The sequence below is a fragment of the Hyperoodon ampullatus genome, assembly GCF_949752795.1.
Source record: "Hyperoodon ampullatus genome assembly, chromosome: 6".
NCBI classification, from domain to species: domain Eukaryota; kingdom Metazoa; phylum Chordata; class Mammalia; order Artiodactyla; family Ziphiidae; genus Hyperoodon; species Hyperoodon ampullatus.
In genome coordinates this window covers 36206669-36459904 of record NC_136919.1, presented here as the reverse complement: position 1 = coordinate 36459904, position 253236 = coordinate 36206669, and the positions used below count along the sequence as shown (strand labels likewise).

The following is a 253236-nucleotide window of genomic DNA, read 5'->3' as shown; positions in this document are numbered from 1 at the left end:
ATTATGAAACAATCCCTGCCTTTGCCATTTAGTTCCTGGTGTGAAATGCTGTACAAGGATTCTCTGGAATGTCTAACACTGATCAAATCCACCCTAACACACTGATTTCTAGGATTAACAGAAAATATTAAATGAATGATACAAATTACATTCCCAAACCCGGAATCTGCAGAATTAATGTAAGCTCTACAGGCAATAATTAAATATGTAAGAGTAACATCGGTGACTATACTCTAAACTGTAATTTCTAGTTGGCTCTAAGTAGCAATTATTTTCTATCACAATCAAACAAGGATCTGTGTTCAATGACAAACTCACACTTACAATTACTCCAAATTACAAATGAGCACAATTAATCATTAAAACACACTTTCCACAGCATCCTCTACAGCATGACATTTTGAGAGGCAGTACAGCAGAGCGACTATTAGCACTTGGAGTAGTTTCCTGTGGCTCCTATAACAAATTACCACAACTCTGGTGGTTTAAGACAACATAAATTTATCCTCCCAAATTCTGGAGGCCAGAAATCTGAAATCCAGGTGTTGCGGGAACTGCACGCCCTTCAGAGCCTCTGAGGGAGAATCCATTCCTTGCCTCTTCCAGCTTCCTTGGCTGTCAGCATTCCATGGTGTTCCTTGGTTTGTGGCCTTATCACTCCAATCGCCATGTCCCTTTCTCCTGTTCCTGTGTTCAAACTCTGTCTAAGTACACTTGTGATGGCATTTAGGGCCCACCCATATAATCCAGAGTTATTTCCTCATTTCAAATCCCTATTTTATCACATCTGCAAAGACCTTTCTTCCAAATAAAGGAACATTCTCAGGTTCCAGGGATTAGGAAGTGGACATATTTCAGGGGGCCATTATCAGCCTACCAGAGCACTATTATTTACCATTGTGAATAAGATTTTTTTTTTCCTGACTGATAATTATTGGTATACAGGAAACTTACTGATTTGTAACCAGCTACTTTTCTCAGCTATTGTATGAGTTTCAGTACATGTTCGGTTGATTCTCTGAGGTTTTCCAAAAAGACTACATTATCTGTAAGTAATATACACTTGCTTCTTTCATATCTGTACTTACCTCATTTCCTTCTTCTACCACTGTATTGGCTAGAATACTCAGAGAATACTCATTAATAGCAGTAAGGTAAGACATCCTTATCTTCTTACTTTTTATTGTGAGGACTGCTTTTAATTTTCCAACATTATCCAGCTGGAGAATTTTCTTACCGTGTTCAGGAAATATAATTCTATTTCCACCTGACCAATTTTATCAGGAATAACTGTTGAATTTTAATAAATATTTTTGTTTTTATTAGAGTCAGACATGATCAATTCTGGTAACTGAAGTAAAATAGCATATGAAGAATGAGCTCTAAGAATGTGAAGACTGTGAGGAAAAGGAGACTGTCTTAATTATTCTAGCATCTTTATACCACCCAGGAGGAGCTCAGTGAGTATCTACTTAAGAATGAAAACCTGTAACCATATATGGTGATGTATGTTAACTAGACTTACTGTGGTGGTCATTTCACAATATATACAAATATCGAATCATTACATCGTACACCTGAAACCAATACAATGTTGTAGGTCAATCAGACCTCAATTAACAAATTAACTTGAAAAGAATGAAAATTTCCAGTTTAAAAAAAAAATGAATGAATGAAAACCAGTGAAAGGAAGCTTACCTGGGACTCAGTATTTGGAGGAACAGAAACTATTTTATCTTCTTCAGGGTTCTCCTCTTGGGAAATAACAGAATCTTGAGAGATCATATCTAGGAAGGGGGAAAAAAAACAGTCCAACCTTTTAAATGAGCTCCTCAGACTAGAAATTATTATATATGTCACTCTGGAGAAAAAGGTCAGAAAAAACAGAAAAAAAGTTTTCCCTACACTTTGAAGACACAGAGGACAGCCAAAGATACAGTTTCCTATTAAAACCCAAGCTTCCCCCCCACCTCATAAAATATCCCTTCAATTTCTAAGCTCACAAAATCTGATTTCATTCATTCCATATACCCACTGTTTTAACGTATTTAGTTTTCATAATAATCTTTGAAATATTTATAAGGTATATTAAGATGAAATAGCACATCTGTTTTATGTAGTAATGTGTTTTCTTAGTCCTTGCACAGTGGCTTGAGCAAGAATCACTTATTAAATGAAAGTGCTCTTTTGGGGAGTTTACTTTCATATCTTGAGGAGATCTCTCCCACTTCCTCCCTCCATCTATTAATCTCACCTTCCTTTTCTTCAAGCACTTGGGTCAACTCCTCCACTAGGGTCACCACTTCCTCGCTACTCTCAGGATGTTGTGACCTGACCCAAATCCTGATCTCCCCTGGCAAAACGGTCAGGAATTGCTCAAACACCAAAAGCTCGAGAATCTGTTGTTTCGTGTGGATGTCTGGTCTCAGCCACTGAATGCAGAGCTCCCACAGTTGATTCAGGGCTTTTCTGGGTCCAGCCTCTTCGGAGTAACAAAAGCATCTGAACCTCTGTCTGAAAAACTCTGGGTCAGCAGTGTCTCCTCTTAGGAGAGCTTCTTGATCCCCAGGGGTCTCCATTCTTAGCACCTCGTTTTGTTCACTTGAGACCAAAGTGTGAGGATCTGGGGAGATGGCTGTCATCTCGTTCAGGCTACTTTGGATTGCAATGTGTATCACCAGGAGGAATTCAGTCCCCTTTAGACTTTGAGTGTCAACACAGGCCACCAAAAGGCACTCTCCAGCAAAATATCAAGTGTTCCAAGGATCCACTTTATGGTCTTGCAGAAACTGTCAAGAAATATAAGTTATGAAATAAATGAAACAAATTGTGACTCCTAAAAAACACTGTTCTTAGTTTGGTTCTGATACACACACACACACACACACATTCTCAGAGGCCTAGAACCGCCCTACTGTATTAAAAGAATAATTTTCTCTGTAGGCGAAAAGTTGAGAAGTTACTTGAGGGTAATTAAAGGTACCCTCCAAGAAAACAGTTTCTTCAGACTAAATACTCCTCATCAGCAAAACATATCAGAAAAGGCTCACTGCTACAAGAGGATCCAAATCTATTCCACTCCTGCCCTCTCTCAATGAATGGCCACACAATTTCCCACCAGCCGCTCAACTGAGAAACCTGACTTCATATTTGACTCTCAAATTTTTCACAAAATCAATAACCAAGTTCTGGCGGTTTTATTTCATAAGAACCTCTCCATTCTCTCCTACTGAAACTACCTAAGTACAGCCTTCTTCAACTCAGTCTCACACCAAAGCCTAAGGAGTCCTTCTAACATGGAAGATATGGTCCTATCACTCCCCAACTGCCTCAATATAAAATTCAAACACTGAAGCCACAAGTGATGGTCTAGAAACCCTGCCCTGATGACCTCACCTGCAGCTCTAGCTGCCCCTGATGGACACTGCAGCCGTAAGAAGGTATCTCTCCATTTCCAGTAACTCCTTCTGCCTTTGCACTAGAGCCATTCTCTCTCCTTGGAATGCTGCCTTCTTTTCCTCTCCTACCAAGCTTACTCATTAAAACTTGACTCCTTTCCACTGTCACCTCTTGTATGAGGCTTTCTCTGATCCCCAAGTGCTATTCTGCACAGAGCTTGCCCTGTGTTGCATGCATTTTCTCATTCCACAAATAACTGACCATATACAATGACCTGAGAGCGGCACACAAAGGAGACAGGCATTGACGGACAGACAGGGCCCCCACCCTCACAGAGCATCCAAGAAATGACAATACAGCCTGAGATGTGCTTCACTCCAGCAAGTGAGGACACTGTCCTCCAACTGCAACTATCATACCAATAATTACCCACCTCCGAGCACAAAGGCCGGCACAGAGTATGCATGACGTCATTTATTCCTCCGCCAAATATTAGGCGCCCACCACGTACCTGGCGCCGCGCTGGACACCTGAGACTCTACATTGGCTAAGAAAGGCACCTGTCACGATCTCCAGGGAGCTTACAATAACGGCTCTGCGAAAATGTGACGCAGGCAGTAAGAAGTTCTCAAACGAGGGGGGTGAGGGGGGGAATTTGCCCCGCAGGGGACGTCTGGCAATGTCTGAAGACATTTTGGCTATCACGACTAAGGAGGAGGGATGCTACGGGTACCTAATGAGTGGAGCCAGAAAGGCTGCTTAACAACCCGCAATACACGGAACAGTCCCCTACCCCCCTGCTCACACAATGAATTTTCCCGCCCAAAATACCAAAGTAGCGAAGTTGCAAGACCATGGGCGCAGGGAAGCGATGGAGGAAAGCCCCATCCAGGAGCGCGCCCACCTCCCGCAGAAGCTGCGCCGTTGGGTGTGCACAGCGAGACTGCCCTCGGCCCCCACCCCACCCAAGGTGCGCCCTCGAAGCCGGCGACCTGGCCACAGCCCCCAAACTAAGGGCCCGGGGCAACCACTACCTGCGTCAGGACCCGCAGCCGTGACCCACGCCACCGCAACAAGCTTCTAGAAACTGGTCCTGCAGGAGCTGCGCGCGCAAGCCCCACCGGCGGGGGGCTCACTGCGCCTGCGCAGGGGCGCAGAACTACGATTCCCGGGATCCGCCTGTCCCGCTTTGCGAAACTCCCGTGCTTTCCATAGGCTCCCAGCCCGGCCTGTTGCGCATGGTCTTTGGGAAGCGCTGGTGGTCTCAGCTGCGGAATTACTGCTGCGCCAGAGGCCTAAAGGCCTAGAGCCACCTCACGTTTTCAGATCTATGATGTTCTGTTTCCTTGGTAACCTCAAACCGTCCCTCCCCTCTTCCTTACCCTTCTCCGAAATCCAGGCTGCGAAAACCCACCGCAGAAGCATATTAGTGATGCATTCACTGCAAGCCATAGTTAATGCCGCAACTTGAATTAAACAAATATTAATTTTATGGCTTACACACCTGCCACCATAATGGTCCAAACCACCATCATGTCTCGCCTGGATTATTGCAATAGCTTCTTGATTTCACTTTTCTTCTCTTGTCTCTTCACGTTGCAGCCAGAGAGATGCTTAAAAAACGAAAAACAGATTATAGACTTCTCTACTGAAAAGCCGCTAAAGGCTTCCCATTTCACCCAGGGTAGAAATTCTAATTTTTACAGTGGGCTACAAGGCCGATGGAATCTGGCCACTCATAACCTCCCTGACCTCTACCCCCACTTCCCTGCTCTAGTCACAATGGCCTCCTCGCTCTCCCTCTCCCTCCAACCTGCCTGGCACGTATGGCTGACTTGCTGCCTGCCTAGGTATCCTGTATGGCTAACGTTCCCATCCTTTCATATCTTCTCAGTGAAGCTCTGTCACTTCTCTGCCTAAAGTGGAATCCCATCCCCACTCCTATTTCCCCTTTCAACATATATCATTTTCTTACTTGATTACTGCTTATTGTCTGTTTTTTTCACTAGACTATCAATTCCACAAGGATAAGGATTTTTATCTGGTTTGTTCCATGGAAATACACTCTCCAGGCCCTAGAACAGTACCTGGCATGTAGTAGGTGCTCAACAGATATTTGTTGAATAGGTGAATAGTACTTGCAGGGATTACTGGGGGAATAGCAAAAAGGGCTGACGAACTCCAGAAGGATTGTTGGGAGTGTCCTATAACTAAGTGACTTTTGGAGCGGTGCCCTTGGGAGAGAAAAGCATTCTAGACTGAAGGAGCAGGGTGAGTCAAGGCTCTGAGACTTTAAAGGAACAGAACAAGCTCAACTAAATGAACCCCTGCACTCATCTCACAGACAGCAAGGCAAGCCGAGGAAACGTGGCTGCCTGAAGTCAAGAAGCTGTCCAGTCCCAGGTCTGAATGCATATTCTTCTCCTCTACCACCTCCCTTTGACTGGCTGAAAATGAAGGGGACATCAAGGAGAAGCTGGAGGGGGCTTCCCTTCCCTGGTGGCGCTGTGGTTAATAATCTGCCTGCAAATGCAGGTGACACGGGTTCGAGTCCTGGTCCAGGAAGGTCCCAAATGCCACGCATGGAGCAACTAAGCCCGTGCACCACAACTACTGAGCGTGCACACTAGAGCCCACAAGCCACGACTAAGCCCCTGTGCCACAACTACTGAAGCCTGCGCGCCTAGAGCCCACGCACCACAACGAAGAGTAGCCCCTGCTCGCCGCACCTAGAGAAAGCCCACGCAGAGCAATGAAGACCTGATGCAGCCAAAAAAAAAAGAAAAAGAAAATTCAATTGCTTAAGACAGGGACCTCTTATTAAAGACCTATATCAGGGCTTCCCTGGTGGTGCAGTGGTTGAGAGTCCGCCTGCCAATGCAGGGGACACGGGTTCGTGCCCCGGTCCGGGAGGATCCCACATGCCACGGAGCGGCTGGGCCGTGAGCCATGGCCACTGAGCCTGCGCGTCCGGAGCCTGTGCTCCGCAACGGGAGAGGCCACAACAGTGAGAGGCCCGTGTACCGCAAAAAAAAAAAAGACCTATATCATAATAAAAGAAATAGAAAATGCATAGGTTGGAAATTTAAACATGACCTTTGCCCCTTTAAGAGTTAATCTCTTATTCATTGTGCTCCTCTAGTCATCAGAATGCAATTTTTCTAATTATCTCTTCTATTGTTAGAAATGCTAGACCAACAGAGTACTTTGGATTCCCAGAGAATTTATGTCAACAAGGTCATTTACCTCTTATCTATTATCATTTCAACGTACGGTTTGTTTTAATTTCAACCAAGCTTGAATCAAAGTTTGGGACTTCAGATTCTCATTCTGCAACATCCAGAAATGAAAGGCTATGCTGTTGCTGGATCATTTGGTTGCAGTTCCTTGGGGGATGATCTTCAATTTCTGTTGCAGAGATCCTGGGAGCTGCCCAGTTCCTATCCTTCATAATGTTTAGTTTTTCTTTGTTTCTGTGAACTACTCCAGTACTCTTCTTCAAATATTTTTGTACATACATGAGATTTTTCTGTGCCAGGAACCAGAGAAACCCCAACTGACAGTACTCAGTGACAATATGTAGATAGTGAATAAAAGTGAGGGAGAAGAAAGGATTATAGGCTACTCCAGGGTCTCCGGTTTGATCAACTGGATGCTGGTTCCACATACACTAAGGGACACAGGAAGAAGGTTTGAGAAAGAAGATTAAAATTCAGTTGGAGATACATTGAGTTTGAAGCACATGTGGGACATCTAGGTAGAGATGACTTAACTGGAGAAAGAAATGAAAGAGTAATTTAGTAATTGAAGATGAGGGAGTGAGCATTGCAATGAAGAGCAGGTGGAGTGAGAAGCGGTCTGTGGTTAAAACCCAAGGAAATGCTGACTTTGAGGGGGTGGCGGAGAGAGAAGGCAGTGAAGTTAACTGGTAAGTAGAAAAGAATCAGGATAAACTGGTAAAGGAAAACCAACAGAGGAGAATTTTGAAAGGGACGATGGAGTCAATAGTTCTAATGAGATTGGAATGAAAAAATGACCACGGGAGTTTGCAGTTGGTTGATCCTCAGGCAATTAATGTCAGGGAAGTCCAGGGGGTTGGGGAAAGAATAAAGGTGCAGCCTGAATATGAGAATGGAAGGAGAAGGTATTGGGTAGGTTATTTTTTCGAAGAGAGACTAGGGACAGAATAGGATAAGAAGGAAGAACACTGAAGATGCATTGTTCTGGAACAAGGGTCCTCAGGAGTACATGAAGATTTTCTTAGTATATAGGAGCATGGATAGTACTAAGAAAATCAATCTCTAGATCATATATAGTGTTTCTTCAAATTGCTTTGCCTAAGAATGCCTTTAAAAATCAGGATGTCCTATTTCACAATGGCCCTTCTCTCACTTTACAAAAGCAAGCCATGCTTCTCAGCCATCTCCCGACTAAGAGGGTTGATTGTCCTCAGAGGAAGAACTTGACGACTACCATCAAAGGGACAATTTGATATATTAAATTAGGTAATGAGGAAGTGAATAACAGCAACTGGGTATCTTTTTTTTTTTTTAAAGCACCTGTCCTTTTCATTGAGATACATTTCCAATAAAATTTTACTTTTCATGTTTAATAACTCTCAAAAGCTGTAACATAAAAAAAAGCTGTAACATAAAAAATATGCTAATCACTAATAGTTGAAACCTTAAAATATGTTGTATTTATGTTGTTTTTGATAAGTTGTGTACAATTAATTATGATTATTCAGTCATAGTAATTTTTAAAATAACCATAGAAAAATTTTCAAATATTTAAATTTATATACATATTTTTGTTGAAGAAAAGGATGATAAAGTAAACAATAAGACTTTCAAGGTTAAAACTATATTGCCTAGGGCTTCCCTGGTGGCGCAGTGGTTGAGAGTCCGCCTGCTGATGCAGGGGACACAGGTTCGTGCCGCGGTCCGAGAGGATCCCACATGCCGCGGAGCGGCTGGGCCCGTGAGCCATGGCCGCTGAGCCTGCGCGTCCGGAGCCTGTGCTCCGCAATGGGAGAGGCCACAACAGTGAGAGGCCCACGTACCGCAAAAAAAAAAAAAAATTATATTGCCTTAGTGTAAATTGTTGTGCACTACTCTTTATTACAGTGTGCAGGCTTCTCATTGTGGTGGCTTCTCTTGCTGCGGAGCATGGGCTCAGTAGTTGTGGCACACGGACTTAGCTGCTCCGTGGCATGTGGGATCTTCCCAGACAAGGGATCGAACTCGTGTCCCCTGCATTGGCAGGCGGATTCTTAACCACTGCACCATCAGGGAAGTCCCAGGCCTTTATTTTATTTTATTTTTTAAAAAAATATTTATTTATTTATTTGGTTGCTTGGAATCTTAGTTGCGGCACATGGGCTCCTCAGCTGTGGCATGCATGTGGAATCTAGTTCCCCGACCAGGGATCAAACCCAGGCCCCCTGCATTGGGACTGCGGAGTTTATCCACTGTGCCACCAGGGAAGTCCCTGGGCCTTTATTTAAAATGCTACTATTTGGGCTTCCCTGGTGGCGCAGTGGTTGAGAGTCCGCCTGCCGATGCAGGGGAAACGGGTTCGTGCCCCGGTCTGGGAAGATCCCACATGCCGCGGAGCGGCTGGGCCCGTGAGCCATGGCCGCTGGGCCTGTGCGTCCGGAGCCTGTGCGTCCGGAGCCTGTGCTCCGCAACGGGAGAGGCCACAACAGTGAGAGGCCCACATACCACAAAAAAAAAAAAAAAAAAAAAAAAAAAAAAAAAAAAAAATGCTACTATTTACAATAGAATTCATTGTCAAAATTTCTTCTTTTCAATTATTTAAGTAATAAGGGGAAATTTTAGATGCCAACCTAAAAATGTGCAAATGAGCTACATTGTTTTTCAAAAAAATTTTTTTTGGGGGAGACGTGAACAAAAACCTGTGAAGTCACTGTCCTAAGGAAATCAGAGGAGGTAGAATCTTCTGGTATAGGGATAAATCCTATCTCTAGAGGATAGGGCACAGGTTGCCTCATTCTCCAAAATGCAACGGGTAGTATTATACTGGACCAGATCAGCTTTTTGCCTTTCTCCAGTGATATTTGGGAGGGGAAAAATCAAATGAATGGTGGGGTTTGCCCAAGGTTGGGAACTGACTGGCACTGTATGTAAGAGAGAAATCAAGGAAAGAAAAACTTGAAGGTGCTAATAAGGATTCATTGCCATGAACATAAAGTGGTCAAAAACTTCCAGGTGATGATGAGGATCTAAAATGTACTCTATGTTCCTAAAATAGAGGCTTAAGCTAATCAGGATTTTGTTTTTCTCATTCAGTAATAAAATCGGAATCAGGCTGACCATAGCTTGTATGGCAGCTCTCACAATACATTCAGAGATCTGGCCTCGTGCCATGTTTCTGCTTAAATGGCCTGTAGGTATGTCATATTCACAACATGGTCACTGGAGCTCCAGCGTTGTCTAAATTCCAGGCAGAATTAACAGAAAAGGCAGGAAGCAAAAATGACATATCTGTTGACTCGGACCCTTCTAAACAAATTACAGCTATTGCATTAGTTTCTAGATGCAGTCAGCCATTCCACAATTGGAATTGATTCAAAAATTGCTTTTCCACAATTTTCTATGTTCTTTCCACCTAGTCTTCTAATAGAGAAGTTTGAAGCTTCTATGTTTTCAAACTCATTTTTTGTATTTTCTCTCTCTTAATTCTTCTGAAAGACATACTTTTAGCATTCCTCTATCTCCCAATTTGTTAATTTTCTAGTTTGCTATGACAAGCCTACTGTTTTACTTGGTTATTAAAATTAAAAATAAAATGTTCAATGATTTAAAAAATGTACTCCAATCCACAGGAATTAGTAAGAGAGGAAAGATTTATATGGTGGTTAGAGACTGATGTTTCTGAGTTCAAGTTTTAGAAAGTGGAATGTTTTGAGTCATGACATGGTTTTATATGCCGTGAAATATGTCTTCAGTCAATAACTGACCGAAAAGAGCAGAGAAGAAGATCATTAGGGTTGTGCCTCTGTTGGCAGATTGGATCCAGTCCCTAACTTTTTCAGCAACCAAAACAATTAGACTTATTTATATAAGTCTAATTTATATTAGACTTATTTATATAGAATTTTGGCTTATCTGGGGCTCTTTGGGAATGGATAATTGAATCTTTTAGGATAGCTGGATTTTCTAGATAGCTTAGAATTAAACCTTTTAAGCACCAGAAGTTGCTTACTTATTATAATCATTTTAGATGAAAAGCTTTGTAAAATATACTTCATACTTCCTTGATTTTTGTTGCTTGAAATTAGACATAATTTCACCATTTCTTTTTTTTTTTTTTGGCCATGCCACACAGCTTGTGGGATCTCAGTTCCCCAACCAGGGGATTGACCCCAGGCCCTTGGCAGTGAAAGCACGGAGTCCTAACCACTGGACCACCAGGGAGGTCCCTATTTCACCATTTCTTGTTGTCAGGATTAGCACCATAAACATCACTTATTCAAGTGAAATGATTTCAGGGCCTATGTGGTGGGTAGTGCTTTCAGTGCTTTATAAATAACCCCAACATGCTTTGCTTTTTGAGTTCTTATAGCTTCTTTTCATAGTTTTCCTTCTTCTTCCCTTGATTTCAGTGTGTCCGTTAGTACTTTTGTCATCCATGTACCTGCCCACAAGAGTGCCCTCTAATATTCTGCTTCTACTCTGCTTTGACTGACTATGGAAGCAAGATTGTTCCCCCTATCAGAATCATGCAGATATTTAGTGTGAGTAGGACCTACAAGAGGGAGAGGGGACTTCTAAGGAGTAAAATACAAATTTTTAGTTCCTGGATTTTGTCATATATTATTTTGGTTTCTCATTGGCCTTTCTTGGCCCCCTCTTACCCTCCCCCAATTACTTCTTGTCTGTTTTTTGAAACTGAAAAATAGTTGATGTACAATATTATGTTAGTTTCAGGCGTACTACATAGTGATTTGACATTTGCATACATTATGAAATAAATGATCACCAAAATAGGTCTAGTAACCATCTGTCCCCATACAAAGTTATGATATTATTGACCATATTTCTTACGCTGTATATTTACATCCCTGTGCTTATTTATTTTATAACGAGGTTTGTACCCCTTAATCCCCTTCAGCCATTTTACCATCCAGTCTCCTCCCCTCTGGCATCACCTGTTTGTACTATGTATCTATGAGTCTGTTTTCTTTTTTTAAAATTAATTAATTAACTAATTAATTAATTTATCTTTGGCTGGGTTGGGTCTTCGTTGCTGTGCGTGGGCTTTCTCTAGTTGTGGCCAGCAGGGGCTACTCTTTGTTGTGGTACGCGGGCTTCTCATTGCGGTGGCTTCTCTTGCTGCAGAGCATGGGCTCTAGGTGTGCGGGCTTCAGTAGTTGTGGCTCACAAGCTCTAGAGCGCAGGCTCAGTAGTTGTGGCACACGGGATTAGTTGCTCTGCGACATGTGGGATCTTCCCAGACCAGGGATCGAGCCCGTGTCCCCTGCACTGGCAGGCGGATTCCTAACCACTGCGCCACCAGGGAAGTCCTCATTTTGTTTTCTTTGTTTTGCCTTTTAGATTCCACATATAAGTGAGATGATATGGTATTTGTCTTTCTTTGTCTGACTTATTTCACGTAGCATAATGTCCTCTAGATCCATCCATGTTGTCCCAAATGGCAAGATTTCTTTCTTTTAATGGCTGAATAATATTCCTGTATACATGTATCCATTTCTTCTTTACCCATTCATCTATTGATGGACACTTAGGTTGCTTCCATATCTTGGCTATTGTAAATAATGCTGCTATGAACATTGGGGTGCATGTATCTTTTTGAATTAGTGTTGTTTTCTTCAGGTAAATACCCAGAAGTGAAGTTGCTGTATCATATGGTAGTTCTGTTTTCAATTTTTTTTTTCAAATTTTTCTTTTGGCCACACTGCACAGCTTGTTAGATTTTACTTCCCCGACTAGGGACTGAACCCAGGCCCTCATCAGTGAGAGCACGGAGTCCTAACCACTGGACCGCCAGGGAATTCCCCTATTTTCAATTTTTTGAGGAACCTCCATACTATTTTCCATAGTGTCTGCACCAATTACCATTCCTACCAGTGGTCCATGAGGGACTTTCTTGGGTTTTTTTTTTGTTGTTGTTGCTTTGGGTCTTCGTTGCAGTGCACAGGCTTCTCATTGTGGTGGCTTTTCTTGTTGGGGAGCATGGACTCTAAGTACACGGGCTTCAGTAGTTGTGGCACGTGGGCTCAGCAGTTGTGGCTCGCAGGCTCTAGAGTGCAGGCTCAGTAGTTGTGGTGCACGGGCTTAGTTGCTCTGCAGCATGTGGGACCTTCCTGCACTAGGGCTTGAACCCGTGTCCCCTGCTGCATTGGCAGGCGGATTCTTAACCACCGTGCCACCAGAGAAGTGTCCTGTCTGTTTTTTAAAGTTGAAATAAATTCTAGGTAGGAAGTATCTCAAGGCTACTATTCAAAACCATAGTGCCTAGTAAGATGATGATGTTATTTAGTGGGAAAAATAAACTATAAGTAGTTTGAAGGAAGAAGCAACTATAAAAAAGCTTAAACAGTAGTGATTAGAAGCAGCATTGTAAGCTGCTATAAACTACTGTATATAATGAGATGTTAAAGCCATCTTTTTTTTTGCCTAACAATTCCATGTCTACATATAGAAATATGTAACTTCATAAAGATATACTTATAAGAATGTTTTATAGTAGCATTGTTTGCAGTAGTAAAAAATTGTAAAAATTTAAATGCTCATCAATAGGGGAATGATTAAATTTTGTCATGTACTTATCATGAAAGGTTTTTTTTTGCAAGTCTTTGGAAAAGACTATCATGCAGTCATTTAAAAGAATGAGGTAATTCTGCACATACAGATCAGAATGGTTAAGAAAGTAGACTCGGGCCTCCCTGGTGGCGCAGTGGTTGAGAGTCCGCCTGCCGATGCAGGGGATACGGGTTCGTGCCCCGATCCGGGAGGATCCCATATGCCGCGGAGCGGCTGGGCCCGTGAGCCATGGCCGCTGAGCCTGTGCGTCCGGAGCCTGTGCTCCGCAACGGGAGAGGCCACAACAGTGAGAGGCCCGCGTACCGCAAAAAAAAAAAAAAAAAAAAAAAAAAAGAAAGTAGACTCTGGGGACTTCCCTGTGACGCAGTGGTTAAGAATCCACCTGCCAATGCAGGGGACACGGGTTCGAGCCCTGGTCCGCGAAGATCCCACATGCCACGGAGTCACTAAGCCAATGCGCCACAACTACAGAGCCTGCACTCTAGAGACCATGAGCCACGGCTACTGAAGCCCGCATGCCTTGAGCCCATGCTCCACAACAAGAGAAGCCACTGCAATGAGAAGCCCATGTACTGCAACGAAGAGTAGCCCCTGCTCACCACAACTGGAGAAAGCCCCCGCGCGGCACAAAGACCCAACACAGCCAAAAATAAATAAATAAATAAATAAAATTCATTAAAAAAAAAAAAAAGAATGTAGACTCTGGATCCACACTGTCTGGGTTCAAATTCCTGCTTCAGCACTTACTAGTTTGTGGCAATTTAGTTTTTTTCCTCAGTCATCCTGTATCATAAAAATCCCTACTTCATAAGATTGTTGTAAGGATTAAATGAATTCATCCAAGTAAAACACTTTAAATAGTGCCTGGCACAATTAGTATTAGCTATTATTACTGATATGGAAGGATACTTGTGATATATAGTTTGGTGAAAAGGTAAAGTTACACAGTAATATGTATAGTAGGATTCCATTTTTGTCAAACAAAATCTGCGTATAAATACCTATATGTGATTTGCACACATGTGGGATTCTGGAATGTCTATATAGGAGGAATTTATGAGTTGCTAACTGGCCTTGTCTGGAAGTTAAAATTTCAAACGAACTTTTTTTTTTTTAACTTAGATTCTCTACTTTTGGCAGGGGTTGGGGGTTGGGGGGTGGGGGCGGCTTGGCTTTAGAAGGATCTATTGGAAGTTACGGGAAGTCAGTTTCCCCATACTAGTCCTTGGTACAGTCACTCCATACATTCATAGAAATGGTCAGGAGAGGTTGTATGCACCAAACTGTTAACAGGGATTATTTCTAGGGAGTACGATGAGGGGATGGTGAGCAGCCAGGTGGCGGACAACCTTTACTTTATACACTTCAGTATTGTTTGCAGATACTTCATTGCGCATCGATTTTGTGTCACCATCAAACAAAAAGAGCCAAAATGTTCTCAAAAAAAGGGACTGGTTAACTTAATATACTATGAAGTCATTAACAAAAAGAGTGGTGGTGGTGTAGAGCTTTTTGAGTTAACGTGGAAGAATGTCTATGGAGGAAAAACACTGATACAGAACTTTATCATGAGTCTGAACCCCCTCCCCACTTCGTTATTTTGAGGGCCGTATACACATGTGCACAGAAACAAGGCCTTGGAGGGTGCATGTTCAACTGTACCTGTTAACCATAGTTTTCTCAGGGGAGTGGGATGCTGGGAGGGGAAGCAAGGCCTTTCACTTTCATTTTTAAATTCTGAATCATTTGCAATTTTTACAAAGATCATGTATAATCTCTATAATAAAAGCAATAAAGGACATAAATGTCTTTAATGTTGTGTAAGTACCTTGTACGTGCCCGTTACATCTGGAATGACATATATTCATTTTTCAAGACATTAACTAGGGCTTTACAGATTTCTTTTAGGGATAAAACCAATTTCCCTTTAGTTAGGATCTTGATTTCTTCCTCTTATACCAAAAAAAAAAAGTGTATGACCTTGTACCTAATTTATGACAGTACTATCACTTAAAGTACAGCAATTATGCAACCCCCTAATTTGAATTCCATATTGCAAGTGTTTTTCACTAAGTGAACTCACGGACAAACTGAAGGCATAAAGTTAAAATCGTTATATTCAAAATAAATCACTCGGGTTACCAAAAAGAACGTAGGGATTAGAATTAAAATCTAAGAAAACAACTGCTATAAGCATATATACTTGAAATTGAACTTTAAAAATCTTGGCTTATTGAACTTTAGTGGGGCTTAGTGATCTTCCCTCACTCGGTAGTCCTAGTTGTAGTTTCGAAGAGCATCAGAAACCTACACTTTATCACTATCTTTAAGTAAGAAAAGGCGCCCTGGGCACCGGGGCTCGCCCGGGACTGAGTCAGCGGCGGGGCCGAGAAGTTCAGCGGGAGGCGCAGGGCGGGGCTTCCTCCCGCCGACTCCGAACCCGGCTCAACTTTTCCGAGTCCACGTCTCTTCCTTCGGACAGGCGTGTTTCACCAGGTCGGGACCAGCCAACGTGACAACCACAGACCTTTACAGAAAGAGCTCCCGTCCCGCCTCGAGGACCTCCCCCGGCCGGGGCAGCCCGGGCCAGCTCGACCAAGCCCCTCACGGACTGCGGCGCGCGGCTCCCCGAGGCCGAGCCCGCCTCTCGCCTCGCTTCTGGGCGCCCGCGTCGCGGCGCCGAGCGCAGCATCCCCGGCATGGAGACCGGCTCGGACTCAGGTCAGAGGCCTGCGCGTCCGTTCCGCGCCGGAGCCGCCGGAGGCTACGCGGGCAAGGAGGGGCGGCGAGGACCGGCTAGGCCGGGCAGCCGTTGGAGGCCGCCGCGTGCCGGGTCCGCGCAGGGAGCGCTCGCGGGCCGGCTCCCGCGCGCGGGGCGGGCGGCGGCAGGTGGGCAGGACGAGCCGCGAGCGAGCGAGCGAGCGAGGGCGGGCGGGCGCGCGAGGGGCCCGGCGGGGGGGCCGCTGGGAGGATGGCTCAGCTCTTTCTAAATATAAAACCGGCGTGAGTTGGGCGAGCGCGGCGCTGAGCCGCAGAGCAGCCGCGCGGGCCGGGCGTACCGGGCCTCGGCCAACGGACAGCGGCGGCTCCGCAGAGACGCCGGACTGCGGGAGCGCCCGAGTCGCGAGCTCGCGGGGGACGGCGAGAACTACGCGTGCAGCGAGGAGGACGCAGGCGGCGGCGACGGCGGGCGGGCCTCGTGGGCGCAGCTCGGCCCGCGCCGAAGTACCAGAGGCGGCTGCCGGCCTCTGCTGCACCGAGAGCGGCGAGCCCCCCGTGCCGCCCGTCCGTGCCCTCCCCCTCCGGCCCCTCCCTCCCTCCCCGGCGCAACATGGCTGCGGCCGCCGCCTCCGCCTCCCAGGACGAGCTCAGTAAGTGCCACGGCAAGCCTGCGGCCGCGAGCCGGATCCGGCGCAGCGCCGGGCCGGGAGCGGCGGCCGGGGCCGGGCGGGAGGGCCGGGGAGCAGGGCCGGGCTGGCGGGCGGGCGGCGGCCGCGGCGTGCGGGGGGCTGGGGCGCTCGGGCCTGGCGGTTGGGCGGGCGGGGCGGCGGCCGCCGGCGGCGTTTGTAGGCCTCAGGTTTGCACCGTCACGTTGCGAAATTGAAACCGGAGCCCCGGGCGGAGCCACCTCGGTGTGCGATCCGCCCCGGCCCGGGGGTGGGGGGAGCCTAGCCCCCTGCCCGTAGGGGCTGGGCTGGCTGGGCGGCCGGAGCCCCAGAGGGGCGGGCTGTGTCTGCCGTCCCGTGTGACCCCTCCGTGGACCCCGGGCCCAACTGTTGGGCGAGTTCTAGAAGTGGAGCTTTCGGGGAGGAGGAGAAGGTGCCGTGTTGTGACACTAGAAATCAGCGGAAAGGTCAGGAACAGGCGGTGACCCTCAGGTGGAGCAGGAAGGACGGGCGAGCAGGCAGGGTCGCGGCGCTAGCCGCAGGGGAAACCTCGGGGTGACAGCGCTTTCAGAAAGGAGAGCCAGTGCACACTTGACCTTAAACGTTGCAGTTTTCCGGGGGACGGCGATCCACGCTCGGGGAGAGCGGTGGTCACCCTGAATCGCAGGCCACCTCGCCCGCCGCCCGGGTTCGCCTCGGTGGTTTATGGGAAGTGTAGTCCCCGGGCGCCGCAGGCCCACGCCGGGGTCATAAAAATTGAATTTTCCTAGGACATGCAAGACAATTTCTGATTGCCTTTGGGGTGGTTAGGTGAAAAGCTTTAGGTGTTTTCTCAACGCTGCCCTTCAGTTTATGAAGAACAAGAAAGGTGTTATTTAGGGATGAGGTGGGTTTTAAATGGAATGAAGCCTGGGTGAGGTGTCTCAAGCCTTGTGAAGTTTCTGTTGTTACAGCCCCCTCTGAATTTTCATATGAAAGTAGCTATACGCACAGTAATTTCTGTTTCTTTGGTGCTTGACAGTTTAAAGATACTTTTATATACATGATCTCACTTTTGTCCTCCTAACAGCCTAGTAAGGCAGGTAGGTAGTAATTATCCTTGTTTTAAAGAGGAGGCAGGCTTAGAGAGATAAGTTCCTTGCTGCTTTGACACAAAACTGGTGTAGCAGCAGTGGTGTTTGCACATTTTGAGGCTGAAATAAAGAATTGGTGTCACCCTGGGCAGGATGGAGAGTCTTGAGTAGACAAGGTCTCATGCGGTGGTTAGAGATAAACAGGGCCTGATAGCCACAGAGTTGATTGCTTGTGTGTCAGTTCCAAGCTGGAGCACCACCAGGCCTTTTGGGGAGATCAGCTCCCTGATCTTTTTTCTTCCATTTTTTGTTATTGTGGTAAAATACACATAACATAAAATTTACCATCAAAACCATTTCTAACTGTACAGGCCAGTGGTCTTAAGGACATTCATATTGTTGTGCAATCATCACCACCGTTTATCTCCACAACTCTTTTCATCTTGCAAAACAGAAACTGTATGCCCACTAAACCCTCCCTTTCCCCCGTCCTCCCAGCCCCTGGCAGCTACTGTACTACTTTCTGTCTCTGTGATTTTTTTTTAAAAAATAAATTTATTTATTTATTTTTTGGCTGTGTTGGGTCTTTGTTGCTGTGTGCGGGCTTTCTCTAGTTGTGGGGAGCGGGGCTACTCTTTGTTGCAGTGTGCGGGCTTCTCATTGTGGTGGCTTCTCTTGTAGCGGAGCACCGGCTCTAGACGCACAGGCTTCAGTAGTTGTGGCACACGGGCTCTACAGTGCAGGCTCAGTGGTTGTGGCGCACGGCCTCAGTAGTTGTGGCTCATGGGCTCAGTAGCTCCACAGCATGTGGGATTTTCCTGGACCAGGGATCGAACCCACGTCCCCTGCATTGGCAGGCGGATTCTTAACCACTGCGCCACCAGGGAACTCTCTGTCTCTATGATTTTGATATCTCTAGGTATCTCATGTAAGTGGACTCATACAGGATTTGTCTTTTTGTGGCTGGCTTATTTCACTTGGCATAATGTCCTCGGTTCATCCGTGTTGTACCATGTGACAGGATTTTCTTTTTTAAGGCTGAGTAGTATTCTGTTGTATACATATGTCATATTTTCTCATCCATCTGTTGAGGGACACTTGGGTTGCTTGTATGTTTTTAGCTATTGTGAATAATGCTGCTATGAATATGGATGTACACATCTCTCTTTGAGACTGTGCTTCCAGTTCTTTTGGATATATACCCTGAAGTGGGATTGTTGGATTATATGGTAATTCTATTTTTAATTTTTTGAGGAACTGCCATACTGCTTTCCACAGTGCCTATACCATTTTATGTTCCCACCAGCAGTAAACAAGGGCTCCAGTTTTTCTAGGACCTCGCCAACACTTGTTATTTTCTATATATATATATATATTTTTTTTTTTTTTTGCGGTACTCGGGTCTCTCACTGTTGTGGCCTCTCCCGTTGCGGAGCACAGGCTCCGGATGCGCAGGCTCAGCGGCCATGGCTCACGGGCCCAGCCGCTCCGCGGCATGTGGGATCCTCCCAGACCGGGGCACGAACCCGTGTCCCCTGCATTGGCAGGCGGACTCTCAACCACTGCGCCACCAGGGAAGCCCTATTTTCTATATTTTTGATAGTAGCTATCCCAGTGGGTGTGAGGCGGTCTGATGTTTTAAGTTGTTCTACAGCAAGATATCTGAGTTCATGTAGCACTAAACACATTATACATTATACTAAACACATACTAAACATATAAACATACTATAAACATATAAACATACTAAACACATACTAAACACATTATACATTATACATTTATATTTATAAATTACTAGTTGGAATGGGGAACAAAACTAGAGGAAGAATTGGATATCATTCTTAAGTGGCTGATGTATTTGTATTTATGCATTGTGCTCCTGTACATCAGGTACCTGTTAAAACGTTTTTAGTTCTTCTGGTTGAGGAATTTATTGGCTTTAGCAGCTACTGGAAAAGTTAGGAAGAAATAATTCCAGGGGCTTCCCTGGTGGCGCAGTGGTTGAGAGTCCGCCTGCCGATGCAGGGGACACGGGTTCGTGCCCCGGTCCGGGAGGATCCCACGTGCCGCGGAGCGGCTGGGCCCGTGGGCCATGGCCGCTGAGCCTGCGCGTCCGGAGCCTGTGCTCCGCAACGGAAGAGGCCACGGCAGTGAGAGGTCCGCGTACCGCAAAAAAACAAAAAACAAACAAAAAAGAAATAATTCCAGTGCTTGCTTTTTCATTGTTTTGTTTGGTCAAGTCACCAGTCTTTGGCCACAGATGTCTGTTGACTTGGTTTCTGCATTTCTTCAGGCGAGATTAAATACTTGGCAGTTGGTACCTTGGAATAATTTAACTTGAAATCACACTCATACATACCGAACGTGTATATAAGGAACTTCAAATAAGCCATTTTCAGTTTCAGAAAGGTTATGGTAAAAGGAGAGATGGCTGGTAAAAAGGTGCTTTTTAGAATTCTGCTATAAAAGAAAGGAGCTAAGTATCTGAATATTAGCTGGCTATTATTTCTGACTGGTAGATGATAAAGCAAACTACTAGATGCCAGCATTGTTTTTCCCCCTAATATTTTATCATAAAACTCTTCAAAAATACAGAAAAATTGAAAGTGAGCATTCATATACCCACTACCTATATTCTACGTGTGATATTTTACTACTAACTTTATCACATATCTGTCCATTTTCAAGCCACATTTTAAAATGTTATTTTAGTTATTTTATTATTTGAAAAAGATTGTGGTAAGATACACATACATAACATAAAATTTATCATTGTAACCATTTTTAAGTGTACAGTTCAGTGGCATTAAGTACTCAATCCATCTTATTTTGATGCATTTCAGAGTGAATTGGAGACATCAGTACCCTTCCCCCTAAATATTTCAGCACTAGCATTGTTTTTTTTTTTTGCACTAGCATTGTTTTAAGTGCTTTGTATATTATATTCTTTTTTAAAAAGATTTTTTAATATTTATTTTATTTATTATTTATTTTTGGCTGTGTTGGGGGTTGTTGCTGCGTGCGGGCTTTCTGTAGTTGTGGTGAGCGGGGGCTACTCTTTGTTGCGGTACGCGGGCTTCTCACTGTGGTGGCTTCTCTTGTTGCAGAGCACGGGCTCTAGGCGCGTGGGCTTCAGTAGTTGTGGCATGCAGGCTCAGTAGTTGTGGCTTGTGGGCTCAGTAGTTGTGGCTTGCAGGCTGTAGAGTGCAGGCTCAGTAGTTGTGGTGCACAGGCTTAGTTGCTCTGCAGCATGTGGGATCTTCCCGGACCAGGGCTCAAACCCGTGTCCCCTGCATTGGCAGGCGGATTCTTAACCACTGCGCCACCAGGGAAGCTCCTATATTCTTTTATTCATTAAAATAATCCTAAGAGGTAGGTAAAGTTCTTATTGCTGTTTTGTGGAGTGGAAAACAGACATTTTAGGTTCCCAAGGTCCCTCAGCTAGTAAGTGGTGGAGTTGGAACTGGATTCCAGGTGGCTCACAGGCACTCATAACCAGCCTTTAGGCTGGGTTACCTCCGTGTTCTATAGAGTGTTCATGCTGATGAAGAGATAAAATCAGATGCACTGCTAAATTCTTAGCTACTTGTTACTTTAATCCAATTATTTGACTGCTGTTGAACACTGCTATGGTGTACAAAAGAAACATGAAAAGTCTACTGATGGAATGATAATACTACTGAGAAGAAAGAGGAAGAATACTTGTAAACAGATATGTAAGGACCAAAGTGTATGATTTGTTATAGTTAGTAATGCTAGAGTAATATTATCATTTTTGGTTCCCAGGTCTGTGATTTTGAGATGTATAACTCGTGACACTGCCTTTCTATAGATTTTAAATCAATGCGTTTTACCTTTGCATTTGAAGTGATATACATGTCATAAATTTAAATGAAATCTGTAGCTGCTTTCAGTTGTATCTGATACTACACTCTGTAGGAGCTCCTGAGAAGCAGAATTGACAGGTTTGTCTTTTACTTATCTCTTTGCTTTTCTTTCTTTTTCTTCTTTTCTTTTTTTATTTTTCGAGTAGTATCATGTATGAAAGTTGTCAAAAGGTAAGCAGGATAATCTTGGGTTGGGGTTTGTTATCCTTTCAAAAATATCCTGTAATTGTCACTTTGAGTCAGGTGATTGTAATAGAATAATGGTAAAGCTAATGTTTTTTGAGAGCTTACCATTGTGTTCTAATCACTTTGTATGAATTAATTGATTGAATCCTTACAACAACCCTGTGACTTTGGTACTATTGTTGTCTGGTGTTGTTTCCCTCATACTACAGAGTTAGGGCTTGAACTCAGATTTTTTGATTCCAAAGTTTATGTTAATTCTGTGCTGCTACTGTACTAGTGTCTCTGAAAGGGAAAATATAGTTTATAAGAAGGTTAACATGGCTTTTTTCCCAATGTCTTGCTAGCCTCCAGAAGAAACCTGCTATAGTGTATAAAGTATGGCAATATTCTGGTTCATTGAAGAGGACATATTAGATTTGGGGGTAAGATGCCAAAATAGAGAACAATTAGTTCTGACTGTTAAAGGCATTTCTGAAATCTAGTTTGTAAATTACTTAAGGTCATAGTCTGTAGTTTTCTTTCTTTATATTTAGGATAATATAACTGTTTGGAATGGAATGAAATTCAATGCAAGGCACGTGGGCTAGTTTTTCTTCTAATATTATCCTCTGCCAGTTCATGGAAAAGTTGACATTGTAGTTATATTTCAGCAATGGGTAGGGAGATTTTCTGACAGAGGGAAGGAAGCATTTGAGGCTTTTCACCTGGTCAGCTGTTCATTGGTTTCATGTTCTGGGCTTTATAATTCTAAGGCATCCTTAGAATCTGATCTTCATTGGGATAAAGACAGCTCATGAAGGAGCAACAGCCTATGATCTTAAAGCACATTGATGCTATTCAATTTGACCATTCGACACAGCCACTTCAGTTGCAAAAGTTGGCCAGATAATCAACATGTCAGGTGTCTTCTGAGAGAGTCTCTGCCAGTGCCAGACATCCTAGTGGCTCTTTTAGAGGATGAGATGGGGAAGCTGTGTGTGTAGCTGTGTAGGTGAACGTGATTCTGTGAGTGTACTGAAACAGCCCCAGAGAGATGGCTGCTTTAGTGACAGCCATATATGCAGCTGAGCTGAGCTATGTAGAAAGGCTGCATCAAGCCTGTATTATTTTAATTTTGGGTACTTAGCCAGATCGGAAGGTTAAAATGGAAAATAGTGATGATATTTCTGTTTTTTATAATTTCTAGTTTTCCACTTCTACCCCATCTTGTTTTGAATTATGCTTTCAGTAAATTGTAATATTTAATAAAGGCCAGTGTTGGTGAGAATAGTTGGCACTGGGGCGTTCGACCTTGTTCAGAAGATAGATGTTAAAACTGTAGGCACTGCCAGTGTGCTCAAATGGTCTGATCTAAGTTGCTGGTCTCTGTTTTCAAGCCTGGCCGGTCTCTGCCTTGATGATTGCCATCTTATATGACTTGTTTTCCCCACACATTTTCCAATTCAATAAGCAGTCTTTAAAAATGGAGTTACTGGGCTTCCCTGGTGGCGCAGTGGTTGAGAGTCTGCCTGCCGATGCAGGGGACACAGGTTCGTGCCCCAGTCCGGGAAGATCCCACATGCCGCGGAGCGGCTGGGCCCGTGAGCCATGGCCACTGAGCCTGCGCGTCCAGAGCCTGTGCTCCGCAACGGGAGAGGCCACGACAGTGAGAGGCCCGCGTGCCGCAGAGAAAGGAAAAAAAAAAAATGGAGTTACTAACTTATGGTCCTGGCCTCACACGGCTTATAATTCAGTGTAGAGGCAGATTTATATATAACTATAAATAGCTAATAGGAAGTATGATATGAAAAATGCCTAATACAGTTCTTTAGAAATGTCAAGGAGTGAGGATAGTATTCCAGGCTAAGGGAACAATAGCTTGAGCTCAGTCATAGAATTTGAAAACTATTGTGCATTTTCAGGGAAAGTTGGAATGAGTCTGATATGCTAGAATGGGGGTACTATGGCTGCATGAAGTACTAGGAAAGGAGTTAAAATTTGGAGTCTGAGACTTGGCCTTTTGTGCCTTTTACAATTTGGGATCTTGAGCAGATTATTTTACTTCACTAAGTTTCTCATAGAATTGGGATAATTAGAAATACTCATAGTGTTGTTAGGCTTAATGTACATGTTAATGCACTGTGTAAACAATTAAATTCTGTATAGATTATTATTTTTAGTGGAGGGAGTAGTAGGAGAAAAAGCTAAGGGTAAGGTTGGGACCAGCTTGTCTAGCAATGCCAGCACAACTAATGTTTATTTATTTTTTGGCTGTGTTGGGTCTTTGTTGCTGTGCGCAGTCTTTCTCTAGTTGTGGTGAGTGGGGGCTACTCTTTGTTGCAGTGCATGGGCTTCTCATTGCGGTGGCTTCTCTTGTTGCAGAGCATGGGCTCTAGGCGTGTGGGCTTCAGGAGTTGTGGCACACGGGCTCAGTAGTTGTGGCTCGTGGGCTCTAGAGCGCAGGCTCAGTAGTTGTGGTGCACCAGCTTAGTTGTTCCGCAGCATGTGGGATCTTCTTGGGCCAGGGCTTGAACCCGTGTCCCCTGCATTGGCAGGTGGATTCTTAACAACTGTGCCACCAGGGAAGCCCAACACAACTAGTTTGAACTTTGTTCTATAGACAGTAGAGGACCATCAGAGGCTTTCAAGCAGGGGTGTAACCTGAGTAGACCCTTTTATAAGGATAACAGGTGGCAGTGGTATAACATTGATTGCAGGGGTCCAGAGACCAAGAGCAGCAAGACTAAAAGGAAGATATTACAGTAGCCAAGTTAGAAGAAACTTAGGCTCTGAACTGGGATAGTGGAAGTGGATTTGACAGGTAATATAATCTAGAATCCCTAAAATATGTAGAAACTATTGGCTGAGTAGTGGAGATTTATTCAACAGAAGGAGTTAGAGAGGATTCCCAGAATCTACCTGGAGATTAAGGGGGTCGAGAGTACAGCCTCTAGACAGATTTGGGGAGGTAAGAGTGGAGAGAAGAGAAAGCAGGTTTGTGTTCAAGAAATAAATCATTTGTTGAATGAATGGGTTGAATTATTGAGGCGCCCATGTTGAGTGGTTTAGGGAGACTGTTTTGAATAGTGACTAAAACCTCTGGTGTTGAAGTCAGAACTGATTTTGAATCTTGACTCTGCCACTTTTTAGTTTTAATGTCAAGGGATCTAACTTTTAAGCCTTGGATTCCTCATCTGTAAAATGGGATAACAAAACTATTTTACAGGGTTGTTGTAAGAATGGGAAGAGATAATGCATGTTAAGAACTTGGTATAGTGTTGGGCACATGGATTACAGGTGTGTGGGAGCTTTGGTTCTGAAACGTGGGAGAGTGTGGGGTGATGGTGGACGGATTGTCCAGAGGACAGCTGTCTGGGGGCTATGAATATATAGGGATGAGAAGAAGACAGAAAAGAACCAGGGAAGGGGATCAGAAGTGCCTAGAGAGGGCAAAGGTTTCCCAGGGTTATGACTATCAAATGTTTGCATTCTCAGTTGTTATAATGTGTTAATCAAGTGTGCCCATCCACTGATACTCTTCTTATAAGATTATTGTGTAAATCAGACACTTTGTTCTAATTTTAATGTAAGGTTTTGCGTGTTTATGATATATATGTACACACACACAATGTATGTTGTATTGGAGTTTTTTAGCCTTCAGTGAATAACTAGCAGTATGTATGTATTTTAAGTATTAACATATTTGTTCTACACACTCAATTTTTTTAAATTGAGTATTGTTGATTTACAATGTTGTGTTTCTGGTGTACATCAACGTGATTCAATTATACACACACATATATATACACATATATTCTTTTTCATATTATTTTCCATTATGGTTTATTACAGGATACTGAATATAGTCCCTGTGCTGTACAGTAGGACCTTGTTTCTATACACCAGATTTTATTTATGGACTTATTCCTTACTATTTCTCCAATTTGGTAATCACTATGATTTCCCCCCCTCATTCTGAATTTGCAAAGCAGGGTATCAAATTAGGAGCTCTTAGCATGGAAATGAAAAGTGTTTATTTTGTTTTTTTAAATGGTAGCTATAAGTATAAATCTTTTAATTGTTTTTTTTTCCCCTGGTGTTCCAAATAATAGATTCTTTATACAATTGCATATGTACGAGTGGATGAACACACCATTGGTGATCCAGAGGATTTTTGTCAAGACTGGATAAACCATGTATCACATTGATTGTAGAGGTTAGTAGATTTAGTTCCTTAGGATGTGTGCATTTTTTGTAGTAGCATTTAAAAATGCATAGGTTATCAAGTAGCAATTTCCCCCCAAGATCTTCATGGGTTTTTCTCCATTTTTAGCTATCCTGAGAGAATCAGTGAAGTTCATTTTAGTTTATATATGCTTGAAGCTTCTATTCTCTGTCATCACATAAACATTAATTTAAAAAATTAGCAAGCAAAAGATAAAACTTGAAGATGTCCTTTAGCAGTGTGTGCAAGGAAAAGGCTGTGGATGTTAGTTTACAAGTAGTATTGTCTGCCACGACCACGAAGTATGATTTTATGTGCTCCAGGAATGTCATCATGGATTTAATTGTTTTATTTGTGAAAAGAGGTAAGGAGAAAGGCATCATCATGGTATTTGGATATTCCTGATTCTGCCATTTTGACATGCACTGTGATGGAAAAGCCACTTAATTCTACTTTGTTCTGAGGCTGAACAAGAGTATGGTGTCATTTTCACTCTTGGATGATATTGGATGGTCCTTTGATTGAAATTCTGTAAATTCAGATTGTAATTCTCTGATATCATGAGCTCAATATCCAGGGAGTACCTGAGATTTTGTAGCTTCAATCCAAAGGTGCATTTTGTTGCCGTCTTTCAATTTAACTACTGGATTCCCCTTCCCCCAGTGCATTCTCTTATTTTTTGGTGTGTATGTTGCTGCCAATGGTGTATGATGCCTTAATTCATTAGGTGAAATTTTGAGTGATGGAATGAATGGAATATTTTATAAACCAAAGTTCAACTTTAGAATAAACTTTGGCTTATTTTTACTATTTCACATATCTTCATTCCATTATAGAGAAATGGAAAATTGGAAGGTTGGAGAAAGTGTTTAGAAGAGAAATGACATTATTTACACCTAGATTCTTTTTTAGAGCTTTTGGACCTGTATAGATGTGTTAATTGCAATATAGCGAAGGCAAGCAGGTCAAACCACAATGCTGGGGTTTAAATAGTGACTTAAATAAAAAACATTCTAGAGTTTACACATCCAGATGGGTATTGTTCTAGGTAATTAGCCGCTTTGGGTGGATCTTAACTATCATACATTTGACTTGTATGCAGTCTGAACTCTTGCATAGAATGTATCATCTCCTTTAAGCTGACTTTCATAAGCTGAACTAATCTTTCTGCTCATCAGTTTACTAACACTGATTTCTAATTGGGCGTCTGCCAGCTGCTGTATCTGGGGGAAAGGGCCTCCTTGGGAGTTGGAAGTGTTTGTGGACCTCGGTGCATCTGGAGTCTGGCACTTGTTCATTAAATCTAGGGTACAGATGAGCGCTGCTGTTTCCTCACTTGACCCAGCCCTGCCAGGCTAACTCTGTGATGTCTTCTGTCCCGCCTCCTTTGTGTGTGGTGTTGTGGGGGGTTGGGGAGTGATGGGCAGGGGCTGTGTCTGAACAGGGAGGCATCGCCTTACTTTGGGCTATACTGGGTTGGTAGGGGGCTTAAAGTAGCCTGACATCATATGCAAATGGCTAGGACTTCTGAAGTGGCAGAAGAAAGGCTTCTTTCCCCTTCCCTGGAAACAGTCTAGTCACTAGTGCATCCTGATGAAGGGGTTTCCACATTGGGGTATCTGCTTGGGCCCTGGGGGTAAGACTGGTGGGCTAGGGAACAGGAAGATGGCTTGTCTGATTGCCTTAGTTCTGGGGGAAAGGAGTGTCAGCAGGGACTTTGTCAGCAAGAACCTCCTGCTCAGGACCTCATTGCCTGCAGAGGTTCTTATCTACTGACCCCTTGGTTCTTGGGCTGCCCTGGGTGGAGGGGGGCAACTCCCACAGGAACCATGATGGATTATCTCTTTCTGGGAATGAATCCTCCCCCAGCCCCTGACTTACTGTATTTGTGTTTACTGCTGGACTTTTCAACATTCAACATTTTCCTTTTAATACATTGGTGTTTAATGAGTTCTTTTTAAAAAAAGTGGGGAATGGGGGCAAGCCTGTATTTAAAAACACAGAAGTAGACATCACAGTTCTAAGCATTAATTCCTAAAGAAGTATCCTACTGGCCTCATTTAGATTTTGCCAAGTATTAGAGTGGCATTTAGTGAATTGAAATGGTATATAGGAACCAATAGATGATGTGGACTTTAACTACCAGTTAGTATTTGGTTAGATTTTTAAAAAATTAATCAATTTATTTTTGGCTGCGTTGGGTCTTCGTTGCTGCATGCGAGCTTTCTCTAGTTGGGGAGAGCGGGGGCTACTCTTCATTGCAGTACGTGGGCTTCTCATTGCGGTGGCTTCTCTTGTTGCGGACCACGGGCTCTAGGCGCGCCTGCTTCAGTAGTTGTGGTGTGCGGGCTCAGTAGTTGTGGTGTGTGGGCTCAGTAGTTGTGGCTCGTGGGCCCTAGAGCGCAGGCTCAGTAGTTGTGGCGCAAGGGCTTAGTTGCTCCGTGGCATGTGGGATCTTCCCGGACCAGGGAGCGAATGCATGTCCCCTGCATTGGCAGGCGGATTCTTAACCACTGTGCCACCAGGGAAGTCCTAGATTTTTAATTCTGGTAGATTGATCTACCAGAAGAGATTGAGTATTACATACAAAATTTAGATGCCAGCTAGGGCTTCCTTATTCTTCGTAGTTTTAGCCTCAGACTCCTCATTGCAGATTGTCAAAGCCCAGAGGTACTCACCCACCTACCCAGGCAATCTATCACATCCAATTTTTGTGAATTTCCTAGTTTAGTTTAACTTATGCTTTTCTTAGCTTCTGGGCTCCCATTTCTGAAAATGGTGTTTTGGTTCCACCCATGTCAGTTTGGACGTGAAACCCGCTTGTTTCACTGGTATACACACACACACACACACACACACACACACACACACACACACACACACACACACACACACACACACACACACACACACACACACACACACACACACACACACACACACACACACACACACACACACACACACACACACACACACACACACACACACACACACACACACTCCTCTTTTCCCAAGCATTTCAAGAATTCACTTAGCGCTTCAAGAGCTCTTAGCTCTTAGATGTGGTGAGTCATGAGGAAAGGGCTTGACTTTCTGCCCTTTCCTGCTCTGTCCTCCCCTTCCATCTTTTTTTCTCTCCTGTCCTTCTCTTTGCAGTAACTACTGCACCCCTCCTGATTTGGAGCAGAATAGTTGTCACACAGTCAGACCTTCCGGAATTTATCTCCTTCTCTTCTTTTTTTTAAAAAACCTTAAGCATTTATCATGATATTAAAAACATAGGGCTTCCCTGGTGGTGCAGTGGTTAAGAATCTGCCTGCCAATGCAGGGGACACGGGTTTGAGCCCTGGTCCGGGAAGATCCCACATGCCGCGGAGCAACTAAGCCCCTGTGCCACAACTACTGAGCCTGCGCTCTAGAGCCCGCGAGCCACAACTACGGAAGCCTGTGTGCCTAGAGCCCGTGCTGTGCAACAGGAGAAGCCACCACGATGAGAAGCCTGCGCACCGCAACGAAGAGTAACCCCCGCTCACCGCAACTAGAGAAAGCCCACGTGCAGCAACAAAGACCCAACGCAGCCAAAAATAAAAATAAATTGAAAAAATAAAAACATATAGTCCCTTTTCCAAGAGATTCTGATGTCAGGTGTTATGAATTGCCACTAATCCCCTCCTTTCCTTTGCCACAGATATTAGATGTATAAACTTCTAAATGGCTTTTCCAAACATGAGGAATTAATATTTCATACACTCAACAGATATTTGAGCAACTTCTTTCTACAAGGCACTGAGTTAAATGCTGGGATACCAAGAGACTACGTCACAGTTTCTCAACCTGAGGAGCTCTGGAGATGGATGGAGCAAATGAGTAGGCACTCAGGTGGAGTCACACCTCAAAGAGCTGTTATGGTCTAGGGAAGGGATGATTGGGCAGTTACATAATGTACAGCAAAAGATAACAAGTGCCAGGAGAGATATAGAAAAGGTCTGTGGGAGTTTGTAGGGCCAGGATGGGATGTGTAAGTGTGGAGCATGTAGTATTTGAGCTGGATCTTGAATGGAGAGGATTTGGATATGTGGAGATGGAGAAATGGTCAGGAGAGGTTGGTAGAGTATTCCTGGATGAGGGACTTGGTTGATCAAAAGAATTGTACAAGAAGAACATATGGTGCACTTACGAAGCTCTTGCAGTTTGGACAGCTGTTGGGGAGCAGTGTGATGCATGGTCAAGAAGGTTCTTTGTGGCTAGATTGGTCTACTCTTAGGAAGGACTTCCTCTCTCATCTGATATTCACCTCCGGCATATGCTACATGTGCTAGCTGCTTATTTTTTAATGTACTTTTATGGAAGTAGATTTTTTTTTTCTCCCTTGGTAAAAACCTTCCATTTGCATTTGGACACAGTGTTAAGGTGGTATAAGCAAAAATGGGGCACTTACTGTGAGGAATCATGGAGTCTTATGGAAATAAGAGGGACCCTCAGGAGGGGTTTGGAACTAAGGACTAGATGTCCTCCAGTTCTTCCACCTTCTCTCTGCACCCCCTGCCATTCTTTCTTCAGACCAGCTTCTTCTGATTTTGTGCCCCATGGCGTAGGCTGAAGATGCCCATGTCATATCTCCTGGCTTACTCTTAGAGGTCCGGGCACTCAAGGGAGGCCTGACTCTTTGGTCCCAATTCTGAGCTCCTGAGGAAAGGATAAATGAGTCAGGGACCATTCCTGTCACATTGACTGTGGTCAGGGTACAGTCATGTTGTGCATAGTTATCTAGTAAGGCTTAGTGTCATCCCCGCCTACTTTCTCTGCCTCAGCTGTGCTGTAATTTAGCATACTAGAAGGAGCATTGGGTTTGCAGTTGACCGCCTGGAGCTTGAATCCTAGCCCTGCCACTCAGTTACTACCTTTGTAATCTTGGTCAACATTCTCAGTGAATTCTAGGCTCTGTTTCCTCATCTGTAAGTTGAAGCTAATATTACCTACTTCAATAAATAGTACTTTAGAGGGAGGTACTGTGTTCTTTTGTGCACTTGGAGGATAAAGACCTCTCTTGGTTCAACTTGTGATTCTTTGTGTCATTAGCTTGGTGACCTTTGGCAAGTCAGTCAGATCTTGAGCCCCAGTTTTTCATCTACAAATGCAGATAATCACTGCCCACCTCACAGTGTTTTTCTGAGGCTCAGAAGGCCATGTGAAACTGCTTTGTGACTATAATGTATTTACATATGTGTGAAGCAGAAGAAGTTAAATACTATTAGGGAGACTGTTTTCCTTGTGAAATTATTCTGTTATAGTCTAGTGTATTTTGGTAGTAACTTGACAGATCTTTCTCAAAATATCCTGTAACGTTAGATTATTAATTGATTTATGATGCAATGGGCAGTGGTCCAAGTATTTTCAGCTTTCCCTTTCAATCTCAGCTTCCACTTAAGGCTTCTAACCTGATTTATAATTTAAAATTTACTTTCACATTCAGAAAAAAATGATGTTCTTTGTAGAAAATTTAAACAAATGTAAAGAAATCTGAAACCTGTCACACTGAAATAACCATTTTCTCTTTTTAATTCACACAAGTAATTCACGCTCATGAAGTAAGGTAGTAATGACATAGAATTAAACCAGTAAGCCAAAAAAGAATCCTCTGAAATTCCACCACATAAGGATAATCACTACCTTAAATATAGCCCTTTCCCTAGTCTTTTTGAGAGTAATGTTTTTCTTGCATACTTTCTAAGGAATGTTTTGATGTTCAAGTTGTCATGAAGAGATGATTCATCTAAGGAAAGAGATTTATTGCTTTTTCTTTCCTTCTTTCTTTTTTATTTTTTAAAATATTTTTTCCACAAGTGATGATATGAGTGAAAAGCCAGTATTTGCCTTTTATAATCCTGTGAAAAAAATAGCCTTTCTTCCTTGACTCTGAAGCCAAAGTTGTATGTTTTGGAGAGGTATGAAGAATGAGTGATTTACGTGGACAGTTTTATTTCTCAGGAATAATTACATGTTTTCAGAGTTATCAGTGGCCAATGGTAGATAACACTGAAGTGAGGTCCTTAAACCTTTACTGGTTATTTCTTCCTTGTGGGGTAGAAGGAAGGAAGGTCCCATCTTTCCCTTTAGATAGAGAAATTAAAGACAAGCGAATAATATGAATTAGAGAATTATTTAATGGAAAGTAAATGAATATATTCTTCTTTAAAAATCTTTTTTTCTTTAATATTTATTTACTTATTTATTTTTGGCTGCATTGGGTCTTCGTTGCTGCGCATGGGCTTTCTCTAGTTGCAGCGAGCGGGGGCTACTCTTGGTTGGGGGGCGTGGGCGTCTCATTGCGTTGGCTTCTCTTGTTGCAGAGCACGGGCCCTAAGCACACAGGCTTCAGTAGTTGTAGTATGTGGGCTCAGTAGTTGTGGCTTGCGGGCTCTAGAATGCAGGCTCAGTAGTTGTGGTGCACGGTTAGTTGCTCCGTGGTGTGTGGGATCTTCCTGGACGAGGGCTCGAACCCATGTCCCCTGCATTGGCTGGCGGATTCTTAACCACTGCACCAAAAGGGAAGTCCCAATATATTTATTCTTAGTAGATTTTTTTCCCCCACACGAATGTAATAGCTGACATAAGCTAAACTGGGATTTGTTTTACTGTTTGTTTGTTCATTTGGGGATTTAAGAATCTGTGTTTCTGATATGTTTCCTTTGAGACTGAATGTTTTTTTAAAGACTTTTTTTTTTTTTTTTTTTGCGGTACACGGGCCTCTCACTATTGTGGTCTCTTCCGTTGTGGAGCAGTGGCTCCGGACGCGCAGGCTCAGCAGCCATGGCTCACGGGCCCAGCCGCTCCTTGGCATGTAGGATCTTCCTGGCCCGGGGCACAAACCCGTGTCCCCTGCATTGGCAGGCGGACTCTCAACCACTGCGCCACCAGGGAAGCCCCTAAAGACTATTTTTTAAGAGCAGTTTTAGGTTTGCAACAAAATTGACAGGAGGGTACAGAGATTTCCCATACACCCCCTGCCCCCATATTTGTATAGCCACCCTCATTATCCACATCACTCACCAGAATGGTACATATTTTAGCAAGGATGAACCTACACTGACATATCATAATTACCGCACATCCATAGTTTACATTATGGTTCACTCTTGGTGTTGTATATTCTGTGGGTTTGCACAGACGTATAATATATATCCATCATTGTAATACCACAGAGAGTATTTTCACTGCCCTACAAATCCTCTGTGCTCTTCTTATTCATCCTTCCTTTCCTCTTCCTCCCTGGCAACTACTAATCTTTTTACTGTCTCCATAGTTACGCCTTTTCCAGAATGTCATATAGTTAGAATCATACAGTATGTAGCCTTTTCAGATTGGCTTCTTTCACTTAGTGATATGCCTTTAAGGTTCCTCAATGTCTTTTCATGGTTTGACAGCTCATTTCTTTTTAGCACTGAGTAATAGTCCATTGTCTGTATGTACCAGTTTATTTATCCATTCACCCACTGAAGGACGTCTTGGTTACTTCCAAGTGTTGGCAATTATGAATAAAGCTGCTGTAAACATCCATGTGCAGGTCTTTGTGTGGACATAAGTTTTCAACTCCTTGGGTAAATATCAAGGAGTGTGATTGCTGGATTGTATGGTAGGAGTATGTTTAGTTTTCCTAAGTTGTTGTCTTCCAAAATGGCTATACCGTTTTGCATTTCTACCAGTAAACGTTCTTATTTTTGTTCTACCATATTCTTTTTTTTTAAATTTATTTATATATTTATTTTATTTATTTGGCTGCATTGGGTCTTCATTGCTGCCCGTGGGCTTTCTCTAGTTGCAGGGAGCATGGATTACTCTTTGTTGTGGTGCGTGGGCTTCTCATTGTGGTGGCTTCTCTTGTTGTGGAACATGGGCTATAGGTGCACGGGCTTCAGTAGTTGTGTCTCGTGGGCTCTAGAGTGCAGGCTCAGTAGTTGTGACGCACGGGCTTAGTTGCCACGCGGTATGTGGGATCTTCCCAGACCAGGGCTCAAACCCCAGTCCCCTGCGTTGGCAGGCGTATTCTTAAGTACTGCGCCACCAGGGAAGTCCACTTCCATGTTCTTTAAGGTTCCTTTCAAGTTGTAAAATTCTGTGATTTAAATTTCTTTATCCTTGAAACATGGGTTCATTTAAAAAATTTGCTCTGTATGTTATTTTTTCTAAAAAGAAATGTATTTTTACTGAAGAGTATTTGAAAAGTACATGAAAATATAAAGAAGAAAAATTACTGATGTATTTTCTTCTTTTTATATAGTATCGTAAAACAGTTATTATGGTGTATATATTCTTTTTAACTAATGAAATATTTCAAGTATGAAGAAAAGTATAGAGAATTACCTTAGGAACACTTAGGTACGTCCCACTCATATTTGCCAAATCTGTACTACTAGCTACTAGCTTCAGGTCTTTTATTTATTTAGCTATTATTATTTTTTAACTTAAAAATTTTTTTTATTTTAATTATTTATTTTTGGCTGCGTTGGGTCTTTGTTGCTGCACGTGGGCTTTCTCTAGTTACAGCGAGCAGCGGCTACTCTTCGTTGCAGTGCACGGGCTTCTCACTGCGGTGACTTCTCTTGTTGCGGAACATGGGCTCTAGGTGCATGGGCTTCAGTAGTTGTGGTATGTGGCATCAGTAGTGGTGGCTCGTGGGCTCTAGAGCATGGGCTGAGTAGTTGTGGCGCACGGGCTTAGTTGCTCTGCAGCACGTGGGATCTTCCCGGACCAGGGCTCGAACCCGTGTCCCCTGCATAGGCAGGCGGATTCTTAACCACTGCGCCACCAGGGAAGCCCCAGATCTTTTATTTTTTAAAGACATAAACATTACTGATACAATTCAAACACCCTGTGCTACCCCTTACAAATTTTCCTTTTCTTTCTTTTTTTTCTCTCCTCTCCCCTTCATTTTTTCTTCTCTTTTATCTCCTTGACCAAGGGTTGTCATTCCTGTGCTGTACATATCATAAGCAATGTATATATTGCATTTAAAAACTTGACATAAGTGGAACCATAATGTACATATCCTGCAACTTGCTTTCTCTGTTTGATCTTAGTTTTTAAGATACTGTCATGTTGGTCCATGTGACATGTGACTCTTGCTTATTTTCATTGTTGTATGACCCTGCCACATTTTCTTTATCCATTTTCCTGTTGACTGACCTTTAGATTGTTTCCGTTTTTTTTTTTTTTTTTTTTTTTTGCATTTACTGACCCCGTGGCTGTGAACAGTTTATTACAGTGTCCTTGTGCTTGTCTTTCCCTGGGAGTTTTTCTCCAGGACAGTGATACACAAAGAAGTGTGGTCTGAGGACTGGGGAATTATGTCTTGCAAATAGGGAACTTGCGGCAGAATGTAAATCAACAATCACTGTTAATTTATTTAACATTTCTTATCCTGGTAAGACTTTCTCAGTGAAGCAAGAAATGTTCCTTTTCTCTTAGAGGGCTGGTGACAAACAGTTTGCAACTGCGCTACTTTGCAGCTGGGCACTGCTCTAGAGTATATTCCCCTGGAGCAGGAGTGCCAGGTTGAAGGGGATGTGCGTCTTGAACCTCACTAGAGACCGACCACTTAACTAGAGCTTTGTTCTTCAGAGACTGTATCAGTGTACACCCCATCAGTGGTGAGCCTGAGTTCCTCTTGGTTGGTTTCCAGTCTTTGCCAACATTTGAAGAGTTTTTCTAATGTGTAGGGTGCAAAATTGTATCTCATTATTGTGTTAATTTTACGTATTCCTGATCAGTGAGATTGAGCGTCTTTTTATGTGTTATTAAATATATGACTCTCATCACTGAATTGCCTGCTTAGATTCGTTGTCCATTTAAAATCTTTGGATTAATTTGCTTTTTCTTGATTTGTAGGAATTTTAAAAGTATATTCTGTACTCAATTTCTTTTCATTTGAAAACATTGTAGCGGGGCTTCCCTGGTGGTGCAGTGGTTGAGAGTCCGCCTGCAGATGCAGGGGACACGGGTTTGTGCCCCGGTCCGGGAAGATCCCACATGCCGCGGAGCGGTTGGGCCCGTGAGCCATGGCCGCTGAGCCTGTGCGTCCGGAGCCTGTGCTCCGCAACGGGAGAGGCCACAACAGTGAGAGGCCCGCGTACCAAAAAAACCCCCAAAAAACATTGTAGCTATTTATAGCTTATTCTTTTACTTTATGGTGTGTTTTATGATATTTTAAAATCTTAACCTGTTAGTCTTTAATGCCTTGTGCTTGAGTTTTAATTTTCTCTTCTCAGTTTTCTTTTAAAAGCTTTAAAATCTTGCTTCTTACACTTGTGTCATTAATTTACCTGCAAGGATTTTTTAGGTTTTTTTTTTTTTTTTTTTTTGGTGGTACGTGGGCCTCTCATTGTTGTGGCCTCTCCCGTTGCGGAGCACAGACTCCGGACGCGCAGGCCCAGCAGCCATGGCTCACGGGCCCAGCCGCTCCGCGGCATGTGGGATCTTCCCGGACCGGGGCACGAACCCGTGTCCCCTGCATCGGCAGGCGGACTCTCAACCACTGCGCCACCAGGGAAGCCCCTAGGTTTTTTTTTTTTTAAATGGGGAAACACATTTTTTCCAGTTCTTCCTGACTAGTCCATTTTTTCCTTTCCTGAGTTGTTATGACCCCATACTCAATTTTCTTCCTATTTTTGTCTGTTGCCTATCCTTCCCTTTTTCAGACTCTCCTTCCTCCATCCTTAAATGCTCTTGTCTTGAGCAGTCTATCTCAGGCCTTCTGTTGTTTTCTTTCTACTGCAGTTACCATACACGTGTGCTAAACCTGGACACCAGCCTTGCCTCTTCCTTCTCTACTCTATACCCATGACCACCAAGCTCTGGCACACAGTAGGGCTTCAGTACATACTTCAATGAGTGTGTGAGTGAATGTGTGATCTAGATAGGGGAATTAGTGCTTCACAGGGTGAAGATAGCAGGGTGCTGGGTCTCGATGGAGGAGAGAATTTGGCAGAGCAGGGAGAAGGGTAAATTTAGTTTGACATGTTTGGTCTTAGCTTCTTATTCATAGTAGTGAGCTTTCTCTGGTGTTGTTTTCTGACCTTTGAATTTGTACATTTTCCCGTTGTCATAAATACCACTTGAATGAGGCAAATTCTTATGACCTTTTGGTGATTCTCTCAAACAGGGCTCCCTGTAGAAGGTGCAGTATACAAGGATAGTATCATATAAAATACAGGGTCATCGTTGTAGACAGTTGCATGGGTAGGTAAGGGTTTTTAGACTGAAGGTCAGAAGACCCTATTCTCGTTCTTGCTTGACTGTAATTACCTCCGTGACCTTAAAACTCACTGTGCTTTTTTATATTCAACAGTCTTTCAGTCCTCTCCAACTCCAAGTGGAGTAGAAACCTTTCTTTGTACAAGTTTCATAATAAATTTTTTTTTCTTGACTTGGGCAGTAGTTACATAGGTGTTTATAATAACTCATTAAACTACACTTATGTTTTGTACGCATTTTTCTAAATGTTTTATTTCACAATGAAAAAAAGATTTTAAAAACCCACAAAAGACTAGGTTTCTTACATCCCTCATGTGCCAAAGAAACTCCAGCTGGATTAAAGACTTGGATACAGAAAGGAGAATCATAAGAGCTAGAAGAAAACATAGATAAATATATGTGTCAGGGTTTCCAGGACCACCCCCAGGTTCCATGACTTGCTAGGAGGATTCACAGGACTCTGCACATATTTGTACTCATGGCTAACATTTATTGCCGTAAAAGGATAAAAAACGAAATGAGCAAAGGGAAAAGGCACATGAGGTGGAGTCTGCAGGAAACCAGGTGCAAGCTGCCGAGAGTCCTCTCCCAGTTGAGGCACATGGGACATGCATAATTCCTTCAGCAATGAGTTTTGACAACACGTGTGAAATGTTGTCTACTGGGGATATTCTTTAGAGACTCATTACCAAGGGTTTTTATTTGGTGCTGGTCACGTTGGCACCTTCTGCCCAACACGTACTAGCATTCTGGATTCTCAGGAGGAAACCACGGTTGAGCATAAAGCATATTGTTTGCACAAACAGTTCAGGCACAGCAAGTAACTCTCTTCAGTTCTGGAAATGGTGGGAACCCTCCTGAAATCCAAGTCTCCACATGGCAGCCAAGGACCAGCCTTGGCAAACAAAGCCTTGTAAGGATAGCAGTCTCAGGCCCGCTGTGTTAACTCTTCTCTGCAGAATATAATATTTTTTATCATCTTAGAGTTAAAAAGGCATTTCTGAGCATGACTAGAAACTCAGAAGCCATAAAACAAAGGAATGGTAAATTTATGTTTAAAAAACTTAGATATGAAAAGAAAGAATGTGCTATAGAGTCACAAGGCATACTAGGAAAAATGTATTTTAATGTATGGAAGAACGGGGTAGTTTTTTCAATATTGTATAAAAGCTTTTAGAAGTCAGCAGCTCAAAAGAATAAAGTAATTTGCTGAAGAAGATATTTCAAATGACCAATAAGGGACTTCCCTGGTGGTGCAGTGGTTAAGAATCCACCTGCCAAGGCAGGGGACACGAGTTCAAGTCCTGGTCTGGGAAGATCCCACATGCCACGGAGCAGCTAAGCCCATGCACTACAACTACTGAGCCCAAGTGCCACAACTACTGAAGCCCGCGCGCCCTAGAGCCTGTGCTCTGCAACAAGAGAAGCCACTGCAATGAGAAGCCCGTGCACTACAACAAAGAGTAGCCCTCGCTCGCTGCAACTAGAGGAAGCCTGCGCACAGCAACGAAGACCCAACACAGCCATAAATAAATAAATAAGTAAACAAACTTTACCTCAGTAATAAAAAATATAAAATATCAGTGAGATTTTTTAAAATTTATCATATTCAGCTAAGGTTGATTACTTACAATCTTTGTAAGATTGATTACTCATTGTAGGAGTGAGTATAGGGAAATTGGTACTTACATATACTGCTGGTGGTATAAATGAGCACAGCCTTTTTGAAGGACATTTTTCCAAAATCTCTTAAACTTGGCACTCCTACCCTTTGACTCAGCAGTTTCATTTCTAGGGTTTTAGCTTACAGAAACCCATACAAGTGCACAGATACACATGGATAAGGATGTTCTTTGTTTTTTATTTTATTTTGTTAACATTTTAAAAACATCTTTATTGGAGTATAGTTGTTCTACTGTTGTGTGTTAATTTCTGCTGTATAACAAAGTGAATCAGCTATACATATACATATACATATATCCCCATATCTAAGGATGTTCTTTGGAGCGTCGTTTGTGGTACTATAAATCTGGTAATAGCACAAATAGTTAAATAAATCATACTACTTCTATAGACATAGTTGCCATTATCAATTAGATCTTTATTTAGTGCTATGCAGAGATATTTAAGATTTTATACATATCCACACTTTTTTTTTAGTGTAATTCTTTGGGTATTAAAACCTGACCTGAATGGATATGAGGTTCTTTATAATCTTTGACTATCCCACTTAGTGTGAGCATCCATATGTCTTATTGCAGTAATCTGAATGTATTTAATTATAGGAACTGCCCTAGAACACACAGGGTGGATAGGGTTATTTGAAATACACAGCATATACACTTTATTTAAATTCAAAAATCTGAAAAGCCCTGAGACATCTATTGCTCCAAGGGTTTTAGATAATGTGTTTGTGTTAACTAAAAGGAAAAAAAAAAAGGCAAATTGTAAAATAGTATGTGTCATATTCCAGTTTTTAGGTTAAAATAATGTTAGTGTATGAATAGGAAAAAATAGTTCAGAATATATTCCCCACATTTAACAGTGACTATCTGAGGTTATAGTGATGTCTTTAATTCTCTTGTAAGCGAAATTAACTCAATATGAGTTTGAGTAAGAGGAATAATATCAAAATTGTGGAGAGGGTGGAACTTGCCCCGACTCTAAAGTAATGTTTGTCATACCTCAGATACTTTGGTGATGACCTGGAGGATCTCAGTTCCTACAACTAAACACTGAGTCCTTGTGAAAGGTGAACTTGAGTTTTAGATTCCTTTTGAATTTTCAGAACTTTTGGTTACATCCCTTCTTGTTTCTGAATAGACACGTTTGGGGGGCAAAGGCCTCTTTTGGATTGTCACTTTCACGGGGCTCAGTTTCCAGGGTTGAGGGTAAAGGCACAGGGTTCACCTTTCTGTGCCGTTAACAGCAGGATTCAGGCACCATACTGTTGCTAAATCTTTGCCCATATTTTGCTAACTTTGGTAGGCTGAAAAAGTTAGTGGTTGGTTATATCTGCACTTTTATGTACATTTCTTTTCATAAAGTTTGAACATGTTTGATGATCGCTTATTTAAAGTATAGATGTTGGTCAGAAGGACGCAGCCGTGTTACATTGATCCTCCTCCTTTGCCTCTTCCTTGGCTATGCTTGACCTGTTTGACAAAGACCCCTGTGTGATGTTTGGTGCCCTTTCTTTCCATTCCCACGTTCCCATCATAAACAATTTTACTGTGTTGAGGATGTTATCTTTTCCTTTCTAGTGAGGAAGAGTAGAAAGTGTTAGATGTTATGCTGGGGATACATAGGAAGCACCCAAATGGTTGTATGAAAAATGAAAAGGACCAGATATCACTTGGTTTTTTTTTAAGCCCTTGGCACAGATTTTGCAGGTCAGTTTGTTATGAAGAATTTAACTTTCGGCCTTCTTCCACAGGACAGTTCTTCTAAGTTTCTGTAGCTAAAATCTGTAGGCAGTTTCCACTGCCTAAGATCTGTAAGGCGCTGGGGCAGAGACTCCTTACCTGTAACTTCCATGGATGTTGTGGATTGAATCCACTGTTCCTAAGAGCTCCTTTTATAGTAGCATTCAACTATTAGCAAGTAGAAGCATTTGGTCTGATAATCTCCGAGTCAGCCTTCCTGCCTTTCCTCCCTTCCTTCCCTTATTATTAATTTTAAAAGCTAAACTCAAGACTTTATTTGGATTTCATCAGTTTTTCCATTAATGTCCTCTTTCTGTTCTGGGATCCAGTCCAGGCCACCACACTGCATTTAGATGTCCTGTCTCCCCAGACTCCTCTAGTCTGTGACAATTTCATAGTCTTTCTTGTTGTTGTTGTTTTTTTCTTCACGATCTTGAGAGTCTTGAGCAATACTGGCCAGGTAGCCTGTAGAATGTATTTTAACTTGGTGTTTTTGTTGGTTTTTTGTTTTACTCATGAGTAGATGAGGGTTATGAGTTTTTGGAAGGAATACCACAGAGGTGAAATTCGCCTTTCTTGTCATGTTAGTGATCCTGATACCACATGGCATCGCTTGGTTAAAACAGTATTTATCAGGTTTCGCCACTGTAAAGTTAACATTTTCCTTTTTCCCTCTTCTGTTCTTTGGAAGCAAGTCACTAAATCTAGTCTACCCTCAAGGGGTGGGTAGAGACACAAATTAAGCTCTACCTCCTGTAGGGGGAGGTATCTACATAATTATTTGGAATTCTGTAAGAAAGACTTGTCTCTTTTCCCCAGTGCATTTAATCATTCAGTCATTTATTTATATCATGGAGTCATGTAAATTTATTTTATACTTTGGGTTAGAATCCAATACTATGTTATTTATTTTGTTCCTCAAATTTGTGCAAGCCTTGGCCATAATGGAGCTCTTTCAGGGTGGTTCCTGCATCCCTTTGACTTATCAGGGCCTGTTTCCTTTCTGGCCCTACAGGATGCTTCAGGTTCATCTTGTTTTTTCCCTGCCCCAGCCCTAGAATCAGCCATTTCCCCCAAGAGTCTGGCTCATTTTACTGGAGAATGGTGTTTAAATACCCAAGATCCGGGTGCTGGGTGTGCTTGTTGCTACTAGGTTGTGCCAGGTTGTGACTGCTTCTAGGCTCCCTCTGGAGATACATATCTATATCTATATGTATATATATATCTCTTCCTGTAAAAAATTATTATGGAAATTTCCAGCATATACAGAAGTTCAAATTCTCAGTATCTATCACATAGCTCGAACAGTTATCAGCTAGTGACCAATCTTGGTTTCACTTATACGGCCCCTCCCCATTCTCACCCCAGCACCCCCAATTATTTATTTATTTTAAAATGAGGACCTGAATGAGGCCATGACTTTAGTTTGAAATAATTCTGAAATAATTGTATATATTTAAGGTGTACAATGTGATAATTTGATACACATATACATAATGAAATGATTACTTCAGTCAAGCTGATTAAGATGTATTTTTCTCACAGTTGCCTTTTTTTGTGTGAGAACATCTGAAATTTACTGTCTTAGCAGATTTCCAGTACACCCCTGATTATTTGATGTAAATCTAAGTAACTGTTATTTCACCTGTAGATATTTTAGTTTTTATCTCTGAAAAAAAGGACTCCTTTAAGTAAATTTTTTTGTTTTTTATTTTTTATTTTTTTATTTTTATTTATTTATTTATTTTTGCGGTATGCGGGCCTCTCACTGCTGTGGCCTCTCCCGTTGCAGAGCACAGGCTCTGGACGCGCAGGCTCAGCAGCCATGGCTCACGGGCCCAGCCGCTCCGCGGCATGTGGGATCTTCCCGGACCGGGAGACGAACCCGCATCCCCTGCATCTGCAGGCGGACTCTCAACCACTGCGCCACCAGGGAAGCCCCTGTTTTTTATTTTTAAATTTTAAAATTAAGGTATAATAGATACAGTAGAAAGTATGAAAGGATAGAGCTTGTGAATTTTTATAAATGTATATAGCTGTGTAATCATCACTCAGATTGAGATGTAGGACATTTCCAGCTCCTTAGAATGCTCCCTAATCACTTAGGGATAATTTTTGTAAGAACCTCTAAAAAGCAAACATAACCACAATACCATTGTAACACCTAAAAAATTAACAATAATTTAAAAAAATCAAGTATCCAGTCATTTGCCCTTGGTAGGTTCCCCTTTCACCTCAGCACTCTCCCCTCCCCTGCAATGTATTGATTGAAGAGACAGAAGCTCTGAGTGTGTTAGTTGCTTGTTCCGTAGTTGCCTGGGTTTTGCTGAGAGCATCCCTTTGGTGTTAATATGTTTCTCAGTGGCTTTCTTGGTGGAAATTTGTCTCTCACATTCTGGTTGGCTAATTCCAACAGTAATGGGCAGTGATTCTGTCTTTGAAGAAATTTCATCAGTAAGATGGTTTCACCAAAGATATAATATTATCCCTGGTATCTGATTAAAGTTCTCCTGCATGGCTCTGCTAGCTAGGTCTAGACGATTTCTTCAAAACTTTTGTATCTTTTTGGGTATCCACATCCTTTAGAAAAACTGAATAACCTTGTAAATAGGAGAGAAATTTGTTGTCCATGTCTTTGTTTTCCTCTCTTCTATAGGTTAAATGACCAGGACAGTTGTAAGACAGTATAATTAGCTAGTAAACCTTTTTAGTGTTGTTTCATTGCTGTGTCAAAATCATCTGCATACAGGGCTAGCTATGGTTAAAGTTCTGGCTGAAGGATCTGCAATATAGAAAAAAGAATTAAGCTATAAAAGTGATTAGTCTTAGTTCTGTTTGATTTGCTAAGTTATCCTTTTCTCTTTTTATATTGTAGATCAGCTTGAACGAGTCTTTTTACGACTTGGCCATGCTGAAACAGATGAACAATTACAGAATATTATATCTAAATTCCTTCCTCCTGTTTTGCTCAAGCTGTCCAGCACCCAAGAAGGTGTACGTAAAAAGGTAAGCATGCTGGGACAGTTGGGGGAATTAAATAGTGAATAAATGGATGTATTTTATGAAGTGAGTTTCCTGTTCCCATTATTGAAATCTAGCTTCATGATCCCAATTAAGCTTTTCAAAATGGACAGTAAGTCTAGGACCAGCTTCCATGATTTAAAAGTACCTTTTGTATGCTTAGCACAGCTGCATTTAGCTCCAGCTGTATACTTGGCATCAGTACTGGATGACATAATTGAGATAATTATTCTGGAATGTATGGAGGTCTGATTTAAAATCTATGCCCTTGAGTCCAATATGAAAGTCAGGTGGTAATGGGTCAAAAACATTCTTTAATCATTGGCTGACTGTGAATATGGCCTTAATTAAAAGTAAGCAAAAAAAAAGTTTTTAAAAGCAAGATACTGTTATACAGCTCCTGTTTTAGAATTTTTTGAAGAACTATTAGTAAAAGCTGGGTAACTGTCACATCGAGATTTTCTTTCTTAACCTAATGTTCTACATGGAACACTTGGACGCTTCACCTTTAAAATAATTCATTTGTCTTCTTGTGTATTTATACTAGACCTTTGGGTTTTTGAGCTATCATCAGGTTTCAGTCCTTGAGCCACTGTAATTGATTGGCAGTGACCTTCCCAGAGGTCTGCCCTGAGAGGGATTCTGAGGCCTGATTTGAGTTCAGTGGAGAAAGAGTATCTTTAAGAATGTCTGTTATGTTTACAGTAAGGAATAGGGCATTCTTGTCATGTATTTGACACGCCTGTTGTTAATACTGCTTTGCTAAGATAGATAACGTGTTTGATCACGTCATTCTCCTATTTAAAACTCTTCTATGGCCTTTTCTTACCCTAAGAATAACTAGGTATAAAAGGCCTTCATGTGTTGGTTTCTGTTTCCTTATTTAGCTTCATCAGTCTCATCATTTATTTGGCAAATATTTACTGGGTACCTTCTATATGCCAGGTGTTAGGGATACGTTGGTGAAGGAAAGAAACGTCTACTTGGGGAGATGAGTATTAAACAATAAGGCAAAGAGTATAGAGTTAAAATGGCAATAAATGCTAAGATGACAAAGGATTGTATGAAAGAATATATTTGGGGACTTGATTTAAATTAAGTATAGGGTGTAACGGAGGTGTGTAGGAAGTAGCCAGGCATAGAGATGGGGAGACCACTAAAGGCAGAGAAGGCCCTGTGTAGGGATTCTGAGCTGGAACTGAGTGTAAAACCTTCAGGGACCTGAAGAAGCCCACAGAGATGCACCCTGTGCACCAGAGGAAGAGTGATAGGAGTTCAGGCATGGGGATTCCAGCGGCAGCCATTTGAAAGGGTATTGGTGGTAGTGACATAATCATTCTGGCTGTGGGGTGGAGAAAGACTTGCAGTGGAGAAAAGGAGAGTAAACAGAAGGAAGTTTTTGCATTAGTCCAGGCTTCTAGGCTGAGTATTTTCAATAGGGTTGGTTTTTTTTTTTTTAACTTATTTACTTAGGAGTTTTATGTTTCCTTGTATTTTATCTTTTGTAGAAAATCATTCATCTCTAACCATCTACTTTATATGTTCAGTTGTATATTATTCACGTCTATCATACAATTATTCTTAATGTTCTGTTACCATTCAAGTGGAGAAATTCCATTCTTGTTTCTAATTTTTTTGTTACTACCAAAGGTTTGCTTTTTTTTTTTTTTTTTTTTTTTTGTGGTACGCGGGCCTCTCACTGTTGTGGCCTCTCCCGTTGCGGAGCACAGGCTCCGGATGCGCAGGCTCAGCAGCCATGGCTCACGGGCCCAGCCGCTCCGCGGCATATGGGATCCTCCCAGACCGGGGCACGAACCCGTATCCCCTGCATCGGCAGGCGGGCTCTCAACCACTGCGCCACCAGGGAGGCCCAGGTTTGCTTTTTTTAATGGGCCAATTTAAAAGGAAAAAGAGCTTTTATATTAATTTTTTCAAGTGTATTTTTCTTCTATTTTTATTCAAATTATTCCTTTTTTGTTTTCCTTTGATATGTTTTTCTCACATAAGATTTCAGTTTGTAAAGTACGTGATGGTAAAGGTCATTATGTGCCAGGAAAAATGCTAATCATTTAAATACTCACAAGATTATGTGAGGTGTAGGTGTTATTTCCATTTTATAGATGAAGCTGAGGCTTGGAATGATTAAGTGACTTCATTAAGGTCAGATAACAGAAAAACAGAACGGAAAACGACCTCAGTTTCCGGATTTCTCTTTGATTACTATTTTGGTTATACCCCATAGTTCCACTGGTGAGCAGTATTAGGTTATTTTATTTTTGACCTAATAATTAGTTTATAAGAACATTGTTTTTGGTTTCAAAATAGTGTAAAATTTGTCTGTTTTTACTGCATTCTGATTTGAAGCCACAGTGAGCAAATGTTCTAGTCTTTTAAAGCGTATTATTTCTGATGTTCATAAAAGCTATTCATAAGATTAAAAAAATATTTCCTCTTGGTGGAATATGGAGCTCAGTGTGTGGATAGGCCACTCAACACTGTGCTCTCATTTCTCAAGAAACCTGTCTTCCAGTCCTGTTGTAAATTAATAGTGAATTACAATCTCCTGCTGCTATTGTAGTTTTTCTGATTTTCCTTTTAGTTTTAATAGATTCACCTTGATGAGTTTTTTTTTAAGTGTCCTTATTTTTATTTTTTTAACATCTTTCTTGGAGTATAATTGCTTTACAGTGGTGTGTTAGTTGCTGCTGTATAACAAAGTGAATCAGCTATATGCATACATATATCTGCATATCCCCTCCCTCTTGCGCTTCCTTGATGTGTTTTGATGCACAAGTTTAAGATCTTGTGTTTCTTAGTAATTTGTATTGTATTACATACTTTTCTTATCTTTCAAATCTCATTTAAGATTTCTTTCCCCAATACCTCTATCATCTAAGACTAGTATTGTAGCCAGTGTTTTCCTTTGGTGTAAGTTAGATTGAGGAATCTTTGCCCCAGCCAGCAATCTTAACCTTATTTACTTTAGCTACATATCTTCATCAATGTAATTGAGATGTCACTTTTTTTTTGAGGTTTGGATTGAGGGCATGTACATCAGTTGTTCCGGTTATTAACCTTTCTCATCACTTGATCTGTTCTCATTCTCTCCATCTCTCCCTCTTCTCCCTTCTCTCCTCTTCCCGCCACACATTTTCTGTTTAAGAGTTTGATAACCTATATTCTGTTTTAATATAATGATTAATCAAGCAATTCTATCCACATTCTTAACATTTCAGTCATTAATTTGTATCTAAGTAAACAAGATGTTTTACTCAGTTACCATCAAGTAAAGTATTTTGTCTTGTTCAGATTTCTTCCTTCTCCCCTTACCCTTATATTTCTTACTAGAAATAGTAATTATCTTCTTATTTCTTTTTTCTTCTTTTTTAATTTATATTTATTTTTCATGTTGTCCTTTATTTATCTATTTATTTTTTAAACATCTTTATTGTAGTATAATTGCTTTACAATGGTGTGTTAGTTTCTGCTTTATAACAAAGTGAATCAGCTATACATTTACGTATATCCCCATATTTCTTATTATTTCTTACTAGGTTGTTCCCTAGAAATTTTCCTTTGATTTTCTTCTCATATTCCAAATAATGCTGACTTTGATCTATTGGTGAATTTTTCTAACCTTTTTACAAAAAGCTTGAAGGAAATATATGAAAATGTGTTTACTTTGATGAGTCGTACAGATGATCTTTAAAAACAACTTTGAATCCCATGGAATATTATGCAACTACTACAAAGAATGATTTAGGTCTAAATTAAGAAGCTTATATATTTTTAATTGGAAACAAAGCGGACTCTGTGCTAACGTGAATGATATATAGCTCATTTTTGTAAAAAGTAAACAAGTAAAATCTAAAGATATAGCTAGTGGGAATCAGCAGCATAGCACAGAGAGATCAGCTCAGTGCTTTGTGATGACCTAGAGGGGTGGGATAGGGAGGATGGGAGGGAGGCTTAAGAGGGAGGGGATATGGGGACATATGTATGCATGTGGCTGATTCACTTTGTTGTACAGCAGAAACTAACACAGTATTGTGAAGCAATTATACTCCAATAAAGATCTATTAAAAAAAATAAAGATGTAAATATGTTTGTAGAAGTTTTTGTGGATACAGAGAAAGATGTGAAGATGAACACCAAAGTATTAATACTGGTGTCTTCGAGTGGCTATGAATGGACTAGGGAAAATGGATAATTATGATTTTTCACTTAATTTATTGTAATAAATGTGTTTTTCTATTATAATTTGAAAAAGCAAGAAAATAGAATAAAGAAAGATATAATCATTGTGAACTTATGTATTTAATTTATATTGTAAAATACTAATTTTGTTTGCTTTTTTTACATATCAGATTTCTCTTGGTAAAGGGGTTTTGTTGTTAAGTAAGTTTGAAAACTTCTGGAATAAGGGAAAATAGATCTAACAGCTGAGACACCTGTTTACATTCTAAGCAGTATGCTAGACTCTGACATATCCTTCCATTTAATCCTCATAATAGCCTGTGAAATGTTATCATTTGATTTCTGCAAATGGGGGAAAGTGATTCAGAAAATGATAATAGTACAAAGCATTAAACGCCTATGGGGGCATTGTCTCAGTTCATTACAACTCATTTAACAACTCTGTGGGGTATAGGTGCTCATGTTATTCCCATTTTATCTAGGAAGAAACTGAGGCTCAGAGAAGTTAAATAACTTGCTTTGTGTCACATGACTAACAAGGGACTTTACACATGAGAGAGAATTCCAAGACTAAATGATTTCTGCCAGGCTTTGCCTTCACATGATGGCAAACACGTTCATTCTTTAGCTTATGTATGAAAGTGAATTCAGTACATGAGGGGTCAGTGAATGAAAGTTGAGGATAAAAAGAATGTCTGAAAGCAATAACATAATTTTGCCTGCATGTTATTTTGACTCCCAGTAGTAGAGGCTTGATGTGTGTTTCCCTTTTATTTGTTTTGAGGTATAGATACTCGGTCAGACTTTTATTTACTTTGAAGTATAGATACTCGGTCAGACTTTTATTTACTTTGAAATATAGCTACCTGTTCAGACTTTCATGATTTGTACAGTCCTGTACTCATACTAATACCTCTTGCAGATAGAACCAATATGATAATTGGAGTTTTGGTTATTATATAATGGTTAATAAAACACAAATCTAGAATGCAGTTACAATTATTAGACCTTTTTTTACCGTATAAAATAAGACTGTCATGTGAAAGCAGAGTATTTTTTAATAAAAGCTTAAAATTTTGTAGTCAGTGACACTAGGGATTAATCTAGTATTGACTTTCAGTTCTGTAATTTTAGGGCTCCTGACTGTCAGTTTCATAATGTTTGTTAGGCTTAAGCAGGATACCTGTAAAGTAGCAGCTGATAATGTGTGGATAAATTGGGTGAAAGAGAAATAAGTTTTATTATTTATTTATTTATTTTTTGGCTGCCCCGTGTGGCTTGTGGGATCTTAGTTCTCCGACCAGGTATCGGCCACATGGCAGTGAAAGCGCCGAGTCTTAACCACTGGACTGCCAGGGAATTCCCAAGAGAAATAAGTTTTAGACTTCTACTGACATATCACTATTTTAAGGAAAATGAGATATGTTATGTAGAATTCTCTTTTACAGCGAACCTTGTATATTCTGACTTCTTAGAATAGGTAAAAATTAAGAACTGACCACTGCTGGTGGGAGTGTAAATTAGTATAACCACTTTAGAAAACTGTTTGGAAATATTCTAAGGCTTATCATATGTATACTTCATGACCAAGCATTTCCAGTTCTGGGTTTGTATACAACAGAAGTGTGTATACCTGTGCACCAGAAGACATAGCTAAGAACGTTCATAGCATTATTCGTAATGGTCCAAACTGGAAATAATCTTATATCTATCATGATATAGGAGAATGGATAAATTGTGTTTTTTTCCTACTAGAGCAGTGAAAGTAAACAACAACATGGATAAATCTCAGATATAATATAGAATGAAGAACACACGAGTTCATCCTATTTGTTCCATTTATATAAATTTAAATATGGTGTTAGAAGTCAGGAAGAGGGGTTAGTGAGTGGGGTGCAGGGCCTTTGTACTTCTGGTGGTTACAAAGGTGTGTTTACTTTGTGAAAATTTATTAAGCCATACATTCTCAATTTTGCACTTCAGCTATATGTTATACTTCAATTAAAAAGTTTACTAATGAGTAAATGAATATAAATGAATGAGTAATAAGGGGAACTGATAGGGACAAAATACTATATACCCGAGGCTGGTAATTCTGTAGGCTTACTGACAGGGGTTAACTGTTGTCAGTTTAGCTGGGGGAAGGACTGGTTCAGCGGATTTCTTAATTTTTATGGGTTTATAGAGGATTGCAGGCAGTGGATAACCAAATTTAGGAAATGAGTCAATATTTAAGGTGATAATATTGCTAGAAGAAAATTAAGTAGTTAATCTACTTAAAATTTTAAAAATTGTCATAAAAAAGAAAGTATGTCATTGTGGGCATGATTGTCTACCACCATCAATAATGATTTTCCATAGGATCCTTCTAGGAATCGGCCTAGCTTAGAGCATCAGAAGAGGGCTGTTTCCTTTAGCCTGGCTCCTCCTGATTTTTTCCCCTGTCATCCAGCTGAATCACAGGTCTGGACAGGCAGGAGGTTGGGTGAGGTATGTGTGGTAATGCAAGTTTCTAGGTCTTTGTAATGTATGAGGGCTCCCAAGGGTGTCTCACAGTGACAGACACTTTAGCTGAATTAAGCTCAGCTGTCAGTGTCTGATAAGGTTAAAAATATGGATTCTGGAGTCAGATCTTCACTATGCCACTTGCTGGCTCGTAACCTTGGACAAGTTAACTTCACTTCCGGAGCCTCTGCTTCCTCACGGGTAAAGTGGGAATGACAATAGCATCTCTCCAGTTGTCGTGAGAATCAGATGAGATAAGGAATGCAAAGAGCTGTCCTGCGTGGAAACTGCTCAGTAAATGTCCGCTATTTTACGATTATTCTTAGCACTCATTTAACAAATATTGATTTTTAGATTTGTTGTTATTTTTTAAATTCACTTATTTCATGATTGCTGTAGATAACTTTGAACTTTTGCTGTTGCTGTGAACATCCCTACAGCTCTCCTTAATACTTGCTTTGAAGCTAGAGCTCAAATTTCAGAAGTGATGGAGAATAGTGTAAGCCTGGCCCTCTGGAATAGTCACTTTAAATTCTTGAGTCTTTAGGTGAGGCTTTCGAAAAATCTTATACCTCAATGCTCCTTTCTTAGCAAGATAATCCCACTTTTATTGTAAGCTAGGGGTCATTTGACTGTAAACCTCTGCAGCTTCCTTTCCACCCATGGGTATTGTTGACTTGTTGACCTCTATTTCTGTCTTTTCCCACTTAAAGGAGAGGAAGCTTGATATTACTTACTTAAAACTTTTTAGTAGAATCAGATGATCTTCAAAATAAAGTAAAAAATTTTCAGCATTTTACCCAAATCCTTTTGTAATCTAGGTCCTGCTTTTATCTCTTACCACTCTGTGTTTCAGTCAGATGCAGTGCACCATGTTCTTTTAGACCTCTTATACCGTCTGATAACTGATCTTCTGCTTGGAATTTCATCTGCTCTTTGGGACTTAGTTTCCTGTCAGTTCCTCCCAGAAGTCCTCCTTGATCTTAGTAGATACTTTTTCTTCCTGAAACTCTCAGTACCTTGTATATTTCTCTTGCTGTAGTGTTCATGTTGTATTTTAGTTAGTTTGGGCTGCTATAACAGTATACCACAGACTGGATGACATAAACAGCATTTGTTTCTCGCAGTGTTGGAGGCTGGAAGTCCGAGATCAGAGTGCCAGCATGGTCAGGCTCTTCGTCGGGAACTTTTCATGGTGTATGGAGGGCTGTCTTCTTGCTTTATCCTCAGACGGCAGACAGGAAGAACTCTGATACCTTCATCCCCTTAGAAGGGCACCCATCCCATCGTGCCCGCCCCCCGCCCCCCGACCTCCTCCAAACCTGTTTACCTCCCAAAGCCGTCACAGTGGGGTTTAGGGCTTTAAAGCGTGAATTTTGGGAGACACAGACATTCAGTCTGTAGCATGGTGTGTTGCTATCGTTTGTTCACAGGTCTTCTGGGAGACTGTGCCTCAGTGTAGGCCCATCTGGAATCTCAAGTTTAATTAACTAAAGGACATTGTAAAAATAAATTCACTGCTAAAAATCTGGTGCATGGATTCTTGGGGATAGCATTTTGGAACAAGATTCTAATATTGTATACTCCCTTTCTGGGATGTCAAATTTACCTCCTTTAAGAGAACAAAGTAGCTACTATTCATTAAAATAAGTAATATCTGAGAAATGAATTCATTTTTAAGATATGATCAATAATGTCAGTTCATATCTTCCTGTATTTTAGGTAATGGAACTATTGGTCCATCTCAATAAGCGTATAAAAAGCCGCCCCAAGATACAGCTCCCAGTAGAGACACTCTTGGTTCAGTACCAGGACCCTGCTGCAGTTTCCTTTGTCACAGTGAGTGTTATCTTGGAATATTTTCTGACTTACAGTAAGTTTTCTTTCATAACATTTATTAGATGTCGTCAGTATATTGGCCAGCCTAGAATTTCACCTTAGACTAAATGAAACGTGAGGTGTTTTTCTTCAAAAGGACACACTGTTTTTCCACTGAGTATTGATCTGGCGGAAATGGTAGGAACAGGATAATGTATGGCCGTTTACACAGGGCAAAGGAATGTTGGTGTAATGACTTGTCAGGTATGTTGATTTACAAAAGAATGATTGATTCTTAGTAAAAGATTATGAGAGGTCAGTCTGAATTAGAAAGAGGTTATTTTAGTAATTGACCAGTTGGGAAATGGCAGCCTTGGGTTTAACATGGGGTCTCCTCTTAGCTTGAAAGGATTAATGTAACAAACTGGGAGAGCTGATACTGATGTGTAGTATGTAGGTTTAGGTAGGTCAAATGATTACTTTTTTCTTTTCAGTGAAAAGTAATTGCACATATGTGTACTTTATTTTCTCCCCAGCTTTATTGAGGCATAACTGACAAATAGAATTGTCTATATTTAAAGTGTACAATGTGATGATTTGATATACGTATAAGTGCTTTAGACTAGATCATACTCTCTCATATGAAGCCCATCTTAAAAGTAAGCATTTTGAGTAAGTGGGGCTGGAGTTCTTCCTGAGATATACTAGTTGGTCAAGCTGTAATAAACAGGTGATAAACATGAGGAAGGAGGATTCAATTTCTTTGTTATAACAAAGCTGCCTAGGTTATTAGTCATGTGTTTTTGTTGAAATTCTAGAGTATTTCTTTCATACTTACTTGACTTTCTCTTGTTGCATTAGAATTTTACTATAATTTATGTTAAGATGGGCTATCCTCGCCTACCAGTGGAAAAACAATGTGAGCTGGCTCCTACACTTCTTACTGCCATGGAAGGGAAGCCTCAGCCCCAGCAGGACAGGTATGCTTTCCTCAGTTACCTTATTGCCCACCAGTGAGAGTCAACAGCTGCCATTCAAAAATAGATCCACACATTTGGTTTCACTTGGGCAAATACAAAGGCTTGAGTTGAGCTCTTTGAGTTGACAGTTCTGTGTTACCTCAACATAACTGTTTTGTTAATTTTATAAATTATAAAATTTCTTGTGAGCATATCAAAAAATGTGTAGAACTAACATTTTTCTCAATCTAAATGCATTTTTATTTCGGTTAGTTATTTTGAAGCAACTGATTTTCTGTGATTGCAAAAATTTGAGATCTAATATGCTTTTCATCAGACATTTCTTTCTTGGAGGATATAAAGTTTCAGAGCAGTTTTTTAAGGAACTAATTACTCATTTGTATTAATATGGGAATTGGAGAGGTGAAAAGGAATATCATCCTTAGTTTCTAGGCTTAGCTCAAAACTTCTGTATTCTAGCCCTGTTGTGGTGACAACCATGAAAAGAAGTTGTGGAGGAAAGATGGATTTAAATCATGTTTTCACTTCACTTTTTAGAGCATAAACGTTTTTAAAAGATTATAATACAGATATTTACAAGTAAAATTAATAGACATTGTAAACACTGTTTGAAATTTTCACGTTTTAATAGCAACAGGTATAGTGAAAGAAGAAAAGAATCTGTTACTTAAATTCACACAGTGGAAATTTAATATTATGTTCCAAATATTGACATGATTGATGTTTAATTTCTTTATATTTAGAATGACTTTATTTTTAATTAAATGTGGAAAGGAAAAAAATGATTGACAGGACATGTTATAAGTTGAACTTTACCTAAGGTTTAATATTAAATCTCTTGTGGTAATAGATATTAACACTGAGCCCATATTATGTACATTTTTCTCAGGTGCTTTTGGTGATGAGCCAGATTAGCTAAATGTCACTTATTACTCAATATCCTGAGCTTTTAATAAGAATGAAATCTAGGCCACTCCCTATATTAGGACTTTGTAAATTAGTGGTATTGAAAATGAATGGTCCTTGCTACGATTGCTACTTTTTGTTATGTGATTTTTTTTTTGGTTTTGTCTGTTATTTGCATGTATAAAAAACCTATTTTTTAAATAGTTGCAATAAATATAATTGTTTTTTCAGCTTAATGCATCTTTTAATACCAACCCTTTTTCACATGAAATACCCTGTTGAATCATCAAAATCAGCTTCTCCGTTTAACCTTGCTGAGAAACCAAAGACTGTGCAGCTGCTTTTGGACTTCATGCTAGATGTCCTTTTGATGCCTTATGGGTAAGTAAAAAAAAATAAAAACAAAACAAAGCAACCTTGTTCTTGATTGCTTTTACTGTGTGCAGTCAAGTACTTTTTTCAGTGATTCAACTTTCACTTGAAAATGAATGTCTCAGATTTGCTTTGCTGCAGCCCTGACCTCTTCTAAACTCCAGCGCCGCTGCTTACTGACCTTATGGGTGTGGAGCTGCTGCTGTGCTTTCAGACTTTCCCCGTCCAAGCTGAAATCAGGCTTCCCAGTAAACATAGTTTCTCTTCTTTAACTACCATCAGTGCTGTGATGATTCTCTTAGCCTTGTAGGCGCTCAGTTATAAATTGCCTCTAGCTTTCTCTTCCTCGTTGCTGCAGTATCAGTTCTGTAAGACCTCCTTCCTCCTCCTCCATGTGTCCTGGAACCATTCCCACTGCTGCCATCTAGTTTCGGCTCTTTTCAAGTCTTTTCATGACTTTCTCACCAGCTGCTCTTCTTCAAAACTTTCTACACTGCCACAGAGTTTCCTGATTTTTTTTTTTTTGCTGTACGCGGGCCTCTCACTGTTGTGGCCTCTCCCGTTGCGGAGCACAGGCTCCGGACGCACAGGTTCAGCGGCCATGGCTCACGGGCCCAGCCGCTCCGCGGCATGCGGGATCTTCCCAGACCGGGGCACGAACCCACGTCCCCTGCATCGGCAGGCGGACTCTCAACCACTGCGCCACCAGGGAAGCCCAAGTTTCCTGATTTTTAAAACACAGATTTTATCAGGTGACCCCTTAAAATCCCTGGGCTGTTATTTTCCAGTCATTACATGCACTCATGCATTTCATGTACTCTGTATCTCCTTGCCTGTCTACATTTTAAGAGAAGACAGTTTTCTCTGCTTAGAATGCTTCCCCATCAAGAAAGAAAGGAAGAAGGAAAGAAAGAAAACAACAGAAAACGACAGCCAGGAAAACCACTTTGAAAAAGCCTCACAAACTAGCTTAGAGGCCAGTTCTGTTGTCTCTGACTAAATCCCTGCCCTAGGCACAGGACTCTTCCTTGTCCTCATAAGGCTAAGCACCCATCTGAAGTGCCACTTTGTGCTTTTATTGCGTCGTTGGCTTATCCCGTCCTAATAGATTGGGAGCTCTTTGAAGTCAGGAGCTGTTTACTCTAGCTCTGGTTCCTGGCGTAGCGCCCATGTTGTCATCTGCTTCCAGCCTGCTCCTTTTCTAGGTTGTCCTGCTGCCAGAGAGATTCTTCTAACGTATTGCTTTCATTACATTTCTTTCCTGACTAAAAATACAGTATACACTATGAGTGTGGCATGGGGGTCTCCACATCACCTGTCCCTCCATCCAGCCACGAGAGTTCACACTGTACGATTTCTTTCCTCTCCTTTTTGCTCTCCTCCCACTCCTCTAATTTGGCGGCTTTATTTTCTGGACCTTCCACTACCTCTGTCATATCATTTCTTACTTCCCTGCAGTTTCTTTGTCATCTGATAACATCATATGTTCTTGCACATGTTGTGTTGTTACTGTCTCAACTTGCTCCAGATGGCAGACACTCAGTCTTACACCTCCTGCTGTTCCTCTGTCTTGTGCTTAGGATGGTGTTTTGCACGATGTTAGCTGTTCAGTAGTTATTAATTGACTTACTAACTGCTGCCAGTCTTGCTGTAACTGAGAAATAAATGAAAACCTCCTTTTATAGTTGTTGAATCAGGAGGCAGCCAGAACTGGCAGGTGATGATGGCTTTGGTAATTTAACTTTGAAATCCAAATTTAACTTAAGCACACAATGTACCCAAGCCAGTAGTTCCTCACATTTTTCTTACCAGTGAGAATTTGCCTTGTTTATATAAAAATATTAAAATGATTCTTTAACTGGGTTTTAAAAAAAAATTAGATGAATTTAGGAATGGAACAAATATGGTATATAGTAATGTGGAATAATTTACTGTGCCATTAGGCTTCAGGTGTTTTCTTTAATTTTTATTATAACAGGTATTTTATTTTAATATCCAGTCTGGTAATTTGTCAGCATAGAATTTTAGAGTTCAGAGGGACTTGAATTAATATTCATATCAAAATTTTCATTTTGTAGATGAGGAATCCTAGTTTAATTGGTTCAAAATGAATTTATAAGAAATCTTATTTTTAATCTATAGAAGCTAAAAAAGAAATGGGATGATAAATTAATAACTAGCTGCAAAGCTGTGTGCTTTGAACATATAATGGAAAAAGCTGGTCCTTATTAGAATTTTTTTCCTCTTTGGATCCTTTTGAATTTTTTCATTTTTGGGGTGTATGTGCTTGTATGGTAAGTGGTTTGGAGGTTTCAGTGTGTTTTCTTTTTCTATTTTTTAAAAATAAATTTATTTAATTTATTTTTGGCTGCGTTGGGTCTTCGTTGCTGCGTACAGGCTTTCTCTAGTTGCAGTGAGCGGGGACTACTCTTTGTTGCGGTGTGCAGGCTTCTCATTGCTGTGGCTTCTCTTGTTGTGGAGCACAGGCTCTAGGCGTGTGGGCTTCAGTAGTTGTGGCACGCAGGCTCACTAGTTGTGGCTTGTGGGCTCTAGAGCGCAGGCTCAGTAGTTGTGATGCATGGGCTTAGTTGCTCCGTGGCATGTGGGATCCTCCCGGACCAGGGCTCAGACCCGTCACCCCTGCATTGGCAGGTGTGTTCTTAACCACTGCGCCACCAGGGGGGCCCTCAATGGGTTTTCTAATGCAGAAATATAAGGAGTTCAAGGAGAATTGAACAGAAATGGGAATGACTATAAATATTCTCTGCTTTGGGTATAAAACAGTAGTTCCCCCTCCACCCCATTACAGTCAGTAAACCTTTGTATCTGTCAACTAAAAACTCAAAATGTAGTGGGTCCATAGTGGCTTTTAGAACAATTATTTATAGATTGAGAGTGAACAGAATATATTCATTTTTGGTAACTGTTACAGTTCATTTGTAACCAGGTTGAGCAGATCTAATGGTTAATTTGCTGAAGATGTAGATACCTTTTTTAGATAGCTCTAAAATTTTTCTTTATGATAAAATTTTAATTTCAAGTGTTTATTCTTCTCACAAAATTCTGTGGGAGGAAAGTATATAATTGAATGTGCTATATATATGCATGTGTTTGTATGTGTTTATAGAGGGGTTAAATTCCTATTTCCTTTCCAGATATGTGTTAAATGAATCCCAGAGTCGCCAAAATTCATCTTCAGCACAGGGTTCTTCTTCAAATAGTGGGGGAGGTTCTGGAATACCACAGCCTCCCCCAGGAATGAGCTTTTATGCAGCTAAACGAGTTATTGGAGATAACCCATGGACACCTGAACAGTTGGAACAGGTATCACACACTGCTTGTTCATACGGAGCTTAACCCTGCACACTTGCCCCTTTGGAGTCCGTGGAAGCATGTGTTACATAATTCCAGCGTATTCAGGCTCTGTAATGAAATACGATTGATGTAATGTGTTCTCGTCATCACGTCATTTATTGGTTAAAGCCCCAGGGAAAGGGAGGAGTGGGAAATGCTGTTTAGTTTTTCTAATACTGCTTACATGTTTCAAGTATAAAATACAGCCCATTTATAAGTTGAGTAACTTTCATTTTAGTTTTTAATTACAGGTTTAATAATTATCTAGCTGCTTTGGTGCAGTTGAAATACAATTTATCTTATATTATTCAGCTTTTTAGGGCTGTACATTTTGTGTAAAGTGAGGAACAAGTGACCATATGGGGGAAAAGCATGACGCCCTTTTATATTTCTTCCTGGGAATTGAAAAATTGGCATTAAGAATTTTATTCTGGATTTAAACAGGACACAGATGTTCTCTGAGCAGCTTTTAAAAAAGACTGGTGCTCTACAGAGAAGGTGCCTCACTGTGTCTGTGTCATCAGGCACCTCAGGGAAGAACAGATGAGATCAGTATGTAATTATTTTGGAATTCAAGCAACATGGGTTAGTCTTCCAATCCTTCCTTTATCTCTCCATGGCAGTCTAAATGATTTGATCCTTTTCTTTTTGGCAGTGTAAGTGATCACTGATCAAAACAGTTTTCCCAGGAAAGGGAAAAAGGCAAGTGGGCATTCTTGCCACTCAACAAATTTATAGAATGATTTGTTCAGCAAGGGCTCTGTTTGATTAGATTAACATCTTCGTGTTTTATAGATCTTTTTTCTTCTTAAACCATGATGTAAGTAAGAAAGAAGGGTAAATAGTAACAGAAGCTACTCTTTATTGAGTGTGATCTATGTGACAGGCACTATACTGAGTACTTTGAATACATTATCTCATTTAATCCTCACAGCAACCTGACAAGGTATAGAAATTTAGTTCCATTTTGTAAAAGGAATTGAGGTTTTGAGATTCACCACAGTCTCACTCCTAGTAGTAGGCTTTGAATCTAGGTCTGTCTGAGGGCTAAAGCTATAAGTGCTGGAGAATCATTGTTAACATTATAAATTGTAATCTTACATTGGCCGTTATTTGCTGATTTCTGAGGGCTTCTGTATGCCTTTTGTCAATTTCATGATCTAGTGTTGAACAGTTTAGTTTCAAGGATGAAAGCTGTTTTCTTCTAATGTTTAAATATCTCTTTTGTTTTTTACATTTTTTTCTTTCAGATAAGACAGCTTTTATTTTTTTCAAATGATAAAGTTAGTGATAATGTAAATGTTCAAGTAATATAGAACATTATAACGAGAAATTAAAAATTACCTGGAATCCTGCCACCCTAGTTTGTCATTCACCTACAGCCTGCTCTGTGTACATGTGTGTGTACACAAATATAATTTTACACAATACATTTTTACGTATCACATAACACTATTTGAACTTCATTTTCTTCATTTAATAGTATATCAGGTTTTTAAATAATGTCCTTTTTAATGTCTGTATTAAATGTAATTATGTGTAAACCACATATTTTTTAAACTAGTCTCCTATTGCTGGACATATTGCTGGACATAAGTATTGTTCTCAGTTTCCTTTGCACACTATTTTTTTTTTTTTTTGCGGTACGCGGGCCTCTCACTGTTGTGGCCTCTCCCGTTGCGGAGCACAGGCTCCGGACGCACAGGCTCAGCGGCCATGGCTCACGGGCCTAGCCGCTCCGCGGCACGTGGGATCTTCCCAGACCGGGGCACGAACCTGTGTTCCCTGCATCGGCAGGCGGACTCTCAACCACTGCACCACCAGGGAAGCCCTTCCTTTGCACACTTTTTTGTGTATATCTTTGTGTAGTTGACTTCCATAACTGTGGGTGCAGTGAATGCTTGCATCTTCTCTGTTGTAGCTCTTGTTGCAGGTCAGTTGTGTTGAACATGGGGAGGGAAGGCAGGCATTTTTATGATCCTTTTTAATGGCATCCTTTGTCATTTAGTTATTGTACACTTTATCAGTCCTAATTCATATACATCAGAGCTATCATGTAACTGATTCTTAAAGGTAAAGTTTCATTTTTCAGGTATATTTATCCTAAATAGAATTATTTGTATTGAAATTCATAGCTCCTTCACATTGCATGAAGTTCTAAGCAGAATCTCTCTTCAGTCTGTGTTTCATTTTAGCCAGTTAGATTGAATACTGTTTAATTAGAATTTCACTTGCATTTGCAATTCTTGCATATGTTTGAAATCATGTTTTTTTCAGTATGTAAGAATATTGAGGACAGAGTTAGTATGTTAACAATAGATTAGAACTTCATGGACTGTGAGTTTAGTTCTTTCTGAACTGTCAAAATAATCCATGGAGTACTTTACTTCTGATGTACCCCACTTCTACCTGGAGGCTCCAGATTTGGACTTCAGTTCAAGGCTTCATCATTTTAGAGAGGCTGTTAACCTAAGTAGGAAGGCTTCGTATCATAATGGCCTTGGAGTCCGAGACTTGGGTTTGGATTGTGCCTTCATCGTTTACTAACTGTGTCTTAATCTCTTCAGCCTTGCCTCAGTTTCCTTATCAGAAAAATAGGTATAATGATACTCATCTCACAGATTGTGAGGGTTAAATGAAATCATGAATATATATGGTTTAGTATAGTCCCAGGCACACTGTAAGCCTAAATAGGAGTGGCTACTGTTGTTTTATTAATCTTTGGTTTATGAGCGTACTGATATGTGAAACATGTTTTAGGCTGGTGGTCTTTGTTTCTCTGATAAGTGGTTTTCCTTCCCTTCATTTATCTACAGTGCAAATTGGGTATAGTGAAATTCATAGAAGCTGAGCAGGTGCCTGAGCTCGAAGCTGTTCTTCACCTGGTGATTGCTTCTAGTGACACACGCCACAGTGTAGCCACAGCAGCGGACCTGGAGCTGAAAAGCAAGCAAAGGTAAACTGCTTCCCTTTTAAACTTTTGAAATTAAAAAGAGGCTAGATTTCTAAAAGCTTGCTCAGCACATATTTGTTCTTTTTGGGTTTTGTGTAGTGAGACATTCAGTTTATGAGATTGTGAAATATACCTAATTTGTATGAAAGACAGTTTGCTAAAGAGCAGAATTCTGTATAAGACAAAGAAGAAAAGCTGTTTGGAGAAGTAGTTTAAAATTGGAATGGATTAGGATTATAACCGTAAGAATTGAAACCTTTGTCTAGGTAAGTGAACTTAAAGAACTGATGTTAAGAAAAAAATGTCAGAACCCAGAAGTTATTCATTTTTGATTCTTCCTCTATCAAATTATTTGAAATGACTTTTAATAAAGGATATGTAGGTATTATGGTGAATATGATGAAAATCAGGTCCTGTGAAAAGAGGTGTTGAATAGATCTTAATTTACACAGGAGGAAATACATATAGTAAATAGGCTCATAGAAAATATTGTGTTTAAGAAATCAAATCATGCACAAAAAAACAGTGGTATGCCAGTTTGTACCCATTGGTAAATAACATTGTGCAACGTTTGATTACTCCATTTAAATTTCTGTTGAAACTGCTATTCTTATACCCTGTTGATTGACACTGTAAGTTGAAATAATTTTTGGAAAGTAGTTTGTATTAGGTAATGAATCATAAAAATATTTACAATCTTTTATCTGAATCTTCTGGGAATTTAACCTAAGAGAATCATTCAAAAGAAGAAAAATATTATATTTAGAAAAATGTTACAGATTCATTCATTATACCATTTCCTATAGTTGTTCAAAAAAAAGGGAAACAAATTCAGATTTCCACAATAGGTAAATAAATAAATTATGTGACCTATATGGAATATTATATATCTGCCCAAATAATTATAAAAATAATAAACAACATGTAAATTGCCTCCAAGTAATGGCAAATGAATAAAGCATAATACAAAATGATATATGTACTGATTTTAATAAATGACATGTGCAAAGACTGGAGAACACATGAAAAATGGAAGATACTTTGTTAAAAAAGTCAAATATGGAATAGTTCTTTTTTGAATTTATTTTAATGCTAAATGTAGTTAACAAAATGGGATATCTCTAGGTCCATCCACATGGTTGCAAATGGCATTATTTCATTCTTTTTTATAGCTGAGTAATATTCCATTGTATATGTGTACCACATCTTCTTTATCCATTCATCTGTTGATGGACATTTAGGTTGTTTCCATATCTTGACTATTGTGAATAGTGCTGTTGTGAACATAGGGGTGCATATATCTTTTTGTATTATTGTTTTGTTGGGATATATGCCCAGCAGTGGGATTGCTGGATCTCACTGGCAACTCTCTTTTTAGTTTTTTGAGGAACCTCCATTCTGTTTCCCAAAAAATCTTCCTTTAAAACTTCTCATTGTGTTTGAACTGACTCCATTCTTTACACCATACAATAGATTGGATTGTTGGAACTATAAATGTGGTGCTGAAGTATTCTAATTAGTTTTGGTTTTGTCTATTAAAACAATTGTATTTTCCAAAAAATAGCATAACATTGTTAAGAGGCAAAAAGTGAGTTGAGAACAATATGTAGATACCCATTTTGTTAAATAAAAGTATCTCTTCAAGTGATACGTCTGTTTCTTTATCTACCTGCCATGCCCATCCAACTATTTTACATGCATAGGAAAGAAGTCTAGAAAAAGATACACCTAAGTTAGTGGTTACTGAAAAGGAATAGAGAGGGTTATGGTGCAGATTATAAGGAATTTTACTTTCTGTGTTATTCATTTCTGAATTTTCACAAGCATGTAATCAGAAAACTAAAACTAGAAAGGTGGCAAGAGGAAAAGTAGAAGAAACAGTGAAAATTATCCTTATTAGTTAATCACTATTAAGTTTTTAGTTTGTTTTACTAAAGTGTGTGTGTTTTGTCAAAAATCTCTAAACCTGAAGTATTTATAGGAAAGAAACAAAGATGGAGCTTGAGGATTAGTTAGTAGCAATCAGCTGAGGAAAGATATAGGTAAATAATAAGTAGAATTATAGAATGTCTTTGAGGCTAGTGGAATTGTGGATATACAAACAAGAGGTGGATTGATTAGCTATGAAAGAAGAGATGGATTAGAAAAACAGTCAAAGCAGCATGATAAATTATGTTTGCACAAATACAGCATAGTTTGAAAGCAGAATCATTGTCAAAGGAGAGAATAGAGTATGGTTAAATCTCACTAATCAAGTGAAATGCAGGATTGTGTTATTGCTGGGTTTATAAAATGACTGGCAGGGGCTGCTGCAGAGGGTGGGTGACCATTGATAGTAAGTCACCTTATTGTGGTCCCCAATTAGGAATAAGTCTTAGTGACTAAGGGCAGCAGGACTGCTCTGTAGAATTAGGTGCTAAAATTGCAAGTGGGTGCTGGGAGATAAGGAGGGGATACTGGGGATCACAGTGCCATGGTATTTGAGAAATGCCATGGGTTGCAGGCTTCCTAGGGTTGTGGCTTTAATGGGTAAAATGTTTTTTGTCACTTTCTGTATCACTTTTGAATTTCCAAGTGGCTGAACAGAAGAATCATGCCTCAGGGCTCTTTGAACAAGTGTAGTATGGCTCTGCTGTGTTGGAATGCTCCGTGGCATTGGCCCTGAGAGTGGAAGACAGTCCAGATTTCTTGAGTAGTACCAAATTGGGCCACTGGATACACTGATCTAGCTTACGTTGAATCATGGTGGGATAAGTGACTTTTTTTTCTGTTTGAAAACTAACTTTGATAGAAGTTAATCCCTTTCCTTCTCTTTTGCAGTATCAGTTGCCCATTTCACCTGAGTATTTATAATATTTTTCTTTGGTAACACATATTAAGGCTATGATTTTTTGAAATTATTGGAGTGGGAGAAAAAAATAATAATTTTAACAAGCTTTGTTGAAACCTTCTGTAGCTTGATTGACTGGAATAATCCTGCCATCATTAATAAGATGTACAAGGTATACCTTGGAGATATACCACTGAAGACAAAAGAGGTAGGTTTTTTTTGTTTACTCTCACATCATCATAAAAAGCATTTTATTGACATGACTCTATGTATTTGAACATTTTCTCCAGGTTATTTTGATTTAAGCTGAACCTATGCTATGGGAAATATTGATACTAGTTTTAAGCCATACTAGTCTAGGTGGATTAAAATCTCCAGGTAACTTTGTTTACCTGATCTGGTGTTTTCAGTTCAGGTGCTTAAATAATGATTGTCCAGATTATGCCTCAATGAACTTTTCCTGTAGGTATTTTAGGCTTTATTGAATATATTGTTCTGAGGCTGCAGCTGCTCAACTCTGCTGTAGCATGAAAGCAGCCATAGGCAGAACAGAACTGAATGAGCATGTCCGTGTGCCAGTAAGGCTTTATTGTTACTGAAATTTGAATTTCATATTATTTTCATGAAATATATTTTTACAAAATATTATTTTGATTTTTAAAAAATCATTTGAAAATGTAAAAACCACTCTTAACTCACAGACCTTATGAAGATAGATGGTAGGCCAGATTTGGCCGATGGACTGTAGTTTGTTGACCCGTGGTCTAGAATCTAGAACAATAGGTGGGTTCTTCTGAATTCTGGAAATAAGATGTTTGCTTAATAACATAAGTTATCTGTTTAGTTAACTGTGTTTAAAAGTGTTCCAAGTTGAAACCTGGACATACAAGATTATTTGTTTGCTTTCTAAACCATTAATAGTTATTTAAAAAATCATATTAGCTCCAGGGAAAATTGGACAGCTACATGTAAAAGAATGAAATTAGAACACTTCCTAACACCATACACAAAAATAAACTCAAAATGGATCAAAGAGCTAAATGTAAGGCCAGACACTATAAAGCTCTTAGAGGAAAACATAGGCAGAACACTCTATGACATAAATCACAGCAAGATCATTTTTGACCCACCTCCTAGAGAAATGGAAATAAAATAAAAAATAAACGAATAGAACCTAATGAAACTTAAAAGCTTTTGCACAGCAAAGGAAACCATAAACAAGACCAAAAGACAACCCTCAGAATGAGAGGAAAAATTTGCAAATGAAGCAACTGACAAAGGATTAATCTCCAAAATATACAAGCAGCTCATGCAGCTCAATATCAAAAAAACAAACAACCCAATCCACAAATGGGTGGAAGACCTAAATAGACATTTCTCCAAAGAAGATATACAGATTGCCAACAAACACATGAAAGGATGCTCAACATCACTAATCATTAGAGAAATGCACATCAAAACCATAATGAGGTATCACCTCACACCGGTCAGAATGACCATCATCAAAAAATCTACAAACAATAAATGCTGGAGAGCGTGTGGAGAAAAGGGAACCCTCCTGCACTGTTGGTGGGAATGTAAACTGATACAGCCACTATGGAAAACAATATGGAGGTTCCTTAAAAAACTAAGAACTGGGCTTCCCTGGTGGCGCAGGGGTTAAGAATCCGCCTGCCAATGCAGGGGACATGGGTTCGAGCCCTGGTCCAGGAAGATCCTGCATGCTGCGGAGCAACTAAGCCCGTGCGCCACAACTACTGAGCCTGTGCTCTAGAGCCCGTTAGCCATAACTACTGAAGCCTGCATGCCTAGAGCCCATGCTCCGCAACAAGAGAAGCCAGCACAATGAGAAGCCCGCGCACCGCAACGAAGAGTAGCCCCCTGCTCGCCGCAACTAGAGAAAGCCCACGCGCAGCAATGAAGACCCAACACAGCCAAAAATAAATGAATAAAAATAAATTTATTTAAAAAAAAGAGTAGAGAGGCAAACTCTAGTTATTGAGATGGGTATTTGGCATGTATTTTCTCTTTTAAAATGAAAAAATGAGGCTTCAAGAAAGCAGTTAACATGCTTTATTGGCAAAGATGAAAGTTGAGCTTTTAAGCAAAAGCTAGAATTTTGGGAAATTTGTATTCATCACGATGAGCTTGACAGCTTGTCAGTGCTTACAGACTTTTCTGATGAGATTGGTCATGATATTAATGTGATTTTTGTGTGTGTGCGTGGATGTTTTATAATGAAATATTTGCTTAACTCGGTGAGCCAGTATTTTCCAAATGACCAGTGATGTTACAGAAGCATACAGGGTAAGGGAGCCATTCAGTATGCAGATAGACTGGTGGAATTTAGTAGAACAGTATGCAGATGTTCCCTTGATATGGTTTCAAATCCACATGGCAGTTAACCTTTAAGAACCTATTGCATATCAAGTTTGGGGGTGGCATCAAATATCTGTAATTACCTGAAAAGGCTGAAATCATCCCCACTTTTCCAGTCACATATCTTTGTGAAGCTGTTCTTTTTAACATACTTAAAACAACATATTCCAACAAATTAAATGCTGACAAAGATATAAGAATCCAGCTTTCTTTTATTAAGGTGGACAGTGAAGAGATTTACAGAAAATATAAAACAACGCCACTGTCTCAGTGCAGTTTTTTGTTTTGGAAAATATAGTTTTTTATTTTTCTTAAAAATACGTTATTTATGAAAGTATATAATGGGTTTAATATTTTTAAGTGAATAAGTACTTAAAATATTTTCAGTTTTAATTTCTAGTATATTAAATATTGATAGGTATTCAGTATAAACAAAAGCTCTTCGGAAACTTCAGTAATTTTTAAGAGTATAAAGGGATCCTGAAACAAAAGTTTGAGCGACCATTGATTTAGATGATCTCTCATGATTTTTTTCAATTCACAATAATTTTGAAGTGCTGAGTTATAATCACACATGTTTTCAACAGGGAGCAGTTCTGAAGCCAGAGCTGAAAAGGGACCCAGTCAGTACAAGGGTCAAGTTAAAGATTGTCCCCCACCTCCTTCGTTCTAGACAAGCTGCTGAAACGTTCCCGGCTAACATTCAGGTAACTCATTCTTTCCAGAGAAAAATGGCCTGTTTACAACTTTCATGTTTGTTTAACTAGACAAAGAACTGCGTTAATGGATATTCAGGAGGTAGGTTGATATGTATAACAAGATTAATGAGATTTCTTTTTTCTCTCTCAAGTTTAGCTGCAGAAAATACTTTTTAATTATAGCTATAATAAAAATATATTTTATTAATATATTAATATATATATTATTATATATAAATATATAGTATATATAATATATATATTATAAATTTTTATTATAGAATATATGCTGTATATGGTTACCATTCACCCTAAAAGTATGGTGATAATTCCTTTCAAACTAGTGCTTTTCTGAGTGGCTTTTTTCCAAAAATGGTAGCACCAGAAACTTGGTCACGTAGGTGGAAAAATGAGTCATCCTTGACTGGAATCCCTCGTGAAGGCAATGGCCACAGCCTCTGGATGCTGCTGCCTCAGTGTCTTCACCCCCGTCTGCCGAATGCTGATGTTAATGAGAATTGTCACTTATTGTTCTGCTTGCCACGGTCGTCTTCCTTGTTGCCCTGCCTCTAGTCTTCCCCACAGCCAGTCTGTTTTTTGTGTTGCCACCAGAGTTATTTTTGCAGTTGGAAACTCTTGTCCTCTGTTGGTGTGGGATGTGAGCCTCTCCGGAAAAGCTCTTGCCTTTTGGTCCAAGTAATGACCAGCTCAGCTCTGGAGACAGATTCATTTGAGCATAATTTTGTCATTAGTTACTTACTTTTGATCTTAAATAAAACTCAGGGTTTTTCCTGTTTTTCTTTAAACATAAAAAAAAATCTGTAAAATGGATGTAATGATACAGCTACCTCATAGCAATGTTGTAAAGACTGAGTGGGTTAGCAGGTAGAAGCTTTAGAGCAGGGTGGCTAGTGCTCATTCAGTTAGCAAGTTCTCAGTAAATGGTGGAAAGGCAGCAGTTATTTCCCTTCTGGTCTCGTATCTCACCATACCCTTGCCCTGTACCTTATGCTCCAACAGAGATTGTTGCTGTTTAAGTATGCTGTTTTCATGGCTCTGTGTCTCCACTCCTGGCATAGTGGCCCTCCCCACTGTAGCCTGGTAAACATCTACTCCAGTTTCAGGATTTGCTCTGGTGTGCCCCTTCCTATCTGAAGTGTTTCCATTTCCTGCCTCTCATCTCTTTCAGTCCCAAAGTAAGAACACTGTCCTCTTGCTCACTGTATGTGTGTGGTAGACATTGGCTTCTGCCTTCACATCTCTCCCTCTTAAGGCTTATTTGTTTAAGTGGCTGCTTCCTCCTTTTAGGTGATACAACTTTTATTCCCAGTATCTGGCTCTCTAATATTTGACTGATTTCAAGTACTCTGTTCTGTGTTTCCATAAACATAAAATAATCACAGAGCTTCGTCCATTTCACTTTCCAGGCACTGTTTCCCTGACGGTGTTTTGATAATTTTGGTTCAGAAAATTTGGTTGTAGTAACACTACATTATATAATAAGCAGCTAGAAGTTTGTGGCAGAATATTCATAGACATCCTGTAGGTGTACACTTTATTTGTAGTTATTTATGTTTTCAAAATGAGTCCACATGTAATTAAGAAACCTAATACCCCCAAAATAATCTCTGCTCATGGCCCCTGCGTGAGAGTGGCAGCCCACTGCAGCGTGAACTCTGTGTTGCTTTCTAGTGGTAGCCCCACAAATTTTGCAGACTTGTAACATCTACCATTGTGTTTGTTGTTACTCCACAGACTGTTAATTGAAGCTACTGATTGGCTTCCTAAGGCCGTCAGCTAAAATATTTGTATGAAAGAGAACTGCATTAATTTTGAAGAACAAGGTGTAGTGCAAAAGACCTACTCTTGATTGAATCCTTAATAGTATTTGAAGATAGTAAATTGCTGTTCTTGTTAATTGGTATTCTTTTTTTTTTTTTTTTTTTTTTTTTTTTGTGGTATGCGGGCCTCTCACTGTTGTGGCCTCTCCCGTTGCGGAGCACAGGCTCCGGATGCGCAGGCTCAGCAGCCATGGCTCACGGGCCCAGCCGCTCCGCGGCATATGGGATCCTCCCAGACCGGGGCACGAACCCGTATCCCCTGCATCGGCAGGCGGACTCTCAACCACTGCGCCACCAGGGAGGCCCTGTTAATTGGTATTCTTGACGTTGTTCTTTTTTCATAGGTGGTGTATGATGGACTCTTTGGTACAAATACAAATTCAAAATTAAGAACATTATCCCTGCAATTTGTGCATCACATTTGTGTAACGTAAGTTTTTTGAACTATTTATAAAGTTTTCAAGCTGTTGGAGTGATGAAGTGATGCAAGTATATCTTACCTAGAAAGAAATCTTGTTTGCTTATCTTAAAATATTTCATATTTTAATAGATTATTTAAATTTACTTCAGTTATGTCTCTATTTTAACTAATAATCTGAAAAGATTTGTAATTATGAGATTCTTATATCTTGCTTTGTATGTGTTATTTTTTCAAAAAGCTGTCCAGAAATCAAGATTAAGCCATTAGGTCCAATGCTTTTGAATGGCCTCACCAAGCTAATCAATGAATATAAAGAAGTAAGTGACTTGTTTTTTTAAATTTTTGTTAACATTTTATATTTTAAAGTATTTTCTGTTATAAACTTTGCTGGTCTGTATGTTGATATAGTTAAAGTTTGCTGTTGTTCCATCATTTCTTAACATTTTTAATTGAAGTGGTGCAAATTTCAGAAATTACCACCATCTTTTGCCCTTTTTTTTTTGAAATAAGTATTAAAAACTGATACGGATCTTGAGGTTGTCTTATCATTTCTTTAAATAACATTTTAAAAAGCTAGTACATTTTATGTTACTTTTAGGCACTGTGCAAAAATGGAATGAAAAGAAGTAAATTTTACTTTATGATTTATTTCCGTATAGGTCTATTTGGATTTGCTTGTTTTGAGAAACAGTGTTAATTCTTAGGGGCTGAGATTTTATTGATTCAAAACTCTGTCAGACTACCAAATACACTACCAAATGTAAAATAGATAGCTAGTGGGAAGCAGCCACATAGCACAAGCAGCCACATAGCACAAGCTCGGTGCTTTTTATCCCCTAGAGGGGTGGGAAATGGAGGGTGGGAGGGAGACGCAAGAGGGAGGAGATATGGGGATATATGTGGACATATAGCTGATTCACTTTGTTATACAGTAGAAACTAACACACCATTGTAAAGCAATTATACTCCAATAAAGATGATAAAACAAACAAACAAACTCTGTCAGAACATGCATTCAGTAAATTTTTGATTCCTTAAGCTAAGTGGAATGAGGATTCCTTGGATTGTAGATTTTCAAATCCTGTTTTTCCTTGCTGTATCACTCCTACCATTTCTAGTATTTCAGGGGAATTTGCTAAAAAAGGTAAGGTTTCAAGAACTCTAGTTAGTATTTCTTCCTAAATCTTAGCTAAACATGAATGCATGTTTGCATTAGTACAGTGACCAGTATTTTGCCATTTGGATTTAGAATTGAGTTTGAATTCTAGTTTTGTTCCTTGGTGAGTTACTTAAATTCTTTGGACCTCTGTTCTTTATCAGAAAAATGAGGATAATAGTATCACTTCATTGGATTATTGTGAAGATTAAATGAGATAATTCATGTAAATTATTCAGCACAGTAAAGGCATATTAGTAGATATTATTAATGAAGAGCTATTCATTTGTTGTGCAGCTGTGCTTTGGGGCAGTGTTAGGCCTGACTCTCCTGTCTTCTTCTGTTGATTGAATAGAGCTTGCATGGTTCTTAAGGCCTTGGGAAACTTTCAGATTATTTTTATGGCGTAGTCAGATTCTTTGGATGGTTGGTAGAAATAAAAATGCTTTGGGGCTTCTAGGGGAGGAACTGTATATTTGAAGATAGGTTAGAGTGGCCAGATAAACTACAGGGCTGTAATCCTTTTACCTCCAGATGACACTGCCTGTCTTCCCAACAGATGAGTCTGTAAGAGTGGCCATGTAGGTGTGTGAATCCTATGTTAAATGTATAAACTTCAGCTCATGGAAGTGTTACTATGTTCTAAGTAGTCAGACTATTGGTTTTCATAAAACCACGTAAAATTCTATCTGTATCTTGAGTGGGAACCTCGTTAACTCACCCGAATACTATGATCCCTTTAATTTTTTATGGTGGAAGATATGAGAAGAAGCTGTTTCCTATGGTGCAGATTTTTAGACAGTTGCTCCCCAGCTTACTACAATTTTGGGTGAGAGAGAGTGGATCCTAGCCTGTTGGTCAGGTGAATTTTCTAATAAGTTAAGCTGTTTTCCTAGTACGTTGGTGGTGAATTTTGGTATTTGCAGGTTATATAGTATTGAAACTATCCTGCACTTAGCACCAGCTAAGAGAACCTTTTCATATATGACCACTGCATTTTCCTTTTGGAGTAAGTTGGGGAGGTAAAGTTTTGTTTTTCCTTTTAGTAGTGTGATGCATTCTGGGTTTGGACATTTTTATTTGTTTTGTTCAGATGCTGATATCACATAGTTAGGCAGGGTGAGACCTAGGTTTAACAAGGAGTAAAATAATACATTTAATTGCAGCAAAAAGGTTTTACTGTTTACTGTGTTTTTTGTTCTGTCTGCTTTTTGTTCTTTTCTTTTTTTTCCCCTTTATTTCAAGGACCCTAAGCTACTGTCAATGGCATATTCAGCTGTTGGAAAACTCTCCAGGTGAGTAAACTCTTTTTCAGTGAGAGATATCCTGTTGGTAAACTAAGAAAAATTGTGGCATTTAATAATGGATGGAGAATAAATTTGTTATGATTCTGAAAGGGTCATAGGTTGTTTAGAAATGTCTTCCTTGTAGAAGGATAATGAATGTGAGACATTTTAACTTACATCTGAAGATGTGTTACCACATTAAATGGCAGTCTTGAAATGAGATTTTGAACTGGATTGTGTCATAATGTGTTACAGTTTTCTTGTATCCTAGAGACATTTGATTGACCTTAAGTGTTCTTGTTGCTACTTACTACCAGTGTTTATAATCTCTATAATCAAGAGTTTTTCTAGTGATTCTCTTTTCTGATAGCATTATATTATGATTCTGAGTGGCCCTGTTTCCAAAGTTGGATTTTTTTTCTTCTGCTTAGTACGGTTTCCTGCACCCAGTTCCTCCTTGTTTCCTCTTCCTTCACTGTATTTCAGAGCAGGGAGATAGAGGAGCAGCATCCTCAGTGGTAGTAGGTGCTGCTTACACCCTGGCACAGGCTCTGTGTTGGCCTGTGTAGACTAGGTCTTGCTCTTCTGCACTGTGTAGGGAAGGAGTTTGGGGACTCAGAAGACAGCCACTTCAAATCAGCTGATACAGCATAGGGTTGTCAACAAACCTTGTCCCTTGTGTGTTGGCATGAAGTGACAAAGCTCCTTGTCACCAGAGTCATTAGTTTAAATAGCATTTAGTCTCATCTACTTTCTTTATTTTAAAATCAGAAATGTTAACTGAATGCATGGAATATTCTAGTGAGAATATCTGGATAATAGGTATATTAATCTAGAATTACATTATTAGACAGTTGAAGAATTAAATATTTACTTTAAAAAGTGTTTGGTTCTTTGGGGGAGGTAATCCAGTGATGCTCACATGGTTCAGAAGTGAAAGTGCAAGTTTAGGAAAGTTTGTGTTTAGTTTCTTTTTCTTTTCCATCTTATGGAAATTTTTGATAGTAATGATGACCTCATATTCTCTTACAGTCGAATGCCCCATTTATTCACTAAGGATATAGCTCTTGTGCAGCAGCTTTTTGAAGCCCTATGTAAGGTAGGGAAAGACCTGACAAGTGTATGCTTTCTGTTTGGATGCTCACTTGGAAACCCAACAGGGAGGGAAACACTGTTTTTATCATCTTCATAGGAAGAGCCTGAGACGCGACTCGCTATTCAAGAAGCACTATCCATGATGGTTGGAGCTTATAGTACTTTGGAAGGAGCACAGCGGACTCTCATGGAGGCACTTGTGGCTTCGTACTTAATAAAGGTAGGTCCAACTATGTGAACTACAATGGCTGGTGGTATATGCATTTTACATTTTTTTTAAAACATTTTTTAAGCTCTCAGTTTTTTTTTTTAAATTTATTTATTTATGGGTGCATTGGGTCTTCGTTGCTGCGTGCAAGCTTTCTCTAGTTATAGCGAGCGGGGGCTACTCTTCATTGCGGTGTGTGGGCTTCTCATTGCGGTGACTTCTTGTTGCGGAGCACGGGCTCTAGGCGCATGGGCTTCAGTTGTTGTGGCTCATGGGCTCAGTAGTTGTGGCTCACGGGCTCTAGAGTGCAGGCTCAGTAGTTGTGGCACACGGGCTTAGTTGCTCCGTGGCATGTGGGATCTTCCCCAACCAGGGCTCGAACCCGTGTCCCCTGCATTGGCAGGCGGATTCTTAACCACCGCGCCACCAGGGAAGTCCTACATTTTTAAGATCAAAATTTGAATTGCTTTTTGCCTTAACTCTCTATAATGAAGAGGAATATTTGCTTTCACTTGGACTGTGATTTATGATCTGTTTTTAATTCTTCGTTATTGCAATCTGATTTTAGGGAAGAAGGAGTAGTGATATTCACAGAGGCCTTATGTTTAAAGCCTTCCTTGTTGGAAAACTGTTCTTAATATCATGCTCTACCAGTTGCAAGTGTTTGTTTTAAGTGGTAGCTGAGCACTACAGTTCACTGAGGTAGAGTTCTGTAGGTAACATTGGGGGAGAAAAGCAGAAGGAAAGAAAGACACAATTTATGGATCAAAATGAGTCTGTAGAAAGTAAGCCAGTACCATCATACATACTCTTCTTCCCTCTAGTCCTCTTCATTTGCCTGCCATGGGAGTTTGCAGGAGAAATTTTATTATTTTTTTTTTTCGGTACGCAGGCCTCTCACCGCTGTGGCCTCTCCCGTTGCGGAGCACAGGCTCTGGACGCGCAGGCTCAGTGGCCATGGCTCACGGGCCCAGCCGCTCCGCGGCATGTGGGATCTTCCCAGACCGGGGCACGAACCCGTGTCCCCTGCATCGGCAGGTGGACTCTCAACCACGGCGCCACCAGGGAAGCCCTGCAGGAGAATTTTTAATATCTGTGGTTATATACACATATGTATACATGATATATAATATGCAATATAAAATAATACATTATGTATTTGCTTTAGTCAGTTCTTTGTCCTCCATTTCTAGGAGTAGAGAGGGAGATTAAAGAGGGAATGAGGTCAAATATTGGTGAGATTAATATGAACTGCATCTTAACTGAAATTTGGCTGCATTGGGTCTTTGTTAGGCCTTCAGCCATGTTTATTAACACATTTATATTGAGGAATTATTAAAGGTTCAGGAAGGTATCTGGTTTCTGTTGAAATATGACAGGATAATTATGTACACTCAGAAGGCTTATTATATATAGCGACCCATTGTCAAATGCTCTTGGTGTTCAGTGTACCTAGTTCATGATCATATAACATGGACAAAGAAGTATAGGCTTATTTGGAAGCTCATTAGAGTCAAATACTTAAAACTTTTTGTAGGTAACCATACAAGGAAATGGAATGCTTGTATAATGCACATGGGTGCTGGTTATACTTATGCAGATCAAACCATGTAACGGTATTACAAAGCCAAAGGTAATTTATTTTCTTTTCTCAGACTACATGTAAGGCAGCCAGACCCTGGGCTAAATCATATAGACTGGTCCTTAATATCATTGCCCTTTACAGTAGCTCCAAAAATGCTAAAGAGCAAGAACACCTGAATAAATGAGGTAGTACATGTTTCTAAGCATCTCTCATCTCATTTATGTTGTGACTGGAGGAATGACCCAGGGGGAAGATACATGAGAATAAAGCTTAAGCATCAGTAGACTCTACAATTGCTTTTCTGGTTGAACTTCCTATTCATAGATTACAGTCTTAATCTATTTAAGTTAATTGGATATATTTATGTAGTTGAAGCTTTGCTTTGGAGTCAGTTTTAATTTAAGAGCTAATCTGAAAGCGTTGGTGGTACTTTGCTTTAAATTTGTAGGGATTCCAAGTAAGCTCTGTTTGTGTTCCCTGCAAAATATCTGAATTTCACTCATGTGACTGAGAGTTTAAGAGTTGGAGAAGCAGAGGTGGTGGCTAGAAACTGCCACAGTGACCTTGGTCTGATGGTTGGGCTGAGGATGTACATCTACAGAGAGATTATGGTTATGGTCTTGGTGGGGTTTCCTGCTCTACTTGGAGCATCCTCTTAGATCATAATAGTATTCTTTAAATAATGTCATTGTCCAAAGACTTTTAAACAACATGATTAAAGATCTTGACTAAATGATGTTTTATTTATTTAGATATATTTATTGAAATATCAACTTAAATTTTGATTGTTTACAATTAAAATGACTCGACTGGAATGAGTTGTTGGTAATTGAATTCTTTTTTTTTTTTAATTTGTGTGTGTGTGTGTGTTTGTACGTTTATGTGTCAAATAGCCTGAAGTTCAAGTTCGACAAGTGGCTGTGAAATTTGCCAGCACGGTGTTTCCCTCAGATCATATACCGTCCAGATATTTGCTCTTATTAGCTGCAGGAGATCCGTAAGTTTCAAAGGTGTTAATTTGAATCTGGGTTCATTTAAAATTTAGTTGAAAATTGAATAAAATTTATGTTGTTTGCAATGTTCGTCTGTGGAATTTAGCAGCAATTTATTAGAGTTAAAAGTATGGCTCCCTTGATACAATATATAGACCTGTAGTCATACCCTGTCTTGTTTTTTCCTGTGGGTAAAATTCAAAGATGAAAGCCACATGACTCTCCACATCTAATGAAATTTCCAAAAAGAAGCGATTGCTTATCATGTATTTTATGCCTCTTTGCATAGATAGCCAAAAATATATTTAAGACAGATGACAAATAAAATTGCTGTTCTTAGTCTTCATATGATCATTCTCCAGTTGGTGAAATTTATTTATGTTTCTTATTTATCTTTCTGAAAGACGGGAGGAAGTTCATGGAGAGGCACAACGAGTTTTAAGGTGTCTTCCTGGTAGAAACAGAAAAGAAAGTGCTTCTAAGCAGATGCCATCTTTTCCAGAAATGGTATATTATATCCAGGAAAAGGTATGGTATTTAACTTCAGATAATAGTTTAAGTTATATAGTGAGTGATGAAAATAAACTTACATTTTTTTAGGTGACACATTTTAAAATGCTAATCACTAAATGTTGAATAGTTAGTAAAGTTTCTAACAATGTTAATACAATAAGAGGAAGGTACGAAGTGAGGAGAAAAATATAAATCTCAAATGTAATTAATCTGTTTTGCCCAAATCTAAATTACTTACAATTCCTTTTATGTTTTTCAACATTTTGGCTTTGTTTATTTTATTTTTTATTATTATTATTTTTAAAATTTTTATTGGAGTATAGTTGATTTACACTGTTGTGTTAGTTTCTGCTGTACAGCAGAGTGAATCAGTTATACATAAACATACATCCACTCTTTTTTAGATTCTTTTCCCATATAGGTCATTACAGAGTATTGAGTAGAGTTCCCTGTGCTATACAGTAGGTTCTTATTATTTATCTATATTATATATAGTAGTGTGTATATGTCAATCCCAATCTCCCAGTTTATCCCTTCCCCCCTTTTCCCTCCTGGTAACCATAAGTTTGTTTTTTACAACTGTGACTCTATTTCTGTTTTGTAAATAAGTTCATTTGTACCATTATTTTTATTGGCTGTGTTTAAAATTTTTCCCCTTGGCATGACATGCTTAAAATATATCTTCTTTATTTTTAAGGGCACTATTTAGGGCAGCATAAGTTTAAGAATGCTTCAGGGAGCAGTTCAGACTTTTTCCACCATGATCATAAGAGAGCATTGCATCTGCTTTTGCAAGTCTCCTGTTTTTGCTGGTAGATCAGAGTATTGACAGTCATGACCCCCCACCCTGACACTATCCTACTTTTTACATTGATGTTTCTCTTAGTGTGCTGGGGGGATACCTTACAGCCTTTCACCTCTACTGGTGGTCTTAGCTTTTTGCTTAGATAGACATCTTAAGGGTGCTGGAGGTCAGTATGTAGCAGCCATGATTCTCTTCTCCATAACACTGTCATATTTGTGGGCAGAGATGCTTTTGTGCTAATATTTTCCTTCTGCCTCTATTATTAATGAAAATAACTGGCATGCAGCGCCCTGGGGTGACTGTCAGTAGATGCCTGGAGTAGGTTTATTCTTTTTATTTTATTTTATATTTTTTACTTGCTACTGTGTCATCTTTGCAGCTTTTTTCTTTTTTCCTTTCTTTTTAAAGTATAGTTGATTTATAGGTTTATTCTTTTTTTTTTTTTTTGCGGTACGCGGGCCTCTCACTCCTGTGGCCTCTCCCGTTGTGGAGCACAGGCTCCAGACGTGCAGGCTCAGCGGCCACGGCTCACGGGCCCGGCCGCTCCGCGGCATGTGGGATCTTCCCGGACCGGGACACAAACCTGTGTCCCCTGCATCGGCAGGCGGACTCTCAACCACTGCACCACCAGGGAAACCCAGGTTTATTTTTTTTAAACAAGCCAGTTAGAAGGTAACACATCTGTAACTTAGGGTTTGAGGTCCATGCACAATCAAGCATGGTTATGGAAAAATGTTTTGACTAGAAAAAAAACAGTAGCAGGCAATAATGTAGCTAGAAATACAGTTATTTTTGAGTTGAGAAAGGGTACACGTGCTTTGTTTTCCAGTAATTGATTTTTGGGGTTTATTTTTATTAGGCTTCCCATCGAATGAAAACGCCAGCCAAGTACATGACTGGGACCACTGTCCTTCCATTTAACCCAGCAGCCTTTGGAGAGGTAGGACTGACATATATTTCTATTTTGCTTTCGCTAAAGGTTCTTAACGGTAATGTCACGGTCAAAGAGATGACCGTGAATTTTTTGTGTTCTAGGTAAACCCATATAATGACATCATTGTTTTATACCAGGTTGTTTATTAGGAAAACAGTACTTAGTAATTGGTATTATTTTAAATCATAGTGGAGTCTAGAAATACATTTATCTCAGTGAGATTCTCTTCGTGAAGGAAATAGATGCTCTGCATTGATTGCTATTGGGAATTTACAGCAAATTAGATTTGAATTTTAAAGCCAACAATATATTGAGGTTATTTGGATTATCCAGTTTTGAAGGTTGGAGAATTAGATTAATTTATCTCATTTACTAAGGGAAATTCTATTATTTTAGTCATTGACTTGCACTAATTAAATGCCAAGAGATAATCTTGTTCAGAGTGAGTAAGAAGACCCACGATGAAATTACTGCCTGTCCTGTTCTAGCTGTCAAGGAAAGAGCTTCCAGAGGACTCCTTAGTAGCTAATTTATGTCAGAGGTTTTTAATGACGTCGTAGCTACTCTTCTGTAGATGATTTGAACCCATTTTCTCAAATTCTCATGTCAGTGGAGATTAAATGCAGCTCAAGTTCCACAGGAACAGATCATTGGTCCCGGGTTTCTGCCCAGTGTCTGTCTCTCTCACATACATACACACACATCTTTAAAAAAAAATAATGATTTTCCTTGTTATATTTTAGACTTTAAAAGTGGAGTTTGTGTTTTAACTCCATTAAACTCTGTTAAAATGCACTCTTTGGATTATAAAAGCTGGTTATATAAATTCTGCTCCATTGTGGTAATTTCAGTTCACACGTTGAGTCGTGTTTTCCAGCTTCTGTGAGGGTTTTGAATAGCTTTATGAAGGAAGGTGGGGAATCAAAGCTGGGAACTGTCACTTTGAAGAACATCTCCTGCCTTGATTTTTTTTTTTTTTTTTTTTTTTTGTGGTACACGGGCCTTTCACTGCTGTGGCCTCTCCCGCTGCGGAGCACAGGCTCCGGACGCACAGGCTCAGTGGCCATGGCTCACGGGCCCAGCCCGCTCCACGGCATGTGGGATCCTCCCGGACCGGGGCACGAACCTGCGCCCCCTGCGTCGGCAGGCGGGCTCCCAACCACTGCGCCACCAGGGAAGCCCCTGCCTTGATTTTTTTTTTTTTTTTTTTTTTGCGGTACGTGGGCCTCTCACTGTTGTGGCCTCTCCCGTTGCGGAGCACAGTCTCTGGACGCGCAGGCTCAGTGGCCATGGCTCACGGGCCCAGCTGCTCTGTGGCATGTGGGATCTTCCTGGACCGGGGCACGAACCCGTGTCCCCTGCATCGGCAGGCGGACTCTCAACCACTGCGCCACCAGGGAAGCCCCCCTGCCTTGATTTTTTGAGACGCTTCTCTGGTGTCCTTCTTCCTTCTGTCTGTAGATAGTCCTGTACTTGCGCATGTGCCTGGCTCACAGTGCGGGAGTGGTGCCCACCTCTCAGAGTTTGGCTGATATGCAAGATCACGCCCCAGCCATTGGACGCTATATACGGACTTTAATGTCGGGCAGCCAGCCAATACCCTCCTCGTCTTCTTCCAAGAGTGGGGAAACCAACCCTGTTCAGATCTACATCGGCCTGCTTCAGCAGCTGTTAGCAGGTGTTGGAGGTAGGAGGTCATGACGCTGAGGATTATACTAAAGCACTTAAACAAAAATCTAATTTTAAACTCAGCTGAGAATTTATAGCAAAATTATTTTCTGTCTTCTCTCCTACAACTGAACATGAATCTCTGTTTCTTTTCTAAACTTTCGTGAGTTCATCTTTGATACACTATTTCTCTTTTCAGAAAGAAATGCTGAACAATAGGTAATATATTTTTACTTTGGAAGTGGGTGTGAAGAACAGGGCATCTTTTTATAGACAATAAGACTGTAAATTTGCTGTATTGAATCACATACTGTATTTAGGTTAACTTTTGTTTTGTAAAACTGGGGAATGCCTCCTAAAGCTGTAGCCTTATGCTTTAAAGGAATTTAGTGATCACTGTACGTTTATTGCTTTTCTTGAAATCAGAATGGTTCTGAATTCCTTCTTATTTAGGTTTGCCAGTCATGTACTGTCTATTGGAAGCTGTCTCAGTGTATCCGGAAAAGCTGGCTACCAAATTTGTAGACAAAACCGAATGGATAAAGGTATATCCTGTGCATGTGTATTTCTTTTTGATTCTGTATATTTTAAACTTTGATCTCATGATGTCGCCTTCCTACCAGTGTTTCTGTGGCCTTTTCTGCCTTTAGGTCATTTTGAAACTCTCATCATTAAACACTTACTGGGAAACGTGTAGGTCCATGTATTGCAGTGATCCATTTAGGTGAGAGGGGGAGATGAATTGAGAGTCTTATAAGTGAGAAAAAATTATTTTTCTGTTTTAAAAGTTTAAAAAAGTAATAAATATGTATAATTTAAGTAAACAATTATGTAAGACATCTCCTTTGCATAGTCTCTCAGCTACCCAGATCCCTTCACCTTCCTGCCTCTTCCTCTCTCACCTGACAGACATGCATAGGTTATCACTTATTTGTATATGGTGTCCCTTGTAGAGCTTACTTATGCATATACACACAAATGAAATTAGCATTTTTGATTTTTCTTCCTTTTTTCACACAAAAGGGTATTATACTTTTCACACTGTTTTGTACCTTCTTTCGCTTAGCGTTAGAACAAGGAGTTATTCCTATATAACTACAGAGAGAACATCCTCTTTGTTTTAACAACTTCATTGTTTTCCACTGCATGAATGTGCCATCATTTATTGTAGGTCCTTATTGATGGTCATTTAGGGTACTTCCAGTCTGCTGCAATGAACAATCCATCATTTTGAATATGAGTGGGTATATTTTTAGATAGATTCCCCAGAAGTGGAATTGAGGACACATGGATGCAATTTTAATGGATAGCACACATCCTGCATATGAGTAGTTCCAATTCACACTCCCACCGGCCATGTTGGAGAGTATTTTTGTCCCGTGGTCACACCAAAAGGGTTACCAGGTTTAGCAAATAAAAATGCAAGATACTGGGCTTCCCTGGTGGCGCAGTGGTTGAGAGTCCGCCTGCCGATGCAGGGGACACGGGTTCGTGCCCCGGTCTGGGAGGATCCCACATACTGCGGAGTGGCTAGGCCCGTGAGCCATGGCCGCTGAGCCTGCGCGTCCGGAGCCTGTGCTCCGCAACGGGAGAGGCCACAACAGTGAGAGGCCCGCGTACCGCAAAAAAAAAAAAAAAAAGCAAGATACTCAGTTAAACTTGAATTTCAGATAAACAGTGAATAATCTTTTTTATTACAGGTCTGGCTCATATAGTTTTGTATACCTTTTGTGCTACATAATGTAGTTCTTTTTGGAAAATGCAGTTTGAATTAATGTAAAAAGTACCAATTATTTAAGTGTGAAAGCGTGAAGGTAATTTACCAAGAGGAGTGAGTTTTGTACTTTTCTGGAAAATCTAGTCTCATGAAGTTTAACTCTAGTCTCATGAAGTCTCATCTAGTTTAAAAAGGTTTTTAAATTCTTTGTGAATATTTGCTGATTTTAAAATGATCTTAGAGTTTTTGACCTTTGATCTTGTAGATCAGGGGTCATTAACTTGTGGTCCATGTACCAAATCTGGCTCACCTCCTGTTTTGTATGGGCTGCAAGCTAAGAATACTGTTTACATTTTTTTTTTTTTTCTCTGCGGTACGTGAGCCTCTCAGTGTTGTGGCCTCTCCCGCTGCAGAGTACAGGCTCCGGACACGCAGGCCCAGCGGCCATGGCTCACGGGCCCAGCCGCTCCACAGCATGTGGGATCCTCCCGGACTGGGGCACGAACCCGTGTCCCCTGCATCAGCAGGCGGACTCTCAACCACTGCGCCACCAAGGAAGCCCTGTTTACATTTTTAAAGGGTTGAAAAAAAAAATAAAAGATGAATAAAATTTCCTGACGTGAAAATTAGAGTGTCTGTAAAATTGTACTGGAATCCAGCCACACCCATTTGTTGTCTATGACTGCTTTTGCCCTACAATAGCAGAGTGGAATTGTTGCCATAGATTTGGCTCTTTACAGAAAACACATGCTCACCTCTGTTTCAGATCAGCTGTGTATTAATTCCACCTGTTTTATACTTTGTATCTTTGATGAAAATGCACATAAGATTTTGGTCTATACCTTCGCTTTTATTTCATTTTGAAATAATAGCTTGTTGTGTTCTTTTCTCATAGTTACCAGTAGATTGAACATTATAATGTTTTAAATGTTAGACGTTGTCAGCAGGGAGATGATCATATATTACGTGTGTATTTCTTTTTCTACACCGCTCAGAGTCTGATGAATAGCAGTAAAGAAGAGATGCGTGAACTGGCAGCATTGTTTTATTCTGTGGTGGTATCTACAGTGTCAGGAAACGAGTTGAAGTCAATGATAGAACAGCTTATAAAGACTACAAAAGACAGTCATGTATGTTATCAGTTTTGTCTTTATCCTTTTTTGTGGGAAATAGTTTTACAAAAGCATCTAATATATTTTTAGTTTTTGTGTTCTCACTTGTAAAATGAACTCATAAATTTCTTGCCTTTATGATTGTAAAGATTAAATGAGATAGATAATACATGGATTCAGTCAGTTCAGTCAACAAATTTTGAGTGCCTTGTGTCTCATAGGCATTGTTTTAAGTGCTACGAATACGGCAGGGAGTGGATACATGAGAAGCTCTAGTAGTGCTTGGTGCTCGGAAATGTTAGTTCCTTTTTCTTCCCCATCTACTGCCACCTCTCATTGTACCTGTCCCGTTAGGAAACACTGTTGAAACCATGTGCTTTCAAATATTTTATTTTCATTTGGAGGTTTTAGCGATTAGAAATAGGATCCGTTCATTGTATTTTGTTGGCAGTAGAGGAAAATTATGCTTGAAAGTTATGACGGTGTATTTACCTAAGTGTTATTTATAAGCTAGAAGAAAGTGTGGGTGCTTATAAGAGCACCCACTTATGGAGTCACCTCACCCAGAGTTGGAGTTGGGTATCGGATTAGGGAATCTAAATCCAAGTGAGTCAGGACTCAGCTTAACTTCTCAGAATTCTGTGTTTGAAACTCAAGTTTTCTCTTCTTGCCTAACCGATTTATTAACATCTAGTGGAGCCTCACATGATCACTTTACTTTTTGGCCTTATATTTTATTGGGGAGATGACTGTAGTAAACACACAGTTATTTCATTGCATTCACGCACATGTGAGAGAGACAGACATACGTTATTGTGTTGTTAAATCCAGAGCCCGGAGATACAGCACGGATCTTTGCTTGCATTGGGATTCACAGTAGGAAGATACTTGGCTAAGAAGAAAATGAAAATGGCAGAGCAGCAAGACGTGGAGACAAATGCTGATTTTCTGCCCGAACAAGAGGAGCTCATTCAGAGTGCCACAGAAACTATCGGTAATTAATGTGTTTATGCTGATTTGGATGTCAGCATAAGTAGGTTACAGTTTTTTTGAATTAGGTTAAAATTTATTGTAACATTTAAATTTCTTTTTATAGCATTGAACTCTAAATACACGAGGTTTTTCCACAAAATCTTGATGCTAAATAAATTCTGTTTTTAATAACAATGCAAGTACTCTAGTTTTTCTATATATTTTTTTTCTATATGTTTCTATTTAACAGAGATGATTCCATTATGGGAAAAAATGTAAACATTAAGAAAGGGCATGACTCTGGTGTTTTATTACTAAAGAAATGCTAACAAATTATCAACTGGAAAATATGTTATAGAACTTGATTTTGGTTTGCTGTCTTTAAAAAAATCTTGAGTACATTGCTGGTTGCTTTGGATTCCAGGGGTAATGATATAAAATTCTCTTTTGTCTAAATGTGTTTACAGGCTCATTTTTGGACAGTACATCACCCCTCCTGGCAATTGCTGCCTGTACAGCCCTGGGTGAAATCGGCAGAAATGGTCCACTCCCAATCCCCAGTGAGGGATCTGGCTTTACTAAGTTGCATCTTGTGGAAAGCCTGCTAAATAGAATACCCTCCAGTAAAGAAACAAATAAGGCAAGTCTCTTCCTTTTATCCTTCTTTCCTGAAATTCTTTCTATTCATAGATAAATAAATGAATAAAAACAGAATCATAGTCAGGATAGATGGCGTTACAGCTGGACGAAGGATTGAATGTGAAAAAGAGTGATAAAGAAGAAAGTCTAGGTGACTGTTTAATTTTGAGTTGGGTATGATTTGTGTACTGCTTTTGTGTGTGTACCGTTTGACCCAGTTACTCCAATTTAGGCCCGTAACTGTTAAGATTTGGGTAAATATTAAATGCATTAGGTAATTCTTTGGTCATGCAAAAGGGGGGTAATAAAGTGTTAAATAGTTTTACTATTTTTGTAATTTCAGACCAAATCTAAATCTTAACTTCCTGTACTTAGTTTGGTTTTAAGAAATCTGGGCATTAGTAAGCAGTGTGAGTAATCTCTGAGGAAAAGGACACTTGTGGTTTTTTTAGTTTTAGATAAAAACTTTCATAGACTTTAAAAATTTTCTTTGGGATAAGAACACCTCAGTGTTGAAGTATAAGATGATTTAATGAACAGAAAAATCAGTTTACTACAAGTTTAATAAATATGCAATTTTATTCTTGATCTAGCTACTATTTAAAACTTTCTGAGATCACAGTAGTTTTTATTAGATGTTAGCAACTACTCATTACCATCCATTGTTGAGCACTTGCAATCTGCCAAGCATATGCTGAGTGCTTCACATGCATTAATTAATTGAATCCCCAAAAGATCTAGTGAAGTAGGTACAGTTGTCATCTCTGTTTTCCGAGATGAGGAAATAGCGTCACAGAGAGGTGAAGTAACTTGCCTGAGGTCACACAGTTGTAAAGGCTATAAAAATGGTCGCGCTGTGCCTTGATCTTAGGTCCTCTGGGCCCAGAATCTACATTTATAACTGTTATAGCTTGTAGGATAATGAACTAGTTAAAGACTTTGTTCTTCCTTCTTTTGCAGCTGTGGACCCTTAATGAACTCAGTTTTATGTCTTTCTACCTCCAATGTCGTATAGACATAATTCTGTAAAATTGAATACTTAAAAAAAAAAATGTGCTGATGCATTAGTTAGACAGACTTCTCCTCCCTGCTTTCTCATTTTGGAAACATTTTTTCTGGGACCAAACTGTTATATACTTCATTTAAAAAAAGAAAAATTCTGTGTTCTTCCAGATGAAAGAAAGAGCTATCCAAACACTGGGGTATTTTCCAGTTGGGGATGGAGATTTTCCTCACCAGAAACTCCTCTTGCAAGGTCTGATGGATTCTGTGGAGGTATTTATATTGCTATCTGGTTGTTAGTCATTCAAACAAAAGGCATTTTTCTTAACTTGGAATTTTGCATGCTGTGAGGTTTTAAATTAAAACTTTATTCATTTATTCACCAAGTACTTACTGAGTACCATCTGTGGGCCCATCACTGTGGTAATCGTATCATTGACTAAATCACCTCTGTGGGGAAGTCCTTTTCTCATGATTTTTTTTTAAAATAAATTTATTTATTTTTATTTATTATTTTTGGCTGTGTTGGGTCTTTGTTGCGGTGCGCGGGCTTCCTCTAGTTGCGGTGAGCGGGAGCTACTCTTCGTTGCGGTGCGCGGGCTTCTCATTGCGGTGGCTTCTCTTGTAGTGGAGCACGGGCTCTCGAGTGCAGGCTCAGTAGTTGTGGGTCGTGGGCTCTAGAGCACAGGCTCAGTAGTTGTAGTGCTCGGGCTTAGTTGCTCCCTGGCACGTGGGATCTTGCTGGACCAGGGCTCGAACCCATGTCCCCTGCATTGGCAGGCGGATTCTTAACCACTGCGCCACCAGGGAAGCCCTTCTCGTCATTTTTGAGTAAAGCGTGGTGCATTGTAGGTAGAAGGGGAAACGTACCCATTCAGCTAGATGTGGCGAGTGGGTGCCAGTGTTCTGGTTGCCCTTGAGTCTGATGACTTTGCTTCTGTCTTCTAGATAAATGTCCAGTGTGGTGGAGAAGACCTATAAGTAGACAACTGCTAGCCAATATGATGAGTGACCTAACACAGTCTGATGTGGCCCCTGATTGGGCCTTGGTTCTTGTCACTTACTCACCAGCCGCTTTTGTTCACCAGCCTCTTAGTCCTTCTTTGCTCTGAGCTTTTGAAAGACCCATGCTTCCTTCTTTCTCAGGTTGTTGCTATAGCTCTTTGAAAAGTTTTCTGACCCTTCAGACTAGAGTAGATTATTTATTTATTTGTGCTTTCATGCTGCTCTGTACTTTTGTTCACAACATTCATCACAGTTGCTAATTGCCCACTGGGCTGAAGGCAAAGTCTGTTTTGCACCCCCATCCTCACCCCCTTATAAAACAGGGGCCTGGCAGCGTAATTGGTAGTAGCAGGACCTCAAACATTTTTGGAAGAGTAACTGAATGAAGAGATGTTTGCATGTAAGGCAGTGGACTCACGAAGGCGGGCGTGAGCACTTCTGTGTGGGGGAGCTGGTGCACGTTTTTTGGTGGCAAAGTCGCTGCTGGGCCTTGAAGAAAGAGAGGGAGGAGAGAGGAGAGCTGTGGTTGAGTAATAAGGCAGCTGAGTGATAGAGCCGACATCAGGATGCAGGTCTCTGGATTCTTGATGGAGTATTTTTAAGGTGAAATTGTTTGACAAGAAATTATAACCATATCTCATTCTCCCTGGATGTCACTGACATTGTAACGTCTTGGAGAAAATCTTGTGATGTCTCCTTTCTCATCTTTTTTCTTTTTATATATCTATGATAGAGATGGGTTTCTTCCAGTTTTGTTTAAATGAAGGTTTGTCTCGGTTCTTAACTTGCTACTGAAGACATTATTTTAAGAGTTTAGAAGTACAGAACTGTATGAAAAGCTTGAAACATGCTAGAGAGACTGAAGGAGGAGAATTTAAAAAAAGCCGGAATCAAGAGAAGCAACATGTCTTCACAGTCATCTAAGACAAAGTTCTAAAGGTTTTTTTTGTTGTTGTTTCTTTTAACTTTTTATTATGGAAAATTTCAAACATGCACACAAGTAGAGAGAATAATAATATAATGATCCCTATTTACCCACTCTTTATTTATAGAATATTTAAAGCAAAATCTGGATATCATCCTCACAAATAGAGTTAGGGAGTTTTGTTTTTGTTTGTAATGCCAACCATGTTGTTATTAACATGTAAACAGGTAAAAACAGACACATAAAATGACTCCCTAATATGGGATCCTCTGTGTTGAGATAACCTTTTCTCAGCTTAGAGTTGCCAAGAGAAACTTTTGACCAGGAAAGCTGTAGGACTGAAGCCTTCAAATATTTTTTCTCAGAGTAGGAAGTGTGTGGTATCAGCACTTAATACCTCAGCAAGCCTAGAGCATTTAGTTGATTGAGCTTGGAAATGGCTAGACTGTTGTCTGTATGCTTTACAGTGTTCTCCCAAAAGGCCCATATTCCCATACCCCTCATATTCTCTGTTCTTCATTCTCTTCTTACTCTCCTATTCTTAGGTCTTTTCTGATTCCCAGCAAACATTAGAGAAAAATGCCAAAGGGAGCTGAGGCTGGCCCAATTCCATATTAGTCAGTGATTCATAATTGTGAGATGTGTCAATTTCTAAATCTGATTTTAAAAATTTGAGTATGTATAGTTTAGAATTTTTTAAACTTTTGATTTTTGAAACAATTCCAAATTTACAGTGTGGTTGTCAGAATAATGTAAAGAACTCCTGTATACCCTTTATTCAGACTTACCAAATTATAGTATTTTACCACGTTTGCTTTGTCATTCTCTGTTTTTTTTTTCTGAACCATTTGAGAGGAACTTGCAGATATCATGTAATTTAAGCGTGCAGAGAGGAGCTGTTAGTAAATGATAAAGGCCGCTGTTAAGGGTGCAGTTACTACCAGTCACGTGTCTACTAGATGCTTTATGTACATTAGCCTCATTTAATCCCTACGGCCTGATGAGGTGGATGATGGTATTATTTATGCTCATGTTACAAATGACAAAGTTGAGTCTCAGAGTTTACATAAGTGTATGTAGCTGATGAGAAACAGAATTTCTACCAAGATCCATATGGCTTCACAGTCCATGCCCTTCTCCGCCAAGTAAATGGTTCCATTCTTCCAAAGATTAAAAATCCCTGCTTAGTGGTTCTCTGCTGAGGGTGAAGAGTGCAGCACAGACTTGGGAAAAGATCCTCAAGTCATTCTTGGGTTCTCCGTTCCCTCACCCTGCCTCACTTTCCAGCCATCCCGTTATCTGAGAGCATTGCAGGCAAAAGAGTAAAAACAAAGCATGCCAAGAAACAAGACAGTAAGCAGGCTTTTTGTGGAAATGGATGTTTTGGGGCAATGTTCTCTCTGACTCCTCACTTTTATCCCCTTCATTGCAGGCCAAGCAGATAGAGCTTCAGTTCACTATCGGCGAAGCCATCACCAGTGCTGCAATAGGAGCTAGTTCTGTGGCCGCCCGGGATGCCTGGCTGGTGGCTGAAGAAGAATATACGCCCCCTGCCGGTACCATATAGTCAGCTAATCAGTTTATTACCACCAAGTAACCCTCTTCTGTTCTTGTTATCACCTTTGAGCAAAAGAAAAAAATGTATACATTCCATTTTAACTCTCTTTCCAATATTTATATATGTCTTTATCAATTTGGCTCAGTCAAGAAAGACAGTTGGTTAAAGGAGACTGAGCACAAAATGAATGAGAACTGTTTCTTTAGTCCTTTGGCAAGCAGGCAGGGGAGTTAGCTATCGATTACCTTCAGACTTGTGCTCTATTCGTGAGGATTGGTGTGTTTAGCCAGTTAGTGTTAGAGGTTGAGGCCTAGCAGTTTCCAAGTTTTGTGTCCCCTATTCCTTTATCACACAGTGCAGGTCGTGCAGCAGGTGCCTCTTCACTAAGTCACTCTGGCTTTTAGTGACCACATAGGTGAAGGGGCGTGCGTTTTCTGATGACGTGTTACAGGTACTGTGATTTCACATGTCTCGTATGCTGTGAACATCCTACAGGGCACAGGATGGCTCTCCACAGCAGAGTGTCCTGCCAACCTCAGTAATGCCAAGGTTGAGGAACTCTGAAGTGACAAAGGAAAGGAGAACAATGGCATAGTAGCTGGAGGAGGAAAGTGAGGTTGATAGAGGCTGGTTTGCCTGTTAGTGTTTAGATGGAGATGTTGGGAAAGATACGGGAGAGAAAGAAAAATGGCTGACACTAGGACGAATGGGGATAATTAAAAAAAATTAAGACAAAACGAATACAACATTGTAAATTAACTGTGCTCCAATAAAAATTTAAAAACAAACAAATAAAAGAAAAAAATATTTATTTTAAAAACTCCATGTGCAATTAAGGTCTAAAAGGAAATAGAAAGGAAGAGAAATACTTTTCTTTCCTGCTATCACTGTTTAAATGGGTAAAATTACATTAATCATATGGGTATTAAAAAAACTGAAGACAGTTTTCTAAAAAGAGAAGTTTTAGGTTCAGAGCAACGTTAAGAGGAAGGTGCAGAGGTTTCCCGCACCCTCTCCCCCTGCGCGTGCCTGGCCTCTCCCGTGGTGGTGATAATTCTTCATTCTAGGGAACTAAAGTTATCTGAGTACCTTTGAAAGGTTATTTTGTTTATGCTAGGTTCTGAAGTGAATGATTATCAATTCCTTCAGCAATTTATTTAAACACCTTAGTCATTTAGATCTTAATATGTTGTATCGAGTAAATGTTGATTAAAATTTAGTCTTTTTCAGGAAGCTCTATTCAGTTATTTTAATTGCTTCTTATCATTCTTTCCCTTTCCCTTTAGGAGCTAAAGTTAATGATGTGGTCCCCTGGGTGTTGGATCTGATTTTAAATAAACATATCATCAGCTCCAACCCACATGTGAGGCAAGCAGCCTGCATCTGGCTCCTTTCCCTTGTGAGGAAGCTAAGTACCCATGAAGAAGTGAAGGTAAGCCATTCTGTAAATGTGATCCAGCTCTGTTGGAAACTGTTTATGAAATATTTCTAATAGAAAGGTGGGAGGAAGGGAAGTGTATGGGAGTGAGGGCCACTAACCAGTAACACATATTTTGAAATAAGCTATACGTGAAGGAATGAAGGATGGTACCTGATATATATGGGCTGGAAGGTGATTCTTAAGTTGAAGGTACAACGTCAGAGGAAGTGGTGAGGATGGGGAGGCTCAGATTGTGTGCGTTAGACCACCTGTAAGTGCTACAGCCTTCAGGTAATTTGGCCACCTTCGAAGGTGAGAGCACAGCAAGGTTTGTGACTGCCTCTGGTTGTGAGACTTCACAGGGGTTGTGTACCCTGAGAGCAAGATTTTTATTCTCCCAAGGAGGTGGGAGTTTCAGTGTTCTGAATGCCTTTTTTCTTCTTTCAGTCTCATCTTAAAGAAATTCAGAGTGCATTTGTTTCTGTTTTGTCAGAAAATGATGGTAAGTAATTGGTAAATATTTGATTTCCAAACTTCTTTAAACTTGTATTTTAAATTTTGAAAAATCTGGATTAATGAACATAGAAGAAGGCTACAGGAAACTTGATTCTTAATGTATTTATTTATTAATTAGATCATTTATTCATTAGATCAGTTTTGCATTTAAAAGTGGAGCCGAGGCCTTCTTTAACGTTCGTATTTGTACCAAATAATAGCTTTCTTCTCCTGTTACTTAGAATTCCTTTTTTCTTTGTGATTTAAGCCAGGAGAGAGTGCAAATATTTGTGTTAGACATTTAAACAGTAGCTTTGTTTTATTAATTTTAAACATGTGGTCTGATGTTGACTTTTCATTTAAAAAATTGCACGTGGGCATCCTGAAATCCTGTGATTACCTCTCGTGTGTGACGTGCATCCACTGACCCTTTGTCAACCATGCACTGCAAACTAAGGCCCAGCAGGGTTGACTTGGCTTGTGAGTTGGATGTTCTGTGAATGTAGTTCTCATTTACAGAGACTTGCTGGTGTCATGTCCACTCAGATGATTTAGTATGTTTTTAACAAAATAGGCAGGTTGATTATGTTTTCATATCTTTACTTTGATATCATTTTGGGTTAATGTTACAAGTTTAACTTTTTTTTTACTTGATGGCCAGAGGACAACTTTTTCTTAAAAGAATATTGTTTTGTCTGACTTCTGTGTAGAACTTAGCCAAGATGTTGCCTCAAAAGGCCTTGGGTTGGTGTATGAACTGGGCAGTGAACAAGATCAGCAGGAGTTGGTTTCTACTCTTGTAGAAACACTGATGACTGGCAAAAGGTACAGTGAACTTGAAAATTTCAGATTTGAACACGCAGGGCAAGTTTTGCACATACTGAGAATATGAAGTGGAAGAAGGAAAGTTCAGCTTGTGATTTTCCTGTTTATTAAGCCTTTTCTAAATTGCAAGTCATTGATTGTTATACTGTGGATAGCAGTTTAATTATCCAGTGTATACTGTTTAGAAAGTAAACTAAACTACTGTTTAGAAACAGGCCAGTAATTCAGGCTTTGAAAATTGAATGATCTTGGGACAGGTAAAGCATTGGATTACAGAAGTACCGTAATTACCGTTGGCTAAATGGAATGAAGACGTGGAGAGGAAGCGTGTCACGCAAGTCCGATCTGTGAAGAGGAAGAGGGGGGCAGTCATTCTCCTAATTGGTCGCTGCTTTATGTTACCTTCCTTGTAGGAAGAATAGTTCTCGATGTGTGACCACATTTAATTCAGTGTAACTTTATGTGGGATGTCTTTTATATCTATTTGTTCTTCCTAGACTTCATTTTACAAAATTCTCTGGCTGATGGGAAGGGTTAGTTGACTTTTACATCTTGCACACTGTAGATACTTGATAGGGAATTTGATTTTATCAGTTTACAAATGAAATGTATGCATTAGTTGAATGGTGGTATGAAAATTTTGAGGCTAATTTAAATTCTTGGTGTTGTTTTCATTTAGAACTAAGCATGAAGTTTCTGGAGAGACAGTGGTGTTTCAAGGAGGCCTTGGCAAAACCCCTGATGGGTAAGTGTGCCAGATCCATTGATGAGTCACTGTAGACATCTCTCCGTTGGAAAAGGTGCTCACCAGGTTGATTTCCACCCTCGTGGGAGGTGTTGTGTGTTAGTGGAAGAAGAAAATGTCAGTGAAAAAGCCTAGTGTTTTAAGATTGGGTTTCCTGGGGGAGCAGACTGAGATGGAGGTGTGTGTGCTGGAAGTTTATTGAAGGGTGCCTGGGGTCGTCACCCTGGGGGAGTGAGGAGGCAGGACAGGTCCGGTGGCCAAGGAGGAGCTGAACTGCTGCCCCCGCTCACGAGACCGTGACCCGTCACGGAGCTTTGGGACTGGGCTGGGAGGGCCTGCAGGGAGGTCCTGCTCTGTGTCCCCTCCTCAGGTCTTTTCACCCCCTCAGCGACTAGCCGTTGGTGGTGGGCTGCTCTCGGGGAGGACCTGACCTTGGACTGAGGGCAGTTCTGTCAGCTCCCAGCCAGTGGGTCCTCAGGGAGGAATCAGCACCCACTGCACCTAGTTTTTTGGGGGGGCATCTGTACTTGGTGTTTTGGAGTCCACCAACTTGGCATTTCAAATTAATTCGTAGAGCCTTATACCACTTTTGTCTTATCATTATTCCATCATGGTTGATACTGTTGCTTTTCCTCTGAAAACCCTCAGGTCCAGCTGCAGCTTGCTGGGCCTTGCTGGGGAGTCCCCAGAGCCCTGCCTCAGGCTGTCTCTTCCATAGCTCCGTGTTTTCACACTGAAGTTGTTTCATTCCACTTATCCTCCCTCTAGACTCCCTCTGAGTTTTAAAAAAAAGGGCTCACTTTTCACAAAATAATGAAAAAGATCAGGTAGTTGAGCAAATACAGAGGGACGTTAACAGGACTTGAAGAAGTTGTTATCAGGATTGGGACGCTGTAGCTTAGAAAAGGTGTAGGGAAGACAGAAGTTGTCTTCAGATGGTTCTCTTAGGATCCTGAGAGAGATTGGTGCACAGTGTACCGAAGAATTATTGCCGTCTCCTGAGGTGATGAGGGCTCCACCCTCATGGGCATCACAGGTGCCTTAGGTCATTTACCAGCCATTGCTGAGAACTGAAGTAGGCGACTTTTTATATTCTCGTCACCCTGGTTCTCTGCCTCTGTGGTAATGAGATAACTCAATATTGGAAATTTAGCGAAAACATAATTTTAAAATGTCCTAGTAATATTGGTAATGTAATTTTTTTAATAGTCTGGAGGTGGAGAAATACATTACAGCATACTTTTTCATTTTTGTTTTCAAGCCAGGGCCTCTCTACTTACAAGGAGCTTTGTTCTCTGGCAAGTGATCTTAGTCAGCCAGATCTGGTGTATAAATTTATGAATCTAGCCAACCATCACGCAATGTGGAACTCTAGGAAGGTAAGTGGCTATTGCTGGACATTTTATTTTTTTCCTCCCTCCAAATCAAACCTCCTGCATTGGCAGACGGGGACAACTGTTATGCAATGTGTTTTGTAAAAGTCTGTGATTAGAGAGATCGAGATCACCACATAGCTGCTATTATTGATTGGTAAAGCTGGACACCCAGTAAATCAGGCTCTATTCAGGGACAAGGACAGGAGGAAGAATTTTGTGATATTTGATATGTGGATATCATATCTGAGCCACGTTGTTATTATTTTTTTAGGGTGCTGCTTTTGGTTTTAATGTAATTGCTACCAGAGCTGGAGAGCAGCTAGCTCCTTTCCTGCCTCAGCTGGTTCCTCGTCTTTATCGTTACCAGTTTGATCCCAACCTTGGCATTCGACAGGCCATGACAAGTATTTGGAACGCGCTGGTCACTGACAAGTCAACGGCAAGTATCTGTGAGCCCTTGTCCCAGGTGACACATGGCATGTAAACCCACGCTCATCTTCCTTTCTACTTGGTGTACTTTTTTGTTTAAACAAACAGACTTCCCCTTCATCCCTTGCTTTCTTCCTTCTTTCAAGGTATCAGAGATGCTCATGGCAACATTTATTGAAATCTCAAAAATGGAAACAATCTAAATGTCCATTGGGTGGATGGTTAAGGAAGTGGCAGTGTATCCACACAAATGGAAAACTGTATGTCGATAGTTAACCACTGACGTAGCGGAGAACAGGTCGTGGTTCTTGCCTTCACGTAGTTGGGGAGGTAGATAAGGAATCAGGCAGTTACCATATTTGGTTTTTTTCTCATCTGGCTGCTTCTCATATCCTCCTTCGCTGTGAGATACTAGGATTTCTCAGGGTTTGCCTCTGAGTACCGTTGACTCTCTCCACTTTCTCTTGTTAGATGAGCTCATCAGTTCCAGGGCTTACGTGTCATCTTGATTGTGATGGTTCCCAGTCTTTACTTCTGGCCCAGGCACGACTTGTGCTCCTGACTTGTCTGTCTCACTGCCTGCTTGACATTGTCACTTGGATGTTGTTTCGAGATACCTTAGACTTAATATGTCCAGAACAGGACTTAAAAAAACAAACTTCCCCCTCTCTTCTCCTCGGCGTTCATTCATTTACCCCAGCTGGGAAACTGGGCATCATCCTTGATTATTGTCTGTCTCACCCTCACCCTCAATTGAATCCAGTAGGGAATTCTGTTGATTCTGCTTCCAAAGTATTTCTCCCTCCCTCCCTTCCTCCCTTCCCTTCTTCCCTCCTTCCTTTCTCTCTCTCTCTCTTTCTCTCTCTCTCTTTCTTTCTCTCTTTCTCTCTCTCTTTCTCTCTTTTTCTCTTTCTTTCTTTCTTCCTCCCTTCCTCCCTTCCTTCCACTGTGTGGCTTGCAGGATCTCAGTTCCCTGACCAGGGATCAAACCTGGGCCCACAGCAGTGAAAGTGCTGTATCTTAACCCCTGGATCTCCAGGGAATTCCCTCCAAAGTATTTCTTGAATCTATTCTCTTTTCTCCTAATTCTTCCCTGATGAACAGGTTGTCATCTTTCTCTTCTCTTTGCCTTCTTTCATTTAATTACCAATAGCAAAAGTGATTTTTAAAAACGCAAATTGGATTGCATTTTGGGTTAAAATCCTTTGGTGGCTTCCTAGTTCACTTTAAAAAAACCCCATGACCCTTACCCTGTCTTTCCATGCCTGAGCATGATGCAGCCCTTTCCTCTGTCTCCAGTCTGATGCTGGTAGGCACTGGAGGGTTCCACCTTGAGGGTTCGGTGAGTTCTGTTTGCTCTAGGAGAGTACTTGGTACCACTGGGTCAACTGAGATCTAATAGGTTGAATTCAGGGCCCAGGCTTAGGCTCTCAAGATGTGAGTGTCACCTCTGTGTGAGTGGAAGGTGAAGCCACAGATGTGGATGAGATCACTGTGGAGACTGTCTAGAGACATGGACATAGAAAGACATCAGTTTCTTAAATCTTAGGTGAGTTATTTCCTCCCTGTCTTGGTTTTCTTAAATGTGAGGATAACAAAACCTCTCCTACCTACAAGAGTAAAAGTGGAAAAGCCGTAAGTTTTGAAGTTCTTTGGATTAGCATAAAAAGTGAATCTACTATCGGTGTGTGTAGTTATTACCAAATGGATAAGTGTATATCAAAACTAAAGAGGCTTAAAAGATTAAATTTGTCTTCATTCTGAACAATCAAGTGCTTCTTTATGTGCCAGGCGTGGTGCAGGCTACCAGGGAGACAAAGACGAGTGAGACACTGTCCCTGCCCTCAAGGTCTCAGTGTGAAGGGGCAGGACAGTTACTGTGCTGTCTGATACAATGTGCTTAAGAAGGTGCCGTGGGAACATAAGGCAGAGTAGGCCAGTCCTGTCTGCGAAGGTGATGCCTGACTTGAATCTTGGACAAATAGGAGATAGAAGAGGTAGAGGTAGTGTGTGCTAGGGAGTGGAGGGTGAAACAGGACATACAAGAACTTGGGAGCTAGATGGTCCCAGGAGGGCTTCGTACCCACGCCTGGGTGATTGGACTTTATTTTCATGCACTGAGGAAAGTAAGAGGATCATGTTGGCATTGCAGGATGATCAGCTGGGCAGCTTTCAGCAACTAAAGTGGGGAGAGAGTTGTGGACTGAGAGGCCTAGGGAGACACTTAGGCTGTTACATACAGAAACACAGTGTGGTAGAGATGAATCATTTGATTATTGATGGATTTTGCATTCTCAGTTTCATCCTTTTGCTTTCATTAGGTGGATAAGTATTTGAAGGAAATTCTTCAAGATTTGGTTAAGAATCTAACCAGCAGTATGTGGCGAGTTCGAGAATCCAGGTACCATTTTTGGAAATATAAGACTAGTCAAATAAAATTGAATTTTTTTTCCCTTCAAATTTCCAAGTTTTATACTTTGTGCAAAAGGAATAAGTTAAAACCACTAAAAAGCATATTTCTGGTTGGGTTAGACAATTAATGATATTTAAGCTCTAGTCAGTGGTTTTCCTAAGTTGTCTTAGTTTTTGTAAGTATGAAATAACAGAAGTAGATCACTTGTTAAATTAGACATCAGGATACATTCATACACTCTCATGACTTTGTAGGGTAGCATTTATTTTTACATGTATAATTTATGTTTATTCAGTGCCTGCTATATGCTTGGCAGTGTGCTAGGCCCTGGAGGTATATTGGTAAGTAAAAAAGGATGTATCATCTTAAAGAGATTATATTATAGTTGTGGGAAATAGACATTTGATGAGTGTACATGCCATGTGCCTGTGGTATATTTGAGGCACCAAGAAGAGAGTAGTCGTTGCCGTCTTGGGGTGAGGGGGTTAAGACTAGAAATATAGGCAGAATCCATATTCTTGTTTGATATGAATGTTTCATAGGAAAAGATTGAGCTTTCTTGATCATATATTTGAAACCAAATTGTTTATTTTCAGCTGTTTAGCTCTGAATGATTTATTGAGAGGAAGACCCCTAGATGACATCATTGATAAACTTCCAGAAATTTGGGAAACTCTCTTTAGAGTACAAGATGATATAAAGGTACTATATTCATAAATCTGCATTTATTTATAGAATAGCATAAATTGGAATTGTTAAAATATGTATGTTACATATTTCAAAATTCAATATCCAGACAATTTTTTTTAAAAGACCAGAATTTTCCTCCAAAGTTTCAGGTCTTTTTTTTTTTTTTTTGCGGTACGCGGGCCTCTCACTGCTGTGGCCTCTCCCGTTGCGGAGCACAGGCTCTGGACGCGCAGGCTCAGCGGCCATGGCTCACGGACCCAGCCGCTCCACGGCATGTGGGATCCTCCCGGACCGGGGCACGAACCCGCGTTCCCTGCATCGGCAGGCAGACTCTCAACCACTGCGCCACCAGGGAAGCCCCAAAGTTTCAGTTTTGATGTGTCTGTGAAGTGGCAAGTTTAGGTATCTTTAGATCTAAATTTAATTAAAGTTAAAATAAAAAGCGTAACTACTGCCTGATTTTCTTTTAGTAGAGTTCTTGTGATGCTGTTGATGAGGAACAAATAACAGTTTAGAAATAATCCAAAATAACTCTACTTGGATCAGCTTCATAAGTTGGATCAGTCATTCCCAAATAATGTGACCAGTTTCTCTTTTGCCTCGGCAGTCTAAATTTAAAAGTTTTCCATCTTACCATTAAAATTAGGCACTTCAGTTTTTTGCTTTATTCGTCAGAGTTTTTTTAAGTCTTTCAGAATCTTCACATAGATCTCTATACATTTGCTTTTATAATACATTTAGTTTCTAAACTGTTACACTTAATATCCATATTTTTGTAAGGTCAAAATAGGTTGTATCTAATTTTAAAAATAGTAGTATGGCATGGTAGTATGTTCCTTGATGGGCAAAGAGCCTAGTGAAACACCATTTTTTACCTAGTAATGAAAGAAGGATTTTTCACCAATTTGTGTAGATTTGGAGGCAGTTTAAATACACATTTCGGGGTAGATGAGAAGGAAACTCTGATGTTGTATAATGTCATATTTTTCTCATTTTTAGGAATCTGTACGAAAAGCAGCAGAACTGGCTCTGAAAACGCTGAGCAAGGTGAAAACTCTTGTCTTATACTGGGGGGGGTGAAGTGGGGCAGGATTCTATGTGACAGTGAAAATTATGACTTATTTTTTTGTCATGTAAAGTGACATTTAGTTGCAGTGTAACTGGCTTCATGTTACAGCCCACTTCTTAACAATGAATGGGAAACTGGTTGCTATTACATTAGAATACTAGTATTTTAAACAAAGTGTGTCTCTGGGCTCTTTAAATGGAGAGCTCTTCTGGGCCTTTATATAAGATAGGACTTTCTCTTGACCCTGAAGTACACATTACATTTAGATCAAGCAACATCTGTTCTCTTTATTATTGCTATGTTTATATGTTAATCCGCCTTTCATACTTATGAGGTTGGCAGCCTTTTTTTTTTTTTTTTTTTTTTCGGTACGCGGGCCTCTCACTGTTGTGGCCTCTCCCGTTGCGGAGCACAGGCTCTGGACACCCAGGCTCAGCAGCCGTGGCTCACGGGCCCAGCTGCTCCGCAACATGTGGGATCTTCCCGGACCAGGGCACGAACCCGTGTCCCCTGCATTGGCAGGCGGACTCTCAACCACTGCGCCACCAGGGAAGCCCTGGCCGCCTTTTTGAAACTGGTTTCCCACTTGAACTTGATTTTGTGGTATATCAGTGCCTTCTAATGTATTAGAAAGTTTTGAATCCAAGTGTTTCTTATTCCACATTTGTGTTCTTGACCTCTGTGTTATGCTGCCACCCAAAGTTATTGACGATGATCATGATGATAATACCTTAAGCCTTCTTCAGAGTGCTTTCTAAACATTTTCTCATTTCATCTTCAACTGTTTGCTGTTTCACAAATTAGAAGACCAAAGCTTAGAAAGTAAAATGCATTACCAAATTTTCTGTTCAGTTATCGGCAGACATAGGACTCAATCCCAGATCATGAGATCTTCTTTTTCTTTCTGTGATATCGTAGAAAGTAGAGTCACTTATCCTTTTCTATGGATATAGGAAGTAGGAAGTATTTTGTCAGATGAACGCATTATTGGGTGAGAGGTCAGTTTCACTAATTTCCATGCTCTTTGTACGTGAGGCTTGTGTGAAAATGTGTGACCCTGCCAACGGAGCAACTGGCCAGAGAACCATTGCCGTCCTTCTGCCCTGCCTTCTGGACAAAGGAGTGATGAGTCCTGTGACAGAAGTTCGAGCCCTCAGGTTTGAATCAGCTGATGAAATTGAATGTATTGGATTTACTTAGTTCTTAGCCACCCAGTAGAAATTGGGTTTCTTTGAATGTTAGATTCTTGAAAGAATGGAGAAATGAGGAGAATCCAGTGGAGTGACCCAATAGCAAATGTGAGAAGTGGTGAGTCAGAACATTTTTGCAGAGATATTCTCATGGGAGCCTTGCTTTTGTCCAGCCTTCTGCCACTCTGCCTCAACCTTGAGTAAAGTGTGTTATTTTCTTGTCATTGGCCTCTGCCCCCAGCAGGCACATCTTCCTATTCTGCTACGCCTCAGGTACTTGAGAGCTTGCTTGTTGGTTATACCACTTAGTAATGTTTCACAGATTATTATGTTTAAAATAAACTGTTTACTGCCTGTGAAATACTCAAGAAGTACACATTTAGATATATATGGCTCTTTTAAGCTAAAATCAGCAGTGAAGGATTCTTTTTTTTTTTTTAACCAGAGTGCTATCTGGGAACTTCATCTGTTCCATTTTTTATTTCACTCTTGAAATTAGGTCAAATTAATAATACCAACACTATTTCATGGTAACTAAATAGTTGGTATGGGAAAGCTCTTCTCAGAAGGATTCACCTAACAAATGCAAAGGAATGATAAAATTAGGATATCACCATTTTGCTGTCCGCAGTAAGATAATCCAGGTAATGATCATAAGTGGCTCCTGAGTCCACTGGTAAAGGCTGACGGGAGGAGCATTACAATGGGTGGTTGGTTCATGCCGACCAAACTTGAACCTGCTCTTCGCTCTTTAACAGCACAAAAAAAGATAAGCATCTTGATGTGATGAGACAGGACATGACCACCTGTGAAAAATTCTTGTTTTAAAAAAAATTGAACTGAACTTGATTTAGCCTGCAGATCTGTATAAGCTACAGAGGAACCTGTTAAGTGACACCATCAGAATACAAATCAATAGCTTAAAAAAAAGGAGGACAGAAAGACCACTGTTGAAAAAGATTCAAGAAATGCAGTAAATTGCAATCTGTAGATGGACTCTGGATTCGATTTCAGCAAACCAGCTCTTACGGACACTTGTGAAACAATCAGGAAATTTGGATATTAGATGATATGAAAAAAATTCTTCATATTTTTTAGGTGTGAAGTGGTATTTTGATTATGATAAAAAGTCTGGGTCTCTTCATGATACATGCAGAAGTTTAGTTAGGGAATACGCTTCAAAATACTACAGTGGCAGGGGGAAAAGTATATGAATGGTCTGTATGTATGGTGGATGCCTAAGTGAGACAAAATTGGCCAAAGGTAGCTGATTGTTGAACTGGGTGGAGAACATACAGAATTGCATTTATGATTCTCTTTACTTTCATATATGTGTGAAAATTTCTATAATAAAAAGTAAAAACAAAAACCAAAAAAAACCCAACACAGAGCTAAGACCAGGCTCTGTACCCAAGGGAGTATGTTCCTTAATGCAATAAAGTGCAGAAACTCCTCATGATTAGACCTGTAGGGCTTCTTGCTTTTGTTAAAAGGACTCAGGAGTTGTGTTTTGTGTGTCTGTAGCATTAACACCCTCGTGAAGATCAGCAAAAGTGCAGGAGCCATGTTGAAACCACATGCACCAAAACTCATCCCAGCTCTGCTAGAATCCTTAAGTGTATTGGAGCCTCAAGTTCTCAATTATTTGAGTCTCCGGGCTACAGACCAAGAAAAGGTGAGTTGACAACACAGCCATATTGGTAATTATGAAGGGAGTGCCCTGTTAAGATACTCAACAGGCCTTCCAGGGTCCTTAGACAAACTCCATGACTCAGATGATACTTTCACCACCCTTGAAACAGCTCAACTTCTATAACCACATGCAGTGTTTTTTTAGGGGGGTGCGGAGAGGGCTCATACACTGTTATGTGAAGTGAATGAAAAATGACACTTCCGTCCAAAAAAATACATCAATACATTTATTTAACACGGTTTTTTGTACATGTTTGTTTATTTTCTAGGGGTTGGGTCTACACCCTCAGAGTCCTTCTAGGGACCATTCCTGCTTTGCAGATCAAGAGGATTTGTAGCTAGACTTTTGCATAGTCCAAAATTATTCTGCTTTTTAGGTATACTGTAGTTCCCTAGTCTCTGATCAGAGTTTTGTTTTGTTCTGTTTTTTTAAATTACAGATGAAACATTTATTGTGAAAAGTTAAAACAACCCAGAAGAGTAGAAAGTAATCCCCTAGGAGTCTCCTCTGCTGTGGCAGCACAGTATCATTTCCTGAGGAGTACTCACTGTCAGCAGTTCCTGGGTCTTTTTTCAAATTCTTTTGTAGTCATAGGCTGCAAATCAAACAAACATACTAATTTTAAAATAGAATCAGGCTGCGAATATTGTTCTGCAACTTGATTTTTTTTTTTTTGATGTTGGGGGTAGGAGTTTATTAATTAATTTATTTTTTTTTTGCTGTGTTGGGTCTTCGTTTCTGTGTGAGGGCTTTCTCTAGCTGTGGCAAGCAGGGGCCACTCTTCATCGCAGTGCGCGGGCCTCTATTGCGGCCTTTCTTGTCGCGGAGCACAGGCTCCAGACGCGCAGGCTCAGTAGTTGTGGCTCACGGGCCCAGCCGCTCTGCGGCATGTGGGATCCTCCCAGACCAGGGCTCGAACCCGTGTCCCCTGCATCAGCAGGCAGGTTCTCAACCACTGCGCCACCAGGGAAGCCCCTGATTTTTAACAAAATACCCTGTGTATATATAGATCTATTTCATTGTTTTTAGTGCATGCATAGTATCCTACAGTGAGATTATTTTGAACTTTTGTGTGAGAGATTTTGTGGCATCAAAAGTTACGAATGTTCTGTTTTCTCCACATCTTTGCCAACATTGAATAATATCAGTCTGATAAGCAAGAATCTCATTATTCTAATTTAGTTTCCTATTATTAGTGTTGTCCATTGTCTTTTCGTATTGTGTTAGCCATTTATAAATATTTCTTCTGTGAGTTGTATGTTTCTACTCTATGTCTGTTTTTCACTTGTTTATGTTTTTACATTGGTCTTTATTAGAACTGTCAAACTCCTGTTATATAATTGTAGAAGTTTTCTCTCAGTGCACTATTTGGTTTTTAACTTACCTGAACTATTCTATTCTGATCACTTACTCTGTTTTCCCTTTGCCTCTGATATGGCTGTTCCTTCTCCAGTCATCATGCTTTCCTCTTTCAGCAGTAATCTTGCCTTTCCTAGGTTCTCACCTGCTAGGTGTTGAGAATTAGGAAACATAAATTCTAGTCCAAACTTTGCAGCCCTAGGCAAGTCGCTTCTGTATGCCTAATTTTTCTCACTTATTATGTCTGGATAGTGTCAACCTCTCCTATACCATAGTTATTTGATTAAAATGCTATTGTATCAATAGATAGGAGGGTCCTTTATAAAGTTAAAACAATACATGTATAAAATTAAAAATCGTGTATTAGATAGAAAATTATTTAGTCTGTTTATTTAATGGAGGGAGAACCTGAGGCTCAAGAAGGCTGGATAACTTGCTCAGAGCCATACTATGATATTTTCTAACTGCAGTTAATTTCTAACTGTTGTCTGCATTTCTCACTTATGGTGAGATGCTGCCTCTACATATATATGGTTGAGTGTAGGACAAAAGAAATTATTGAGACTTGTGTCTGAATTTGTTGTATCTATATATTATTTTTTAAAATATTCCTTAATTTGTCAGTAAAGCCCAATTTGAGTGTGTGGAGGTCCTTCTTTTATTTTGGCTGTGCCGTGTGCAGCTTGTGGGATCCTAGTTGCCTGACCAGGGATCGAACCCACGCCCTCAGCAGTGAAAACCGCAGAGTCCTAACCACTGGCCTGCCAGGGAATTCCCTGGAGGTTCTTCTTAATTGATTGAATGTGCTTGCATTTGTGTTCTCAGGCTGCGATGGATAGTGCCCGACTCAGTGCTGCCAAATCCTCTCCCATGATGGAAACAATCAACATGGTAAGTGCCTCACGTAATGAGAACATTTACGTTTGCTTACCTTAGAGTGTAATTGTTCAAAGTCTTTAGGTTACATTAAATGAAGTAGAGGTTTAAGGGATGAGTCAAGGCAGGTGTTGTGACTCTAGTTTTTTCTTAGTATAGTTCTTTTTTCTTTTCCTGTATTACTAAATGGAATACTTTCCCCAATACTAGATTGCATTAGTCCAGCTTTGTGTTACACAGGAGAACAATATATTAAAGGTCTGCCTATAAATCTATATCTGTATATCTTTTGGCCTGCCTATTTAGAAACTTCGGATACTTGTCTCTGCCTGAGCATTGTTTCTGGGAGGACCTAGGAAGGTGTAAGCTGGAGGTGTTAGTGAAGTAGGAAGCATAAAAGGTAGGGAGAGAGAACTGAGCAATGTTGGTAGGTTGTTCAGTTAAAGGAAGAGGATTTGCAGAAAAGAGCTGCTTGGCACCAAATTTCGAAATTCCAATGTTTCTGGAATCGTGGGTTAAGAGTCTCTAAGGTCACAAAAGCCGACTCTGCTGTGCATGCCCTGGAGTGGTTAATTGAGAGCTTGTGAGCTACTGGAAATTGTTTTGATGGGCAGATCACAGGACTAGACAAGAGAAGAAGGAATTTTTTTAGTGCTTACTGGGGAACTATTACCAAAATTTGGTCTAAGGATGTCTTCGTTGGATTATGAGCGCAAAAGAAAGCTTAAAGAAATAGGAATAGTTAGCAAACACCTTATAGATATGCTCATCAGTAATAGAATATATGTCATTACATTTTCAAAAATATAGTATAGCAAATTCAGCTAAGAAGTCAACTTTAATAAGATGGCTTGATAGGGCAAGCCCACGGAAGAAGGTCAGTTTTCATCTAGGTCTTTTACACTAAACATGGATTGTTAAAGAAGAAGTAGGCCCAGAGAGATCCTCTCTTCTTGGGTACTCATTATTTATTTTCTCCTTTATAAATCAATGTTTTTTATTATTTTTGTTTTGTTTTTAATGTTGATCCACTGATGAATGATTTTCTTGTTTGTAGTATAATGATTTTAACATTGAAATTGGAGCAAAATCAAACCAGTGGTTTTTGCACTTCATGTCAAAACCAGTTGGGTACATAGTTGACGTGGGCAGCTTTTAATTGAAGATGTGGTACTGACTTAATTATTTGCTAAGGTTAACTTTATATTTATTCTCTTCCAAAAGTGCCTGCAGTATCTTGATGTGTCGGTGCTGGGTGAGCTAGTTCCTAGGTTATGTGAACTGATCAGAAGTGGTGTAGGTCTTGGAACTAAGGTAAGCAAGTGTATTTTTCATAAGAGGAATTTGCATCTTCATTAGTTTGGGCCACAAAAATAGAATAGCCATCATGTGTGAAATTCATTTTTTTTCCTTAAAACCTGACTTTATTTTATGTTAACTATTCTGTTTCTATGACTGCACTGATAACTTAAAACATGTAACTCATTCAGAATATAAAACACGTGACTTATATTCAGTAAACATTGTCTTACTTTTTTAGTGGAATCATTTCTGTCCCCTGGTTGCCAGGTACATGCCCTCTGGGTCCTCGTTCATAATCAGTTATTAGTGGAAATGCTCATCCAGTTATCAAGTCATGGTTGCTTAAGGTGGTGATTAGCATTTTTCACAGAGGAATCAGCAGGTATTTAGATGGAAAAATGTCTTCCTTTCCAAGATTTTTCAAGGATCAGATCCCATGCCCTACACTTTGAAAACAAACAACTCACGTTTATTTCTCCTGACAAAATTAACATCTACTTGTATTTTAAAATTTTAGCATTTATAGATCAGGAGAAAGTTAAAAGTTGTCCGTAAGTTTACCACCCATAGGTAATTGCTGTTGATATTTCAAAATGTGTCCTTCTGGTCTCTTTCTGTGCATGTGTCTTCTACAATGTCCTCTCTAATGGCCATATACTCTCTTGTGTGGCTGAAACATCATTTATTTTAACCCATCAAGGAATACCTGATTTGTTTTCAGATTTTTTGATACTAAACAAAGTGCTGTGATGAATGGTTTTGGACACATCTGAACCTACTTCCTTTGGTTAAATTCCTAGAACGGGAAATGTTAGAACAAGGATGGACAGGATGACATGTTGCCCTCCCAAAAGATTGTACGAGTCTCCTTCTCACTTGAAATGTATGAGAGCAGTGTACACTTGCAGCAAGACCTCTGCAGGAAGTCTTGAAGGAGATCTTTGTGTTAATAATTTAAAATAAGAGTTTTACTCTTTCTAGATAGAATCTTGGAGGGGCTGTAAGGCTTTGTGTATTTCTTTAAATCTTTGACTCCTAAAACCAAGGGTTTGATAGAACATTGTGACCATCAAATTTAGACCTTTGTCTTTGTAACCCTGTAGGGAGGCTGTGCCAGTGTCATTGTGTCATTAACCACTCAGTGTCCCCAGGACCTAACACCTTACTCAGGTGAGTTTGTCAAAACCACTGGGGTGATGTTTTTGTATGGCCATGTCTTGTGTGACAAGGTTTTAAAAGGAAAAACAGTGATCATTCAGACATGCTTGGTGATATCGTGTACTTTTTCTTCCTCAAACTCTCCCACTTCTACCTTTATCTCTGTTTGCAAGAGGTACAGGATGATCCAGTTTAACAAGTTTTTACTGTTTTATAAGTGTTTATTTCTTGGTGGTATAAGGAGGTGAGAGTATCTGCTATTCTGTGCTGTATAAATGGTTTATTACTATTTATATTTAATTTTACATCAGCATTTTTCTTTTCTTGGATTGGGTTCTAGATGGGGCTCATGAACTTTATGTACCTAACTCTTGTTTTTGCAACTGTCCCCATAATAGTCTAGATCAATTAATTAATAACAGATTAATTTTTAATTTTATGCCAGGCAAAGAGAAGCAAATGGATATACAAATGTAACATGCAAGGGTTCTAGACTACTATGGAATAAATCAGATATTAATTATAGGGTTAAGTTTGTTTTGGCCCTACGAACAGAGCCGAGCATTTGGTCAGCCAAGTATCAGATTTTTCTTCTTTGTTTCCACTAGGTAAACTCATGAGTGCTTTGCTTAGTGGCCTGACAGATCGGAATGGTGTAATTCAGAAATCCTGTGCATTTGCCATGGGCCATTTAGTTCGGGTGAGTTGAGTTTCTTACTTAGTTAAGTAAGTATACTTTGATAATTATGAAGAACTGACCAGGATTGTTTCCCTTCCAGACGTCACGGGATAGCAGCACAGAGAAACTCCTGCAGAAACTCAATGGCTGGTATATGGAGAAAGAAGGTACCTTTTTTCTTCCTACTTAAATTATTGTTAATTTAGATGTAAACAACCTAATGAAACAATACAAATCAGGTCTTACCCTTTCTGATTTTATGTGGTTTGCTAGGAACATTTCTGATTGATTTTACTGGTTTGTTTTGCTGTGGTACAAGTCGAGCAGTGGTTTTTTTTTTTTTTTTTTTTGCGGTACGCGGGCCTCTCATTGTTGTGGCCTCTCCCATTGTGGAGCACAGCCTCCGGACGCGCAGGCTTAGCAGCCATGGCTCACGGGCCCAGCCGCTCTGCGGCATATGGGATCCTCCCAGACCGGGGCATGAACCCGTGTCCCCTGCATCGGCAGGCGGACTCTCAACCACTGCGCCACCAGGGAAGCCCAGAGCAGTGGTCTGTTTTGATCAGTTACCCTTAAACACAGTAAGTGTTATAAAGATTGTTTTTTTCTGCTTCTCTTTAGAACCCATCTACAAGACCTCTTGTGCTCTGACTGTTCATGCTATTGGACGGTACAGCCCTGATGTACTGAAGAGCCATGCCAAAGAAGTTCTGCCTTTGGCATTCCTAGGCATGCATGAAATTGCTGATGAGGAGAAAGCAGAAAAAGAAGAATGTAATTTATGGACTGAAGTATGGCAGGAAAATGTACCTGGTTAGTAAACAGTGCCTGTGAATTAAACCTGTTTCTTAAGAACCACAGTTGAAATTTTTAACTCATATTTTTTTATTCATAAACTTCTGTAGTTACTTTCCTGGGACCTTAACAATGTGTGTCCCATTGGGTTCTCAGCGCATCCAAATTTCCAAGTTCTCAGGTTGGCGCTCAGAGCTCTTTTCTTTCCTCTCTCATTGCTGCCCATGTGAGAGAATAGAAACTGCCCAAGCGAAGCAGAGCTTTGCTTATTTCAGTTGAGAATGAACAGTGATTTTCGTGTTGCCTTGAGTATTATTTTAGAGTAGTGCTTCTCCACTCTGTTCTTCATCTTGACACACGTTAATGGACGAGAGCCCTCCTGTGGACATATCCAAGTTCATAACGTCCTGCTGTTGTAACGATTTCTCACACCACCACCCACTTTTTCTCCCTTTCAAAGAGTGATGTGATGTAACCATTGAGAATCACTGCTTTAGACTGCCGGTCACTGACTTTTATTCCAGACTTAGAAAAGAAAAATCAGTTAGTTTACATATATATATATACACGTGTATATATATATATATATATATATATATATTTTTTTTTTGTCACTTAAGAGTTGCTTTTCATTTTGCTTTAGGTTCCTTTGGTGGCATTCGGTTATACCTGCAGGAGTTGATTACTATCACCCAGAAGGCTTTACAGTCTCAGTCCTGGAAAATGAAAGCCCAGGGTGCAATTGCCATGGCATCAATTGCAAAACAAACCACCTCCCTGGTACCTCCGTATCTGGGAATGATACTGACCGCATTACTGCAAGGCCTAGCTGGACGAACATGGGCAGGAAAGGTAAAGGAACCATTCATGCCCAGTTAAATTTAAGGTATCCTTAAAGGATTATGACTTCATCTTTCATTTTCTATAAAAATTAGAATGTTGTTTTGTGGGACATCAGATGGGTTGTTTTTGTAAACCAGATTTCCTAGGCAGTTGGGAAGCTTTGGGTAAACTTTGCCTGATTAAGTGTGATATTTCATCAAAGTATAACCCACGTGTCCTTGAATACTGCACAGTAAGGCTGGAGGTTGATTTTTATTTATCATGTTCAGCTTTCCAAAAGAAGTCTTAAACCAAGTGGTCACCCTTTTGTCCCTGTTGACCTCATGAACAGATCAGAATTCGGGCACATGAGAAATTGAGTAGCAAGGCAAGCTGTGTCTAAACCCCGGGCTGAGGATGCCCATCTCTGGAGCCTCTGAATTAGTAAAAGTCATTTTTTATACAAGGGTGATGGTAGGTTATACACAGTGACTACTCAGTGGGGAGCGCGAGACTGTGGCATCATACGCAGTCTGGTTGACGTGGTAGAAGCCAGTAGTGGCCAGTGCAGAACTGTAGATGAAGTACGGGTCTAGGAGTCAGACACAGTTCTGATTCCATTGTTGACACTTCTGCCTCTGTGACCTTGGACAAGTTGGTTCTCTAGGCTTTATGAAATGGAGAGGAAGACATGCTTCCGTGGTTTGGAGTAAAACTCTGTGGATGTGCTTGTTAAACAGTTAAGTGTGTCAAAGATACGGTGACTCTGGTTAATTTTTGTTGTCATAATTTTTAAAAATTTATGAGGTAATTATAGTCATGTACAGCGTATGTAAGTGACACGTTTGCTTAATAGTATTCCCTCATCTTTCAACCCTTTAGGAAGAACTGTTGAAAGCCATTGCCTGTGTGGTGACAGCTTGCAGGTAAGTGTTCCTTCAGTGAAGGTGCCATTTCTTAAACTGCACCTGAAAGCTGCAGCCTTTATTAACTGTTGTGATGCTTTTGTATGGATCCTGCAGTGCAGAGTTGGAGAAGCCTGTGCCCAGTCAGCCTGGTACCAGTGAAATCCTCCAGGCTGTTCTGAAGGAGTGTTGCAAAGAGAATCCCAAATACAAGCTTGCAGCAATCAGCTGTGCAGGGGATGTCTTAAAGGCCACCAAAGAAGACAGATTCCAGGAGTTTGCTGACATTGTCATACCTCTCATCAAGAAGGTAATGATCGCCATATCCTTTCAGGTCTGGTTTATACTTTAAAAAAAAAAAAAAAAAAATTTAAAAAAAAGAAAGAAGGAAGAGATTTTCCTGTGTCCTTTTTGCATATTTTAGGAGGATTCATGTAGCTGCGAGTAGCAGAAAAAACCCCAAATATCATGGCTTCAAACACAGTAGACGTTAGTCTCTCACAGAAGAGTTTAGGGAGTCTGGCTCTTTGCAGCTCACAGCTCTGCCTTCCCTGGGGTGTGGCCATTGTCTTCACGGTCCACCGTGTATCTGCATTCCAGGTGGGTGATGGCAGAGGAGATGAAGAAAGGATGAAGGATCAAAGTAGGTATGTCAGTTCTCTCTTAAGGAGAGTTCCTGGAAGCTGCTAGAGGGCCCTTTCACTTCTATCCCACTGGCCAGTGCTTAGCCGGGTGGCCACACCTGGCTGCAGGTGAGGCTGGGAATAGTAGTCTTCATTCTAGGTATCCGTTTCCCCTCCATGGGAGAAGCGTGGCTGTTTTTTTTTTTTTAAAAAAAACAAAGCAGAACGATGAGTTTATTGCAAGGGTTTCATCCTGCAAGCCGGGAACCTCAAGGCCGTGGGAGCGGTGAGTTCCCGAGAGTGGTGTTGGAGTGGGCAAACAGTCCCTGTCTTGCTGCTGATAAGCTCTGCCTTGAAAGCATGTGCTGCAGCCACCCCGGGCACCCCGCAGTGAAGATGGGACTCTGCCACATGCTGGGGGACTTTGATCAAAAGCAGACTTTGGTTTCATTTGGAAAATGAAGTGCTCGTTTTTAAAGGTTGGGCACTGGTTCAAAGAAAGAAGAGTATGGTTTACCTATTTACTTTTTTGTGAAACATGAAAAATCTTAAATAGCATTCTCATTCTGTTTCTTGTGTTGCTGCTAATTTGCTGTTGTAAAAAAGCTGTTTAAATAATTTCTGTTAAGAGGGGGGGATATGGGGATATATGTATTCATATGGCTGATTCACTTTGTTTTACAATGAAACTAACACTGTATTATGAAGCAATTATACTCCAATAAAGATTTGTAAAAAAAAATAAAAACAGTGGAAAAAAATAAATTCAAAGTAAAATAATTAACTATCAAAAAAATTTCTGTCACATACATAATGATAGTGTATGGATTTGGCAGTCTGTATCACCAGCTTGCTGAACAAGTCACTTCTCTGCCTGTTTCCATATCTTATTAAGAAGGAGTTTGGATTTAGATTATTACCGGGTTCTTCCTCCTTTAATTCCATGATTCTAATGCAAATCTTTTTTATGTTGTGCTCAAAATACTACATATATGGTATTTTTTTTCACCTTTGCTTACAGATTCCTTTAGAGGATTTCCGAAATTTATTGCAGAGGTGTAGTACTCCTGTTACAAAATCTTTTTACAAATAGGAAAACTCATGGTAGAGACTGTAACATTTAATTCTTGGTTAACATCTCCTACTCTGGTACCCTGATTGTTTTAATAGTATGCCTGTAACTTTGAAGGAAAAAAAAATTAAAATTTGCTTTCCTTTTTTTTGACATGTCCTAGAACTCACCTGAAAGCATTGGAGTCCAGAGAACCAAAAATGAAGATGAGAATGAGAAGGAAAAGGAGCTCCAGCTGGAATCTCTGCTGGGAGCCTTTGAGGGCCTGGGCAAAGCCTGGCCCCGAAATGTGGAGACCCAACGTAAGCAGCAGAACCTGCATTTGAAGAACTGCTGTGGCCAGGGCTTACTTCATGACAGCGAAGGTGTTCCATGTGACGAGTTATAGCTGCTGTTTCTGTAGAGCCTGACTGATTAACGGCGAGAATTATCCAGTATAAATTTTACTCCTACATTGGCAGATAATCTCATTGACTGTTAGTTTGCTAGGGCTGCTGTAATATATAGTGCAACAGACTGGGTGACTTCAACCAGGGAACTGTATTTTCTCACAATTCTGGAGACTAGAAGTCTGAGATCAAGGTGTCAACAGTGTTGGTTTCTTTTGAGCCCTGTCTCTTTGGCTTGTAAATGGCCATCCGTGTCTCGATGTGTCCAGTACATTCTTATAAGGACACCAGTCGTCTTGGGTTAGGGCCCACCCTAATGGTCTCTTTAAAACCCTGTCTCCCAACTCAGTCACATTCTGAGGTACTTGGGGGTTAGGATGTCAACATGTGAGTCTGTGGGACACAGCTCAGCCCATAACAACCATGATACATTTTATGTAGATAGTTTGACTACAAAAAGAATTCTTTCACTCTTCTTTATGGTGCTGTATTCAGAGGAATCCACACAACTTATTAGTGGGGTCTCTTCATCTCAAAATTAATGGCCTTGTTGCCAAATCTTCAATAAGCAAATGAAATCTGTATTTCCCTGAGAAACTTGAAACTTTCTGAGAGTTTTTCAGAAATGAACATATCTTTCCAAAGGATTAAGTAAATAAACAGTAAACCTTTACTGTTGGATTAGGTTGTAGTTAGTAGGAGTTTGCCTTGTGTTGGTTCCTGCAGGGCATCCTACATCTTAATATTCATGAATGTTATGAAAAGTATTGTTGACTGTGATTGGATGTTTCTAAAATCAGACTTAAGATTGTCTTTGAGCCTTGCCATCCTTTGTGTGAACTTCAGAAAGTATATTTGCTATGTATAGGGAGGGTTTTCCAAAAGATACAGATCTGTAAGAGGTCTTATTTCTTGGTATTATGTTATGGACTGCAGTGGAAGTCCACTTATTTGACATCATTAGGACTACTAACTTTTGCTTGATAGGTAGAAGAAGTTGAAGTAGGGGATTATATAAAAAGATGATACATACACAAAGCAGTTTTAGTATAAGGAACAGAAATGTACATTTGCTGGATTGGTTGTCATCTGGGGGAAGGGCCAGGGCCTTTGAGGATTTGTTCCACACTGGCTTCTCGTATACATCTTACTCATAACGTATTATCTTCAGTTTCTGGTTTTGTTTCTTTATAGTGGAGAAAGAAATTACAGTCTCTTAGGAAGCAATTCAAGTGCAGAATTCTAGATTTTTTACCCTCATCCATCTTTATATTTGTGAACCGTACTAAATTCTGCAGCATTTAAAAAATAGCTACTTTGTTGAGTTTTATACTCCTGTTTCATCACTTAGCATAATATTAATTATATAATTATAATAACAAGTGCAGTTGGCATAACAGGTTTGGATAAAGCACTGTTGACTCTTGTTAAGCCTACAACATGCAGAAGCTTCTGAGCCTCCAGAGTTCTGCTCTCTTTGGCTGTCATTCAGGGTGTTTTATGGGGAAAAGGCAGTGTGGTTTAGATTCTGTGTCAGTTCCTTAGAAAAGGATATTGCCTTGACAAAGAACACTTATGAACAGATATATAGGATTTTGGGGGGAGGGGGTGTTTCTGATCAGGGAAGTTTGTGGGAATTGGGCATAAAGTCATGCTGAAGTGTTTCCGAAATGTCATGGCTTTAATTAAGGGCATTTGTTGTTTTAATTTCTCCTCTCCCCTTCTCTCTCTCTCTCTCTGTCTATCCCTCTCTGTCCCTGTCTCTCTCTGTCTCTCTGTCTTCCCCTCACTTGCTCTGTCTCTTGCTCCTTCACATGCTCTGTCCTGCTCTGCCCCATTCTTGTTTTCCAGGTTGTTACCGTCAAGAGCTTTGCAAACTGATGTGTGAGCAGCTAAAACTCAGCACATGGAAAGTGCAGCTGGGAGTCCTACAGTCAATGAATGCCTTTTTTCAGGGGTAATTTGCTTCATAGTTCAGTCATTTATTTAACCTTCCCCTACCCCTTAGCATTTTATATATAATCAGTGGAATTTTTCTTTTTTTTTTAAACATCTTTATTGGAGTATAATTGCTTTACAATGCTGTGTTAGTTTCTGCTGCAGTGGCATTCTTTTAAATTTTAAAACTAAAAGCTAAAGTGACATCATAAAGCAATATATATGGATAGAAATTGTTTGTGCCAGAAAGGTTTTGGAATGTTTCTTAATAACTAGTATTTGTGTCTTGCTTTCTGATTTGTACAGATTAATGCTTTTAGAAGAAGAACATGCAGATCCTGAGGCTCTGGCTGAAATTCTCCTTGAAACTTGTAAATCAATCACATATTCTTTAGGTGAGTGGCAAATTGACATAGATAAGGAGTGTTCATTTTAAAGCTCAAGGAGTTAAGCTTCAAACATTCCCTGCCTTGTGCTAGGAGCTAAATTTATGGAACAACTACTGAACTCTCCTATTTAATATACTCAATATGTGCCCCCAAACTGGAATGTATTAATCTGGAACTGTAATTTAGGATTTCAACACCTAGATTAGAAAAACCTTTGTGACCAGTATTTTTTAAAAACCTGTACTTGGAAATAATTTCAAACTTACAGAAAAGTTACAATAATAATGCATGTAATACTTGTATATCCTTTACCCAAAGTCACCTGTTAACATTTTGCACCACTTACTTTATTACTTGCACTTCTGTATACATACTTTTTCCTCAACCATTTGAAACTATATTGCTTACATCTTGCCCCTTTCCTCCTAAATTCTTCAGTGTGCCTTCTTTTACATACCAACTTTAGATAGTATAACATTGATGCATTATTTTTTAACCATTCATATTCTAGGTTTTCAGTTGACTCAGTAATCTTTTTTTTTTTTTTGCTGTACGTGGGCCTCTCACTGTCATGGCCTCTCCCGTTGCGGAGCACAGGCTCCGGACGCGCAGGCTCAGCGGCCATGGCTCACGGGCCCAGCCGCTCTGTGGCATGTGGGATCTTCCCAGACCGGGGCACGAACCTGCGTCCCCTGCATCAACAGGCGGACTCTCAACCACTGCGCCACCAGGGAAGCCCCAGTAATATTCTTTATATAATCTTTTCCTTTCCTCCATTAAGGAATCCAGTCCGGAATCATTTAATGAATTTAGTTGTCGTATCGTTGTAGTCTCCTTTAATCTGGAACACTTCCTCAGCCTTTCTTTGTCTTATGTGACACAATTTTGAAAAAAAGCCTCCCCCTCCCCCATTTAAAACTAGAATGTTTCTCATTTGGTGTTTGTCTGATGTTTCCTTGTGATGAGATCCAGGTTATGAATTCCCAGTAGGGCTGCTCTATAAGTGATGTTATGTCCTCTCACATCAAGAGGCACACAGTGTCCACCTGCCCTCGTTGGCAGTGTTAATTTTTATTACCTGGTCAAGGTACTACTCAGTTTCCTCTGCTGTATGGTTACTATTTTTCCCCCTTCTGTCTGATAAGCAGCCTGTGGAAACACACTTTAGGACCATTCAGATAACCTGCTCCTCTTCAGAACTGTGTCTACTAAGCAGTCTGGGAGAAGACACTTTAAGACCATGCAGATATACTGCTCCTCTTCAAAGTGTCTCTTCTAGACTTAGCATGCATTGATGGGTTTTTCCTGAACCAGCTTTTACTAAGATGATTTTCCAGCTCTAGCACTTCTTCCACATTTACCATTTGACAGTTGGCATCCTCTCATAAGCAAGGTCCCTCCCTCTCTCGAACTCTTTATTTATCTATTATCCATATTGATTCATGGATTCCTTTATTTCCCCCTTTGTTTATAATTATTTTCCTTAATTAATTTGTTGCTCAGATTATCCCAGATTTGGCCAGTGGAAGCCTCTTCGAGCTGTCTCCTTTGTCCTATTTCTGTCTCGCCACCATTCTTTTAAGCATTTGCGTACTTCATAGCATGACAGCCTGTTATAAGCTCATCTTTTGCTTCCTTTGTCTTGGGTCTGGTTGTGTGTTAGTTTTTGCAGTAAACAGTTTCACTGTGAACTAGATGCAGTGTCTAGAGTAGACACCAAGGAAGCATATTTCAGTTGTGATTCTTGGAGGTAGCCACATGCTTTTGGATAAATAACTGGCAGCTGAGAAACTAGTCATTACAGGGTCGGGTCGCAGCCAGGTGTCCCTGAGTTGGCCTTACCCCTGGGTGATGTAATGTTCTTTGGTAAAATGAAGAGGTCATGCAAACCTAAAGACCTTTCTTAGGTATCCTGTGAAGTCGACTTCTAAAATGGGTCCTTTAAATATTGCCATTTGTTATGGAGATTGGTATATTTGGCTGACAGCTTTTTTTTTTTTTAAGTAAGGAATGTGGACATATAGCACATTTCAAGTATTTGATGATAATTGGCTAAGGGAAGCTTACTTAGGAGCACATGTATCTTTCCCTGAATTTATAATTTCCGAACATCTTTCTTTTGGTAACACAAACTTAACCTTAGATGTTCTGTTTGTAAGGCATATAAAACAAATAATGTGAACTATATGATTTTCTTCTTAGAAAATAAGACCTACTCATCTGTGAGAACAGAAGCTTTATCTGTGATAGAATTGCTGCTTAAAAAACTTGAAGGTGAGTTCTTGATACTTCTCATTGGAGGACTGGAAAGCCAGGAGACTTTATGGCATATGTTTTAGGAATTTTTTTTATTTTCTGTTTTTGTTTTTAATAAGCATATACTCCAAAATACAAATTAATATATTTGTACATGGAAGTGGAATATACATAGCTAAAACCTTCCAATTTTATGAAGTGTTAAATTTGGTACTCTATTATTTTATATACTTTTAATGCATTATGAAGCTGTGGTTATCTCAATGAAGTTTTGGTTTCCATCGTGAATCTTGAGTTAATCTTGGTTAATTACAGCAAGAAGCTGACAGTGGCAGAACAGAGCTCACTATACACATGTAAACAGAATGACACACTGAAAAGTGGAGTTAGGAGAACATTTAATAATTATCTACCTGAGTTATCAAATTTGATAGCAGTTTTCTTAATCCTTTTTTTTTTTTCTGTTTTCCTTTTTCTAAACTGTCTTACAAAGAAGCAGATTTCGTCTAATGGTCTATCACTGGTAAAAGAAGAATGTTAGCATTTTCTCCAGTGGTGTATCTGTTACTGATTTCAAAAGGAGGCCTCTTTTCTTTTTTCATTTTCCTCTTTTTATTATTTTAACCATGTGGATGAAGAATGGGGCATATGGAACACTTTTCTCTAGAGCATTGTGTATCTGCTGTTTCTCCTTCTGTCTCTATCTTTGCTTAGCAATTAAAGCACCTCTCTCAGGGCTCCATAAAACAGGCCGTTTAGACTCAGCGACACTACACGAGTCATAATCCCTTTTTTCCTTGTTGAAGTAGAAGAGCTAGACAATTAGATATATCTCTGAATTCTCACAGTTTGCCAAATATGTATGAATGTATTCTAGATGAGGAAAATGAAGCTAAACAGTGAAATAACTTGCTTGAAACCACATCACCAGGAAGTATCAGAACCTCATAAACAAGATTTAGAATCTGATGTACTTTATGAATTTCTGATATTTTGAGTATGCCTGTAGTTCTCTGATGCTTTTCTGAAAGGAGTAATAAAGTGTCATCTGTTCAAACTGTCTTTGCAATTATGAAATTTATTGAGGATTTTTTTTTACTGAGCATATCTTACAAAGATATATTCAGCTCAATTGCTGAAATAGCTTTTTTGTTACTGTGTGCCCTGCCTCGATACTTCCTGCTTCCCAGTTGGCTTCAGGCTCCCTTCATTCTCTTTGTCCCACCAGCTCTGGGGACAGGGGATGAAACTCCCTGATTGGCCCTCAGGTTATTGTCAATAATTAGGTTTGGAGACAACTCTTAAACCTGTGATCAGTATATACAGAATTGTTACCACGGGGTTGCTTTGCATTTATTTTGGGGATAGGATATGTGGAAGAAAAGCAGAAAGAATAGTTTGGGATTCTCTGCTTGCTTCTTCTGTAAGGATTCTTTTGTTGTTCTTTCTCTTTCCATTCAGAATCTAAACAGTGGGAAAGTTTGACATCTGAATGCAGAGTGCTCCTGATTGAGTCTTTAGCAACTATGGAGACAGACAGCAGACCTGAGCTGCAGGAGAAAGCATCGTTACTGAAGAAAACACTTGAAAATCTGTAATAAATTAGAAGGGGAAGAAACAAACAAGTGCCATGTTCATTGGGGGTTGAAATGGTGGTACTCTTTGTGGGGAAAAGTAAAGATTAATCTGTAGCATGCATCATTCCTTGGCTGAAATAAAAAAAAATGCCTTAAATTTTGTTCCTTATTAGCTTTATTTTACTTGATGTTTTAAAAGTATCTGGGCTGAATAAGCGAAATGGAACCTTGGATATTTGAGAGGTGGTTGTAGGTGAAACTGACAGAAATAGCTGTTGAAAGAGTTAAAGCTGTTATTAAAGGAATAGACAAAGTTGCAGAGGAAGCTGCATAAAAATCTTAGAACTGCATCCAAATTTTAAAAAGTTATTTCAGGAAGGGGTTGTATCAACTACTTAGTTTAACGCCCTCTTTACACCTGAAGAAACAGGTTATGAGATGACGTAGCTTCCTTTCGGAGGCCTGTGCCGAGGCTGGAACCTGTGTGATGGATGACCTGCCTGGGACACTTTCTTTTACAACCTGCTGCTAATCAGTGCTAACCCTGGCCTACCTGAGAAATTCCCAAGATGAGATGGTACAGCAGTCCTGGCACCAGAACTGAACTGACCCATTATGTAAGCACCACTGGATTCTTGAAATTCAGAAGTTGAACATTGTCTTGTCATTTGTTTAGATGACTGGTTTTTAGAAAATGAATATCTACCAACCTTACAGGTTGAGAGGGAGGGAAAATTTGGTGTCCATGTAATCGTCCTCCTCTTACAAGCAGATGAAGGTAGATTAGGACAAAATTGTTCATTTTGTCTGTTATGTATTTTGCAAAACACAAACCAACAACGAAATCGTGACTGCTTGGTTTAGACCATTTATAATCTCAAAACTGTAAAGACAAATTAAAATTTTCTACCCACTTTTATGCTAACAGTCATGACTGTGGGATAGAAAGGAAAGCATTTTAATTAGCCATCTGGGAATAACCTGATACCATTCAAAGTAAATAATTGCAGCTAGGGTTTCTTCCTTTCCTTATGCTGCTCAGGCCCCTGCCTAAGGATGTAGGGTAAGGGGAAAAAACACATTTAACATAAGTGTTTATTAAAGTAAAAGGAGAACTCTCTAGCTCACCTTGGATTCCAAGCACAAAATTGGCTTACACTCAATACTGACCCCTTACCGACATTAACACCAGGGTGGGAACTCCGTGTTATTATTTTTTGTGGTCTCTATTAACCAAAGTATTTAAAATTTTCTTGACTGTGACCCATAGTAAAACTAACTTTTTTCATCATGACCCAGAACAATGTGTGTAGGGTGGAGGGGAGGGAGGGAGGGAAGGAGGGAGAAACAAAAAATGAATATAAAATCTTTAACTGAAATAAAATGTTTTGTGAAATGGTACATACTATGTGTGATCTGCTTTGATCCCTCCCCGCCAACTCCCCACCACCGTTCTGAATGCTCTTTCAGACCCACTAAATTCATTTCCTGACTCATAAATGGGTCGTTATTCACAGTTTGAAAAACACTGCCATAGATAGTACCTAAACCTAGCTGCATATGCTGTGTTCTGGGGTTGCTTCTGTTTGGAAAAGGGGTTTACAAATGAAAATTTAAGTGTTTATTACCAAAACATCCTCTTAGCTGGTATTAAATATAATTGTGAGTTTTAGTAGCATCATGAATTTTAAGTAAACTATCATGGACTTCCACTTGAGAGTGGTGTTTGCTTGGGGAAAAAAAATCAACTCTGGGTGTTTTTCAGAAAGCTTGCATCCTCATAGGACTTGGTGTTTTCCAGATCTGTATTTCCCCCTCCATGAAGTGCTCTCTGACTTTCATTTACAGTACCTGGGATACTCTTCCTAGGCAAGAGTGCCATGTAGGTCAGGTATTGTTGGAAGGTAAGAGTGTAAGGGCAAGAATTGTGCTCTTGGCCCGTATCAAGTTTAAAACCTCATCAGATTTTATGCTTTTTAAACTTTTTGTTATTCAATATTGGGAATTTCCCATGGTGCTGAGAGAGGTGCTAAGATACTTGAACCTTAGTGCTGTTGAATTAATTTGTTTTAGTTTTCTAAGCACATTTCTAAGTTTTACACTTAACTGCCTTCATCTTGACCAGCCAAGTCATTTGTACAACTAGTAATGTTAACTATGGTCTCCCAATGCAGCTTGTGTTGGTGTGCATGGGCACACATATTTATTTAAAAGAGTTAATAACTGAGAGTTTGTCATTGTGGAATGTTGATATTAGTGAACAAATGGCAAAAGGACCCGTGAACATTTATATCTTTGGCCTTCATTTTCCAAAGCTATGTGGAACAGATTTTTATTATTTTTTTCCCTAGGAATATTCAGTGCTACTTGTCATATAGGCAACTGATACAGAGAGTCTACTGACTTCCTTATTCCTGGAATATATATCGTCACACTAGATATATCGTCACAAATTTATTGATATGCGAAAAGGAGGTACCTGAAATTTGGCAATTGGAAATCAAAACAAAGTATAAAATTGTCTTTTTGGTGATAAAGAGCAGCCATTTCTTTAATTAATGTTTGTGTCTAATTTACAATTGCCAGTGTGTTTGCCTGTAATACAGTGTACCTGCCCAATAAAACTGATTGCCACCAAATCCCCATTGCTTTACCCTTCCATCTTTTACTTGTGTATTCACTAATGAGAAGAGAAAAGAAAAAAAGATGTGACCTTGTTGGTCTGTGCTCTAGTAGCATTTGCACTGTGTGAACACTGTCTGCCCGTTGGGGGAAGTTTCTATCTGCTGCTGCCACAATATATTCATGCTGCTTGTGAAGTACAGGGAGTTATTTTGACATTGGCACTCATTGTAATGTACAAACTGTTGTTAAATGGATGTATATGTGACAGATTTTTGTATTTTATATGCAAAGTCTTCATAGAATCCTCTGCAATATGTACTAAGCTAGCTAAGCATGTGGTAGTCTTGAAAGGAAAAATCCTTCCCATGCCCAAGAAGATATTAAGTGGTAAATAAAAGCTGCATGATCAGTTCTTTGAAGTGGTGCATTAATTTTTACTGGTTCTCTGGGAAAATAGTTAACTTTCAAGGCATTGCCTGGTTATACTTTAAAGACCAAAAAAAGCCCTACTGCCTGCAGTGTTCTGAGCTACATCTACCAAGCAGAAATTGTTGGCTTAAGTGTCTGGGAGTTCCAAGGCAAAACACAGACAGAGGCAAGGCACCTGAATAATTACTGTTAAATGCTTGGAGAGAAGCAATCATTGAAAGATTGGATTTTTTGATATAGGTAATCCCTGATGAACACATAGAAACAACAAGCAGTTCTGCTTTTGGTTAAGATTAACATACATGGCTATGCACATAAAATATCAGAGCTATAGGTACATCCTATGTTGTAAATAGCCAAACAGATTTTAGGCTGTGGCTTTTTGTCCGACATCTTAGTGAGGTGCAGTGGTAGCAGCTGCTCTCCCGGCTTCGCTATGTCGCCCAAGGACGCCAAGAAGAAGGATGCCGGAAAGTCAGCCAAGAAAGACAAAGACCCAGTGAACAAATCTGGGGGCAAGGCCAAAAAGAAGAAGTGGTCCAAAGGCAAAGTTCGGGACAAGCTCAATAACCTAGTCTTGTTTGACAAAGCAACATAAGACAAACTCTAAAGAAGTACCCAACTATAAGCTTATAACTCCAGCTGTTGTCCCTGAGATACTGAAGATTTGTGGTTCCCTGGCCAGGGCAGCCCTTCAGGAGCTCCTTAGTAAAGGTCTTACTAAACTGGTTTCAAAGCACAGAGCTCAAGTAATTTACACCAGAAATACCAAGGGTGGAGATGCTCCAGCAGCTGATGAAGATGCGTGAACAGGTCCCACCAACTGTATATTTTGAAAAATAAAACTTTATTAAATCAAAATTTTTTTAGTCTGTGGAAGATATGCTTGAAGGTGAGAGATACCTTGCTTTTTCTCTTGTAGCAGCTAAAAAGCCTAAGCTGCTCCCTTCTATGCTTTTCCTCCTTTTTCCCTTCAAGCTAGTACCAGATTATTTGATTAGAATAACAATTGGTTTTTAAAAAGTGGAAAACCCACAACTAGAAATGTGAAAATCACTAAAGGAAAAATCTTATTGGTAAAGGCAAATATACAGTGAAGATAGTAAATCAACCACATATAAAGCTAGTATGAGCATTAAAAGATAAAAACCGTAAAATCATCTATATCCACAATAAGTTGAGGGATACACAAAACAAAACAGTGTAAAATATGATGTCAAAAATAGTAAACGTGATTAGCTCTAGTAGTTTTCTCGTAGCATCTTTATTACAAAGCAGAATCTAACACACCATTGTAAAGCAATTATACTCCAATAAAGATGTTAAAAAAAAAAGTAAACGTGGAGGGGGTAAAAATGCAAGGATGTTAAAATGCATTCAAACTTAAGGGATCTGCAACTTAATCACATATATATATATACAGATTGCTATATATAAACCTGATAATAACCACAAACCAAAAATCTGTAATAGATACACAGAAAAGAGAAAGAAATCCAGGCATAATACTAAAAGATAGTCATCAAATCACAAGGGAAGAGAGCAAAAGAAAAAGAAAGGAACAAGAAAGCTACAAAGACAACCCCCAAACAACAAAATGTCAAAAGTACATACCCATCAATAATTACTTTAAATGGACTAAATGCTCCAATTGGAAGACACAGAGTGGCTGAGTGGATACAAAAACAAGATCCATATATATGTTGCCTACAAGAGACGCCAGATCTAAAGATGCACACATTGAAAATGAGAGAATGGAAAGAGGTATTCCATGCATGTGGAAACGAAAAGAAAACTGGAGTAGCAATAGTTACATCAGAAAAATTGACTTTAAAACAAAGACTGTGACAAGAAACAAAGAAGGACATTACATAAGGATCAAGGGATCAATCCAAGAGGAGATACAACAATTGTAAATATATATGCACCCAACATAGGAGCACCTCAATACATAAAGGAACACCTAATACATAACATACACCTAAAACACCTAACATAGGAACACCTAAATACATAAAGTAAATCTTAATAGATATAAAGGGAGAAATCAAGAGTAACACAATAATGGCAGGGGATTTTAACACCCCACTTAATAATTTTCATATATAATGTACAGCAGTGTTAATTATATTTATATGTTGTACTTTATATTCCTAGTACTTATTTAACTCATAACTGTCAATTTGTACCTTCATTCAATTTTCCTACCTCCCAGCCCCCATCTCTGGTAACAACATATCTAATCTCTTTTTCTGTGAGTTTGTCTTTGAAGTAAAATTGACCTACAACACTATGTTAGTTCCTGGTGCACGGCATAATGACTTGGTATTTCTGTACATTACAAAATGATCACCAAGGTAAGTCTAGTTACCATCTGTCACTGTACAAAGATGTTATATTATTATCGACTTATTCCCCACACTGTACATTTTACGCCCATGACTCATTTATTTTGTAGCTGGAAGTCTGTACCTTTTAATCTCCCTTACCTGTTTCTCTCATGCGCCCAACTCACCTCCCCTCTGGTAACCACCTCTTTGTTTTCTATATCTATGACTCTGTTTTCGCTCTGTTTGTTCAGTTGCTTTGTTTTTTAAATTCCACATGTAAGTGAAATCATACAGTGTTTGTCTTTTTCTGTCTGAATTATTTCACTTAGCATCATGCCCTCAAGGTCCATCCATGGTGTTGCAGATGGCAAGATTTCATTATTTTGTAAGACTGAGTAATATTCCATTGTATTTATATGTATATGTGTGTGTATATATATGTATATATATACATATACACACACATATATATGTATGTATACATATCACAACTTCTTTATCCATCTGTTGATGGGGACTTAGGTTGCTTCCATATCTTGGCTATTGTAAATAATGTTGCAATGAACATGGGAGTACATCTATCTCTTTGAGATAGTCATTTAGTTTTCTTTGGATATGTTCCCAGGAGAGGGATTGCTGGATCATATGGTAGTTCTATTTTTAATTTCTTGAGGAAACTTCATACTGTTTTCCCTAGTGACTGTACCAATTTATATTCCCACCAACAGTGCACAGGGTTCTCCTTTCTCAGTGTTGAATTTTTTTAAATAGATGGTGAAATGCTCTAGGATTGATTGTGCTGATATTTGCATGACTCTGTGAATACACTAAAAAAAAAATCATTGAATTGTACCCTTTAAATGGGGGCAATTGTATGGTATATGAATTATATCTTAGTAAAGTTGTTTTTTAAAAAAGACAATCCATTCTAACTGGTTCAGGCATTTTAGAGTATTTGTAAGTTATAGATAACGAAACATGTATTGATTATTTTTCCATACACACTATTTGTTAAAATATGTTAATAAATTGTGTTCCCTAACAAAATGAAGCACAAGATACCACCAGATACCCACTGAAATGGCTAAAATCAAGAGCTACAATACCAAGCATCAGCACAGATACAGAGTAACAGAATTGTCATATATTACTAATGCAGTTTCAAAACAGTAGAGCATCTTTTTAAAAAAATAAATTTATTTATTTTATTTATTTTTGGCTGCAGTGGGTCCTCGTTGCTGCGTGTGGGCTTTCTCTAGCTGAGGCGAGTGGAGGCTACTCTTCATTGCAGTGTATGGGCTTCTCACTGCGGTGGCCTCCCCTGTTGCAGAGCACGGGCTCTAGGCGTGTGGGCTTCAGTGGTTGTGGCATGCGGGCTCAGCAGTTGTGGCTTGTGGGCTGTGGAGCGCAGGCTCAGTAGTGGTGGTGCATGGGCTTAGTTACTCTGCGGCATGTGGGATCTTCCTGGACCAGGGCTCAAACCCGTGTCCCCTGCATTGACAGGCGGATTCTTAACCACTGTGCCACCAGGGAAGCCCTCTGGTACAGCATCTTTAAGAAACAGTTTGGTATATCATATGAAGTTATGCATATACTCGCATTATGACCCAGAAATTTTACTCCAGAGTATTTACCCAGGAGTAATAAAATAAAAACCTATGTTTGCACAAAAACTTGTAAGTGAAGAGCAGAATTATTAATAATAGCTCAGAATTGAAAACAATCCAAATGTCTATCAACTAGTGAATAAACCATTGTGACAGATTTATACAGTGGAATACTACTCAGTAATGAAAAGAAATGACCAATACAAATATAAAACATTTTGCTAAGTGACAAGGCTGTATATTATATAATTCAATTTATAGGAAATTCTAGAAAAGGAAAACTATAGTGACAGAAATCAGATCAGTAGTTTCAGGCATGAGGTCAGGGGAGACTGACTGCAAATGGGCACAAGAGAACTTCTTAGTTGTTGGTAATATTCTATACCTTGATTATGGCCATAAAACAAATTATGGCTCTCACTTATTTAAAACAGCTCTCCATTGTCCACAAAATTAAATTTAACCTACCTAATCTGGCATAAAAACCACTTATGATGTTATTACTGCCTAGTCTTAACAACTTGTAAGTTTATGCTTCTGCCTGACTTTTGTCAATCAAAACAACTTTCAGATGCAAGAGTGTGCTAATCTAGAAGTTCTGTGTTTAGAAAATAAGGCTTCTTGAGACCTCCTTGTTCACCAACAATTCCAGTGTGTGCTTGGAATCTTTTTTGAGTCATCTGGGGAGAAGCCTCCACGGACCCTCTGTACATTTCTGCTCACATAATTCCGTCATGAAATGTATACAATCTGAGTGCTTTTAGGTGTTCTTTTTTATATGTAGCTCCCAATATTACACTTTAAATTTCTTGACAAAATAACTTTCTCTTTGAATCCCTAAAGAATATTTACTCACAGAATGTATCCTATCTTTTAATTGGTTTTACCGAGGCTTTTCAGTCAGAGATCAGCTCACCAGTTCTGACCGCAGCTTGAATAAACTCCTGCCTAAAGGAAAAAAAGTCTCAAATCCAAAATCCTTACCAAGTTCGCACTACACAGTCTCTCACAAATATTACCCTTAAATAGTCTGAATTCCTGACCCAGACTCCATGGGATATGAGAAAATGGCTATTGTTTTACGGCAATAAGTTTTGGTTACTTTGTTATGTAGCAAGAGGAAACTGATACTTCTGATAGTAAATTTTCATACCATGTTGGGAAATCACTTAAAATCGACTAAAGGTGGGCTTCCCTGGTGGTGCAGTGGTTAAGAATCCACCTGCCAATGCAGGGGACACAGGTTTGAGCCCTGGTCTGGGAAGATCCCACATGCTGTGGAGCAACTAAGCCTGTGCACCACAACTACTGAGCCTGTGCTTTAGAGCCCATGAGCCACAGCTACCGAGCCCGCATGCCACAACTACTGAAGCCCGTGCACCTAGAGCCTGTGCACTGCAATGAAGAGCAGCCCCCGCTCGCCGCAACTAGAGGCCGCAAGTAAAGAAAGCCTGCACACAGCAACGAAGACCCAATGCAGCCAAAAACAAATAAGTAAATAAATTAAAAAATAATAATAAAATAAAAAAATTTAAAAGCCTAAATAAAATAAATATATATATGCACCTGAAAAGAAGAGCCCCAAAACACTCAAACAGAAACTGACAGAATTAGAGGGAGAACTAGACAATTCAACAGTAATAGTTAAAGACTTTAATACTGAACTCTCAATAATTGGTTAAAAAAAAAAAAAACTCAATTGCATACCAACAAGGATATAGGAGGCTGGCACAACACTATAAACCAACCAGATTTCACACCATCTATAGAACACCGTCCCAACAAAATATACAAATACACATACACATTTTTCTCGAGTACACACAGAACATTACCTGCTGATTTTACGCCATCAGATTATGCATTGTGGTATGTTTGGCTTCCTTCCCTCCACAGTATGCTTGCAAGATCCATGTTGATGTGGGCTCGTGGGCTCTAGAGCGCAGGCTCAGTAGTTGTGGCGCACGGGCTTAGTTGCTCTGCAGCAAGTGGGATCTTCCCGGACCAGGACTCGAACCTGTGTCCCCTGCATTGGCAGGTGGATTCTTAACCACTGCCACCAGGGAAGTCCCTATATATATATTTATAATTGTGTCTTCTTGATGGGTTGACTTTTCTATCATTACTAAATATGGGCTATATTTTCCTGTTTCTTTGCATATGTCATATTTTGTTGTTGAAAACTGGACATTAAAAATAATATTGTGGGGCAAATCTGGAAATCAGATTCCCTTCCCATTCCAGAGTTTGTTGCTCTTGGTGTGTTCTATTTTTAGTGACTTTCTGAACTAATTCTGTAAAGTCTCATTTATTGGACCTGACCAATGAAGTCTCTACTCAGTTAGCTGAATGGTCAGCTAATGACTGGACAGAGATTTCCTTAAATACATTGCACCAAGAAGTTCCCCATTCTGGCAGCTACTCCTGTTCCTCCATTAGCCAAAGCTCAATTATCCAAGACTAATAATAATAGAGAATAGCTAAGACCAGCCAACAACCTATAATTCAATTTCAGCTATCACTATTTTTTTTTTTTTTTTTTTTTTTTGGTGGTACGCGGGCCTCTCACTGCTGTGGCCTCTCCCGTTGCGGAGCACAGGCTCCAGACGCGCAGGCTCAGCGGTCATGGCTCACGGGCCCAGCCGCTCCGCGGCATGTGGGATCTTCTTAGACCGGGGCACAAACCCGCGTCCCCTGCATCAGCAGGCGGACTCTCAACCACTGCGCCACCAGGGAAGCCCCTATCACTATTTTTATAGATCCTTAGTCTTCCCGCCCAGGCCCTCAGGGCTCAGTCCGTCTTCCACCCTTTGTTGAGCACCTTCACTACCTCATTGTAGATGATGAACACGAGAGCCACGTCCAGGCAGGCCCGGCCCCGTAGGGGGACGATGCCACTGTAGAATGCTTTGAGCTCCTCATCCCTCAGGACCTGCGAACAGCCGTCCACTTGTCCAGTGTTGCTCTGCCTCCTGGCCCTGCATCCGGTCTTGACCTAGCCCAGAGGCGTGTTCCCGAAGACACTGGCTGCGCTCGCGATAGCTTGAAAACCCCGTGATCAGCGGTTTCCCGGGCTCGCTGGAGTTGGGCCCTGCGTACCAGTTGTGCAGGGAGCTTCTGACGAAGAAGTGGACGGCCCGCTGGGATCTGCCGGCTGGCGGCCCTGGTAAGTCCTCTTCAGCCCTTGTTCCCGAACAATCTCCCTGACCCCATGGAGGAATCCTCTGTACTGTGGGTGTAGGGGAGATCTGGTCGTGTATGAACTTCACCTGGATGGTCTCCCTGGGCGCACGACCACCACGGCCTCGGCCTCGCGGGCGCCCAGGCCACACAGCAGCCCACGTGCTGTCCAGCGGTCCCTGGGCATCCCGTGCGTGGGTGCTGAGGAATGCGACCATCCTGGACGTGATGGCTGCTTTGGGGCTGGAGCCGTAGAGCGGGGAGGAGGCCTCGGTGCAGCCCGGGGCACCTGGACGGCGGACCTCCTGCCATACTCAGTCCCAGTGCCCAGGGACCCGGCTGTGCGAACGCGCGCAGGCCTGTACCCGGTGGGGAAGGTGATGCAAACTGCGATCCGGCCGCTAGGGCGCCTGTGGGGACCAGAAACCCGCTCTTGAGAATCCCGCCGCCCCGCCGCCGCGGACTTTGCTGCGTCTGAGCCGCTGGGAGGCCTAGCCGGTCCCCACGCTCCACCTCCGTTTTCCTGGCGAGGCACAGAGGGGTGACACGCAGGTCAAGCCCCTCCGGAGTGAACTTTGTTTTTTTTTTTTTTGCGGTACGCGGGGCTCTCACCGCTGTGGCCCCTCCCGCTGCCGAGCACAGGCTCAGCGGCCATGACTCACGGGCCCAGCCGCTCCGCGGCATGTGGAATCCTCCCGGGCCAGGGCACGAACCCGCGTCCCCTGCATCGGCAGGCGGACTCCCAACCACCGCGCCACCAGGGAAGCCCCCGGAGTGAACTTTTAAAAACATATTTATGATTAGGCATTTAGGTGCCCCAAATATAAAAATATTGTGGAGATTCTTGCAGCCATTGATAATTCAGTGACTAAAAAAGTTTAATATTTGTGTAAGAAAAATAAAATACCTTAGTAAAAAAATATTTAAAAATTTTTTTATTTTATTGAAGTATAGTTGATTTACAATGTTGTGTTAATTTCTGCTGTACGGGAAAGTGATTCAGTTATATATATATATATATATTCTTTTTCGTATTTATTTCCATTTTGGTTTTTGCAGGATATTGAATATAGTTCCCTGTGCTCTACGGTAGGACCTTGTTGTTTATCCAGTTTATATAATAATAGTTTGCATCTGCTAATCCGAAACTCCCAATCCATCCCTCCCCCACCCTCCTTCCCCTTGGCAACCACAAGTTCGTTCTCTGTGTCTGTGAGTCTGTTTCGTAGATAAGTTCATTTGTGTTATATTTTAGATTCCACATGTGATATATGGTATTTGTCTTTCTCTTTGTGACTTACTTCACTTAGTATGATAATTTCTAGGTCCATCCATGTTGCTGAAAATGGTATTATTTCCTTCTTTTTTATGGCTGAGTAGTATTCCATGGTATATATGTACCACATCTTCTTTATCCATTCATCTGTCAGTGGACATTTAGGTTGTTTACATGAATTGGCTATTGTGAATTGTGCTGCTATGAATATAGGGGTACATGTATCTTTCTGAATTACAGTTTTGTTGGGCTGTATGCCCAGGAATGGGATTGCTGAATCATATGGCAACTCTATTTTTAGTTAGAAAACATATTTTTTAATGAACTATTTAAGGATAAGTTGGAGGGTAAGTCGCCCCTTTAATAACAAATACTTCAGTATTTAACCACAAGAACATTCTCTTACATAATCACAGTGCAGTTATGAAGATCAAGAAATTTAACTTAGGGACTTACCTGGTGGTCCAGTGGTAAACAATCCGCCTTACAATGCAGAGGATGCGGGTTCAATCCCTGGTCAGGGAACTAAGATCCCACATGCCGTGGGGCAGCTAAGCACACGTGCCACAACTACTGAGCTCGCGTGCCTCAAGGAGAGAGCCCACGTTCCACAAACTACAGAGCCCATGTGCTCTGGAGCCCACGCGCCACAGCTGGAGAGAGAAAACCCACACGCCACAACTAGAGAGAAGCCCGCACTCCACAACAAAAGATCCTGCGTGCCTCAGTGAAGATCCTGCATGCCACAATTAAGACCTGACATAGCCAAAAATAAATTAAATAAATAAATAAATCTTTAAAAAAATTTAACTCAAAAAAAGCTAAAAAGAAAAAAGAAATTTAATTCTGATACCATACTGTTATCTAATTCACAGCCCATGTACCAATTTTGTCCATTGTCCTAATTATGTCCTTTAGAGCTATGTTTTTCCTGGTCTAATATTCAATGCTGGGTCATGCATTGCCTTTAGCTGTCATGTCTCTTCAGTCTCCTGGAATATTTCCTTAGCCCTTTTGTTTTTCTGTTTCTCGACCTTGACATTTTTGAAAAGTATAGGCTGGTTATTTGGCAGAGTATCCCTCAATTTAATTTTGTCTGGTTTTCCCTCATGATTAGCTTCAGGTTATGTGTTTTTGAGAGGAATCCCACAGAAGTGATACTGTGTCTTCAGTGGAGGCACGTGGAGTCAATATGTCCCATTATTGGTGATGTTAAGGTGGCTCTCTGCTGTAAAGCTATTATCATCTTGTTTTTGAAATTAATAAGTAGTTTGTGGTGAGATACTTTGACATTATGTAAATATCCTGTCTCTCATCCAGCTTTTACCTATGCAACTATGATATTTACATCTACCTACTGTAACATTTTACCTATGATAATCTATTACTATAACAAGCTAAACCTTGATTGATGATTTTCTAACTATATCATTCTTCTGTGTTTATATTTTGGCATCCTACTGTAAGGCAGACCCCTCCTTCTTCCCTCCCCTCCCCTCCCCTCCTTTCCCCTCCCCTCCCCTCCCCTCCCTCTCTTCCTCCCTCCCTTCCTTCCTTCTAAAAGAATTCATGCATTCTTATTTCATTCTATGGACTATAATCCATTTTTACCATTATTTATTTTGATGCTCGAAATAATCTGTCCCAGACCTGGCCAATGGGAGCCTCATCAAGTGGGCTCCTATAGCCTTTTGAAATATCCCAGTTGTTCTTTGCATACTTCCTTATGTTCTAGTGCAGTAAGGTACTCGCAGCTAATCTTGTCCTGTTCCTGCGCTAGCCTTGGCATCAGCCATTTCTCTAAGGAGCTACGATATGTTTCCTATTAGTTGAGAATTGCATTCATTTAGAAACCAAGGTGTGGGTGGAGGTGTTCCGTTGCTTAAAGGCCCTCTCAATATGTGTAATTGAATAAAAGTTCTGATCACTTGTTGGGACAAGTGGCTTAACGAGTAAACTTTCTTCCTTTAATCTCTGAAAACTAGAGAGCGGTTTCACACACACACAAAAATACATGTAGTTTCACAAATGAAAAAAATACATGTCTTAGAATTCTAGGGATACCTTTTCTCTATATACTGTTAAGTATTCTACACTGTAATCTTTCAAGAAAAAAAATCTTGATCTAGCTAGGTTAGACAGGGAGGAGTAGAAGACGGTTTTTATGAGTTCTTTGAAATTATTTTGGGGGAACTGTGGTTCACTCTGTCTCAATTTTTAACGGTTTGATATAATTGTATCTTTGGGACATTATCCCTGAAGGAGCTGAAGTTTCAAACCTCTGCATATTATAGCTGCTGAACTGTTAATTGTTCAGGGGGAACAGGTGTTTCCCCAAAACAACAGATGATTTAAATTTACATAGTATTTCAGTTGTTATACTTGGGTATTTTTAGTTATTGAGGTAACAGTCAATACTTTTGAAAAAAATGAATTGCATTGTTGACTTTCACGTAATATGTTTAACATTTTTAACATTGATGCATTCATTCTTTCTTGCACATAGCTAACTTTATGAAATATATCATAAACAATACTTTAATTGGAATTTGTGACAGGGAATTGAATTTTTCTTGGCTACTATTTCTAAACAGTGGAAAATATCAAGTTGCAGGCAACTGGGCTGAGTTTTCATTCTAAAAACATTGTGGGAGTGTCCTGTGAGGAGCTTCAGCGCACGTCCCAAGCTAAGGTGTCGGCTCAGCCGCTTCACGAGGAACTCTGGTCTGAAGGGTGGGGGGTGGGGGCAAGGCCTCTGCACGGGGCCCGCTATGAGCAAGTGAAACAGACTAAGCACAAAGGGAAAAAAGGTGATGGACTAGGCCTGAAGTGAGACTGCCAGATTTATTTACATTTGTTGTTTTAAATCTTTTGTTTGTATGAAAATATTGCCTCTTAAAAATGCAGATTCTGGGTCCCTACTCTCAGATGTTCTGATTCAGTAATAATCTAATATTTTCAGATTATTCTGATAATCTGCACTTATAATAGATCCCCAAGAGACTCTGAAATAGGTTATAAGATGACCATACATTGGGAGACATTATTTCCAGTGAAAACCTATCATTCCAAAAGAAAAGTGGGAATAGCTCTTATTTATCCGATTTTCCTTTTCCTTTTGTTTTTTCCCCCCATTCTTTCTGCCTCCATGTGTACCTTCTCACTTGCCTACCTCCACTTCTACAGCAGGGAAGGGGAGAGGGTTTTGAGTGGAGGCAGGTTAACCCACTTGAAAAATTTCAAAATATGAAAGACCTAAAACTTTTAGTATTGGACGTCGAGTTCTGGCTTGTTTAACTCTTAGACCATTCCCTTGGATCTGTGGCTTCCATTACATGTTCCTGGATGTGTAGCCCACACAGAGAGACACTTGAAATAATCCCATGGCAAAATTCTGGTGATGGAGCAAGGGGACAAACTTGGTGCCAGATGTTGTTGCCAAGAGATGTTTGATGGTGGGGGATGGAAACAAGCCCTGAGTAAATGGTTTTAGGATGGTAGGGGAGAGCTGACCAGGAAGCTTTCATCCTAGAAGTAATCCTTTTTCTCTTAGATACCTCAGCCTTTTCAATGCAACTACCACACTCATTTCCTGGCAATTTCAAAATCTTTTTTTTTTTTTTTTCGGTACGCACGCCTCTCACTGCTGTGGCCTCCCCCGCTGCGGAACACAGGCTCCGGACGCGCAGGCCCAGCGACCATGGCCCACGGGCCCAGCCGCTCCGCGGCATGTGGGATCCTCCTGGACCAGGGCACGAACCCGTGTCCCCTGCATCGGCAGGCGGACCCCCAACCACCACGCCACCAGGAAAGCCCTCAAAATCATTTTGAAGTGACATTTGATAGTAGGCTTTTATTAGAGTAGCAGAGCTGGAGTTTTTTTTTGTTTTTTTTTTGCGGTACGCCGGCCTCTCACTGTTGTGGCCTCTCCTGTTACGGAGCACAGGCTCTGGACACTCAGGCTCAGCGGCCATGGCTCACGGGCCCAGCTGCTCCGCGGCATGTGGGATCCTCCCGGACCGGGGCACGAACCCGCGTCCCCTGCATCGGCAGGTGGACTCCCAACCACTGCGCCACCAGGGAAGCCCCAGAGCTGGATTTTATAGTAGAATAGAATGAATTGTCTGCCTCCTAGACTTAGTTATAATATGTGTGGTACCAAATATAAACAGGAGGAACCAGAGTTACGGAAGTAGCTGAAATCTTTACTGCAAAGAATGAGCTGTGAGAATTTGAAGACACAGAGAGTGAACACCCTTAATAATTAGTATATCAGCTTTGACACAGGGAACTGAGCATATTGACATGGGTCACTGAAGTAGGTTATAAATGATCCTGATGTCAGAAGAGGACCCAGGATGGAACCCTGGCAGATATCTCCCTAGTAGCTCTTGGCTAAGAGATTAGGAGTTACAGTAGTTACAATGATATGTTACATAAAGTTACTGTGAAAAACAACAAGTGAATATAAATATAAATGTGTTTCATATATTACAGGCAATACTAAAGTTCATTATTGGCAAATGGTACATTCTGTCATTTGGGTTAGATTCCGTCTCAACCAGTACTAATTACAATCATTAGTTTTATAGATTCTCAGGTAGAGATCCTTGTCAGGTATCATTAAAAAGAGGAATATATTTGACAGGGAAGGTAAAACCACCTCTGACAGAGTCAGTTCCTGAATGAATGATGTGACCAGATTTATGCTTCAGAAAAATCAGATCCTGTCACTTCCCCATTTAAATCCCTTAGTGGCTTCTTATTACCCTAAGCTTGAAGTCCTTAAGATGACATGCACAGACTTTCATGATCTGATTACCCACCATTTACATCCTCTGCTCTGGGAACCCCAAATTCCTTTTAGTTCTATTAAAGTGTTGTGCTCTGTCTTGCTTCTTTTATTAGAAGCACTTAGCACAATTTGAAATTTGATAGTAATTTGTGGGTTTACTTGTTTAATATCTCTCTCACTAGTCTGTGGGTTCATTGAGGCAAGGACTGTATCAATTTCATTTACCACGGTAAACCCAGAGCTTAGCGCAAGGTCTGGCACAGGGAAGACATTCGGTGCATACTTTTTGTGAAGGACCAAGTGCTCAGTGAATATCTGTTGAATACAAGTATGTATATAATAAACTTTTGATGGCTCTTCAAGTAGGTACTTGACCATTCCTGTGGTGAGAGAGATGAGGATGTCAAAGGTGACTTCCAGGTGTCAAAGAAGGCTGATATGTCATTAACTGCCACAGGGGATACTTGAAGAGGACCAAGTTTGGGGGTTGAAGGGTAAACCATGAGTTGTAATTTAGACATGTGGAATTTGTCATGATTTTGAGATATGTAAGAGATATCAAGGAGTCAGTTGGATATGCTAGTTTGGAATTAACAAGAAAGATCAGCCTGGAGATATAAACTTGTGACATATTTGCATATATATATAATAACTTAAGTATTGAACATGGTTAACTTAACTAGGGAGAGAATATACAGTGAGAAAATTGCCTAAGTGAAACTAGAGGAACACTAATATTTAAAGCCCATCAAATAAGAAAAAAAAAACAAAGCGACATTGAAAAGGAGCAACCTCTAGAACAGGGAGAGGGCAGAAGCCACAAGCCAGATTCCAGATTTGATCAAGATGAAATAAGCCCACTCTACCCTGCTTTTCCCACTGACTGCAATTAAAAACTGTAGACAGAATGCATGGACCAGTCATTTGAGGGCTCTGAAAAATAAATGGTAGCACACAGACCTGGGAAGGAAACTAGAACACAAGGTACCAACAAACTGATGGTGAATTTTTTTTTTTTCTTTCTCTCCTCCACCCATCCAGCACCTCTTGGCCTAGACTCAAGGGCAGCCTGAAACCCAAACCTACACACTGGGTTCAGAGAGAAAGATAGAAGGAGCTCCAAGAGAAGCTCCCTTTTTGTGGTCTGAAAAGGAGAAATGGGGAGCAAAGGAAATTTCCTGATTAAAAAATAATTATCTCTGGGCCAAACTCCCAGGCAATCCTGTGGTGACAGTGGCAGCTCCAGCAGTGGTGGCTGGGCAGGCACCTAAAATCCTTAGGAAAGAGAACCTTCTTCCTGACTGGAGGAACTGTGGTCCCACGAGCTTGGGAAGAGTCCCCACTGCTTTTATTCTCTCTCTATCCTCTCACTCTTTCGTACCTGAGGCAGGGACTTCCAGCCTCCAGAACTATGAGAAAGTACATTTCTGTTATCTAAGCCACCCAGTCTGTGGTACTCTATTATGGCAGCCTGAGCAGACTAATGCATGGCCCTTGCCTCCATCTCCAAGGCCAGCAAAGATGAATCCAGTCTTCCTCATACTGCATCACGCTGACCCTGCTTGTGTCATCACATCTTTTTCTCTAACTATCTCTTCCATCTCCTTCTTCCAGTTTTAAGGACCTTTGTGATGACGTTGGACCAAGACAGATAAGCTCTTTATTTTAAGGTTAGCTGATTACTACCTAATTCCATCTGCAACCTTTATCTTCTTTGCCATCTAAACTAACATATTCGCTGATTCTGTATCCTGATTGGATGTGGACATCTTTGGGACCTTTATTTTTCCTGCTACATCTTGATTTCAAAAGGACTGTACTGTGAAATGGGAACACTTTTGGATTCTTGGACAGTCATGCAGAACTTACTCCAATTCCTAAAGACCCAGAATGACACTGCCGTATATATGTCAGTGAGTCTGCCTGTGAATCGCAGGTGATTGAGATTCACTTCAAAGTTCACACATGGAAACTCTGAAAATAGCCCCATGGTTATTTCCTCAGTTTGCATGTAATATTTGGAATAGATATTATCAACAAGTGGCACATCCCCACGTTGGCCCTATGAATTATGGAATAAGGAACATTATAGTCGGAAAATCCAAGCTGAGGCCCCTGGAATTTCTCTTTGCTACCAAATTATAACATTAAAGACCATATTGCAGGACTTCCCTGGTGGCACAGTGGTTGGGAGTCCCCCTGCCAATGCAGGGGACATGGGTTCGAGCCCTGGTCTGGGAAGATCCCACATGCCGCAGAGCAACAAAGCCCGTGTGCCACAACTACTGAGCCTGTGCTCTAGAGCCCGTGAGCCACAACTACTGAGCCCACATGCTGCAGCTACTGAAGCCTGCACGCCTAGAGCCCGTGCTCCACAACAAGAGAAGCCACTGCAGTTAGGAGCCTGCACACCACAACAAAGAGTAGCCCCTGCTCGCCGCAACTGGAGAAAGCCAGCACACAGCAACGAAGACCCAACGCAGCCAAAAAAAAAAAAAAAAAAGACCATATTACATTCCTGGTGGAATCCTAGAAATCAAAGGCTTGGCATAAAAAAGTACAAAATAATGCCATTTGCAGCAACATGGATGCATCTGGAGATTATCATGCTAAGTGAAGTAAGTCAGAAAGAGAAAAACAACTACCATATGATCTCACTTATATGTGGAATTGAAAATACGACACAAATGAACCTATTTATGAAACAGAAACAGAATCCCAGACATAGAGAATAAACTGGTGGTTGCCAAGGGGGAGAGAGGGGAGAGGGATGGATTGGGAGTTTGGGATTAGCAGATACAAACTGGTATATATAGAATGGCTAAACAACAAGGTTCTACTGTATAGCACAGGGAACTATATTCAATATCCTGTGATAAACCATAATGGAAAAGAATATGAAAAACAATGTGTGTGTATATATATATATGTGTGTGTGTATATAACTGAGCCACTTTGCTGAACAGCAGAAATTAACCCAACTATACTTCAATTTAAAAAAAAGGGAAATCACAGTCTTAGAAGATTCAAGGAGTGGTGATTTCTATCACATTCTCAACTTTCCAAATTGGTAGGTGCAGAAGACTGACAGGTTTTGGGGAATGAAAATGAATTAAAATATACTTATTTTTATGGTGGTTCTAATTGCAGCTACTTTTCTAGACCTTATTAGAGTGGTGGCTTCCTTCTTTCCTCCCTCCCTCCCTCTCTCAAAAATGTGAAAACAAGAAACCATCTGTTTTCACTTGGCAGAGTTAGCAGTATGCCTTTACCTCCACCAGATTACTTCAGGCCTTTTCCTCAATTCTCTAGTTCTATTTGACAAATAGATATTGGGATATTGGTCTGTAGTTTTCTTTTCAAGTGATTTTAAAAATACTAATACATTTTAATTTATTTATTCATTAATTTAATGATTCAGTAGATTATTTACTCAATACTGAATGAGTGTGAGGTGCTTTTTTGGGTGTCATGGAGGACGCAGACATAAGCAAAACATGCTTTTTGTCCTTAAGGAATCCAAAATCTAACAGGAAAGACATGTGTGAAAAAATGTAAAAACCAAGACAGAACAATCACTTCACATTATAAATAATGCTTTTGTATTACCATACATCATGATGATAACAAGCCTTTAGGTGATTTCTTTATCTTGCTTTGGTATAAGGGTAATGGTGGCCTCATAGAATGACTTAGGAAGTGTTTCTTCCTCTTCTATTTTTTGGAAAAGTCTGAGAGCATTGGTGTTAATTCTTCTTTAAATGTTTAGCAGAATTCACCAGTAAAGTTTCTGGTCCTGAGATTACCTTTGTTGTGAGAATTTTGATTATTGATTCAGTATTTTTTTACTAGTTATAGGCGGGTCCATATTTTCTATTTCTTCATGAGTCAGATTTGGTAGTTTGTGTGTTTCCAAATTGGAAAGGAAGAAATAAATAATCCTTGTTTGTAGATGACATGATCTTATGGATAGAAAATTCTATACAATTGAAAACAAACTCAGTGGTTGAAGATACAAGATCAACACACAAAAATCAGTGATATATCTATACAATATCAGTTGACAATGCAAATAAGAAGTTAAGAAAACAATTCCATTTGTAGTAGCATCAAAAAGAGTAAAACACTTAGGAATACATTTGCTTTAAGAATTACAAGACTTGTACACTAAAAACTACAAAATTGTTGAAAGAAAATAAAGAAGACCTAAATAAATGGAAAAATATTTCATGTTCATGGATTGGAAGACTTAATACTGTTATTAATTTTTAATTAAATTAAAAATTTAATTGTGGTTAAAAAACTCATACATAAAATTTACCATCTTAACCATTTTCAAGCATACAGTATCATAGTGTTAAGTATATTCACATGGTTGTGCAGCACATCTCCAGGGCTTTTCCATCTTGCAAAACTGAAACTCTGTACACACTGAAAAACAACTCCCCATTTCTCCTCCTCCTAGCTCATGGCAACCATGATTCTCCTTTTTGTTTCTATGAATTTGACTAGATGCCTCATATAAGTGGAATCAGACAGGATTTGTATTTTTGTGACTGGCTTATTTCACATAGTATAATGTCCTCAAGTTTCATCAATGTTGTAGCATGTGACAGAATTTCTTTTTTAAATGAGGTTGAAAAATATTCCATTGTATGTATATACCACATTTTCTTTATCCATTCATCTATTGATGGACAGTTGGGTGGCTTCCACCTCTTGGCTATTGTGAATAATGCTGCAGTGAACATGGGTGTGCAGATATCTCTCTGAGATCCTGCTTTTAGTTCTTTTGGATATATATGCACAAGTGAGATTGTTGGGTCATACAGTAGTTCTACTTTTAGTTTTTTGAGAAACCTCCATAGTAGTTGTTAAGTTTTCCATACAGCTGCACCATATAACATTCCCACCAACAGTGCACGAGGGTTCAATTTCCCCACATCCTTGCCAACACTTGTATTTTTTGTTTTTTGTTTTTCTTATATTAACCATCCTAATGGAGGTGAGGTGATATCTCATTGTGGCTTAGACTTGCATTTATCTAATGATTAGTGATGTTGAGCATTCATATACTTTTTGGACATTTGTATATCTTCTTTACAGAAATGTCTATTCAAGTCTTTTGCCCATTTTAATTATTTTATTTTATTGTCTCTATTATGTCCTTAATTCTTCAATATGGGTAACTTGGCTCTTTTTTTTTCATTAAGACTTTAGAGTAGTTTTAGGTTCACAGCAAAATTTAGGGGAAGGTACAGAGATTTCCCATATAATCCCTGCTCCTGCCCCCTTAACCTCCACCATTATCGACATTCCCACCAGAATGGTACATTTGTTGATGAACCTACACTGACACATCATAGTCACTCAAAATCCATAGTTTACATTAGGGTTCACTCTTGGTGTTGCACATTCTATGGGTTTGTACAAATGTATAGTGAACTGTATCCATCATTATGTCATCAGAGTATGAAACTTTACAGTATTTGTAATTTATAAAATGGAGTAAATTTCTTAAACTTGGACATTTTATGAGTACTCTGAAGCACCCCCACCTCTCAATACTGCACTGTTACTCATAAATAGAATCATTTCACTTTGAAGGCACTTCAAATTCCCCTTAGGAAACTTTCTGAGAAGAAGAGTTCGCCTACTAATAAGTCTCAATTGGATTTTCCCAAGTTCACTGCAAACCTATTGCCTACCCGTGGGGCTAAATCCCACGGTGTCTTATTTAACCTGTGTGCACCTCCAGGGCAGCAGGACCACATGGGTTTTAAACTGTAATGAAGCCCAGGGAAACACAGCTCCCTCCAGGGCAGTCAGAACTGGCCTGTGACCTGTACTTGTGTAGTGGGAATAGTGTCATAATTAAGAACTGAGGTGCTATAGAGAAAGAAAAGCATTATGATTATCTTGGTTAGGTAAGTTTTGTCAGCAAAGGTATGTTCTAGTGCTATTTGGAGAGCTAAGTCAAGTAGCTGCTCCTCAAGGGGCCATGGGAAGATGTTCTCAGAGGAGTAGTGGAGCATCTGGAATGAGATAAGGACTAGGTAGAGTGGTGTGTGTGCATTTTACTGCTCCCTGAGCAAAGAAGTACCTTCCCAGTATGATCCTTTCTTCATCTTCTATTTCCTTTCCTCAAATGGGCCTTCAGATTAACCTATACAATATTTCCCTCTACAGGCAAACCTTGCTTTATTGTGCTTCACTTTATTGCACATTGCAGGTAGTGTTTTTTTTGTTGTTTTTTTTTTTTTTACAAATTGAAAGTTTGTGGAAACCCTGTGTCGAGCAAGTCTATTAATGTCATTTTTTTTTCCAGCAGCATTTGCTCACTTCATGTCTCTGTGTCACAGTTTGATAATTCTTGAAATGAACTTTTTCATTACTATTATATTCGTTATGGTGATCTCTGATCTTTGATGTTACTGTTGTAATTGTTTTGGGGCACCATGAACTGTGCCCATATAAGATGGTGAACTTAATCCATAAATGTTGTGTGTTGTCTGACTGGTCCACCAACCATTGTTCCCCCATCTTTTCCCCTCTTCTTGGGTCTCCCTAGTGTCTGAGACACAATATTGAAATTAGACCAATTAAAACCCTGCAGTGGCCTCTAAGTGTTCAAGTGAAAGGAAGATTCAAACATCTCTCACTTGAAATCAAAAGCTAGAAATGATCAAACTTACTGAGGAAGGCATGTCAAAAGGTGAGATAGGCTGAAAGCTAGGCCTCTTGTGCCAAACAGTTAGCCAAGTTGTGAATGCAAAGGATAAGTCCTTGGAGGAAGATTCACTACCGTAGTGAACACATGAATCATAAGAAAGTGAAAACAGTCTTGTTGCTGAAATGGAGGAAGTTTTAGTGGTCTAGATAGAAGATCGAACCAGCCACAACATTCCCTTAAGCCAAACCTAAGCCAGAGAAAGAACCTAACTCTCTGCAATTTTCTGAAGGCTAAGAGAAGTGAGGAAGCTACAGAAGAAATGTTGGAAGCTAGCAGAGGTTGGTTCCTGAGGTTTAAGGAAAGAAGCTGTCTTTGTAGCATAAAAGTACAAGGTGAAGCAGCAAGTGCTGATGTAGAAGCTGCAGCAAGTTATCCAGAAGATCTAGCTAAGATAATTAATGAAGATGACTAAACAACAGATTTTCAGTGTAGACAAAATAGCCTTCTATTGGAAGAAGATACTATCTAGGATTTTCATAGCTAGAGAGGAGAAGTCAATGCCTGGTTTCAAAGCTTCAGCACACAGGCTGGCTCTCTTGTTAGGGGCTAATGCAGCTGGTGACTTAAGGTTAAAGCCAATGCTCATTTACCATTCTGAAAATCTTAGGACCCTGAAGAATTGTGCTGATCTACTCTGCCTGTGCTCTAGAAATGGAAAAACAAAGCCTGGATGATAGCACATCTGTTTACAACATGGGTTACTGAATATTTGAAGCCCACTGTTGAGACATACTGCTTAGGAAAAAAGATGCCTTTCACAATAAATATTATACTAATGCTCATTTGACAATGCACCCAGTCACCCAAGAGCTCTGATGGAGATGTACAATAAGATTCATGTTGTTTTCATGCCTGCTAACACAACATCCATTCTGCAGCCCATGGATCAAGGAGTAATTTCAACTTTCAAGTCTTATTATGTGAGAAATACACCTCATAAAGCCATAACTGATGGGTCTGGGCAAAGTCAGTTGAAAACCTTCTGGAAAGGATTCACTATTTTAGATGCCATTAAGAACATTCATGAACATTAAGAACATTCATGATTCATGGGAAGAGGTCAAAATGTCAACATGAACAGGAGTTTGGAAAAAGTTGATTCCAGCCCTCATGGATGACTTTGAGGGGTTCAAGACTTCAGTGGAGGAAGAAACTGCAGAGGTGGTGGAAATAACAAGAGAGCTAGAATTAGAGGTGGACCCTGAAGACGTAACTGAATTGCTGCAGTTCTACTGTGGGTAAAATGCTATCTAACAGCATTGCATGCTACAGAGAAATCGTTTGCGAAAGAAAAAGTCAATTGATGCGGCAAATTTCATTGTTTTATTTTAAGAAATTGCCAAAGCCACCTCCACATTCAGGAACCACCACCCTGATCAGTCAGCAGCCATCAGCACTGAGGCAAGATCCTCCCAGCAAAAAGATTATGACTCACTGAAGGCTCAGATGATGGTTAGCATTTTTTTAGCGCTTAAGTATTTTTAAGTCAAGGTATGTCGACTGAAGAAAAATGAACAACCTAAAAGTTGCGAGTTAAAATTTATTAGGTGACCTTACTGAGGACTAATAGCCCCAGGGACAGCCTCTCAGATGGCTCTGAGGAACTGTTCTGAAGAGGTAAGGAAGGAGCCAGGATACATAGGAGTTTTTGCTGAAAAAAAAAGGAACTGAACAAACCCATGTAATCGAACATCAGATTACTGCTAATAACAAAAACAGACATCTCAAGTTAATGATTTAAGTGCTTTCTATGTATGGGAAGATGGAAGAGTCTGGGCTCATTGAAATGATTCCTTAGATATGCATCTTATCTGTCTAGGGCCAGTGTCCGGAGCACAGAATATTTCCTGTTTTTCTCCATCCTGAATTCCCCTCAGGGTGCACCGTGTTGCAGGGGAGGTTAGGGGGAGGGTCTAAAGTGGCTGATGGCTTGATGGTGCACAACATTCGGTATTTACTGGAATGGCAGGGACCATTCTGTTTCCACAGGTATGTACTTTTTTTTAGACATAGTGCTATTGCACACTTAATAGACTAGTGTAAATATAACTTTTATATTCACTGTGAAACAAAAAAGTCATGTGACTAGCTTTATTGCAATATTGACTTTTTTGCGTTGGCCTGGAACCTAACCTACAATATCTCCAAGGTATGCCTGTATCCTTATCCTCTTGACCCATTGTAAGGGAAGAAAGTTCCTTTGACATTGTATTAATAGTAGCACACTGCCCAGAACAAATCAAGGGCTAGTCCCCTCCTACTGCATATGGGTCAGAACTATGTCCACAATGCCTGTTAATTTTAGATGGAATGTACCACCTACTTTAGCAATCATTCTGAGCAGTCCTGGTCCAGGGGCGGCTACTTCCAGTATCAGGTTGCCTACCAGCTGTGCTTCAAGAAGAACTTTAGTAGCTCATCAAAATTCTTTAAAATTTTCCTTCTAGCGTTTGTTGTTTTTCAGCCAAAAGGCAAAGGTTAGCACCAGATGGTTGGAATTTACATCTGGAAAATGGCATTCCAACTTAAGAGAGACATTGGTAAATAGGGGCTGAGTCATATTTTATGCAAATACTTTGTAAGCACATTATCCTTGAAAAAAATTATTTTACCTTCTGTTGTATTTTTAAATTGCACAGTCAATGAATAAATATATTCTTGTAAAGACTATTAAAGTGAAATGCTTTAGCAGAATTCTCCTTTGAATACATTCACACTGGTCCCAGACCCCCACCCCAGAGTTAATTCCTCTAATCAGAACTTTATGCAATACTATAGTAGTTCTTGAACTTGACTGTGCTTGAGAATCACCTGGAGAGCAAGTGGCTTGATTCCACAGCCCCCAACTCAGAAATTCTGGTTCAGTAGTTTTGGGGTGGGAAGTAAGAATGTGCTTTTCTAATTAGATCTCAGATAATGCTGATAGTGTTAGTACACAAATCACATTTTGAATAATGCTACTATTGGCATATGGTATAGAAATGGTATTGAGATATTTAATACAACTTTGTGTATATGGTTTTATGCGGATGTTATACTGTTTGCATTGTTGTATAATTTGCTTTTAAAAATTAACAATGTGTCTTAGAAATAGCATCATGGCAATACATAAGGATTTGCTGTATTTTTCTAAGCTCCTGCAGAATATCATATATTTTCTTCTAATTTATTGCATGCTTTTATTAGAATTACTTTTCCTTTCTCGCACAACAATTTGTGTTCCCTAGAGTTAATACTTGCCTTTTTAATGCTTTTTTAAAATGTTATTCTTAATTAACTCAAACCCAGACACCAGCCAGAGTGTATATTTTCTTTCAATATATTCACATACATTAATTATTGTATAAATTTCACCTTTTGAAGAAGTCTTTCCTCAGATACTTCTAACTTGCTAAGTCTTTACAGGCCACTCTTTAGACTTGGTATAGAACTATGATTTTTGGGTCTCTCTTTATATTAGCCCGAGGGTTGCTTTTGCCTCTGACTATGGTTGTGTTCCCTGATTCCTGATTTGATGTCTTCCTCCTTCTTGGTTTACTGCCTTCTTTTTTCTTTTTTTTTTTTTTTAACATCTTTATTGGAGTATAATTTCTTTACAATGGTGTGTTAGTTTCTGCTTTATAACAAAGTGAATCAGCTATAAATATACATATATCCCCATATCTCCTCCCTACTGCCTTGTTGTTGTTTTTTTTTTAGAGGAACATTTATTTATTTATTTATTTTAAATTTTATTTATTTATTTATTTATTTAGGGCTGTGTTGGGTCTTCGTTTCTGTGCGAGGGCTTTCTCTAGTTGTGGCAAGTGGGGGCCAGTCTTCATCGCGGTGCGTGGGCCTCTCACTATCGCGGCCTCTCTTGTTGCGGAGCACAGGCTCCAGACGCGCAGGCTCAGTAGTTGTGGCTCACCGGCCCAGCTGCTCCACGGCATGTGGGATCTTCCCAGACCAGGGCTCGAACCCATGTCCCCTGCATTAGCAGGCAGATTCTCAACCACTGCGCCACCAGGGAAACCCCCCTACTGCCTTGTTTTGATGACCATCCTTCGGTAGCTTCCCAGGAAAAGGTGCATAAGTGCTAATTTCTTTGAGACTTTGAATGTCTGAAAATATCTGTTCTGTTGATGGTTTGTCTGGCTATAGAATTCTAAATGTTTTGAAATTTCTTGATGATAGCCTTTGTATGGATTTTTTTCACCCATTGTGAGTACTACCTGGAAACTTTCGATATTAAAACCCACATCCTGGGACATTAAACAAAATACTTTGATGATTTTCTTCCCTTTATTTTCTCTGTCTGTTTTTCTGGAACTTTTATTATTATGTTGGAACTTCTGGATTGGTACTCTAATTTTCTAATCTTTTATCTCTCTTTGTGTTTTTGGTTTATCCTCTGGGAGATTTTCTTAATTCTGTCTTCCAGATTTTCTGTGTAATTTTTCCTGGTTTTGATCATATTTTTAGTTTCCAAGAGGTTTTTTTTTTTTTTTTTTTTTTTTCTGTACGTGGGCCTCCCACTGCTGTGGCCTCTCCCATTGTGGAGCACAGGCTTCAGACGCGCAGGCTCAGTGGCCATGGCTCACGGACCCAGCCGCTCCGCGGCATGCAGGATCCTCCCAGACCGGGGCACGAACCCGTGTCCCCTGCATCGGCAGGCGGACTCTCAACCACTGCACCACCAGGGAAGCCCTCCAAGAGGTATTTTTATTCTTTGAATGTTCCTTATATACCACAACTTCTTTATCCATTCATCTGTCAATGGACACTTAGGTTGCTCCCATCTCTTGGTCATTATAAATAATACTCCTATGAACATGGGGGTGCAGATATCTCTTCTACATAGTGTTTTTGTTTCCTGTGGATATATTCCCAGAATTGGAATTGCTGGACCATATGGTAGTTATATTTTTATTTTTCTGAGGAACCTCTATACTGGTTTCCATAGTGGCTGCACCGATTTACTGTCCTATCAACACTGTGCAATTGTTCCGTTTTCTGTACATCCTCACCAGCACTTATCTCTTGTCTTTTTGATGATAGCCATTCTAACAGATGTGAGGTGATATCTCTGTGTGGTTTTGATTTGCATTTCCCTGATGATTAGTGATGTTGAGCCACTTTTCACGTACCTGTTGGCCATCTGTATGCCTTCTTTGGAAAAATGTCTATTCAGATCCTCTGCCCATTTTTTAATTGAATTTTTTTTTTGCTATGGAGTTGTATGAATTCTTTATATATTTTGGAAATTAACCTCTTATCAGATATATGATTTGCAAACATTTTCTCCCATTCCATAGGTTACCTTTTCGTTTTGTTAATGATTTCCTTTGCTGTGCAGAAGCTTTTTATATTAGATTTTGATTTATATATTTCAAAGCTATTCAGTTAAATCCATAAAAAATCATGATTATTGTGTCTTCCTGATGTATTGAAATGTGCTTGCATAGTTATTAATATATAATAATCCTCTTGGGTCCCTCTAGTAAATTTCATCTTGTATTCAATTCGACATTAATATTGTTACAGTTTATTTTCCATTAAGCATTTTTAATATATCTTTTTTAAAATTGTAGTATAGGGCTTCCCTGGTGGCGCAGTGGTTGAGAATCCGCCTGCCGATGCAGGGGACACGGGTTCGTGCCCCGGTTCGGGAAGATCCCACATGCCGCGGAGCGGCTGGGCCCGTGAGCCATGGCCACTGAGCCTGCGCATCCGGAGCCTGTGCTCCGCAACGGGAGAGGCCACAACAGTGAGAGGCCCGCATACCGCAAAAAAAAAAAAAAAAAAAAAAAAAAATTGTAGTATAGTTGATTTGCAATAGTGTGTTAGTTTCAGGTATACAGCAAAGTGAGATATATCTTTTCTCATCCCTTTGTTTCAACATTGTCTTGTTATTTTGAGCCTGTTTTTTAAAAATAGCAAGAGTTTACTTTTACGCTCCTCAATCTGTGAGTCATATAAATTTTACTTATTCATATTTATTGTTATTTATGATAGGCTTGTTTCTACTCTTATTTATTTACTCATTCTTGCTTCTCCCTTTTTTCATTTGTCTCCCCATTCCCCTCTATTCATTATTGAATTGATTGTTTCTCTATTTTCTCCTGCTATTAGAAGAAATAATGCCATACACATATTTAAGCTTACATCCAGGCTCTCTGTCATGTAATTTTGCAATGCCCTCTTAATATCCTGGAGCTAACAATGTCTATCAATTAATATCTACATCTGTATCATTTGGCTATTGCTATGATGATGTTTTATAACAAACTAAATAACCTAAATAAACCCAAACAATAGCAATCTTTTTCACCATTCATGCATCTGTGCAACTGAATTGAGGTTCAGATGATGTAGACTAGTCTTGGTGGCCCAGCTCTGCTACTCACTGTAGCTCTGTGGGATGGTTGGAATAGCTTTGCTTCAGGCTGTGGCGGTTGGGTGGTTCTGCTCCATGTGTCTCTCATTCTTTTCTGGGAACAGCAGGGGAGCTGGGGCAGGTTCTTCTAATAGCAGTGGTGGAGACACAATAGAGTAAGCTTAATCCTGAAAGCCCCTTTCAAGTCTCTCGTTGATTCATAGTGGCTACTAAGCATGGAGTCAAGGGGTGAAGAAATAGACTCCAGGATATTAAGAGGGCATTGCAAAATTACACGACAGAGAGCATGGGTGTATAATCCTATTACTAAGGAAAGAGAGAAAAGTTAGAGTAACGATCCAGTCTACCAGGACATTCTTCCCTTTAACAAGATGCATTTAAAAAAATGTATACAGTTCCTCCATTATTCCTACTTGTCATCTTTTGTGTTGATATTTGAGATTTTTGTTGTTCGATATTTAAAATTGCTTTTTTTTTTTTTTTTTTTTTTGCGGTACGCGGGCCTCCCACTGCCGTGGCCTCCCCCGTTGCGGAGCACAGGCTCCGGACGCGCAGGCTCAGAGGCCACGGCTCACGGGCCCAGCCGCTCCGCAGCACGTGGGATCCTCCCCGACCGGGGCACGAACCCGCGCCCCCTGCATCGGCAGGCGGACTCTCAACCACTGCGCCACCAGGGAAGCCCTAAAATTGCTATTATTTTTAATCTAAACACATATACTTATTGAGATAAGGACATATAGGGCACTGCATGGATCTGAGTTCTTGCAGTGGATGCTATGATGTGCTGATCTGAATCTCCATCAGGAATGAAAGACTCTCAGCTGTAGAGAATGCTGCCAGCAGCCAGTTTTCAGCTCTCAGCCACCATAAAGGATTACCTTGACTGAAGACAGCTGCCTTGACAAGGTCATGCCCTCTTCCCAGGTGGTCACATTCAATGACTGTTCAATACAAGGGTATAAAAGTCCAGCCCTGTTGCCCCAGTTTGGGATGGTTCTGAAGGGTAATGCAACTTTTGGAACTCCTCAGAGAATCAGGTAAGGCTTCTTTCTGTTGATATTGTATGACTGCCCAGCTTCCGCCTCATCTTGCTCCCTTCTCTTCCCCAGGTGTTTATCCTCAGAGCACTCCCTAACAAACGTTTCTACACACTAACCTCTGTCTCGGGAATAACTTGTGTTGGTCTGAAAACTGCTAAAGGTCTTTCACTATTATGCCTTGTGGTTTTATGATCCAGAGCGTATACACACAAGTGAGAATTAATTCTGTTAAGATAGATGGGTCTGCTTACCTGTCCTCCCCCCCCATTTTGGAAAATGGAATGTTGCATGTAATGGTCAAACGTGACTGACTTCATCAAAATGTATTTCCAAAGCAGTACGTGGAAGGAGTACTTCTGAAAAATCAAACCTTTTGAAAACACCAAAATGGGAAAAGAAGTACTTATCTGCTAAATAGTCATGGGGAATTGTGTACAGTGAACCTACGCATATACAGTGGGGTTTTTTTTTTTTTTTGTGGTACGCGGGCCTCTCACTGTTGTGGCCTCTCCTGTTGCGGAGCACAGGCTCCGGACGCACAGGCTCAGCGGCCATGGCCCACGGGCCCAGCCGCTCCGCGGCACGTGGGATCCTCCCAGACCGGGGCACGAACCCGTGTCCCCTGCATCGGCAGGCAGACTCTCAACCACTGCGCCACCAGGAAGCCCTACAGTGGGGTTTTGATATTAATTTACAACTGGTGTGTAACTATGAGAGTTTTCCTTACTCTATCAGGCCTAGATTTCTCTTCTCAAATTATTTAGGTTTTATTGGTATTTTTCCATGTAGTGGACATGATGAAGCTTTATTTGCATAACATTTTTGAGGACATGGAGGTAGAGTATAGGCCAAGATTTCTTCCTTGAAAGAAAGTGAAGAGAGTGTTGAGGACAGTAGGATTCAAACAAAGAGGGGATAAGAACTCTACATAAATTCTTGGTGAAACAAGGAGAGAATGAAGTTCTGAGAGTGGAAATGCATAATGGATCTCCATCTTGGGATGTCATTTGGGTCCAGCAGGGGGAATTCTTTTGGGCATGACATTCTAGGGTTCTTAGCCAGGTGCCTTTGGCTCAGCTGAATAGCTTTTTCTCAGTTATCATAGCATTACTCTTTTTCATGATCCAAAAATGTTGTAAACCCTCAGATATCAGAAACTTCTGGAAAGAGCTATGATCATTTAAGCAGAGAAAAGTAAGTTCCAACTTTGGGGCATTGGTGGAAAGCACCAATAATTGCACAGATGTGTGAAGAGCACTGGTGGTCAGAGGTTACTGATGCTAGCAGGTGGGCAAGAAGAACATTGATAATATGAACTCTTGTGTGAAACTAACAAAGCTGAGTATCGGCTCAGAACAAAACACCATATTATCATCACCCAAGTTCTTCATATTCCATCTAGCTGGTATACTCTGGAGGCAATCAGGGTCTGTTTCTCCTCCTCTTTCTCCTCCTCCTCTCTCTCTCTATCCTTCTTTCAGAATGCATATTTGTATTTTGGATTATCTCTTTCCATGTGTTTTGATGCCATTTCCTTCTACCCGAGTCTGATCTTTCTTAACGACCTATTGTTAGTTGAAAGTAATGTATGGATCTTGTTTAAATAAATAGAAAAAAAAAGAAAGAAAGAAAGAAAAAATAAATTTACCCCCAAAGACAAATCCCTTGATTGTTTAAAAGGATAAATTTATTAATGTCTTTTTTTTTTTTTTTTTTTTTTATGGTATGCGGGCCTCCCACTGTCGCGGCCTCTCCCGTTGTGGAGCACAGGCTCCGGACGCGCAGGCTCAGCGGCCATGGCTCACGGGCCCAGCCGCTCCGCGGCATGTGGGATCCTCCCAGACCGGGGCACGAACCCGCGTCCCCTGCATCGGCAGGCGGACTCTCAACCATTGCGCCACCAGGGAAGCCCCTATTAATGTCTTTTAATTGACTTTTTTCCAAACAGGATTATTTTGAGTCTTGGGCTCATGCAAATTTTTATAGGCACACTAGGGGGCACTGTTGAGTTATAAATATCCCAGTGCTGTTTGCCTGGTTTATATTAATGCTGAACTTGCAACTCCTTTCCTTGATGTCAGTATTTCACCTTCTGTGCTAGCAGTAGGATATGAAATAGACATGGAGATTTGCTTCCAGTGCAGAAAAAAAATAATGATGACTTAAAACAGCACTTGTTGATGAAAGTTAGGGAAGAAAAATGCATATTTGTGAAGGGGTTCTGCTTTTTTTTCTTTTGGCATTTTTGGATTATAAATTCACATTAGTGATACAGCCAATATACAAACCACAGTTGTAGCAACCAGAGAAAGAAACAGGATATGACCCCCTTTGTGAGATGCTTACAGTATTCTCAAGGAGGCAGGGGAAAACTTCATTCATCTGCAGTTTATTCAGAATGTTCTTTTCTTTTACTTGTCATTTTGGAATGGATTTCACTGTTGCTAAAAAGGTACAGGAACAACAGCCTCAGAGCTAGAAATCATCTGTTTCTTCACAAAACAAGTTCACCCCAGATCAGCCATGTGACCTGCCCCAGCAGTGCCCAGCCCTCTGACCCGAGTCTTGTTGGAACAGCATCTCTTTTGGGACTGAAAAAGAATTCATGTTCTAAGTCCTTCATACTATTTCTCTCAAGTTTGGTGCCTGCTATAATGTTGAGTCCTTTTTCCTTTTAAACCAGGTAGTGAAAAGTAAAACTAAAAGCCCAAATCCATTCAACAGAGGATTCGATGTGCAGATTTGAGATAAAATAAGCCATGAATATTTGAGCAGTATCATGATATACATTGCACAATTTAAAAAAAGTTGGTTAGGGTGATTTGAGTTTTCTCATTGGTAGAGCTAGGTTAGTTATGTGACCATTTAAATTGTTTTAAACATTATTCAAGCCAACCTCAGAAAATTCTTAATTTTTAAAAATTTTTTGTGTTAATAGAATCATGTCTAAGTCTGTTTTTTTTCCATCTACACTTAATACAGTTATATCAGTTCAGAAATATTTTAGGAATGATGTGCTCTCATTAATTTCCATTAAAAAGCATTTATTAAAAACATGCATTTGTTTATTTAGTTACTATGCATAACTAGTTATGTGCGACTCCTAGTCACCTGGTGTCCACCCTGACCGAGGCACCAGATACACCTGGATTTGCATCTCAGCCCAGCGGGTTTTTCGTCCTGGGGCTCTCTTGGGCAACTTAGTTGATCTCTGAGTCTCAGATTGATGAAGATAATAATACTTTTATCATAATGGCTTTATAAGGATGAAATGATGCACTGATGTAAAGTGGTCAAGTTGGCAAAGTATTCAATGGAATCCAGTGTGCTCCTTTTCACATCTACTTAAGATCAGCAATGATGCAATAGATAGAAACAGAGTCCAAACTGCCGCATCATAGTGTGTCCTCACATCACTCTGAAAAAAATCTCACAAAGGAAAGGAAAATACTACAAATGGGGATGCACATTTCATGCACTGTGGTGTCAAAGGAAAAGCATATGTCCTGTCCAAAACCTAGAATAAATTTGAGCTATTTATAGTATATGCTTCACTCCAGAGTATTTTAATCAGAGTCTTGTGAATGACTTTGGTTTTTTTTGTTTTGTTTTTGCTGTACGCTGAACTGGGGCACGAACCTGTGTCCCCTGCATCGGCAGGCGTACTCTCAACCACTGCGCCACCAGGGAAGCCCAATGACTTTGTTTTTTAATTAATTAATTAATTAATCAGTTATTTTCTGCGTTGAGTCTTCATTGCTGTGTGCGGGCGAAGCGTTCTCTAGTTGCAGCGAGTGGGGGCTACTCTTCGTTGCAGTGTGCGGGCTTCTCCTTCAGTGGCTTCTCTTGTTGCAGAGCACAGGCTCTAGGCACACGGGCTTCAGTAGTTGTGGCTCACGGGCTCTAGAGTGCAGGCTCAGTAGTTGTGGTGCACGGGCTTAGTTGCTCTGCGGCATGTGGTATCTTCCCGGACCAGGGATCAAACCCCCGTGTCCCCTGAATTGGCAGGCGTATTCTTAACCACTGCGCCACCAGGGATGTCCCTTGTGAATGACTTTGGATCAAAGAAATGAATCAAACAGTCAACAGAAGTAGAGCCTCTGTTTCCTTAGTGCCCCATATTCATGCTTAGAATATGGTGCTTTAAAAAATTTATATTAAAAACAAATTTTGAAAAGACAATAGGGCTCAAAATCCAAGAAATGCAAATGAAAATAGATGGATATAAAGGAAATAGTCTCCCTTGTACGCTTCTGATCATTGCCCTTCCCGAAGGCAGTGTCTGCTATATTCTTGAGTATCTTTCTATTGAGAGCAGATAGGTAGATAGATAGATAGATGGATGGATGTATGGATGGATATGAATATGGACATAGATATAGATATAATCTTTTCAAACATGTGGGATATATCTTTAGGCTAAATTGCTAGAAAAAATATCAGCAATGCCTATACTCTTCAGTAGCACCATTTATTATTTTATTTATCATAATTTGATGGTATAAATGATATTCCAGTGCAGTGTCAAAGAGTACTTTTTTTTTTTTTTTCAAAGAGTACTTTTATGGGCTCCCCTGGTGGCGCAGTGGTTGAGAGTACGCCTGCCGTTGCAGGGGACATGGGTTCGTGCCCCGGTCCGGGAAGATCCCACATGCTGCGGAGCCGCTGGGCCTGCGCATCTGGAGCCTGTGCTCCGCAACGGGAGAGGCCGCAGCGGTGAGAGGCCCGCGTACCGAAAAAAAAAAAATTAAAAATTAAAAAAAAGAGTACTTTTATTATGAGTGATATTAATCACCTTTTAGGAGCCATTTTCAGTTTTTTCCTGTGAACTGTCTTTTCATGTCCTTTGCCCATTTTAAATTGGACTCAGTCTTATTAAGATATTTATCAATAAAAATGTATTAGGAAAATAAGACCTTTGTCTGTAATCTGAGTTATGAATATTTTCCCCAGTTTTCTATTTATCTTTTGGCTTTTCTTATGTGAGTCTTAATATGCAGGCATTTTACATTTTTCTGTGAACAAGTCACTCCAAGATTATAAAAACATAGAATTTGCCACATGCTGAATTTCTAAGTGTATTTTGCTATGTTTACTGTTTAGAACATTGCATCTTAAGAGAATTTTTTTTTAATTTTCTGGAATTATTATCTTTCACTCTAAAGAAATATAATAAATGCATTTCTAAAAGAGTTGGCGGAGACCAATATGGATTATAGAAATGGATTGTATTAAAGACTCCACAATCTCTAAGACTAGAGTAAGACATCATAGCTCATTTGATACCCTTAGAGGCCTTGCTTGGTGAATACAGGCAAATGATTTTAATTAGCATGTTGTATGCCTGTAAATGGATGCTTCTAAAGAGCCTGAAATGAGTCCTTTTCTTAATTTGTTCTTTTAAGACAACTTTAGTTTAGAGGAACCTCTGTGAGGTACCCTGACACTAGGAATAGCTCATTGGCATGGCCAACTATTTTTTACCATTTCTGGGCATGTCTGTCATAGATGACAGGCATATCTTGCCCTCTTCAACAACGAAAGTTATACTCTTAATATAAGTTCAGAGAACTGTTTTATTAATGACCTTGTTTACATTATTGATATATGTATGTGTGTGTGTATTCTAAAAGACAATGATGAACCTCAGCAGACAATTTCCAAAATGTTTCTCACAAACCAGTAGAGCCCAACCTGATGAGGTTTCTCTACATTATTTGCAGAACATCAGACCATCATGTATTATATTTGTAAATATTTAAACAGTGTCATTGGGAGAAAGTTTGGTTTATAAAATTGTTTTAGAAGTAAAATTATTTTGGAATTAGAATTTACGTTATTGTAGAAACGTGCTTGAAAACCATTTATATAATTGAAAAAAAAATCCTCAGTGATTGAAAATGGTTAAAGAAAGGCAACGGGTGGGTTTCTTTACTGGTTTCTTTTCAGTCTGCTCCGCCCCCCCCAACCCCAGAAGTCTCTGGCTTGTGTTACTAAATGGCTACCTATGGCTTTATTCAACCGTTGTAACTTAAGACTCTCAGGGCTGGTTTCTTTGAGTGAAGGCTGCTGGATTGCTCTTTTTCCAATAAATATAGAGTCTGAGTTTTTTCATGGTAAGTAGACAAAGATTCCCTTTGAAACATGTAGTCTGAGCGCCAAACACTGGACTCATTGTCTCTGACACAATAAGTGCCACATTCAGTCTTTAGAAATGGTGAGCGATTTGCTTGTATTCAAGAACCAAAGAAGTTTTACACATCCAGAAAAGTGATGCACAGCTGAGTTTTCAATAATGCTAATACTGTGTGTGTGAGTGTGAGTTCACACTGTGATGTGTACAGTGCTGTCCCCTGACTGGTATATGCCACTCATGGATCTGCTTTGGGCTGCTCACGATGAGTTATTTACTGGGTTATACAAATAGAACCCAGTCACTTGAAATGAAAGTAGAAAGGATTTCTGCTCATGTTTCATTTTGCATATAAGGGTAGAGAATTAGATTATATTTGTCATACACATTTTGGATGTAATGTGGCATTCCAAATTAGGGGTGGCCTTGTGTCAGGTTCTCCAGAAGCTGACCCTGAATTGAGGATTTATGTGCGAATGATTCATTAGGGAATTGCTCTTAGGAGAAACAAGTAAGGGAGTAGGAGAAACATATCAGTGAAAGGAAGGAATCCAAGCAAGAGAACAGTTTCTGACAAAGTTCTAGCCTCAGCTGGATCATACAGGAGAGCTTTGGAGAGCAAGTTATAGCTCAGATTTTGTCCCAAATTGAGGCAAGGCGAGCTGGGATTTCATAAGTCACTCGTAGGCTAAGAGCCACCCAAACTAAACTAAGGGGGACCCAAACTCTCCGATACTCTGAGATACTTCCAGCCCTTGGCACAGGTAGGCAGAGAGGCATCTGTGGCTGAGGGCAGTCTCCGAAGATGATCACAGATGTGGGCCCACAGAAACAAAAGCACAAAGAAGCTGGGGATGGCGGGCATGGGTACAAAGAAATGGCCAAAGGGCTTCAAGGGGGTCCAATACCAAAAGTTATTTGCTAGAGGGATTACTTCTAAATTCTAATTAAATGATTCCCAATCACTAAAAAAAAATTCACTTAGTGATTCTGATACATTTTTTAAAAGGATTGTTACTAAGTAAATGATTCTGATCAGATATTAGCTTAGTCAGGGGCTGCACTATAGGAAATCTTACTCCTTAATATTTCTCAAATATGCCAGGCACACTGCTGTCTCAGGGGCTTTGTACTTGTTTCTTCTGCCAAGGTCTCACCCCACAGATTGATTTTCTTTTTTTTTTAAGTCTTTTTTAAAAAAATTATTTATTTTTGGATGTGTTGGGTCTTCATTGCTGCACGTGGGCTTTCTCTAGTTGCGATGAGCAGGGGCTACTCTTCGTTGTGGTGTGTGGGCTTCTCGTCGCGGTGGTTTCTCTTGTTGCAGAGCTTGGGCTCTAGGCGCGTGGGCTCAGAGTTGTGGCATGTGGGCTCAGTAGTTGTGGCTCGCAGGCTTTAGAGCACAGGCTTAGTAGTTGCGGTGCACGGGCTTAGTTGCTCCACGACCTGTGGGATCTTCCTGGACCAGGGATCGAACCTGTGTCCCCTGCATTGGCAGGCAGATTCTTAACCACTTCGCCACCAGGGAAGTCCACATAGATTGATTTTTGATAAAAAGTGAGAAAAATACGACTTTATGATAGAGGAATTTGGCTGTTTCACCCTGATCCAGCCTTGCCATCATTGACTAGATGTTGTATACTGTTTAATGTGAAGCAATATGAAATATACAACATCCTCATGAATATTCTTCCCCAAAACTATTTAAACAGAATCTGATCAGACCTCTCCCTAACTTCCGGTTTACAACATTAATATGATAGTTTTATACAGTCAGTGTCCTTTGGGTATTGGGTTTGCCCACGTATTTACCATTGTTTCGTCATCCTTCTTTCATCTCAGTCGTTTTACCTGCAATCATTTTCCTTCTATCTGAAGTATATCTTTTAGCGCTTTGCTGACCAGTATGATAACCACTAATCACGTGGATATTGAGCACTTGACATATAACTACTCTGAATTGAGATTTGCTGTTAACGTAAAGCACATGCTGGATTTCAGCAACCTAGTCCAAAAATGTAAAATATCTCATGAATGTTTTTTTATATTAATTACATGTTGAAATGATACTATTTTGGGTATATTGGATTAAATAGACCGTTATTCAAATTGACTGTACCTTTCTTTTTGCTTTTGAAAATGTGGCTACTAGAGCATTTAAATTTACATGTCCCTCCTATTGTATTTCTATTGGACAACTCTGTTTTAGAAGTGTCTTTAATGATGGTCTAATGGTGGCAAATTCTTAATTTTTGTTTTGTCTGAAAATGTCTTTATTTTACATTTGCTCTTGAAGTCTTTTTTACAAATACTAGGCTAGATTGAGTTACTTTCTCTTGTATTGAGGATATTATTTCACTGTTTCTGGTTTCTGTTTTTGTTGATAAAGACATTAGTTAACGTTGTCACTCCTTTGGCTCTAATTTGTCTTTTCTCTGGCTGCTGTTTGAAAAATCTGCTGGTTTTTAATACTCTGATATTTCATCATGATGAATCTAGGTATGGGTTTCTTATTATTTATCCTGCTTGGGATTCACGGGGTTTTCTGAAACTGTGTATTAGTTTCTTCTGTCAGTTCTAGGAAATTACTAGTCATTATCTCTCAGATATCACTTCGTCCCCATTCTATTTCTTGCCACCTTCTGAAACTCCACTTAGACCTATGTTAAACTTTTACTTTATCTTTCCTCTATTTTTCCCCTACCTTTTGTGTTTTCCTCATTTTTGTCTCTGTAAGGTGCATACTGAATTAATTCTTCATAACTACCTAACATTTTGCTAATACCTTTATCTGTGTCTAATATTCTGGTTCAACTCCTCCATGGAATTTAATTTCAATGATATTATTATTATTTTTTTGTTATTTTAAGTACAGTTTGATTCTTTTCAAATCTGCTTGTTTTGACTTAGTCTGTTCAGGCTGCTATAACAAAATGCCATTGACTGGGTAGCTTAACAACAAACTTTTTTTTTTTTTTTTTTTGCGGTACGCAGGCCTCTCACTGTTGTGGCCTCTCCCGTTGCGGAGCACAGGCTCCGGACGCGCAGGCTCAGCGGCCATGGCTCATGGGCCCAGCTGCTCCGCAGCATGTGGGATCCTCCCGGACCGGGGCACGAACGCATGTCCCCTGCATCGGCAGGCGGACTCTCAACCACTGCACCACCAGGGAAGCCCTAACACTACCTTTTTACTCATCTCCAAGTAGGCAAGTTTCTCTGCTGTCCCCTTGATGCATGAGGTGAATTTCATTCTGCTCGTCTTACATTGATGTACATGTAGCCCTTTGCAAGCCCATTTGTAATTCCCACAGTCTTCCATGAGATTGCCCATTTCAGGTGAGCTCTGTCTTCTTTCTGTATCTAAAGAATTCAGATTCCTTTAGCGCAGTGTTTTCAAAATGTGGTCTACAGATTTCTAGATTTCTGGAAAGGTCCTTCTGGGCAGCCCCAGGGGTCAAGGATGAGCACAAGCCTATCTATCTGGATTCTCTCACCTCTGAAAACAGAGCCACTTCACTTTTACCTGTTTTATACACCAAGTTTCTGTGTTAGTATTCATTTGAAGGAAGGAGCGAGCTGTTAAGACACGTCTGAAGACTACCCTATTTTTTTTTTTTTTGGAGGAACTGGTTCTTTATTTCAAAAAGACACTTACCAATTTTCAGTATCAAAACAGTTACACTATTGGTTTTTCTTTGTCGCAATTGGCCCCCAAAGAGACCACACCAAAACAGAGTACATGTTAAGCCAATTAAGCTGCAGGATGCACACCTAACAGACCTCACTGAAACCTCACCAAAACCAGCACACTGCCAGCCCACAGACGGTAGAAAGCTCTCACAGCTAGATGGGGTGACCAGTGTGCCCCAACCCCAAAGAAACAAAGTTTCAAAATAATATAAAATTTTAAAACAGTGAAAACTACTCTTTTGATGTGTGAACAGCATCTTACGTTAAGTTATTCACTTTTGGAAGCTTCACTCAATATTTCAGTATACCAAAAACTATGAATGCTGAAGGAAATTGATCCCAAGAGAAAACAATGGATTAAACTGCCTAAAAGGACTTATGGGAGGGGCAAATGACCTAATAAGAGGAAATGGATATAAATTATTTTAACAAAAAATTAGCCAGCTACCATGAAGAAGGGCTTACCTAAAATGAACTATGACTTGCATGTGAACTCAGGTCGTGAGTGGGTCAGCTTAGGGGTTGATAAAGTGTCAGCTCCTTTTGTTTTTACTCACTCTTTTGTGACAGTGTCTAAGATACAGCTCTTCCTCCACTGAATGCACAAGGATAGGATGCTGGTAATTTCTGTTAAGGCCACACACGGGCACTGATAGGCTGTGAGGTGGGCAGATGACTTGAGAATGTCCGTGGTAGGGACATCAGTGGGCATCAGTGGGATTGAAGTCTCAAGGTGGAAGACTAAACTTAAGGAACATCCAGACCACCAAGAAAGGAAGTTTTCATAACAGAGTACTTATTATATGGCAAGTGAGTGGATTAAAATACAAGGCTAAAATTTGAGGAGGGGCCTAGAATGAAGTGTAGGGTTTAGAAACATGGTTGAAGATGTAGATGGGGGTATGGTTTTGGGAGCTTGATCATTTCCTGTTTGGCAATCGTAACTGCCTTTTGCTGGGGTCAGTTTTAGCGTGGGGGTAAAAAGCACATATTCCTTCCCTTCCCCTTTCTCTGTTTTCTTCTTCCTTATCATCTCATATTTTATCTTGTAGGTATAACACATGATTTTTTTAAAAAGCCTTCTCTTTCTGATTTATTTTTTTTTATTTTTTTGCAGTACGCGGGCCTCTCACTGCTGCGGCCTCTCCCATTGCGGAGCACAGGCTCCGGATGCACAGGCTCAGCGGCCATGGCTCACGGGCCCAGCCGCTCCGCGGCATGTGGGGTCTTCCCGGACCGGGGCCTGGACCTGTGTCCCCTGCATCAGCAGGCGGACTCTCAACAACTGTGCCACCAGGGAAGCCCTCTGATTGATTTTTTAAAAGCATGAATAATTTAACATAAGATATATATATATATAAAATATACAATATTATATATGTGGGAACACTATTTATCTGGAGAGAGTTATGTTGAGGCCAAGTGGCAGGAGATGATTGAGCTACTGAAGGGGTGGGAGTTACTGTGACTCAAGGTTGCCTTTGAGGCACAGAAAACCTTTTCCAAGAGGACCCTGGTTGATGTGCTGATGCATTCCAATGCTTCCAGCCTGAAGCAGTTGAGTTGGGAGGGGGATCAGCAAAATGCCTGGAGATGTGAGCTTTCCTCTTTGAGAGATCTGACTTCTCTACTGAATGAGTGCTGGGGAGACTATGAGGCCAGCCAGGCCCTCTGGCCCTCAGGCTGCAGCACTAGGAGGAAAGTAAGGATTTCCCATCTCGAGAAACCCCCTCTCTCAGGTGAGAATGCTGCCACTGGCGCAGGGTGTCCAGAGGAACCTGTTCAGCTGGAGTGATTTATACCTTCGAGAGACACTCACCACAGGCTGTGATGGTTTTTGTGGCCTTTTCTGATATGGCATCACCTAGAACGCGGTGCCGATACTGTGTCTGTGTGGCAAGATCTAGGAGTCTGTACTTCTAATAAGTATTCTGGTGATTCTGATACAGAGAGACCAGCACTCTTTCAAAAGATGTAGTTTGGAACCACTGGTTTAATGCATAGACAACTGTGATGTTGCATCTGCAGAAAGGACAGGCCTAGAGGTTTTAAAGTAGCCCTATCCCATCCTGAAACATGAACTTCTCTGGGACACCTTTACTCCTATTCCCATTTTCTGATTTTCATACTCCAGCTCTAGGGATTGGCTTCTGGCCATCCCCTGTTTTGCAGATACATTCAGACTCCCTTTCTCTGGTTTCCTGATCCCATTCACCTGCTCATCCCTGCATCTGGATGCTTGACTGTAATTCCGGGTAAGGGATGTGCTGATCCAGACTTTGCCCCTTAGCATTTACACTGCTCAGCCTCCCTGTCAGCAAATGGCACTTGGGCATTGAAACTGCTTGAGGATGTAATGCATCCTCCTTATTACCGGTTTTCATAAGGAAGATTTTTTCCCTAAATGCTCCTCCTATATTCTTTCCTTAGACCCGTCTCACACAGTCATGGGTGAACTACCTGATTTAAGATTTTGAGAAAGGAACTGGGCATGCTTAGCTCAGCCTCTTATTTCTTCCCTTTTCTTAGAAGAAGACTGCCTGAAGGAAGCCCACGTACTGCTCAGCAACACTGTGCTGTACACTCTACAGTTACAAGCCCCGAAGTAGAAAAGTCTGAGCTTGTCCAGTTGGCCTGTGGTAGGTAGACAAGTCTGCCTAATTCTGGGCATACATAATATATTAGCGAGCCCATCTATCTGGCTAATAGATGGAGAGCCTTGTCCTTCCATCTGGCCTGTATAGAAATAAAGGAGATATTTTGGCCCTCATCTGCTTGTTTTTTGGTCTCTCTCAGTGGGTTCAGAATTCCAGTAGGAAAAGAGGAGTGCCATTCATTTGGGTTCCCTCAATTGGTCCCAAATCCATAATATAAGAAGGAAGCTTTCTTAATAGCTTAAGGTAATTTGAAATCCTAATGTATTGTGCAGATGAAGTGCAAATCCACATCTTCCTCCCTACACCTCCTGAGCTTTTTCTAAAGCAAAAGAATATAAGTCAAACATAAGACATAAACTGTGTACATATTTGTACCTTGTGGAGCCTACAACTCATCTTGCTAATGACTTGTTATGAGACAGTGAAAAGGTGACATGGTATAGTGGCACTGAGGAATAGTGAAAAAGCACAAGAGATGAATAATCAGAGGAATCGAAGTGTAAATTACACTCCATCACTTAGTAGTTGAATGACCTTAGACATTTTACTTAAGCTTTAGAACTTTACTTATTTCTTCTTAAAATGAGACTAGTAATACCTAGCTCTTAAGTCTGTAGTGATAAAATTAAATAGAGCTTGAAGGACTTGCCATAGAGAAGGAACTTAGAAATAATAACTTTCCACTTCCTGTGTGGATGCAAAAACCCAATCTCTTGATTTTCACTATAACAATATTGTGCTGAATTTGAATGCTTTCTAAATAATATTCTACCATGTTTAGTAAGAAGCTTAGGATATTCTGTTTTGTTCCCATTATCTTATGGAACTTATTCCTTTGAATGTGCTTTTTTTTTTTAATGCTTTTCCAAGGTGAAGGAGTAAAATATATTCATCTGTCAAACAAATCAGCTAAATACTATTGTTTTCCTTTGTGCATGTCATATTTTATGAGTGGATTTGGAAGATAGATTAAAGTTATGAAATATGAAAGTGTCACTTTAAATTGATCTAAAATTAAGCTGAGTTTAGCTGTGTTTTTTTTTTCTTTTTTTTTTTAACATCTTTATTGGAGTATAATTGCTTTACGATGGTGTGTTAGTTTCTACTTTATAACAAAGTGAATCAGCTATATGTATACATATATCCCCATATCCCCTCCCTCTTGCGTCTGCCTCCCACCCTCCCTATCCCACCCCTCTAGGTGGTCACAAAGTACCGAGATGATCTCCCTGTGCTATGCAGCTGCTTCCCACTAGCTATCTATTTTACATCTGGTAGTATATATAAGTCCATGCCACTCTCTCACTTCGTCCCAGCTTACCCTTACCCCTCCCCATGTCCTGAAGACCATTCCCTACGTCTGCATCTTTATTCCTGTCCTGCCCCTAGTTTCTTCATAACCACTTTTTTTTTAGATTCCATATATATGTGTTAGCATATGGTATTTGTTTTTCTCTTTCTGACTCACTTACTTCACTCTGTATGACAGTCTCTAGGTCCATCCACCTCACTACAAATAACTCAGTTTCGCTTCTTTTTATGGCTAATATTCCATTGTATATATGTGCCACATCTTCTTTATCCATTCATCTGTTGATGAACACTTAGGTTGCTTCCATGTCCTGGCTATTGTAAATAGAGCTGCAGTGAACATTTTGGTACATGACTCTTTTTGAATTATGGTTTTCTCAGGGTATATGCCCAGTAGTGGTATTGCTGGGTCGTATGGTAGTTCTATTTTTAGTTTTTTAAGGAACCTCCATACTGTTCTCCATAGTGGCTGTATCAATTTACATTCCCACCGACAGTGCAAGAGGGTTCCCCTTTCTCCACACCATCTCCAGCATTTATTGTTTGTAGATTTTTTGATGATGGCCATTCTGACTGGTGTGAGGTGATACCTCATTGTAGTTTTGGTTTGCATTTCTCTAATGATGAGTAATGTTGAGCAAGGAATGCAAGAGATGTCTGTGCATTAATTTTGTATCCTGCTACTTTACCAGATTCATTGATTAGCTCTAGTAGTTTTCTGGTAGCATGTTTAGGATTCTCTATGTATACTATCATGTCATCTGCAAACAGTGACAGCTTTACTTCTTTTCTGATTTGGATTCCTTTTATTTCCTTTTCTTCTCTGATTGCTGTGGCTAAAACTTTCAAAACTATGTTGAATAATAGTGATGAGAGTGAACAACCTTGTCTTGTTCCTGATCTTAGAGGAAATGCTTTCAGTTTTTCACCATTGAGAACAATGTTGGCTGTGGGTTTGTCATATATGGCCTTTATTATGTTGAGGTAGGTTCCCTCTATGCCTACTTTCTGGAGAATTTTTATCATAAATGGGTGTTGAATTCTTATTGAAAGCCTTTTCTGCATCTATTGAGATGATCATATAGTTTTTCTCCTTCAATTTGTTAATATGGTATATCACATTGGTTGATTTGCATATATGAAGAATCCTTGCATTCCTGGGATAAACCCCACTTGATCATGGTGTATGATCCTTTTAATGTGCTTTTGGATTCTGTTTGCTAGTATTTTGTTGAGGATTTTTGCATCTATGTTCATCAGTGATATTGGCCAGTAGTTTTCTTTTTTTGTGACATCTTTGTCCGGTTTTGGTATCAGGGTGATGGTGGCCTTGTAGAATGAGTTTGGGAGTGTTCCTCCCTCTGCTGTATTTTGGAAGAGTTTGAAAGATAGGTGTTAGCTCTTCTCTAAATGTTTGATAGAATTTGCCTGTGAAGCCATCTGGTCCTGGGCTTTTGTTTGTTGGAAGATTTTTAATCACAGTCTCAATTTTAGTGCTTGTGATTGGTCTTGTTTATATTTTCTATTTCTTCCTGGTTCAGTCTCGGAAGGTTGTACTTTTCTAAGAATTTGTCCATTTCTTCCAGGTTGTCCATTTTATTGGCATATAGCTGCTTGTAGTAATCTCTCATGATCCTTTGTATTTCTGCAGTGTCAGTTGTTACTTCTCCTTGTTCATTTCTATTTCTATTGATTTGAGTCTTCTCCCTTTTTTTCTTGATGAGTCAGGCTAATGGTTTATCAATTTTGTTTATCTTCTCAAAGAACCAGCTTTTAGTTTTATTGGTCTTTGCTATTGTTTCTTTCATTTCTTTTTCATTTATTTCTGATCTGATCTTTATGACTTCTTTCCTTCTGCTAACTTTGGGGTTTTTTCGTTCTTCTTTCTCTAATTGCTTTAGGTGTAAGGTTGTTTATTTGGATGTTTCTGGTTTCTTGAGGTAGGCTTGTATTGCTATAAACTTCCCTCTTAGAACTGCTTTTGTTGCATCTCACAGGTTTTGGGTTGTCGTGTTTTCATTGTCATTTGTTTCTAGGTATTTTTTTATTTCCTCTTCTATTTCTTCAGTGATCTCTTGGTTATTAAGTAGTGTATTGTTTAGCCTCCATGTGTTTGTACTTTTTACAGATTTTTTCCTGTATTTGATATCTAGTCTCATAACTTTGTGGCCAGAAAAGATACTTGATACCATTTCATTTTTCTTAAATTTACCAAGGCTTGATTTGTGACCCAGGATATGATCTATCCTGGAGAATGTTCCATGAGCACTTGAGAAGAAAGTGTATTCTGTTGTTTTTGGATGGAGTGTCCTATAAATATCAATTAAGCCCATCTTGTTTAATGCATTATTTAAAGCTTGTGTTTCCTTATTTATTTTCATTTTGGATGATCTGTCCATTGGTGAAATGGGGTGTTAAAGTCCCCTACTATGATTGTGTTACTGTCGATTTCCCATTTTATGGCTGTTAGCATTTGTCTTATGTATTGAGGTCCTCCTATATTGGGTGCATAAATATTTACAATTGTTATATCTTCTTCTTGGACTGATCCCTTGATAATTATGTAGTGTCCATCTTTGTCTCTTGTAATAGTCTTTATTTTAAAGTCTATTTTGTCTGATATGAGAATTGCTACTCCAGCTTTCTTTTCATTTCCATTTGCATAGAATATCTTTTTCCATCCCCTCACTTTCAGTCTGTATGTGTCCCTAGGTCTGAAGTTGGTCTCTTGTAGACAGCATATATACGGGTCTTGATTTTGTATCCATTCAGCCAGTCTATGTCTTTTGATTGGAGCATTTAATTCATTTACATTTAAGGTAATTATCGATATGCATGTTCCTATTACCATTTTCTTAATTGTTTTGGGTTTGTTATTGTAGATCTTTTCCTTCTCTTGTGTTTCCTGACTAGAGAAGTTCCTTTAGCATTTGTTGTAAAGCTGGTTTGGTGGTGCTGAATTCTCTCAGCTTTTGCTTGTCTGTAAAGGTTTTAATTTCTCCACTGAATCTGAATGAGATCCTTGCTGGGTAGAGTAATCTTGGTTGTAGGTTTTTCCCTTTCATCACTTTAAATATTTCCTGCCACTCCCTGTGGCTTGCAGAGTTTCTGCTGAAAGATCCGCTGTTAACCTTATGGGGATTCCCTTGTATGTTATTTGTTGTTTTTCCCTTGGTGCTTTTAATATGTTTTCTTTGTATTTAATTTTTGATAGTTTGATTAATATGTGTCTTGGTATGTTTCTCCTTTATTTATCCTGTATGGGACTCTCTGTGCTTCCTGGACTTGCTTGACTATTTCCTTTCCCATATTAGGGAAGTTTTCAACTATAATCTCTTCAAATATTTTCTCAGTCCCTTTCTTTTTCTCTTATTCTTCTGGGACCCCTATAATTTGCATGTTGGTGTGTTTAATATTGTCCCAGAGGTCTCTGAGAGTGTCCTCAGTTCTTTTCATTCTTTTTTCTTTATTCTGCTCTGCAGTAGTTATTTCCACTATTTTATCTTTCAGGTCACTTATCCATTTTTCTGCCTCAGTTATTCTGCTATTGATTCCTTCTAGAGAATTTTGTTCATCATTGTTTGTTTGCTCTTTAGTTCTTCTAGGTCCTTGTTAAACGTTTCTTGTATTTTCTCCATTCTATTTCCAAGGTTTTGGATCATCTTTACTATCATTACTTTGAATTCTTTTTCAGGTAGACTGCCTATTTCCTCTTCATTTGTTTGGTCTGGTGGGTTTTTACCTTGCTCCTTCCTCTGCTGTGTGTTTCTCTGTCTTCTCATTTTGCTTAACTTACTGTGTGTGGGGTCTCCTTTTCTCAGGCTGTAGGTTTGTAGTTACTGTTGTTTTTGGTGTTTGCCCCTAGTGGCTAAGATTGGTTCAGTGGATTGTGTAGACTTCCTGGTGGAGGGGACTCGTGCCTGTGTTCTGGTGAATGAGGCTGAATCTTGTCTTTCTGGTGGGCAGGACCGCGTCTGGTGGTGTGTTTTGGGGTGTCTGTGACCTTATTATGATTTTAGGTAGACTCTCTGCTAATGGGTGGGGTTGTGTTCCTGTTTTGCTAGTTGTTTGGCATAGGGTGTCCAGCACTGTAGCTTGCTGGTCGTCGAGTGGAGCTGGGTCTTAGTGTTAAGGTGGAGGTCTCTGGGAGAGCTTTTGCTGTTTGATATTACGTGGAGCTGGGAGGTCTCTGGTGGACTAGAACTTGGCTCTCCCACCTCAGAGGCACAGACCTGACACCTGGTCGGAGCCCCAAGACCCTGTCAGCCGCACAGCTCAGAAGAAAAGGGGGGGGGAAAAAAAGGAAGTAAGAAAGAAAAAAAAGTTATTAAAATAAAAAATAATTATTAAAAATAAAAACATTAAAAAGTAATAAAAAAAGAAAAAAACGAAAGAGAGAAGAGAGCAACCAAACCAAAAAACATCCACCAATGAGAACAAGCACTAAAAACTATACTAAAAAAAGAAAAATAGGACCGACAGAATCCTAGGACAAATGGTAAAAGCAAAGCTATACAGGCAAAAATCACACAAAGAAGCATACACATACACTCTCACAAAAAGAGGAAAAGGAAAAAAATATATAGTTGCTTCCAAAGTCCACCGCCTCAATTTTGGGATGATTCGTTGTCTATTCAGGCATTCCACAGATGCAGGGTGCATCAAGTTGATTGCGGAGATTTAATCCGTTGCTCCTGAGGCTGCTGGGAGAGATTTCCCTTTCTCTTCTTTGTTCGCACAGCTCCCGGGGTTCAGCTTTGGATTTGGCCCCGTCTCTGCGTGTAGGTTGCCGGAGGGCGTCTGTTCTTCGCTCAGACAGGACGGGGTTAAAGGAGCCGCTGATTCGGGGGCTCTGGCTCACTCAGGCCTGGGGGAGGGAGGGGTACGGATGCGGGGCGAGCCTGCGGCGGCAGAGGCCGGCGTGACGTTGCACCAGCCTGAGGCGCGCTGTGCGTTCTCCCGGGGAAGTTGTCCCTGGATCACGGGACCCTGGCAGTGGCGGGCTGCACAGGCTCCCCGGAAAGGGGGGCGTGGACAGTGACCTGCGCTCGCACACAGGCTTCTTGGTGGCGGCGGCAGCAGCCTTAGCGTCTCATGCCCATCTCTGGGGTCCGCGCTTTCAGCCGCGGCTCGCGCGTGTCTCTGGAGCTCCTTTAAGCGGCGCTCTTAATCCCCTCTCTTCGCGCACCAGGAAACAAAGAGGGAAGAAAAAGACTCCCCCACCCCCACCCCCCGACTCCCTCCCGGCTAGCCGTGGTGCACTAACCCCTTCAGGCTGTGTTCACGCCGCCAACCTCGGTCCTCTTCCTGGGATCCGAGGGAAGCCCAAGCCTCAGCTCCCAGCCCCGCCCGCCCCGGCGGGTGAGAAGATAAGCCTCTCCAGCCGGTGAGTGCCGGGGTCGGCACCGATCCTCTGTGCGGGAATATCTCCGCTTTGCCCTCCACACCCCTGTTGCTGCGCTCTCCTCCTTGGCTCTGAAGCTTCCCCCACCCCCGTCTCCGCCCGTGAAGGGAATTCCTAGTGTGTGGAAACCTTTCCTCCTTCACAGTTCCCTCCCACTGGTGCAGGTCCCGTCCCTATTCTTTTGTCTGTTTATTCTTTTTCCTTTTGCCCTACCCAGGTACGTGGGGAGTTTCTTGCATTTTGGGAAGTCTGAGGTCTTCTGCCAGCGTTCAGTAGGTGTTCTGTAGGAGTTGTTCCACATGTAGATGTATCTCTGATGTATTTGTGGGGAGGAAGGTGATCTCTGCTTCTTACTCTTCTGCCATCTTGAAGGTGTCCCTGTGTTTCTTCTTATATCAGTAGTTTACAAAGTTTTCAAGTCGGCAGTGTCATTTTTTCCCACCTTAGTTGATTTTAGGTATCTATCTGCTGAAAAAAAGGCATGTGCCATATCAGATTGCAGACTCCTTGATCCATTTTGCAGCCCTCCACAGTTTCAAATCTCCCAGATTGGGCAATATTGCCTTTTGGGAGACATTTTGGGGTTGAAAGGGTCTTCTTGAGATCAGGGAACTCAAATCATTTTTCAGGACGCTATGCTTCCTTCTGCTCAGATGAATTGTCAGCATTCAGATAATGGCCCCAGTTTCAGCACTCTGAGGGGTCAGCGTTCAGGTGGGGTCAGATGGAAGGGCATTTCACATCTTCCTATTTTATCTGTGACTGTCTGTGGCAAACAACTTCTCCCAGGTGGGTTGGATAGTTAATGGGCTCACAGTTTACTATTTCCTTCAGTAAAAGGTGAATAGAGGATTACATACTGTCAGGTCAAAGTGATGACAGTACTTTCTGTGCGTGTGTGTGTGTGTGTGTGTGTGTGTATGTGTGTGTGAGAGAGAGAGAAAGGAAGAGAGAGGGAGGGAGAGAGAGAAGGGGAGGAACTTATTGCTTTGTCTAATTTTGGCTCCATGGGACTGATGATTTGTAAAAGTGTCCTTTCTTTTATTATAGCCCAGATGTTGGGACCCATCAGAGAAATTCATACATCTAAAAATCAAAAGAAAACACAAGTGTAACTAGAAACATTAAAAAGTGATGTTGATTTTTACCGTTGTTTTCTTGTGGCTATGGGAGATGGGGTTTCCGTGCATACCTCAGAACAAAACTCCTTAGGAGTCCTCTTTAAACATCGTTTTTTCCCTAAAGTTTCACTCCATCTATTAGCTCCTATGTTTTTCCCTTTTGTTTTTCTTTCTCACCCTTTGCCTGAAGCTCTTCATCCCCCTTTTCATCCCTCCTCAGAATTCTACCAGCATATCTCCTTCAGACATTAATCAAGAAAACGGGTGGCTGACAGCAGTGAGCCAAATGAAAACCCAGGTCTGATCATCCTTGTCCCCCAAGCATGCCTATTGGGAGCCCCCCTCCATCTTACCAGACTGTCATGGGATAGCACCATGGAATGGAAAAAGCACTGAAGCTTCTGCCACCAACAAGTGGTGTGGCTTCAATAAACTTATTTGATGCTGAGCACCATCTTCCCCATTCTAAAATGAGGCTAGTAATACTTACCTTCCTTACCTCATAGGGCTGCATGAAGATCAAATTCAATGGTGAAAGTACTTTAAGAATTGGAAACCGCTTTGATGCTGCTATGGGTTCTAGAATGAGAATGTGGTAGGTGAAGGGGGTCTTAGAGTTATCTAGTCCTAATCTTCACTTCAGCAATGGGGAAATTAAAATCCAGAAACTGTCATAACTCACTCAAGGCCATGAACACAGGTAGAAGCAAAAATCAGGTTAGAGCCAGTACTCCCAATATTAGAGACTATAGCTAGAATGAGTTTTCAACTGTTCATTAATGAGTCAACCACAAATTGATCAATTGGCTGTCACTTCTGGAAGTGATGCTAGCAGATCAAGGATGTGCTAGGAGGAACAGAGTCAGAGACATTGCTGATAGTGGACAAGGAAAACAACATTAAACAGGGTATAGAGGCTTCCCTGGTGGCGCAGTGGTTGAGAGTCTGCCTGCCGATGCAGGGGACACGGGTTCGTGCCCCGGTCCGGGAAGATCCCACATGCCGCGGAGCGGCTGGGCCCGTGAGCCATGGCCGCTGAGTCTGCGCGTCCGGAGCTGCAATGGGAGAGGCCACAACAGTGAGAAGCCCGCGTACTGCAAACAAACAAACAAATAAAACACAGGGTATAGGAAAGAGGGGTGAGTTGTCACAAGAGGGTGGCTGGGGACTTTAGCGAGGCAGTAGCATTTGTTATTTTACCTCTCCTAAAACGCTACATAAAGATTTCTTTTGTTTGGAATATTTATTTATTATGAATGATTAATGATAGATTAGCCACTCAGATTGAACTGATTCCCAGTCTTAATTATGGCTATGTAACATCTGCGGATGTGTGTCAGAAGTCTATTTACTGGAATGAGAAAATTTCCCGTACCCATGAGTCATGAGAATCTTCTTGCCACTGGAGTTTTATTTTAATGAAGCCAGGGATTAAGCAATTGGTAAATTATTTGGTTCATGGTGTGTAGATTCTCACAATCTGCATACATGTGTTGCTTATTTTTTAGTCTTTGGTTTTCTACCCCTTGGGTGAATAATCCTCAGCTGAGGCAGATGGTCAGAACATTCTCTCCTTATAACAGGCAATGTCGACCCGATGACCAAGTGGTCACTAGGTAAGGAGCGGGTGCTCTGTAGACATCACATTGACATGTGTTAGGAATGAAGTTAGCTGGTTTACTCTTCTTTTCTTTTGAGTTTTTTCCATTTAAATGTCACATGTATATATTCTTAAAGCTTATTCTATTATCAAGTGTACCATTTTTCCTCAGCAGTTTCATCAAGGGAAGTTTCATTACCTCTTTCTTTGAAATGATACTCTCCATCTGTTTTTGTTGGCAACACAGGGAATAATTTCCAGTACCTAATTAAAGTTATGCGGGCTGACTTTCATTAATATGTCATTAAATGTTTCTAACTTGTGCATTGTTTACTTAGAGAATTAAAATCAAGGTCCCTTGATAGTCACTTTCTGAACTTTCTAGAATTTACATGTGTTCTGAGGCCCCTCTTAGAGGTACTAATGCTTTTTTTGTTGTTGTAGAGAGAGCAGTGTTTAATATGAGAGAGAGTTCCTTGGAGAGCTCTGTGTTTAATAGGTGAGACTGATATGTCATTCAGATTCTTACCATGAGTATAAATAGATGGCTCTGGTCCAAGTGTGGAACTTTAATACACATTCACGATTTAGACACTCTTCTTGTACAATTTGGAAATTCTCATTTCTCAAAGCATATTTTGGGGCTTCCCTGGTGGCGCAGTGGTTGAGAGTCCGCCTGCCGATGCAGGGGACACGGGTTCATGCCCCGGTCCAGGAAGATCCCACATGCCGCGGAGTGGCTGGGCCCGTGAGCCACGGCCGCTGAGCCTGTGCGTCCGGGGCCTGTGCTCTGCAACGGGAGAGGCCACAGCAGAGAGAGGCCCGCGTACCGCAGAAAAAAAAAAAAAAAGCATATTTTATCTCATCACCTCTTAAACTCTTGAACCTATTCTCAAGATGGACTTAGGTACAATATGAATTCATCTGCTCATTGCTAGATTCATAACTCAACACAATTAATTTTGTTTGAAACATAATGGACTCTGAAAGGAACTTTTCCAATGATAATATGGTTGGATTATTTCCTTAAAAAGTTGCCACTCACAAAGGAGATAGAAAAGGGGGACAGATCTTAAGAATGAGAAGAACTGACTTATTTTGGTGTAAGGCAGTAAGGGGTTTTGGGAAGAGAGAGTGAGAGAGAAAAGAGAGAAAAGAAAGAGAGGAAAGAGAAGCAGAGAGAGAAAGAGAAGCTGAGAGGGGGAGAGACAGGAAGAGAGAGAGGAAGGGAGGGAGGGGGAGGGAGAGAGAGAAAGAGGGAGAGAATATAAATCTTAGATAGCAGGTGCTGAGATCTGAAATTCCCTTGGATCCCGTCATCCTGGTACTGGCTGTGTCTTGGGAAAAATGGCTGCTGGTGGGTATGTATAAGGCTGAAATAACTAAGGAGCAGAGTTGAATTTGGGCTGTTGGTTGAGAGGTTCATAGAGGCCTATGAACCCAAGTGACATGGACCAAGCCAGCAGCATGTGTCTGTGTTTCCCCTTTTTTCTTTTTGCCCCTGAAGTTTTATTTTAATGAAGATAGTGATTAAGCAACTGGTAATCTCTTTGTTTCATGATGTCCAAATTCTCACATCTCACCATCTCCCTATGTGTGTTGCTTATCTTTTAGTGTTGGGTCCTCTTCTAGTTGGTTGAGTGAACTTCAGATGAGTTGCATTCCCATTGGTAGAAAAGCCTGAACTGAGGGCGCTATGCCTGGCAGTGGACACAGTTATCACAGAGATGATGGGCTGAAAGATTTTGGTGGAGGTCTGGGCCATTGTGCCTAAATCTGGCAGGAAAGAAGCTGATCTTGCCTACGTGATGAAACCATCTGGGCTTCAACAGGGATGCCATGTGGCAGCGTCAGCCCCAGTGGTGGTAGAGAATAGAGTTATCTGGTAAACACATTTTCTCTCTAAAAGGGACTTCTAATCAGGAATGAAGCCTTGAACTGGGTGGTCAGTTCCTGGGGTTGGTGGATTTACCCTGGGTGTGGTGGTAGTTTGTGGAGAGAGATGAGAGGTTCAAAAATGTGACTTTGTTTTCTGCTCTAAGCTGCTAAAGCAGGCAAATATCCATTGCACAATATTAATTCCATGGGATTTCTCTTAAAACTGGGAAATCAAGACATCAACTTCCAATTGAAGAGAATGCTTATGTTTTCATTATTATATTTGATCTAGAATATAGAGAAATTCCATAAATGGTAAAATATCAAAATTCAGATAACAGAGGTCATGCTATTATGCAAAAACTGGTGAATCCTAGAAGATTTTAGGGAGATCTTCTCTCTCCACCTTATGAGAAAGAGCTCATCCTAATAACCTCTGGTCAGTGTTCTTTATCTGAAAAAAGGAAGTTTTACTTGTTTTGAATGCAGCAGATATATCTAGGACATTCTTTGGTAGGTAGAAACAAAATTTACAATTCCAGGGTCTTAGTATTTACATGGTATTTGTCTAATTAGAATATCATTTGACTGCATGTATTCCCAAACTAACATACACTTTTTTCAGTTTTATTTTATTTTTATTGAAGTATAGTTGATTTACAATGTTTCAGATGTACAGTAAAGTGATTCAGTTATACATATGTATTCTTTTCCAGATTCTTTTCCATTATAGGTTATTACAAGATATTGAATATAGTTTCCTGTGTTATATGGTAGGTCCTTGTTGTTTATCTATTTTATATATACTTGTGTGTATCTTTTTTTTTTTTTGGTATGCTGGCCTCTCACTGTTGTGGCCTCTCCCGTTGCGGAGCACAGGCTCCGGATGCGCAGGCTCAGCAGCCATGGGTCACGGGCCCAGCCGCTCCACGGCATGAGGGATCTTCCCGGACCGGGGCACAAACCCGTGTCCCCTGCATTGGCAGGCAGAGTCTCAACCACTGCGCCACCAGGGAAGCCCTTGTGTGTATCTATTAATCCCAAATTATGAATTTATTCCTCCCCCCCTTTCCCCTTTGGTAACTGTAAGTTTGTTTTCAATGTCTGTGAATCTATTTCTGTTTTGTAACATACTTTTTTTTTTTTGACAACAAAGGAGTATCTTTTATTCATATTTATACCTTCTCACCCCCCACACAAAAAAATACAGGGCCTGGCAGGGCATCTGTTGCCCAGGAGGATGACAGTAAATGTTGTAAATACACTTTTAAAAAAAGCCATAAAATTATACATCAGAGAACATAAATTATGAATATAAGGCGTGAGGAGGAAATATGAGCTTTATGACCTTTAACTCATCTGACTTACCCTGCAACCCAATGGTAAAGGAGAGCATTATGGAGAAGACTATGACTTTGATATCATAATGGCCAAGATTTGAATTGTTTTTCATTGTGACCTTGAGCTTCAAATTCCTTATCCATAAAATCAGCTTTGTTATAAGGATAGTCTTTTAAATAAAATTCCTGACAGTTAGTAGTTGCTCATTTAATGGTAACTTTTATTAATATCACTGTTTGTGTTCATGAATTGTACTTTATGTGTATACATTCAGGTTCTTACATAATTTTTTAAAAAGATTCTTACATATTTTACCATCTTTTACAGAAATAGCATGCATCATATTGGTTAACCTTGGTAGCTGATTATATCAGTAACAAAAACCTCCTTGTCCAATTAAATAGTGTAAGATTATAAAAACTATAACATATACATTGTTTATATAGATATCATTTACATTCATTTATAATCTGTATCTATGATTCCTTTTTTACTTGGGCACAAGGTCTAAATATTGGATTCAGAGTTATCTAAAACCTGTGAAAAATTACTAGAGCGTGCAGTTAAATGGAATTTTACTGGGCAAAGGAAATGAAAAAAATAATTTAGAAAGATAATGACGTTAAATAAATGTGGAAAAAAAACTCCCTTGGAAATTAAAGAAAAGGAAACAGTGAGATACCACTTCCCATTGATTAGTGAAATAACAAAGAAAAGAAGGAAAATGGTCAACTAGAACTTGAAATTTTTAAAATGACAATACCTCAAATTCGAAGAGGGAGTGATGAAATTGATACTTTTTTTGTTTTTGTTTTTGGTGAGAGTACATTTTGCAGGAAAAGTCAAATTGAAAAGCTAATTTGACTATATACATATTTATCAAGAATCAAAATTGTTTATTCACTTTGACTCAATATCCTATCTCCTTCTGAGAATTTAGAATGCTTTGGGTCAGGAAAAGGCTAAACGTGTTCCTTACAATATTAGAAACAGCTTAAGTGTTTAAATCTTGGGGATAGTTTAAAACATTTTATGTTCAACAAATATGAATTAGGAGTTTGGGATTAACATATACATACTATATGTATAAAACAGGTAAATAACAAGGATCTACTGTATAGCACAGAGAACTATACTCAATATTTTATAATAACCTATAAAGGAAAAGAATCTGAAGAAGAATAGATATAAATATATGTATAACTGAATCACTTTGCTGGGCACATGAAACTAACACAACATTGTGAATGAACTATAATTCAGTAAAAAATAAAATAAATTAAAAAAATGAAGCTAGTGAAAAATCATGAAGACCACAAGGCATATGAAAATGCCTAATGATAAACTTTTAAGGAGAAAGGAAAAACATAAAAATTAAATGCACGCTATGATAACAAGTACAAAGCTTTGAAAATGTCCTTTCTCTCCGTTCTAGGAGGAGGTAGGTCTGGCTTATTTCTCAAGTCACTGACATCCCCAGACCTAGTGAATGATGGCCTCCCTTGAGTCCTCATTCCCTACTCCTAAAGTCAACTTGCTGTTTACAGAAACTACTTGTTTCCCTCTCTTTCATTCCTTTGGACCACACTAAACTCGATTCTTTAAAGAGCAACTCTACCTAGTATCTAAGTGTTCTAAGACATTTTTGGACTCTGCCCTCTTATGTTTACTATTTACTGTCCATGGGGCTAGGGCAAAGATCTGTAGGGGAAAGAGATGGTGCTGGAGAAAAATCTGAGTAGCATACACAATGCTGTACTGAAGATGACCCCTTCCTTCTGGTCCTGACCCCAGTGTGTTTGGCCTAAGCAATTATGCTACATGTTCCTATTTCTTATGATTGGTTTTTAACAAAGAAGCTTGTCACTTTTTGGAGTAAACAGCCCCAGATGGGCCACTCCCCCAAACATCCAGTCTTGCCCAAACCCATCTAAATTTAGAATGAGCACATTTTAAATGCTGTTATACCAATAATCACCTACACTCCCTCATCCCTCACACAAACGTGGTGGGGGGTGTCTGTAGGGCATATGGTGAGCTTTGAATAGATGCTATTATTACGTAAAATACTGACAGTTTTTTTTTCTGAGTTAGTTTGGTAGTTTACAGGTTGGTTTTCATTGGTTACATTTGTTTTTGTTTCTTATACAATATAGTTCTAGTTCTGCCACTGAATAATTGTATAAACATGGGAAACTTTAAATTTGAATTCTGGATTTATGAAAAGAGCAGGTAGAAGTTGATGTCTTTAAGACCCTCATCAGGAAACTCTGGGTGTCTTGGTTAAGTTCAAGGTGGCTTCCATGGGCTGGTTATCTTCCTCTCAGATTCCCAGGACTCAGCCTGTATTTCTCCCTGTCACTACCTGCTTCCTCTGTTGGGTTTGTATAACCCTCAGATTCCTCTGCATTGGCTTCAGTATTTTCAGATCCTTTTTGCCTTTTTTGGTGTGTGTATGCTGAAAGGAAGCAATTATGGCCTTATGGCTTTGAGCTTTACAGTTGTGAGAAGACAACAGTAAATAATCAAAGTTATGTACCTAATCTATATTTGCCAAGTTCCCTTTTAATATGATAGCTGGAAATGTCTTTTAAATGGTTCTAAAAGTTGCTTTTAAGAGATGACAGTTTTAGTATAGCTAATTCACTTTGTTACAAAGCAGAAACTAACACACCATTGTAAAGCAGTTATACTCCAATAAAGATGTTAAAAAAAAAATGACAGTTTTAGAGTAAGCTATTTAGAAGGGAGCCTGAGATACTGCTATTGCCAGGTCTGGTGAAATTTTCAATTTGTCTTCTAATCTTTTTTCATTTATTATTATTATTATCATCATCTATCCATCCATCAGTCCATTTGTCTGTCCATCCATTTATTTATTTGTTTGTTTATTTAATTTTTTGGCTAGATTTTTCCCAGCTTTGTTGAGGAATAATTTGAGAAATAAAATTGAAATATATTTAAAGTGTACAATGTGATGACTTGATGTATGTGTCCAGTGTTAAGGACTCACTATTGAGTTAATTAACACATTCACCACCTCACATATTTATCTCTCATTTTTTTATTTTTAGTGTGACTTTTTTGGCAATTTTATTTTTATTTTTATTGATTTATTTTTTTTATTGGGATATAGTTGTTTTACAAAGTTGTGTTAGTTTCTACTGTACAGTGAAGTGGAGCTCACTGTGCTATACAGCAGGTTCTCATTAGTTATCTATTTTATACATATTAGTGTATATATGTTAGCCCCAATCTCCCAATTCATCGCTCCTGCCTTTTCCCCCCTTGGTGTCCATACATTTGTTCTCTACATCTGTGTCTCTATTTCTGCCTTGCAAACCAGTTCATCTGTACCACTTTTCTAGATTCCACGAATATGCGTTAGTATACGATATTTGTTTTTCTCTTTCTGACTTAATTCACTCTGTGAATGACAGTCTCTAGGTCCATCCACGTCTTTACAAATGATCCAATTTCGTTCCTTGTTATGGCTGAGTAATATTCCATTGTGTGTATATACCACATCTCCTTTATCCATTCGTCTGTCAGTGGACACTTAGGTTGCTTCCATGACCTGGCTATTGTAAATAGTGCTGCAATGAACACTGGGGTGCATGTGTCTTTTTGAATTATGGTTTTCTCTGGGTATATGCCCAGTTGTGGGATTGCTGGGTCACATGGTAATTCTATTTTTAGTTTTTTAAGGAACTTCCATACTGTTCTCCATAGTGGCTGTATCAATTTACATTCCCACCAACAGTGCAAGAGTGTTCGCTTTTCTCCACACCCTCTCCAGCATGTATTGTTTGTAGATTTTCTGATGGTGGCCATTCTAACCGGTATGAGGTAATACCTCATTGTAGTTTTGATTTGCATTTCTCTAATAATTAGTGATGTTGAGCATCTTTTCATGTGCCTCTTGGCCATCTGTATGTCTTCTTTGGAGAAATGTCTATTTAGGTCTTCTTCCCATTTTTTGATTGGGTTGTTTGTTTTTTTGATATTGATCTGTGTGAGCTGTTCGTATATTTCAGAGATTAATCCTTTGTCCGTTGATTTGTTTGCAAATATTTTCTCCCATTCTGAGGGTTGTCTTTTCATCTTGTTTATAGTTTCCTTTGCTGTGCAAAAGCTTTTAAATTTCATTAGGTCCCATTTGTTTACTTTTGTTTTTATTTCCATTACTCTAGTAAGTGGGTCAGAAAAGATCTTGCTGTGATTTATGTCCAGGAGTGTCCTTCCTATGTTTTCCTCTAAGAGTTTTACAGTGTCTGGTCTTACATCTAGGTCTTTAATCTATTTTGAGTTTATTTTTTTGTATGGTGTTAGGGAGGTGTGACATTTAAATTTTACTCTCTTAGCAAATTTCAATTATACAATACAGTATTGTCAACTATAGTCACCATCTTATACCTTAAATCCTCAGACCTGATTCATCTTGTACCTAAATGTTTTTACTCTTTTCCCAGCCTCTCCCTATTTCCCCCACCATTCCACTGTTTCTGTGAGTTTGACTTTTGTTTTGTTTCTTTTTAGATTCCACATATAAGTGACACCATGCAGTATCTGTCTGGCTTTATTTCACTTAGCATAAAGCCCTCCATGTGTGGCAAATGGCAGGATTTCCTTCTTTTTAAAGGCTGAATAATAAACAGCCTAAGTATGTGGTGTGTGTGTGTGTATGTGTGTGCGTGTATCACATTTTCTTTACCCATTCATCTGTTGACACATACTTAGGTTGTTTCCATGCCTTGGTTATTGTGAGTAATACCACAATGAACGTGGAAGTGTGGATATCTTTTTGAGATACTGATTTCATTTTCTTTGGATATGTATCCAGAAGTGGGATTGCAGGATCATATGGTAATTCTATGTTGAATTTCTTGAGGAATCTCCATACTGTTTTCCATAGTGTCTGTACCAGTTTACATTCCCACCAAGTACCCAAGGGATCCCTTTTCTCCACATCCTCACCAAAATTTTTCTTTTTTCTTTTTGATGACAGACATCTTAATAGGTGTGAAGTGATACCTCATTGTAGTTTTGATTTGCATTTCCCTGATGATTAGTGATGTTGAGCACCTTTTCATGTACCTGTTGGCCATTTGTATATCGTCTTTGGAAAAATGTCTGTTCGTGTCCTTTGCCCGTTTTTAAATTGAGTTGTCTGTTTTTTTGCTATTGAATTGTGTTTCTTGTATATTCTGGATACTAACCTTTTGTTGGATATGTGATTTGCAATATTCTCTCCCATTCCATAGATTGCCTTTTCATTTTTTCGTTTTGTTGATGGTTTGCTTTGCTGTGCAGAAGCTTTTTTTAAAATTAATTAATTAATTAATTAATTGACTGCGTTGGGTCTTCATTGCTGTGTGCGAGCTCTCTCTAGTTGCGGTGAGCGAGGGCTACTCTTCGTTGTGGTGCTCAGGCTTCTCATTGCAGTGGCTTCTCTTGTTGCAGAGCATGGGCTCTAAGTGTGCAGGCTTCAGTAGTTGTGGCATGCGGGCTCAGTAGTTGTGGCTCACAGGCTTAGTTGCTCTGCAGCATGTGGGATCTTCCTGGACCAGGGCTTGAACCTGTGTCCCCTGCATTGACAGGCAGATTCTTAACCACTACACCACCAGGGAAGTCCCAACAGTGCAGAAGCTTTTTAGTTTGATATAATACCACTTTTTTTGTTTGTTTTTGTTGCCAAATCCAAAAATTCATTGCCAAGACTAATGTCAAAGGTCTCATCCCCTATGTTTCTTTTAGGAGATTTACAGTTTTAGGTCTTTGCTTAAATCTTTAATCCATTGATTTTTGTGTATGATGTACAAGAGGCATCTAGTTTCATTCTTCTGTATGTGGCTATCTGGTTTTCCCACCCCCATTTGCTGAAGAGACTCTCCTTTTCCTGTTGTACATTCTTGACTTCTTTGGCATAAACTAATTGACCATATATGCATAGGTTTATTCCTGGAATCTCTATTCTGTTTTATTGATTTATGCATCTATTTTTATGCTAGTTATGCCAGTACCATACTGTGGTAATTATTAATACTATAGCTTTGTAGTATACTTTGAAATCAGGAATTGTGATGCCTCCAGGTTTGCTGTTCTCTCTCAGGATTGCTTTGGCTATTTGGGGTCTTTTGTGTTTCCATATGAATTTTAGGATTGTTCTATTTCTGTGAAAAATTCCATTGGAATTTTGATATGGATTGCACTGCATCTGTAGATAACTTTGGGTAGTAAGAACTTTTTTTTTTTTTCAGTACACGGGCCTCTCACCGTTGTGGCCTCTCCCGTTGCAGAGCACAGGCTCCGGGCACGCAGGCTCAGAGGCCATGGCTCACGGGCCTAGCCGCTCCGCGGCATGTGGGATCTTCCTGGACCAGGGCACGAACCCATGTCCCCTGCATCGGCAGGTGGACTCTCAACCACTGCGCCACCAGGGAAACCCAGTAAGAACATTTTAACAATATTAATTCCTGTAATCTGTGAACATGGAATATCTTTCCACTTATTTGTGTGGTCTTCAGTTTCATTCATCAATGTTTTATAGTGTAGATCTTTTACTTACTAGGTTAAATTTATTCCTAAGTATTTCATTCTTTTGGTGTTATTGTAAGACATTGTTTTCTTAATTTCTCTTTCTGATATTTGTTGTTAGTGTATAGAAATGCTACTGATTTCTCCCCCCTGATTTTGTGGATTGATTTTGTATTCTGTAACTTTACTGAATTCATTACTTAGTAATTAGTTCTAACAGTTTTTTGGTGGAGTCTTTAGGTTTTCTGTATAATATATCATCTGCAAATAGAGAGACAGTTTTACTTATTCCTTTCTAATTTGGATGCCTTTTATTTCTTTCTCTTTACTCATTGCTCTGGCTAGGACTTCCAGTACTATTTTGAATAAAAGTGGCAAGAGTGGGCACCCTTGCCTTGTTCCTAAAGCCATAAAAGTTGAGGCACTAGATGTATGGTCCAAACCCATTGCTCCTCAGAGAGAAGCTGGGAGTTGGGGGTTCCCTCTTGATTGTATGGCACGATGCTGGGGTGAGGTTTATGGTGAGAGTGTGTCTCAGCCTTTCCCACCCATTTCTGTGTGAGTATTTTCTCATTTTCCCAGAGTATTTTCTCATTTGCCCAATGTATAGGAATCATTCAGCTACCTTCCGGATTTCTCTCAGAGAGAATTGCTCCATGTGTAGCCATGTATTCATGTGTCTGTGGGAGCAGGGAAATTTAGGAGCCTCCTGTGTTGCTATCTTGGTCCAGAGTCTCTCTTACATTAATTTATTATTTAATGTGATAAATAAAACAATATAGTTATGTACAGAATGAAAAGCAGCTCATTGGAGAGCTTGACTAATTCCAGGAAAGACTGTAGGGAGAAGATGATATCTGAGCTAAATTTTAAAGAAATAAAACAATTTTTTTCCAGGAAGACCAGGGAGTACAGAGAAATTCCAGGCAGAGGAAACAGTATATGCAAACGCACAGAGATATAAAAGAGTGTGGTATGGTAGGGCCATAAGGACAGATCAGTTGAGTGAGCAAGAGTCATGTCATAAAGAGCCTGAAGTGTCTTGCTAAGGAGCTTGGATTTGATATTTTTGAAAATGGGGAGCAATTTTTGGAAATGAAGCATTCAAGCAAAGGAAAGTGTGATTCTTTTTGTTCCTTTAGAAGGATGGACTGACAGTAGACAAGGCTAGAGACACGAGAGCAGCTGTGAAGATGTCCAAGTATGAGATGACGGATACAGGCATTAATCAGTTGGGATGGAGAGCAAATACAAATTTTAAAATAGGAGATAAACTTGATAGAGATTGATATTTTTGGTATTGGAGGTGAGGAAAGCAAAGGAGTCAAGGGTTACTTCCTGCCTCTGGCTTGGGAAACTTGGTGACCTTTGTGACCATATACATAGAGAGAGGCACTGGAGAGGTAAGGCTCTTACATTAGGATTCCAGGTTAGGCTGCTATGATAGAGACCTCAAAAACACAGTTCCTGAAAAAAAGATAAAGTTTATTTTTCTCCCCTCTAAATGTCAGGACGGCGGGTCCAGTGAACTCAAAACCTTTTCCTTCTCTCTTTTTGTTCTGTCATTTTCCAACGTGGTTTCCATGCCAAGATCTAAGATGGCTGGGCCAGCTCTGGCCATCATGGACACATACTATGCACACACCTTCCCTTCAAGGGCATGGTTTAGAAGCTGACCTCATCATTTCTGTTTATATCCATTCTGCTCACATACATGGACCAATCTTAATCACAAGGCTGTATCATATGTGAAGGAGGCTAGGAAAAGTCTTAACTTGGGCAACTAGATGCCAGTTAAAATTCTGGTCTGTTATTAAAGGAAAAAGGGGAGCATGGATAGTGGGGGACAGACAGCAGTGTTTGCCATATGTGTGTCAAGTTTCAAGTGGAAATGTCCAGTATGTATTTGGAATATATAAGCCTAGATCAGAAATGGGGTCTGAGTTGAAGGGAGGGAATTTGCATTTAAGGAGCATGAACTCTTTTCATTCTTCCCCTGTGGCAGATACTGTCAGTTCTCCCCAAGTATCCATCCTCCTCATCTTCCTATCGGCGAACAGGAGTTTTAGAAGGGCAAGTGGCTACTCAGCTTAGAAACTCTGCTTACCAGCCTCTCTTTCAGGTAGATGTTGTTACCATGTAATGAAAGAATGTACTTTTAAATTAAAACCATTTTTTTTAGTTAGACATGCTGGAGCAGTAGAGGAAGAAGAGAGAATGTTGGCAACTCGAGGCCTTAAGCAGTTTGGCCAGATGCCTCCAGCTTTCACATTTAAATTACTTTTCGCCAACTTTCGTAGTTTTTTTTTTCCAACCACCAGATTGCGAAGGCCTTAAATTCTCAGGGTTACATCATTCCCATTTGACCAAGAACAGTGCCCTTTTGTATGAAAACAACTTTTTAAATGTTACTGTCACTTACGTTGAATTGTTTTAGAAAAATCATTCTAGGCTTCATTTCCTTCTGCCTTCTTCTATATGTATGAATGTATGTATGACATATGTGACAGTTTCCACCACTAAACTGTGAATCCTTAGACCCATGTATAATTTAGTCATCTTTGTACCTTTATGTCTGTCATGCTGTAGGTTCTGTATAAATGTATCTTGAAGTGGATAAAACCAATAGGAGCAGCTCTCGTATCCCATCTTTTCCCTCTTTCCACCTCTATTGCTATCACGTGTTCATTTTTGGAAAAAAGGCAAAGTGGAGATTTTAAAAGCCCGACAGCAGAAAGCTGCTTAAGAAACTGCTTTGAGTCCTCAGGAGGGAAGCATGACAGGAGGTAAGATAATGGGTTTTATACACTGCATAATAAGTGTGATAAACTCCAAGCTGGGAGGACAGCAAGGGTGCTCTGTGTGGGTTAATTGGTGCCCTGCCTACACTTGAGAGGAAAATAAATTTTCAACCACATCAAAGTCTCCTGAAGAAGAAAAAAATGCTCATTAAAAATGCCATTTCCAGGAACCCTGGCAGCCAGACAGTAAGAAGCCTGAAAAATCACCTCTGTCGAGCTTGCTGCTCCCTCAAACTTTGAACTATTTGCCTTAGAAGAACAAAGAAAGTATGTAGATAATATATTTAAATTCAGCTTCTTAGAAAGTGGAATGATTTAGCTAGAGTTGGCCTCCATCCGTTTGAGGCCTCCTAAAGCCTCAAAATTTATTACTAGGAATGTGTAAAAATTCACCCTTGGATAAGCCTCCATCCCAGTCTCATAAACTGCTTACAGCATAGTACATGGATGCATCCAAAATCATATTGCTACTACTCATGATGGGGGAAGATGCTGAGAAAGAGCGGATTGGTTTCTGTATTTAATTCTGATGGAAGATTTTATGGTTCATAGATTTTTTTCTACCATTTACCTCATTTATCCTAAGCCTGAATCATTGTTAGATTGCTGAGGACAGGGAGCGTATTTTATTCTCTTTTAAATTTCAGAATAGTTTTATATTTATGGAAAGGTTGCAAAACTGTTACAGAGAATTCCCATATATCCTTTACCCAGCTCCCCCAATGTTATAATTCTACCTAACTATGGTACATATTTCAAAACTAAGAAAATAACATTAGTACAATACTATAAACTAAACTACCAACTTTATCCAGATTTTGTCCGTTTTTCCACTAATGTCCTTAATTCCACAATTATTCCATAATTCCATAATTCAATCCAGGATACTGCATTGCATTTAGATCTTATTTACTTTTATTTTCTGGTACCCAGAACAGTGCTGGATAGGTGCTCAATATATGCTTGCTAAGAGAACAAACTGGAGAACACAACCAGAATTTAACAGATACTTAGGAGGGGATTCAGAGTGGGAACTATGGAGGTATCTGCTGCACAGAATTCAAGTTGGAGGATGATTACACAGCAGACCCTGGATCTGGTAGCTGGCAGGTCATTGCAGACTTGTCTCCATAGCATCAGTGGAGGGATGGGGCAGTGGACAGCTTCAGTGGCCGAAGAGTGAGTGGGAAGGGGAGACAGTGAGTGCAGAGAACGTTGAAAGCAGTTTGTCAATGAAAGCACAGAAAAGTTCAGTGATTGAAGGAGATATAGGTCCTGAGAACAGTATTAGGAAAGGGAATGGTGAACCTGATTTGTAGTCAGAGAAAAGGAAAACTTAAAGGGGGGGAGGAATTAAGGCCGAATAAAGATGAGATGATTGTTGAAGTCACAGCTGGGAGAAAGCAGGGGGAATAGGATTTGGAGTCTAGGTGCAAAAGCTAGTCTTTGGAAAGGAGGAGAAAAACTTCTTTCTGCTGAAATAGAAGAAAGGGGGGAATATGTGAATGAATGTCTTGGATCTATTTGCCCAATTTCCCTCTTTTCTTTTTCATCTAGTTTTAATGTCTTCTTATTTTTAAAGAGAAGTAGAAAGATCAACCTCTGAGAGTGAGGGAAGCAGGAATGAATTGTAATCAAGGCCCTCAGAGACTGATAAATATTGTTGGAGTATCTGCTCTGGGTTAAGGAAAATGAAATCAACTGAGAATGAAAGAAAAGAATGATAGAGCATCATTGAGGGCCCGGATATCTGTTACATTTTGGGTCTGGAGCTAATGATACATTGGTGCCACTCTTAGGCTGCCAGACTCCCCCGAGGACATGCTAGCTTTTAAAAATTCACTCTCCATTTCCTTTCATATTATTACATCATTGGTCAAATTATTTGCTTTGTTCTGGAATTCAGTTAATCGGCTTTGTTGAACTAACAATGGATACCTTTGTTATGGAGTAGCCTGTCATTAACAATGGAATTTTTCTCCTTTGTTTATAGTAGATAATTCTAGGAATATTTATCCTAATAAAAACAATAACTATAATCAGAATTTCTTGAGTACCTTGAGCACTGTACTAGACATTTTACATATACTAGACATATGTGTACAAGGCATCTCAGTTTCAAATGTGGGAACTAAGTCTTGGAGAGAGTCATTCTTTCAACAAGTATTTATTGTGTCCTCCGTGTGTCAGGTTTCATTTGAGGCAATTGGGATACATCAATGAGAAACTAGACAAAGATCCCTGACCTGTGAAGTCACATTTTAGCAGAAAATCTAAGTGGGTAACTATCTTAGTTTGGGCTGCTATAATAGCATACCATAGACTGGGTGGCTTATAAACAACAGAAATTTATCCTCATAGTTCTGGAGGCTAGAAGTCAAAGATCAAGGGACTGGCTGATTTGACATCTGGTGAGGGCCTGCTTCCTAGTTCACAGACAGCTGTCTCTTTGCTGTGTTCTCACATGGCAGAGGGGCTGAGGGGCTTCCTCCTTGGGTCTCCTTTATAAAGGCACTAATCCTATTCACGAGGCCTCCACCCTCATGACCTAATCACCTCCTAAAGACCCTACTTCCAAATAGCATCACATTGGGCATTAGGTTTCAACATACAAATTTCGGGCGGAACACAAATGTTCAGTAAATAGAAGAAAGTGATTTGCCTAAATTCACATAAGTAAGTAGGTACAGTGACTTACTAATATTTGGTTGCCTTGTGTCCATTTCACTTTCTTTTGGTAATCTTTTGGGGACAATTTGCCACCTTCCCTATTTGATACAGTTTTGTAGAACAGTTAATCAGGGTGTATGCTGTTTTCAAGAGTAGGTGTATGTATGTAGCACATTCTGCTTTCCATCAAGTAGGCATTTGATCACATCTTTGTCATTTTTATGGAAACGGCTTATCTTTGAATAGTCCAGGCTGTGTCTGGGAGTTTTATTTTGAAGTAAACTTTTTGAACAGAAAAAAAAAAAAAAGAGTAGGAATATGACTAGTCTTTACTAGGTTAATTGACTAGGCCAATTGAATGATTTATTTATTTTTCATGAAATTTGAATCCTGTATAAAGAAAAACGGGACCGAGAATCATTGGAAGTCATCCATCCTTCTGTTTTCCTGAAGATTTTTTTTGAAGTGAGATCCCCTGATGTGTCTGTGGTTTTTGTCTGTTCCAAGACTGGTTTGCTAGCCTTTCCTTGAATTCTGAGATCTCCACCATAGTGTTGCATCATCATCATCATTTTTGCTTAAGTTAGCCTTCGTTTCTGTTGCTTACCATCAAGGAGCCTAGATTTGTCTAATTCCAGAATCAATCCCTTAAGTGCATGAAGCTTCACTGGCATACATGCCACAACACATGGGAGTTCCTGAGGGTTGTTCCAGGGACTTTTTGTTACTATACATATGCTGATTTGAAAAATTGCTGAATCTAGACAGAGTAGGAGATCAAATCATCTGTGTCTCTTGATATTGAGCATGACTTAGGATGAGCCCTGCTTCATTTCCCTTGGGATATGGAACAAGCTAGACAGAATATCCAATTAGCTTTTGCTCAGTTGGCCCTCCTACCACTGTGAAGTACTTTGAGGATTGGGCAATGGTCTTATGGCAATTTCATGTACTTGTTGTGACATTATTCCAGCTCCATGGGCCCGGTCCACAGCTCCTGCTACCTCTGGAGACTTACACTGCTGGCCCTGGCTGTCCGTGTTCAGCTGACATTATGAGCACAGACAGAATAGCCAGTATTGCTGTCACTCTCAGGGATCATCTATATTTGTGGAAACGTGGTAATGCTGTTCCTAGCCTCCTTGCAGGACTGCAGCATTGTACACACATTAGGTACCACTCAGATCGTAAGCATCACAGATGGCACTCCCAGAGTCAAACAATGAAGTGTCCCTGATTCCTGGTGTGGAACTGGCTTTTTGCCTATTTCTTCCTGCTTGGTGTGATACCTCTGGATGCTGGCCCAGACTTCTTTCTTAGGATTCTCTTTGTGGTTGTTTCCTCATGCTTTCTCTAGGAGTTTCAGACTCAGAACTTAGCTCTATCCTCTGGATTTCTTTTTCTCATCTGTTTTATACAAGAGCTAATTCCAGGATATGCTCAGTATGTGCAGAGACTCTCACTACTCTTCACCCCTCGCCTGCCTGACTCCTGATCCTGCCTCTTCTCGCATTTTCTATTGAACGCCACTAAAGAACCGGCTTTACCACTTACCAGCTCTCTGCGGTGTAAGGGCAGGACCATTCCTCAAATTGACAGAGCTCAGTGCAGAGATTCTAATGAGTGTTCACATATCATGATATCTCAGTATTTATGTTATACATCAGGCTAAACACATTCTTACATAAAATATTTTCTGTCCACCTATCTTGACTAATATACCTTCATAATGGCTTAGAATGTCAAGTTTCTTGGACTTCTCAGAGTTCTACTCAGCTTGAAGGAACCTGACCCCTAGTCCATACTTTGGCTCCCTCCTTTCTTCTCACTCTGGCTCTGTCCAGTACCATGAGTGGACTCATGTGCATGTGTGTGGATACCCCAGCCTATAGGTACAAGTGTCATCCACGTCCACATACACAGGTCTCTCTTGGCCACTCCTTGGGCCTAGGAGTATCCTATTCATTGGTGTGGCCTGGTCTGCTCTCAGGATGAAGGGCCCAAGGAAGTAGTCTGCTCTGGTTCTGGAAGTGGGCTCAGGGCCACTTTTGGCAGGGAATTCTGGGGTCCAGGTATGAGAAGAATGGTGTTGAGGGAGAAATGCAGGCTGTGGATAACCATGTACCCTTGGCTCCAGGAAAGCCTTGCTCCATGAGAAGGGACATGGTCAGAAAAGTTCAGGGATCTTCTTCCCCAAGTTTAAAGGTATAATGGTAAATGGCCAAGCCAGTCTCATTCTCCTGTAATGCTGGCAGTGTATGTCAGTTCAGCCATGCTCTTCATCTTCATAGGGAACATTTGGGGCAATACGGAGATAATGGTCATCTGTATGCTCAAGATGAGGAAAATGTAAAATACAGTGTTTCTGACCTACTTCTCAGAAGGCAGTGAACATGAAGAGAGTCTCATTGTCTCTGGCTTTTCAGGAACTTATGTAAATGATATCAGTTGTTTCCGAATAGCATTATGGACTAAAATGGCAAGTATAAATGAGAAACAATTCAAATATCACATACGTGAGAGAAAACTCGACATGGTCCCCACATCAGTGCATATTTCACTCTTAATTCTGTGCAAGAATTAATGACAGATTGCATTCTAGCTATTCTGCCTTTATTCCATAGAGCAAACATTTATTGACTATCTATTATGTTTTGAATTCTGACTGCAAGGCTAGGGAGGAAGGAGGTAGAATTTGAGCTGCAACTGGAGAGATAAGTAGGTTATTGGTGGATGATCAAATTGGGAGATGTCTTTAACAGCAAGTTTCCTTGTCTGTACATGGGGATAATGATAGTCCTTATCTTATAGGGATTTTATGAAGATTAAAAAAAAGAGTAACAAAGGACAGACACATAGATCATAGCTTGTACTCAATAAACATTAACTATTCCTATGATTTCTTTCTGGGAAGAACGATAAGATAAAGATGTGGAATATGAACTTGTTTGAGGAACAGGGAGCAGATTTTTGCACGAAAACAGTTTGCACAAGAGAATTGACTGGAGATTAGTTTAAAGAGCTGATTGAAACCAGATTGTATCATGTGAAAGAATTTAAATATTGTTCCATAGGAAAGGGGACTCACTGAGGTCAAGGGGAAACTTGAGTGGACACATAATAAGATTTATCATTTTAGGGCTTCCCGGGTGACGCAGTGGTTGAGAGTCCGCCTGCTAATGCAGGGGACACGGGTTTGTGCCCCGGTCCGGGAAGATCCTACATGCCGCGGAGCGGCTGGGCCCGTGGGCCATGGCCGCTGAGCCTGCGTGTCCAGAGCCTATGCTCCGCAACGGGAGAGGCCACAGCAGTGAGAGGCCGGTGTACCGCAAAAAAAAAAAAAAAAAAAAAAAGATTTATCATTTTAGAAAATTCACTCATGTGATGTCATAGAGGATGATTTCGAGATGGAAGAGAATAGAAACAAGATAATCTGCAATTATTAAGGTAATAAATGAGAAAGAATTAAAGTAGGCTAAGGTTGTGGAATGCATAAGAGAGGGTGAATGTTGGAAGTAAATTTAATGGCACTTGTTTCAAAGGGTTAGGAAAATCAAGTGACAAAGGTACTTGAAGGTTTCTGGCTGTTGCGGTAGCTGAGGTCAAGGGCAATGAACAGATACTTCAGTGAGGTGATAGAGTGAGAGAGAAGAGGCCTAAAACATTCAGTAGAAAGGATATGTGAAGGAAGAAGGAACAACAAAGGAACAATTGAAGGATAACGGGAATGAGAAGAGATGATGCCAGCAGAGAGTTAAAGGAGCTACAGGAAGAAGGTGGGGTTAAGGTTGGAAAGTGCCAAAGATGAGATGCTAGAATGAGATCGAGATTGAAAAGTGGCCATTGGATTTGCCAGTCAGGAGGTCATTGGTTTTCTTAGTGAGGCTGAGAATTGATTAAGTGACAAGAAGAAACAGCTTGTTAGATCTAGTTATTGTGAATTTTGGGGGCATTTTTTCTTTTGCTATGTTTGAATATATATTATACTTTTATAAGAACAAAAGTAAAACCATATTTATATTTGTGCATGAATGTATTTGTATATTTGCTTCTCAGAGATATGGAAAAATAATGCTTTGTGGTTAATAGTGTTTCCTTCAAGATAATGGGAATTAAAGAGTAGTGGAGAGATATTAGTAATATTTTCTTTGTAAACTTTTTATGGTTTCAGTGTTTAAGAGTATTTCTTTTATAATAAAAATATTCAAAATATGACATTTAGTAATAGTTGAACTTGAAAAAGTAGATTCGTGCCTACCAAACATTAGATGAATATTAGTAATAGTAATAATAATAAATAAAATAGAGTATAAATAAGCCACAGAAGAAAATAGAGTAAGTATCAAAGCTCTGAAGTGTAGATGACTTCCTAAGCTCAGAAAAAATACAGATATCACAAAGAAACATACTTATTTCTAGGTAAATATTATAAAAATTTTAAAGTTAATTATAAAAACCTCATAACTAAACATAGATGGGGCAAACAGTAGATTGGGGAAAGCTGCAGCAGATGTAGCAGAAAGTCTAGTATCTTTATTATACAGAGTCAGGAACATGTAAACTGTTAACAGATGGGTAAGGGCTTCCAGCAAATTCTGGTACATAATTTCTGCAAGCTCTCCATTTTCTCTCTCTTCTTTGAAAGTTGAGTGGGAGAAGTGACCTCTGAGTGTGCTTCCTGTGAGGCAGGTTTTAGTTCAAGAGAGCAACTGTCCTTTCTCCCTGGACTCATCCTCCTTCAGAACCAAGAGGTGTTTTTTGTTTTTTGTTTTTTGCCTTGCTGAGTGCCAGGTTGGTCTCACTTCCTCTCTGAATCTTGAAGCATTTAAAAATAAAATGACTGTACTCAGAATCTTCTCAACTTTCCAGACCCTCTTGGCTGGAAAAAAATTAAAACAAAGGCTTGTTGCACTGAACTACCTTAAGCCAACTTTGAGGAGTTCCTGACACAGAGGTTATGCTGTCCTTTGGCTTAGGATGAGCTTTTCTAGCCATTTTAGATAAAACCAGTATTTTATCCTGGTCTCTGAAATCATGCAAAAGAAGAACTTCCCAAACATTTTAAAAAGCAGAAAAACCAAAGACTTGATCAAAGTCTTCAGCATTTATGGACAGAGCAAGACTCAGAGGGACCTTCCAAGATACCCTCTCTGTGAATTATTTAACAGAGTGACATAGAAAGAGTAAAACTTTACAAAATAGAGTTCTTGATTGTTTTGTTCATTTGAGCACCACAGCTTGGTTCTAAGAGTCAAGCAGAATCTAAGTACCCATATTTAATAATTTTTATGGGACTTTTTTTTTTTTTTTTGCGATACGCGGGCCTCTCACTGTTGTGGCCTCTCCCGTTGCGGAGCACAGGCTCCGGACGCGCAGGCCCAGCGGCCATGGCTTACGGGCCCAGCCACTCCATGGCATGTGGGATCTTCCCGGACCGGGGCACGAACCCGTGTCCCCTGCATCGGCAGGCGGACTCTCAACCACTGCGCCACCAGGGAAGCCCTTTATGGGACTTTTTGAGAATGATGACATAATTTGTCAAGAATCCACACTCTGAAATAAGAATTACATGCTCTAAATTGGGCACATCTACACATTAACTACATGTGAAACATTATCAAGTGGGGTCCTCATATCAGTTCAAACTTTCACTTGCTCAGTATGTGGTGATATCTGTTAGAAATTGAATAATTTTGGTTTTGATCCAGCCTACCCTTTCCCTTGCATTTTTGCATATCTGCATTAGAATGTCCCTTGCCTGTTTCACGTTTACCAGGGTTTGTACATTTCTTAGTTTTTGCATCTACAAATGTCCAATATTCACTTTCTGTACAGAATTTTGAGTCTCTATAATTTGTCCAGTAAAATGCTCACCAGACGCTTGAGTTTAACTTTGGGGGTATGCATTAGTTTGTTTTCTGGGTCTAAAGTTCTGGTGTTCCATCCTGTTTTTAATTCTCTGCTGGCTTTTTGCTCTCCAGCACTCTCCAACAGTGTTTTAGAACCCTTTGCTGCCCATTAGAATCCCTGATGAGGGGGTAGATTTTAAAACGTATAAGTGCTCAGGTCACACTCCAAACTCATCAGAATCTATTGGGGTGAGACTTGAACATCAGTATTTTTTTAAAGCTCCCCAAGTGATTCGAATGTGCAGCTTGGTTTGACAAACATTACTCTAGGGTTAAAGGGGACATTTTGACGCTATTTCTTTTGGTACGAATTCACTTCCTTGTTGGGTGCCAAAAGTAAATTAATCATCTGATTCTATAGTGCAATGATACTTGCTGTGTAACTCTATTAAACATCGCCTTAGCAACAGTAGCCTTTTTAGATAAAACCAGTATTTTATCCTGGTCTCTGAATCATGCAAAAGAAGAACTTTTGCCATGAACGTTTGAAAAAGCAGGGAAACCAAAGACTTGATGATTTCAGGGCTCCAAGTCTGAAGCATTCATGGCCAGAATGAGACTCAGAGATCTTCTAAGATTCCTTCTCTGTGTGTAATTTAACAGAGAGACATAGGGCGAATAAAGCTTTACTAAAATAGAGTTCTTAGCTCATGAATATGGCTATTTAAGCATTTCACATTCAGTATTATGTAGGCTGGTAGCTAGCATTTTAAAGAGCCTTCTTTAAGAATTGGGCTTCTGATTACAGTTACTTGTAAGCTGATTTTCATGGGGTGAGTGGTTATCTGTCATCAATATTAAGTTGATGGAGGAGTGATAGACTTTTCTTTTTATTCTAGGGCTGGAATTTTTATGATGGGTTTAGACCTACAGGGTTTCTGAGAGATGGCAATTTCTCTGTTTTCTATTTCTCCAGTCACTACATGTAGGGATTTGAAGGTGACACATCACCTATTATCTTCATGCAGAGTGATAGTTTAAAGCTTTCTAAATAATGTTTGATTCACACCACCCTGCAGGGGAGACCAGTGTGCCTGTAGCATCTTTTTCCAAGCTGTTGTGTATAGGGCCAGAGGCTGGATTCTGAGGGACAGTGCCTCACTGGAGACTGAGAAGCGGGTCCAAGATTGGCCATAAAAGCAAGAAGCTGGCATGAGGCTAGATTTAGAAGCCTTAAGTTTAACTTTGAGCCCAGCTCTGAGACCAGCAGAGTTCAATGAACTAGGAAAAATGAGAGGTGCACAATGAGTGATTGTGAAGTAGTTTTGAAAAATTCTGGAGACAGAGATCAGTGATTCTAATTTTTGACAGCATCATGCCAGGTATCTCTATAGTGAATATTATCTACTAGTGGTTCAGATGGGATGGACACTGAAATAAACATCCCAGGGCTATTTTGTTTGAATGGTTTGGTATATTCCAGAAGTATTGGTATTATTTATGCAAACATCAGTTTTGTCTCTGCCTCACTTGTAACCAATTTCAAATTAATATAGTGAAACTGATATTTTAGTGAGGTTTATTAAGGCAAAGAGTTTGTGACGTTTGTGAATATAAGTCCATCAATTCCTTCATTTCTTCATTCAGCAAACGTTTATTGGGTGCCTACCATGTGCTAGACCTATGATATAAAATTTATAGAATTCATTTTTGCCACTTTAAAAAACATCTTTATTGAGATATAATTCATATACCATAAAATTCACCCATTTAAAGTGTGCAAAATACATGATTTGTCTATTCTGGACATTTGCCTATAGACTTGTCTCTTCTGGATATTTGATATAAATGGAATCACACAATGAATGGTCTTTTGTGTCTGGCTTCTTTCACTTAGCATAATATTTTCAAGGTTCATTCATGTTGTAGCATGTATCAGTACTTCATTACTTTTTATTGCCAAATAATATTCCATTTTATGGATGTATCACATTTTATTTATTTACTCTTTAGGTGATGGACTTCTGGCTTGTTTCTACTTTTTGGCTATTGTGAATCATGCTGCTATGGACATTCGTGTACACGTTTCTCTTGGGTATATACCTAGGAGTGGAATTGCTGGGTTATATGGTAACTAAGTTTAACCCTATGTTGAGAAACTGCCAAACTATTTTCCAAAGTGGCTACATCATTTTACATTTCCAGCAGCACTATATGAGGGTTCTAATTTCTCTGCATCCTTACCAGCACTTGTTGTTATCTCTCTTTTTGATTGTAGGCATCCTCGATTTTGCTACTTTTAATGACAAATATAAGGTGTTCACTACCCTTTAGGTTTTCGTAATTGGGTTTTGTAAGTAACAGGACAGAAATTGTCGACTTTGAAATTATGCTGTTGCAATGGAAAGTTTTATCTTGCGCTGGTTTAGTCTTTATAAAATAAGATGCAGTATGAGAATCTTTGCAGCAAAACAAGGTAGATGATATAGCAACTCTGAATGAACTCTATGAATGAAAATTAATTCATCCAAGATTGAAAAACCTGTGGCACAGCGAGCTCTCAGCATTCTGAGAACCAGGGCTGTTTGGTAAAGCATGAGCCAGATCCTCACGGTTGTTTGCCTGAGGATACGAGAGGTCAACACAGCTCTCAAAAGACTTTCCCTTGAAAGACGAAAAATATGATTGGCAGGAGTGCGGAAAAGCGCCAAGATTGAGAGCAGGACTGGTTCCTGATTCTAAGACCGAATCATGACCTCTGGACCAGGACATGAGAACAAGAGAGCTCTGTATTGCTAGTGTTGGATATGAGGGCCTGCTCTGTCCCAGGCTGACCATCTTGAGCTGCAGGTGACATCTGGCAGCAGGAATGAGAGACAAGCCTGCAGCTGCTGACTGTCAGCTTTCCCAGAATCACACGGACAGCAGAGTCCTAATCCTACCAGGCCTTGCATCCTTACCAAACATGGCCACCCCTCAAATTTAAACCCTTCTTGTCTTATTTGTTCCCGTACTTGCTTGCTGTTAGTGTTGTGTAGTCCTCTTGCCTGACCCAAGTACACACTTACTCCTCTCCCCTTCCCAAACGTTTCCTGGGTGCCCTCTGGAACATTCATTCCTTATTCTACAAACTCTGTTCTTTTCAATCTCTTTTTTTGGCTGCCTGCATGGCATGCAGGATGGCATGCAGGATCGCCAAGCAGCATGGGCTTCCCCGACCAGGGATGGAACCCGCGCCCCTGCAATGGGAGTGAGGAGTCTTAACCATTGAACCGTCAGGGAAGCCCCTTCAGTCTCTTTTCTGAAAGATCCTTCCACCTCCTGCCTTAACTGAAATGGGCTCTCACTTCAGGGCTCACCCCTCCCCCTGTGGCCCCCTCAAGTGGTGGCAGCTCATTCACTCAACTCTCAGCTGCTAGAGAGATCAACATCCCGCTGGCCCCACTGCACTCAACAGCCCATCCCTCTTCCAGTGCCACCGGAGATGTCCCCTCTGGTGAAGTTCATCCTATCTAGCTAAGCTGTCCTCTATACGCCAGATCACTGATGTCAGCCATGACTCTTGCTCCCACATCATGTTCATGGACCAGTCCTTGGCTCAGTCCTTGCACTGTCTGAGTAAATGCCATGCCCATATGGACAATGACCCCAGGACCCTATCCTCACAGTTCCCTGACACTTTATTTCATTTCATTTATTTTATCTTATTTATTTGTTTTTGCGGTACGCGGGCCTCTCACCATTGTGGCCTCTCCCGTTGCGGAGCACAGGCTCCGGACGTGCAGGCTCAGTGGCCATGGCTCACGGGCCCAGCCGCCCCGCGGCATGTGGAATCTTCCCGGACCGGGGCACGAACCCGCGTCCCCTGCATCGGCAGGCGGACTCTCAACCACTGCGCCACCAGGGAAGCCCCCATTTGTTTTTTTAAATAAGGTTTTTTCTTTTCTTGGCCAGGACACACAGCTTGCAGCTTGCAGGATCTTAGTTCCCCGACCATGGATTGAACCCGTTCCCTTGGCAGTGAAAGCACGCAGTCCTAACCACTGGACCGCCAGGGAATTCCCTCCCTGACATTTTAAACTCTAATGACTCTCAGCTGCCCCTTAGCCTCATCAGCAAGCCTAACATAACCATCTCTTAAATCTTATATTCTAAGTACTCACGGTTTGCTATAATCCCTCCTTCAGCTTGCTCTCTCTCTCACTTGTTTTATGCCTGTTTTTTGGCCTCATTTTGGACCTACTTTCTCTCAACCAAAAATGAGTAACAGTGGGGAAAAAAGCAAGGCTTTGGTTACATTTTGCTGGGTTTAAACCTATGTTTATTGTTCGTTGGATGTCTATATTTTCTCATATGTTAGTTGTTTAGAGTTCTCCTTTGAGTAATTTATTTCAGGTAGGATCAGTTTGGGACCTTTGCATACCTGAGAATGCATTTCTGTTACTTTCACACATGTCATGTTGTCTATATGTGGATTTCTTTTTATTGTGTTTTCCCCAAAAAACTCAAAACACATTGCTGCATACTGCTTATTGTTGTGTCATTCTGGGGCCAGACTGAGTATTCTTTCTTTCTTTCTATCTAGTAGACAGCGGTAGTTAGTGTTTTCCTCATCTAGTTCTTCTGGTTCCTTTGGGAAAATCCATGTGGTTCTGTTGAGCCTCATTCCATGCCGGCCCTGACCCCCTTCCCCACGCCCCACGTAGTGCAAGCAGATCGATCAGAGTGCCAGTCACTGGAGATAGTGGATTGCTTCTCACTGGGATCCTGACTCAACCAGGGCCAATCAGAACTTCCCTGGGATTGATATAAGGAGTTGACAGAAAGAATTGTTTCTGCTAGGTTTGGTTAGTAAGCAGTGTGAGGCTGGGGTAACAGAGGGTGCTGATAGCTGTCTCTCTCTCTGTCATTTGTCTGTCTGTTTATCTATCTACCCATCTATAGATATATCTAGATAGGTAGGTAGATAGATATAAAGGTAGAGGGAGAGAGACTGAGAGAGAATGAATGTGAAAGTGAAGGTAAGCAGAGGCACACAGACTTGAGAAATGGAAAGAGGAAGATAGCTCTGAAGATACCACATGGAGCCTAATTCAGCTGACTCTAAAACAAATTCATTCTGGACTTCCCACAACTTCCCAGATTACATGAATCCAAAGTTTTGTTTTTTTTTTTCGCTTAAGTTAATTTTTTTCTTAAGCTAATTTGAGTTTCTTTTGCTTGTAGTTGAGGGACTTTTGACCAGTAGTAATGAATCCATTTTTCCCCTTTGAACATTTGTGGTGTTCTTTTTCCTATCCATGAAGTTCAAAAATGTCTGCAGAATATGGTTAAGTTGAGATATCTCTTTAGTGGATTTGCTTGAATCTGTAAAATCAATCACAAAAGCTTTTTTCTATTATATCCCTTAATACTGCTTTTGTTCTATTTGTTCTTTTCTCCATATGTTGAATATATGACTGGTGATTTATATTTGCCATTTCTTGATATTTCAACTTGTTAATCTTTTTCTCTGTAGTCTGAGAAAACTTCCAATGTTTTCTTCCATGTCACGGATTTGATTTTCTATATATATATATATAGAAAGTATATATTTTTTCTAAATATATATATATTTTTAAATTGAAGTATAGTTGATTTACAATGTTGTGTTAGTTTCTTGTGTACAGCAAAGTGATTCATATATATATATATATATATATATATATATATATATATATATATATACTTTTCCATTATGGTTTCTTACAGAATACTGAATATAGTTCCCTGTGCTATACAGTAGGACTGTGTTGTTTATCTATTTTATATATGGTAGTTTGTACCTGCTAATCCCAAACTCCTAATTTATCCCCCCCTCCACCCCCTTTCGCCTTTGGGAACCATAAATTGGTTTTCTATGTCTATGAGTCTTTCTGTTTTGTAAATAAGTTCATTTGTATCATATTCTAGATTCTACATATAAGTGATATCATATGGTATTTGTCTTTCTCTTTCTGACTTCCTTCACATAGTATGATAATCTTTAGGTCCATCCATGTTGCTGCAAATGGCATTATTTCATTCTTTTTTATGGCTGGGTAGTATTTCATTGTGTGTGTGTGTGTATGTGTGTGTATATATATTTATATATATATATATATGCCACATCTTCTTTATCCATTCATCTGTTGATGGACATTCAAGTTGCCTCCATGTCTTGGCTATTGTAAATAATGCTGCTAGGAACACTGGGGTGCATCTACATTGTATATTTTGGTCTTGATCACTTCCAATGAAAGTTTGCCTTCTATTATATTATTTTCCCATGTTATGGCTGTATTAAATTCAGATTTAAAAAAAAAATTTCTGCCTATTTCTCAGCCTCTGCTTTTGATACTGTAAGCTTTAATTAGTCTATATTTTCTTAAATTTGTGGAAAGCACCAAGAAATTCACCTGAAGTTTTTCTTCCCATTACAAATCTTTTTCAAATGAATATGCTTCCTCTGCAGAATATTTTCATATTCATAGGCTCATATATTTCATAACCTCCTTTTTTCTTCTATTTATATCTTCTTGAATAAAGAGAGGTCTATTTACCTTTGGTGTTTACCTGTCTACCCATAAACAGGGTGGCTGAATTGTACTTGGATCTCTTCCCTATGTATCTGATGATGATGTTAATAATAATAATAATATTTTAAGCTGGAGGACTGACTGGCATATGTTTACATCACCAGCAGATTAAGGTGAGTGGAAAAGGAGCGGGATCTTGGACTGTCACATGGGCAAGAACTTAGTGTTTATTCATCGTCTTCTCTCTTTGAAGCTGTTGTGCCGGATGCTAACTCTCTGTGCACAGCTCTCCACGTGGCATGGCTGTGTCTGTCCTCCATTCTTGCTCTGCTGCCCAATGCCTCAAAAAGAAGGCTTGCCTCCCTGGGGAGAAGTGCTGCTGTTTCCGAGAAGTCTCACCACACTGCCTGCTCCTGCTTGGTGGAGCAAGAGGATGGTGCCTGGGATCTCCTTGAGTAGCTGCTTTTGCATGGTGCTGACCCACAGCTACAGCTATGACTCTAACAAGCGCTCCCTTCTGTTCTCTGCTGCCCTCCTCCCAGCCCTTTCCCCTCCACACTTAGGAGTGGTAGGAGGGCTCTGCCAGGATGTTGTTTACTTCCTTTTTTCTCATCAGAGGATCATAAGTGTTGTCTCTAGATGTTGTTGTCTTTCTGGATGGTTTTATCGGAATCATTTGGAAGCTGTACAAAAGGATGCTTCTCAATTTTTAGCACGAATGCAGGTTTTCTTTCATGTTTATGTTCCTTTTCTCATTTTGATGGGGTTTGGGAGGAAAAGAGGAAACTTGGGCTTGGTTTTTCCAAGTATGTCTTACATCTGTACCCTCTTTATTCCCTCTCCACTCTTCCTGCCTTATCTCATATCTGATCATGTCTCTTTCTTGATAAGAGTCTCCTGCTGGATCTTCCTGCCTCTTTTTTGGCACTGCTCTCCTGGCATTGGCACTTGGTAAGATAGTGGCTCGGCTCCAGGAGATATTTTGTTGTATTCAAATTATGTTCAATTTCAAGTACTCATAAGCAACTTTACTGTAGCTTAAGCAGAAAACAAGAAGTCCAGGGGTGGTCAGGACTGGTAGGGTGACTCAGTGATGCCATCGGGTGCAGGCTCCTGCTGCCTTCCCACCTGCTGCTTTCCTTGAGGTCTGTTGCACCTCCAGGCTGTGCAGGTCTCCCAAGCGGGAGAACGGGGAGAGGAAGAGGAAGCACCAAGAGACTTCTGCCTACATATCTTTGGTAGCAGTTTGTCTCCTACCACGCTCCTAGTCAACAGGAGGCAGGGAAAGTGAGTCTTTACCTTTTACAGACTCTGTGGCAGAGGCAGGCAAGGAAGAAAAGGGTGGGGAAAGGAGGCGGGTCAGCTAAATTCTAGTTCAGGTCACCTTCCTTGTTCCTACACCTGTTGGCCAGAGGAAGCTCTCCTGCCCATTCATAATCACGGCCTCAGAATGTTGTTTTTATAGAGGGGGAAAAAAAAATGTCGATTGGAAGGGGAGTGGCCCTAAGTGGGTGTTTATTCTTTTCCCCATCTACCACCTCCAGACCTCTGTCTTTCCAAATTAGAGGATATTAGGATTTTACCCCAGTTTTCTTCCACTTTATCCCACCACACTGCACAATTCTTTCAAGAACAGTGATATGTGGATGCGATAGCTGTGGAAGTTTGCACTGTGAGCTTGGAACTTTTCCATGGATTTTACATGGACTACTTCTGTTCAATAATTGTGCTTCCTTTTTTTTTTCTTTTTGCGGTACGCGGGCCTCTCACCGCTGTGGCCTCTCCCGTTGCAGAGCACAGGCTCCGGACGTGCAGGCCCAGCGGCCATGGCTCACAGGCCCAGCCGCTCCGCAGCATGTGGGATCCTCCCGGACGGGGGCACGAACCCGTGTCCCCCGCATCGGCAGGCTGACTCTCAACCACTGCGCCACCAGGGAAGCCCTGTGCTTCCTTTTTTTAAAAAAAAAATTATAGTCTGTCTCATGAGGGGAGATTTCTAAATATATATGTATGTCACCAGCTTTCCCAGAAGTACCCTTGGTGTTTTGTTTTGGGGTTTCTTTTCGGGTGAAGATGACGGTGTGGCCCTAGATCTTCAGGATCCTTGCTAATCTTATATCTGAGGCCCTACTTATTTCTTTTCCATCCTTTGCCCCACATGCTCTGGCTGCTCCTTGGCATTTTGGACCGCTCCAGACATTAAGTGGCTTTTTCCATTTCTTTTGTGTGCCTCAGCGGCCACAGCAAGTTCACAGTTGCAGCCCAACCATGGAGAAGGTCAGGAAATGCTAATGGGACATTTAGCAGCAAGTGTTCCTGCTTGACTTTCCAGGGAAAACAAAATTGAATTGACAGAAGGAGAAATGCAGTTCTATCTTAATGTCGAAACGGTCCCAAGTTAGGACTGCCTGTTATATTAGTCCTTTATAGATGTTATTAAAGATATTATTTCACAAGAAATGACAGGGAGTGGTAGGTCATTATCGTCTGTGTCACCAGTCATATTCCCTACTGAATAATTCTTTTATAACATATTAGAATTCGAGTGTGCTTAAATGCAGTAAATTGTGTACATTAGAGTTATGGTGAAGGGACTTCCCTGGTGGTCCAGTGGTTAGGACTCCGCACTTCCACTGCAGGGGGCACGGGTTTGACCCCTGGTTGGGGAACTAGGATCCCGCATGCCGCATGGTGCAGCCAAAAAAAAAAAAGCAAAAAAAAGAATTATTGTGAAAATGTGAATTTGAATTTTGAGAATAAATGTATAATTTTGTGATGTGTGCTGCTACAATTGTAATTCAAATTTTAATCCACATACCTATGCAGAAACATCACTCCCTATAAATATTATTAGGTATTCTTGTTCTCCCCTTGTGAGGCTCTGTGATAAAGTGAAAAGATCAGGTGTTTTAGGGTTAGAAAAACTCTAAGTATGAGTCCTGGATCTCACATTTACCAACTACGAAATCAGAGAAATTCCTTGGTTCCTGATTCTCAGTTTTACCATCAAAGGAGTGGTGAAAGTGGCAATTTCAGAGTTGGAAGTATCACAATGCAGGATATAGTTTGTAAATTGCAAAGCATTATATATATGTAAGTACATACTATTTTGTAAACTGCTTTTTCATGTAACAAACTACAACACACTTTCTAAGTGGATGGGTGATATTTCATTACATAGATGAACCAAACATTTAGGTTGTTATATATGTGTATATCTGTCTATCTATCTATCTATCTATGTATACGTATACTAAGAAGCTTTCAAATGTATAATAAGTATTGTTAACTATAGTCACCATGCTGTACCTTATATCTCAGAATTTATCTTATAACTGAAAGTTTGTGCTTTTTGACCACCTTCACCCAGTTCCCCCATTCCCCACCCTGTGCCTCTGGCGACCATTCGTCTGTTCTCTGTATCTATGAGTTCACTTTTTGTTTGTTTGTTTTGGATTCCATAGGTAAGTGAGATCATATGGTATTTTTATGGATTGTTCCAATTCATTGTAATGATCACTTATTGTTTGTATAATCATGAGAAATTGTTTTTGTGGTAAAAGCTCACTCCCAACTTCTGCAATGCAAAAAAAATTCTATAAATAAGATAAAAAGGCAAAAGACTACTGGCAATATCTTTTTTACAGCATACATGGCAAATAGGTTAATTTCTTTAAACACAAAGGGCTTTTAAATAAGTCAACAAGAAAAGTTGAGAACCCTGATATAATTTAGGTGAAGAACATGAGTCAGCAGTTTATGGAAAAAAACCCCAAACAGATGGCAAATATGTCTGTCTTCTCAAACAGCTTTCTTTTAATTAAAGAAATGAAAATCAGAGTTCCCTTTTTTGACTTGATTGGTAAAGATTAAAAAGTTTGAAAATATTAAACATATTTGAGGATATAGGAAAATAGACACTCCATGGATATTTAAATTTGTGTGACTTTTTAGGAGTCAGTTTTGTATCTTAAAACATTTCAGTGCAGATTTTGACCCATTATTCTCCTTTCCAGGCATTTATCCTGTAAAAGTACTTGATGAATATGAAAAGATAGCAGTATATGTCACTGTGACATTTGTGCATATGTATGTGTCAGCAAAACAAGTAACCAATCTGTAAGCTACTTGTAGAGCCTGTATATGGCTATACATGGTACTGCTCAAATTTATGAATATTCAAAAAATGGAATTTTATATAGCAACTGAAAACTGGACTGATTTCTGTATACTTATTGGAAAAGACATTCCTGATTATGTTGATAACTGAAAAAAACAAGTTCAGACTTGTTTTTATGCTTTTGTGCACTTATATCACATGATATATGCTCTTAAGTAGGAAAAAACATGATTATATTCATAGACAACTTCTGGAAGAATAAATAAGAAATTGTTAACAGTGATTACCTTCTGGGAATTAGATTGAAGAAAGTGAAGGAAGAGGGGAGGAATTTACTTTTTACTCTATTAGTTTCTGTACCTTTGGAATTCGCCCCCCTCCCAACAATATTTTCTTATGAAAAACTTCAAACATATGGAAAGTTTAAAAAAACTGAACAGTGAATACTAATAAATTCACCACCTGGCATAATGAATATTTGCTATAATTGCATTATCACTAAATTAAAAACAAGGATGATGAATTATTTTTACAATTTAGTAAGTAATTAGAGTTAAGCAGGAAGAGTTCATTAGAATAATTAGATAGCAAAATCAAAAAGTACATAAATCTGCTGGAAGAGAAAACTAAATAGAATAATGTGATAAATATAAGGAGTTTTTAGGAGCACAAAGTTCAAGGTAACGGTTCTCTGCAACAGCAAAGACAGACGCTCTGAACCTGAGGAGGGCTTTCCTGCCTGCAGTTCTTCAGACCTGGGGCCAAGGGAGGATGGTCCCAGGGCAGAGAAACCTCTGGGCAGGTAGCTTTTTGGCTCACTTAGAAGACCTCTAAGCCTCTTCTCCACCTTGAGCATGCGGTAATCACCAGGGAAACTTGCTAAAAAGCATTTGACCCCCGCAAGCTGTATCTTTGTGTGTGGAAATGAAAGGTCTCACGAAAGTGTAAACCAGTTTGGATCTGAGTGAGGTCAGGAGAGGAGAGTTTTGTTTTGCTTTGTCTTGTTTTTTAAACTTCCTAATTATTCAACACTGAGCTACTGCTCTGTGGGTAAACCTTGATTCAGTAGAAAAGAGTTGGGGTCCAGAAATCTGAATTTTTAACAAGCACCCGGTGACTTCATTGCAGGTAAGTGTTGCAAAATATTGTCCTTTTGTAAGGATGGGGTTTATTTAGGCCCCATGAAGATCCAGCTTCTCTAAGAGTCTGCATGTTACTTTGCCAGGAGGGTCTATCTTCTCAAACAGCTCTCACTCATTTTCCAAATGAACTTAATCATGAAACTCTAAGGAGCAAACCACAAAAGGCTTTATCTCTTGGTAAATGATTTCATCCAAGGTGTTGGAAACCAGCTTGGACCTGGGTGGGGGGTCTAGAAAGAGGAGGTTATTATTTTTTAACTTCCTAGCTGTTTGATGTTTACATTCTGCCTAAACCATCACAGGGGCATCTGATGCCATCTTCTCTAACCTTCGATTTACTGGCTCTTCCTGATACACGTGGTTTAATTCTTTAGTTTTCTAAGGGAGAAAATCTCCAAGTCCCTTTTCCTGTTTTTTTCTCTGGCAGCTTTTTCCTACTGTTATCACAGAGTGTTTGAATTCTCATCAATTTTCTTGTGACTTTTGTGGAATGCACTTGGTAGAGCAGCAGCTGTTGTATCTTCTACTTAGAACAGGTTTTCTTCCCCTGAAGGATTAATAGGGAGGCAAACTATTTGCAGTTGCTTCACTCCACCTCTGACAGTTCTTTAACCCCATGAGAAAGAAGAATCTCAGAGTTTCTCATTCCCTCTCAGCATGACAATTGTCATGAGTTCTTCCTTGTCCATTCTTCTTACCTTCTCTTTTTCTGTGTTGGCCAGTCAATGTAAGCTGAGGAATTTGTTTCTATGGTGACCCATCGGCCAAAAGAAAACATGCTGTACCAAGGAACGAGTAACTTATTTTTATCGGGTTTTTTTTTTAATACAATGGACATTTCTTGTTCTTCCTGTGCATTGTGCTGAATGCTGGAGACATGGGAGAAAAAGCAGGTAACGGCAGCCAAGTCTTCAAAGAACTTTGATAACTCCAGGTTGAGAGCATCCTGTATAATGAGGACCAGCATAAGTAAAGGTCTGGAAGTGAATTTGTAGAATGGAGAATATTCAGATATGATTGGGATACAGGGTGCTTGGTGAGAAATAAAAGGTTCTTTGAAGACTTGGTGCTGCTGTCAAAAATCTGAACATTACTCAATAGGAAATTACTTCTTAATTAAAAAAATGAAGATATGGAGAACACATCATTCTGGTATAAAAACAATAAATAAAATAATACTGCCATTTTCTTTTGTATTCAGTTAGGTGAGGGAAGTGTGAGAGGAGATGATAAGGGTAGAGATGATGAAAGGAAAAGGGGAAGAAATTCAGATTGATAGATGGTCAGAAAACAAGAAGTATCAGCAAAGAGAAAGCTACATAGAGAAAAAGGTTGACAAATACGTATCCTAAGGGCCCACAACAGTGTCTGGCACATTGTAGGTGCTTATGAAATAGCTATTAAATGAAAGACAGAATGAATGGCACGGGGAGAAAGAAAAATAAAAGGAAATAGGGAGATGCACATGTCCAGAAAATATCATGATATTACAAGAAAAATATTGAATGACAACCAATGCAGATAGAAATACGTATATCCAAAGGAAGCAGATTGGAAAGGGAAATAGGGAAAGAAATAAAGGATTGGGACTCAAGGAGGCTCATAAACTTATGCAAATACTACTGACCAAATGATTCTTTGTGGGTACTGTGTCTTGGATGCTGTGCCGGGTATGTGATGTGGACATGGGGAAAGCCATTCAATGTTTTTGAGTTTTATCTGTTAAAACAAATCAAAGGTGGTAAAAGGAAATGGAATCAAATACAGTGTTGTAAAATGTTGTGATCTGATGAAGTTAGTGATGGGTACATGGGATTTTTGCTGTACTACATTTAAGGTTATGTTTGAAGCTTTTCGTAATAAAAAGATCTTAGGGCTTCCCTGGTGGTGCAGTGGTTGGGAATCCGCCTGCCAATGCAGGGGACACTGGTTCGATCCCTGGTCCAGGAAGATCCCACATGCCAAGGAGCAACTAAGCCCATGCGCCACAGCTACTGAGCCTGTGCTCTAGAGCCCGTGAGCCACGACTACTGAAGCCCACGTACCTAGAGCCCGTACTCAGCAACAGGGGAGGCCACGGCAGTGGGAGGCCCGTGCACTGCAGGGAGGAGTGGCCCCCGCTTCCTGCAGCTAGAGAAAGCCCACGCGCAGCAACGAAGATACAATGCAGCCAAAAATTAATTAAGTAAATTAAAAAAATAAAAAGATGAAAAGATCTTAAAAAATAATAGGATGGTTAATAGCTGAGCATGGGCCCATCTATTTCTTCCCACTCCCACAGAGTCATAGTTAGAATTGTAAACGTGGCCAAAGATTGGATAGATAGAGGCAGATGGGAGGAGGAGGTCATGTTCACTCCAAGGGTTGGTGTCTAGGTGACTTAGAGGGTGATCTAAGGTTGGTGCCTAATGGGATGAGGTTTAGAAAGGAAGCTAGTAAGTTCATTTGTTAGTAATGTTGGGGGAATGCTCAAGGAAATATTTGTAGAGTTTCACAAGGCTCAGTGGAGAGGCTCACAGATGGAAGGCGTGGAGGTGGGAAGAAGCGGGGGGCGGGGCGGGGGATGGCTGGGGAAGGATGAGAAGAGAGGCTGGGGCCTTATAATTTTCAGTAGCGAAGAAGGAGGGGCTTGGGTGCAAGCCTGGAGGGAGGGTGTGGAAGCTGAATTTGCTGAAATTTCCAGTCACAGCGTTCCTGGTGGAATGTTGAGTTGCTGGCCTCTGCAGAGTTCTTTGCCTCTCAGGTGCTGGGCACAGTTGCTCAGAGCAGCTCCTGCAGGGAGGGTCAAAGGTCAGGAAGGAGGGCAGTCAGAGGAGAGAGCTGGAGATACCGGCCTCTGCAAAATGCTCTTATTTTTCCTGGCATTTGACAGGTGGTCTAGATGAAATCTAGCTGGGAGCCAAGCCAGTCAACAGATTCCCTTAACGCTTTTCACCACCCCCAGAAGGTCTTCCCTTGTTTAAAGAATCTCTTCTTCACATTTATTTTCTTTTAATGGTCATTCTGCTTCAGTGTTTATTTGCTAAATGACATTTTAAGGGAATAGGCATAATAACCTAGTTCAACGAAAGTGGTTTCTGAAAATGCCATATCTGTTTAATTAATCAAAGAAAATTTAATGTTATTGTGAATTCCAGATATTTAACACTATTTTTTTTAGGAATTGAAGGTACCTAACTCATTAATTGAACTAGAGATTTTTTTTGATGTCTGAGATTAAGAAGTAATTTTCAAAAATTTTGTCTGCATGAAGGAAGATTCCTAATGCAATGATTATTGATTGGTTTAGAAAAATCAGAAATCCACTTTATGACATGCTCATGACAATAAACACTGTATCACCATGGATTCCAAGCAAAATCATTATCATGTCCCAAATAAGTACCAGCTGTTTAGAAGATCATAGAGGGGGATGGGAGAATTCAAGCTTAATTAATTATTTCCTTGGTTAGAAAACAAAATCTTCAAACAAAGAGAACATTATATCTACAAGACACTAGCATTTCTAAGATTCCACCCACAGTAAGGCCAGTGAACATAAAGCCAAGTCTTTCACTGGATTTTGAATCACTTGTACAAACTTGGAAAATTACAACAGAGTAACTGAGATTGTGTCCAGATAGCTGAAGTCAAGACTGGTCTGCTTCCTTTTCTATGTTCTGTCCTCTGCAACGCCCCCCCAACCCCCAGCCCTGAGCATACCAGCTGCGGTTCTTCTCTTTAATTCCTTTGCATCCAGATTGTCATCAAATTCTGTTTCTTAAAAATATCATCTTTATGATTCTTCAATATCAGTTTCCATCAAACTTCAAAACGTAATAGAGTAAGCAGCTTAATAAGAGTTAAAGTTATTGAATCCCAGGCACTGTCATGTACACTGCCATATTTTATCTTTATAGCAACCTTCCAAGGTATTATTATTATCATCGTTATCATCACAGTTTCACAGATAAGGAAACCAGGCCTTACGGCAGTGGGTCTCAGCAGTGGCTGCCCATCGCCTGGGAACTTTGAAAACTATCAGTACTCAGGCTACCATCCATCTGGACCAATTAAATCAGAACCTCTGAAGGTGGGATCTGGTCTTCTGTATTTTTTTTTAAAGCGCCTCAGGTGAATACGAAGTACAGTGAAGGTTAGGAGTACTGACTTTTAGAGCAATTAATTAACCAGCACAAGGTCACAGGGCTGATTGATGGAATTGGGGTTGAAATCCAGGTTTGTTAGATTTCAGAGCCTCATCTTAAACACCTCTACTATATCACCTCTCAAAGTCTTCAAGGTGTGTTTTAAAATAAAAAACAAGTATTAACCTTTCTATTTTCATATTTTAGATACCTGTAGGAAAGTGCATAAAACATGTAGAGCTAATGAATGATGATATAACACACAGCAGTATAAAAACCACGCAAATTTCAAAATAGGACACTGTCAGCATCTCAGGAACTCCATTATGTGCTGGACTCTGATCGTAACTTTCGTCCTTCTCCCTAGAAGAATCCTACCTCCTGACTTTTTTTGATAATCATTTTTGTTTTGTTTTGGGGCACGCTGAGAGGCTTGTGGGATCTTAGTTCCCTGACCACTGATTGAACCCAGGCCCTTGGCAGTGAGAGTGCAGAGTCCTAACCACTGCACCGCCAGGGAATTCCCCTATTTTTCATTACGTTTTACCACTTATGGATGTTTTTCTAAACAATATTGTTAAGTTTGCCTGTTTTTTAACTTTATATGGAAGGATTCATATGGTATGTATTATTGTCTCTGGCATTTTTTTTTGCGACTGGCTTTTTTTTTTTTTTTTTTTTTTGCTTAATGTTATGCTTGTGAGATTCTTCCATGATGTTATGGCGATCTATTGTTGCTTCATGTTCACTGGGATATGGTGTTCCATTGTATGAATATACCATAATTTAAAAATCTATTTTACTGATGACTTTTGTGTTGATTCTAATTTGGGGCAGTTGGTAATATGTTTCTTGTATATGTACATGAGACTCTCTAGAAACAGACTTATCAGGTCATAGGGTATGTCTATTTTCAAATCAATAGGTAATGCTAGTCAAATTTCCAAAATTGTTATGCTAATTTACCTTTTACCAGCAGTGTATGAAATTTCTTACTGCTCTGCTTCCTAACTAGCACATAGTAGTGCCAGACTTCAGTGTTTGCCAAAGAGGTGGTTTTGAAATTATTATAACTTTCTGAAAAAAAGATTTATTTATTATTTATTAATTTTATTTATTTTTAAAAATATAAAAGCCCATGTGGTGCGTGGGCTTAGTTGCCCTGGCATGTGGGATCTTAGTTCCTCAACCAGGGATTGAACCTGCGTCCCCTGCATTGTAAGGCAGATTCTTTACCACTGGACCACCAGGGAAGTCCCTATTATAACTTCTGGTATTTTTAATTTATATTTTTCTGCCTACCAAGAAAATCTAAAATCTTTTCATACGTTTATTGTCTATTTAGAGTTCCTCTTTCGTGAACTGTTTATTTGGAACTTTTGTCTATTTTTCTATAGGTTGTCTGTGTTTTTTCTTCTTGATTTATTTATATAAGTCCTTTATATATTTAGGATTCTAAAATATTTTAAGAGCTTCATAGTTTTGCTTTTCATATTTAGGTTTCAATTCGCATGAAACTGATTTTTTTGTGCACGGGAGAGAAAGGCAAAGTTTCATTTTTCCCCATATAGATACCCAATGGTCTCAATACCATTTTTTGACAAGTCTGTCCTTTTCTTTCTGATTTACAGTGCTGTTCTGTCATATACCAAGTATGTATGCATGAGCCTCTTCTGGCTTTTCTGTTCTGTTGCGTTGGTTGATTTGTCTATCCTTGAGCTAATACCACATTATCTTGATTATTATATGTTTATAATAAGTCTTGATATCTGGTCAAGCAAGTCCTCCCAACTTTTTCAAGAATACCTTGGGCATTCTTAGATCTTTATTTCCATAAAATCAGCTTATCAAATCTCACAATGAAACCTGCTGGATTTTTTTTTTTTTTTTTTTTTTTTTTTTTTTTTTTTTGCGGTACGCGGGCCTCTCACTGTCGTGGCCCTTCCCGTTGCGGGGCACAGGCTCCGGACGCGCAGGCCCAGCGGCCATGGCTCACGGGCCCAGCCACTCCGCGGCATGTGGGATCTTCCCGGACCGGGGCACGACCCCGTGTTCCCCGCATCGGCAGGCGGACTCCCAACCACTGCGCCACCAGGGAAGCCCCTCTGCTGGATTTCGATTGAGTTTGCAATAAGTCTATCAATCTACTTGGGGGAATTTGTATCTTTACAATTTTGAGTTTTCAAATCCATAACATGGTATATCCCTCCATTTAAAAACAGATTTTCATTAATAGCTCTTAGAAAAGTTGTCAGGAATTCCTTGGCAGTCCAGTGGTTGGGACTCCACACTTTCACTGCCGCGGCTGAGGGTTGGATCCCTGGTTGCGGAACTAAGAGCCTGCAAGCCGTGCTACACGGCCAAAAAAAAAAAAAAAACAGAAAAAAAGTTGTGTAATTTTTCTTTACACATTTTTGTATGTCTTTCATTTAAGTTAATCCTGTGTCCTTCATGTACATGAAATATTGTCTGTTTAAAGTGTTAACTGTATAAATTTAAGAATAAATTTAATTTTTAATGATGTATGATTGATATGAGGCTAACATAGTCATAATACCACCACCTGACAGGGATACTAAAAAACTGAAAAATTACAGACCATCTTACTCATGACCGTGATGCAAAAATCCTAAAAAAATTTAGCTAATCAAATTCAACACTGTATAAAACAACTAATTTATCATCACCAAGTTGCATTAATTCCAGGAATGCCAGGTTAGTCTAATATTAGAAACTTCATTTACTATAACTCACATACTTACAAATAAAAGGAGGTAAAATATGATTATTTTGATAGTGTAGATTTTTTAAATAAAATTAAACATTCATTCATGATTTGCAAACTAATAATAGAAGACTACCTTAGTCTAAAAAATGTTAGCTTCGAAAACCGTAGGGCAAACATTATTTTTAATGGCTAAACATAGAAAACATCTCTTTTTAGATTAAGAAGATTCCAAGGATGACTTATGTTTAATATTAAAATGGAAATCCTTGCCAGATCAATTTGGTAAGAAAAAGAAAGAAAGGCATAATGATTTGAAGAGAAGAAACAAAACTGTCACTATTAACAAATGATATTACCTTCATTGAGAATTCAAAAAAATTTATAGGTAAATTAGAATTAATAACAGAATTTAGTAAGTTTGCTTGGTACAAAAATCAGTGTACACAAATCAATTGTATTGCCTTATACCAGCAACCAAAAGTTAATGTAATTGTAGAAACACATACTATTTTAAATAGTGAAAAAATATACATTACCTGGAATTAAATGTACCAAATATTTGGACAAAATTGGCATATTTTATTAAATTAAGGACAAAATTGGCATATTTTATTAAATTAACATTAAAATCCATACCATGTTCATGGGTTGGAAGTTTCAAAATCATAAAAGTGGCAAATCCCATCAATTGATCTGTAGATTTGATGTAATTTAAGTCAGAATACCAACTTGTTTTTGGTGAACTTGCCAATCTGAGTCTAAAATTTGTGTGGAAAAGCAAAACTTAATAGCTTTAGTTTTAGCCGAACTAAAAGCAAAACTCATTCCTGAAGAACAATGGAAGTGGAATGCCTGACAAGATATAAAGAATTATTATAAATCTATAGTATAGTAAGTTGATATCTGCAAATGCAGAAACAAAGACAAATGCAACAGAGCAGAAAACTCAAAACCAAAACTAATATATATAAACTCGGTTTATGACAGCACTTTCATTGAAAATGTATTTTACAATAAAAGGAGCTATGAAAACTGGTTATTCATATGTCAAAAAATGAAATTGGGTTCCTGTTCACACCATATTCTCCTTTCCAGTAAATCCACCTGTGTGAAAAAGATAAATATGAAAGATAGAACTACACAGTCTATATAGGAAGTTATCTATAAAAACTTGGAACAAGAATAGGCTTCTGGGACTTTCCCTGTGGCAAAGTGGTTAAGAATCCGCCTGCCAATGTAGGGGACATGGGTTCAAGTCCTGGTCCGGGAAGATCCCACATGCTGCGGAGCAACTAATAAGCCTGTGTGCCACAACTACTGAGCCCACGTGCCACAAGTGCTGAGCCTGCGTACCACAGCTACTGAGCCTGTGTGCCACAGCTACTGAAGCCCGCACACCTAGAGCCTGTGCTCCACAACAAGAGAAGCCACAGCAACGAGAAGCCCGCACACCGCAACGAAGAGTAGCCCCCACTCGCCGCAATGCAGCCAAAAATAAAAATAAATAAATAATTAAATTTATTTTTAAAAAATTGGTTTCTTAGGGAAGACACACACAGACACAAACCATAAGATAAATGATTGATAAATTTGACTATTCTACAATTAAGAATTCTGTTTAGCAAATGGCATCATAAAGAAAGTAAAAAGACAAGCCAAGAAGAAGAAATTTGCAACACATACAACCATTAAGAGAACAGTATTCGGAGCACAGAAAAAAATTCTACATATAAATACGAAAAAACAATCCAATAAAAAAGTAGGCAGAAGTCTTGAATGGCACCACATAGAAGAGCATACTGAATGACCAATAAACATATGAAAAGATCTTCACTTTTTTAGTAATTAGGTAAGTGAAAAGTAAAACACTATGAGATATCCTTTTACACAATGAAAGACAAATTAAATATATGAAAATCAAATTAAATATATGAAAATATCAAGCGTGTTGAGGATATAGATCAATGGGTGCTGTTATACACTGCTGGTGGCAATATGAATTTATACCACAATATTAGGAAATAATTTGGCATTATCGAGTCAAATTGAATATATCCATACACTTCTGGGTATATGCCTTATATTCTTGCATTGGGTTACATGTATAAGAATATTCATAGCAGCCCTTTTTGTTATGGGAAGGATCTAGAAACAAACAGAAATATTTAGCAACAGTAGAATGGACAAATAAATTTCAGTGTGTGCTGTAGACTGAATGTTTGTGTCCCTTAGCAAATTCATATGTTGAAATCCTAACCCCCAATGTGAAGTTATTAGGAGGTGGGGCCTTTGGGAGGTGATTAACTCATGAGGGTGGAACTCTCATGAATAGGATTAGCACTCTTATAAAAGAGGCTCAAGAGAGCTCCCTCACCCCTTCTGCCATGTGAGGACACCCTCACCAGACGCCAAATCTGCTGGCACCTTGGTCTTGGAATTCCCAACCTCCAAAACTTTGAAAAATAAATTTCTATTGTTTATAAGCTACCCAGTCTATGGTACTCTGTTAAAGCAAGCTGAATGGACTAGGACAATCAATGTGTTAATAAAATGGAATACAATACAGCAATAGAATTATGATTCCATTTATTCACAACCATAAAACCATATAATTTGATATTTGGGTATATAATCATATTTGTGGACATTTTCAAAGAAAAGCAAGGGGAGGATAAAGCAAAAATTTAGGTAAGGAATTGAGTCACGGGAGGAACATACAGAAAGCTTCAAATGTAATATGTTCTGTTTCTTAAATAACTTTTTTTTTTATAAAATATGTTTTTATTAATGCAATTCTAGCAATATAAAGTACTGTGCAAAAAATTAAAACAAAACCCCAAACTCCCCACCAAAGATGTCACCACCTACACACATTGTGATCATCATTCCATAGTATTCTTTATGTGTATATACAGAAAGACTAGATACATAGAAAAAAAATTAGGATTGCTTCAGTTATCTAGTGGGTATAAGAAACCACCCCCACACTTAGTGGCTTATACAGCAAAAACCAATTATTTACTCATGATTCTGCAGCTGAGCAGAGCTTGGTGGGTGGCTATCTTTACTTCATATGTTGGCTAGAGTTACTCATGTAGTTGTGTTCAGCTGGCAACTTAGGTGGGGTTGAATCATCTAAGATCACTTCCATGTTAGGAATCTCTGCTGGGACGGCTGGGATGGCCTAGGGCTCACTGGAAAAAGCATGGAAAAAGCAGAGGCTACAAGTCTTTTAAGATCTGGGTGCCTAAGTCCCCGAACATCACTTCTGTGAATTCTTTTGGTCAAAGCAAGTCACAAGTCCAGCTCAGACTCAAGGGGAAAGGAAACAGAGTCTACCTCTTAATGTGCAGAGAGACATGCCTACAGGGAGGGAGGAATCTTTGGAGGCTCTTAGGAAATGATATACCACTGTGATTGCAGTCTATATGTTACTTTTCGTAGTCTATTGGCAGAAAGCTGGTTTTGCATGGTTCTTTGAACAACTTCATTCAACAATTATTGAATATCTACTAAGTACCAGGAACTGTTTTAACCACCATAAGAACAGTGAACCGAGTCTAGATTTAAATTATTTAGGAAATCATTCCAGCCATATGCCATTTTATACCAGAAAGGAAGAAAATTTGGCTAAAGAGAGAAAGTTTGGTTAATTTAAATGAAAGAGTAAGCACAAGTGATAGTTGCTGACCTTACTCAGTGGTTCACTTTTTTTTTTTTGCGGTACGTGGGCCTCTCACTGTTGTGGCCTCTCCCGTTGCGGAGCACAGTCTCCGGACGAGCAGGCTCAGCGGCCGTGGCTCACGGGCCCAGCCACTCCATGGCATGTGGGATCCTCCCGGACTGGGGCACGAACCCGTGTCCCCTGCATCGGCAGGCAGACTCTCAACCACTGCGCCACCAGGGAAGCCCAGTGGTTCACTTTTGATCAGATAGAACTAATAGGAAAAAATAGTTGCCAGAAATAAAAATCTTCTTGAGATTCCATTCAAATGCATTCAGCAAATACCTACTACGTACAAAGATCTTTGCTGGCCTACTGGAATGGGAGCCTATTTTGGAAGCATTTGATTTGATTCAACTTAATAAGGATGTGTTAAATATATATGTGAGGCACCAAAGGAGATACAAAAGATTAAAAACACAGGATTCCTGCCCTCATGGTAGCAACAATGTTGAATGCTCATGACTATGTATCAGAGGTAAGGTAAGCGCCATAAGCTGATATCAGTGTAGTGCTAGGGGGCTAATAGAAGCTAATATCTCATTCGTTTGTAGCGATCATTGAGTCTTCATGAAGGAAATCACATCTGAGTTGGTTCTTGAAGACTGACTACATTTTCATTTGGGGAGGTGCCAGCAGGTTTATAGAAGGACAGAACAACTTGATGTGTTCTGTTACCATCAGCTCAGATGGTGGGTGCACATTACCTCCTTATTTCCAGATGAAACAAGCTGGTGTGGTCATTAATGGTACTTCAATGGTTTCCATTTTCTACCTGAATTCCTTGTTTAAATGACCTATTTACATTACTACTCTGGGTGACACCTATGCCTAGAGATGTCTGCTAGTTGAAAATGAACAAACAGCAGCTAGGTATTTCTTATCTCTAATGGATGATCTGCAAATCCCTTAGCTTTAGCATTTTGTGTGCAATGAATTTTTTAAAAAGTGAATAAAAGGAAGAGAAAATGATGGACACACACAACTAGGTGCTTTGTGTAAACAGCATGTTATTCTTCTGTAAAGGTGACTCTAAGCTTAGGGCAGGCAGTTTGGATGTGGCTGACACAGAACTGTGTGTGCCTTCTCACTTACTCGGTCTCCTCTTTGTGAAAAATGGACTTGTGTTTGAGGTTAAACTTGTTAACCTCTGCTATACTAATAGTCTTAGAGTACCATTTTCATCAGGATAATCCTCTATACAAAAGGCTAAAATGAGTCTGAACTGCCTACTTTAGCCTTGTCTTCTTTTTCTGTGCTCTTCGTTCTTAGAATAACTGTACTGTATCACAAACAGCATTCCCTTTCTCCCCTTCCCTCTAAATATTCTTTCATTTATTTATACGTTCAACAAATAAACATTTGTTAAGCAACTACTATATACTAGCCACTACTATGGACTTGGGATACATTTATCAAGAAAACAGACAAAATCCATACTCTGTTGGTGCTTATATTCTAGCAGGGAGAAACAAAAATAAATAATAAATTCAGTTTAAACAAGGAAATTATATAGTATGTTTAAAGGTGATATGTCCTATGAAAAGAATAGAAGGCAAGGGAGTTGGAGATGACTGCACGAATTACAGCTGTAAATAGATTTGTCTGGACGGGCCTCATTTAGAACTGGGTTAGCCTCTGGTCATCTAGGTGTGAGAGCCTTCTGGCCAGAGGCAGCCACCAGTGCTCAGGCCCTAAGGTGGGAGTTTGCCCAGGATTCTCTAGGAACAGCCTAATAGGTTAGTGTGATTGGAGCACAGTGAGCAGGGGGTGAGAATAGTAGGAGAGGAAGTGACAGAGGTAATGGGGACAGTTGATATAGGGACTTGAAGGACTTTGTAAGAACTTTGGCTTTTACTCTTAGTGAAATGGGAAGGCACTGGAGGTTCTTCAGGAGAGAAGTGACGCTTTCCCTTTCTTTGTGCTATTGTTGACATATATTTTACTTCTGTAAATATTGTTATTATTATTTTGAGATTTTATTCAATAAAGAGTCGAGGTTTTTAATTAAACCAAATTTAAAGTAGTATTTGAAACTAAAGTAATAGTAAGCATATTTTGGTGGGTTCTTTAATCTGTTGCCTTTATAGTAATGTTATAGATGGTTAATATTTGCAACCATACTGCTTTCTTTGTACTCAAAAGAAACTGATTTCAACTTATTACACTTTATGTTCCTTTTTAAGAGTGGCAGTCATCGAGTCATTGTAATAAAATCAAATGATCAGAAATTTCTTCCAGGAATTGTATTCCTGATACACTGTGGTTTACTTGGAAACCATTTTATAATATGGTACCAATCAGTATCCTGCTGTATAAAGAATTAACTAAAGAACCCCAATTCCCAGGATGTAATTATTCAGTTCATATGTTGTTATTATTTTTGCTTTAAATATCAGTTGATTTTTGAGGGGGATAACTTTTGGATTAATGTTTGCATGACATATCTTTTTCCATTTGTTTACTTTCAGCATACCCATGCTCTTATATGTGAAGTGAGTTTTTTGTAGATAGCATATTAATGGATCTTTTTTTTTAACCTACTGTTCTAATTTTGGTCTTTTAATTGGTGTATTTAGATATTTATTTTGAGGGTAATTATTGATATGTTAGATCTTAAGTCTGCATTTTTGTTGTTTTCTGTTTGTTTCCTCTATTTCTCATTCCTCTGTTTCCCTTTTTTTTCACCTTCCTGTGGGTTACATGTACATTTTTTAGGATTCTATCTTGATTTATTTATTATCAAGTTTCTACGCATATCACTTACATAGTTTTCCTAGTGGTTTTCATGACTAACTTAATTTTGATATAATTTCAAAGTTAAAGAAAAGTTGCAAGAGTAGTATAAAGAACTCCTTTATCCTCTTTTTTCTTTCTTTTTTAAAAATTGAAGTGTAGTTGATCTACAACATTATATTCGTGTCAGGTGTAAAACTTAGTGATTCAGTATTTTTACAGGTTATACTCCATTTAAAGTTTTTATAAAATAATGGCTATATTTCCCTTTGCTGTACAATATATCCTTTTTGCTTATTTATTTTATACCTAGTAGTTTGTATTCCATACCCCTATCTTGCCCTTCCTTTCTTCATTCTCCCCACTGGTAACCACTAGTTTGTTGTCTATATCTGTGAGTCAGTTTCTGTTTTGTAATAGTCATTAATTTGTTTTAATTTTTAGATTGCACATATAAGTGATAACAGAGTATTTGTCTTTGTCTGACTTATTTCACTAAGCATAATACCCTCTAGATCCATCCACATTGTTGCAAATTGCAGAATTTCATTCTTTTATATGATTGAGTAATATTCCATTGTATATATATACCACATCATCTTTATTCACTCATTTGTTGTTGGATGTTTAGGTTGCTTCTATATCTTGGCTATTCTAAATAATGCTTCTTGGAACACTGGGGTGCATTTATCTTTTTGAATTAGGGTTTTCATTTTCTTCAGATATATGTCCAGGAGTGGAATTGCTGGATCATATGTTAGTTCTATTTTTAGTTTTTTAGCAACCTTTATGCTGTTTTTCACAATGGCTGCACCAATTTACATTTCTACCAACTGTACAAGGGTTCCCTTTTCTGCATATCCTTGTCAACACTTGTAATTTCTTGTCTTTTTGATGATAGTCATTCTGACAAGTGTGAGGTGATATCTCATTGTGTTTTTTGATTTGCATTTCTCCGATGATTGGCAATGTTGAGCATCTTTTTATGTTTCTGTTGGCCATCTGTATGTCTTCTTTGGGAAAATGTCTATTCAGGTCTTCTGCTCATTTTTTAATCAGGTTGTTTGTTTTTTTGGTATTGAGTTATATGAGCTGTTTATGTATTATGGATATTAACTCCTTATTGGTCATATCATTTGAAAATATTTTCTCCCATTCAGTAGGCTGTCTTTTCTTTTTATCAGTGGTTTCCTTGGCTGTGCAAAAGTTTTTAAGTTTAATTAGCTTCCATTTGTTTATTTTTGCTTTTGTTTCCTTTGTCTTAGGAGGCAGATCCAAAATAAAATATTACTCTGATTTATGTTAAAAAGTGTTCTGCGTATGTTCTCTTCTAGAAGTTTTATGGTTTCAAGTCTTACATTTAGGTCTTTAATCCACTTTGAGTTTATTTATGCATATGGTGTGAGAAAATGTTTAATTTCATTCTTTTACATGTAGCTCTCCAGTTTTCCCAGTACCACTTATTGAAGAGACTGTCTTTTCTCCATTGTATATTCTTGCCTCCTTCATTGTAGATTAATTGACCATAAATGTGGGTGTTTTTTTCTGGGCTCTCTATTCTCTTCTATTGATCTATGTGTCTGTTTTTATGCCAGTACAATACTGTTTTGATTATGGTAGCTTGGAAGTATAGTCTGAAATCAGGGAATGTGATACCTCCAGGTCTGTTCTTCTTTCCTCAGGATTGCTTTGGCAATTCAGGGTCTTTTGTGGTTCCAAATGTTCTAGAATTAGTTGTTCTAGTTCTGTGAAAAAATGTCCTGGGTATTTTGATAGGGATTGCATTAAACCTGTAGAGTGCTTTGGGTAATATGGACATTTTAACAATAATCATTCTTCCAATCCATGAACATGGAATATCTTTCCATTTCTTTGTATCATCTTCAATTTCCTTCATCAATTTTTTAAAATACTTTTCAGAGTATAGGTCTTTCACCTCCTTGATTAAATTTATTCCTAGGTATTTTATTCTTTTTAATGTGATCTTAAATGAGATTGTTTTCTTCCTTTCTCTTTCTCTTAGTTCACTATTAGTGTATAGAAAAGCAACAAATTTCTGTATGTTAATCTTGTATCCTGAAACTTCACTGAATTCATGTATTAGTTCTAATAGTTTTTTTGGTGGAGACTTTACTATATTTCTAAATATAGTATCATGTCATCTGCAAATATTGATAGTTTTGCTTCTTCCCTTCCAATTTGGATACCTTTTGTTTATTTTTCTTGTCTTCCTGTATCCTTTTTTCTGAGATTCACCAATATTTTACATATTTCCCTATTTGATTAGCATTCTCTCTGTGGAGTATGTATTTATGTGTGTGTGTATGTGAATAAATTTTTTGAGCCATTTGAGAGTAAGTTGAAGGTATCATGCCTCTTCTAAATATTTTAGTATATGTTTCCCAAGAATAAGGACATTCTTTTATAGAAGAATTATCAAAATCAGGAAATTCACATTAATACAATACTGTTATCTAATTCATAGTCCATATTCAAATTTTGTTAGTTGTTTTAATTATGTTTTTTATAAAACTCAGTCCCTTTAGTCTCCTTTAATCTGGGAGCAAATTTTCATTTTTTCCTTGTATTCCTTGACCTCAAATTTTTTGAGGAGTAAAGGTGATTATTTTGCAGAATGTTCATTAATTTGGGTTTGTCTGATGTTTCTTAAGGAAATATTCACATTACTTATTTATAATAGAGGACATTTGGAAACACTCTAAATCTGGCATTTTAGGGGTTTGTTTAAATAAATTAAGATATACTATGAGATATTATGCAGTCATCAGAATGATGGCATTTTTTTAACATAAGTTCTAAATATATTAAGAAAAGGCAAGGCACAAAGCAGTCTGTAAAAATGAAACAATTTTTGTAAGCAAATATATAGTTATTTGCATAGGAAATAGTGTGGAAGGAAATACACCAAGCTATTAATTCTAGGTGTTATTATCTCTGGGTGGTAACCCAGAGATTTTTTCCCCTTTTTTTTCCTTTTCAAGTTTTTCTCCAATGAAAATCTATTATCCATGTGATTTTAAAAAGGAGAAAACATTTTTTCTATAAACCTAACAACGTTTTAAGGTTTTAAAACCGAAGTGCCGGGCCTCCCTGGTGGCGCAGTGGTTGAGAGTCCGCCTGCCGATGCAGGGGATACGGGTTCGTGCCCCGGTCTGGGAGGATCCCATATACCGCGGAGCGGCTGGGCCCGTGAGCCATGGCTGCTGAGCCTGTGCATCCGGAGCCTGTGCTCCGCAACGGGAGAGGCCACAACAGTGAGAGGCCCACGTACCACAAAAAAAAAAAAAAAAAAAAAAAAAAACCCGAAGTGCCTTTATTTTTCTAGGAAAAAAAAATAGATAGAGTTAGATGAAGAGGCATTATGGTGTAATGGAAAATACACTGAACTGAGATCAAGACCAAATATCACTATTTACTATATATAAAGTCGTGCTCAGGGGCTTCATGATTTTTGAGCCTCAGTTTCCTCATCTTTAAAATGGGGATCACAGGGACTTCCCTGGTGGTGCAGTGGATGGGACTCCACTCTCCCAATGCAGGGGCCCCAAGTTCGATGCCTGGTCAGGGAACCAGATCCCACATATATGCTGCAACTAGGAGTTCACACACCACAACTAAGGAACTGGAGAGCCGCAACAAAGGAGCCCGCCTGCTGCAGCTAAGACCTGGTGCAGCCAAATCAATCAATCAATAAATAAATATTAAAAAATTGGGGATCACAGTATCACTTTTCTGTCTGCTTCACAGAGTTGTTTTGAGGATGAAATGGAATACTGTGTTATGTTGCTTTTTGTAATTTTTAAAAACCGATACCAATATTAATGAAAGTCACTCTTATTTTATTTTATTTTTCATGGAAAACATTTCCAGATCATTGTATACTAGAGGTGAATTTTTCCTAAAATTATTTACAGTAAAAAAAAACCCAAACCCAGGCATCTAAACTTCACGAAAGTTTCTAGTGTTACTAATCTTTTCATTTCGAATAGACAGAACAGTACGAGGAATTAGCAGATGACCCACTTTAACATTTATAGCTTATCCATGTCCTCAGCTAAAAAAACTTTGTTTTTTCTATTTATTCATCAATTTTTTCCCACTTATTATGTGATCAGTTATTTCTTAGCTTTGAAAGATGGTGGGAAGTTCTTCTTTCCTCTTTAGAGACTTCTGATATGCCACATCCTAGGAAATAGAAATATAAGAGAAAGCTGTTAATGAACATGCAGTTACACCTAGGTGCTTCTGGGCTCTTGATCTTTCTCATAATAGTACAACCCATTTTGGGGATGGGGATGCCTCATTGCATTTTGCTCCTCCTCCTGCCCAGGACTGCTGACGAGTAGGAGTAGCAGACTAGTTCAGGATGGAGACACAGGGAGCTACAGCATCACACAGCCTCAACCTGCACTGTACGGTGAATTTTGGAGGGAAGCGGAGTCTTCCATAAACACCAAATAAATTGCAGAGATAACTCACTAAGAATTAGCAATATATTCCATGAAGTAAGAAGTAAACATCCCAACATAGAACAAGTGGAACAATATCCAAAGTAGGACATAACAAGGAAGAAAGGAACAGTTAGTCAAACTGGTTAAAAATTATTTAAAGAATCAGTTGCTTGGCATACCTCATTAGGAGGTGGGATCAGTATCCCCTCCCCCTTAAATCTGACCTTACCTTAGTGACTCACTTGTAATTCAGAGAATGCAGCAGAAGTGACATTGTGTGATTTCCAAGGCAAGGTCAGAAAAGGCCATGTGCCTTCCATATTTCTCCCTTGGGATAAAGAAACCATGTTCTATCATGGGATAGAAGAAGCTCTGTAAGAAATTCAACTAACTAAGAGCGCCACGCTGGAGAGGGTGTGAGCTCCCAGCAGAAATTTAGCAGCACTTGCCAGCTACATGGTTGAGCCAGTTTGGATGTTCAGCCAGGCAAGCCTTCAGATGACTGCAGCCTCAGTGGACCTCTGAATGCACCTGCATGAGAGACTCCAAGTGAGAGCGTTTCCCAAATTCCCCACCTTTGAAATTGTGAGCAAAACCAACCCATTGTAGTTTACACTACTAAATTGTGGAATAATTTTTATACAGCAAGAATGACTGGGACAATCATATGGCCTCATGCATTTTAAGGAAAAGTAAAAGCAAAGGTTTCAAGTGTAATTATTTTGCTATGAGAATCCCAGAGCAGGCACTCCCCTTGCCAGAACCCAATCTTCCATTTCACACATCACTCTCCCTCCCACGTTCTCCCTTGGTCACACCCTGCAGCCCTGCATCAGCCCCAAATCTTAACAAGCCAGGGTCTTTCAGGTTTTTCCTAGACCTTTTCATTATTCTAGTAGTTTCCAGCTCTATAAAAATCTACCGTGTGAGGAATTACTGTTCAAAGCTAGCAGGAGAATAGAATATGTGTTTTGCTCAAAGCTGCTGATTGGATTTTGAATTATTTTGATTCTCTCTGACGTTCCAAGAACAAGATGCTTGTTTTTCCAAGATTCTTTCCTGCTGAATAATGGACTACAAATCATGGTGTAACAGACTTTTGTTGTGAACCAGCCACAGGGACTCAACAATCCTCTTCCCTTCTTCCTTTTTGATTTTGCTCAGACTGCCTTCCTTAGGTTACCTTCCATGGAGGCAGCAGGAGCATGTAAGAAGTAGGTTTTTCTTGACCAATGTATAGGCTTTTCCCATCTTGCCTCCATTACAGTGACTTACATTGCTCTGACTAAAATTTAAGGAAAATCTAATGCATGATTTAGTGAAAATTTCACAATTCATTGGCTATTTGAGGAGAGGCAGCAATACTTCCTCCCTCCCTCTCCTTTCTTCATTCCTTCCTTCTTTCCTTCGTTCCTTCATTTTTGCTATTTCTTTTTTGATATAAGAGACAACTTATTACCTCTGGTATTTTCTTCTTATTTTTCCCTTTTTAAATTTTTTCCCTAGAAATAAGTCACTTTTATTTTTTCTTATTTATTCGTTCAACGAACATTTACTGAGAACCTACCATGTGCTTCCCACTGTTCTAGCTATGAGAATCCATGAGTAAACAATACAAAGTTCTTGGCCTAATGGAGATTGCATAAATTAGTGGGTGTAAAGTATTATGCAGAAGAATAAAGTAGAGTGAGAAGGGTAGGTGTAGAGATGGAGCAGAAGCTCTTCCTATTTTATTTAGTTGTGTCATAGTCTTTTTGATAAAGTAATGTTTGAGCAAAGAGTCTGAAGGAAATTCTGTAGGCAGAATAATGCCCCCCTCCAAAGATTTCCATGTTCATATCTCTAAAACCATGCACGTGTTAGTTACCTTACATGTAAAATGTACTTTGCAGATATGATTAAGTTAATGATTATGAATGGGAAGATTATCCTGGATTACCCAGGTAGGTCCAATGTAATCACAAGGATCCTTATAAGAGGGTTGCAGGAGAGTCCATTAGGAGGTGTGTATCAGAAGCAGAGTCAGAGAGATTTGAAGAGGCTATGTTGCTGGCTTGAAGTTGGAGGAAGGGATCATGAACCAAAGAATGCAAACAGCCTGTAGGATCTGAAAAAGGCATGGAAACAGATTCTCCCCTAGAGCCTCCAGAAAGGATACAGCCCTTCTGGAGCCTTGATTCTAGGACTTCTGGCCTCCAGAACTGTAAGATAATAAATTTGTGTTGTTTTTAAGTTTGTGGTCATTTGTTACAACAGCAATCGGAAACTAATACAGCAATGCAGAAGCAAGATTTGCATGTAACCAGGGAAAGAGAAAACCCAGAGGAGAACATAGCAAGAGCTAAGGTCTTGAGGTGGCAGCATGTAGGATGGGTTGAAGAGCTGAAAGGGGTCCATGTGGTCATGAGTCAAGTGAGTTGGGGGGAGGGTGTAAGAGTGGTAGAAAGAGATGAGGCCGGATAACTGGAGGGTGTATGGACTCGGACCTTTTCTCTGAGTGAGCTGGGAACCCCCTGACATATAAAGCATTCATTACAGCTGAAAATATACAGCCCAGTTTGTTATTGCTCTGTTTTCCCTAATTGCCAAAGTTTCTAATTTTCATCTTATCAGACCGGTTACACTTTTCCTTTAAGGATTTCTCCATTGCTTATATGCTTAGAAATTTCTTTCACACCTTAAGACTAATTAAATAACCAGCTGTAATTACTTCTGGTTTTTAATGATTTCATGTCTACATTTAACTTTGTACTCTGGTTTGTTAAGTTTTATACGTAGTATTAGGTGAGGCTTTCACTTTATTACTCTTGACTTTTTTTTCCAGTGGAAGCCAATGTTCCCAATAATATTTGTAAGATAGTTTATTATGTTCCCATGGGTGTATGATAGCATTTTATAATATATTAAATTCTTATCCATACTAAAATCTGTCTCCTGACTTCACATTCTGTTCCACTGATCTATTTGTTTGTTCTGGACCAGACCCTTTGGGTCTCTAGCAAAGTGTCAAAAATATAAATGAGTAAATATTTTTTGAACAAATTGCTAAAGGTTTGGAGGTACGAGGGAATTTGAGTCATTTGGGAAACTGAAATCAATTGTTCATATTGTTGGGGCATAGGGGGAAGGAGGGGAGAAGGTAATGGGAGGGGGCAGTGTCTGGAAATGAGGCTGGAGGCATAGGCAAGACAGGTAATTGAGGCTGAGTAATATATACTAGATTACAAGGGCAATGGAAAATTATTTATTAAAAGGTTCTAAGCAGAGAAGTGACAAGATCAGATACAGCATGCTAAGGCAACCATAGTCCAAATGAACTCTGCGGAGAGCTAGAGCTCAAAGCCAGAGGTAAGCATAGGAATTTAAATCCTCTAGAAATTTGCATGATCTTGGAAGAGAGCATTGGACCTCACCAGAGCCCAATTGACACTTGGGTCACAGGGAATTGGTAAAAAAAAAATGGTGGCACATCCATAGTTTAAAATTTTTTTCCATATTGGAGTAAACTCTAACCCCTAACCTCAACATTACAAATGATGCTGTAGGAGAATTTTTAACAAGATGGACAACAATTTGTGACATATTGCTAAGTGAAACTGGAAGGTCATCTCTGAGTAGTAGATTTATGAGTGATTCTAACCTTTTCTATTGCTTATTTGAAAAAATTTAACGAATAAACTTGTTATACATTTTATAATTAAAAAGGGAAAATTCTAAGAAAAAAGACACTTGGATTCTGTATTTTCTGGATTTTTTAATGACCGGAATGCCTGTTTTTTCTTTCACACAGGAATAACTACTCATGTGGAAATAGCATTTTTGTACCACAACTTTACCCCCAGAAAATTCTATAGACTTTTCTCTATTTTCTTTTGACATTTTTTTTTTTTTTCCGGTACACGGGCCTCTCACTGTTGTGCCCTCTCCCGTTGCGGAGCACAGGCTCTGGACGCACAGGCTCAGTGGCCATGGCTCACGGGCCCAGCCGCTCCGCGGCATGTGGGATCTTCCCGGACCGGGGCACGAACCCGTGTCCCCTGCATCGGCAGGCGGACTCTCAACCACTGCGCCACCAGGGAAGCCCTCTTTTGACATTTTTTATTGGAGAGAATTTTGAGGCCAGCACGATGTTTTTTGTTGTTGTTGTTGGTGGTGGTGATTTTTAATTTTAAACATTTCCTTTGTGGGTAACATCTCTTTGTCCCTGAAAAGTTATAGGATGTTTATCCTTGTAACGGAGGAATTTTGACATTGGTCTGTTTTTGGTAATTTTACTTAGAACTTGTTAATTGCTTTTGATCTGAATATTCTAATTCTTATGTTTCTAAGCTCAGAAAAGTTATGACTTCTAAAATTGTTCTGATTTTGTTGGTGTGACCATAACTTAATCCTTTGATTAGATTTTCATCTGAGTGCTCTATATGTATAATTTCTTGCATAGTTTTTAGCTCTTGTCCTTTACAGGTACATTTTAGGAAAGCTCTTCAAGTTATTTTCCATGTCATTCCTTCTCTTTAATATCTTCATTGCATATTTTAATTCTGCTATTTCAGTGCTAGTTTCCATTTTGTACTTCCTTATCTCACTCAGGCCCTGTTTATCTCTAATTATTGCCCTTGCTCTCATTTTGTTGCATTCTTACTTGTCTCCATTCTCTCTCTTTTACACTCACTATGTCCTCTTGGGCCCTATTTAGGATTGCCAAGTTTTCTAAAATTCCCCTGTGATTCCTGCCAAATATCATTTTCAAAAATAGGTAGGTCTCTTTTAGGTTATCAGAGTGATATTATCTTTTCCTCAGGATACATTACTTTTTTTCATAGGGCCTATTTACATTTTTCTTCTTCTGTTTTTTAAAAAAATTAAAAATTAAAAATTTTACAAAAATTAAATTAAAATTTTTAAATTAAAACATTAAAATGTTTAATTAAAAGACTTAAAATTTTCACTTAAAATTGAAATTAAAATTTTTTTCTTCTTTTTTTTTAAAGCATGATAAGACCTATTCAGACTTGGTATTTATGTCATCAGCAAGGTAAGTGGCTTTCCCTTGAGTCTTTTTTTTTTTTTTTAGTTGGGGTATAGTTGTTTTACAATGTTCTGTTAGTTTCTACTGTACAGTGGAGTTTCCTGTGCTATACAGCAGGTCCTCATTAGTTAACTACTTTATACGTATTAGTGTATATATGTTAATCCCAATCTCCCAATTCATCCCATCCCCCTTTTCCCCCTTGGTGTCCATACGTTTGTTCTCTACATCTGTGTCTCTATTTCTGCCTTGCAAACGGTTCATCTGTACCATTTTTCTAGATTCCATGTATATGCGTTAATATACGATATTTGTTTTTCTCTTACTTCACTCTGTATGACAGTCTCTAGGTCCATCCACGTCTCTACAAATGACCCAATTTAATTCTTTATATGGCTGAGTAATATTCCATTTTATGTATGTACCACATCTTCTTTATCCATTCATCTGTCAATGGACATTTAGGTTGCTTCCATGACCTGGCTATTGTAAATAGTGCTTCAATGAACATTGGGGTGCATGTGTCTTTTTCAATTATGGTTTTCTCTGGGTATATGCTCAGTATTGGGATTGCTGGGTTGTATGGTAGTCCTATTTTTAGTTTTTTTAGGAATCTCCATACTGTTCTTCATAGTGGCTGTATCAACTTACATTCCCACCAACAGTGCAAGAGGGTTCCCTTTTCTCCACACCCTCTCCAGCATTTATTGTTTGTAGATTTTCTGATGATACCTGTTCTAACCAGTGTGAGGTGATACCTCATTGTAGTTTTGATTTGCATTTCTCTAATAATTAGTGATGTTGAGCATCTTTTCATGTGCCTCTTGGCCATCTGTATATCTCCTTTGGAGAAATGTCTATTTAGGTCTTCTGCCCATTTTTTGATTGGGTTATTTGTTTTTTTGATATTGAGCTGCATGAGCTGTTTGTATATTTTGGAGATTAATCCTTTGTCTGTTGATTTGCTTGCAAATATTTTCTCCCATTCTGAGGGTTGTCTTTACATCTTATTTATGGTTTCCTTTGCTGTGCAAAAGCTTTTGAGTGTCATTAGGTCCCATTTGTTTATTTTTGTTTTTATTTCCAATACTCTGGTAGGTGAGTCAAAAAAGATCTTGCTGTGATTTATGTCCAAGAGTATTCTTCCTGTTTTCCTCTAAGAGTTTTACAGTGTCCGGTCTTACATTTAGGTCTTTAATCCATTTTGAGTTTATTTTTGTGTATGGTGTTAGGGAGTGTTTTAATTTCATTCTTTTACATGTATCTGTCCAGTTTTGCCAGCACCACTTATTGAAGAGACTGTCTTTTCTCCGTTGTATATCCTTGCCTGCTTTGTCATAGATTAGTTGACCATAGGTGCGTGGGTTTATCTCTGGGCTTTCTATCCTGTACCATTGATCTATATTTCTGTTTTTGTGCCAATACCATACTGTCTTGATTACTGTAGCTTTGTAGTATAGTCTGAAATCAGGGAGACTGATTCCTCCAGCTCTGTTTTTTTTTCTCAAGATTGCTTTAGCTATTCGGGGTCTTTTGTGTCTCCATACAAATTTTAAGATTTTTTTGTTCTAGTTCTGTGAAAAATGTCATTGGTAATTTGATAGGGATTGCATTGAATCTGTAGATTGCTTTGGGTAGTATAGTCATTTTCACAATACTGATTGTTCCAGTCCAAGAACATGGTATATCTCTCCATCTGTTTGTGTCTTTTTTGTGCTATCTCATTGCGTGCCTCAGCCAAAATATCATTATGTTCTGTACATTTGTAGAGTGCATTCTGCTGGAATGAATCATGCTTTTCTCTTAGCTCCTTTTTCTGAACCCAAGAGCATGTGAAATATCACAGCCTGTGTTGTATATTCTTACCAAGGTCCTTCCCATTTCTGCCTTTGCTATAGATGTCTCCTTGTATGGAGCCAGAGAAAGAGACTAGAAGAAGGATGAAGTGTCTCCACTGTCATCTTTCAACTCAGCAGAGCCCTTTCTTTCACATAATGAAGCTTGAGAATCCCTGAATTATCTTTACTCAATCCAGCTCCATCGAAGTTTTAAGTTGGTGGAAACTCCTTTCCTTCCACACATTTCTGTGATATTGTCTATTAATCTTATTGCTGGTTTCATAGTTTTCTGAATCTTCATCAGAATGTTAGTGTGTATTTAGGAAAAGTTGCTGCAGAAGTTGCTTAGCAGTACCATTTTATACCAAAGCCTTATATTTCCCTCTATTTGGTGGAAATATTTAAGTCTTTTGTTCAATTGAAATATTTTTTCCTCAACATTGTTTTCTCATATAATTCCTTATTCTACTACATCCTTTCAATGTTTTAATTATTCTTTCTTTTCATTTTCTTTTAAGTCTCTTAAAATCCTTTTTGCAATTTGGAGGGACATAAATAATAAATGAATACATAAAATGAGCTTTTATTTTTTAGAAAGTAGCCAAATCACTAATATTAAAATAATACATAACTTCAAAAAATAATAATACTCAGTTTCCAAGCTAGATTGTGAACACTGAATGCTTCCTGTATATTATTAAGTTGATTGTCCACTCAGCGAGCTAGGTAGACACTATCATATTTATCTCTGTGCCAAGAATAAAGAACTGCAACCCATAGAAGAATTATTATTTTGATGTTTATGCTGCACTGTTGTTTTGAAGCAGCTCCTGTTTGTTTACAGACTTTTCATTCATTTTGAAATAGTCCCTGAAGAAGGAAGGAAATGTTTCTATCTCTTTAGACCATGGGTTGTCTGGGGCTTATAGATGGAGAGATAGGCATTCTTGATTATATGTTTTCCAGCCCATATCCATCTCCAAATTCTGTGTTTTTTCTCTGTGTCATGCTGCCTCAGTATTACCAAATAGTTCTGTCCCAGTAACGAGGATGGTCTCTCTACTACAATCTGTAGAGATACAGTATACTGTAATAGTTGTGCTCAGTTGCAGTCATTTCGGGTACTGCCATAGTTTCCATGAAATTTTATTCTGTCCAAATTCTCAAAAGTATAATATATGACCAGAAAGCATTTCAAGACTAAGGGAGAATTCCACTCAGTTTTCTAACTGTGTAAAATAATCTCATTTTCCCAGAATTGTTCAAGAATGCAAAAGGATACAGATTATTTCTTAAGACATGTGTGCTCCATATACCATGGGGGACTGTCTATCCTCAAAAATAAACAAGGGTAGTGAATAATTTCTTCTACTTTTATAAATATTTAATCTGGCATCCCTAAATAACAGGTTAGACTGGTGAAAGTTGATGTGATTGTTACAACTCTCAGTGAAAATTGTTGAAGAAGTTGATGTTTAAGGTTCATATGTTGCTGGAGTGTATGTAACACATGGAGTTAATCTTTCCTGTCAGACATATTTTGGGTTCTATCGTGCTTAACAAGCATGTGCACACTGTTTAGCTTGGGTCTTCTTCATGTTCCTGGTCTCTGTCTTTTGTAAAGAATGTTGTTAATGTTCAGCCGGAAAGCTTTGTCACTGAAAAAGATGGTAGACCACTGGAATTTCCTTCTAACAAGACAAAATTGAAGTTGTATTATTCTGTAGTTCCTTCCACAGAGCTGAGTTATCGAGGAACTGAAAACACCCCGTAGAGCCTAAGGACCCTATAGTTTACTTTCAAATAACACTGCTGAAGAAATATCTATCTCTCTCTCCCTTTTACTTCCTTCCTTCCTCCCTCCCTCCCTTCCTTCCTTTCTTCCTTCCTTCCCTCCTTCGCTCCCTCCCTCTCTCCCTCTCTCCCTCCCTCCTTTCTTTCTTTCTTTCTTTTTTTCTTTCTTTCTTTCGAGAGAGTTTGCACAAAATACTACATAGAGAAGGATAATTTTAGAGTGTGGTTGATTTAAAACAGTAACTTATCTATTTGCCTAATTAAACTGATTATCAAGTCATTTAAAATTTTTGTCTCCTTTATTTTGGTGACAAATATAGCCTTTTTCCCATGTTGTACCCCAGACTTATCATCAATTTTTACTGCCAGTGAATGTTGCTGCACGTGCATTCTCCCTCCCATTAGTGTGTGATTATAGACATTATACAAGATGTGATAGGAGAATATTATTCTGGTCCATGTCTTCACTGTGTCTTACAGGTGAGAAGAAACATGAAAAAACTAATAGGTCAGAGAGAGAGCATTCAGAGTAAACATGGGAGGTCATAAAAAATGCCAGCAAGAGAATATGAAGCAATCATTCACACTACCATAAACATTCCTTCCATACCTCTCGATACAGTAGATTTTTATGGACTTCACTTGGCTGAATTGGTTAGTATACAGTAGTGGTGAAGAGTCTGGAGAATCAGACTGTCCAGGTTCCAATCCCAGCTCTACCACTTCGTAGCTGTGTGATCTTGGGCAGGTTGCTTAACCTTTTTTTTAGTGGTAGCAGCAAATGCTAGACTGATCCTCTGGTGGTACCTGGTCTGGGGTTAGTCTCTTCAGCCTCCCTACTTCCTGCTGTTTCTTGTGCCTGCTTCTCCAAACTTCTCAGCAATTTTAATAAAGCTCTTATCACGTAATTCAGCCATAATTTATTCCGTTGCTTACAACTAATGACTCAATGTACACAGCCATCTAGAAGTCGTGTGACCATACATTTTAGTTCCCTTCTGCTACCTAGTTTCCACTATATACATTGTTCAGAAGTGGACACCTAACACTCCAGGCCACTGCTACATGCCAGCCAGCAGTTCAGTGTTTGCAGTGTTATATGCTTTATCTGTAAAATAACAGTCTGGAATTACTTGATATTTCTTTTACCCATTCTCCCAGCAAGTATTATTGAATAAGTAGTACTATTGAATAAATAATAGCTAGACCCAGTGCTAGGTCTATGCTAGGTGTTAAAGTTGCCTTAATTTAAAATGGACTTCTGTTGTATCCATAATATAGTAAAATATTCTTTTCATTAAAAATCAGAACGTTACCGATTAAAGACTAAGTCCCTTTTGACCAACCCCATTCCTGTTCCTCTCCACACCTTCTTACATGTAAAATTATTTCACTTGTAGAGTAACTTTCTACAGTAGATACCTTTTCTACATGTAAAAAACAATAAAACTATATGGAAAATAGAAAACCACTGTATGTGTTCTGGGTATAAGGACTTAGTATAGATTTTAGTGACCTTCACAATCGTTGGACCTTAAGAAGAACTGGAGGAATGAAGGGCATACTACTTCTAAAGGGCTTTATCCGTTAGAGGGATTGGTTGTATGCCACAGAAATGGACTCTGGCTGATTGAAGCAGAAAAAGACTTTATTAAAATTGCTCAGAACATTGAAGTAATAGGGGGATCTTCCAGGTGTCATTTTCTGAGCAAAGGACAGTTCAGAAATGTACACCAACCAGTTCAGGATCTGGGAAGTCCATCTGCATCAGAGAAACAGTATGTCTCTCTGCCTCAGACACAATACCAAGTGGAGATGTGCTACCTGTGTGCCTGTGGAGTCATGGTGGGGTGGCTAATCCTGCCACCTTTGGATTCCAGGTGCCATTCTTCTTGCAAATCGACCCCATCTCTCACTACTCCTCATTCATTCATTCTACCAAAATCTCATTCTCCTTTTAGCATTCCTGTGGAAAAAGGACCTGGGGGAAATCCTGGAATCATGATGATGCACTGGGATGAATGCAGGGATTGACAGAACAGTCCAGAGACCTTAGCAATACCATACAATTAATATTTCTTATGTAATGTACAGTCTCCACTGAAAGCATCGAGTCATCAGTAGACACTTTTGTACCGTTGCTCTAGGGGAATTTCTTGTCTCTGTCCCATGAATCCCACTGGATCATTCTTGTTGTTTTTTTTTTAATGATATTGAAACATTGCTCTGACTTTAAGTACCATAATATTTAACAGTGAAAGTGAAACAGGATCAGAACAAGAACTGTTGATGCTACAATTAGCATACAATACTGTAGAGGAATTATTGCCAATGCAGTAATATCCAAGCAGTCTGGGAACCCTTAGGAACTCTTTACCTTCATATCTTCTAGATTGCTATAAAAGATATATAAATAAGGTAACTATTTGTCTCTGTTTCTGCAGGAATGCCCTGGTTTACAGTTGTTGTCTCAGTGCAGTTACCAATGGTGTCCCTGTTTGAATGATAAATTATATAATCACCCTGTTTATAAAAATCTCCCTCCCTCTGGAAACCATTATTCCAGTAAATCTCTATAGATTTTAAAATCCCTAACTAGTTTAACCTATATTGCCTGGTGTTTGAGGCACATGTTTTCTGATTTTTTTTCTTTGTTTTCCACTCATGCCTTTTAAAATAATACTTTGGCTTTCCCGTTTCCTCTTAAGCACACCCTTATCTGGGATGCTGACTTTGGTTACCTTTTCATCTATGAACTAGCAAACAGGCTAGTAATTAGAATCCCTGATGGCCCATACCCCAAGTCACAATCTTGGCACATTGTGGAAATTTGTAATGCTTAGGGGAAAACTCATGATGTATGTTAAGGAAAAGAAGGATATAAAACTATTTCCATGTGTGGTACTAATTATGATTTTTTAATAGCCATGATTGGAAACATAGGAATTTGAACTTGTAACAGTTCATATCACTTCATGGGATGGTTATGAATCGAATATTATTTTGTCTTTATTTGTACAAATTGTTTTTATTCCACATTTCATACAAGGTCATATCATATTTATAATCAGAAAAAGAATGTAAAAATAATGCAGTAGTGTTAGTTGTCCCTTTTGCCTTATGGAGTTCAATGTCCAGAAAGGTCTAGAGGTGTCCCATCAATCTTTTAGTAGATGGATTTTAGATGAGTGACAAACCCCTCCACCTTTCCATACTTATGTATGAAAAGAGGCTCTGAAAGACAGCTTTTTAGAGCTTCTCTATAGTGTTTCCTCCAGAGGAAGTAGTCAAGGTCTCTGTTATAATTTGTAAAACCTCTCATTAGAGACTGTCAGGAACTTCTAAATTTGTCAAGCTTTGCAGTAACCTGTTCACGGTGAACCCAAGGAATTTTGACTGGACTAGATGGCCAGTTCTAGGCCCATCTGATATTTCCTCTTTATATTCCAAACACAGGTTATATTGTCTAATCCAGATGTAAAACAATAAGTTAAGCATTGTGGATAATCTCTGAGGAACTTGATTTGCCAGTGTACCCTTGTGAGAATTCTCATCTTTTCAGAGGTGGCCAGCATGATGTTGTGAAAAGAACATGTCTTTCCAAGCCAGGTTGACCTGGGTTTGAATCTTTAATCCACCACTAATTTACTAGTTTTGTGTCTTTGAACAACTTTTTTTTTTTTTAAACCATTATGACTCTTTTTTCTTAGAATAATCACAACTTCTCATTGATTGTTGGGAACTTAAAAAAATTTTTTTTTAATTGAAGTATACTTGATTTACAACATCGTGTTAGTTTCAGGTATACAGCCTAGCGATTCAGTTATATATATACATATATATGTATATATATATATTATTTTTCAGGTTCTTTTCCTTTATAGGTTATTAAAAACTATTGAGTAGAGTTCCCTGGGCTATACAGCAGGTCCTTGTTGGTTATCTATTTTATATATAGTCGTGTGTATAGTTTAATCCCTAACTCCTAATATATCCCTCCCCCCAACCCCCTTTCCCCTTTGATAACCATAAGTTTGTTTTCTATGTCTGTGAGTCTCTTTGTTGAGAACTTTTTAAAGGTGTCTTCTGTGGTGCCAGGTTTACAAATAGTTTACTCAAGCGGCTGGGATGCAAAGATTGGCAAGTGTCCTAATTTTCAGTTAATTTTCCACGAATGCAGTGGCAGATCCTGCCCAGAGGGTGGCAGTCTTACTTCCAAACGCCAGGTGGAGAGAAGGCACTGGCAAGTAGAGTCAGTCCATTGGTGCTATTGCTTTGGCTTTTGTTGCGTGTCATTGCTGCTGTAAGGCTGGTCCTGCTCAGCAAGATGGATGCCTGTCTGCAGTTGAGGAAATGTTCTTGAAGGCCTGGATTCCTGCCAGCACTGCAGTGGTTCCTGGCTGGACTGCCATGTTCTGAGCTTGGACATTGTTCTTCAAAAAGCTCAACATTAGGCCAGAGTGGCTGAGCCTGTAGGGCATCCTCTCTCAGCCACCCACTGTCCTTCTCCTTAAAACCTGGGCTTGTCTTGAGGCTGTACCACATACTCAAGAAAGGCCAGTCTTTTTTTACCTGCTCAGTGATTTCTCCTTTGGTGAACTCATTGTCACTTTCTTCCAGCATCTCTTGCTTAATGGCACCCTGGTTCATCCCAGATTTCCCTGGTCTTTGATTCTGGGGGAATAGGAGTTGCAGTCTCATACTTTTCTCTTTGAAGATTCTGGGCTTCTTACGCAAGTTGATACACTCTCTACCTAGAATGTTCAGTGAGGGGGTGTGACCTTTCCCCAGGTAAAAAGTGGCTGCTGGCTTTATATTTGCTTAATCAAGAGCAGCCACAGAAGTGAACTTTCACAGAATACAGACCAGCTCCTAGGGTCCTAGGGGACTACTTTCTAGGTCTTTTCTTTCTTTTTTTTTTTTTGTGGTACGTGGACCTCTCACTGATGTGGCCTCTCCCGTTGCGGAGCACAGGCTCTGGACGCACAGGCCTAGCGGCCATGGCTCATGGGCCTATCCGCTCCGTGGCATGTGGGATCTTCCTGGACCGGGGCATGAACCCGTGTCCCCTGCATTAGCAGGCAGACTCTCAACCACTGCGCCACCCTGGAAACCCTCTAGGTCTTTTCTTAAACCAAGAGATCACTCCAGAATAAAAACCAAACAAAGCAAAATCCCGGTGCCTCATCAGTTGCCCGTCAGTTATTATATATTTTAAATTCTAAGACAACATGGACAGTGAATGCAGCATTATTTTATGTTCCACTAAAAAACAAAAACCAAAACATAACAAAAAAACAAACCACAGAAGCAAACAAACAAAAACCTTTGCCAATTAAACTATGAAGCATCTTGGATTGTAAGACTCATCCCAGTTTGAGATGTTAAAATATGAAAACCAAACCAAACCATATCCAAACAACAAAACCAAACCTGGGTCTTAGAGTTGATGAAAAAACAATAGATGATTTTCCCATCAGTGGGAATTAAAGAACAACTCCCTCCCACCCCTCACCATCTTAGTGGTTAGGAGACTAATCAGGCCAGACGGTATCCTGTAGATTCAGAGGGAGGTTAAAAGGTTTGGAATAAGCAGGTGAGGAGGAAGGAGTAACAAGGTGGCTTTACTTGGTCTGCATTAAATGCAATCATGTTAAATTCATGAGTGAGAAACCCCCTGCTTTAAGCCTTTGTTTTAAACTTGGAATATATATACATTTCTCCCTTCTTTCCATCTGGACTTAGTTGAAGCGTCAGGTCAAGCCAGCTTGAAAAAAAATACAGCGGAGCTACCTTCTGCAGTATGACATCATGTCTCCAGTGTTTCTCATTATAAAGTTGAGTTTCAGATGTTAAAATCATACTCTCTTCACCCCTCTTTGTTTTCTTCTTCCCCTCCCCTTCAACAATTTCATCCTGATGGAGCTCCATTGTTTTTATAGTTGAACTACAACTGTTTGGTGCCAGGCACACAAAGTTATTAACCTGACATTGGGAAAACACATCTTATGATTAAGAATTCAGCTTCTATAATTTTTAACTCTACAGAATTTTTATTTTTTCACCAGCTGCCGTTCTACATATTATTTTCAAGTTCCAGTTTTGAACTACATACAAGAGGTTATCTTTTATAAAATGAACAACTTTGGATTTCCTAATAAAAAGCATCACATAATTTTTTAGGGACCCATGTGAAGTTGTAACATAGATTATACAATTTTATTAAAAAATATAAAATGAATAGTGACATAGTTTAAAAAATTTAAAAATAGTGGAAACATGCTGCAATAATGGAATGATGCTCCACTGGAAAATATAGAAACGTTGCATAAAAGTTTTGGCTACAATGTACAGTAGTTTCTAAAATCTTAATTTAAAACCAATCAAGTTATATTATTATAAAATACATTGTTGTAAAAAAATTTTTAGAAACAAGAATTTATAGTGAAACTATAACTTGAAATATAGCCCAGTTATTAATATTATTTGAGTAATTATAGCCCCTAATATTTTATTAAAGAGGCACATTTGTGCAAGGTACTTATTAATGCCAGTGAAAAATAGCAAACTAGCCATTTCTAAGATACGTTATATTTTACAAAATTATGGCAATGAGATACGTGAAGCTGCCATCTACCACCACTCTGCCATCTCTAAGCATCTATTCAGAGAGAAGTTGTAGAAAACTGGAAAATGAGTAAAAGGAAACTAGCAGAGGTGTGGATCCTGGGAGGAATGTAACTGACAGGCAGTGTTTTATCTAAGAATAGACAGGAGGAAACAGGAGAGCTGATTTATAAATAGGTATAAAACTTTGTATCCTACAAAGAAAACACATTCTTTTTCAATATCTATGGATATTTAAAAATTACAGAATCATGTATTAAGGTATAAAAATTGTCAATAAATTGGAAAACTAGAAATAATTCCAATCCCATTGTTTTACCCACTGCAAAAATATTAGAAATTTAAAATAAAAAATTTAAATAACAAATCAGCTCACTGGAAATATTTTTAAAACTCTCTGTGGCAGATACTGTGATATTGTTCCCTGTTTATCTGGTTTTTCATTTTACATGGTAATAGAATTTTTAATTGGGCATATGACCAACCAAGAAAAGACTACATTTCCCAGGACCCCTTGAGTCTAGATGCAGCTATATGACTAAATTCTAATGTGGATGGTAGTGATAGGTGCATATCCATTCCTTCTCCCTTATTCTTCTTCTGTGGGTTGGGATGTGGATCTGAAATCATGATGTGGAAATGGCCTACTGTGGAAACTGGTAGGATATCAAGATTGGAAAAGACTGAGATGCCCTCGACCGTGGACTGCCTGCATGGACATTTACTTTACTTTAGCCACTCTCACAGCAGCCAAACCTGATTTTTAAGTAATATGTAAAGTAGGAAAAACACCTGAAGCTGAGATTATTGAAAATGATGATGAGAACACTGAATATATAAGAACTTACATATTTGAAGCTAAAAATATGACCAGAATGCATTCTTTCAGTGCATTTCTAGTAAATCAGAAAGAATTAAAATTAGCTAATATCATTAAAGAGTTGTAAAATAATCAAATTAATCTAAGGGAAGCAAGAGAAAAGGATTAAAGGTAAAATCAGAAATTAATCCAGACAGATAAAAAAGAGAAATTGGCAATAAAGTTCATCATATAGAGAACATAGTGTTATGAATTAAAATGGGATCTAACTCAAATAATAGAGTTATAAAAATCTAGAAGAGAATATGATATTTAATACTAATAGGTATGAAAACTGGCAGTTTTGGAGGAAAGTGTATTTTGTTCAAATTGAGTCAGGATACAGAAAAATTGAATAGACAAATAACCTTCAAATTAACTGAAAATGTTGCAAGAAGAATTATTTCCAAGATGGATAAAGACCTGAGTCATTTTTATGTGTGAGTTTTTCAAACTTTCTTATAACTGGTGATTGCCACAATACATGACATATATGACATATTCTATAGTACTACATAAAAGTAAGGAAAGTGTCCCAATTTATTGTACAGCACTAGCTAAACACTGATACCAAAATCTGACAAAACTTACAGACAAAATTAAAACTCTACATTTATGATCACTGAAACAAAACTTCCTAAAATGCTTACCACAGGGGGAAAAGTTTTACATTTGCAATTGCAGAGGCCAAAAAAACTACCTAAAATTCTTATAAGAGAAAAAAATAAGGGGAATTCCCTGGTGGTCCAGTAGTTAGGACTCGGGCTTTCACTGCTGAGGGCCCTGGTTCAATCCCCAGTGGGGGAAGTAAGATCTCACAACCCGCGCGGTGTGGCCAAAAAAAAAAAAAGAAGATAAAAATAAAACTATATTTATATCTATATTGGGACTTCCCTGGCGGTGTAGTGGTTAAGAATCTGCCTGCCAAGGCAGGGGACACGGGTTCGAGCCCTGGTCCGGGAAGATCCCACATGCTGCAGAGTAACTAAGCCTGCAAGTCACAGCTACTGAGCCTGCGCGCCTAGAGCCCATGCTCCTCAATGAGAAGCCACCGAAACGAGAAGCCCACACACTGAAACGAAGAGTAGCCCCTGCTCTCCCCAGGTAGAGAAATCTGCCCGCAGCAACGAAGACCCAATGCAGCCAATCAATCAATCAATCAATAAAATTTCTAAAACTATTTACAACTATAGAGGGAAAAAAAAAACCTACCTAAATTCCTTACAAACCAAATGTAGAACTACATTAAAAGAAATAAGATTTCTAGGAATATGCAATAATTTAAAACTAGAAACTCAGCATAATGGCATGGCATCATTAGATCAAAGGAGGAAAACCATTCTTGAGATGAATTTTCTTTACTTAGAGATGCAAAATTTTATACCCATTCAAAACAAAATTCAAGGAAAACTAAGGATGGATGGATAATATCTTAATCTGATAGTAAATGTCTCTCTCAAACTAGCACCAACATCATACTTACTAGTAAATGCTAAAAGCATTTTATCAAGTCTACAAAGAGGACAGGAATAGTAACTTTCATCACTTTTTTTCTCTCCGTTTTATTGAGATATAAATGATGTACAGCACTGAATAAGTTTTTTCATCACTTTAAAAAATAATATTTTGGCAGTTTGAGCTAAGAACAAGGCTATATTATCAATCTTTCTCAGTGATATTCTCAGTGAAAACAAACAAAAATGATAATAACAAAAAAAACCTAGAGAGAAAAAATAATGGAAATATAGAAGTCCAGTTAAAATAACTATACTATTGTCTTCCTATACATATGGAAAAGTATATCATTAAAATTTCTACAACAAGGTATAATTAAAATTTCTACAAAAATATATAATTAAAATTTAACTTAAGGGAAAACAATACAATAAGAGAGAGAATATTCAAATAAAAATTAATAAATGGAGATGTAACATGTTTTTGGTAGGATGACCCAACATATCATCAGTTCTCCTCAGGTTGATTTATGTATTTAATGTGACTCTAAGCAAGACCCCAACATGGGTATTCTGGGCTTATCAATTTTTTTTTTTTGGTGGAAGTATATAAAGCCAAGAATATTCAATATATATGCATTAAACATTCTTAAACATTATTTTTATTGAGGTGTAATTAATACAGTAAAATATCCAGACCTTGGTTTTACAGCTTAATGAAGTTTTACAATGTATATACCCTTTGTGACAACCACACAAGATATAGAACATTTTCATATCCCTAGAAAGTTTCCTCATGCTCCCTCCCAGTCAACAGCCCCAGTACAAAGGTAATTACATTATTTCTATCATCATAGATTAGTTTTGCCTAGTAATGAATTGCATAAAAATGGGATCTTACAGTAGATGCTCTTTTGTGTCTCTTTTTGACATTTATCCATGTAGTTAAGTATATCAGTTTGTTCTTTTTTATTGCTCTGTAATAGTCCATTGTATGGCTATAGCACAACTTGTTTCTCCATTCTCCTATTGATGGACATTTGGTTATTTCCAGTTTGGGGCTATTAAGAATAAAACTGCTATAAACGTTCTTGATCAGATCTTTTTTGTGGCTATATGCATTCATTTCTCTTGGGTATATACATAGGAAGAGAATTGCTGGATCACAGGGTAAATGAATGTTTAACTTGATTAGAAACTGATATATATCTTTCCAATGTGATTTTCACCATTTTTTCACTTCCACTAGTGCGTGTGAAGGCCAGTTGCTCTACTTTCTTATCAGCCCTTTATATTGTCAGTCTTCTAATTTTAGCCATTTTCATGGTGTGAAATGCTATCGCACTGTTGTTTTCATTTTAATTTTCCTAACTGTCTTAGTCCACTGAGGCTACTATAACAAAAACACCATAAACTGCATGTCTTAAATAAAAGCATTTTTTAATTTCTTTTTTTTCCTTAAAAATTTTATTGTATAATTCCATTTATATGAAATGTCCAGAAGGGGCAAATCCATACCGACAGAAAGCAGATTGGTGGTTGCCAGGAACTGGGGGGAAAGGGGAATGGGCAGTGACTACTAACAGGCATAGGGTTTCTTTTTGGGGCGATAAAAATGTTTTAGAGTTAGACAGTGGTGATGGTTGCACACCCTCGTGAATATACTGAACTCCACAGAATTATACACTCTTTAAAATGGTGACTGTTAAGGTGAATATTTTCTCAATGAAGAAAATGAAAAAGACAAATATTGTATATTAATGCATATATGTGGAATCTAGAAAAATGGTATAGATGATCCTATTTGCAAAACAGAAATAGAAACACAGATGTAGAGAACAAATGTATGGACACCAAGGGGGTAAAGGAAGGGGGGGAAGGATGAATTGGGCAGTTGGGATCGACATATATACACTATTGATACTATGTATAAAATAGGTAACTAATGAGAACCTACTGTATAGCTCAGGGAACTCTACTGAGTGCTCTGTGGTGACCTAAATGGGAAGGAAATCCAAAAAAAGAGAGGATATATGTATACATATAGCTGATTCACTTTGCTGTACAGTAGAGACTAATATAACACTGTAAGGCAACTATACTCCAATAAAAATTAATTTTAAAAAAAAGGAAAATGAAAAAGAAAGAAGCAGAACCAAAAAGAACAGAACAAAAAACCAAGCCTCTTGTTTCTTCTACTTTTCCCTTTGCTTCCCTGTTCTTCAGAATTATTCTGAATACCATTGAATCTTGACTCTTGTAACTCTCTACTGACTGGGGCATGGGTGGGGACATCACAGTCCCAGTGTGTCAAGGGCCAGTTCAGAGACCCCCAGCCCCCTGACGGGAGTCTCATCTCCACATTTCCATTGAGTTGGGACATCAGGAACCACATTTAAATACAATGATGTGGATAAGACTTCATGGAGAAATTCTTGTACCATACAGCTTTCAAACATGGGTAGGGGCTCTGAAGTATGGAGGATGTGAGGATCAAGAGTGGAAAAAAAAGAGGTTTAGTGAATATGTACCCACGTAAGAGACAGGAGACCTGGCTTCCAGTTCTGGCTCTGATGCTCCTTTTTTTAGTGATTTTTCTCAAATTCCTTTCACTCCTTTAGATTCATTTCCCCATCCCCACTCCCAGCATTTCTTACAGAACCCAGTCTCTCCAAGCCCCAGCTCTGCCAATGGTTTACTATCTGACCTTGGACAAGTAGATATCACTCTTAGGTTCTCCATTGCATCATTTATACATGGAGAAGATTAGACCTGTCACCTGACCTTCTCCAGGCCAGAAGGTTTTATTTTCATGTCCTGACTCCGCTGTCTGCAGGCCTGTGTTTTGAACTGTTATGGAGTGTTTTTTGTTCATGTTATCTCAGCTTCCTTAGATTCCTCAAGCTAGGTCTAAAGCAGTGGCTCTTAAGCTAGCCTGTATGTGTGTGAAATTATTAATTACAGATATTATCTCATATTTCCCTCATCCTCTGCTTTTTAAAAAAGTTCTTTTTTGTGTTTTAATTTGTTTCTATTGATATGTCCTCAGATTCACCGGTTCTTTCTTCTGCTATGTCTAGTCTGATATTAAGCCCATCCAGTGCCTGCCTAATTTAACTTTTAAAATAAATTTATTTATTTATTTTTGGCTGCATTGGGTCTTCATTGCTGCACGTGGGCTTTCTCTAGTTGCGGCGAGCGGGGGCTACTCTTTGTTGCGGTGCACAGGTTTCTCACTGTGGTGGCTTCTCTTTGTTGCGGAGCACAGGCTCTAGGTGCGTGGGCTTCAGTAGTTGTGGCTCATGGGCTCTAGAACGCAGGCTCAGTAGTTGTGGCACACGGGCTTAGTTACTCTGCGGTTTGTGGGATCTTCCTGGACCAGGGCTTGAACCCGTGTCCCCTGCATTGGCAGGCAGATTCTTAACCATTGCGCCACCAGGGATGTCCTGCCTGCCTAATTTTAAATATTTTAGCATCCAGATTTTATTGCTGCTAGTGCTTCCATTCCTCTGTTGAAATTCTCCATCTTTTCATAAATTAGGTCTAAATTTCACTCTAATTTTTAGAACATTTCTAGTAGTGATTTTGTAGTCATTTTCAGTTAATCCCACGTTTGGGTTATCTGTAGTTCTCTTTCTATAGATTTTATTTTTCCTTTGAATAGAAGTCTCATTTTCCTTCTTTCCATGACTTGTAACTTTTTATTGTGTTTAAAAATTACAGAGACTGAAATAAATATTGCTTTCCCCCAGAGGGGGAATATCTTTTCTTCTTATCAGTCAGCTGAAGAGGAGTAAAGAGGATTTTTGCTTTGATCTTATCAGGAATTTAACAGAATTCAGGGTGGTTTGTAGCTTTAGTTAGTTTTAGGTTGCATTTGTTTTCAAACTTTTTGAGAATGCAATCTTATCTGTGTATATAACAGGCTCTTCCTTCTAGTGGACTTTGGGATCTATATTTGCTTTCTGCCTTGCCCCAGATTCCCAGATGCTTCTTCCAGACACTGAGCAGAAATCTAGAGAGGAGAATTGCTGGAAGGAAGGACTAGCTATGCATTTGGGGTTCCTAAGATTGTATTCCATTACACCACCTCACATGACATTTTCACCATGCCAGTTAAAAGTTTAACTGGTTTCTCCCTACCCCAGCAGATTCTTTCTGTATAAACTCAGCTAGGGTTCCCAGGAGAAAAGTAGTCCAGGGTCTCTGCTCATCCAGGAAGGGTCTATTTGTCTCTCAGAGTCTTTAGATTCTTTTCATTCATAGCTCTCCAGTGTGTTAAAACATAAGAATTTTTATTTAATCCATATTTTTATAATTTTTCTGGTGAGAGCAATGATCTGTCACAACCTTCTGCATCTTAACCTGAAGTAAAATTCTGCAATAGAATTGTGAAAAAATAAAAAGAATTATGAAATGACATTTGCCTCATGGAAATTTAGAACGTATTATAATTTCACATTGTGGTGTTGGCACAAGAGTAGACCAATGTAGTTAAATCAAACAGAATAGAAAGTCAAGAAACAGAAAAGGTTTTAGCTTGTGATAAAGATGGTTTTCCCCAAATTTTGCAGGGTAATGTATTATTCAATATAAGGGGAAAAGTACCTATTTGTAAAAAAATAAAGTTAGAGCCTTTCCTCACCCAGTACTCAAAAAGAGATTACATAGGAGTCAATTTGAAAGATGAAACTACAAGATAAAAATTCTTAAAAATATGGAGGAACAGATTCTGCTTACAGGGTTAGTAAAATATTTCTAAGAATAAAATTTTAAAAAATAATAGAAGAGAATAAGAAATAGATTTTTTCTACCTCAAAAATTATCATGAACAAATTTAGAAGTCCATCTCTAAAGCAGGTAAAATATATTTGTAAAATAAATGACACAGAGTGTTATCACCCTCAATATATAAAGAGCTCTTATAAATCAACAAGAAAAAGGCAATTAGGAATACGTCTTAACAGGTAATTCACAAAGACATACAACTGTCTTAAGATATTAAAAAAATACATCATTAGTAGTCAAAGATCCTTCTTATACCATTTTTTGTTTCTTACTCCACTGTGTGTGTGGGGGGGGGAGGGGGAAGAATAACCTTAGTATTCTACTAGGCTTTTAAATGATAATTTTATACTGAATAAAAAATTTGTCAAAGAGTGAATTGCCTAAAACATAGTTAACCTGCGGTATTTCAGAAGCCTGCTTTGCTTCTATTCAGTCTACTTAAGTAGCTGTTGTTTTCTGTGCCCATTTTGTGGTACTACTTTTAATATGTTTCTTTGTGAAAGTTGTTTTTTCCAGAACTCACTGGAACTTAGGTTTGGATAGGGTCAATATAATAATAAATCCACTGGCATCTGCCCAAGGCTGAGAGAGAAAGTCCAGCCCTTTCACATCTTACTGGATTATTTCTCTGGTGTCTTACTTTAGCTCATGCTCTTCTACCATGTGCACACTTTTGACTGTCTGATGTTCATGCAACTTCCTGAGAATTGTGACTCAGCATCATCACCACTACTGGTGTCCACCACGACAACACTGAGGACATTGCCAAAAGATGATTTCCCAAATCCTTACGCCCTTGAGGTGTCTTAAGTGTCACTGCAATTCCTTTAGTCCACACTAAACCAAAGCTGTGTATGTGGGGGCAGAATGGGGGAGCCTGCATCCTTCCTGACTCCGTGTTACACTTTGTCACCTGGGTAGCACTGTGCTCCTTTTTCTTCCTTGGGGTAACAGCTCATTTACCTCACAATCCTTCTGTCTATTCCAAGGTACCAGACTAGGAACCACAACCAAGATATACCCTTCTATTCCATCCCAGTTAGAGAGAAGTCTCTCAAGCAAAGTTCATCTGAACTTTCTTCACACACAAATTAGTGCAGGCAAAAGAACACCTAAGATGCCTGGTCCGCCCCTTGTCTGTCATGTCCAGATATGCATGAATGTCCTTTACGATCATCTACAACTTGGAAGAACACATTCACAGGCTGAGTTAGAAATGAATGATGCTCCATTCCCCTACCTCTTTCTGAATTTTTCCTTCACAAATGTCAGGAAGGAGTGAGTGATGCTCCATTCCATGATGTTTTTGAATTTTCCTTCACATGTGGTGGAAATTCTACTTCAACATTGACTGTACTGTTAATACTTGTTTGACCTCAGCTAAACCATTTTGCTCTAGGGCCCTCATTTTCTTTCTCCATATGATATGTCAATATCTTTATCTATAGTCTAGGGACATGGTGACACAACACTGATTGACTAGAGGGAAGCAAGTGGCAGAGAAGCCCATGGCAAGCATACTAAAAATCTTAAGACTCTAAACCAATGAATCAACTAAAGAGGCAAAAACCTCCCTAAGAAAGAGAAGTGACCTTCTGAGCTTTTGTCCCTCAGGGGATATTAGTTTTACCTTTCCTGCTAAAACGATAGCAGCCAGGCTGGGAACTTTGGATAGATTATTTATTCAATGTGACAGCCCCTCCTCCTTTTTCCCTCCCTCTAACCCTTTACCCATGACCTTTCCAGACTCTTCAAGTTTTTTTAAACAAATCTCATCAAAGAATCAAAATTAGATGAATAGGCATTGATCACCTGAGTTATTTTTGTTTCTCTTTGTCTCAAAAAAAAAAAGTTTAAACATTTCCCAAGTGATCTTTACCTATGAAAATTAATGGCAACAACAGCAGCCTTTAAAAAAATGTTAAATTATCACTGATGATCAGAAAAAACAAAAGTTCTGTACTTCCAACCACATGTGTGGTAGAAGGAAAAACGAATTCTTGAAAGAGGCCTGTTGATTACAGCTTTCTCTTGTTAAAAGAGAGATTGCTCAGTGGGAAATGAAAGATCACAAATCTTCTCCTTTTAGAACCAAAAGATAGAGTTATAATACTCTAACAGAAAGAAAACCTCCCTCAATGAGCTACCCAAACACTGCACTGCTTGAATAATGCGCTGAGTTAAGTAGTGAGGCCTGAGATGCAGTAATTACTCCAAGGAGGCTGCAGGGAAAGGAAAGTACATTCCAGACACCTAATCATTTACAATTGAGTTTAATGAGGTAGTAATTTACAGCTTCGGGGTGGAAGTATGGAAAGGTCCCTGCCAGGAGCTGGGCAGACTCTTTAAAATCCTGGAGTTTAATGAAGGCATTGGAGGGTGGACGCACACAGCCGAACTTGTGTAATTCCATCTGCTCAGGGCTTGGACAGGAAGTAAATGACAGGGCACTTGGGACCTACATCTGGAAACAACATGTTTCAAAGGATTTCATAAATCCTGCAGTAAAAGAAGAAGAAGAAAGAAGGAAAAAAAAAAAAAACAGAGGTGAAAGGGCATAATTATAGGGGATGGGGAAGCACAACAGGGAAGGGCCATGGCAGGTTGTTTTTAGTTTGAAGAAATAACATTTTCTAATGTCAAGGTCAGTCCTGATAATAGTTGACAAAACACGATTGTGATTGTCAAGCCCAATATGAAAACAGAAGGGACTGAAGTTTCCTTTCTGTATAGGATTTCGGTGAAGACTGCAAAGGGGTTCAGCATCCACTGAAGTTACCTGAATACCCCTTTTCCATCTTCCAGTAATGTTGCTGGTACCTTCTTTATTGTCATTATTTCTTGCTTCATAGTGTAGTGGGTTAATTTTTTTGTTTGCTGGTACTTTTAAAATCCAGCTAGCACATGAAGGGAGTTTGTCTTAAAGAGATGGAAAGGGCTCAAGGTATAATTATGTAGTGTGGGGATAAAATGTTGCTGCTAGACTGGGCTTTCATTATGTCATATGAGTGATTGACGTACGCAGAGGTCAGTATTTGTTTTCTTCTCACTGAGGCCGAATGTCCTTCATCTTTCATTTTACATCACCTCATTTCAAATCTCCCAAGTGTCAACCTCGTTCTTCCCTATCTCCAAATCCTCAAAAACCAAAGTTTCCTCATTCTTTCCTTTTTCAGTTGTTTCTGAAAGTTGGGAAGAAAGTTGAAGGAACAATGAGGGTAGATCGAATGGAATAGAGAGGAGCCTTTGCATTTAACAGGGCTGGAGCATTTACTCTGTGCTGGGTGGTTTACATATATTATTTCATTAATTCTTTCAGTAACCCTGAAAGTAGGAAACAGGCCATACTTTTATGCCATTTTGCAGATGAGAAAACTGAGGCTCATAGAAGTTAATTTAATAGCTCAACATCACTAGGATAGTAGGTCGAATGGAGAATTCAAACTCAAGTCTGTCTGATTTGAGAGCCTATAATCTTTTTAAATTTTAATTTATTTTTTATGCAGCAGATTCTTATTAGTTATCTATTTAATACATATTAGTGTATATATGTCAATCCCAATCTCCCAATTCACCCCCCAGCCCACTTTCCCCCCTTGGTGTCCATACGTTTGTTCTCTACATGTGTCTCTATTTCAGCCTTGCAAACTGGTTCATCTGTACCATTTTTCTAGATTCCACATAATATGTGTTAGTATATGATATTTGTTTTTCTCTTTCTGACTGAATTCACTCTGTATGACAGTCTCTGGGTCCATCCACGTCTCTGCAAATGACCCAATTTCATTACTTTTTATGGCTGAGTAATACTCCATTGTATATATGTACCACATCTTCTTTATCCGTTCATCTGTCGATGGGCATTTAGGTTGCTTCCATGACCTGGCTATTGTAAATAGTGAGAGCCTATAATCTTTTAACTCCTATGTTATATTACCTTGAATTTTATATGTTTGCATATCAGATTGTAGGGACTTTAAAAAGGTTTGGCCAGAATGCAGAGTGATGATCCTAATGACATCTAGGAAACCATTCCATTCCCCCCCAAAGGAAAAACTTTAAAGTATCTCATATGACGTTTGGACTACTGAATACAGAAAAAAAAAGGAGTGTTTTTTCCTCATGTAATATCTTTTAAACCATAGATCTTAGAATCTGGCTCAAAGAAAAGGGAAAATTGGTTTTCAAAAGCTTTATTTTCCTATTTTCTGGAGAATGAGTTGTTTTCCATGTCTTGAACACAGTCTTTTGCTGATAAAAATCAGAAACAAGTTTTTAAGTTTCTCAAGATCTATAGTCTACCTTTTGAAAGTCTGGCAAAATCTGTTCACTGGAATAATAATTATTCTTTGGAAAGCTATGTATGCCTGTCCACCACAAGAAACATGTGACAAGGTACTTAGTTATGGTTTCAATCCACATGAACTGGGAAAGACTTTCAAGTTAAATAAATCTTCACACGTGTGACAAAAACAAGCTTCTATACACTATGGGTAATGCCAGCAGTGAAATCTGAGAACGGAAGCACTTAATAAGGTGGAAAATTTTGAAAATTTTAATATTAATCTCTTGTTTCCTCTCTCTTTCTGGTCTGCAGAGTTAGCAGCCTGATTATTGAAATTTCCCTTGGTACTATTAGTTTATTTCCAGTTTTGAGAATATTATACTGCTAATCTTAGAGAAACCAATCTCTTACTTGGAAAGTGTATGTGTAGTTACCCACAAATAAGACCATTTTCTCTCTTTAGAAGATCACAGAGCTACTAAAGTAAGTAATCTCCCATTCCCTGGACCAGTGAATATCAACTTATGTTGGATTGTTGATATCAGATGCTACTTCCACGATGCCAAAGTTGTGATATAGAAATTACCTCTCAAATACCTTTGGCATGAGTCAAACACAAATTAAAAGTAAAAATCAAGCCCACTTGCTGATTCTCTTTTTTATTCTTCAGAGAAGTACACTGATGTTCCATTTACCCAGCATGCTTGGGGGTTGAGCTCTTCCATTAAATAGATTTTTTTTCCAGAAATTTTACCTCTTCAAATGCAGCCTTTAAAAACTTACCACCAGATTCTATGGATATCTTTCTAAAGTATACGAGTTATCTGTCTGCCTTCTTAAGAAGAAGATACTGAATACAATTTAGTCTCATCCTCATGAGCTCAGATCATTGTTGTAAACAATTAATGTCTATGTTACCCTGTACTTGAATGTGGTAGGAGAATCAGTGTTGAGGTGTGAAGGGCTATAGAGATGTGCAGGGCTGTGCTAGCGCTGAATGAAAGCACACTAGGTCATTTAGGTTCTTGGAAAGCCTTTTGGAAATTGTTTGTATGTCTGTGTGTGGGTGTGCTCCCTCTATTACCGTCCTCATAGTTGGTTACTTTTAAGCTTCTGTGGTTGGAATACCTAGACCTAAACTTGTGGCTCTGAGAGCCTGCTAATAAGCTCCTCGTGTGTAAGCTTGGGCTTTCAGACATCTGATTAGGTCACTTAGAGGCTGTGGTTGTTCCATTTCTCATTCTGGATTGTGCAGTAGATCTCCAAGACTGCCAGATTACTCGCCTCTGAGTAAGCAGGCAGTTTCTCTAATGTTATGCTTATTTTGAAAACTAGTAAATGGTTTCACAGCGCTTCGTCTCAAATTATCTTTCTCTCATAGACCCTAATTTACTAATGATTCTGCCAGCTATTCCAATCACCCCATCAGAGGCCCAGGTTGTAGCGTGAAGCTTTGGTTGTAGCATGTAGCATGATTTTAAAGTCAGGTACATTTGTGTTTGAATCTCTGCTCCCCAACTTAATAATTGCATAATCTTAGGTGCGATAATTTATCTCACCCGTTCATTTAACAAATATTTATTGAATACCTATTATGTGCCAGGCAATGTTCTGGGCTTCCAGGATAGAGTTCTTGGAGACTACAGCTCGTTGGGGGAGATAGGCAACAAACAAGCAAATAAATATAGGTGTGTGAGATGGTGCTGTTGCAAGGGATATGGAAGATAAAGAGTGTGAGTGATGGAGGTAGGTGTGGGGATGTTTGAAAGCTGTTTCAGTGGAGGGGTTGGGAGGAAAACCTGATAGAAATGCATTTGAATAAGACTTGAGACACCTTGTATAGTCAACCTTTTCTAGAAGTTTTGCAGTAGAGGAAGACAGAGATGTGTTATGGTAGCTGGTGGGAAGAATGTGGGGTCAGGTGAGGGTTTTATTTTAAGATCTGGCATTTCTGAATGCTGATGTGAATGACTCAGCAGAGAGAGGAAAACTGAAGATGCAGAGGAGAGAGGAAACAATTGCTGAAGGAGTGTTGTTGGGTTGGCCAGAGCAGTGAGATCTACCGCACAAGTGGTGGGCTTGGCCTCAGCTCTGAGGCCAAGAGTTTATCCAGGGCCACAGGAGGGATGGAGGAGAGTAAGGGCACACAGAGCAATATGTCAGTAGAAGTGGTCAAAATCTTTTTCAGTTGCTTCTGTTTTCTCAGTGAAAAGGAAAGCAGGCTCGTCATGTGAGAGCAGAGATGGGGAGGAAGTGTTGGTTTGAGGAGAGAGAAAAAGGTATCAGCTAGTCACCTTCGAGAAAAGGCAAGTGAATGAGCTACAGAAATATAGTTGAATTGCTGGGAAGCTCTAAGTGACCATTTGAGTTTAGTGATCATCCGTGTAAAGCTAGATCAGTTATTTTCTTTTTTATGTAACACACTTCCCCCCCTTTTTTTCCTACCTTAAAAGAAAAGTTGTAATACTGTCATTGCCTCTGAGAAGTACTGGATATTTCTGTCTCCATTCCCCCCCTTCACTCCCTTTCACAATTTCTTTCCCTTGTTCCTTAACTTCTTGAGAAGCCTGTTAGTGGTTTTCTCTTTTCAGTTTCCAAAACAGCTTACACACACCATTATTAGAGCACTCTTCAATAAGCCGCAGTCAGTTCTTTACATTTATGCCTCCATTCTCATCCCTACTATGCACATATTTCTACTCCCAGCCCCTAGTACAAGATCTTCATATTGTAGATTTTTTAGGTAAATGTTTACTGAATGGAGGACAGAAGGCAAAATAAAAGTTCTGCCTTTAATTTCCATATTTACAGTTCTGATAGATGTCCCATTTCTGGCACTCAAAGATTAAAAAGCAAATCACCCTTCCCTTTGTGTCTCTAGAGACGGACTAACAGTGATTTTTGTTTTCCTTTGGATTTATTTTGGAGATTCCATTTCTTTACCTAATATTTGTTATTTTTCTTCTGGTATGTCTGAACAATGAAGAACATTTCTTGGCACCCATTTAACAAGACACAGTCAAAAAAGATTTATTTTCTAACAACTGTTTCCCTTTCAGATAATGGCAAATTACATAAAACATTTTTAGGTCAAACAAGGCAACTGAGAAATTTTGACTTTGACCACGGCTGAGGCAATTTGCTCTGGAGATGGCTGGAGGCCCACAGAGGTTCCTGAAGCCAGTTGGGGGCTGTAATGGATTTCAGATGTGCTCTGAATAACACTGAAGATAAATGTCCCAGAGGTAGATTATTGGAGGGCTCTTTAGCTGTTTCTAATAACATTTTCTTTAAAATTCCAAGATATTTTTTTCTACAGATGCATATAATAATTCCAGCATGAACTAGTGGGCCTGAATGAAAACTACATGTTTGTTAATAATGTTCCATTTCCCCCTAATTATGAAAGGAATTCATGGTCTTGGTAGAAAAATTGAAAGTTACAGACAACTATAAAAAACAAAATAGAATCACATACATATTTACATACATATATTTATCTAGTTGAGATCATGCAGAATGTAGTTTTGTATATTAGTTTTTATGTGATATTATATCCTGAGCTTTTGCTCTCATCTTTACAGATGTTTCAAAGTATGAATTCAATAGTCTTATAATATTGTACAGCAGTTTTTTCTTTCACGGTTTTCCATAAAGTCTTAGGGATTCTTAGAGGTGTCCCGGGGGCCACCACAGAGCTTGGGGGAAGCAGGAGTTGGGACAGAGGCCATTGAGTCTAGGCTCCCCTTGTACTTTTCAAACAGAGCAGCTCCACATTGAACTAATTTATATATATGGCTTCTGCACAAAATTCTCCTTGAAGAAGGATTCCCAAGCATATCAAATTGGAAATCAGTTACCCATGAGCCATAATTTATTTAACCATTTTGCATTTGTTGCATATCCAGTGTTTCTGTAGTTTTAAGTAATATCATGGACAACTTTTAAATTATATAATATAAATGTAATATATTCAACATAAATATGTAAATAAATATATAAGGTATATTTAAATTTATAAACTATATAAATATATAAGTATTCCTTTAGGATGTATATGTATAAATAGATCCAAACTCAGTTACTGGATCAAGCATAGATGCTATTCTTTTGTGCTAGAGAAATATGGCCTTGGAGGATGGTTGTGTAACTTCAACTCCTAACAGCAATGTACAAAAGAACCCATCTCACAGCACATAACTGACCCTTTCTTGGTGTTATTTTCTGTTTGTTGGTTGAGAAGTAACACATCACTGTTATTTAATAAGCAATTATTTTATTATGGTAAGGCTAAAAACTTTAATCTGCATGATTGTTAGTGATATTTTCTTGCATGAATTTTCTTTGCTAAAATTTCTGTTGGTGGATTAGTGTTTTGCCAGTGGATTTTAAGATTTGTAAGTATGCTTTGTCTATTAAGGGTATTAACCTTTTTTCCTATTTGTGGCTATTTTTCCAGTTTGTCACTTAAGTATTATGATGATTTTCTTATATCGTTTGACATATTTTATGGAGTCGAATTTATCAATTATTTGCTTTATGATTCTTTCCATGGCTTTTACATTAGGAGAACCTCTTTCCATTTACTTAAACCTTCACCTATAATTTCTAATAGTCCAATAATTTCATTTTTATAAATTAACATTAATTCACAAAAGTTTATTTGGTATTAAGATATGTTTTGTTTTAAATTTACAATAGCTAATTTTTATGTTGCTTTAAAAAATAATTCATACCAGCCTTATTGGATTATTAATGTGTGAGAATGCAATTGATTTTGTATATTGACCTTTCATACAACAATTTAGCTAAACTGTATTATTTGCTTTGGTAGTTTGCTTGAGATGTTTCTTGGAGTTTCTAAATGTCAAGAAATATTACCAGGAAATAATTATTGTTTTGTTTCTTCCTCTCCAACCTGTATGCCACTTATCTTTTCTTCTTTGCTTACCCATCTGGCTAGGGCGTCTGGTGCAGTGTTGAATAGAAGTATTGATTGTGGGTATCCTTATCCTATTCCTGTCTTCAAAAGGAATGCTCCAACTTCTCAACATTCGGGGTGATTGTTGTAGGCTTTCAGTAGATTATCTTTATCAGGTTAAGGAAGTTCACTTTTGTTTTTATTTGCTAAGAGTTCTTTAAAATCATGAATTATTTTTGAATAATAGAAAATCATTTCCTTCATCCATTGGAATGTTTATTTCTTTCCTCTTTTATTTTGTTAAAGTGACTGAATTACATCAATTAGGTTTTCAGATGTGAACCCATATGAAATTGGACATGAATGAATTATTTATTTTATACATTGTTGGATTCAATTTGATAATATTTTGTTTAGGTATTTTTTGATCTATATTTTTAAACAAGACTGGATTAATCTTTCTTACAGTACTTCCGTGTGCTTTTGGAATCAAGGTTATGTAAGCATTATAAAATGAGTTAGGGATGTTCCTTATCTTTTTATTCTCTGGAAGAATAAGTATGGTAGAATAAGTCTGCAAAACCAACTGGGCCTGGCTGTACAGATGTGTATCGTAATAATAACAAAATTTATTCTGGTGGGTTGTCTGCAGAGGTAGACATGAGCAATGTGACAAGAGAATCCCATCCTTGTCTGTACATGAAACTCTATTTGCCTTTTCTGGAACCTGGGCTGATGTGACTTGCCTTTACCAGTAGAATGCAGCTGTAATGGTGCTGTGCCCGCTGTGGCCCGTGGGAGGCTGAGCACCTTCTGTTTTGCTTCTCTTGTGATCAGTCACCATGTAAGAAATTCAGGCTAGGTTACTGAATGATGAGAGGAGAGAGAATTGATTGACTGAGAACAAGAGAAGTCAGTAACAATCTTGGAACCTCCAAGCCCCAGCTGAGCTGCTATAGTCAATACAATGTGAGGTAGAAATAAGCTGTCTATTCTGAGCCTTACCAAAATTTCAGAATCTTGAGAAACAATGAATGATTTTTTTTGTGTGTGTGTGTGGTACTCGGACCTCTCACTGTTGTGGCCTCTCCCGTTGCGGAGCACAGGCTCCAGACGCGCAGGCTCAGTGGCCATGGCTCACGGGCTTAGCCACTCTGCGGCATGTGGGATCTTCCTGGACCGGGGCACGAACCCGTGTCCCCTGCATTGGCAGGCGGACTCTCAACCACTGCGCCACCAGGGAAGCCCTGCAATGAATGATTTTTATACTAAATTCTAATGTATACTTGGGTCTGTTTCAGTCTCTTATCATTTAGTGTGATTGGTGTCATCTATTTTTTTTTCCTACCCATCTCTCACATTGTTCTTAGTATTGTTTGATTGCATACATTAATCTGGTAATGCAATTCCCCCTTCTTATTCTTGTTTTTCAAAATATTGTAGCTGTTGCCACCTGTTTTTTTCTTTCAGGTGATCGTCAGAATATTTTTGTCAATTTCCTAAACGCCTTGGAACTTTCATTAGAATTGCATTAAATTTATGAATTATTTTGGGAAGAATATTTGCATGGTTATCTTTATACTCTAGATTATGATTTGTTGTTTCATAGCTTCAAATATTTTTACATTCCTTAGCAACTTTTTAGTCTTTACATGTTTTATTTGATCCTTCATTCATTCATTCAGTTAACTACTAATTCAGGGACACATTTCTTCCTAAGCTCAAGCTTGCAGCCCACTGCTAGCAAGTGTACAGGACTTTATAGAAGGTGCTTTGTATAATAATCCTATCACCTGGTATTATTTTATTTTCTACTTCATACTCTTTTCCTATTTGTTTTTATTTTATTATGATTCTGATGTATTAGGGCCACCTGGAGTTACACTGTGTACATTAATGCCCAGAGTTTTATATCTCCAGCTTGCTTGGTCACTGGATTCATGCTGCCTTGAGAAGGGTATAACCTTGGGGAAAGCAGTTCTAGGCAGATGAGGCTGACCCTTAAGTTGCTGTCAGCTGGAGGCTCACTCCTGACCACAGTCCTCTTAGCTGAACAACAAGTCCTATCTTTTTTTTAAAATAAATTAATTAA

General features: G+C 39.5%; 1 protein-coding gene and 1 pseudogene across 3 annotated transcripts; both read left to right on the top strand.

The window, feature by feature from the left end:
• Positions 1–16539: 16539 nt before the first annotated feature.
• Positions 16540–116714, top strand: ECPAS (Ecm29 proteasome adaptor and scaffold; the record flags this gene model as incomplete). Of its 2 annotated transcripts, none has more annotated exons than XM_079706385.1 (49): positions 16540–16579; positions 43501–43631; positions 52071–52187; positions 53028–53146; positions 54284–54433; positions 57580–57748; positions 60595–60734; positions 63688–63769; positions 66528–66647; positions 68824–68909; positions 69139–69217; positions 71302–71351; positions 72375–72441; positions 72535–72657; positions 75124–75227; positions 75627–75750; positions 77400–77480; positions 78936–79161; positions 79596–79687; positions 81855–81989; positions 82803–82965; positions 83411–83583; positions 84756–84857; positions 87947–88070; positions 89359–89504; positions 89940–89994; positions 90698–90812; positions 91492–91557; positions 92819–92936; positions 93205–93372; positions 95684–95763; positions 96372–96477; positions 97465–97512; positions 98570–98691; positions 100249–100399; positions 102602–102667; positions 103877–103966; positions 105058–105124; positions 105721–105812; positions 105892–105958; positions 106413–106604; positions 107230–107438; positions 108291–108334; positions 108431–108623; positions 110172–110310; positions 112249–112354; positions 112642–112730; positions 114927–114998; positions 116442–116714. In XM_079706385.1, the coding sequence occupies 49 exons, from the start codon at positions 16540–16542 to the stop codon at positions 116576–116578; spliced, it is 5535 nt and encodes a 1844-aa protein (XP_079562511.1). In that variant the 3' UTR covers positions 116579–116714. The 2 variants fall into 2 exon arrangements, with proteins under 2 accessions (XP_079562511.1, XP_079562510.1); XM_079706384.1 differs by lacking the exon at positions 16540–16579 and adding an exon at positions 27541–27583.
• Positions 116715–120047: 3333 nt separating this feature from the next.
• LOC307055071 (small ribosomal subunit protein eS25-like) lies at positions 120048–120420 on the top strand (annotated as a pseudogene). Its single transcript has one exon. The product of its transcript is annotated as a small ribosomal subunit protein eS25-like (transcript).
• Positions 120421–253236: the final 132816 nt, after the last annotated feature.